The following is a 230,415-nucleotide window of genomic DNA, read 5'->3' on the forward strand; positions in this document are numbered from 1 at the left end:
TTGCAAACCCACGACCTCTACCATCTAGAAGGACAAGAGCAGCAGATGCAAGGGAACACCACAACCTGCAAGTTCCCCTCCAAATCACACACCATCCTGACTTGGATCACCGTTCCTTCACTGTCGCTAGGTCAAAATCCTGGAACTCCCTTTCTAACAGCACTGTGGGTCTACCTACCCCACATGGACTGCAGCAGTTCAAGAAGGCAGCTCACCACCACTTTCTCAAGGGCAATTAGGGATGGGCAATAAATGCTGGCCTGGCCAGCAACACCCACATCCCATGAATGAATTTTTAAAAAATTCTTATCTCTTCCCAGTTCTTTTGCCAATTCCTTTAAATCTGTGTCCCCTGGTTACCGACCACCATCCCCCCCTTCCCCCACCAGTGGAGACAGTTTCTCCTTATCTACTCTATAAAAACCCATCATAATTTTGCACACCTTTTAAATCTCCCTTTAACTTTCTCTGCTCTAAGCAGAATATCCCCAGTCTCTCCACACAGCTGAATGGTAAATCTCTTTTGTGCATATTAGTTATTTACCAACGTACTCGTGACAAATTGCCATAAGAGAAAGGTTTAAGGTGGCACCAAAATGTTACACCTGACAATGACAGCTCAGAAACAAGTCTTCAACCTTCTCCGATAGATTGGATAATCCAATACCTGATGTCGGCAGATCTGCAGTAATCTGGAACATGGCTAATGGTAATGATTAACTAGATAACCTGACTAATCAGTTGGCAATCTTCCCATTCTGTTCCAGGTAACTCTGCAAGACAATAACCAAACCGATAGAATAGTCCTATATAGATTAGCAGCAAAATGCTTAACAATGTGGAACACTGATATGTTTCAAGCTGGTTAATACTCCAGCGCTTTGCTTGAACACAATCCCACGTGAGGTAAACTAGAAATACTTTGTTTTTATACTCTTTATAGTTAAGCAGGATATAGTTATAATGATGACCGTATTGTTATTAAACTCTACCACAATTTGTTATAAAGAGGTTGCAGTTTCTTGAACCTTTATCACAATTTGTTATCCCATAAAATGGTTCACAGATCACAAGTGTAGCAATCTGTTTCCTGAGTAACATTTTAATAAGTGTGTTGCCTTAAAATGCTCCTTTAATTTGATTGTAAACTCACTGTCATTGACAGTAGTGTAGTTTGCATTGGGTTGATAAAGAGTTGGGCTGTACAGCGAGCTCATCACTGGTACCAGACCCACCGGCCATCCATGTCTCCGCTTTAAAGATGTCTGCAAACGCAACTTGAAGTCCTGTGACATTGACCACAAGTCGTGGGAGCCAGTTGCCAGTGATCGCCAGAGCTGGTGGACAGCCATAAAGACGGGGCTAAAGAGTGGTGAGTCAAAGAGAATGAGCAGTTGGCAGGAAAAAAGACAGAAGTGCAAGGAGACAGCCAACTGTGTAACAACCCCTACAACCAATTTTATCTGCAGCACCTGTGGAAGAGTCTGTCACTCTAGAATTGGCCTTTATAGCCACTCCAAGTGCTGCTCCACAAACCACTGACCACCTCCAGGTGCTTACCCATTGTCTCTTGAGACAAGGAGGCCAAAGAGAGAGAGATAATGAGCCCCATAGAATCTCCCACAGATCTGAGCACTGCAGTGAAGCACTCCGAGAGACTGAGAGCTGAATTACTGAGTCCGTATGAACTAGGCTAGCTAAAGTATGATGCAATAGATATTTATAGTGACTATTTGAAAAGCAACATTTTTATTCCCTCTTCTTTCTATTGGGGAACTAACCTGCTCCCAGTTTGCCATTACCGCATACTCTGCCAAAACTTTACTGATTATCTTGCTATAATTGTATTTACTCTGTGCCTGCAGTGTCGACGATCTACAAGGTATATTGCATTAACTCACTAAGGTTACTTTGACAGCACCTTCATTCGCATAGGAAGTGCAGGAAGGCTAAATATATCCTAGCAACTTCAGCATCACATTTGAACAGCCTTGAAATTAAACTTTAGGGCGTAAGTAGCGAATCAGATATAAATAATTAGATTCTATTGATACTGGCAAAGTTTTGCAGATATCTGAAATAAAAATCAGAAAATGCTGGAAAACGCCCATCAGAGCAGGCAGCTGCTATGGAGACAGCAGCAGAGATAAGGGGCTGCATTTTGCTCGGAATGCTACCAGTCATTCAATACACTTGGCTATGGACTTCCAATGGGGTTTTGTTCAGCAAGTTGCTCTCAGCCAAACCTGCAAAAAGAGCCCTCTCCAACACATCTCAGATCTGTGCAAACAGGCTAACAATAGTGTATCTATTTAACCAATCAGATTGAAGGATTGTCAATGAGCAGCACCTGACTGCAAACTCCATCTGCAGCATAAGTGTGGACTTCAGCTGTTCGATTATCCATTAAGAGGAGCCAGGGCATCAGTAAGGGACATGGTTTGAAACCTCATGGCAGTAACAGCAGCTGTTCAAATCCATGGCAAATACGAGGACAATTTGCTCTCAGTGCGCTGTGCAAATTCCACCAATTAAAAATACAAAATGATGAAAAAGACATAAGGCAGATAATGTCTTTGATTGCCATAGCCGATGATACAGCCCGTGCCCTGAGTCCTAGTCGTACCAAATGTCGAATACCCTAGACGCAATTCGAGCTGATCTCACCTGCGAAACCATAGCCTGTTCTGTTTCAGAATTCTCTGGTGTTCTAAGCACATCACTCATGATCCACTGGGCTGGACTGTTCATATGTGACAGCCACTGTAAGTGGCTTCTGCCTTCTCACTCTGTGCAGGGGGACTTTCTCGTGCAACAGGTTCGATGGGCCAAATGGCCTCCTTCTGTTCTGTACTATTCCATGATCTATAACTGGTCTGAGGAGGTGAATGGCCTTCTCTTTTCCTGTGTTCCACTGTCACAGGGAGAAGCAATGAATAAAGGATGCCAGGATTTTTTTTTTAAGTGCAGCCTCCAGATTTATTTTGGATTGCCATTCTAATTGTGATATTGTGCCAGGGCATCGAGCAAGCCTTGAATCAGGCAGCCATAGCAAGGCATGCCAGCCAGTATCAACTGTGGCTCAGTTAGTAGCACTCACCTCTAAATTAGTAGATTATGGGTTTAAATCCCACCCTGGAGACTTAAACACATAATCCAGGTTGATAATCCCTCATGAAACCTAAGGACATACTTTAGACTAACAGTCAAGTGCTGCAATGTCTCATCTTTTGGATGAGATGAGATGTTAAACTGAGACCCTGTCTGCCCTCTCAGATGGACAGGAAAAAGTGACACTATTCAAAGAAGAGTAAGGGAGCTCCCCAAAGTGTCCTGCCTAATATTTATTGCTCAACCAATATCACTGAAACAGATTTCCTGGTCATTTATTTCACTGCTGTTTGTGGGAGCTTGCTGTGCACAGATTGGCTGCCACGATTCCTACATTACAGCACTTCAAATGTGCTCAATTGTTTCTAAAGCACTTTGGGACGTCTTCAGGTTGTGAAAGGCACTGCATGTACAGCAAATTGGTCCCCCACCTCATCTGTTTATTATCAGTCCGATGTGGGCACCAGATGTCACGCTAACGGGCGATTGACATTCTGACTTTGCTGGTCTGGAAGACTCATTTCTACAATCAACCACTGCAAATTTTATTTCTCTTTTCTTATTCTGGAGACGTGGGCATCGCAGGCAAGGGCAACATTTATTGCCCATCCCAACTTGTGTGTATCAAAAAAATCATGTCAGAGGACAGTTAAGAGTCAATAATGTTGGTGTGGAACTGGAGTCACATATAGGCCGAGACTGGGTAATGAGGGCAGGTTTCCTTCCCTAAAGGATATTAGTGACTGGATGGGTTTTTGCGACAATCTGCCAGCTTCACGGTCACTGTTGCTGAGACCAGCTTTTTATTTAACTGAATTAAAATTCTGAAACTGCAATGGAGGGACAGTGAGCTCCCATGCTCTGGATTATTAGCCCAGTAATATAAAACAAGAAATGCTGGACATACTCGGTAGGTCTGGCAGCATCTGTGGAGAGAGAAGCAGAGTTAACGTTTCAGGTCAGTGACCCTTCTTCAGAACTGGCAAATATTAGAAATGTAATAGGTTTTAAGCAAGTAAAGCAGGGGTGGAGCAAGAGATAACAAAAGAGAAGTTGTTGATAGGACAAGGTCACTGAGAATAACTGACCAGAAGGCCATGGAGCAAAGACAAACAATATGTTCATAGTTTGATGAAAGACAAAGCATTAGTACAGAGAGGATGTTAATTGACAGAAAAATGAACAGTCCTGGCCACAAACACAAACATGAAAAAAAAAACAGTGGGCAGGCACAGTAGAAACAAACTAAACAAACTAAAATAAAATAAAATAAACAAATAAAAATTAAAAAAGAAAAAAGAAAAAGAAAAAGAGGGGCCCGTCATGCTCTGAAATTATTGAACTCAATGTTCAGTCCAGCAGGCTGTAGAGTGCCTAATCGGTAAATGAGATGCTGTTCCTCGAGCTTGCGTTGATGTTCACTGGAACACTGCAGCAAGTCCAGGACAGAGATGTGAGCATGAGAGCAGGGGGAGTGTTGAAATGGCCAGCAACCGGAAGCTCAGGGTCATGCTTTCGGACTGAGCGAGGTACTCCGCAAAGCGGTCACCCAATCTGCAATTGGTCTCCCCTGTGTAGCGGAGACCATATTGTGAGCAGCGAATACAGTATACTAAAATGAAAGAAGTACAAGTAAATCGCTGCTTCACCTGAAAGGAGTGTTTGGGGCCTTGGACAGTGAGGAGAGAGGAGGTAAAAGTACAGGTATTACACCTCCTGTGATTGCGTGGGAAGGGGACGAGGTGGTGGGGGTAATGGAGGAGTGGACCAGGGTGTCTACTACCTGCTGTAATCCTTATTCTCTGCTCTGACAATACATGTTTGAGTTGAATATAGAACAAAATGGGATCACAGGAAAGATAAATGGTCTTTAATGAGTGAGTTTTTAAAACCACTACACGTAGGTCTCTGTTGTAACAGGAATTAGAGTTCAGTTGTCATCAAAGCAAAGTGTTACAAAGTTCTGTTGCTGCAACTCTCTCAGCAAGTGTTTTAGATCAGCTGCACGGAGAGAAATCAGGCAGGCAGCAGAGTAGATCAAAGCTGAACTGCCTCCCTAAGCTCACGCCCTTGTCTCAGATCTCCCTTACACAGGCCTGGCCAAGCTTTCTGGCTTTGTAGGCCAGTGGGGTGAAGACTAATGGGCCTCTCTATCTCGGTAACATCCTCCAGACCTACAATCCTCTGAGATCTCCGCACTCCTCCAATACTGGCCTCTTGTTGTTCCTCAATTTTCATTGCACCACCTTTGGGGGCTTCAGCTGCCTGGGCCCAAAGCTCTGGAACTCCCCCACCCCTGTCAAATGACTCCACCTCTCTTTCTTCCTTCAATATGTTCCTTAAAATCATTTTTCACATGAGACGTTAAACCGAGATCCTGTCTGCCAGATGGATGCAAAAGATCCCATGGCACTATTCAAAAAAGATTAGGGGACTTCTCTCTGGTGTCCTGGCCAATGTTTATCACTCAACCGACATCACTAAAAGCAGATTATCTAGCCATTATCATATTGCTGTTTGTGGGATCTTGCTGTGCGCAAATTGCCACGTTTCCTACATTACAACAGTAACCTCATTGGCTGTAAAGTGCTTTGGAACATCCTGAAGTCATGAAAGGCACTATATAAATGCAGGTCTTTCTCTTTTTCTCTCTTTCTGTGGCTCAGCGTCAAATCTTATTTGATAACACTCCTGCGAAGCACCATGGGATGTTATACTGTGTCAAGGGTGCTATATAAATGCAAGTTGTTGAAATTGTGAGTTACATATTATGTTTAAGTCAAAAGTTTACCTTTCTTTCATGTTGTGGATGCTAAACGATCTCAGCGTTCTGATTTAGGGTTTATATTGAAGCAATACTGTTAAGACCAATCCTTTCCAAACCTCGAGGCCCAAGAAATGCAAACAGGAAAAGCAGTGAATAAGAAATATGAGCACGAATAGTATCGAGAATCCTGCCCTTCTTGTGGAACATGGTTCGGAGACCTGTGCGGTAACAATTCTGAAATCTGCAGACACAATGGGCAGGATTTTCCCAGGTCTGTGAAGATGGAGGGGGAGACAACCAACAGGGAAATGCATCGGAACAGCTCCCTGACAAATTCCCGCCGCCAGGGAAATTTCCCCGGTGGTGGGCAGGAAACCGGATCAGCTGCCCGCCACACAGAGGTGGCCAGACTATTAAGATAATTAAGGCCCCAATTAAGGGCGGTTTTGTGGCCTCACCAGCATTTTGCCACTGGCGGAGCAGCCCCATCTCCCCCATCATGTGCAGAGGCCACCAGCTCAATGGAGGCAGCCTCCCTGGAGCAGGCTGGGGGGGCGCCATCGGAGCTGGAGGCTCCATTCCCCAATAACAGGGCCACTGACATGAGAGGCCGCACCTGTGGCCTAGACACATCCTCTGGAGGCGTTTCCCCTCCGATCCGAGGAACCTAATGCTACCAAGAGCATCTCCATGCTGAGGTACCCTCACTGTCACTGACATGTCTCAGCAGAACCCACCTTTCCCTGTGAGGCTGCTGAGCCTCCAGAGCTGCTGGCTTTCTGATTGGGCCTTTAGCCTCGGGGACCTGCCCACCATCCTTAATTGACTGCCAGCGCCGAAGTGGCCAATTAGAAGGCCACCTCCAGGAAAATTGCACTGGCGGGCGTGCTGCCATCAAGTGCAGGCTCCGGATCCCCTTTTGGCTCCGACGTCGGGGTCTCGAAGCCTGCAGTAAAATCCTGCCCAATAACTGCATCAATAGCTGAAATTACAGAGCTGCAATTCTTTCACTTGATCACTAGATGCCACCGTTACAATATCGAAGTGGTAGTACAATGTGACAGGACTCGGGGGAAATCAGTCTCTGGTTTTAACATGAAAACAAGGGATTGCGAATCGGGCACCCCCCTACTCACACTTCTTTAAATATCGTTTCATTGTAGGAAGTGCTGCATCTCAGTGGGATTTACCTTCTTACTTGCCTTGAAGAGAAGCAGATGTAAAATTATGTTGGCAGGGATTAGGAAAAGGTGTTGACCATTCAGTTCCTCAGGCCTTTTAGAATCAGGCAAACAGTATAGAAGGAGGCATTTCGGCCCATCGTGTTACTGCTAGCTCTTTGAAAGAGCTCTCCCATTAGCTCCTCTTCTCTCTTTCACTACAGCCCTGCATTCTTCTTCCATTTTCATTTGCTTGATTCTGCTCTCCCAATTACTCAGACCGTGTCAACCCTGAACTTTGACTACCAACTCCACTTAATGGTTTGGACCATGAAATTGATTGATTAGTCCTGACCCTGACTCACTTGGCTCTACCGGTGGATTCTGTGATACCGACAAACATGCAGTTTCTTTGTGACTTTCACTTTCATTCCGACTTTCTCTTGGGCTGTAGGAATTTGGACTATAGGAGGTTTCCCTTTGTCAGACCTCCTTTTTCAAGCAAATGATCTACATGACACTGACGGAGTTTGTCTCCAATCTTCACTAGATATGTGAATGTACTTAGTCTTTTTAAAAATCCAATCATATACTTCTTATCACTTTGGTGGTTTTTCACCATAACCTTCTGATCTCCACTGAACTCTCTAAGTTTCATGCGTAGAGCATCATGTTCAATAATATAAAAGCAAAATACTGCAGATGCTGGAAATCTGAAATAAAAAGAATAAATGCTGGAAATACTCAGCAGGTCTGGCAGCATCTGTGGAGAGAGAAGCAGAGTTAACGTTTCGGGTCAGTGACCCTTCATCAGAACTGGCAAAGGTTAGAAATATAATAGGTTTTAAGCAAGTAAAGCGGGGGTGGGGCAAGAGATAACAGAAGTAAAGGTGTTGATAGCTCAGAGGGGATCAGAGAATAACTGACCAGAAGGTCATGGAGCAAAGGCAAATGGTATGTTAATGGTGTGCTGAAAGACAAAGTGTTAGTCCAGAGAGGGTTTTAATTGACAGAAAAATGAACAGCTCTGGCCCAAAGCATCAAAAAAACAGTGGGCAGGCACATGGTAAGAAAAATAAATGATTTGAAACAAACTAAAATAAAATTTAAAAAAATAAAAAAATAACTGAAAAGAAAAAGGGCGACCCATCATGCTCTGAAATTATTGAACTCAATGTTCAGTCCGGGGCAGGCTGTAGTGTGACTAATTGGTAAATGCGATGCTGTTCCTCGAGCTTGCGTTGATGTTCACTGGAACACTGCAGCAATCCCAGCACAGAGATGTGAGCATGAGAGCAGGGGTGTGTGTTGAAATGGCCAGCATCCGGAAGCTCGGGGTCATACTTTCGGACTGAGTGGAGGTGTTCCACAAAGCAGTCACCCAGTCTGTGTTTGGTCTCCCCAATGTAGAGGACACCACATTGTGAGCAGCGAATACTGTATACTACATTGAAAGGAGTGCAAGTAAATCGCTGCTTCACCTGAAAGGAGTATTTGGGGCCTGGGATAGTGAGGAGAGAGGAGGTAAAAGTGCAGGTATTACACCTCCTGCGATTGCATGGGAAGGTGCCGTGGGAAGGGGACGAGGTGTTGGGGGTAATGGAGGAGTGGACCAGGGTGTCATGGAGAGAATGATCTCTTCGGAATGCTGACAGGGGAGGGGAGGGGAAGATGCATTTGGTAGTGGCATCACGTTAGACATGGCGGAAATGGCAGAGGATGATCCTTTGGATGTGGAGGCTGGTGGGGTGGAAAGTGAGGACAAGGGGAACCCTGTCACGGTTCTGGGAGGGAGGACTCATCTTCACTCTGTCTTGCTTTTCTCTTAGTTTGCTATTGAGGTCAGGCTTAAACAAACTAAACCTTGTCCTAGGAGCATGTTTAAACACTAACTCATAAGGTGAGCAACCTGTCGTAGACTGTGGGGTTATTCCGTAAGAGAACAGAAAATTATTTAGCCCGTGTCGAAGAGGAACATGGAAATTGCTGCCTAGTTTGTCACCTAGCAAATACTCCTGCAAAGATCTCTTCACAATTTGTACACTTCTTTCTACAGCACCATTCAATGCTGGGTGATATGATGGTGCTAGAGTGTGTTTGACTCCATTCTTACTCAGGAATATTTCAATCTCTTCTGACGTAAACTGTGGACCATTATCTGACACCAACACTTCCGGCAATCCATAAATTGCAAACCAACATCTCAAAATCTGAATAGTTTTGGCACTTGTGGTATTGGGCGTAAACTCAACATTTATCCACTTGCTATAGCTATCAACCAAAAACAAAATACTCTTTCCCTACCACTTCAAAGAAATCAACATGTTCCCATGGTTTCCTTGTGTTTGACCATGGAATGAAAGGAAAGATAGGAAGGAAAAAGAGTTGTCAGGAGAAGGTAAAAAGTCTTCACAGGGATATTGATCGGTTAAAATGAGTGGGCAAACATTTTGCAGATGGAGTATAATGTGGGAAAATGTGAATTTGGCCACCTTGGCAGGAAGAATAGAAAAGCAGTATATTATTTAAATGGAGAGAGATTGCAGAACCTGTTGGTACAGAGGGATCTGAGTATCCTGGTACATGAATCACAAAAAATTAATTTTCAGGTACAGCAAGTGATTAGGAAGGTAACTGGAATACGAACATACATACAAACATACGAACTAGGAGTAAGCTATTTAGCCCCTCGGGCCTGCTCCACCATTCTATAAGATCATGGCTGATTTGTTTACTGAATGTTGCCGTCGACTGCAAGGGGAATTGAGTATAAAAGTAGGGAAGTTTTACTGCAGCTGTACAGGACCTTGGTGAGACCACATCTGGAGATGTGGTCTACTTATTTGAAAAAGGATATAATTACGTTAGAAGCTGTTCAGAGAAGGTTCGCTTGACTCATTCTGGGGATGAAGGGCTTATCTTATAAAAGAAGGTTGAACAGGTTGGGCCTACACCCATTGGAGTTTAGAAGAATGAGAGATGATCTTATTGAAACATATAAGATCCTGAGGGGATTTGATAGAGTGGATACTGGGAAGATGTCTCATCTTGTGGGGGAGACCAGAATTAGGGGATACAGTTTAAGAATAAGAGGTCTCCCTTTTAAGATGGAGATAAGGAGAAATATTGTTCTCTCAGAGGGATTCTCTCCCCCAGAAAGCAGTGGAGGCTGGGGGTCAGTGAATTTATTTAAGGCTGAGTTAGATTTTTGATAGACAAGGAAGACAAAGGTTGTAGCAGGAAGACAGGAAAGTGGAGTTGAGACCACAATCAGATCAGCCATGATCTTATCAAATGGCAGAGCAGGCTCAAAGCCCGCTCCTAAGTCCTATGTTCCTATGTCCTATGTATCTTGGTTGGATCATTTCTCATTCTGAGACACACTTCACAACTTTTCATAAACTCTTCAATATCTCTATCTGCCTTTGGGTACCAAAATAAGTTTTGTGTTACTGCTTTCATAAGGACTGTACCTGTGTGCTCTTGATGAAGTTCCTCTAACAATTTCTCCCTAAACGTTGGTGGAATGACTCTTAAACCCCATAGGAGACATAAAACCAGAAAGTTTTGTTTTCAGCAGGTCTGGCAGCATCTGTGGAGAGAGAAACAGAGTTAATGCTTCAGGTCTGTGACCATTCATCAGAACTGACAAAGGTTAAAAATGTAATAGGTTTTGAGCAAGTAAAGCGGGGGTGGGGGTGGGGATAGAGAACAAAAGGGATGTGTGATAGGACAGATGGCCAGAGAGATTAACTGACAAGGAGGTCATGGAGCAAAGGCAAAGAGAGTGTGCTAATGGTGTAGCTAAAAACAAAGCATTAGTGCAGAGAGAGTGTTAATGACAGAATAATGAACAGCTCTAGCTAAAAGCACAAACATGAAAAACCCAGTTTAAGGCAGACACATGGTAAAAAAAATGATAAAGTAAAATAAAATAAAAGAATAATAAAAAAGGCCTATCATGCTCTAAAATTATCAATGCGTCTGGAAGGCTGTAGTGTGCCTTATCGGAAAATGAGGTGCTGCTCCTTCAGCTTGCGTTGATGTTCACTGGAACACTACAGCAGGCTAAGGACAGACATGTGTGCACGAGACCAGGGTTGGGGGTATGTTGAACTGGCATGCAAACAGAAGCTCGGGGTCATGCTTTCGGATTGAGCGGAGATGTTCCGCAAAGCACTCACCCAATCTGCGTTGGTCTACCCAGTGTAGAGGAGACCACATTGTGAGCAACGAATACAGTATACTAAAATGAAAGAGGTACAAGTAAATCGCTGCTTCACCTGAAAGGAGTGTTTGGGGCCATGGATGGTGACAGCCTTGATCTATACTCAGTTCATTTTATACATGTGAAATACTCCTGCAATTTCTCATCATCGCACTCTTTAGACCAGCCATTCATGACATAATTGAGCACTTTAGTGAGCACCGCATCCTTGCGAGTTTCTTCAGAAATTTCTCTGGCAGACACTGGAATGTCATTTGTGTTTGTAAAGTAATTCACAGGTAACTCATTGGCAAAAACATTAATCAGCCTTCACTTGCTCAGTGTCAGATGTACTCCTACTGACCCCTACTGTAAATAAGTCGGCCCAGTTTAAACGTATTTCCTTAAGCCAATTTCTTCTCATCGTGGAGATTGAGTTCCCTCCTACCACTACCATTGTACACCACCCTAACATTCACTTCACCTAATCCTGGAACACTGTTATTGGAATAACTAGTCAGTTTCACACCAGATTTTTGTAAGGGAATGTGACTTAGGGACTTCTTGTACTTTCCTTCCGAGTGAACAGACACTGCTGCAGCTGTATCAACGATAACAGTAAGTTGTGAATTTCTGACTTTCATTTTTCCTGTGTGCATTGGAATTATATCTTCAGCCCTTTTTCTCTCATCTTCCATGTGCTGTTTCTTTTGTTCTCTTACTGAGTACAACTCTCGACCTTCCTGCTCGATAACATCAACTTCAGTTTAGAGATACAGCACTGAAACAGGCCCTTCGGCCCACCGAGTCTGTGCCGACCATCAACCACCCACTCATACTAATCCTACACTAATCCCATATTCCTACCAAACATCCCCACCTGTCCCTATATTTCCCTACCACCTACCTATACTAGTGACAATTTATAATGGCCAATTTACCTATCAACCTGCAAGTCTTTTGGCTTGTGGGAGGAAACCAGAGCACCCGGAGAAAACCCACGCAGACACAGGGAGAACTTGCAAACTCCACACAGGCAGTACCCAGAATTGAACCCGGGTCACTGGAGCTGTGAGGCTGCAGTGCTAACCACTGCGCCACTGTGCAGCCCAGTTTCCCTATCTATCATATCCGCATTCGAGGACTTGCAGCCTGATTTAGCTTCAGATCTACCACGACCTCGACTTGGTGCATAGCTGCAACCTGGAGCTTTTCTGTCACCTGGAGCATCACCTCTACTCCTGCATGCCATCTGGATATGATTGACTTTCCCACAGGCATAGCACTTTGGCTGGAAATGGGGACATTTAGATAGTTGGTGACTACCATGGTAATGGTATCGCCTAAATTTCTGATTCCGAGCCTATGAACCTAGCTGCTGTGGCCTTGTTCCTGCTGAAATCCAGTGAACCTCCCCTGCCAGATCAGGAAAAGAACTGCCTTGCAATCTGCACATCTCTTGGTATGAATGGTATGTTGGCCTTCATAGCGAGAGGATTCGAGTACAGGACCAGGGATGTCTTGCTACAATTATACAGGGCCTTGGTGAGGCCACACCTGGAATATTGTGTGCAGTTTTGGTCTCCTAATCTGAGGAAGGATGTTCTTGCTATAGAGGGAGTGCAGCGAAGGTTTACCAGACTGATTCCTGGGATGGTGGGACTGACATATGAGGAGAGATTGAGTCAGTTAGGATTATATTCGCTGGGGTTCAGAAGAGTGAGGGGGGGATCTCATAGAAACCTATAAAATTCGAACAGGACTTGACAGGCTAGATGCAGGAAGGATGTTCCGATGGTGGGGGAGTCCAGAACCAGGGGTCATAGTCTAAGGATGCGGGGTAAACCTTTCAGGACTGAGAGGAGGAGAAATTTCTTCACACAGAGAGTGGTGAGCCTGTGGAATTCACTACCACTGAAAGCAGTTGAGACCAAAACATTGTATGTTTTCAAGAAGGAGTTAGATATAGCTCTTGGGACAAAAAGGATCAAAGGGTATGGGGGGAAAGCGGGAACAGGTTACTGAGTTGGATGATCAGCCATGATCATAATGAATAGCGGAGAAGGCTCGAAGGGCTGAATGGCCTACTCCTATTTTCTATGATTCTATATGTTTCTTCCTGCCCTTTCTCTGGCTCTGCTCTCATCACAGGCCTCCTTCCACATCAGCTTATTGCCTTTACTCAAAAGCTGGGCCTGGATTTTACCTTTGTTTAGATCTCTAATGAATCTAAGGTTGACTTTTAAGTTTGCGCCATACCCACAATCACAAGAGAGTTTTGTTAATTTAAGAATATAATCTGTAATAGACTCACTTGGCAACTGCTTCCTTTCATGAAATACCACTTGCATTGCTGTTTTATTATTAGTCATGCCGTAATATGAATCCAGAATCTCATTAATTTCAGAATTGTCCACAGAACTGGGGTCTCGTGGGCAGCATTGGTTAGACACCACCTCAAAAGCATCTGGCTCCATCATGGTGAGGAAAACATTTACTTTATCCTCATCTCCTATTTTATTAGCTTTCAGCCAAATGTGTAAACTTCATTCATAATTACAGCTGTTCTCTTTGTTAGGGTGAAATTCCCCCATTATTCCAACTTATGTCTTCAGTGCCATATTTTTCAATTACTTACTGTGCTGACTCACAGAGTTGTATTTGAACACGAATTGCAGACACACCCAGAGCAAACATTCAAATTGCCAAACTTCCTCAAAATCCTCTTTGGGAGTTCCAAAAAGTATGCCACAATATTCTTCAGACTGTAAACTCTCGAGTGAATGGAAAAAAAATTCAATTCCACCTCGTCACCATGTTTCTGTTATGTATTCACAGAGTAAATCTACATGAGATTTTTACTGAAGCAGCCATGTTGAAACTTTTATACCTCCCAACAGAAGGGGCAGCAGAGAGGCAGTATAGCAGCATACAAATACTTAGCTATTACAATACAATTAGCCAGTACTCAATAAAGTTAGTCGAGCATGAATTGTCCTTTGGAAATCTCTGTTCTGATTCACTCATCATTCTCCAAGAGTTTATATCATTTCATCTCTTCCTCCTCCTCTTCCTCCACCATAAAAGTCAGCTATGACAATGCAGCAGTAAAGTCAGTTAATTTTAACCTGGGCCATATCCATTGAAGAATGAGGACTCTTCATATTCTGCTTTCCTAACTTAAGCTAGAGACAGAGGGCTGGATATTAACTCGGATGTGGGAAGAGAACAGGAAGGTCGGGGAGCTGCTTTGTTTAGTTTAGTTTGGAGATACAGCACTGAAACAGGGCCTTCGGCCCACCGGGTCTGTGCCGACCATCAACCACCCATTTATATTAATCCTACACTAATTCCATATTCCTACCACATCCCCACCTGCCCCTATATTTCCCTACCACCTACCTATACTAGGGGCAATTTATAATGGCCAATTTAGCTATCAACCTGCAAGTCTTCAAGTCTTTTGGCATGAGGGAGGAAACCAGAGCACCCGGAGGAAACCCACGCAGACACAGGGAGAACTTGCAAACTCCACACAGGCAGTACCCAGAATTGAACCCGGGTCACTGGAGCTGTGAGGCTGCGGTGCTAACCACTGTGCCGCCCTTTGCGATCAGGGAGCATGGAAGAATGAGTTTCCCTCAGTCCTGCTGAATCCAACTGCAAAACCCAATTAACATTTTTTTGCCTCTGTTTCCTGGCCTCAGCCAGTCAGATTGAGAGGCTGTCAGGCACGTGGCTGCAGCCGGGATGTGGCAAGGAGGGAGGGAGACACCAGAGGCCAGAGGGAGAATGGAGGTGTTGGGGCACATCAGAAGGGTTGGGGGGGGTGGGGTGGGGGGCGGTGGTGGCGGGTGGTGGTCTGGTGGGGGGTGGGAGATCGGAAGTGTCGGGGGAGGGGTGTCCAATTGCAGGAGTGTTAGTGAAGCAGGTAAACTGACTCCATCAGATAAGTGGAAAGGCACTCACCTCCTCGCTTCCCTTTAGCTACCGTGTTTCCTGAAGGCCAGAAAACTTGGCCGGCAAGAGTTAAACCTGGAGATAGGTTAAATATGAGGCATGCAGCTTCACTATAATATTTAAATTGCCGCCTGGGAGCAGGTTTGTTGCCCCCTCCTCCCTGCTATTAAAAGTGGATGTCGGTGGGTTGGGGTTGGGATTATAACATCTTAGAATCACACCCGACCCAACCCGCCCCTAACGTGTTAAATTTCCCCTCAAAGTGTCGTGGGTCAGAGTCAGGGTGACAGTGAGTCATTGTGTGGTTAGTGCTGAAAGATTGATCGATTACATCCTGTTTCTTCATGATACAGTTTCTGTTTTTATCACCATACTTCGAAGAAACTGGTGAGTGATAAAGACCAAAGGAGTCAAGACACAAATACAGAGTATAAAAAAGACTGAGGTAAATTCATATCTTGACAAGACCCCCCAGCTAACAATTTCCAATTCCATTAATGTGTTCCTTTTTACAGTTTTCACTTTCTGAAACTCTTCTACACACGTCCAAGTTAAAAGTCAACAGGGATCACAGTTTAGGAGAGGATTATGGGTCCCCTGAGTAGACCCTCTTCTAGGGGTCATTCTGACCCAGCCATTCCCAGATCTGGTACCTGCACCAACCTGGATAATGACCGAGGATCTAGGAGTGGGATTTTCTGAATATGCGAGTCTCCATCAGTCTTCCCAACCACGACCCGCCCCCCCCTCCCCCAACTGTCCTGCTTCACCTCTTTGCAAAGACCTTGTAGCGATGGACTGAGGCTCCAGTCAACATGGCCATCCTGGGAACATTGGGTCAAGACCAGGTTAATGGCTGACCTGGCAGAATCCTGCTGGACTCATTCTGGGCGTCCAATGGAACAGCAGCTTAATTTCGGGGCTAACATTTAAATTTTACAAAAAATATTAAACTTCCCCATAATAATGCTCATTTAATGCTAGCAAGCTGTGCCGATGAAGGTTGCTGGCCTGATGTTGGATTCCTGAGACTTGTTACCATTATGGACAAATTCTGTGTGTGAGAGAGGTGCATCATAGGAGTTAAAGTTGCACCTTTCTCTGTGGAACTCCATTCCCAGCAGTGCTCTCTGATCACTCATGTGAAACAATGTGACAGGACATTTATCTCTCTGGACAAATGTTCTGTCTTTTACTACTCCCTTTGCCTTTGTTCCATGACATCTTTGTCACTTAATCCCTCTTCCCTATTGCAGACCTTCCCCTTTGTTCTTCTTCCCCTCCCCCCTTTCACTTGTTCACAGCCCATTACATTTCTGACCTTTGCCAGTTCTGATGAAAGGTCACAGACCTGAAACATTAACTCTGCTCCTCTCTCCACAGATACTGCCAGACCTGCTGTGTATTTCCAGCACTTTGTTTTTATTTTAGTATATTTACCAATATCATCGTTCAGATACAAACAGCACAAACCAAATCAAAATTAAAGGGTTTTCAGCGTTTTGTACAGTTTAGACCTTTTGAATCAAAATTCTGAGCTGATACTCTGTTTCTGGACTTAATAATAAACCCTGTAATTACTATAAACATGTATGTATGTTCGTATTAGTTGGCAGCACAATTAACAATGCTTTTCTCATTCATGAAAAGGAGTTCTATTGGATGTTGTTCCTTAAACCATCCTCCCAATTTTACACACAGAGGGGATTGGAAACCTGGAACTCTGTCCAAAAGGCTGTAGATGCTGGGGATCAGCCGGAGTTTTTAAGACTGATTGTTATTGGGTGAGGGGATCGAGGGATATGGAGCAACGTTGGTTAAATAAAACAGAGATGCAGATCAGCCATGATCTAATTGAATAGTAGAAGAGGGTTTAGAGACTTCATTTATGTGGAGAGACTGGAGAAAGTGGGACTGTTCTCCACAGAGCAGAGAAGGGTAAGGGGAGATTTAATACAGGCATTCAAAATTAAATGGGGTTTTGATAGAATAAATAAGGAGAAAGTACTTCCACAGTCCGGAAGGTCAGTAACCAGATAATTTAAAATAATTGGCAAAAGACCAGAGGGCAGATAAGGATAAAAGTTTTATGATGCAAGTCATTGTGATATGGAATGTGCTGCCTAAAAGGATTATGGAAGCATATTCAATAATGACTTTCAAAAGGGAATTGAATAAATACTTGAAGAGGAAACAGATTTAGGGCTATTGAGAAAAGAGCTGGAGGTGGGGGATGTGGGACTAATTGGATAGCCCTACCAAAGAGTCAACACAGGTATGATGGGCCAAATGGCCTCCTTCAGTGTCATATCATTATATGATTTAAGTCAGCCTGTCAGGGGAAATCTCTCCTAGTTTATAGTTTGACAGATCCTGAATGATATTCCATTTCAAATGTAAATTTACAGTGGAATCCTCTTGCTGGTTTTGCAAAAGGCATTTGAATTATAAAAATATTAGAATTGCAAATGTAACAATTACCTATTCTATAAGAGCACTTTGATTGGGGGGGGGGGGGGTGGCGCAGTGGCTAGCACTACAGCCTCACAGCTCCAGCGACCCGCGTTCAGTTCTGGGTACTGCCTATGTGGAGTTTGCAAGTTCTCCCTGTGACCACGTGGGTTTTCGCCGGGTGCTCCGGTTTCCTCCCACAGCCAAAGACTTGCAGGTTAATAGGTAAATTGACCATTATAAATTGCCCCTAGTATAGGTAGGGGAATTGAGGGAAGGTGGGGATGTGGTAGGAATATGGGATTAATGTAGGATTAGTATAAATGGGTGGTTGATGTTCAGCACAGACTTGGTGGGCCGAAGGGCCTGTTTCAGTGCTGTATCCTAAATAAAATTAAAAAATAAAGGTGCTAAGTGTTTGCGTTATAACTTTTGATGAAGTCTTTATCAATTTAACCCACAATATAAATAACAATCCCTTACTTCAGAGTAAATTCATGAATCACTGCCAGTTGGGAATCAGTAAGGATGTGTTGTAGCTCTATCGCCACTTCCTTCAGGTGTAGCTCCCCCACTGTGCCAGTGACAACAGTGAAATTACCCACATGAAAATTTGTAGTTGTCCTTTCACCTTTCCTGCTCTATTTTTTACCTTACCTTTACATACAATGGTCCAGCAAAGGTGTCATCTGTGGTTCGATGGGTAGCACACACTCATCTGTTAGCCTGAATGTTGTGGGCTCAGGTCCTGCTTGAGGGAGCGCTGCACTGTTGGAGGGTCAGTACTGAGGGAGCGCTGCACTGTTGGAGGGTCAGTACTGAGGGAGCGCTGCACTGTTGGAGGGGCAGTGCTGAGGGAGCGCTGCACTGTTGGAGGGTCAGTACTGAGGGAGCGCTGCACTGTTGGAGGGGCAGTGCTGAGGGAGCGCTGCACTGTTGGAGGGGTAGTATTGAGGCAGTGCTGCACTGTTGGAGGGGTAGTATTGAGGGAGTGCTGCATTGTTGGAGGGGTAGTATTGAGGGAGCGCTGCACTGTCAGAGAATCTGTCTTTCAGCTGAGGTGTTAAAATGAGGCTCCTGTCTATTCTCTCAGTTGGGTGTAAAAGATCCTGTGGCATTATTTGATAGAAGAGTTCTTCTGGCGATATTAGTCCTCCAACCAACAGATTATCTTGTCATAATCACACTGCTATTTGTGGGACCGTACTGTGCACAGATTGGCTGCTGTGATATCTACAATACTTCAGTGACAATGCTTCAAAAGTACTTCATTGGCTGTAAAACTCTTGAGGAAGTCCTGAGGTTGTGAAAGGCGCTATATAAATGTAAGTCTTTCTTTTCTATGCCCGATAATCACCCCACTCATGCACAAACATTCGGGAACATTCAGCCCTTGGGTGTGGGTGGCAGATGTCATTGCTGATCTCAATACCATCCAAAAGTGTACATTGATTGCACAAATTTCCACTTGGTCTAAAAGACCAATTTGGAATCGTTCCACAAGGTCACGACCTTCAGAAACTAGCACCTCCAATACAAGTTTGATGTTTATACCTCTGTATTCCAGCAGCAGGTACATCCAGCAAGATTCAATGGGCTGCCGGCTGTCTCAAACCTCACGGGGTTTATTTCCACTTCCCAACCCAGGCGGGAATCTGGAGGAGTGGATTGTTGGATTGCGCAATGGACAAACATTCCCCTCCAGCACATTACTGCCCGGTCAGCGAAAGTGAAAATAATTCCCCCCCCCACCCCATATGCTTTCCCTTGATACCCTTTCGATGTAATCCACCAGCTCCACTTCAAAGAAAGAACTTGAATTTATACAGCATTCTTCACAATCTCAAGATGTCCCAAGGCGTTTTACAGCCAATTAAATACTTTTGGTGTGTAATCATTGTTGTAATGTAGGAAACACAGCAGCTAAATCATGCACATCAAGCTCCCTCAAACAAATGTGATAAGGACCAAATGATCTGTTTTCAAGTGATGTTGGTGGAGGGATAAATATTGGCTGGGACATTGGGGAGAATTCCCCCACTCTTCTTTGCGCTAATTCTGTGGGATCTTTTACATCCACCTGAGAAGGCAGACAGGGCTTTGGTGTAACGTCTCATCCGAAAGATGGCACTTCTAACATTGCAGAATGTTCTCAGTTCTTCGCAGTGGGCTGGGCCAGTATTTATCCCTCAACCAATATTACTAAAAACAGATGATCTGGTAACTCACTCAAAAAAATATCCACGGGGCCGGAGGACCAAAATTGGGGCCAGCCTGGGGCTTGTACTGAAAATGAGTGGCAGCAAATCGACTGGCCGTAACGCAACCTCCAGCCCCTTTGATTTCCTTTGCATTTGCTGACCGATTTGGATTGAGGTGGCGCAGACAAGGTGACTAAGATTCCGATTTGCTCAGGCAGGACACCTAGTGTCCCTTTCAACAGGATGCCTAGCACACCTCGAGGCTGCCAGCTTCTGATCTGGTAGAGAGTGGGCATGGGACATCGTGACCTTACATTTATCCAGCCAACAGTGGCAGAATTCTACTGGCCCTGGAGGGGTGGAAGCCAGGAAATTTCCCAGCAGCGGGTTGCAAGGTGGATCAGCTGCCCACTCCAAGGATGGGGGCAGCTAATTTGCATCATTAAATGCCCTGTAAGGGCAATTTTATGTGGCTGCTGGCATTTTGCCATTGATGGGGCACCTCACCCGTCACGTGGGGAAGCCACCAGCTTAATGGATGCAGACTCCCAGCGGCTGCCCGGGGAGCATCAGAGCTGGAGGTTCAATGGCCCAAAGAGGGAGCCATGGGCAGTGAAGGCAACCCCCGTAGCCCCCAACAATCCTCCCCAGAGGGCTTTCTGCTCCAACCTTCAGCAGCCCCCGAATTCTTTGTTTATTGCCTGGAGGCACCCCAAGGTCTCCGACCTGCCTCAGCAGCACCCACCTCTCCCTGTGGCAGTGCTGAGGCTTCAGAGCTATGGGCCCTCTGATTGGTCCAGCAGCATCATGACCCTGCTTGCCATCTTTAATTGGACAGTGGGCACACCGGTGGCAAAGTAGGAGGCTGCCTGCGGTAAAATCACTGAGCCAGTCCTGCTGTTGGCAAACACGGGCTCAGGACCTGCTTTCCACCCTGATGTTGGGGTCCTGAAGCCCCTGGTAATATTCAGCTCCAAAAATTGAGTGCCTCTCATGTCTTGCTCTTTGTGGGAATCAAGCTGCTCAGTTAAACCAGGGATGAATAAGGAGGCCCATCACCTTCTTAGGGCAATGAACATGGGCTCTCCCGATGCCCAAGAACAAATGAACATCAGATTAAGGCATGGACAGATACCACTGGTTGCCCGATACTCCAATTCAAGAGGGAGCTGGACAGGCTCTAGACTGGGGTCACATCATATGGAGTTGTGTTTTTCTAGATAACACTTGGTTCTTGTGATCTCCAGGACTGGACTGGTTCCAATCACCTGATGGGCTTGGAGAGGAATTTTCCGAGTATTTTTGCCCTGCGTTTTTCGCCTCTCACAGGAGATTACATGGCTATTGGGGGGGGGGGGGAGTTTCGAAGCGTCAATCCTGATGCTCCAGCCATCGTAGGGTGGGGCATGCTTGATGGAGATGGTCTTACTCTGCCTGTCATTTTTATCTGTTAGTAATTGGGATCAGAGAGAAACAGTGATTCCCGAACCAGGCTGGAAAAGTGAAGCATCCATCAACGAGTTAAATAGAGAAGACAAAAATAGAAATTGGAAAAAAAAAAATCGAAAAGAAGTTTAAATATTGGAACCGTTTCATTTTATTTACTACTATGTACAGAATTTGCTGTGCAGAAGGTGCTGCACTCAGCAGCTGGTGTAATACACGACTACATTTATGAATTGAAAATAAGTTAAAGTATCCAACAGTGGCAAAAATTACATTGCACTTTGCAAATAATCTTATCAAGTATTAGTTCCTTCATGCATTTGAAGTGCTTGTACACCAGACAATCCTGATGTGGGGATGCAACCACAGGCTGGGACAGCTGCATCAGCACTAGCTGTATTACACAGACCATAACTTACTCTCTTTCACATCTGTTCAACCGGTCAATGGAGGAAAACGTTTTGAATGAAAGTAAATACAGGTAGGAGTTAATTCACCAATCAAACCAGCAGCAGTGTTCTCAGCAAGCACAGAGCACCCCCTCAGTGTATGACTAAGAAGATTAGAAACATGAGCCATAATGAAAGAGGAGAAGGTCATTTAATACACTGGAAAATCTTTCATTTTGATGTATCTAATTATTCAGTGACTAATGGTCAAATGGACATAGCGTCTCAGAGCAGATTTAGCTGTCTGCCGATGAATTAAATTCACAATGAACTGGTGGTCTCGATTTTAACTTTTTTACTTTCAATACCTCACCACCTTCTTTCTGCAAGCAGTAGCTTGTGTATGATTTGAGACTAGGTACCTGATCAAGGTAAAAAACTGAGGAAAATGCTTAGTTACATTCAAACATTAAAGGTTGCATAAGAACTGGAATGGGGAGGAAGTCATTGGTGACACAAAATCAATAAGGTCTTCCTCTTTGTTGTTGGATTTCAGTAAGTCGGAGGGAGGCTGTTTTAATACATTGTTAATACCTTCAATAACACTGACCTTGGGTTGAGATAATCAACTTATCTATACACTGATGTCTGGAGAGGAACCTGTGGTGAATGGAGTCCAGACTGCACCTGAATACTTTTGAATAACAATGATGACAAAATGGAAACACACAATAAATAAATGAGTTATAGGGTGGGTCTATCCACAAGGTTTGGGGATGGAGGCATTAAATTCAGTGCATAGCCTTTATTTCCATTCTGCTTCTGAGAAGGTAGTGCAATGATTATGGCAATAGACCAGTCAATCCAGAGAACGTGAGTTCAAATTTCCCCATGACTGTTAGAGAATTTCAGTTTAAACAATCACCTACTCCTGCTCCTTTATTCCTTGTGTAGTGAATATATCACTGGACCCCAGTAATCCACAGGTTTGGACTATTAATGCTGAAAATGTGAATTTACATTTTTCCATTGGCAGTTGGAGAATTAGAATTCATTAAAAAAAAATCTGGGAGTAAACAGCTGATGTCAGTAGAAGTGACCCTGAAGCTTTTGGGTTGTTGTAAAAGCCTGCCGCCCTTACCCAGACTGGGCCCATATGTGACTCCAGTCCCCACACCAACAACGGCTGACTCTTAACTATCCTCCGAAGTGGCCCGAGCTCAAGGAAATTACAGATGGGCAATAAATGCTGGCTTTGCCAGCAATGCCCACATCCAGAGGATAGAGAAAGATAAGCTCTAAACCTGGGCTATCAAGTCATTCAATTTTAAAAGTGCTATTGAGGAGTGCACTTCCTTAAAGAAGTTAACAGCATTGAACATAGTGCAATAAACAAAATGGCAAATATTATAAATAGATAAACAGCAAGGATTAAACAATCACCTCAGTATTATACAGTTACCATCCGTATCTTTAAAATATTTACAATGGAAAATAAGTGAACTACTGAACGGATAATATAGTGCATGGTGAAAGGCTCAAGGTTGTAATGTGCAAGAAGTTCATCGTATTCTAACTGCTGAATGTGTAGCAAGCAAGACTAAAGTTTAGCAGAGACATGCATGCTGCAGACTTCCTTTTGCACTGTTGATAGTTCTTACAGTTTCACTATCAATATGTTTTTCAAAATGGCACCAGTTACTTCAAGAGGAGTGAAGGTTCTGCTTCCTTGCAATGTCGTGCTAAGTCTGCTACTGCCCTGGATTTCATTGTGGTTGAAATTGCACCAGAATGATTCCAGCCTTCACCATGCTCTTCAGTGCTGGTGCAACTACTTCATTCTTATGGACTGGTATATGCTGAACAGAATTGGCAACAGGAGCTGTCGCTGAAGGGGCTAATAAATATAAAAACAGCATGAGTTTGAAGGGATGAAGAATAGACAGACACATAGGAAAGTGCATGACAGATGAAGGAATGGGCAGCTCAAGATCTGTGGACTCTTTGGGTGAATGAGGTCTATATACATGTAATGGCATGGCTAGCATCATCAGCAGATCAGATATAATTGAGAAGGACAGAATGTGCATAAGAGAGAGAGAAGGTAACAGATAAGAGAAAGAAACACATTCTTCAGTTTTGCCTTGGTGAATATAATGAATACAACGCGATGAATTGCAGAAGTTAACAAAGGATTCAGGGAATGCAATGTGGTGTGGTAGGAAAGGAGTTTACATTTTTACTGGACTTTAGTTTTTATTGTTGTTTTAAATATTAAATTAATATTTGGTGGGAGAATGGCTGATCCCATTCCTCCCACTAATTTTTCCATTGGTTCTAGTGATCGGGGTTTTTGCCGTCTGACTCTGATTGGTGACCTGAGAAGGAGTGACTCGGTGCAGAGAGGGGAAGATGCGAATCAAGCTGCCAATGTGATGGATTCAGGGTGCGAAGGAATATGAGGTGGCAGAAGGACGCAGCACGAAGAAAAGGGAGCAGTCAGAGGGAGAAAGAACGCAAGCTATGGGAAAGGGGCAATAAGCCCTCCAAATTATCAAAGAATCATAACTTGAGGAAGGATATGAGCTGCCAATCACAAGAGTGCAGTAAATGATGGGACACTAGTTTAAGGCAATGGGAGCAACAGAGATACCGAACCCTTCTCTGCGGACACAAATAAAGTATGAAAACATACCAACATTCTAAATACTTCCATAAGAAGCCTTGTGAAATTTATAATTACATATAAAAATCAGCAATGATAGCCAACAATGTCAACATATATAACTGATTAAAAACATAGAACTTTCATACATGGAGTTTTTTTTCAACACATTAACAATATGGATTATGTAAACATTATTTCCTCAGAATGATCTATCATCCGCACACAAAGTAATTAGCAATTACAAAATGAGGAGGCTCTTCTCCATATTACAACAACCACCAGTACAAGAACCCAAGAGTTTAGTCAAGAGAATGTAGCAAATCCATGGGGAACGGTCCATTGATGTGTGTTTTTGCCTGAATGGTTGTTAGAAGTCCTGATCCTGCTCATCACTCCATCGTTGAATGTCTTTTACTATCTTGAAGTTCACAGAGTGATACCATCAAGATCCTTCTCTGAGATTATTGCATGACTACCTTAAGAAATGGCTTCCTCCTCATCCATGAATTATGGGATGGATTGCACAGGTCCCTGCTGACTTGAGGCATGAAGTGCAGATGGAGCAACCTTCAACCTGCAAAGTTCCTCCAACACATGAGGAAACCAAGATATGGAGAAGCCATTTAAGGGGAAAGAAAGGATTGTAATATTCTGAATGTTCCAGGGGCCAGGTCTTCTGCATCATTCCGATCAAGGTGACGAATTGACTTTTCTTATCTTATGAATATCCAACCCTGAAAGACAAAACACAAGGCTGCACTTTTCACACTTAAACCACAACCTGCTCCCTACTGCAAGTATCTGATCAACAAGTAATTTTGAAGGAAGTCCAGCCTATAAATTACTGATGGATGAATAATTACATGCATTCTGAAAAATTCCTTCTGTCTGCTAGTTTAATTCAGGCATCAAATCCCTTTACTTTGAACGTGTTAAAGCCTCCAATTAAAATAACAGATAAATAAATGTCGTAGAAAGGGCTACAATTATTTGGAAACTTGGATGAGGGGCCCCACTATAACACAGTCCATGGGGCCCATATCTCGAGATCATGTTATATGAGACTGCAATATAACGAGGTCCTTTCAAAAGTGCCAAGCCAGTGGCCAGAATAATGCAAAATACAGATAAACTGATTAAAATGGCCTCAAACAGATAAACCATCTGATCTGATGTAAACAAAGACTTCTAGTAATAAAATAAAGACAATCAATTCAAAATAAATTAAATGTTATTTCTTCTGGGATCAAAAATGTACATATACATGTATATATGTACAATCAGACTATTTAAATTCACAGACGGTCAGTTCTCATGTATACAGATTACTTCATCTAAAATCTTTAATTCAGCTGGAAATGAAGTTGTGACTGGATTGTCCGTGGACCATTTTCTCCTCTTACAGTGACTTGTGAAATGTCATGCCGGATCGTGAATCTTGCTCAACATACTTTGCTGGCTCCAATCTCTACTTCGGCGTTGGTATTTCCATTCCTTTAGCAGCAAAACCTCTGAGCTTGAATAACAGGAACAGATACGGGGACACCCTTGACTCGCTGCTGGGTGAACCACGTGTAAACGGCCCTGTCGAGATATGTGTTATCAGCATTTCAGGTTTTCCTTCTTGCTTGGCCACATTCATCCATCTCCATTGACACCCTTCTCAACTTCCCTTCATCTTTAAGCCACCCACATTGCGCTGATTCAGCATTCCCCATTTTGTTTTAAACCAATGCTTGTATAGCATCTTCCTTGATCTGGTTGATGATTTTCAGCTTCTCGGTGATGGTATAAGATTTTTTTCTTTCGTGACTCAGTGGGTATGATTGCGTGTTGATCGTTGTTTGGCTATCAGTGCAAATACAGAAAGCCCTATCCTAAATTACACCAGTATTTATAGAGAGAAAAACAGCATTCAATTATGAAGAAGAAATTTCACTGGCCAAGCCCCTTTATTAGTCATGACGGATAAAGTTAAATTAAAATTTTGGGGTCCAAGACCCACCCACGTTATACTGAGTTTTGCGCTATAGCGGACTGCATTATAGCAGAGCCCCAACGTACTTAAAGAGCAGTTCTGCCTTGTTCAGCAATGCAGTCATGTTGGATTGCGTCAGCAATCAAACAGGAAAGTGGGGGAAGACACAAAGGGCTGTTTCACATGTTCCCGTTCCCAGTGTAGGGACATCAGCTGCTGGGAACACAAATAGGGAAGTTTGAGCATGCCCTTCCCATGATTCTGCAAAAGCTTTAAAGGGAGTGGGAAAGATCAAAGGAATGAGAATATCTGGACAACTCCTTCAGGGAGTCGGCACAGGAAGCAAGGGCTGAATGACCCCCTTCTGTGATTCCATGATTTTCTGTCCATTAATGGGAGCCACAGAAACTGGAGCGATTATACCATATCGACTATGTGTAATTCAGTGATGCATGTTCAATGGTTTAGGCTTCACTCAAGCAACTATTGAGGCATTCTTCCTAATAACTCATGTGACCACCAAGTGTGTCACAAACAATGGCGCAAAGACTAACAAAATCAGGAAGCACATTTTCACACAAAGGGTGGTGGAAATCTGGAACTCACTCAAAAGCCTCTGGAAATAGGGGGGATTATGGAGCAAAGGCGGGTAAATGGAGTTGAGGTTCAGATCAGCCGTGATCTAATGGAATGATGGAACAGGCTCGATGGGCTGAGTGGCCTCTTCCAGTTTTTTGCAGTCTTGCCACAACCACACCCGATGGTAATATCTGGACACAATATTTTTACACTGTTATTTATGATGCATTGTCAAGTGTGGCTTTTCTTGGCTGAACATATTTCAGGGAGAGGAGAGTTTTGAGCGCAATAAAAACTCTGGTAACAGCTCTGACAAGTAACAACATACATAGTGAAAGGAAACAGAAAATTATGGAAACAGAAAATGATGGAAACAGTTAGCTGCTGGCTGACCTGCTGAGTATTTCCAGCATTTTCTATTTATATTTCAGATTTCCGGCAACCACAGTATTCTGCTTCTTTATTTATTCCCATACAGTAAAAAGTTCAGCCTCAAACAAGTTCTGAAGAGCACGCAGCACAGTATCATGTGATCTCAAACTGTGTAGTGCTGCACAGTCAGAATCCGGTCACTGAAACTGCGGTAAACTAAAGCCAAAAAAAGTTAAAGGCCATAAATTTGCCCTTTATAAACTCCACAAGTACGGAACAGTCCTGGGCTACTCATCAATACAAACGAAACCACTCTGAGTATAAATTTGCTCTTGTTAATACAGTGCCACACGATTTATAACTTTCTTTTCATGTGCAAAAAAGTTTCTTTTTCTGATTTATTTTAGTTGGAACTAATGCATAATCAGATTTTATTTTAATACAAGAAATTGCTTTGAATTCACATTAATTTGCATATTTCATACTGTTTACTCTCAATACTTATTTTTGAGTTGGGATGGAGTTGGTACTTAAGAATGTTCCAACATTCCATTTTTACCACTCCCAGCTCAGCTACAGCACTGCCAGCAGAAGAATAAATCAGAACAGCCTGGCTCTCTTGCCTCAGACTCTAAAGGTTGTGAGTTCAAGCCCCATTCCAGATACTTGAGCTTGTAATCCAGGCTGACCCTCACAGGCCTCTACCGAGAGAGTGCTACGCTGTCAGCGGGACAAGACTGAGGGAGTGCTGAATTGTCAGCGGGACAAGACTGAGATGGTGCTGCACTGTTGGAGGGAAAATACTGAGGAAGCACTGCACTGTTGGAAGGGTAATACTGGGGGAGTGCTGCATTGTCGGAAGGGTAGTACTGAGGGAATGCTGCACTGTCAGATGCGTTAACTTCCAGATGAAACATTAAACAGAGGCCCCGTCTGCTCTCTCAGGCATTATGATGCTTGCATCTAAGTAACATAGGAATCGGAGCCTGGTGGATAATGTGTGTGTGTGAAGGCTTCTATTGGCTAAGAGCCACACTGTAGGGCACTGTGTTCATCAGGCACTGAGCAGGCCACAGGCATCAGCACTTGACTACAAAACGAGCCCAGATCTTATGCACAGGAAAACTGGCATGTACCATATTATAATCCTCTATTTCTTATTTTCTGTGCAACTCTGATTTTCCTGAAAAAGCAATTCACTGAAAGCGAGTGAGCATACAGATAATTTGAAAGGCAATGAAATGTTCGCTTTTATCTCACTGGGACAGGAATACAAAGGAGTGTAGGTTGTGCTTCAGTTATATAAAGATCTAGTTAGACAGCATCTGGACTATCATGTTCAGTTCTGGGCACCACACCGCAGGAAGAATAAATTGGCTTTTGAGGGGCTGCAGCACAGGTTCATCAGGAAGAAACCAAGTCTAAAAGGGTTTAATCTTGAGGACAGATTGCACAAGCCAGGCTTGTATTCCCGTCGGTAAAGAAGATTATGGGGCAATCTGATTGAGGTGTCTGAGATGATTAAGGGATTCACTAGGGTAGATAGAAATAAATGATTTAGATCATAGAAAAATAGGAGCAGGAGTAGGCCATTCGGCCCTTTGGACCTGCTCCGCCATTCAAAAGATATCATAGCTGATTGTCTAATTCAGTACTCTGTTCCCGCTTTCTCCCCATATCCCTTGATCCCTTTGGCATTAAGAAACATATCTATCTCCTTCTTGAATATATTTAATGACTTGGCCTCCACTGTCTTCTGCGGTAGAGAATTCCACAGGTTCATCACCCTCTGAAGAAGAAATTTCTCATCTCGGTTCCAAAGGCATACCCCGCATCCTGAGACTGTGACCCCTGGTTCTGGACGCCCCTGCATCTAGCCTGACTAGTACTGTTAGAACTTTATAGGTTTCTATGAGATCCCCTCTCATTCTTCTAAACTCTAGTGAATAAAGGCCTAGTCGACCCAATCTCTCCTCATACGTCAATCCTGCCATCCCAGGAATCAGACTAGTAAATCATCTTTGCACTCCCTCCAAGGCAAGAACATCCTTCCTCAGATAAGGAGACCAAAACTTCACACAATACTCCAGATGTGGTCTCACCAAGGCCCTGTATAACGGCAGCAAGACATCCTTGCTCCTGTACTCAAATCCTCTTGCAATGAAGGCCAACATACCATTCGCCTTCCTAACTGCTTGCTGCACCTGAATGCTTGCTTTCAGCAACTGGTGTAAAAGGATACCCAGGTCTCATTGCACCTCCCCTTTTCCCAATCTATCACCATTCAGATAATAATCTGCCTTTCTGTTTTTACAACCAAAGTGGATAACCTCACATTTATCCACATTATACTACATCTGCCATGTATTTGCCCACTCACCCAACTTGTCCAAATCATATTATACTCTTTGCATCCTCCTCACAGCTCACAGTCCCCCCAGCTTTGTGTCATCTGCAAACTTGGAAATGTTACATTTAGTTCCCTCACCCAAGTCATTAATATATATTGTGAATAGCTGGGGCCCAAGCACTGATCCCTGCAGTACCCCACTAGTCACTGCCTGCCACCCGGAAAAAGACCTGTTTATTCCTACTCTCTGTTTCCTATCTGTCAACCAATTCTCAATCCATGCCAGTATATTACCCCAATCCCAGGTGCTTTAATTTTGAACACTAACCTCTTATGTCGGACCTTATCAAAAGCCTTCTGAAAATCCAAGTACACCACATCCATGGTTCTCCCTTATCTATTCTATTAGTTACATCCTCAAAAAACTCCAGCAGATTTGTTAAGCATGATTTCCCTTTTGTAAACCCATGCTGACTTTGTCCAATCCTGTTTATGCTTTCCAGGTGTTCTGCTATCACATCCTTTATAATAGACTCTAGCATTTTCCCCACTACCGATGTAAGGCTCACTGGTCTGCAATTCCCTGTTTTTTCTCTCCCTCCTTTTTTAAATAGTGGAGTTACATTTGCCACCCTCCAATCTGTAGGAACTGCTCCAGAGTCTATAGAATTTTGGAAGATGACCACCAATGCATCCACTATTTCCAGGGTCATTTCCTTTAGTATTCTGGGATGTAGATTATCAGGTTCTGGAGATTTGTCAGCCTTTAACCCCATTAATTTCCCTAGCAATTTTCTTTTACTAATACTGATTTCCTTCACTTCCTCCCTCTCATTAGACCTTTGTTTCCCTAACATTTCTGGGAGGTTATTTGTGTCCTCCTTAGTGAAGACAGAACCAAAATATGTGTTTAATTGTTCTGTCATTTCTTTGTTCCCCATTATAATTTCCCCCATTCTGACTGTAAGGGACCTACATTTGTCTTCACTAATCTTTTTCTCTTGATATATTTATAGAAGCTTTTACAGTCAGTTTTTATGTTCCTCGCAAGTTTACTCTCATACTCTATTTTCCCCCGCTTAATCAACCTCTTTGTCCTCCTTTGTTGAATTCTAAACTGCTCCCAATCTTCAGACTTGCTGCTTTTTCTGGCAATTTTATATGCCTCCTCTTTGGATCTAATACTATCCCTAATTTCTTTTGTAAGCCACAGTTGAGCCACCTTTCCGGTTTTATTTTTGCGCCAGACAGGAATGAATAATTGTTACAATTCATGCGCACGTTCTTTAAGTATTATCCATTGCCTATCCACCGTCAACCCTTTTAGTAAAGTTCCCCAATCTACCATAGCCAACTCACGCCTCATACCTTCGTAGTTTCCTTTATTTAGATTCAGGACCCTAGTTTCGGATTCAACTACTTCATTCTCTATCTTAATGAAGAATTGTATCATGTTATGGTCGCTCCTCCCTAAGTGACCCCGCACAACAAAATTGTTAATTCCTCCTTTCTCATTGCATAATACCCAGTCTAGGATCACCTGTTCTCTAGTTGGTTCCTCAACGTATTGGTCTAAAAAACCTGTCACGTACACACTCCAGGAAATCCTCCTTTACAGTATTATTGCTAATTTGGTTTGACCAATCTATATGTAGATTAAAGTCACCCATGATTACAGTTGTACCCTTATTGCATGCCTCTCTAATTTCCTGTTTAGTGCTGTCCCTTACATCTCCACTACTATTTGGGGGTCTATAGACAACCCCCACCAACGTTTTCTGCGCCTTGGTGTTTCTTAGCTCCACCCATACAGATTCCACATCATGATTTTCCGAGCCAATATCCTTCCTCACTATTGCATTGATTTCCTCCTTTACTAACAACGCTATACCACCTCCTTTCCCTTTTTGCCTGTCCTTCCTAAATATTTAATCCCCCTGGATGTTCACTTCCCATCCTTGTTCACCCTGCAGCCATGTCTCCGTAATCGCAACTATATCATAAATGTTTATATCTATTTGCGCTGTTAACTAATCGACCTTATTGCGAATGCTCCACGCATTAAGACACAATGCCTTCAGACTTGTCTTTTTAACATTGTTAGTCGTCTTAGCTTTATTTTGCACAATGGTCCCATTTGTTTCTCACCCTTGTTTTCTCTACCTTCCAATTTTGCTTCTTACCTTTCTGTCTTTCATTTCTATCCTTGTTTCCCTCTCCGCTGTCTCCCTGCTCAGATTCCCATCCCCCTGCCATTCGAGTTTAAACCTTCCCCGACAGTACTAGCAAACACCCCCCCCAACTCCCATCCCGAGGAAAACTGGTCCCGGTCCTGCCCAGATGCAACCCGTCCAGCTTGTACTGGTCTCACCTTCCCCAGAACTGGTCCCAATGTCCCAGGAATCTGAATCCCTCCCCCCTACACCATTTCTCCAGCCACGTATTCATCTGATATATCCTGCTATTTCTGCTCTCGCTAGCACGTGGCACTGGTAGTAATCCTGAGATTACTACCTTTGAGGTCCTACTTTTTAATTTACGTCCTAACTACCTGTATTCAGCTTGTAAGATCTTATCCCTTTTTTTACCTATGTTGTTGGTACAGTTGTCGATACTTTAATCTCCGATCCTGCTGTCTTCACCGCCCAGAGTGTCTGCGGCCACGGCGTGCGGTAAGTCCATTGAGGTGAAGAAGGAGCAGCGGGACCCTAGGGAAGCCTTGAGAAAAGGTGCTCCGATCATCCAAAAAATCCATGAACGGCTCCTCGGCCGCAACTTCAAAGCGCCCGCGGGAGATGGCTCGGAGAGCATCTGCGGCTCTCTGTCGGCAATGCGGTATGCCTTTATTTAAACCACATCAAAAAACCCTTAGCAAATATAACAACCTTAGTAAGTCTGCCCAAAGATGCTTCACCTCCCGAAGGACGCGGATGAGCTTTCCGGACGTCGATGGTGGGAACTGAGGAAATGGCTTATTACCTGCACCCGCTTTCCCCTCCCTTCCCCTTCCCCCCTTTCCACCCTCTCAGCTCACCCCCCCACAACCCCGTCCCAGCACCCCCCTCGCACCATCTTCCCCCGGCACCCCCTTCCCCTGCACCCCCCCCACCCCCTTACAGCCCCCTTCCCAGCTCCCCCCCGCACCACCCTCCCTCCACCCCTCCCCCTCGCATCCCCTCCTCCCACCGGCATCATCCTACACCTATGTCGGGCTCCTAACAACCCCACTGCCTTGTGGGCGTCTCGGGAGAGTCCAAGGCTAAGGGAGTAAACCCGAACAGAAAATCCGGAGCGGAACCCCGTAGGCGGTCATGTGTCACCTTTGGCATGTTTCCGGCAGTTCCTGCAGCCATACCGGTGCCAAACGTCATGCTCTGCACTCCTTTGGACCCCACCAGAAAGGCCGAGAGGGGGGTTTTGACGACTGGGCAACTCTCAACCTCCATAAATTCGCCCAGGCATGCGCCATGGAGAGGTGACTCCATAGTTGCCTCACAGTGACTGAAACAACATGGAAGGCAGCAGTTACGGGTTATAAGTCCAGATAAATTGGCGTAGAAACTGGGCGCCACGGGTTGCCTTTGTCGGTGGGAGAGGTCATCGCACCTCACTGGACAGCTACCGCCTGCCTCAAACCGGGCAGCCCCCGGTCAATAAGGTTCTGTCCCGCCACAGTCTACCTGCTTCAATGGGTGCTTGGAGCTCAGGGTCATTGCCCGAAAGGTGGACTGATACACCGCACCAAACAACACGATAAAAGGAAAAAAGGTACCAGCCCTTCGCTTTGCAAGCTGGAACGTCAGAACTGTGTGTCCTGGCCTGTTGGAAGACCTTACACAAATCAACGATTCTCGGAAGACCGCCATCATTAACAACGAGCTCAGTAGACTCAATGTAGATATTGCAGCACTTCAGGCGACACGCCTCCCCACGAGTGGATCTCTAGCAGAGCAAGACTACACCTTCTTCTGGCAGGGCAGGGATCCTGAAGAACCAAGACAGCATGGAGTGGGCTTCGCCATCAGAAACTCCTTGCTCAGCATGATAAAGCCTCCCTCAAATGGCTCGGAACGCATACTGTCCATCCGACTGATCACCACCTCTGGTCCAGTACACCTACTCAGCATCTATGCTCCAACACTCTGCTCCCTACCTGAAGCCAAAGATCAGTTCTATGAGGAACTCCATAACATCATTAGCAGCATCCACAACACCGAACACCTATTCCTGCTGGGGGACTTTAATGCCAGGGTTGGGGCCGACCATGACTCATGGCCCTCCTGCCTTGGGCGCTATGGCATTGAAAGGATGAATGAGAACGGGCAGAGACTGCTTGAGTTGTGTACCTATCATAACCTCTGCATCACCAACTCATTCTTTCACACTAAACCCTGTCACCAGGTTTCATGGAGGCACCCAAGATCACGTCGTTGGCACCTGCTAGACCTCATTGTCACAAGGCGAGCTGCCTTAAACAGTGTTCAAATCACACGCAGCTTCCACAGTGCGGACTGCGACACCGACCACTCCCTGGTGTGCAGCAAGGTTAGACTCAGACCAAAGAAGTTGCATCATTCCAAGCAGAAAGGCCACCCGCGCATCAACACGAGCAGAATTTCTCACCCACAGCTGTTACAAAAATTTCTAAATTCCCTTGTGTCAGCCCTTCAAAACACTCCCACAGGGGATGCTGAGACCAAGTGGGCCCACATCAGAGACGCCATCTATGACTCAGCTTTGACCACCTACGGCAAAAGTGCGAGGAGAAATGCAGACTGGTTTCAATCTCATAATGAAGAGCTGGAACCTGTCATAGCCGCTAAGCGCATTGCACTGTTGAACTACAAGAAAGCCCCCAGCGAGTTAACATCCGCAGCACTTAAAGCAGCCAGAAGCACTGCACAAAGAACAGCCAGGCGCTGCGCAAACGACTACTGGCAACACCTATGCAGTCATATTCAGCTGGCCTCAGACACCGGAAACATCAGAGGAATGTATGATGGCATTAAGAGAGCTCTTGGGCCAACCATCAAGAAGATCGCCCCCCTCAAATCTAAATCAGGGGACATAATCACTGACCAACGCAAACAAATGGACCGCTGGGTTGAGCACTACCTAGAACTGTACTCCAGGGAGAATGTTGTCACTGAGACTGCCCTCAATGCAGCCCAGCCTCTACCAGTCATGGATGAGCTGGACATACAGCCAACCAAATCGGAACTCAGTGATGCCATTGATTCTCTAGCCAGCGGAAAAGCCCCTGGGAAGGACAGCATTACCCCTGAAATAATCAAGAGTGCCAAGCCTGCTATACTCTCAGCACTACATGAACTGCTATGCCTGTGCTGTGACGAGGGAGCAGTACCTCAGGACATGCGCGATGCCAATATCATCACCCTCTATAAAAACAAAGGTGACCGCGATGACTACAACAACTACCGTGGAATCTCCCTGCTCAGCATAGTGGGGAAAGTCTTTGCTCAAGTCGCTCTGAACAGGCTCCAGAAGCTGGCCAAGCACGTCTACCCTGAGGCACAGTGTGGCTTTCGTGCAGAGAGATCGACCGTTGACATGCTGTTCTCCCTTCGTCAGATACAGGAGAAATGCCACGAACAACAGATGCCCCTCTACATTGCTTTCATTGATCTCACCAAAGCCTTTGACCTCGTCAGCAGACGTGGTCTCTTCAGACTACTAGAAAAGATTGGATGCCCACCAAAGCTACGAAGTATCATCACCTCATTCCATGACAATACGAAAGGCACAATTCAACATGGTGGCTCATCAGAGCCCTTTCCTATCCTGAGTGGCGTGAAACAGGGCTGTGTTCTCGCACCCACACTTTTTGGGATTTTCTTCTCCCTACTGCTTTCACATGCGTTCAAGTCCTCGGAAGAAGGAATTTTCCTCCACACAAGATCAGGGGGCAGGTTGTTCAACCTTGCCCGTCTAAGAGCGAAGTCCAAAGTACGGAAAGTCCTCATCAGGGAACTCCTCTTTGCTGACGATGCTGCTTTAACTTCTCACACTGAAGAGTGCCTGCAGAGTCTCATCGACAGGTTTGCGGCTGCCTGCAATGAATTTGGCCTAACCATCAGCCTCAAGAAAACGAACATCATGGGGCAGGATGTCAGAAATGCTCCATCCATCAATATTGGCGACCACGCTCTGGAAGTGGTTCAAGAGTTCACCTACCTAGGCTCAACTATCACCAGTAACCTGTCTCTCGATGCAGAAATCAACAAGCGCATGGGAAAGGCTTCCACTGCTATGTCCAGACTGGCCAAGAGAGTGTGGGAAAATGGCACACTGACACGGAACACAAAAGTCCGAGTGTATAAAGCCTGTGTCCTCAGTACCTTGCTCTCTGGCAGCGAGGCCTGGACAACGTATGTCAGCCAAGAGCGACGTCTCAATTCATTCCATCTTCGCTGCCTCTGGAGAATCCTTGGCATCAGGTGGCAGGACCGTATCTCCAACACAGACGTCCTCGAGGCGGCCAACATCCCCAGCTTATACACACTACTGACTCAGCGGCGCTTGAGATGGCTTGGCCATGTGAGCCGCATGGAAGATGGCAGGATCCCCAAAGACACATTGTACAGCGAGCTCGCCACTGGTATCAGACCCATCGGCCGTCCATGTCTCCGCTTTAAAGACGTCTGCAAATGCGACATGAAATCCTGTGACATTGATCACAAGTCGTGGGAGTCAGTTGCCAGCGTTCGCCTGAGCTGGCGGACAGCCATAAAGGCGGGGCTAAAGTGTGGCGAGTCGAAGAGACTTAGTTGTTGGCAGGAAAAAAGACAGAGGTGAAAGGGAAGAGCAAACTGTGTAACAGCCCCAACACTCAAATTTTTCTGCAGCACCTGTGGAAGAGCCTGTCACTCTAGAATTGGCCTTTATAGCCACTCCAGGCGCTGCTCCACACACCACTGACCACCTCCAGGCGCTTACCCATTGTCTCTCGAGATAAGGAGGCCAAAGGAGATGTTGGTACTGATACATATCACAACAACTGGCTGTTCACCCTCCCCCCTCAGAACGCCCTGCAGCCACTCAGAGACATCCTTGACCCTAGCACCAGGGAGGCAACATACCATCCTGCAGTCTCTTTTGCGGCCGCAGAAACGCTTAACTGTTCCCCTTATGATTGAATCCCCTATCGCTATAGCCCTGTCACTCTTCTTCCTCCCCTCCTGTGCAGCAGAGCCACCCAAGGTGCAGTGAACTTGGCTCATGCGGCTTTCCCCTGAGCCATCTCCCCCAACAATATCCAAAGCGGCATATCTCTCAGAGAGAGGGAATGACCACAGTGAACTCCTGCACTAACTGCCTTCCTCTACTCTGCTTGGTGGTCACCCATTCCCTTTCTGCCTTTGCAGCATTTGCCTGCGGTATGACCACCTTGCTAAACGTGCTATCCACAACGATCTCAGCATTGCAGATGCTCCACAGTGAATCCACCCACAGCTCCAGTTCTGTAATGCAGGTAGCCAGTAGCTGCAGATGGATACACTTCCTACACACACGGTCTTCAGGGACACTGGAAGCTTCCCTGATTTCCCACATGGCGCAGGAGGAGCTCTCCTGCCATGACTTAACTTTAGATTACTTAGTTACTCCCTTTCATTAAAAAATACTAATTACGCTAGGGGCCTTGTTCTACTCCAAGAACTACTCACTACAATCTAAAGTCCTTACTTTTACTTTGGAAGAAAATGCAATAGTATAAATAGTAGAAAAAGTAGCGAAACTCACCTGAATCTACTTACCAATCAGCAGCTTCCCTGCGCCTGCGTCACTTTTTGAATCCTGACGTCACTTGGAATTCCGTCGTCTGGGTCCTCCTCTCTCCCGCTCTTTTATGGCCACTGCCACTGGTGGGGGTGTCAAGAACAAGGGGACTTACAGCTAGGCTGTTCAGCCATGTCCCAGTGGTAGTACTCTCGCCTTTGAGTCAGAAGCTTGTGGGATGAAGTCCCACTGCAGGACTTGAGCACAAAGATCAAGGCTGATACTGCATGGCAGTACTGCGGGAGTGCTGCACTGTCAGACATGCCATCTTTTGAATAAGATGTAAAACTGAGGCCCAGTCTGCCCTCAGGTGGATGTAAAAGATCCCATAGCACTATTCCGAAGAGGTGCAGTTATCCACGGTGCCCTGGCCCATATTTAATCAGCAATCGACATCAGAAAAACAGATTTTCTGGTCATAGAATCATAGAATGGTTACAGCACAGAAGGCGGCCATTCGGACCCACTGTGTCTGTGCTGGTTCTCTGATGGAGCAATTCACCTAGTGGCACTCCCGTAGCCTTGCATATTCCTCCTTTGCAGATAATGATCCAATTCTCTCGATTGCCTCGAATGAATCTGCCTCCACCACACTCTCAGTCGGTGCATTCCAGATCCTAACCATTCATTGCGTAAAAAGTTTTCATGTCACCATTGCTTCTTTTGCCGATTACCTTCAATCTGCGCCCTTTAGTTATTGATACTTCCACCAATTGAAACAATTTCTCCCTATCTATTCCTTTCAGTTCCCGCATGATTTTGAACACCTCTATTAAATCTTCGCTCAACCTTCTCTTCTCCAATCTATCTACATATCTGAAATTCCTCATCCTTGGAACCAGTCACATGAATCTTTTCTGCACTCTCTCCAATGCCCTCAAGTCCTTCCTAAAGTGTGGTGCCCAGAACCAGAACTGGACACAATACTGCAGTTGAGGCCAAACCAGTGTTTTGTACAAGCTTAACACAACTTCCTTGCACTTGTGCTCTATGCTCCTATTAATAAAGCCTAGGATGTAGTATGCTTTATTAATCACTCTCTAAACTTGTCCTGTCACCTTCAATGATTTGTGCACAAATACACCCAAGTCCCTCTGCTCCTGCACTCCCTTTAGAAATGTACCCTTTATTTTATATTGTCTCCTCGCATTTTTTTTCCACCTAAATGTATCATTTCACACTTCTCTGCATTAAATTTAATCTGTCACTTGTCTTCCCATTCCACCAACTTGTCTATGTCCTTCTGAAGTTCCACACTATCCTCCTCACAGTTCACAATGTTCCCAAGTTTTGCACCATTTGTAAATTTTGAAATTGTGCCTTGCACAACTAGGTTTAGGTCACTCATATGCATCAGGAACAGCAAGGGTTCCAACAATGACACCTGGAGAACTCCACTATAAACCTTCCTCCAGTCCAAAAAACATCCATTAACCTTGGCTTCCTGTCATCAGCCAATTTCGTAGCCATGTTGTTACTGACCATTTTATTCCATGAGCTATAATTTTGCTGACAAGCCTATTATGTGGCACTTTATCAAAAGTCCTTTGGAAGTCTATGTATACCGCATCAACAGCAAAACCCTCATCAACCTTCGCTGTTACTGTTACGACCGCAGAGGGAGCAACGCACTGTCAATTTAGTCCCGTCACTCCACAGGTCGCAGCATATTATTAAGCTTTCACACCCAATTGGAAAAACAGCAAAATTAAACACTCCAGTAACACTAGAATGAAACAGACCAAACCAGGTATTTTTAGACAACAATAGATTAACTATTTATTTAAAAAAATTAAATCTCAAACACTATTAAGATAAACCTTATAATTCCTTAATTTAATCTAACTCCCCCATTTACACATGCACTCAAAAACTAGCAGTCTGGTTTTAAAAGTGGAGTTTTTAAAACAAGCTGTCTCTTAAGAATAAATAAAATAAGTAAGTTTTTTGTAGGTTACATTCCTGGTGGATGAGGTCTTCTAATGTGAAAATAGTCAAAGGTCACTTGCAGTCTTCACATGGATCAAATGGAAATAGTCCTTCAGAAGATAGGCATTCAACTCTTCGGCTGCAGTAGGCATTAAACAGTCCTTTGAACGATGAGCACAGCAATACAAAATGGTTCCTTGAAAAACAAGGCTTTTCTTCTTGGCTCAGGGAATTAACTTGGCTTGTAGCTCTTTGTAGAAGTTTGCTGAGAGAAAATAAACAGCTCCTTTTCTCTTCAGCTCACCTCACTGGAAAGTCTCTCCAAAACTAACTGGTTTCAGCCAGTCACAGCAGGCCACATTGCACCATGTGAACTCTCTCTCCTGCTGTTGCCCAGGGTAACAAAAAATGCACCATCTCTCCAGAACGTTCTCTCCCTTAAAGGTTCACTGTTTATAACAAAGTCTTAAAGGTACACACACTTTTTAATCAGAGGAGAAAAAATAATTCTAGATCCATGACAGTTACCGCCTCAAAAAGCTCCAGCAAGTTAGTTACACACAATTTTCCCTTATCAAATCCATGCTGGTTTTCCTTAATTAACCTGTATTCATCCAACAGACTATTAATTGTGTCCCAAATTATCATTTCTGGAAGCTTCCCGACAACCGAGGTTAAACTGACTGGCCTGTAGTTGCTGGGCTTATCATTACACCCTTTTTTGAACAAAGGTGTTACATTTGCAATTCTCCAGTCCTCCACAATTTCCACTTTCACTTCCCTCAATATCATTGGATGTATCTCACCTAGTCCTGGCGTCTTAACAATTTTACGTACAGACAGCCTATCCAATACCTCCTCCTCATCAATTTTAAACCCTTCAAGTGTCTGAATTACCTTCTCTCTCACCATGTGCAGCATCTTCTTCCTTGGTAAAGACAGATGCAAAGTATTCATTTAATACCTCAGCCTTCATGTACAAATCCCCTCTTTGGTCCCTAATCGGCCTCACTCCTCCTTTTACTACACTTTTACTATTAATATGCCTATAGAAGTCTTTGGATACCTTTTATATTAGCTGCCAGTCTCTTCTCTTAAACTCTTTTTGCTTCTCTCATTTGTTTTTTCAATCCCCTTCTGAACCTTCTATATTCAGCCTGATTCTCAGTTGTATTATCCACCTGGCATTTGTCATAAGTACACTTTTTCTTCTTCATCTTAATCTCTAACTCTTTTGTCATCCAGGGAGCTCTGGATTTGTTTCTCCTTCGTGGGACTATACCTCGACTGTGCCAGAACTATCTCTTCACTAAAGCCAGCCCATTGTTCACTTACCTGCCAACCTTTGATTCCGATTTATTTGGGCCAGATCCATTCTTACCCCTCTGATGTTGGTTTTCCCCCAGTTCATTATTCTTACTCTGGATTGCTCTTTGTCCTTTTCCATAGCGATCCTAAACCTTATACAACAGAGTCATAGAGTTATACAGCACAGAAACAGGCCCTTCGGCCCATCGTGTCTATGCCGCCATCAAGCCACCTATCTATTCTAATCCCATTTTCCAGCACTTGGCCCGTAGCCTTGTATGCTATGGCATTTCAAGTGCTCATCTAAATACTTCTTAAATGTTGTAAGGATTCCTGCTTCTACCACCCCTTTAGGCAGTGTGTTCCAGATTCCAACCACCCTCTGGGTGAAAACATTTTTCTCAAATCCCCTCTAAACCTCCTGCCCCTTACCTTAATTCTATGCCCCCTGGTTATTGACACCTCTGCTAAACCCCTCATAATTTTGTATACCTTAATCAGGTCCCCCCTCAGCCTTCTCTGCTCTAAGGAAAACAACCCTAGCCTTTCCAGTCTCTCTTCATAGCTGAAATGCTCCAGCCCAGGCAACATCCTGGTGAATCTCCTCTGCACCCTCTCCAGTGCAATCACATCCTTCCTATAGTGTGGCAACCAGAACTGTACACAGTACTCCAGCTGTGGCCTAACTAGCGCTTTATACAGCTCCATCATAACCTCCCTGCTCTTCTATTGTATGCCTCGGCTAATGAAGGCAAGTATCCCATATGCCTTCCTAACCACCTTATCTACCTGTGCTGCTGCCTTCAGTGATCTATGGACAAGTACACCAAGGTCCCTCTGACCCTCTGTACTTCCTAGGGTCCTACCATCCATTGTATATTCCCTTGCCTTGTTAGTCCTCCCAAAATGCATCAGGATGTCACTGCCGAGCACTCTGAGGGGAGAGGGTGAACAGCCAGCAGTCGTGGCCCACATCAGTACCAATGACATAGTTAGGAATAGGGATGTAGTCCTACAGTCAGAATTTAGGGAGTTATGTAGGAAATTAGCAAGCAAGTCCTCAAAAGTAGTAATCTCCTGATTACTCTCAGTACCTAGCAGGAAATAACGAGTAGGCATAAATGGGTCATTTTCAGGTTGGTAAGTGTAACTAGTGGAGTGCCACAGGGATCAGTGCTGGGGCCTCAACTATTTACAATCTATATCAATGAAATGGATGAAGGGACAGAATGTATGGTTGCTAACTTTGCTGACGACACAAAGATAGGTAGGAGAGTAAGTTGTGAAGCGGACACAAGGAGTCTGCTAAAGGATATAGATAAGTTAAGTAAGTGGGCAAAGATTTGGAAGATGGAGTATGGTGTGAGAAAGTGTGAACTTGTCCACTTTGGCCAGAAAAATAGAAAAGCAACATATTATTTAAATGGAGAGAGTTTGCAGAACTCTGAGATGCAGAGGGATCTGGGTCTTGTAGTACACGAACCACAAAAAGTTAGTATGCTTTGATTAAGAAGGCAAATGCAATGTTGTCATTTATTGCAAGGGAAATGGAATATATAAGTAGAGATGTTTTACTACAGTTGTATAGGGCCTTGGTGAGACCACATCGAGAGTATTGTGTACAGTTTTGGTCTTACTTAAGAAAGGTTATAATTGCACTGGAAGCAGTTCAGAGAAGGTTCAGTTGACTGATTCCTGAGATGAGAGGTTTTCTTGTGAGGAAAGATTGGACAGGTTGGGTTTGTATTCATTGGACTTTAGAAGGATGAGAGGTGATCTTATTGAAACATATAAGATCCTGAGGGGATGTGACAGGGTGGATGTTGAAAGGATGTTTCTCCTTGTGGGAGAGACTAAAACTAGAGGGCACAGTTTAAAAATATGGGGTCTCTCATTTAAGACAGAGATGAGGAGAACTTTTTTCTCTCAGAGGGTCGTGAATCTGTGGAACTCTCTGCCAGAGAATGGTGGAGGCAATGTCATTGAATATTTTTAAGGCAGAGGTAGATAAATTCTTGACAAACAAGGGAGTCAAAGGGTATTGGGGGTAGGCAGGACAGGGAGTTGTGTCCACAAACAGATCAGCCAAGATCTTATAGAATGGCGGAGTGGGCTCAAGAGGCTGAATAGCCTACTCCTGCTCCTCATTTGTGTGTTCGTATGTTTGTATGTACCACGCACAAGTGAGTGTAGAAATAGGAGGATAGTGCAGATGAATGAGAGCATGGAAAGACTGTGCAGGAGGGAGGGCTTTAGATTTCATGGACAGTGGGACCAGTTCTAGGGAGATGGGACCTGTACAGGCCAGATGTGTTGCATCTGAACACAGCTGGGACCAATTTCCTTGCAGGGCGATTTGCTGGTGCTATTGGGGAGGGTTTAAACTAGCTTGACAGGGGTGTGGGAACCAAGAGTTAATACTGGAGAGGAATACCAGGGCCATAGAATACTGGGAGAGACAGACAGTACTAGGGAAGAAAGTAATAAAGTCTAAATTAAGTTTACTGTGCATGTATGTGAATGCACGGAGTGTTGTTGATGAGATTGGTGAATTACAGGCGTAGATTGCCATGTGGAAATATTATGTTGTAGCTAAAGCAGAGACCTGGCTCAAAGAAGGGCAGGACTGAGTATTAAATATTCCTGAATACAAGGTGTTGAGGATAGATAGGAAAGGAAGGAAAGGGGGAGGGGTGACAGTATTAATTAAGGAGAACACTGCAGTGCTGGAGAGAAAGGATGACCCAGAGGGGTCAAGGACAGAATCTATTTGGCTGGAGCTGAGGAACAGAAAAGGTGCGATTACATTGCTTGTTGTAGTATACAGGCCACCAACTAGTGGGAGGGACATGGAGAAACAAATTTGCAAGGAAATTACAGAGAGGTGCAGAAATTATAGAATAGTTATAATGGGGACTTTAATTATCTGAATATAGATTAGATAGTAGTAGTGTAAAGGGCCGAGAGGGGCAAGAGTTCCTAGAGTGTATTCAGGAGAATTTTCTACGGCAGTATGTTTCCAGTCGGAAACATGGGCGGCACAGTGGCGCAGTGGTTAGCACCGCAGCCTCACAGCTCCAGCGACCCGGGTTCAATTCCGGCTACTGCCTGTGTGGAGTTTGCAAGTTCTCCCTGTGTCTGCGTGGGTTTCCTCCGGGTGCTCCGGTTTCCTCCCACATGCCAAAAGACTTGCAGGTTGATAGGTTAATTGGCCATTATAAATTGCCCCTAGTATAGGTAGGTGGTAGGGAAATATAGGGACAGGTAGGAATATGGGATTAGTGCAGGATTAGTATAAATGGGTGGTTGATGGTCGGCACAGACTCGGTGGGCCGAAGGGCCTGTTTCAGTGCTGTATCTCTAAAACTAAAACAGTCCAACAAGAAAGAAGGCATTGATAGACCTGGTTCTTGGGAATGAGGTGGGCCAAGTGGATCATATGTCAGTAAGGAAACATTTAGGGGGCAGTGACCATTGGTTGGAATCTGGAACACACTGCCTGAAGGGGTGGTACAGGCAGGAATCCTCACAACATTTAAGAAGTATTTAGATGAACACTTGAAATGCCATAACATACAAGGCTACAGGACAAGTGCTGGAAAATGGGATTAGAATAGGTAGGTGCTTGATGGCCGGCACAGACATGATGGGCCAAAGGGCCTGTTTCTGTGCTGTATAACTCTATGACTCTATCCTGGTTTCACATCTGCGGCCGCAGAAACACCTGTCTGTTCCCCTAATTATTGAATCTCCTGTCACTATTGCTCTTCCAGTATTCTTTGTGCCCCCCCGGGCAGCTGAGCCAGCCGTGGTGCCACGGCCCTGGATCTGGCTGCACTCCCCAGATGAGCCATCATTTTCATCAGTATTCAGAACTGAATACCGGTTGGAGAGTGTGATTCACTTTGGGGTCTCCTGCACTACCTGCCTATTTCTTCTTGACTGCCTAATGGTCACCCATTCCCTCTCTCCCTGAATACTCTTAAGCTGTGGGGTGACCACATCTATAAACATGTTATCTACAAAGTTCTCATCCTCACGGATGCACCGCAGTGACACCAGCTGTTGCTCAAGCTCCAAAACCCAGAATTTGAGCAGCTGCATCTGACGACACTTCCTGCACAGATGGTTATCCAGGACATGGGAAGTGTCCCAGAGTGCCTAAATAGCACAGGATGTGCACTCGATACTGGAATGGATACTGCCATTCTTGTATCTATTAGATAATAAACCTTGTTACTAAAAAAAGATTCACCAGCTACTCACTTCCCTTCTGTTGACATCACTTAAATATTGGGAAATTAACTGCATATTTTACTTAACCCTTTTTTTAAAAAAATGAACCTTACAATTCCCAGCTCCTTAGACTACCTCCCTAACTTTGGAGAAAAGCAAACAAAGTTATAATACTCACCAACCAATCAACACACGGCCTTATGTTTGATTTTTTTTCTCTCTCAACGTTTCAAACTCGACTGCACCCTGTTCTGCTCCAGCTGCCGAGTCTTTCCTCAGATAAGTGATAGGCCCCAAGCCTGGACATTAATTTATCCTCTCCCGGTGCTCCCAATTCCTTCCAAGTTCGCTCAGCTGCCGAGTCTCTCTGCAGGTAAGTCATTACCACATTGCTGTCTGTGGGAGCTTGCTGTGTGCAAACTGGCTGCCGAGCTCCTTACATAACAACAGTGACTCTTCAAAAATACTTAATTGGCTATAGAGCACTTTGGGACATCCTGTGGTCGTGAAAGATGCTATATAAATGCAAGTCTGTCTGTCTGCTCAGGAATGATGTCAGGAAGCACCTCTTCACATAAAGCTTAGTGGAAAACTGGAACTCTCTCCCCCAAAAAACTGTTGAGGCCGGGGGCGTCAATTGAAAATTGAGATCGATAAACTTCTGTTACATAAGAGTATTAAGGGCTACAGATCCAAGGTGGTGTTAAGATCAGTCTTGATCTAATTGAATGGTGGAACAGGTTTGAGGGGCTGAACGGCCTCCTCCTGTTCCTATGTTGAGCAGTATCATGTGCAACACAAAGTTTCAGTCTAATATCTGAGCACAAGAGCTGACTCCTTACCTGATGAGCTGCTGGCTTGAGATCGACAATCACCAACAATGATCTGTAAACTGTTGACAGAAATCCAAGCTTGCTGCCCCCGGTTCAGGTTTTTCACAAACCTTTGAACATTACAGAGCCTGTGTCAATCGTTAAGCCATTTGCATTGTTAAGGCAATTCAAGAACTAGCTTCACTTTCCTGCTCCCTTTCCACAGCCCTGTATCTGCTTCAAATGCTTATTTACTCTCTCTTTAAAAGGTGCAACAGTCTCGGCCTCAACCAAATCCTGTAGCAAAGCCTTCCACACTCCAAAACCTCTACAGAAAATAATCCAAAATCAAACCACAGCACCACTCGTTTCACCGCCTCCTATTGGTAGGAAGCGGTGCTTCATGGGGATTGGTGTTGGGACCCACTCTTCTTCTTCACTGACATAAATAATTTAGGCACAGGAATCTGAGGAATAACAGCAACATTTGTGAACAACTTGGGGCGGGGGTGGGGTTAGTTAATAGTGAGGAAGACTGCAACAAATTACAAGAAGACTTTAAAAAACTTGCAGAATGACAAATGAACCTCAATATAGATGAATGTGACTTGGTGCATTTTGGTAGGAGGGTTAAGGACGAAACATGCCCCTTGGAAAATAAAAGTCTAAATGAGGTAGACGCGCAATGGGGTCTGTGGGATACAGATTTACAAATCATTAAAAATAACAATGCAAGTTAACAATGTCATAAAAAACTTTAAAGCACTGGGGTTCATTTCTACAGGGATAGAATTGAAAAGCAGAGAAATTACGTTGGTTAGACCACAGTGAAATGGAATAACAAAATAGTCAACTGAACTTCTGTAGTAACATGCTCAATTTCATCAAATGTTTCTTGTGCAGATACATCAGATTAACCTTCCGCCATCTCCACTCACAGCTGCCACCTGATTTTATCACCTTTATTACTATTTTGACTGCTCCTTGGCATGGTGGAAATCGGTGTGAGGGAGGGGGCTGGGCTGTTAAAATAGAGACAGCAATTTACCCCACCCCGTGATCAAAATGTGGAATCACTATCTCATGGAGTGGTTTGACACGAATAGCATAGATGCATTTGAAGGGAAGCGAGATAAAGCAGATGAAGGAGAATAACCTGAGTCCCTTGGAAAAAGCCAGCCACACTTACCACTGTCCTTCACCATCCTCATGCATTAACTGTACCACATCTCCACTTTTTATTAACAGTTCTTCAGAATCTTGTTTTTTACCATCTGTGCGAGCTTTGTACCTCCCAGGGGACTGTAAGCATAAACAAAAATTGATGTACATAAATATTAAAATGTCCCTGTAATTGAAAGACATCATTGCATCTCTCAGATGCCCCCAAATCTCTTCACAACAACAACTTACATTTATATGACACCTTTAACAAAGTAAGCATCCCAAGTCGCTTCACAGGAGCAATTAACAAACAAAATTTGACACCGAGCCACATATGGAGATATCTGGGCAGGTGACCAAAAGGTTGGCCAAACAGGTAGCTGTTAAGGAGCATCTTAAAAGAGGAGAGAGAGGTGGAGAGGTGTAGGGAGGGAATTCCAGAGCTTAGGGTCCAGGCAGCTGAAGGGACGACTGTCAATGGTGGAGAGATTAAAATCATGGATTTCATAAATGCTCAACTGCTTTGTGGTTTAATCACTCACTGTACTTCAGAACACTCATCGCCTGTGAAGTGATCTGGGGATTTCTTAAGAGATGCAATAGGGACACAAACAATCAAATGCAGCAGCCATTTTTATACACAGCAAGAGCCCATAATCAACAAGGTGAATGAACAGCTAATCTGCTTCTTTTGCATCATCAGTAAGGGAGGAATGCTGGCCAGGACAACTCTGTCCTTCTTATTCTCCATAGAACCACAGAAAAGTTACAGCACAGAAAGAGGCCATTCAGCCCATCGTGTCTGCACTGGCTGAAAAACTAACCGCCCAATCTAATCCCAGCTTCCAGCAACTGGCCTTGCAGGTTACAGCACCTCAGGTGCATGTCCAGGTACCTTTTAAAAGAGTTGAGGGTTTCTGCCTCCACCACCATTCCTGGCAGTGAGTTCCAGACACCCACCACTCTCTGGGTGAAACTGTTTTTCCTCATGTCCCCTCTAATCCTTCCACCAATCACCTGAAATCTGGACCCCCTTGTAATTGACCTCTCCACTAGGGGAAATAGGTCCTTCCTGTGTCCTCTATCTAGGCCCCTCATAATTTTGTACAGTTCAATTAAATCACCCCTTAGCCTCCTTTGTTCTAAGGAAAACAACCCTAGCCAATCCAATCTCTCCTCATAGCTGCAATTTTCAAGCCCTGGCAACATTTTTGTAAATCTCATCTGTACTTTCTCCAGAGCAATTATGTCATTCCTGTAATGTGGTGACCAGAAGTGTACACAATACTCCAGCTGTGGCCTAACCAGCATTTAGTATTTTGCCTCAGTTTTCACGGTGGACGACACTAGTCCCATCCCAATAGTAGCAGGTAATGCAGAGGTTATAGAAAGGGAGGAGCTTAGAAAAATCATCATCACTAGGCAAAAAGTACTGAGCAAACTATTGGGATTGAAGGCAGACAAGTCCCCAGGGCCTGATGGCCTGCATCCTAGGGTCTTAAAGGAAGTGGCAGCGGAGATAGTGGATCCATTGCTTATAATATTCCAAAATTCCCTGTATGCGGGAAAGGTTCCAGTGGATTGGAAAAAAGCTAATATAATCCTCTATCCAAGCTAATAATTGGAAAAAAGCTAATATAATCCTCTATCCAAGCTAATAAATTGCCCCTGACCCCATGTAATCTTACCTTGTGTATTAACCTTTTGTGCAGCACCTTATCAAATGTCTTCTGGAAGTCCAGATATACTACATCTACAGGATCTAAGCTAATATAATGCCCTTATTCAAAAGGGGAGGGAGGCAGAAAGTAGGAAACTATAGACCAGTTAGTTTAACATCTGTCGTTGGGAAATTGTTAGAATCCATTATAAAGGAAGTAATAACAGGACATTTAGAAAGTCAAAGTGCAATCCATCAGAGTGAGCATGGTTTTATGAAGAGTGAAACATGTTTGACTAATTTGCGAGAGTTCTTCGAAGATGTGGATAACGGGAATCCTGTAGATGTAGTATATCTGGACTTCCTGAAGACATTTGATAAGGTGCCGCACAAAAGGTTAATACACAAGGTAAGATTACATGGGGTTAGGGGCAATTTATTAGCTTGGATAGAGGATTGGCTAATCAACAGAAAACAGAGAGTCAGGACAAATGGGTCTTTGGTTGGCAAGACGTAACCAGTGGGGTTCCACAGGGTTCGGTCCTCGGGCCCCAACTATTTACAATCTATATTAATGACTTGGATGCAGGGATAGAAGGTACTATAGCCTAATTTGCAGATGTCACTAAAATAGGTGGACAGTAAATTGCAATAAAGAAATAAGAAATTTACAAATGGATATGGATAGGTTAGGTGAATGAGCCAAAATTTGGCAGATGGACTTTAACGTGGATAAGTGTGAGGTTATCCATTTTGGTCAGAAGAATAGAAAAGCAAATTATTATCTAAATGGAGACAAACTTCACAGTGCTTCGGTGCAGAGGGATCTGGGTGTCCTCGTGCATGAATCACAGAAAGTTAGTATGCGGTACGGCAGGTAATAAGGAAGGCAAATGGAATTTTGGCATTTATTGCTAAAGGAATAGAGTATAAAAGTAGGGAAGTGTTGCTGCAACTGTACAAGGCATTAGTGAGACCGCACCTGGAGTATCGCACAGTCCCCTTACTTGAGGAGGGATGTAGTTGCATTGGAGGCAGTTCAGAGGAGGTTCACTAGATTAATTCCAGGGATGAAATGTTTGTCTTATGAAAAGAGATTGAGCAGTTTAGGCCTTTACTCTCTAGAGTTTAGAAGAATGAGAGGAGATCTAATTGAGGTATATAAAATGATTAAGGGGATTGACAAAGTAGACGTGGAGAGGATGTTTCCTCTTGTGGGCCAATCTAGAACGGGAGGTCATAGTTTTAGGATAAGGGGTAGCAGATTTAAAACAGAGATGAGGAGAAATTACTTCTCTCTAAGGGTCGTGAATCTGTGGAATTCACTATCCCAGTGTGCGGTGGATGCCGGGACATTGAGTAAATTTAAGGAGGAGATAGACAGATTTTTAATTAGTAATGAGTTGAAGGGTTATGGAGAATGGGCAGGAAAGTGGAATTGAGGCTGAGATGAGATCAGCCATGATCGTATTGAATGACGGAGCAGGCTCGAGGGGCTGAATTGCCTACTCCTGCTCCTAGTTTTTTTGTTCTAATGTTTTATACAGTCCCAGCATTACATCCCTGCTTTTCACAGAATCACAGAATAATATAGTGCAGAAGAGGCCCTTCGGCCCATCGAGTCTGCACTGATGCATTAAAGACACCTGACCTGTCTACCTAATCCCATTTGCCAGCACTTGGCCTTGAATGTTATGATGTGCCAAGTGCTCATCCAGGTACTTTTTAAAGGATGTGAGGCAACCTGCTTCTACCACCCTCCCAGCCAGGGCATTCCAGACCGTCACCACCCTCTGGGTAAAAAAGTTCTTCCTCAAATCCCCCTTAAACCTCCCGCCCCTCACCTTAAACTAGTGACCCCTCGTAACTGACCCTTCAACTAAGGGGAATAGCTGCTCCCTATCCACCCTGTCCATGCCCCTCATAATCTTGTACACCTCGATCAGGACACCCCTCAGTCTTCTCTGCTCCAGCGAAAACAACCCAAGCCTATCCAACCTCTCTTCATAGCTTAAATGTTCCATCCCAAGCACCATCCTGGTGAATCACCTCTGCGCCCCCTCCAATGCAATCACATCCTTCCTATAATCTGGCGACCAGAATTGCACACAGTACTCCAGCTGTGGTCTTACCAAAGTTCTGTACAACTCCAACATGACCTCCCTGCTTTTGTAATCTATGCCTCGATTGATAAAGGCAAGTGTCCCATATGCCTTTTTCACCACCCTATTAACATGCCCTTCTTCCTTCAGAGATCGATGGACAAACACACCAAGGTCCCTTTGTTCCTCGGAACTTCCCAGTGTCAGGCCATTCATTGGATACTTCCGTGTCACGTTACTCCTTCCAAAGTGTATCACCTCACACTTTTCAGCGTTAAATTCCATCTGCCACTTTTCTGCCCATTTGACCATCCCGTCTATATCTTCCTGTAACCTAACACACTCCACCTCACTGTTAACCACTCGGCCAATCTTTGTGTCATCCGCGAACTTACTGATCCTACCCCCCACATAGTCATCTATGTCCTTTATATAAATGACAAATAGGGGACCCAGCACAGATCCCTGTGGTACGCCACTGGACACTGGCTTCCAGTCACTAAAACAGCTGTCTGTCATCACTCTCTCCCATGTGGGACCTTGTCAAAGGCTTTGCTGAAATCCATGTAAACTACATCAACTGCACTACCCTCATCTACACACCTGGTCACATGCTCAAAAAATTCAATCAAATTTGTTAGGCATGACCTCCCTCTGACAAAGCCATGCTGACTATTCCTAATCAAATTTTGCCTCTTCAAGTGGAGATAGATTCTCTCCTTCAGAATTTTCTCCAATAGTTTCCCTACCACTGATGTGAGACTCACTGGTCTGTAGTTCCCTGGCTTATCTCTACAACCTTTCTTAAATAGTGGGTCCACATTAGCTGTTCTCCTGTCCTCTGGCACCTCCCCCGTGACCAGAGAAGAATTAAAAATTAGGGTCAGAGCCCCTGCAATCTCCACCCTCGCCTCCCACAGCATCCTGGGACACAAATCGTCCGGACCTGGAGATTTGTCCACTTTTAAGCCTTCCGAAACCTCCAATACCTTGTCACTCCATATGACAATTTGCTCAAGAACCTCACAGTCGCTCTAAGTTCCATATCTACATCCTCATTCTCTGGGTGAAGACAGATGTGAAGTATTCATTCAACATCCTACCAATGTCCTCTGACTCCACCCACAAATTTCACCCTTGGACCCTAATGGGTCCTAGTCTTTCCCTGTTATCCTCTTCCCCTTGATATACTTATGGAATATCTTGGGATTGTCCTTACTTTTACCAGCCAGTGCTTTCTCATATCCCCTCTTTGCTCTCCTAATTGCTTTCTTAAGCTCCATCCTACACTTTCTGTACTCCACTAATGCTTCCATTGACTTGCTCTCCTTGTATTTGCCTTCCATTGATTTGCTCTCCTTGTATTTGAATTCTATACCTCAGCCAATAAAGGAAAGCATTCCATTTACCTTCTTCACCACTTTATCTACCTGTCCTTCCACCTTCAGGGACCTGTGGACATGCACTCCAAGGTCTTTCACTTCCTCTACCCCTCTCAATATCCTCCCGTTTATTATGTATTCCCTGGTTTTGTTTGCCCTCCCCAAATGCATTATCTCACACTTCTCTGGATTGAATTCCACTTACCACTTTTCCGCCCACTCAACCAAACCATTGATAACATTCTGAAGTCTACAGCTATCCTCTTCATTATCAACTACCTGCCCAATTTTTGTGTCATCTGCAAATTTCCCAAACACTCCTCCCACATTTAAGTCCAAATCATTAATATATACCACAAACAGCAAGGGACCCAGAACTGAGCCCTGTGGAACACCACTGGAAACAGCTTTCCATTTGCAAAAACATCCATCGACCATTATGCTTTGTTTCCTGTCACTGAACCAATTTTGGATCCAATTCACCACATTTCCCTGTATCCCATGGGCTTTTACTTTTCTGACCAGTCTGCCATGTCTGCCTTGTCAAATACCTTACCAAAATCCATGTAGACAACATCCACTGCACTACCCTCAGAAATCCTCCTTGCTACTTCCTCACAAAGTTCAATTAAGTTAGTAAGACACGACCTTCCCTTAACAAATCCATGCTGACTATCCCTGATCAGTCTGTGCCTTCCTAAGTGACAGTTTATCCTATCTCTCAGAATTGATTCTAATAACTTGCTCACCACCAAGGTCAGACTGACCAGCCGATAATTATTTGGTCTATCGCTGACACACTTTTTAAACAATGGTACAATATTCACAGACCTCCAATCCTCTGGTACCTCACCTGTATCTAGTGCGGATTTGAAGATAATCCTCAGAGCATCCGCTATTTCCTCCCTGGCTTCCTTCAACAGCCTGAGCTACAATCCAGCCGGCCCTGGTAATTCATCCACTTTCAAGGATGTCAGACCCTCTAGTACTTTCTCATTATGCTTATCGTATCTAAAATTTCACATTCCTCCTCTTTAAGTTCAATGTCTGCATCATCCCTCTCCTTTGTGACGACTGAGACAAAAAACTCATTAAGATGCCCACATCAACTGCATCCATGCAAGCTCAGGTTATTGGGTCGGCCATTTAGGATTGAGATGAGGAGAAATTTCTTCACTCAGAGGGTTGTGAATCTTTGAATTTTTTCCTCCAAAGGGCTGTGGATGCTCAGTTGTTGAGAATATTCAAGGCTGAGATTGGCATAATTTTGAGCACTAAGGGAATTGAGGGATAGGGGACAGAAAGATAGAAAATGGGAGGAGTAGGCCATTCGGCCCCTCGAGCCTGCTCCACCATTCATTATGATCATGGCTGATCATCCAACTCAGTAACCTGTTCCCACTTTCCCCCCATATCCTTTGATCCCTTCCGTCTCAAGAGCTATATCTAACTCCTTCTTGAAAACATACAATGTTTTGGCCTCAACTGCTTTCTGTGGTAGCGAATTCCACAGGTTCACCACTCTCTGGGTGAAGAAATGTCTCCTCATCTCAGTCCTGAAAGGTTTACCCCGTATCCTTAGACTATGACCCCTGGTTCTGGACTCCCCCACCATCGGGAACATCCTTCTTGCATCTACCCTGTCATGTCCAGTTGGAATTTTATAGGTCTCTATGAGATCCCCCCTCACTCTTCTGAACTCCAGCGAATTTAATCCAAACCGACTCAATCTCTCCTCATACGTCAGTCCCGCCATCCCAGGAATCCGTTTGGTAAACCTTCGCTGCACTCCCTCTTTCGCAAGAACATCCTTCCTCAGATAAGGAGACCAAAATTGCACACAATATTCCAGGTGTGGCCTCACCAAGGCCCTGTATAATTGCAGCAAGACATCCCTGCTCCTGTACTCGAATCCTCTCGCTATGAAGGTCAACAAACCATTTGTCTTTTTTACTGCCTGTTTCACCTGCATGCTTACCTTCAGCGACTGGTGTAAGAGAACACCCAGGTCTCGCTGCATATTCCCCTCTCTCAGTTTATAGCTGTTCAGATAATAATCTGCCTTCCTCTTTTTGCCACCAAAGTGGATAACCTCACATTTATCCACATTATACTGCATCTGCAATGCATTTGCCCACTCACTCAACTTGTCCAAATCATCCTGAAGCGCCTCTGCATCTTCCTCACAACTCACCCTCCCACCCAGTTTTGTGTCATCTGCAAATTTGGAGATATTACATTTAGTTCCCTCATCTAAATCATTAATGTATATTGTAAATAGCTGGGGTCCTAGCACCGATCCCTGCGGTACCCCACTAGTCACTGCCTGCCATTCGGAAAAAGACCTGTTTATCCCTACTCTCTGTTTCCTCTCTGTCAACCAATTTTCTATCCATCGCAATACACTACCCCCAATCCCATGAGCTTTAATTTTACACACTAATCTCTTATGTGGGACTTTGTACAAAGCCTTCTGAAACTCCAAATAAACCACATCCATTGGCTCCCCCTCATCAACTCTACTAGTTACATCCTCGAAGAATTCTAGCAGATTTATCAAGCATGATTTCCCTTTCATAAATTCATGCTGGCTGTGTCCAATTCTACCACTGTTCTCCAAGTGCTCTGCTATAAAATCTTTGATAATGGACTCTAGAATTTTCCCCACTATCGACATCAGGCTGACAGGCCTATAATTCCCTGCTTTCTCTCTACCTCCCTTTTTAAATATTGGGGTTACATTAGCTACATTCCAATCTGTAGGAACTGTTCCAGAGTCGATCGAATCTTGGAAGATGACCACCAATGCATCCACTATTTCTAGGGCCACTTCCTTAAGTACTCTGGGATGCAGACCATCAGGCCCTGGGGATCTAACGGCCTTCAATCCCATCAATTTCCCCAACATCATTTCTCTACTAATACTGATTTCCTTCAGTTCCTCCCTTTCACTAAGCCCTGTGTTCCCCAACATTTCTGGTATGATATTTGTGTCCTCCTTTGTGAAGACAGAATCAAAGTATGGGTGGCGCAGTGGTTAGTGGTGCAGTGGTTAGCACCGCAACCTCACAGCTCCAGGGACCCGGGTTCGATTCTGGGTACTGCCTGTGCGGAGTTTGCAAGTTCTCCCTGTGACTGCGTGGGTTTTCGCCGGGTGCTCTGGTTTCCTCCCACAGCCAAAGACTTGCAGGTTAATAGGTAAATTGGCCATTATAAATTGCCCCTAGTGTAGGTAGGTGGTAGGGAATATGGGATTGCAGGGTTAGTATAAATGGGTAGTTGTTGGTCAGCACAGACTCGGTGGGCCGAAGGGCCTGTTTCAGTGCTGTATCTCTAAATAAAAATAATTTAAACAATAAATATGCATTTAGTTGCTCAGCTATTTCTTTGTTCCCCATAATAAATTCCCTTGTTTCTGACTGTAAGGGACCTACCTTTGTCTTCACCAATCTTTTTCTCTTCACATACCTATGGAAACTTTTCCAGTCAGTTTTTATGTTCCCTGCAAGCTTACTTTCGTACTCTATTTCCCATTCTTAATCTATCCCTTGGTCCTCCTTTGCTGAATTCTAAACTGCTCCCAATCCTCAGGTCTGTTTTTTTTTTGGCGAATTTGTATGCCTCTGCCTTGGATCTAATGCTATCTCTAATTTCCCTTGGAAGCCATGGTTTGGCTACCTTTCCCATTTTACTTTTGCGCCAGACAGGGATAAACAATTGTTGCAGTTCATCCGTGTGCTCTTTGAATGTTTGCCATTGCCGATCCATCGTCATCCCTTTCAGTAACGTTTCCCAATCCGTCATAGCCAACTTGCGCCTCATACCTTTGTAGTTTCCTTTACTAAGATTCAGGACCCCCGTCTCAGAATCAACTACGTCACTCTCTGTCTTGATGAAGAATTCTATCATATTATGGTCACTCCTCCCCAAGGGGTCTCACACAGCTAGATTGTCAATTATTCCTCTCTCATTACACAATACCCAGTCTAGGATGGCCTGTTCTCTCGTTGGTTCCTCCCGTATACATTCCATGAATTACTCCTCTATGGTATTGTGACTAATTTGATTTGCCCAAGCTATATGCAGATTTAAGTCACCCATAATTACAGATGTTCCTTTATCGCATGTGTCTCTAATTTCCTGTTTAGTGCCATTCCCATCACCACAGTTTGGGGGTCTATATGCAACTCCCACTAACGTTTTTGCCCCTTAGTGTTTCTCAGCTCTACTTATACTTCTCTCTTCTCAGCTCAGCATACAGATTCCACATCGTCAGAGCTAATATCCTTCCTCACTATTGCGTTAATTTCCTCTTTAACCAGCAATGCAACTCTACCGCCTTTTACTTTTTGTCTGTCCTTCCTAAATACTGAATATCCCTGGATGTTCATTTCCCATCCCTGGTCACCTTGCAGCCATGTCTCCCTAATCCCGACTATATCATACCCGTTTACATCTATTTGCATGATTAATTCATCCACTTTATTGCAAATGCTCCGCGAGTTAAGGCACAAAGCCTTAAGGCTTGTCTTTTTAGCATTACTTGTCCTCTTCCCACTATTTTTCACTGTGGCCCTGTTTGATTCTGGCCCTTAATTTCTCTGCCTATCACTTTTCTTATTCCCCTTACTGTCTTTTGTTCTTGTCTTTGATCCCCCCTCCTCTGACTCCTTGCAAAGGTTCCCATCCCCCTGCCATTTTAGTTTAAACCCTCCCCAACTACTCTAGCAAATACTCCCCCTAGGACATCATTCCCGGTCCTGCCCATATATAACCCGTCCAGTTTGTACTGATCCCACCTTCCCCAGAACTGGTCCCAATGTCCCAGGAATCTAAAACCCTCTCCCTCACACCATCTCTTCAGCCACCTATTCATCCGATATATCCTGCTATTTCTAGCACGTGGCACTGGTAGTAATCCTGAGATCACCAGCTTTGAGGTCCTACTTTTCAACTTACTTCCTAGCTCCCTATATTCTGCTTTTAGGACCTCATCCCTTTTTTTTTTTTACCTATGTCGTTTGTACCAATGTGTATGTACCATGACCACTGGCTGTTCCTTCCCCTTCAGAATATCCTGTAACCACTCTGAGACATCCTAGACCCTAGCACCAGGGAGGCAACATATTATCCTGGAGTCTCGTTTGCAGCCACAGAAACGCCTATCTATTCCCCTTACAATTGAATCCCCTATAACTATTGCATTCCCACACTTTTTACTCCTCCCCTGTGCAGCAGAGCCAACCGTGGTGCAACAAATTGGGCTGTTGCTGCTTTCCCCTAAGAGGCCATTCCCCCCAACATATCCAAAGCAGTATATCTGTTTTGCAGGGGAATAGCCACAGGAGATTCCTGAATTGCCTGCCTAGTCCTCTTACTCTGCCTGGTGGTCACCCATTCCCTTCCTGCCTGTGGAATCTGTGCCTGCGGTGTGACCACCTCTCTATATGTGCTATCCACGATACTCTCTGCCTCATGGATGCTCCATAGTGTCCCCAGCTGCTGCTCGAGCTCTGAAACCCGGGCTTCCAGGAGCTGCAGCTGGAGACACTTCCTGCACACATGCTGGTCCCGGGCACTGGAATTGTTCTCGGCTTCCGACATAGAGCACAAGGAGCACACCACGGCTTTGAGCTCTCCTACCATGACTTAACCCTTTAAATTAAACCTTTTGGAAGATGCTTAATATCAATTACTCTAGGGCCCTTCTTCCCTGGTCCTCATTACTATAGGACTCCCTAAAAAGCACTACTATATATGAAAATAAACTGCAGACTTTTCTTACCTTAGTTTCTAAGCCAGCTACTTAGAGTTATCCCTAACAGCAGTTACTCACCAACCACTCACCTTGCAGCTTTCCTGTGATGTCACTGTTGACTTTTTTATTCAAACTCCGGTGCGCCTGGACTGCTCTCCCAGAAGGTAAGAGACTGGGCCTCGATCCTCAGGTTCAATTTATAGGCTCCGCTCTCGGCGTTCTCCCCATAGGTCTGCTCCGCTCCGCTCCCAGAAGGAAAGAGACTGGGCCTCGATCCTCAGGTTCGATTTATAGGCTCCGCTCTCGGCGTTCTCCCCACAGGCCCGCTCCGCTCCCGGAAGGTAAGATCAGGTGGGTAAGTGGAGTTTGGGTACAAGATCTTCTTGAATGGAGGAGCAGGTTCGAGGGGCCATAAGGGCTATTCCTGCTCCTATTTCTTATGTTCTTATGTATGCCGGTATGGGTGGCCACCTAGATGTAACTGGAGATCAGGTCTTCCGTGGAGACACTATGCATCCTATTGACTTCCCAAACATGAGTTAAAATCCCCCCTTTTCTGTCTATCTTAAAAATGTAGTCCTATAAATGCTGTGGCTACAAGTGCAGGCCAGAAGCTGGGAATTCTGTGGTGAGTAACTCACCTCCTGACTCCCCAAAGTCTGTCCACCATTAACAAGGCACAAGTCAGGAGTGTGATGGAATACTCTCCACTTGCCTGGATGGGTGCAGATGCAACAACACTCAAGAAGCTCGACACCATCCAGGACAAAACAGCTCTCTTGATTGGCACCCCATCCACCACCTTAAACATTCAATCTCTCGGCCAATGACGCACTGTGGCAGCAGTGTGTACCATCTACAAGATGCACTGCAGCACCTCACCAAGCCTTCTTCGACAGTACTTTCCAAATCCAGGACCTCTACCAACTAGAAGGACAAGGGCAGCAAATACATGGGAACACCACCACCTTAAAATTCCCCTCCAAGTCACACACCATCCTGACTTGGAACTATATCGCCGTTTCTTCACTGTCACTTGGTCAAAATCCTGGAACTCTCTCCCTAACAACAATGTGGGTGTACCTACATGAGATGGACTGCAGCTGTTCAAGGGGACAACTTACCACCACCTTCTCAAGGGCAATTAGGGATGGACAAGAAATGCTGGCCTAGCCAATGATGCTCACATCCCATGAAAGAATAACAAAAAGTAAAATGGCCAACTGGACAAGATACTCTCTGTGACCAGCAGAACAATGTGCTTGCAATGGCCAAATAGGCAAAGTACTAGAGGTGTCTCAGCAATTGTGGCTTTGAGATAAGTAACTAACTCCAGGAGAAGGGACAAAACAGTGGTCTGGGAGAGGGAAGGGAGTGGTCAAGAATCTACTGATAAACAAAATCTATTCAGAATGATTAAAAGTATTTTAAACAAAACAGATTTCTGACATTCGGGTCATGTATCTGAAGGAGTCACTGACCAACTGGTTAGTATCCTCCTCCTCTGTATCATTATTACTGGACCAGCCGTCATTTCCCTCTGAGGCTTCATTAAAACGCAATGTTCCAGACCAGTCTGTGAGGAGAGAGAAACATGAGTCAGATAACAGTTTCATATTTCATTCTTGTTACAATATTGTATTTGCTGTGTAAGAGGGGTGCAGTAGTATAGTGCTTATGTTACAGAACTAATAACCCAGAGAATGGGAATTCAAATCCCACTATGGCAGTTTGAGAATTTGAACTCAGTTTTATAAAAAGAAATCTGGAAGCAAAAAGCTGCTTTCAGTAAAAGTGACTATGAAATGAATGCCCTTTCGTGAAGGGAATCTGCCGTCCTTACCTGGTCTGGCCTACATGTGACTCCAGACCCACAGCAATGTTGCCAACTCTTAACTGCCCTCTGAAGTGGCCTAGCAAATCATTCAGTTGTGTCAAACCCACATGGACAGCAGCAATTAAAGAAGACGGTTCACCACCAACTTCTCAGGGAAATGAGGGATAGGCAATAAAAGCCAGACTTGTCAGTGACACTCGCATCTCAAGAATGAATCAAGACAAAAATAGTAAATAAAACCAGTCATTGTGACCTTGTTAGCATTCAAGCTTCCTTTTCAAAGCAGCACTAATTAGTAGTCGAACGACCACTACTATTAAGCCTAACACTGTCACTACTACTCCACTGTCAGTGGTAAGTGAAGCTTTACTTGCAGCAGTGCCGTGTCAGCCATGGTTCGGTGGGTTGTACTCATGGTCTCTGAGTCAGGAGGTTGTGGGTTCAAAACCAATTTCAGTACCTGAGCATCAAAATTTATGCTGACACTTCCAGTGCCAATGGAGTGCTGCACAGTCAAAGGTGCCATTTTTCAGATGAGACGTTAAACTGAGGACCTGTCTGCCCGAACACAGGAAATAGGAGCAGGAGAAGGCCATTCGGCCCCTCGAGCCTGGTCCACCATCCAACTAGATCCTGGCTGATCTTCTACTTCAATGCCATTTTCCTGCACTATCCCCATATCCCTTTAATATCCAGATATCTATCAATCTTTGTCTTGAATATACTCAATGACTCAGCATCCACTGCCCTCTGGATTAGAGAATTCCAAAAGGCTGTCGAGCCCTGTTAAGAATTTTGTATACTTCAATAAGATCACTTCACATTCTTTTAAACTCTAGAGAATACAGGCCCAGTCTCCTCAATCGCTCCTCATAGGACAATCCTGCCACTCCAGGGATCAGTCTGGTGAATCTTTGTTGCACTCCCTCTATGGCAAGTCTATACATTTTTAGGTAAGAAGACCAAAACTGTACACAATACTCAAGATGCGGTCTTACCAAGGTTCTATACAATTGCAGCAAGACATCTTTACTCCCCTTGCAATAAAGGCCAACACACAATTTGCCTTCCTAATTGCTTGTTGCCCCTGCATGTTAGCCTTCAGTGTCTTATGAACAAGGACACCCAGGTCCTTTTGGACATCAACACTTCCCAATCTCTCTCCATTTAAGAAATACTGCTTTCTTTTCTTTCATTTCTGCTTTTCCTCATTATATTCCATTTGCTATGTTCTTGTCCACTCACTTACCTGTCTAATTCCCCTTCAAGCGTCTTTGCATCATCCTCACAGCTCACATGCCCATCCCCACCTAGTTTTGTGTCATCAGCAAACTTGGAAATATTACCTTTGGTTCCCACATCCAAATCATTTGTATGGATTGTGAATAGCTGGGGCCCAAACACTGATTCTTGCAGAACCTCACTAGTCACAGCCTGCCAACTTGAGAATGACCCGTTTATTCCTACTCTGTTTTCTGTCTATTATCCAATTCTCAATCCATGCCAGTATATTACCCCCAATCCCATGTGCTCTAATTTTGCACACTAACCTCCTGTGTGGGACCTTATTGAAAGCCTTCTGAAAATCTAAATACACCACATCCACTGTTTCCCCTCATCTATTCTGCTAGTTACATTCTATCAGGTGAATGCAAAAGATCCAATGATACTATTTTGAAGAAAACCAGGGGAGCTATCCTGGGTGTGCTGGCCAATATTTATCTCTCAATCAACAACACTAAAACAGATTATCTGGCCATTATCACATTACTGTTTGTGTGAGCTTGCTGGGCACAAATTGGCTGCTGCATTTCCTACATTACAACAATGACTCCACTTTAAAAGTACTTCAATGGTTGTACAGTGCTTTGGGATATCCTGTGGTTGGGAAAGGTGCTATACAAATGCAAGTCTTTCTTTCTTTTCCATGCAATCATTGACTCTCAGGATACCCGGGCTACTGACGGTGGCATCATGGTGCCGAAGTGAGAGAAGCTTTGAGCTACAAGAGAATGAAGGACTGAAAACATCACAGGGATCAAAAGAACAACCATCGAGGTTACGTGAAGCTTGTGCTGGACCATGTCTGTCTCAACTATCAGCCTGCACAGTGATAAACACACACATTTGCAATCAGAGTGTTTAATCAGCTTTAGACAAAGCTTTGTTAGTGGTGTGAATTTCAGGCCTGACTGCGTTCTTGGAACTGTCTGTTCTGCGGAGCTGAATTTACATTGCAGGAAATATCACATCAGCCTTAGCACTTCCTCACAAAACCATAAACTTAGACTCCCTTCATTAGTGGTACCGTAATCATTGTGAATTGTATAGTAACTGAGTATTTTAATGTATTCCGGTAGTGGGCATTAGGTGACGATTCACTTGTGCTTCTATATATAGGAACAGACTGAAACAGTGGTTATGGGGTTAGGAGGTGCATGCTTGTAATGTGTATCCCTGTAAATAAAAGCTTGTGAAGTGTGTAAAGATTAGGCTCCAGTTCAATCCTTCACCACCTGGCTTTCTGGAGTAGAACAATCCTCGAGTACAAGGGTCACACCACGATTCCCACTGTGACTATAACTGGTACCAACCACTATCTGTGCTACCATTACTATTATCACTAACTCTGTTGCTATGGAAGTTCTAAGTGTAACCAAGAGAGAGTTTTGTGAGAGCCGGTTTTGAGGCTGACTCAATATAAATTTATCCCCACAGAACAGACAGGTCCAGGAGCACAGTCAGCCCAAAAACCGCACCACCAGCGAAGAAGCCTCGCTTAAAGTTGATTAAACATTCTGATTAGTAATTTTTGTAATTGGCTCTGTGAGGATGCAGACTTTACATTAAAAGTTGCCTGACTCTTTAAGCTCCGATGTGTGAAAGGAGTTAGTCAGCAGTACCTTTCCGTGCGGAGAGATGCTGTGGCGACAAAGGGAAGTTTGCTAAAACCACAGGACTCATGAGATCAGAATCATTTTCCTCGGAACTGAGAGTGGCTGCTTTCTGTTTCCTGTAGGGGGTTAAAAAAAACAATCAGAAAGTTAGCCTAGATTGGATATAATGGAATTCTTTAGCCGTAGATCAACTTTCACACTTGAGAATTTGCTCAGGTCTCTACAACTGCACAAGTCTTATCTCTAAGATTGCACTAGCCTAATGCAAACTTGATTAGATATATTTTATTCCTTTGCAAGGCAAACACAGCGTATTGTCATTTGCTTTTATGGACTATTTTAACACTTACCCTGGGGATAGGAGAATCTGATCTGTAAGATGATGAGGAGATTGGCTGTCTTCTGTGAAACAGAGTTATAGTGAGATAATTATCAGGCATTGCGATAACCTGTATCCTGTTTCAACCAGTCTCAATAAAATGAATGGCCCCGATAAAGCGGAAATGAAATTCTTTAGTGCAAGTAACTATTGAGGCAGTCACTGGGAAATCACTTAAAAGGGAATTGGTATTTAAGACCGAAGGTTATAAAAGGATAAGAGAGATGGAACAACAGTAACAATCGGGACAGGCCCCTTGAGCCCATTCTGCCATTCAATTAGATCATGGTGAATCTTTATCTTAACTTCATTTACACATTTTGGTTCCACAACCATTAATATCCTTATCTAACAACAATCTATCAATCTCAGTTTTGAAATGTACAATTGATCCCCAGCCTCATGTGACCTGGATCCTTTTTGTCTACTTCATCGCAATTATTGTTTTCATCTTTCAAACAACTTTGCAGCAATATCTTAAAGCCTGATTTACTATGGCATTTCATTATCAATGTAAGGACAATTTTAGCAGGTGGAACCAAATTTAGACCACTAGCAAACTAAGAGCGCAACAGAAAACTCAGAGCCGACTCCCTCCTCAGAACAATCACAAATATGGAAGGTACCCATCAGCAGAGCAGCCCCCACTCCCACCCTTTCCCCCAAATCATGCAGTTACCCAAACACAGCCAACGACTATAGAACACATCTTTATCAGCCAATGAAAACAACACAAGGCAACTATAGACCAGATACAACCGTCAGGGATCAACTCGTGCCCAATCCATCAAAGCTGTCAGGGACCAAGATCCATCAATCCCACCAGACTGCCAGTAATCAACTGTTTTATCACTGTCACTGGATATTACTATTGCTGGATTACCACCAAACCTGGAGTACCATCAACACGAGATTACTGCTATCTCTGGATTGGCATAACATCTTAGACCATAGAAGGCGGCCATTCAGTTCATCGTGCCTGTGCCAGCTCTTCCAGTTAGTCCCATTCCCCTGTTCTCTCCCCACAGCCTGGCAAATCTTTCTCCATCAAGTATTTATCCAATTCCCTTCTGAAAGTTTCTACTGAATCAGCTTCCACCACCTTTTCAAGCAGCACATTCCAGATCACACAAACTTGCTGTGTTAAAAAAGTCCTCATCTCCTCTCCAGCTCTTCTGCCAATTGTCTTAAATCTGTAAACCTCTGGCTACTGACCCTCCTTCCGCTGGAACACTCTCTCCTCATTTAGTCGAACAAAACCCCTCATGATTTTGAACACCTCTACTAAATTTCCATTTAACCTTCTTTGCTCTAAAGAGAGCAACCTCAGCTCCTCCAGTCTCTCAACATAACTGAAGCTCCCCATCCCTGGTACCATTCTAGTAAATCTCTCTTGCGCCCTGCCCAAGGTCTTGATATCCTTCCTGTAGTGTGGTGCCCAGAATTGGACACAATGCTCCAGCTAAAGCCTAGTCAGTGATTCTTAATGGTTTAGCATTGTATCCCCAGCATGAAACACAAATGGCTAAGACAGTGAGAAACTATTAAAGATATAAAAAATGGCACCCTCTGTGCCTCACCATTTCCAATAACGGGGAATTTGGGGCGGCACATTGGCGCAGTGGTTAGCACTGCAGCCTCACAGCTCCAGCGACCCGGGTTCAATTCTGGGTACTGCCTGTGTGGAGTTTGCAAGTTCTCCCTGTGTCTGCGTGGGTTTCCTCCGGGTGCTCCGGTTTCCTCCCACATGCCAAAGACTTGCAGGTTAATAGGTTAATTGGTCATTATAAATTGCCCCTAGTATAGGTGGTAGGGAAATATAGGGACAGGTGGGGATGTGGTAAGAATATGGAATTAGTGTAGGATTAGTATAAATGGGTGGTTGATGGTCGGCACAGACTCGGTGGGCCAAAGGGCCTGTTTCAGTGCTGTATCTCTAAACTAAAACTAAACTAAAGTGCCTTAATTGGCCAAATCTGGGCATTTGGCAAATTACCCCCCCACCCCAAAATAATAGCCAGTTAGGCGTCAGGTCAGTCTAGTGCTTATCCCCAGGAGGAAGTTAGTACCATAGTGGAGTCCTGTCATGCTAATAATTAAGTCTGGCAGCCCAAATGATGACGATATCCAAGCGAACAGTATATCAGCAGGTAGCAATTGCTGATGTGTTGTTAATCCCGTGATCTCTGATCTTTACTGCAAAGTTGGCAATGTTAGTTAGCAATTGCTGCATGGACTCTCCTCCCTGATATGCTGCTCAGAATATAGAATGGTATAGCACAGTAACAGGCCACTGCCCCTGTGTCGGAAATATTAGCGCTAGAATCACTGCTACAAACTTGGTGAACAGTGCTCAGTTGCGCGGTCATTGGACTTTGCAACACACTTTATGCTAGGGTGATACATAACAAAAACTTGCATCTATATAGCGCCTTTGAAGTAGTTAAATGTCCCAAGGTGCTTCACAGGAACATTATTAAACAAAATTTGACACTGAGCCATATAAGGAGATATTAGTATAGGTCACAGAGTATACAGCACAGAAACAGGCCCTTCGGCCCACCGTGTCCATGCCAGCCATCAAGCCTATCTATTCTAATCCCATTGTCCAGCACTCGGCCCGTAGCCTTGTATGCTATGGCGTTTCAAGTGCTCATCTAAATACTTCTGCCTCTACCATCCCTTCAGGCAGTGTTCCAGATTCCAACCACCCTCTGGGTGAAAAGATTCTCAAATCCCCTCTAAACCTCCTGCCCCTTACGTTAAATCTATGCCCCCTGGTTATTGATACCTCCGCTATGCCCTCATAATTTTGTACACCTCAATCAGGCCATCCCTGAGCCTCTTTGCTCGAAGGAAAACAACCCTAGCCTATCCAGTCTCTCTTCATAGCTGAAATGCTCCAGCTCAGGCAACATCCTGGCGAATCTCCTCTGCACCCTCTCCAGTGCAATCACATCCTTCCAATAGTGCGGTGACCAGAACTGTACACAGTACTGCAGCTGTGGCCTAACTAGCATTTTAGACAGCTCCATCATAACCTCCCTGTTCTTATATTCTATGCCTCGGCTAATAAAGGCAAGTATCCCATATGCCTTCCCAACCATCTTATCTACCTGTGCTGCTGCCTTCAGTGATCTATGGACAAGTACACCAAGGTCCCTCTGACCCTCTGTACTTCCGAGGATCCTACCATCCATTGTATATTCCCTTGCTTTGTTAGTCCTCCCAAAATGCATCACCTCACATTTCTCAGGATTAAATTCCATTTGCCACTGCTCTGCCCATCTTACCAGCCCATCTATATTGTCCTGTAATCTAAGGCTTTCCTCCTCACTATTTACAACACCACCAATTTTCCTGTCATCTGCGAACTAACTAATCATACCTCCTATATTCACGTCTAAATCGTTAATGTGCACTACAAACAGCAAGGGTCCCAGCACCGATCCCTGCGGTACACCACTCGTCACAGACTTCCACTCGCAAAAACAACCCTCGACCATCACCCTCTACCTCCTGCCACTAAGCCAATTTTGGATCCAATTTGCGAAATTGCTCTGGATCCCATGGGCTCTTACTTTCTTGACCAATCGCCCCTGCAGGACCTTATCAAAAGCCTTACTGAAGTCCATGTGGACTACATCAACTGCTTTACCCTCATCTACACACCTAGTCACCTCCTCGAAAAATTCAATCGTTAGTTAGACATGATCTCCCACTGGCAAAGCCATGCTGACTATCCTTGATTAATCCCTGCCTCTCCAAGTGGAGATTAATCCTGTCCCTCAGAATTTTTTCCAATAGTTTCCCAACCACTGACGTTCGACTCATTGGCCTGTAATTACCTGGTTTATCCCTACTACTCTTCTTGAATAATGGCAGCACATTATGGGAGGCAGTGGCGTAGTGGTATTGTCACTGGACTAGTAACCCAGCGACCCAGGGTATTTCTCTGGGGACATGGGTTCGAATCCCACCACAGCAGAAGGTGGAATTTGAATTCAATTAATAAATCTGGAATTAAAAAGCTAGTCTAATGATGGCCATGAAACCATTGTTGATTGTTGTAAAGACCCATCTGGTTCACTAATGTCCTTTAGGGAAGGAAATCTGCTGTCCTTACCTGGTCTGGCCTACATGTGACTGCAGACCCACAGCAATGTGGTTGACTTTTACATGCCCTCTGAAATGGCCTAGCAAGCCACTCAGTTCACCAACACTTCTCAAGGGCAATTAGGGATGGGCAATAAATGCTGGCCTGGCCAGTGACGCCCACATCCCATAAATGAATTTAAAAAAACATTCGCTGTCCTCCAGTACTCTGGCACCTAACCTGTGGCCAGAGAGGATCTGGAAATTTGTGTCAGAGCCCCCGCTATCTCCTCCCTTGCCTCACATAGCAGCCTGGGATACATCTCATCTGGACCTGGGGATTTATCCACTTTTAAGCCTGCTAAAACCACTACTACCTCCTCCCTTTCAATGCTAATTTGTTCAAGTATATCACAATCCCTCTCCCTGACCTCTACACCTACATCGTCCTTCTCCATAGTGAACACAGATGAAAAGTAATCATTTAAACCTCACCTACGTCCTCCGACTCCACACACAGATTGTCACTTTGGTCCTTAACGGGGTCCTACTTTTTCCTGCTTATCCTCTTGCCCTTAATATACTTATAAAACGCCTTGGGATTTTTCTCTATCTTGCGCGTCAGTGTTTTTTCAAGTCCCCTCTTCGCTCTCCTAATTACTTTTTTAAGTAACCCCCAACACTTTCTGTACTCCTGTAGGGCCTCTGCTGTTTTCAGCCCTCTGAATCGGCCATAAGCCTCCTTTTTTTCCCCCTTATCCTATCCTCTATATCCCTTGACAGCCAGGGTTCCCTGGATTGATTGGTCCTACCTTTATGGGAACATGTTGGCCCTGAACTCAAAAGCTTAGTGAAAGAGGTAGAATTTATGAAGCATCTAAAAGGAGGAGAGAGAGGCAGAGAGGTTTAGGGAGAGAATTCCAGAGCTTGGGGGTACAGGCAGCTGAAGGCATTGGCGCCAATGGTGCAGCAATTAAAATCAAGGATGCGCAAGAGTCCAGAATTGGAGGTACTCAGATCTTAGAGGGTTTGTGGGGCTTTTTCTTTAATTTATTCATGGGATGTGAGTGTTGCTGGCCAGGCCAGCATTTACTGCCCATTCTCAATTGCCCATGAGAAGGTGGTAGTGAGCCGCATTCTTGAACTGCTGCACTCTGTGTGGTGTAGATACACCCACAGCGGTGTTAGGGAGGGAGTTCCAGGATTTTCACCCAGTGAGGAGGTTACAGAGGTAGGGGCGGTTGAGAAGCCATGGAGAGATTTGTAAACAAGCACAAGAGTTTTTAAATCGACACATTGTCAGACCAGGAGCCACTGTAGGTCAGCAAGCACAGCTGAGGAAGTCTAAAACTTTAAAAGTGGCCATAAAATGACGAGGCAGATTTTCTGGTTCCTGGGCATATTGAATTGCCTGACAGCAGCAATTACAGGACAATTGGGTGGGAAGGAGCGCCAGCCATAAGGAAGCCTGGATCTCAATGCATAGAAAATCGTTAAGGCTTCCTTACATCGGAACTGGAAGAGGCCATTCAGCCCCTCCAAACTAACTCTGCCATTGAATTAGATCATAACTGATCTACACCTCAACTTCATATATGAGCCATTTAGCTCCATGCCCTTCTATACCCTTACCCAACAAAATCTATCAATCTAAGTTTTGAAAATTGCAAGTGGCCCCAGCATCCTACATTACAACAGTGACTACATTTCAAAAAGTACTTCATTGGCTCCAAAGGGACATCCTGAGGTCGTGAAAGGTACTTTAAAAATGCAAGTTTTTCTTTCTTCCACAGCCTTTTGAGGGAAGAGAGGTTCTGATTTCTATTATGCTTTGTGTGGAAGAGCACTTCCTGACGTCACCCTGAATGGACTAGTTCTAATTTTAAGGTCAACCCCCCCTTGCGGTTTAAGGTTGATCCCACCTTCTCGAGCCAGCGACACTCACATCCCATGAATGAATAAAAAAAGATCTGGGCTCCCAGCACCAGAAGAAATAGTTCCCATCAACTCTATCGCATCCTTTTATCATTTAAACACCTTGATCAGATCACTCCTCAGAACTCCTTACAAACCAAGTCTATGCAACCTGCCCTCTTAATTTCACCTGCAAGCCCCACTATCATTGTGGTGAATCTGCACTGCACTCCCTCCAAGGTCAACACATCTTTCCCCAGTGTCACCTTCCCCCCAATTTACCACCATGTGTTGCACATAGGTGATCCGATACATTAAGGGCCAGGAGGAGGGAAATCTACCCACTGGTCCAAAAGAGGAACATCATGCATTTGTTGTCCCTGGCTTGCAGAGCACTCACATCGGAAGTTAGCCAGCAGACACGCAAAGTATTTGATAAAAGCTGTTACTGCATAATTTGGACAGGGCTGGAATTTTCCATGATCATTAGATGCAATTTGAAGAGTTAATGATGCTCAGTGTCAGTTTAGCTTTATTGGTAGCAGTTATACTTCTAGGTCCAGGGGCAGATGAAGAGAATTTGTTTTTGTTTTTACACAGAGAGTTGTTGTGATCTGGAATGTGCTGCCTGAAAAGGTGGCAGAAGCAGATTCAAAAATAACTTTCAAACTGGATAAATACTTGAAGGGAAATATTTGCAAGGCTATGGAGAAAAAGTAGGGGAATGGGACCAATTGGATTGCTCTTTCAAGGAGCTAGTACAGGCACAATAGGCTGAATGGCCTCTGTGCTTTCAGCTTCTCTGATTCTAATTCAACAAGATTGTATATTCAAAACCTGATTACAAATGGCCAGCCAGACCCAAACCAAATATTACCTGGACAGTACTGATATATACAGTGTGTATGGCTACTGCCTATCGAGAAATCAGCAAGGTGGGAATCATGACTCTGAAGTTAGGTTTTCTCACTCTATTGCACAGTTAGAAGCAGCGCCTAACCTAGTCATCACTTTTCAACATAATAGTGAAAGAAATTTCTAGAATCCAGCATCAGCACAAAGCAGCAAAGTACCTCGGAGAAGTCTCTGTTGATTTGTTAGCACTTTCCTCATCTCACTCAACCAGGCCATCTTAACATCCACTGTTGGAGCCTGAGAAGAGATAGAGAATATCGTACTGCACTGGGTAAATACTTTAAACCTTACTCATCTGTGAAAAAGGTGTTTGGTTCCTTAGATCTTGAATACAGACATGTCAAATAACACGCTCGCACACATTGCAGCTGATTTAAAAATAGGCGACTGATCTTTGGGCGTGTGTTTGGCAGCGATCACAGATAGTGATGTTTCCGACTGGCCCCTCCGCTCATTGACCAGGGTGGGGCCGGGGGGGGTGGTGGAGGGAGGGAGGGCAAGGCGATGGTAGAAACAAAAACGTTTTAGATGCTTTTTCTCCAGCCCAATCTGAGCTTCACTGACCGCCTCTCAGAGAGAGGGATGTACCTCTGAGTCCCCTCACCTGGGTCCTGGGAAGGCACTGTACCGTTGAAAAGAGAGGATGTCCTTGAGAGGGCAAGGAGAGAATCCATTGGTTTGAGTTGAGAAGCAAGAAAGGTTTGATCACGCTGCTGGGGATATTCTATAGATCTCCAAATAATGAGAGAGAAATAGATGAACAAATCTGCAGGGAAATCAGAGATGTGCAAGAACTATAGAGTGGTGATACTGGGGGACTTTAATTACCCAAAAATTCATTGGAATAATGTTAGAATAAAGGGTAAGGAGGGGAACGAATTTCTGAAATGTGTTCAGGAGAACTTCCTTGACCAGTATGTTTTTGGTCCAGCTAGAAAGGAGGCTGTGCTGGATCTGAGCTGAGCCAAGTGGATCAAGTGTCTGTGGGACAGCAGTGGGATAAGGGTGATCATCAGAGCATAAAGTTTAGATTAGTAATGGAGAAGAGCAAGGAGCAATATAAAGTGGAACTTCTAAATTGGAAGAGAACTGACTTCAATGGGATGAGAGGGGATGCAGCCAGGTTAAAACAGAACCAAAGACTGGCAGGAAAAACAGTAACGGAACAAAGGAGAAGATGTTTCAGATACAGACTAGATACATTCCAACAAGGAGAAAAGGTAAGGGAACTAAAGTCAGGGCTCTTTGGTTGATGAGGGAGTTAGAGAATATGATAAAACAAAAAAAAAGTGTATGATGCATGTCAGGCGAATTCTTCAACCAGACCAAAACTGAGTTGAGAGGGGAAGGGAAGAGGTAAATAAGACTGGCAAAGAGAGAATATAAGAATAGAATGTCAGTCAACAATAAAGTTTCTACAAAAATCTTCTACCGGCATGTAAAAAGTAAGCGGGTCATAAGAGGTGGGATGGGGCCTATTAAAGACAAAGAAGGCGATATATGCTTCGAGGGGCAGGGCAAGGTTTGAGTACTCACTCTATCGGTGTTTACTAAGAAAGAGGAGCTGACAAAATATTAGGAGAAGCAGAGATGGTAGAAGCAATGGAAAGGGTAACATTTGATAGGCAGGATGTACTGGAAAGGCTGGCTATGCTTAGAGTGGATAAGTGGCCTGGTACAGATGGCTTACAGCCCAGATTGCGAAGGGAAGTGGGAGTGTAGATAGCCAAAGGGCTTAACATAAACTTTCAACCTTGCCTCAATATGGGGGAGGTGCCAGAGGATTGGAGAGTGGCAAATTGTGACGCCCTTATTCAAGAAAGGGTGAAAGAGCATTCTATTACATTGGATTGCATTACAGAGCAGATATGGCACAGGAACAGGCCATTCGGCCCAACCAGTTCATGATAGCGTTTGTGCTCCACTCGAGCCTCCTCCCATTTTTCCTCAACTAAATCTATTGTCATAACCCTCTATTCCATTCTCCCTCATGTGTGTCTGGCTTCCCCTTAAATGCATCTATACTATTCACTTCAACTACTCCCTGTGAGAGCAAGTTCCACATTCGCACCACTCTTTGGATGAAGAAGTTTCTTCTGAATTCCCTGTTGGATTTCTTGCTATCTTATATCAATGACCTCTAGTTTTGCTCTTCCCCACAAGTGGAAACATTTTCTCTGTATCCACTCTATTAAAACCTTTCATAATTTTAAAGACCTCTAATGGGTCACCCCCTCACTCAAGAGAAAACAGACCCAGCCTGTTCATCCTTTCCTGATATGTATACCCATGCATTTCTGTTATCATCCTTGTAAACCTTCTCTACACTCTCTCCAGTATCTCTATATCCTTTTTATAAATATGCTGACCAGAACTGCACGCAGTACTCTAAGGGTGATCTAACCAAAATTCGATGCAGGTTTAATATAGCTTCCCTACTTTTCAATTCTATCCCTCTAGAAATAAAGCCGAGTGTTTGGTTTGCATTTTTCATGGCTTTGCAAAGCGTGGCACAACTTCGTGATTGGTGTATTTGTACTCCAAGATCTTTTTGTTCCTCTATCCGACCTAGACTCACACCTTCCAAGTAACAAGTGATCTCCCTATTCTTCCTATCAAAATGTACTACCTCACATTTATCTGTGTTGAATTTCATTGGCCAATTATTTGTCCATTCTATAATTTGTTGCAGTCCTCCACAGTATTGACTATTGCCCCCGCCTCCCATTTGCATCATTCACAAATTTAGAAATTGTGTTTTTTATTCCAAAGACCAAATCATTAATATAAATTGTGAACAACAGTGTTCCTAGCACTGATCCTTGTGGAACAGCACTTACCACCTTCTACAATTCTGAATAACTACCGTTTACTCCCACTCTCTGCTTTCTGTCTTGAAGCCAGCTAGCGATCCATTCTGACACTTGTCCCCTGACACCACATTCTCTGACCTTATTCATCAGTCTATTATAGGGCACCTTATCAAAGGACTTTTGAAAATCCATATAAATTACATCGACTGCATTACCATTGTCTATTCTCCCTGTTATCTGTTCAAACAATTCAAGAAGATTGATCAAGCAAGATTTTCCCTTTTGAAAGCTGACAATTCATCATTTTACTTTATTTTCTAGATGCTCTTATATTCTCTCCTTCAGTAGGGATTCCATTATTTTTCCTACCAATGATGTTAAGCTGGCTAGTCCATAATTCCCTGGACGCATTCTGGCCCCCTTCTTAATTATAGGAATTACATTAGCTATCCACCAGTCCTCTGGCACTATACCTTTTTCTAACGAGTTATTAAATATGTGTAGTAATAAATATGTATCTCTTCCCTAGATTCTTTTAAAATGCGTGGATGCAATCCATCTGAGCCAGGAGCTTTATCCTCTGAGTTTGATTAGATTATTTAATACATACTTTAAAAAATATTTTTAAATGCTCTTATCTCATTAGTCATCTCATCCTTGGAAGTCACGTTTACCTCCTTGGTTCTATCTCCCTGGTAAATACCAAAGTGAAATAATTATTTAATATGTCTCCCATTTCTTTATTATTACCTGTATTATCCTATCTATCCCTTATTGGTCGTATTCCCATCACAGCCTTCCTTTTTTAATTGATGTGCCTGTAAAATATTTGACTATTTTGTTTTATGTTCCTTGATAATTTACTTTCATAGTTCCCCTTTGTCTTCTTGTTTTTTTGACTTCCCTCATAATCTCATTATATTCTCTCATCAATTTTTAAAAATTCGTTTCATGGGATATGGGCATCACTGGGAAGGCCAGCTGCCCATCTCTAATTTCCCTCAAGAAGGTGGTGGCAAGCCAGCTTCATGAACTGCTGTAGTCCATGTGGGGCAGGTACACCTACAGTGCTGTTAGAGAGGGAGTTCCAGGACATTGGCCCAATGACAGTGAAGGAACGGCGATATAGTTCCAAGTCAGGATGGTGTGTGCCTTGGAGGGGAACTTGCAGGTGCTGGTGTTCCAATGCGTCTGCTGCCCTTGTCCTTCTATGTGGAAGAGGTTGCAGGTTTGGAAGGTGCTGTCGAAGGAGGCGTGGTGAGTTGCGGCAGTGCATCTTGCATATGGTATACACTGCTACCACTGTGCGTTGTTGGCGGAGGGAGTAAATGTTTAAGGTGGTGGATCAGGTGCCAATCAAGTGGGCTGCTTTGTCCTGGATGGTATCAAGCTTCCTGAGTGTTGTTGGAGCTGAAAATGGAGAGTATCCCATAACACTCCTGACTTGTGCCTTGTAGATGGTGGACAGGTTTTGGGGAGTTAGGAGATGGATTACTCGCTGCAGAATTCCCAGCCTCTGACCTGTACTTGTAGTCACAGCAATTATGTGGCTGCTCCAGTTCAGTTCTGGTCATTGGTAACCTCCAGGGTGTTGAAAGCGGGGGATTCAGTGACAGTAATGTCTTTGAATGTCAAGGAGAAAAGGTTAGATTTTCTCTTGTTCGAGATAGACGTTGCCTGGCACTTGTGTGGCACGATCGTTACTTGCCGCTTATCAGCCCAAGCCTGAATGTTGCCCAGGTCTTGCTACATATGGACACGGACTGCTTCAGTATCTGAGGAGTGGTGAACGGTACTGAACATCATACAATCATCAGCGAACTTCCCCACTTCTGACCTTATGATGGAGGGAAGGCCAATGATGAAGCAGCTGAAGAAGGTTGGGCCTCAGACACTACCCTGAGGAACTCCTGCAGTGATGATCTAGGGCTGAGATGATTGGCTTCCAACAACCACATCATGCACTCCTCTGCTGTCTATGTATTTAATGGATGCCTCTTCCCTAGCCCTCAATTGTTCCCTTATGTCTTACTCATCCATGGACTCTTACTAGTGTTTAGTTTGATCTTTCCTTTTCGTGGACTATATTTTTCCTGCACTTTGTTGAAGACAGTTTTACAATGTTTCCCATTGTTGTTCTACATTGTTGTTTGCCAATATTGTTGCTCATTTTATTCTCCCAAGTTCTATTCTCAGCCCCTCAAAATCAGTTTTTCTCCAATCTATTAACGTGGTTTACACCATACTTATGTCTTTCTCAATTATCATCTGAAAGCGTATTATATTATGGTCACTATTGCCTGGCTGTTCCCTACTTTTACTTTTCTTATCTGCTCTGATTCATTCCCCATTACTCAAACCAATAGTGAACCTTCCCTTGTTGGGCTTTTTACATATTAGTTTAGAAAGCAGTCCTGTACACATTGTAGGAACTCCATTCTCTTATCCTCTTTACCTACCTCTTCTGTCCAATTAATATTGGGATAGTTGAAATCCCCCATGATCATTATTCTACGTTTTTTACACAACTCCCTAATTTGTCTGCATCTTTCTTCCACTACTGCCCTTCCACTATAAGGAGGTCTGTAGACTACACCTATTAGCGTGACTGATCCTTTATCATCTTTTATCTCTATCCATGTGGATTCTACTTTTGTCGTGCTGATAGCTACATTTCTTTTTTCTATGGCCATTGTTATTCCTAATAAGTGCAGCTATTCCACTTCCCCTTTTTCCCTCTCCATCTTTTCTAAATATGTTACACCCAGCAATGTTCAATTCCCAGTCCTGATTTTTATGTAGCCGTGTCTCAGTAATCCCTACTATGTCTGGTTCCTCCCAACACATGAATACCTCCATTTTCCCTGTTTTATTACAGACAGTGTGTGCATTGCTGTACAAACAGTTTAACTCATTTTTGATCGGATTTCCTCTCATTTTATGTTTAACCATCTTCTTAGACGCCTGTTCTATAACTCTGTTTATTCCCTTGCCATCAATGACCTCCCTTACTTTATTCTTTCCTATGCTCTCCTTCCCTGTTTAGTTTACATTTTGGCTGCTTACATTTTCTCCCCCCATCTTACTAGTTTTAAGCCTTTGCCACCTCCCTATTTACCCTTTGCACTTGGATATGGACCCCATTGCGGTTCAGTGGACCCCGTCCCATCCATATGGTTCCTTCCTGTTCCAGCACTGGCGCTGGAGTCCCATGAAAAAGAACCCCTCTTTCCCACACTAGCCCTTTAGCCACATGTTAACTAGCAACTACAGGCCTGTCAGTTTAACATCAGTGGTGGGTCAAGTTTTAGAAACAATAATCAGGGAAAAAAATCAACACCATTTGGAGAGGTTTGTGTTAATTAAGGAGAGCCAACATGGATTTGTAAAAATGCAGATTATGCTTGATGAATCTAATTGAATTTTTGATGAAGTAACAGAGAAGGTTGATCAAGGAAATGCAGTGAATGTTGTCTATATGGATTTTAAGAAAGCTTTGACATAGATGGCATCCTTCCACACAGCAAACAATCCATTTAGATGGGGTGTCTTCTCTTGGTGCACCTTTGTTGATGCTGTGAAGGCCAATCCTTGAGAGGCAGGTTCTGCCACAAATGCCGCAAGTGAAGCTGCCAAGTGAAGCTGTGAGTTGCTGTTTTTGATGCTGGTGCCTGTTGCCAAGCTGCTGTAGCAACTGGTCGTCATGGTAGTGCACACCAGTCCACAGGATGTGTCACTATTTCCCTCTTTCATCAGCTAGTGACTCTCAGGTGCAATAGTCCACATTTAGAGCCTTCATGTCACACTTGCAAGCATCCTTGAAGCACAGCTTTGGGTGCCCCACTGGTCGTCTGGCCCTGGCTACCTCACCATACAGAAGGTCCTTGTGTAAGAGACCATCTTCCATCCTGTGGACGTGTCCGATCCACCGAAGCCGCCTCTGTTTGATTAGTGCCAACGCACTTGGGAGCTTTGCCTTTGTGAGGACTGCCACATTTGTGATTCTGTCCTGCCAGGATATACGAATAATGTGACGCAGACAGCGAAGATGGAAATTACTGAGATTCTTTACCTGGTAACTGTAAGTCTCCCATGTTTCACAGCCATATAGCAAGGTTCTGAGGACATCGGCCTTATCAGCTTGGTCCTAAGGGTCTGCTTGGTGTTATCCCATGCAGGTTTTGAGAGTTGGCCAGAAGGGGTAGCTGCTTTCCCGAGGCATGTATCGAGCTCTGCATCAATGGACAGATTGTCTGTCACTGTGGGACCAAGGTAGCAGAATTTTGCTAACCACTTCCAATGGGGTGTTATTTAGTCTGATCGGGACAGAGATGCAACACCTTGGCCCATGACCACGGTTTTCTTGACTCTTATAGTCGAGGAGAACAAGTTACAAGCATGGGAGAGACAGTCCATGAGTCTTTGTACTGAGTTTCCGTGTGGGCGACTAGCACAGCATCATCGCAGCAGCATAGAGGAATTCTCTCATCGGGAAGCGATGTGTTTTTGTCTTTGCTTTCAGCCTTGATAGATTGTCGAGCTTACTGTCTGACCCAATGTGCAAGTCGACTCCTTCCATATTTGCAGGGAAGGCGAAGGTCAGGAGCATGCAGAAGGAAATGCCAGAGTGGGGGCTCGGACACAACCCTGTTTCACTCCATTCGTCAACCAAAACTGTTGAAAGTGAAGCCATCAAACTGTACAGTGCAGTGCATGTTGTCATGGAAGAGGCGGATGAGACTGAGGGGCTTCGGTGGACAGCCAATTTTTGCCAAAATCTTGTAAAGCCCTGCTCAGATGACGGTGTTGAATGCCTTAGTGAGAGCTACAAAAGTAAGGTAAAGGGGTATGCTTTATTCCCTACACTTTTCTTGTAGCTGGCTTATGGAGAAGATCATATCCACAGTAGATCTGCTAGCACGGAAACTGCACTGCGCTTCCGGGTACTCGGTCTGCAAGTAAATGGAGTCTTTTAAGCATGTCCCTAGCAAAGGCCTTCCCCGTGATGCTAAGGAGTGAAATTCCCCTGAATTTGTTGCAGTCTTCTCTTGGTGTTTCCCTTAAGTTAGCACCTTCCGGCAACTCCCGCAACCCAGCTCTAGTCTTTCCTCTGGACACCAGCCTAAACGGTCAAGAGGCGGGTGCAGATGCTAGGCAAATCTGCACCTCCTAAAACCATACTAGGCTACGAAGCAAACAAAGAGGTGTAACTTTTCGGCCTAGAAGCTGGAATGTGAGGACTATGTATCCTGGAATAAACAGGGACCCACACTCCAAAGCAAGTGTACACAAGACATCCCTGATTGACCGTGAGCCTGGTGTAGACATTGCCGCTCTACAAGAAACCAGATTAGCCGACACAGGCTCTATTCAAACTGTTAATTACACTTTCTACTGGCATGGAGAGTGCTGAAGATCACCATGAGCATGGTGAAGGCTTCGCAGTGAGCAATCAGCTGACACAATCAATTGAGTCACCAGTAGCAACCTTGGAGTGTCTCATCTCCTTGCGGTTATCATCTGATGAAGGCACAGCCAACATCATTTGTCAGCATCTCAGATAAAGAGCATTTCTATGACTCCAGAGGTGACGTACTGAGGAGCATCCCAAATGGCGAGAGGCTATTCATCCGGGTCACTTCAACACACATGTTGGGGCCGACAATGATTCATGGCCAATGTGCCTCGGTCGTCATGGGATGGCCAAGATCAACAATAATACCGCCTTGAGCTTTGTGCCCTGAATGAACTCAGTATCACCTACACTTTCTTCCAGGGCAGACATGGCCACAAGGTATCATGGCATCGCTCAAGATTTGTCATTGGCACCAACTAGACCTCGTCATCACGAGGAGGTGCAATCTGCCCAGTGTTCTTCACACCTGCACATACCATAGCATATATTGCGACACTGACCACTCGCTCATCATCAGGAGAGTGAAGGTGCACCCCCGAAGGTTCCATAACTCCAAACACAACAGCCCGCCACGCATCAACATCCCTTGAATAAGCAATAATGCCAAAGCATTTAATCAAGAATTACATAAAAATCTAGTTAACAAAATTGATGCTCATGGAACAGGAGAGTCAGTGTCCAACTGAATAAAAAAAATTGACTTAAGGACAGAAAGCAGCGCGCTGCGGTAAATAGTTGTTTTTCAGACTGGAGGATGGTAGACAATGATATTCCCCAAGGGTTAGCACTAGGGCCACTGTTTTAGTTTTGATATTTATAAATGGCTGGGACATTGGAATATATTGTAAAATTTCAAACTTTGCCAATGATACCAAACTTGGAGGTGTGGCAAACAGTGAGGATGATACAAATTGACTGCAACAGAACAAATAGAGGCTGGCAGAATGGGCAGACAAGCAGCAAATGGAATTTAATAGAGAGAAATGTGAAGTGATGCATTTTGGCAGAAGGGATAGGGAGAGGCCATATAGACTTAACGGCACAGTTCTGAAGAGTGTTCAGGAACAGAAGGACCTGGGGGTCCATGTGCATAGATCTTTGAAGGTGGCAGGACACATTGAGAGAGTGGCTTCATAAATAGAGGCATTGAGTTTGTCATGCTAGGCCCCCACCTGCCAAGAATGAGGCACATTAATTTTGTCATGAATATTTATTTTAAACTGTTATTGGAGTGAAGAAAGGACTTGTTAAACAGATCAGCCATGACTGGAAAAGACATTTACATATTAACAGACAGTGATTGGAAGGACAAAGCAGCCATTCCCTGACACATTCAACCCATAATGGAACTTGATCACCAGGTATTATGTGTAAGAGGAGCATTCCAGAGATTGCTAAGGTGATGCAATCCAAGATGTGGTTAGACCAGTTAGTCACATGACTAATCTGCTTGGCAACCTGGGGTTTTCCTGAATTGTACAAATAGTTTGAACTCAGAGAGTGTCTGTTTGCTCCTGGACTGAGAAAATCTCTCCTGTCTGATCCCATCTCTTTCTCACAAGCCTCTGAATCCACTGAAGGCACATGAACCCCAAGAGAGAAAGGTCTTCTACAGCGAACAAGGTTTAAGAAGAATACTGGGCCCTAACTAAAAGCATGATCTGCCTACAATCAAGGACTCTACAGTTAGCTCGAAGAACTGTAACAAAAACTCTTCAGATATTGCCTCAAACTTTTCCACTTTTCTTCTGCTCTTTTCAGTCTCTATTTGCATGCGTGTATCACTTATGTATGCTAGTGTGGGCACGTCGTGTATCCGTAGGCGTCAACTGAATTAGAGTTTGTTTGAGTTTAATAAATTTCAACTTTTCTTCTTTAAACCTGAGAAAGCCTGTTTGTGCTGGTTTCTTTGCCTTATAATTAGAAAGTGGTGAACAAGGATTCACCAAGGGGGAGCTAAAAACACTGTGTGTTTAAAATTAAACCCTGTTACGGTAAGACCAGGTGAAGGCTGAAAGGAGACCCTAGACCTCTTTCTCACCTAGTTGTAACAAGTTCAAAAGCAGGGAAGTTATGCTTGACCTAAATAAAGCTTTGCTTAGGCCACGACTAGAGTATTGCATCCAGTTCTGGTCACCACAATTTAGGAAGGATATGAGGGTCCTTGAGAGGGTGCAGAGAAGATTTACAGAAAGATCCAAGGCTGAGGGATTTTAGCTACAAGGTTGGGTTGGAGAAGCTGAGGTTATTCTCCTTGGAGCAAAGGAGATTGAGGGCAGATTTGATAGAGGTGTACAAGATTATGACAGTTTTAAATATGGTAGACAAAGAAAAGTTGTTTCCATTAGCTGATGGTACAGGGACTAGGGGACACAGACTTACGGTTTTGGGAAACAGATGCAGGGAGGATGTGAGGAAGAAATTTTATGCAGTGAGTGGTAATGACCTGAAACTCGCTGCTAAAAGGCTGGTGGAAGCGGAGACAATGAACGATTCCTAAAGGAAATTGGATGGGCACCTGAGGAAATAAACTGGCAGGACTTTGGGGATAGAGCCAGGGAATGGGACTGACTGGATTGCTCTAGACAGCCAGCATGGACTCAATGGGCTGAATGGCCTCCTTCTGTGGCCCTGTGATAACGTGGGCACAGGAATCAGTCCCCAATATGTACTTGACTCAGTCGTTGGGATTTGGACAGGGTCAGCTACAGGCCTTAGCGACAGGCTGTAGTTAGACCTGTCACACGTTCCTCCTCTCAGTATGGTTTATAGCAATTCCAGGCAAACGGATTATTCTACTTCTTAAAACAAAAGGTGCGTAATTCTTCAGAACTCTTGAATTGAAAGCTCAGATTAGGCTGATGCCAGCTGCAAAAGGATCTGGTAATGTAGTGCTTGAGAATTTCAATCTGAAAATATAAAAGCTGTGATCAGTACAAGTGACCATTAAGCTGCTGGATTGTCGGAACAGCCCAACTGGTTCATTAATGCAGCATTTCCTGTTTTTATTTCAGATTTCCAGTATCCGCAGCATTTTGCTTTTGTTTTGGTTCACTAATTTCTTTTGGAGAAGGAAACCTGCCATGACCCACACCAACGCGGTTGATTCTTAAATCGGCCAAGCTACTTAGTTGCATCAAATCACTACAAAGAATATCACATGACAGCAGCAGTTTGAAAACTAGTCCCATCATCACCTTTTCAGGGCAACTACAGATGGACAATAAATGCCTGGCATTGCCAGCGATGCCCACATCCTGAGAATGAATTTTAAATGAAGATCAGAACCCTGGGTTTATTTATGACAAATTAGAAAGCTGCAGGTATTCTGGCTCTGCATTAAGAAATGTTCATTCAACAGAGGGTAATGCCTGACATGCAACATCTGGAGGGTGTCTCTGGAGGATCAGGTCCTGATTTTAACACATCTGCCCTGGGAGTCCTATCTCCCAGCTTGAGCAGCCAGATGTACTCACTGTAAAACTCTGATGATGCTGGGGTCAGGGAACATTCCCCACTTTACATTTTAATGGCAAGTGACTGTGCCTTAATTGGACAGCGGTCCTAACAGTGGCCTCTTAATTGGCTGCCGCCTGCAATATGCCACCCCGGGTCCCGCAGCCAGCCAAAGCGAGTTCGCCTCCCGCTTTTGGCCGCGGGACTTCCCCATTAACGGCAAATTTCAGCCTTGTAAGTGGATTTAAATGTAAGACAGATTCCAGTAACTCCCCAAGGCTTCTTTGACAGCACCTTTCAAAACCCCTGACCTCTCCAACTAGACGAACAAGGACAGTAGGCGCCTGCGAACACCATCACCTCCAAGCCGCACACGCCACCCTGACTTGGAACTATATCACCCTTTCTTCACTGTCGTTGGGGCAAAATCCTGACACTCCCTCCCTAACAGCATTGTTGGTGTACCTACACCACATGGACTGCAGTGGTTCAAGAAGGCAGCTCACCACCACCTTCTCAAGGGCAATTAGGGATGGACAATAAATGCTGGCCTGAGAATGAATATATTTTTAGAAGTGAGTTAGCTGAGCCCTGCACTTAGAAGCAAGTCAAATCCTACAAACACATTCCATGAATTCTGAACTGTACTGAACTTACTTGGATAAGATATACTTCCTCTCGTCCACTATACCAGACTTCAAACTTCCGAATATCCCCTTTAACATTCTCAGTGATCCCAACAGCACTCATCTGACAAATGAAATACAAGAAACATGGTTATGTCCCTCCATTCTTCTTTCAGTAGGATGTTGCAGCACTGGATTTACATAGAATACTTTTGAAATAGAACAACAGCCAGACAAGAATTGCAAGAATCAAATACAAAAGGCTAGTGGCCTGTCGCTCTGAACCAGAATTATTAAGCTACTTTGACCCAGAGTTTGTGGTGATGATGATGGTGAAAGTGTCAGCATCCACTGTCATTGCTCCACTGAATCTGACAGCAACGTCAGGTGTCTGCACATGCACAGAACATGCAGAAATCCAGAAGTTGCTGTCATTGACTACTCCAGAGTGAGTGCTGTCGAAGTCCCCCCAGATTGGTATCACGGAAAATCTATGAACTGACAGGAACTTTCACACTTACACTGTTGGTATCACTGTAAAAACCTTTGAAAAAGTTACACCTTGTTGAATGCAATAGGCATATTGACTTCATAATTACTGCTAAACATTCTCAGTGACCCTGAAAAGGTATTTTTTTATTTGTTGAATGTCGAGTTTATCATGATAAAAAAATCATTTTTAAAAATAATAATTCTTTTTCAGGTTTGCTTATCTCATTATTTTAGCTTTTATCTTAATCCAAGCATAAATCATTTATTTCACCATCCGAAGTTTAAAAATTACAAGTGAAGGGATTCAGTGGTTTTTACTTACTGGGTTGCTGTCTGTGAGAATACTTCAACGTGTTTGGCTATTTACTCTGCTTGATGACACCACTGCCACTGGACGCCTGGAGATCCCATTGACTTGGTGCCAGTTTTAAAATAGCATCAGGAAAGGGGAAATCCACGCTACAGAGATCACTAGATCTTTGTGGGCAGCTTTCTCCAAGGTCAGTGGCAAGTGCCATTGCTTTGCCACTTACCGCGAAATCTGGGTCAATAGTTTTCTTAATGCGAATCATTCCATTCCCTCCCAAAATAATGACCGTGTTCTGGTGGAATTCAAACCAGGATTGCATTTATATTGGCTTGCAAAAAGACAGAACCAATCATAACATCCCAAAGTGCTTTAGAGCCAATGAAATACTTTTGAAAGTGCCACAACAGAAAAATGCAGTCAATTTTGTCATGAAGACCCCCACCTGCCAAGAATGAGGCATATTAATTTTGTCATATGGACATTAATTTTTAAACTGTTGCTGGAATGAGAAGTGTCTTGTTTTACAAGAGAGCACCAGACACTTGGCTGGAAGAGCATTTGCATATCAAGAGACAGTGCTTGGAGAGGCAAAGAACTACTCCCTGGTCCAATTAACCCAAATAGATTTTGATCACCAGACATTGAAGGTGTAAGGAAGCTCGCATTCCAGGGTCCGCTGAGATGACAGAATCCACAAACGCAGAAGTGGTTAAACCAGCTGGTCACATGACTAACCGGCTGGTCCAGGCTTTTTGAATTAAACACAGGACAGTTTGAATACACAGACTGCTGAGTGTAACTGGAACAGGACAGCCTCTCTCCTGCCTGGCTCTCTCTCGCTTTCTCACAAGTCTCCGAACCCAATGAAGTTGTGTAATCCTCAAGAGAGAAAAGACTCCTACATCGAAACAAGTTAAAGCGTGCACTGGGCCCCAACGAACAGCAAGACTTACCGGCAATCAAAGACTCAACATCAAATCAAAGGACAGTAAATAGAAAGCCATCTATTGCCTCAAACTTTTCCCCTTTATTCTTTTCTACTTTTTCTGTCTCTATCTGCATGTGTTTATCGCAGATGCATGCTGGCGTGGTTGCATCGCGTATTTGTAGCCGTTATCCGAATTAGATTTAAACAAAAAATTTTAATTCTAAGAAAACCTGTCTGAATCGATTTCTTTGCCTTACTATTGGAAAGCAGTGAACAAGGATTCACTGAAGGGGAGCTAAAACACAGTGTTTTTTTTAATTAAACCCTGTTACAGTTAGACCAGGCAAAGGCTGAGAGGGAACCCCTACACCCCTCCCTCGCCTGGTCGTAACAATTTGTATACAGCAAGATCACAGAAACAGCAATGAAATAAACATACACATTTCTGCATTAAGTGTTGGTTGAGGAATAAATAATGGCTAAGGCTCTGGGAAGATCTCCCTGTTCTTCTTTGAATAGTGCCCTGTAATCTTTTACATCCACCAAAGAGGGCATAAAGAGCCTTGGTTTAACATCTCATCCATAAGATAGTACCTCCAACAGTATAGTGCTCCCTCAGTACTGACACTGGGCACACTGACCTGGATTATGCAGTCAAGTCTCTGGACTGGGGTTCAAACACAAGCGAATCTAACTCAGAATCAAGAGTGGTACCCTCTGAGCCACAGGTGAATCTTTGGAGATAGACATCACAAAGTTAACTGATGTTCAAACCTATATAACCGATGCCCGGCTCATTTCCGGGACCTGACCCCTTGCCACGTCCACGTCGCCGACGTGATGCCATTTTGAAATGGAAAGCTACTAACTGGGCCAAAGGTGAGCTCGGCGCCCAATTAGTGCCGCCGGGCAATATGTGCAGGCAGGAGCCAGCTCTACATTGGCATGTTCAGAGACGGATGGCAGCCGTGACAGGGCTTGCCGTTGCCTTACAGAATGGAGCAGGCAGGTGATCAGAGGGCCAGCAACATCACTGTTCTACAAGTGGCCAAACAGAAGATACCTGACCTGCTGTTTTTGAATCACCCTTTTCTCACTCACTTCTACTCATTAGCAACAGCACTTTATGATTCCCCACAATGCTCCTGACAGGTGAGTACTGACGTGCTCCAGGAACAGCATTTTGATCGTACCTGGCGCAGGAGGTGTAATACCAGTACCAAGCTGGTACTTGGGAGCTTTTAATAAACTCAGCAACGAGCTTAACTTGCACTTAATTGAAGGTGTGTGCGTTTACTGTTCCCCCACCCCTCGCCCTCCCTTTGAAAATCACTGTATTCCAGAGGCATCGGGATCCAGTCACACCTTCTGGCATTTTTCAATTCACGCCCACACCCGTGCTCGCCCTCAAGGGCAACTGAAAATCCAGCCCGATATTCAGTGACATTCTCGGTTGGCGAACCGCAAAAACAAAAGTGCATTCTACCTCTATGGAGAGGAAGAACTGACAGGGTTAAATCAGTGCTAAGGATAGCAGATGACCTATAGGTATCAAATGACCAAGGGCCTGACAGTGTGCTGGCCTATGGGTCAAGGGCACCTGGAGGGAGCAGTGGAGGGGATAAAGAGAAGCACTACAAAAATAGAAACAAGGTAAATCAGGTGGTTCCGCGCTCCCTATGAGAAACTTCTCCCAAAGGGATACCACACGACAGTGCCGCCCTCCGACCTGCACGTGAACTTTGAGCAAAAGTGCCAGCCGGGAGCGCGGGATCACGGAATTCACCCTGTGAACTGATGGCGCGAAGGAAAAATGTAACTGCAAATGGTCAGATCATCAGCCTTACTTTTAAGTAATGTTTGAAACTGTAAGAAGGTGCTTTGTCATAACCTTCTCCATGTTCCTCTCGCTTCTTACAGAACAGAAGTGCGGTCTCATGAAGGAAGAGATGGCGTTGCATTGGTTTGAAGCGTGCAAGGTCCTTCATTTTGGTGGCGCCTTTCTTGTGGTTTATCCAGACGTTGAAGGAGCCCTGCATCAAAACCCGACCAAATTCTTCCAGGTTGCCCTGCCAATCAGAATTTTGGGTTGATTTTTCTGTTTATCCATTACTATGTAATTAATAACGTAGTTAATAACCCTTATAAAATTCAAACATTTAACTCTGTCATTACGAGCATTTGTACTTTTGCTCTTTTTACATGCTCTTTTTTAAAATTCGTTCTCATGACATGGGTGTTGCTGGCAAGGCCCACATTTATTGCCCATCCCTAGTTGTCCCTTGAGAAGGTGCTGCTGTGCCTGCTTGCTGAACTGCTGCAGTACGTGTGGTGAAGATACTCCCACAGTGCTTAATATGCTCATCATCTTTATTCCATTCGCTCCATTTACAACAACGTGAAACAAAGGACAATAAAAGCACATCCAGCTCATCAAGCCAGTCCTGTCCAGAGATGATACAAGCATGAACATGAATCATCCACCCTCTAACCACGAAATCTCCAGGGAGAGGCATAAAGCCTGAGGGTAATTCAGGAGCAAAGCTTGGATTCCTAATATATCTTAAAACCCAAATGAAGTGTGACATGGTTTCACTGTGGGGTAGAAACAAATCTAGATCATTTACACTCTTCAAGACACAAAGCAGCTCGTGATGAATGAGTATAAGTGTTGCTTTTTTATTCATTCACTGGCAAAACCAACATTTATTTCTCATCCCTAATTGCCCTTGAGAAGATGGTGGCAAATATAACTGAATGGATTGCCAGGCCATTTCAGGGGGCAGTTAAGAGTTAACCACATTGCTGTGGGTCTGGAGTCACATGTAGGCCAGACCAGGTAAGGACAGCAGATTTCCTTCCCTAAAGGACATTAGTGAACCAGTTGGGTTTTTACAACAATCCAGTAGTTTCATGGTCACCATTACTGATACTCTTTTCACTCCAGATTGATTAAATTAATTGAATTGCAGGTAGGATGTTTCCCCTGCTGGGTGGTCTAGAACCAGGTGACACACTCAGAATAAGAGGAAGGCCATTTAGGACTGAGATGAGGAGGAATTTCTTCACTCGGAGGGTGGTGAATCTTTGGAATTCTCTGCCCTAGAGGACTGTGGAGACTCAATCATTGAGCATGTTCAAGACAGAGATCGATAGATTTCTAAATATTCAAGATATCAAAGGATGTAGGGATAGTGCGGGAAAAGGGCATTAAGGTAGACGACCAGCCAGGATCTAGTTGAATGGCAAAGCAAGCTCAAGGGGCCAAATGACCTACTCCTGCTCCTATGTTTAAATTCTTCAGCTCCCATGGTGGAATTTGAACTCATGTCTCTGAATACTAGTCCAGTAACATACCACTGTGCTACCATACCCAATAATTTACTGATCATGAACTACAGAAGGAGTTAGTGGTGAACCCACAGAGGGACAGCAGATACATGCAAATTAGTTTGGTCACAGGGCTGTAATGTTTAAATCAGTTACAATCCCACCAATTTTTTTTTATATTTGTTTGTGGGATATGGATGCTGCTGGCTAGGCCAGCATTTATTGCCCATCCCTAATATCCCTTGAACTGAGTGGCTACCTAGGCCATTTCAGAGGGCATTTTAACAGCCACATTGCTGTGGGTCTGGAGTCACATGTTGGCCAGACCAGGTAAAGACAGCAGATTTCCTTCCCTAAAGAGCATTATGAACCAGAAATAACAGCAAAATACTACGGAGGCTGGAAATCTGAAATAAAAACAGAAAGTGCTGGAAAAACTCAGCAGGTCTGGTAGCACCTGTGGAGAGAGAAGCAGAGTTAACGTTTCAGGTCAGTGACCCTTCTTCAGAACTGGCAGATATAAGAAACGTAAAATATTTTAAGCAAGTAAAGCGGGGGTGGGGAAAGAGATAACTAAAGAGAAGGTATTGATCGGACATGGTCACAGAATAGCTGACCAGAAGGTCATGGAGCAAAGACAAACAATATGTTAATGGTGTGTTGAAAGACAAAGCATTAGTACAGATAGGGTGTTAATGGACTGAAAACTGAACAGCCACAAGCACAAACATGAAAAAAAAGTGGGTAGGCACAGTACAAACAAACTAAACAAATTAAAATAAAATAAAATAAACACAAAAAAGAAAAAATAAGTTAAAATAAAAGTAAAATGGGGGGCCCGTCATGCTCTGAAATTATTGAACTCAATGTTCAATCCGGCAGGCTGTAGTGTGCCTAATTGAAAATGAGATGCTGTTCCTCGAGCTTGCGTTGATGTTCACTGGAACACTGCAGCAATCCCAGGACAGAGATGTGAGAATAAGAGCAGGGAGGAGTGTTGAAATGGCCAGCAACCGGAAGCTCGTAGTCCTGCTTTCGGACTGAGCGGAGGTGTTCCGCAAAGCGGTCACCCAGTCTGCGTTTGGTCTCCCCAATGTAGAGAAGACCACATTGTGAGCAGCGAATACAGTATACTACATTGAAAGTAGTACAAGTAAATTGCTGCTTCGCCTGAAAGGAGTATTTGGGGCCTGGGAAAGTGAGAAGAGAGGAGGTAAATGGACAGGTATTACACCTCCTGCGCTTGCAGGGGCAGGTGCCATGGGAAGGGGACAAGGTGGTCGGGGTAATGGAGGGTTGGACCAGGGTGTCGCGGAGGGAACGATCCCTTCGGAATGCTGACAGTGGAAGGGAGGGGAAGAAGCCTTTGGTCGTGGCATCACGCTGGAGGTGGCGGAAATAGCAGAGGATGATCCTTTGGATATGGAGGCTACATTGGGGAGACCAAACAGAGACTGGGTGAGCGCTTTGCGGAACACCTCCGCTCAGTCCGAAAGCATGACCCTGAGCTTCCGGTTGCTGGCCATTTCAACATACCCCCTGCTCTCATGCTCACACCTCTGTCCTGGGATTGCTGCAGTGTTCCAGTGAACATCAACGCAAGCTCGAGGAACAGCATCTCATTTACTGATTAGGCAGACTACAGCCTGCCGGACTGAACGTTGAGTTCAATAATTTCAGAGCAAGACAGTCCCCCCATTTTACTTTTATTTTTACTTATTTTTTCTTTTTTGTGTTTATTTTATTTTAGTCTGTTCAGTTTGTTTCCACTGTGCCTACCCACTGTTTTTTTTTCATGTTTGTGCTTGTGGCTGTTCAGTTTTCAGTCCATTAACACCCTATCTGTACTAATGCTTTGTCTTTCAACACACCACTAACATATTGTTTGCCTTTGCTCCATGACCTTCTGGTCAGCTATTCTGTGACCTTGTCCTATCAACACCTTCTCGTTTGTTATCTCTTTCCCCACCCCCCACTTTACTTGTTTAAAATCTTTTACATTTCTTATATCTGCTAGTTCTGAAGAAGGTTCACTGACCTGAAACATAAACTCTGCTTCTCTCTCCACAGATGCTACCAGACCTGCTGTGTTTTTCCAGCACTTTCTGTTTTTTATTTTATATTAGTGAACCAGATGGGTTTTTACAACAATCGACAATGGTTTCATGGTCACCATTAAGACTAGCTTTTAATTCCAGATTTATTAATTGAATTCAAATTTCACCACCTGCTGTGGTGGGATTTGAACCCATGTCCCCAGAGCATTAGCCTGGGCTCTGGATTACAAGTCCAGTGACATCACCACCATGCCACTGCCTCCCCATCTTGCTTTATACAACAGTCCATTTTACTAGCACATGAAGGCTTGATAATATTGGAATAAATTCAAGTCTTTCTCACTAATTGATGCGAAGGGCAGGTTCTTACTGCTTAAACAGGTACTCACGTTATATCCTGTTATAGCAATCTGGTGCATGGAGTCATTAACCGACTTTAATAAGTTCAACATGGTTGTTAGAGCTTCCTGTAACTCCTGGGTTCCGTCACCGTTACTGCTAAACTTCAATAATTCCTGCCAGGATACACAGCAATTTGCAAATTATTCCAAAGAAATATGTCAGTAATCCGAGAGTTATGTTCAACAGCATCTTTATGAACAGGCTGACACATCCATTAAAGAGCAGACGGAGGAACGTATTAAGCTTTCATCTGCAGTTGTCAGTTTCTCTAACCCTACCCTCTACATGCATTCCTCTGTCGGAGTGCTTTACAAGGCAGTATCAGATACCAACGCTGCACGGCCAATAGATCACTGAAGTGCAACTGCTGTAACTCTTGTGCATGGCTCAGTGGGGAGTGCTCTGGTCTCTGAACTAGAGGGGAATTAAGATGTTTCCCTCATCCAGAGGGTGGTGGGAGCCTAGAACTCACTGTCTGAAAGGGTGGGAGAAGCAGAAACCCTCATCACATTTAGAAAACACTTGGATATGCACTTAAACTGCAAGTCTACACACCAAGAGCTGGAAGGTGGGATTAGGCTAAATGGCTTCTTTCCGGCTGGCACAGATACAATGGAACGAATGGCCTCCATTTATGCCATAAACTTTTCTGTGGTAGGTTTTTGTTGAGCAAGTGTATCAAGGAATATGGAGTAAAGGCGGTAAATGGAGCTAAAATACAGAGCAGCAATGATCATACTGGATGGTGGAACAGATGCAAGGGATTGAATGGTCTCCTTCTGTTCCTATGACCCGCTATCCAGCACTTTGAGCTTTACTCCAGTTTACAATGCGTCTTCATATCTCAGAATGTACTAAGTAAGACTATGTATCCTCCTCTGGCTCTGTTGTAACACCCCCTTGACGTACCTTCAGCAATAGCTGATATTTCGTTAGCCGTTGAATTGGTTTCAGTAAATACGAGTCCAGTCCAAGTTTGTGCTCCAGCTTCCGTTGACATTCCTGGTAAAGAGCACACAGGTTAGGAAGAGATGGTAATACTAGTTCTGGAAAAAACTTGTAACCTTCAAATCAATGGAGTCTGATCAACACAAGTAACCAGCTGACTAGGCAATATATAAGAACAGAAGAAAATGGAGCAGGAGTAGACCATTCAGCCCCTCGAGCCTGTTCCACCATTCAATGAGATTATGGCTGATTTCTGCATCAACTCCACTCTCCCGCGCGATCCCCATATCTCCCAATTCCCTGAGCGATCAAAAATCTATCTCAGCCTGAAAAATATTCAACGATGAAGCATCCACAGCTCTCTGACATAGAGAATTCCAAAGATTCGCAACTCTCTGAATCATAGAAAGTTTAAGGCACAGAAAGAGGCCACCTGGCCTATCGTGTGTGCGCCGGCCAAAAATCAATCCTAGATGAAGAGATCGAGAGTAATGTATCTACATTTGCTGATGATACAAAGCTAAATGGGAAAGTTAGCTGTGAGGAGGGCACAATGAAGAAATTTCTCTTCATCCCAGACCCAAATGATCTACGTCTTATCCTAAGAATGTGCCCCTATTTCTAGATTCCCCAGCCAGGGAAAACAACCTCTTAGTGTTTCAGAAGCTTGCATGTTTCAATGAGATTACCCCTCATTCTTTGAAACTCCAGAGGGTATAGGCCCAATTTACTCAGCTGTATGTTGTAGGACAGCCCTCCCATCCATGAACCAATCTACTGAACCTTCGCTGTACCGCCTCCAATGCAAGTTTATCCTTCTTTAAATATGGAGACCAAAACTGCACACAGTTCTCCAGGTGTGGTCTCACCAAAACCCTGTACAATTGTAGCAATATTTCCTTATTCCTGTACTCCAGTCCCATTCTTCCTAATTGCTTGCTGTACCTGCGTGCAAACTTTGTGTTCCTTGTATGCGTACACTCAAGTCTCTCTGAATATCAATGTTTAAAAGTTTCATGTCTTTTAAAAAATATTCTGCTTTTCTATTCTTACTACCAATGTCAATAACCTGACACTTCCCCACATTGTACTCCATTTTCCATCTCGTTGCCCATTCACTTATCCTGTCTATATCTCTTTGCTCCTCTTTGTGTCCTCCTCACAGCTTACTTTCCCCACCTAGCTTTGTATCGTCAGCAAACTTAGATACATTACTCTTTGTCTAAGCTTGAGTGGGGTGAATGTTGGGTGACACAGCAATTTGTCAGACATGACAGCATTGAGAGAGAAAAACATTTGCAGATGTTCTACAGGATTGTGTCAGAGATTTTTTTTCTGGATGATTTTCTCCTCTACTGAAGATACTGGGCACCGCACCTCAGGAAGGTAATCTCATTGGACACCAGAATGATACTGGGACTAAAAGGGTTAAATTATAAGGACAGGTTGCATTGACTAGGCTGGTGTCCCTTTCAGTATAGAAGGATAAGGATTGATCTGATTGAGATGTTTGATGATTAAAAGATTTGATAGGGTAGAGTCATAGATTCATTTATGGCACAGGAGGAGGCCATTCGACCTATCGAGTCCATGCCGCCTCTCCACAGAGCTCTGCAGTCAGTCACACTCCCCCGTTTGATCCCCAAAGGTAGAAAGAAACTATTTCCTCTGGTGGGGGAGTCCAGAACAAAGGGGCACAATCTTAGAGCGAGGCCGTTCAGGGATAAAGTCAGGACACACAGGTTAGGTTGGAAAATCTGGGTTTGTTCCCCTTGAAGCAAAGTAGATTGAGGGGAGATTTGATAGAAGTGTACAAGATTATGATAGACTTAGATAAGTTACACAAGGAAAAACTGTTCCCATTAACTGATGATACAAGGACTAGGGTACACAGATTGGAGATTTTGGGCCAGAAATGCAGGGGGAATGTGAGGAAGAACTTTTTTACGCAGCAAGTGGTAATGACCTGGAACTCGCTGCCCACGAGGGTGATGGAAGCAAAGACAATCAATGATTTCAAAAGAAATTGGATGGGCACTTGAACGGAATACATTTGCAGGGCTATGGGGATCGAGCAGGGGAGTGGGACTGACTGGATTGTTCTGTGGAGAGCCAGGGTGGACTTGATGGACCGAATGGTCTCCTTCTATGCCGTAAATGACTCTGTGACAAAGGGTAGTGGAAGTCTGGAACTTTTCTAACTAGCTGTTGAGGCTGCGGTCTACTGAAAATTTCAAAACTAAGACTGATAGATTTTTTGTTATGCAAGAGTATCAAGAAATAATATGGGCTTGTATGACAGGTACTGCAATAATCGTGAGGGATTTTAATCTTCATATAGATTGGACTAATCAAATTGGCAATGGTAGACTGGAGGATGAGTTCATAGAGTGTAATAGGCACAGTTTCTTAGAACAATACCTTCTGGAACCAACCCGGGAGTAGGTTATATTAGACCTGGTAATGTGTAATGAGGATTAATAAATGTAATCAGAAATGTAAAGGACACGTTAGGCAAGAGTAATCATAATATGCAGAATTTCATATTCAGTTTGAGGGTGAGAAGTTTGGGTCCGAAACTTGTGTCTTAAACTGAAATAAAGGCAATTACAAGGGTATGAAGACAACAGTCGGCTGAAGTGGACTGAGAAAATAAATTAAAAGGTAAGTCAGTAGAGAAGCAGTGGCAGACATTTAAGGAGATACTTCATAACTCTCAATAAAGAGATATTCCATTGAGAAAGAAAGACTTTATGAGAAGGATGCAGCATCCGTGGCTAGCTAAGGAAGTTAAGGATGGTATCAAATTAAAAGAAAAGGCGTACAATGCTCAAAGATTAGTGGTAGGTCAGAAGACTGAAGATTTTAGAAACCAGCAGAGGATGACTAAAACAAAGAGAAATTAGAGTAAATATAAAAACAGACAGTAAAAGCTTCTCCAAATATGTAAAAAGGAAGAGAGTAGCTAAAGTAAGTGTTGGTCCCTTAGAGGGTGAGACTGGCAAATTAATAATTGGAAACAAGGAAATGGACATAAAAAGCATCCCAAGAAAAGCAGAAAATCAAGAAGCAAAAGCAAGGGAGGAATTTAAAACAGTCACAATCACTAGAGAAAAAGTACCAGGATAACTAATGGGACTGAAGGCTGACAAGTTCCCTGGACCTGATGGCCTGCATCCAAGGGACTTAAAAGAATTCGCTGCAGAGATAGTGGATGCATTGGTTGCAATCTCCCAAAATTCTCTAGGTTCTGGAAAGGTCCCAGCAGATTGGAAAACTGCAAATGTAACACCTCTATTCAAGAACGGAGGGCAACAAAAAGCGGGAAACTATAGGACAGTTAGCCCAACAGCTGTTGTTGGGAAAACGCTAGAATCCATTACTACGGAAATAGTAGCAGGACATTCAGAATATCTTAATGCAATCAGGCAGAGTCAACATGGTTTTACGAAAGGGAAACTGTGTTTGACAAATTAATAGAGTTCTTTGAGGATGTAACAAGTAGGGTGGATAAAGGGGAACCAATAGATGTAGTGTATTTGGATTTCCAAAAGGTATTCGATAAGGTGCCACATAAAAGGTTAAGAGCTCATGGTGTTGGAGGTAATTTATTAGCATGGATAGAGAATTGGCTAACTAACAGGAAACAGAGTGTCAGGACAAATGGGGCATTTTCAGCTTGGCAAACTAACTAGTGGAGTACCACAGGGATCAATATTGGGGCCTCAACTGTTTACGATCTATATTAATGACTTGGATGAAGGGACCAAGTGTATTGTTGCCATATTTGCTGACAATACAAAGATAGGTAGGAAAGCCAATTGTTAGGAGGGCACAAAGAGTCTTTTTTTTTCTTATTCTTTCATGGGATGTGGGCATCGCAGGCCAGGCCAGCATTTATTGCCCATCCCTCATTGCCCTTGAACTGAGAGGGCATGTAAGATTCAACCACATTGCTGTGGGTCTGGAGTCACATATAGGCCAGACCAGGTAAGGACAGCAGATTTCCTTCCCTAAAGGACATTAGTGAACCAGATGGGTTTTTACAACAATTGACAATGGTTTCATGGCCATCATTAGACTAGCTTTTAACTTCCAGATTTATTAATTAAATTCAAATTCCACCTTCTGCTGTGGTGGGATTCGAACCCATGCCCCCAGAGCAATACCTGGGTCTCTGGGTTACTAGTCCAGTGATAATACCAGTACGCCACCGCCTCCCCAAAGTCTGCAAAGGGATATAGATAGGTTAAGTGAGTGGGCATAAAATTGGCAGATGGAGCATAATGTGGGGAAATGTGAGGTTGCCTACTTTGACAGGAAGAGTAGAAAAGCAGAATATTATTAACATGGAGAGAGACTGCAGAATGCTGCAGTACAGAGGGATCTGGGTGTCCTTGCACATGAATCACAAAAAGTTAGCATGCAGGTACAGCAAGTAATTAGGAAGGCAAATGGAATGTTGGCATTTATTGCAAGAGGGTTGGGAAAAGAACATAAGAACTAGGAGCAGGAGTAGGCAATTCAGCCCCTCGAGCCTGCTCCACCATTCAATACAATCATGGCTGATCTCAACTCGGCCTCAACTCCACTTTCCTGCCCGTTGTCCATAACCCTTCAACCCATTACTAATTAAAAATCTGTTTATCTCCTCCTTAAACTTACTCAATGTCCCGGCATCCACCACATTCTGGGATAGTGAATTCCACAGATTCACGACCCTTAGAGAGAAGTAATTTCTCCTCATCTCTGTTTTAAATCTGCTACCCCTTATCCTAAAACTATGACCTCTCGTTCTAGATTGCCCCACAAGAGGAAACATCCTCTCTATGTCTACTTTGTCAATCCCCTTAATCATCTTATATACCTCAATTAGATCTCCTCTCATTCTTCTAAACTCTAGAGAGTAAAGGCCTAAACTGCTCAATCTCTCTTCATAAGACAAACCCCTCATCTTTGGAATCAATCTAGTGAACCTCCTCTGAACTGCCTCCAATGCAACTACATCCGTCCTCAAGTAAGGGGGCCAAAACTGTATGCAATACTCCAGGTGCAGTCTCACTAATGCCTTGTACAGCTGCAGCAACACTTCCTACTTTTATACTTTATTCCTTTAGCAATAAATGCCAAAATTCCATTTGCCTTCCTTATTATCTGCTGTAACTGCATACTAGTTTTCTGCGATTCATGCACGAGGACACCCAGATCCCTCTGCACCAAAGCACTCTGAAGTTTGTCTCCATTTAGATAATAATTTGCCTTTCAATTCTTCCGACCAAAATGGATAACATCACACTTATCCACGTTAAACTCCATCTGCCAAATTTTGGCCCGTTCACCCAACCTATCCATATCCATTTGTAAATTTTTTATTTCTTTATTACAACTTACTGTCCGACCTATTTTAGTGTCATCTGCAAATTTGGCTATAGTACCTTCTATCGCGGCATCCAATTCGTTAATATAGATTGTAAATAGTTGGGGCCCGAGGACTGAACCCTGTGGCACCCCACTAGTTACATCTTGCCAACCAGAAAAGGACCCATATATCCCGACTCTGTTTTCTGTTGGTTAGCCAATCCTCTATCCAAGCTAATAAACTGCCCCTAATCCCATGTGATCTTACCTTGAGTATTAATCTTTTGTGCGGCATCTTATCAAATGCCTTCTGGAAGTCCAGATATACTACATCTACGGGATCCCCATTATCCACTTTACTCTACATCTACAGTGAGGAAAAGTGAGGAAGTCTTGCAACAACTAAACAAAAAAGACAGCTTATGACAATCACAATTATCTTAATACTTTAGAAAGCCTCGAGGAGTATAGAAAGTGCAGGGCTGAATTAAAAAAGGAAATTAGAAAAGCAAAGAGAGGACATGAAAACTTATTGGCAGGTAAAATCAAGGAAAACCCGAAGATGTTTTATCAGTACATTAAGAGCAAGAGGATAACTAAGGAAATGGTAGGATCTATCAGAGATGTACAGGGGAACTTGTGCGTGGAAGCAGAAGATGTGGGCAGGGTTCTTAGTGAGAGGCTTGACGCAGACATTGTAGTTCAAGAGGAAGAGTGTGAAATATTAGAGACGATAAGTGTAATGAGAGAGGAAGTGCTTGAGGGTCTGACATCTCTGAAAGTGGATAAATCGCCAGGACCGGATGGATTGCATCCCAGGTTGTTAAAGAAAGCCAGGGAGGAACTAGATACAGGTGAGGTACCAGATGATTGGAGGTCTGCGAAAGTTGTACCATTGTTTAAAAATGGTGCGAGGGATAAGCCAGGCAATTAGAGGCCGGTCAGTCTGACCTTCGTGGTGGCTAAATTGTTAGAATCTATTCTGAGGGATGGGATAAACTGTCACTTAGAAAGGCACGGATTAATCAGGGATAGTCAGCATGGAAAAAAAACAAAAAGTGCTGGAAATACTCAGCAGGTCTGGCAGCATCCATGGAGAGAGAAGCAATAGTCAGCATGCATTTGTCAGGGGAAGGTCATGTCTTGCTAACTTGATTGAGTTTTCTGAGGAAGTGACAAGAAGGATTGATGAGGGTAGTGAACTGGATGTGATTTACATGGATTTTAGTAAGGCATTTGACAAGGTCCCGCATGGCAGACTGGTCAGTAAAATGAAAGCCCATGGGATACATGGGAAGGTGGTAGGTTGGATCCAGAATTGGCTCAGTGACAGGAAACAAAGGGTAGTAGTCGTGTGAATGGAAAGCAGTTTCCAGTGGTGTTCCACTGGGCTGTGTTGGATCCCTTGCTGTTTGTGCTATATATTAATGACTTGGACTTAAATGTGGGAGGCATGATTGGGAAATTTGCTGATGATAAAAATTGCCATTTAGGTAATAGTGAGGAGGAAAGCAGTGGACTCCAGAATGATATCAATGGTTTGGTTGAGTGGGTGGAAAAGTGGCAAATGGAATTCAATCCAGAGAAGTGTGAGGTAATGCATTTGGGGAGGGCAAATAAAGCGAGGGAATATACAACAAACGGGAGGATATTGAGAAGGATTGAAGAAGTGAGAGACCTTGGAGTGCATATCCACAGGTCCCTGAAGGTGGCAGGACAGGTGGATAAAGTGGTGAAGGCATAAGGAATGGTTTCCTTTATTGGCCGAGGTATAGAGTACGAAACCAGGGATGTGATGCTGGAACAGTATAGAGTCTTGGTTCGGCCACAGCTGGAGTATTGCGTGCAGTTCTGGTCACCACATTACAGAAAGGAATAATTGCTCTGGAGAGTACAGAGCAGATTTACAAGAATGTTGCCAGGGCTCGAAGGTTGCAGCTATGAGGAAAGACTGGATAGGTTGGGGTTGTTTTCCCTGGAACTGAGGAGGCTAAGGGATGATTTGATTGAGATGTACAAAATTATGAGGTGCCCAGATACAGCGGACAGGAAGGACCTGTTTCCCCAAGTGGAGAGGTCAGTTACCAGGGGGCACAGATTTAAGGTGATTGGTAGAAGGATTAGAGGGGACTTGAGGGGAAACTTTTTAACTGAGAGGGTGGTGGGTGTCTGGAATTTGCTACCAAGAATGGTGGTGGAGGCAGAAACCCTCAATTCTTTTAAAAGGTACCTGGACATGTACCTGAGGTGCAGTAACCTGCAGGGCTATGGACCAGGTGCTGGAAGATGGGATTAGTTTGGGCGGATAGTTTATTTAGCCAGCGCAGACACAATGGGCTGAATAGCCTCCTTCTGTGCTGTACCACAGAGCCTTGGTGAGACCACACCTAGAGTACTGTGTACAGTTTTGGTCTCCATATTTAAGGCAATATACTTGCATTGGAAGCAGTTCAGAGAAGGTTCACTAGGCTGATTCCTGGGATGAGGGGTTTGTCTTATGAGGAAAGGCTGAGCAGGTTGGGCCTTTACTCATTGGAGTTTAGAAGATTGAGAGGTGATCTTATTGAAACATACAAGATTCTGAGGGGCTTGACAGGATATATACTAAAAGAATGTGTCCCCTCCTGGGGAGTTTGGAACTAGGGGGCACAGTTTCAAAATAAGGGATCTCCATTTTAAGATGGAGATGAAGAGAAATTTCTTCTCTCACTAAGCCTTGGAATTCTCTTCCCAGTGAGCTGTGGAGGCCATGTCATTGAATATATTCAAGGCTGAGTTAGACAGATTTTTGATCTACAAGGGAGTCATGGGTTATGGGGAGGCAGACAGGAAATTGAAGTTGAGGCCGCTATCAGATCAGCCATGATCTTAGTAAATGGTGGAGCAGGCTCAGGGGGCCGAATGGCCTCCTCCTGTTCCTGTGTTCCTATCTTGCTCAGTAGCACACAGCTGGTGAGAATGAGTTGGCAGCCCATGTTACTCCCTGCCTAATTTTCTTATCCATTCACTTCACTGGGAGAGGAAATGATGCGGGATGTGAAACAAGCCGCAATCCGCTATCACTCGCTTTGCCCTACTGCCAAAGACCAATTTCACCTGCACATTTTTCCCATTCAAGTATTTATCCAATTCCCTTTTGAAAGTTACTATTCAATTTGCTTCCACCGTCCAGATCATAATAACACACTGTGTAAAAGAAATTCTCTTCATCTGCCTCTGGTTCTTTTGCCACTCACCTTAAATCTGCATCCTCTCGTTACCAACCCAGCTGCTGCAGAAAACAGTTTTCACCTATTTACTGTATCAAAACCATTCATGTTTTACATATCTCTATTAAATCTCCTCGTAACCTTCTCTGCTGTAAGGAGAACAACCCCAGCTTCTCCACATAATTGAAGTCCCTCATCACTCATACCTTTCTAGGAAATCTCCTCTGAATCCTCTCCAAGGCCCTTGACACGTTACCCGAAGTGTGATGCTCAGAACTGAACACAATACTTCAGCTGGGGCCTTACCAGTGATTGCAAAATGATTAGCATTATTTCTTTCCGTTTGTACTTCGCTCCTCCATTAATAAAGCCAAGGATTCCATATGCTTTATTAATAGCTTTCTCAGCTTGTTGTGTCTCCTTCAAAGACGTGAGTACATAAAGCCCCAGATCTCTGCTCCTGCGCACCTTCTAAATTTGACCATTTAATTCATACTGACATTTCAGATTAAAAGTTTATTTTAAATAATCTATTACCTGAAAGAATGGACAGTCCGAACACTGCCTCCAGAGACACTCTGAGCGTGGTTTATTCTGGCAGTATTTCACATACATTTGGAAATTCTCCCTCTGAAGAGTAGAGTGAGAAATGCTTACATGAAACCGCAAGGTGCACTTAAAATAAATGTAGTTCTAAAGATTAGAAAGGGTGTGGGCTGTACATACCCTGTCAAGGAAGCAGAGTCCAACTTTCTCTGGCATTTCGATGCAGTTCTGAAGGTCATTAAGAAAAATTCTGGGGAAGATATTAACTATTAACAAAAGCAACATTAATACAAAAACATTTACTGCAATTCATAAAGAGACATGCATTAAATTTGTACCTGCTGTGAAAATCATAGATTTCTGACATATTTCCAAATAATACCTCCTTCTTGTTCTCCAATAAGGAAGGCATGAGAGATATCATGACTGGATTGTCCATTTCCATTTTGTAACCCTGAAAATCACAGATAAAATCAACTGGACCCAATACATACAAACATGGAGCAAAAGTCGTAATGGCATTATCAGACCAGGTCCACCCAGCTAGTGACCAATTTCGGTCAGGGTATGACGACGAGTTTCAGAACTCTGATTTGCATATGAAGGGCACCGAATGGATTTCAGACGGGCTCCCTACTCACCTAGGAGTTGTCAGCTTCTGATTTAGCAGCTGAGGTACTTTCCTGGGGAGACTGGGATTGGGAAATCACAACCTGAAATTTGTTCCTCCCAACACAATTTTTGACCCAAATCGAGGACAAATCTCTCCCACAAAATCCTCTTCATTCTTCGAGTGATAATCATCAGCCTCTGCCCTGATTCAGCAACCAGCAAAAAAATCCTTCACTATATCGCCTCTCACAACCATCCACGATTTTGCAAAGCTCCATTCGATCTCCCCTCCCCTTACCTTTCTTTGTTCAGGAAAACAAGCCCCAATTTTTTGACAGGGGTTCTGATGAAAGCTTATTGATTGGAAACATTAACTCTGTTTCTCTCTCCACAGATGCTGCCTGACCTGCTGGGTATTTCCAGCATTTCCTGCTTTTAGCCCAATTTATTGAGCCGTTCTTCATACCTAAAACTGTACAAATAATGTAACACAGATGATTAAACACAAAGCAGCAATACACTTTGCAGTGTTACCTGTAGCACACTGCTCAGTTCCTCCACATACACACGCTCTGTTTCTAGTAGCTCATTTATGACGTGCCTGTGAACAAAAAGCACTGAAGTTACATGGGAACAGTCTATGAACAACAACTTGCATTTGTATAGCGCCTTGAAGAGAGTAAAACGTCCCGAGGAGCTTCACAAGACAGTCATCAGAAAAAATCTGACAACAAGCCATGTAAGGAAATATTAGGACAGGTGACTAAAGCTTGGTCAAAGAGGCAGGTTTTAAGGAGCATCTTAAAGGGGGAAGAGAGAGGTGGAGAGGGTGAGGGAGGAAATTGCAGAGCTTAGGCAGCTGAAGGCACAGCCGCCAATGGTGAGCCAGTCAGGAGAACGTCGGCACAGCTGAGTCTAGAGGTAACAAAAAGCATGGATATGTATCCTCTCACCCTTTGGAACACACCTGTATTCTTAATACGAAGGCAACAGGTCTCATACACAATCTCCCCGTTAACCATTTTACATTACTTTGTTTATTGACTGATGTTAATTGACAAGAAAAAAAGTGTCAACCTTTCACAGGGGTTTGTTTTTAACCTCTTTTCTCTGTTTCTGTGTGAACCAAGCTGAGAGATTTCAGAGCTGTGATTTCTCATACTTTTGTATCTAAAGCCAATGTCAAACACTCCCATGTCAAGCACTCTCTTACCTGGGCATATTTAGACCACTAAGTTGACATCCGCCAACCAGTGAACCAGTGGTGCATTTGGCGCAATGGGTAGCACTCTCACATCCGAGTCAGAATATTGTGGACTAACGCCCCGCTCCAGAGGTTTGAGCACAAAATCTAGGCTGATGCTCCTACTGCAGTGCTGCACTGTTGAAAGGGGAAATCTACACTATTGTGGGGAGCGGCACTACTGAGGGAGGGCTGCCCTGTCAAAGGGATGGTAGTGATGGAGTGCTGCAGTGTCTGAGGTGCCATCTCTTGGAAGAAACAATAAGCCGAGGCCCTTCCCACCCTCTCAAAACAGCACAGGAGATTTCTATCCAGTGTTATGGCCAATATTTATCAACAACTCAAGCAGGCTATCTGATCAGTATTGCACTGTTATTTGTGGGAGCTTGCTGTGGGAAAATTGGCTCGTGAGTTTCCTACATTACAACCGTGACTACACTTCAAAAGTGAAAGGCGCTATTGAAATGCAAGTTCATTCTTCACACAATGAACCACAGAGGGCACTCTCTTCTGTGCTGCTTTTCTAACTTCGTTTAAACCAACAAAAATATTCTGGAGATGACGTTAACTCCGTCTTGACTTCACAGTCTCAACATTTGCTTTCTTCCAGGCCCATGTCAACTGATGTAATCACATAAATAAAAGATATGATGAAAGTTGTTGAACAGGGTGAGGTATTGTTACAAGGTGCTGGGTAGGTATCGAAGGTCAGCAGTGCCTCTGGCATATAGCTGAAAGGGTAAAGTATATTCAGATGTTTATCAGTCTCTGTGTCATAATAAAATGGTATGAGACATGTTTAATTTCTATAAAAGTATGAATTTAATGAGTATGAGAAGTTAAACTGAGGATTGGGAGGCTTTTAGAATACAGCAAAGGAGGACAAAGAAACTGATAAAGAAAGGGAGAACAGAATATGAATGTAAACTAGCAAAAAATATAAAAACGGAGTGTAAAACTTCTATAGGTATGTAAAAAGGAAATGTTTGGCGAAGACAAATGTGGGTCCATTACATGAAGAGTCAGGAGAATTTATAATGGGGAATGGAGAAATGGCAGAGAAGCCAAATGATGACTTTGTGTCTGTCTTCACTGAGGAAGATACAAGAAATCTCCCAGAATTAGAGATCCAAGGGATTAGGAGGAATGAGGAATTGAAGGAAATTAGTATTCATAAGAAGGTTGTATTGGAGAAATTAATGAGGCTGAAGGTTGATAAGTCCCCAAGACCCGATATTCTACATGTCAAAGTGTTGAAAGAGGTAGTTATGGAGATAGTGGATACATTGATCATCTTCCAAAATTCTATAGTTTCAGGAGCGGTTCCTGCAGTTTGGAAGGTAGCAAATGTCACCCTACTATTTCATAAGTGAGGGAGAGAGAAAACAGGGAATTACAGACCTGTTAGCCTAACATCAGTCATTGGGAAAATGCTAGAATCTATTCTGAAGGACACTTGGATAATAATGATCTGATTGGGAATAGTCAACATGGATTTATGAATGGGAAATCATGTTTGACGAACCCTTTGGGAGTTTTTTGAGGATGTTACTAACAGAATTGATAAAGGGGAGTCAGTGGATGTGGTATACTTGGATTTTCAAAAGGCTTTTGATAAAGTCCCCCACAGGAGGTTGGTTAGCAAAATTAAAGCACATGGGATAGGAGGTAATATACTGGCATGGATTAAGGGTTGGTTAACAGGCAGAAAGCAGAGAGTAGGAATAAACGGGTCATTCTCACGTTGGCAGGCTGTGACTAGTGGGATAACGCAGGGATCAGTGCTTGGGCCCCAGCTGTTCACAATATATATCAATGATTTGGATGTGGGGACCCAATGTAGTATTTCCAAGTTCATGGATGACACAAAACTAGGTGGGAATGTGTGTTGAGGAAGATGCAAAGCGGCTTCAAGGGGATTTGGACAGACTTGGTGAGTGGGTAAGAATGTGACAGATGGAATATACTGTGGAAAAATTTGAGGTTATCCACTTTGGTAGGAGGAATAAATGTGCAGAGTCTTTCTTAAATGGTAAGAGATTAGGAAGTGTAGATGTACAAAGGGACCTGGGTGTCCTTGTCAATAAGTCACTGAAAGCTAACATGCAGGCGCAGCAAGCAATTTAGAAGGCTAATGGTATGTTAGCCTTTATTGCAAGAGGATTTGAGTACAGGAGTAGTGAAGTCCTTCTTTAATTGTATAGAACTTTGGTTAGACCACACCTGGAGTACTGTGTGCAGTTTTGGTCTCCTTACCTTAGGAAGGATATTATTGCCGTTGAGGGAGTGCAACAAAGGTTCACCAGACTTGTTCCCAGGATGGCGAGACTGTCCAATGAAGAGAGATTGGGGAAACTAAGCCTGTATTCTCTCAAGTTTTGAAGAATGAGACAGGGGAGATGCTGCTAAGATGTTTCCCCTGGCTGCGGAGTCTAGAACCAGGGGACACAATTTCAAAATAAGGGGGAAGCCACTTAGGACAGAGATGAGGAGAAATGTCTTTGCTCAGAGGGCAAATCGAATTCTCTACCCCAGAGGGCTGTGGAAGCTCAGTTGTTGAGTGTGTTGAAAGCAGAGATTAACAGATTTCTAAATACCAATGACATAAGGGGCGGCACAGTGGCGCAGTGGTTAGCACCGCAGCCTCACAGCTCCAGCGAGCCGGGTTCAATTCTGGGTACTGCCTGTGTGGAGTTTGCAAGTTCTCCCTGTGTCTGCATGGGTTTCCTCCGGGTGCTCCGGTTTCCTCCCACAGCCAAAAGACTTGCATGTTGATAGGTAAATTGGCCATTCTAAATTTCCCCTAGTATAGGTAGGTGGTAGGGGAATATAGGGACAGGTGGGGATGTGTTAGGAATATGGGATTAGTGTAGGATTAGTATAAATGGTTAATGGTCGGCATAGACTCGGTGGGCCGAAGGGTCTGTTTCAGTGCTGTATCTCTAAATCTAAATCTAAAAATAAATAAGGGGATATGAGGATAGTGTGGGGAAAAGGCATTGAAGTGGATGATCAGCCATGATCATATTGAATGGCAGGGCATACTCGATGGTTTGAATGGCCTACCCCTGCTCCTATGTTCCTGTGTGAAGTATAACCAAGAATGGGGGTAATTTTGACTTTGGAGATAGCCAACCATTTTAAATTTCTTTCTATTTCTAGTGACTTCCATCAGGAGTGATGTACATAATGGCTGATTGATCTGATATCGCATGCCTTATATCATCGCACAAAAACAAAGCTACCTCAATGAACTCTGACATATCGTGACTGATCGGAGCAAACCATACAGGTTACACAAAGCCTTCAACAGTTTGAGTTACTTGTGTAAAACTAAGACTGGTTTGTAATGTTTTCAGTCTCTTACCTTTTTAAGATTTCCACGCTGTCATCACTTTCGGAATTTAAGGAGTATAATGCATTCCTTGTTTGACTGACTTCATGCATGACCTCAATCTGGGTGCAGGAAAGAAAGAAACATCGGTCCAATCTCGAGTACAGTTCAGGGCCAACATTTCTTTTCAGTATTTCCTTTCCTTGGTCTCCCCTGTACCACACACCACCTCCATCTGATTGGGAGGGTGTATTTAAATCGTCTGGAGTTTTGAGGTTCCTGGTGCTGTACTGCTAGAATTGCTGACTTTTAAAAGAGACGTTAAACCAAGACCCTGTCTGCCTTCTTGGGGGCGCAAAAGATCTCATGGGCACTATTTCGCAGAAGATTTATCCCTCAATCAACATCCCCAATCAGATTATCTGGTCATTATCACGTTGCTGTTTGTGGGATCTTGCCGTTGGCAAGTCTGGCTGTTGTGTTTCCTGCATTACCACAGTGACTACATTTCATTGGCTGTGACAGCATGGCTTGTGCTCGGACTTTTGCTTCACTGATGCTTTTAAAGGCGCAATATATATTACCTTAACCATTCACTCCCTCCACCAGCACACATTGACAACAGTGTGTACCATATACAAGATGCACTGCAGCAACGCACCATGCCTCGTTAGACACCACCTTCCAAACCCGCGACCTCCACCATCTAGAAGGACAAGGACAGCAGATGCATGGGAACACCACCACCTGCAAGATCCCCTCCAAGCCACACACCATCCTGACTCGGAACTATATCGCCGTTCCTTCACTGTCGCTGGGTCAAATCCTGGAACTCCCTTCTTAACAGCACTGTGGGCGTACCTACATAATTATAAGAGTAACTACACTTCAAAAAGTACTTCATTGGTTGTAAAGTGCTTTGGAATGTCTTGAGGCTGTGAAAGATGCTAAAGGAATGCAATTCTTTCTCTTTCTGATATTTTAGTGCATTGTTGCTTACCATTAGTACATTTCAGACAGGGAGTGACTTCAATATAGTTTTTATAATCATGACCAATATAAATCCCTCCTCCTCCCCACCTTGCTCTTCTCCTCTAAGACCCTCCTTAAAACCCCCATCTCTTCAACCAAACTTTCAGTCCCCCCTCCCAATATCTCCTTTAGTTGGCAAATCTACCTAAAGCTTTTGTGAAGCACCTTAGGAATTATTTGTACATTAAAGCAGTCATATGAAAACAAGTTGTTGTTGAATTTAGACAAACACTACAGTCAGCTGTGCAACAGTACAATGAAGAACAAATGGAAATATTGGGATCCAGGTGCCTTCAATTGCTCTAGAGACAATGGTACAGTGAGGACTAAATACATCAATAAAGGAAGAAATTCAACCAAGTTACAGATTTATCTAGGGCTTTTCTAGCTGACCATCTTTGCAATTCTCCGGTCAGTCTGGGGTACGGTTGCAATTTTTAACCATTAGCTGCCCTGTTCCTTTGGGTTCTTGCTCAGAGACATGTCATGGTGCATTGGTATGAGGTCAATTAGAGGATAGGTATTGCTATTCTTGCAAGTTTTTCTAGATTGGCGATGGCTTCATTCCTCTCATTATCTTATCCTCTCTGGCTATAGGTGTGGATACTTTATTGGCCGAGAAATAGAATAGAAGAGCTAAGAGGTTATGCTAGAACTGTACAAAATACTCTTCAGCATACAGTCTGGTCACTGCATTACAGGAAGGATGTGATCACACTAGAGAGGGTACAGATGAGATTTATGAGGCTGTTGCCAGGAATGGAGAATTGTAGTTGTGAGGAAAGATTGGATAGGCTGGGGTTGTTTTCTTTGGAACAGAGGAGGCTGAGGGGAGATTTAAATGGAGGTGTATAAAATTATGAGGGGCCTAGATAGAGTGGATAGGAAGAACCTATTTCCCTTAGCAGCGAGGTCAATAAACCAGGGGGCATATTTAAAGAGATTAGTAGAAGGATTAGAAGGAAGTTGAGGAGAATTGTTTTCACCCAGAGGCTGGTCGGGGTCTGGAACTCACTGCGTGAAAGGGCGGTAGAGGCAGAAACCCTCATTGCATTTAAAAATTATTTGGATATGCACCTGAGGTTCTGTAACCTACAGGGTTAGAGACAAATAGCTAGAACATGGGATTAGGCTGGGTAGTTCTCTTTTGGCCAGCACAGACATGAAGGGCCAAATGGCATCCTCTGTGCCATAAATTTTTCTATGTCTTTATGTAACACTAACAGAAAATTATTGGGTTTATTCCCCTTGCTTTATACTTGTCACAGGATTGTTTTGTGATGCTGTATATAAAGTGCGATGTCAGACACTCCCAAATCTTAATAATTAAGGTTATTGTTGTTACATCACAAATTACCTTCCGTGCACTCTGTGGTTTTCTCGAACTTCTCTTTCCGTACAGAGATATGTCAAATGGAAACTTTGAACCGGAACTCGATTCCACACCTTCAAAACAAACAGACTCACTTAAAAAGCTGCTATACAGTCTCCAGAACATGACTTAACCTTCCCCACTCCACACACCCTCCTCATCCCCCCTTCCTCGCTCCACACACTCCCCTCATCACCCCCTTCCCCACTCCCCACCCCCTCCTCATCCCTCCCCTTCCTCACTCTCCACCACCCCCTCATCCTCCCTTCCTCACTCCCCATCCCCCCTCATCCCCCTTCCCCACAGACCCCTCATCCCCCCTTCCCCACACACCCCTCATCCCCCCCTTCCTCACTCTCCACCCCCACCTCATCCCCCCTTCCTCACTCTCCACCACCCCCTCATCCTCCCTTCCTCACTCCCCATCCCCCCTCATCCCCCTTCCCCACACACCCCTCATCCACCCTTCCCCACCACACCCTCATCCCTTCCTCACTCCCCATCCCCCCTCATCCCTTCCTCACTCCCCATCCCCCCTCATCCCCCTTCCCCACACACCCCTCATTCCCCCTTCCCCAGTCCCCACCCCCTCCTCATCCCTCCCCTTCCTCACTCTCCATCACCCCCTCATCCTCCCTTCCTCACTCTCCATCACCCCCTCATCCTCCCTTCCTCACTCCCCATCCCCCCTCATCCCCCTTCCCCACACCCCTCATCCCCCCTTCCCCACACACCCCTCATCCCCCCTTCCTCACACACCCCTCATCCCCCCTTCCTCACTCTCCACCCCCCCTCATTCCCCCTTCCCCACTCCACACACCCCCCTCATCCCTCTTCCTCATTCCCCACCCCCTTCCTCACTCCCCACCCCCCACCTCCTTCCCCACTCTCCACCCCCTCCTCATTCCCCCCTTCCCCACTCCACACACCGCCTCTCATCCTCCCTTCCTTATTCCCCAAACCCCCCTTATCCTCCCTTCCCCACCCCTCATCCCCCCTTCCCCACTCCCCACCCGTCATCCCCTTTCCACACCCCCCTCATCCCCCCTTCCTCACTCCCCACCCCCTTCCTCACTCCACACCCCCTTCTTCTTCATACCTTCTTCACTCCCCACAACCCCCCTCAGCCCCCTTACCCATTCCCCAGCCACCTCCCTCATCCCCCCTTCCCCACACACCCCCTTATACCCCCCTTCACCACTCCCCAAACACACCATCAACCCCCCTTCCCCACACCCCCTCATCACCCCCTTCCCCCCAGCTACCACCCTCCCCCCATCCCCCCAGCTGGATGTCTCTGACTGAAGGTCTAACCCTTTTCACCTTTAGTCACAGTTAATGTCGTGATCCAATATCCTACAACAATGGGATGAATCTAATTTACCAAAAAGGCAAAAATGGAGAAATGTTACTCAGCCACCCACTGTCCATAGTTTAGCACAGATGTCAACCTATTTAAGATAAATAGGTTAGTACCGAGTTTAAGATAACAGACAGGGGAATGTCATCGAGAAGCTTTAAATATCCACTGTCTAATATAACCAAGCTGCTGTGTTTAATGACAGTGAAGATAAATAACATTGTTGGTGAAAGAGGAAAAAATATTTTGCAGGAGTAATAAATGGCACCATTTCCCTTGAAGTTGACACAATGAAATCAGATTGGAACAATGAACAATGGTCCAGTCAATACTGGGGTTTGGGTATATGAAAATAGGAAGAATTGTCTTCTTAGTAATTATTGCAAATCTAGCAATATCCTATTTGACACTTCAGACCTCAGTCTATTTCATTGTTCATTTTTAAAGAAGTTCTTCATTGTCCTTATTTTCAAATGCCTCCATGGACTTGCCCCTCACTATCTCTGTAATCTCCTTCAGCCCCACAACCCTCCAAGATCTCTGTGCTCCTCTAATTCTGGCTTTTTGAACATCCCCAATTTTAACTGCTCCACCATTGGTGGTCATGCCTTCAGCTGCCAGGGCCCGAAACTCTGGAATTCCCTCCTAAATCTCTCTGCCTCTCTAACTCTCTCTCCTCCTTTAAGGCGCTCCTCAAAACCTTCTTTTTTGACCAAGTTTTTGGTTACCCGCCCTAATATCTCCTAATGTGGCTCGATGTCAAATTTTGCTTTACGTGTCTTGGGATATTTTATTCTGATAAAGATGCTATATAAATGCAGGTTGTTGTTGAAGTATTGTCAATGACACCACTGTTGTTGTGCCACAGTTAAATTTACTCACACTGTGCTTCATCACTCAGAAGATGGGCTGGAGGGAGAACAGAATCTATATTTCAGTTTCAAATAATACTCACCCCATCAGTGGCATTCACATAATTTTATCACAGTCCTCTTCATTTACTCAACTATTGTCCTCAGCATAGTAACAGGAGGAGGTCATTCAGCCCTTGCAGCCAATGAGCCTGTCCTATCATTCAATCAGATCATGGTTGGTCTGAACCTCACCTCCATTTAATTAATGCAGATCAATATCCTTTAATACCCTGAAACAAAAATCTATCAATCTCAGGCTAGAAAATTTCAATTGGCGTCTACAGATTTTTGAGGGTGGAAGTTCCAGAATTCCATTGTCGTTTGTGTGACGAAGTGCTTCCTGGTTTCAATCCTAACAGCCTACCCAAAATTCAAAGGTTTTGCCAACTTGTCCTGGATTCCCCCACCAGAGGAATCAGTTTGTTTGTGTCTACCCTACTGAATGTTGATATCATTTTCAATACCTCAATTAGTTCATCCCTCAAGCTTCTAAAGTCAAGAAAATACAAACCAATAACTCTGAAGCCGACAGTTAATAGTTGATGATATTAACAGACAAATTCTCAATGTGATCATATGGCTCTCCCTTATCTTCTAGAGTCACCTGTTAAATTTTAATCAATTAACTCTTCCTTTACAATAGCAGAAAAAGGAATGTGATCATTTGACTCCATTTATGAGTTCATTAAAACACCTGTTCAATGAACAGGAAGCCCTGGGTTCATCTTCCACCAGGGCCTTTGTTTGATTTATCACCAGCATCGTCCTTCTGGGCCAAATGGTCTGTTTCTTTTTCTTTATTCTTTCATGGGATGTGGGTGTCGCTGGCAAAGCCAGCATCTGTTGCCCATCCCTACCTGCCACTGAGAAGGTGGTGATGAGCTCCTTCTTGAACCACAGCAGACCTTGGGGTGAAGGTACACCCACAGTGCTGTTAGGAACAGTGAAGGAATGGCGATATAGTTCCAAGTCAGGATGGTGTGTGGCTTGGAGAGGTGGTGGTGTTCCCACGCATCCGTTGCCCTTGTCCTTCTAGGCGGTAGAGTTCGCGGGTTTGGAAGGTGCTGTCAAAGGAGGTTTGTCGAGTTGCTGCAGTGCATCTTGTAGATGGTACACACTGCTGCCACTGTGAGTCGCTGGTGAAGGGAGTAAACATTGAAGGTGGTGGATGGGGTTCCAATCAAGTGGGCTGCTTTGTCCTGGATGTTGTCGAGCCTCTTGTGTTGTTGGAGCTGCACCCATCTAGGCAAGTGGAGAGTATTCCATCACACTCCTGATTTGGTGCCTTGTCGATGGTGTCTGGCTTTGGGGAGTCAGGAGGTGAGTTACTCGCCACAGGATTCCTAGCCTCTGATCTGATCTTGTAGCCACGGTATTTATGGCTACTCCAGTTCAGTCTCTGGTGAATGGTAGCCCCTAGGATGTTGATGGTGCTGTGCTGTAAAAGCACTATGACTGAATCCAGTGTCTGACTGCTAATGGGGGCATGGGTTCGAATCCTACCACAACAGATGGTGAAATTTGAGTTCAATTAATAAATCTGGAACTAAAAAGCTAGTTTAATAATGACCATGAAATCATTGTTGATTGTCCTAAAAACCCATCTGGTTCACTCATGTCCTTTAGGGAAGGAAATCTGCTGTCCTTACCTGGTCTGGTCTACATGTGACTCCAGACCCACAGCAATGTGGCTGACTCTTAACTGCCCTCTGAAGTTGATCAAGGGCAATTAGGGATGGGCAATCAATGCTGGCACAGTCAGCAATGCTCACATCCCACGAGCAAATAAAAAAAAATGACCACTGTATTTTGAGGTTAGTGTTCCTCTAAAACACTTTATAAGTGTTGAGGTCAAGACAGTAGGCTGTGTTGAGGGTGCGTTCCTGCCAAGGTGTCGAATAGAACATGGGATTGAGACAACTGAAACTCAGTTCACCTCCAGCCGAAACTAAATTGGTCATCCCAGTGAAGTGAAGTGGATGTTATCGTAGGTTATAGTGATGTGTGTCAGCTGCGGTGCAGTGGGTAACTCTCTTGAGTCTGAGTCAAAAGCTCACGGAGTCAAGTCCCCCTCCAGGGACCTTATATACAAAAGTCTAGGCAGACACTGCAGTGCAGTCACGAGAGTGCTTTTTTTAATTCATTCGGGGGATGTGGGCGTTGCTGGCTAGGCCAGCATTTTTGCCCATCCCTAATTTCCCTTGAGATGGTGGTGGTGAGCTGCCTTCTTGAACCTCTGCAGTTTTTGGGGTGTAGCTACATCAACAGTGCTGTTAGGAAAGGAGATCCAGGATTTTGACCCAGCAACACTGCAGGAATAGCGATATAGTTCCAAGTCAGGATGGTGTGTGGCTTTGGAGGGGAACTTGCAGGTAGTTGTGTTGGAGTTCCCAAATTCTGAACAAAATGTTAAACCAAGATACATCTGCCCCCCCGAGGTGAACATTAAATATCCCATGGCATATTTTAAAGAATTAGCCTTTACAGCCACTCCAGGTGCTGCTCCACAAACCAGTGACCACCTCTAGGCACTTACCCATTGTCTCTCGAGACAAGGAGGCCAAAGATAGATGGAAATTTTAAAGAAGAGCTGGGGAGTTCTCCCAGGTGTCCTGGCCAAGACATAATCCCTCAATCAATATCATTAAAAAACAGATTACCTGGTCATTATCATATTGCTGTTTGTGGGAGCTATATTACAACTATGACTGTACTTCAAATGTATTTCATTGACTGTAAAGCAATATGCAACATCCTGAGGCTGTGAATGGCACTATATCAACGCAAGTTCTTCCTTTCAATATTGGCAGTGTGACCTCAATGGATGGAACACCCACCTCCTCCCCTACCTCACCATTTAATTGCTCGTGGAAATTGAGGTGAAGAAACTTTTCATGCTATTCTGCAGTTGGCTCTTCTTTGTTGCCCTTTGCTGTTGTGTCATGTGCTCACATTTCATCTTAATAACATTTTTACCGTGCTTTGGTGAAAACAATGGATTCTTCAAGGACAAAGGTGAGGCTTCTGGTCGCGGTGCTACAGGCTGAACAGGCCGGACCTGTTTGACGGCCAGTTTCTTGAGAGACAATTGGCGCTGTTCAAACATTGCCTGCACGTTTTCAAGCTTTTCATGCACCATCTGTATCTGGGCCTGCGAAAGAGATGAAAAAGAAAACACACACATAAAGAGTGAGATGGAACAAGGCAACGAATGAACCGAGCCAATACACTCGGCTTTACGGTTCTGTGGAAGTCTAACATCTTGCATTGAATCATAGTAATTGTAATGCCAGAGAAGACCATTCAGCCCATCATACCTCAGATACACTAGAATGGTACCATGGTTTAATAGCTTACATTATGATGACAGATTGCACAAATTTGGCTTGCGCTGTTTTTGAGTTTAAAAGGTTGAGGGGCATTGATCGAATGGCCAAATTTATCAGGGGTGGGACATGTTACAGCGTTTCCCATGAGTTAAACATTTTCCGGATCCCACCAGCTCAGATGTGTCTTGTGCTGTAACATGCTGGAAATTTGAACTGATAACAGTGCAGAGAGGGTAACTGGGCACCTGGGACCTCAATGAATGGCAGGATCAGCACTCTATCTGCTCAACCAATGAGAAATAAATATAGAAAGATGGGGAATGAAATTGTGTGAATTAGAGTCAAATCAGCTACAGAAACAGAAACAAAGAGAGGGAAAGATTGGATTAAGAGAGGGAAAATAAAGAGACAGAAAGGAAAAGACGGAAAAAAAATGTTAAAATTAGCAATTTAATTTTTTTTTAAAAATCTCTTAGGAAGGATTTGCTCCCTGTAGGAATGAGATTGAATGGTTTAACGTGTTCCCTTTCTGGACCAGAGTGGTTGATTGTCATGGTGTTAACAATTATCACATCAACAAAAAGACGACATGTCAGCAGACGTCAGCCGACTCCACAGGTCCAATATTCTCTGGAAAAAGAACCAGCTCCTGACATCTAATCCAGATCTGGCCATACACAACTTAACATGGTGCCCCTGGTTCTCCCGAAGCTATTTAATTAGAATAAAGTGTCAACTGGAACACAATCTATCCCCTTCATCATCTTGTACACCTCAATCAGATCACCCGCAAGTCTGCAATACTCGAAGTGCAGAACTGCCAACTCTTAGCCGATCTTCATAACAAAGATGCTTTTATTTTTTCGTTCATGGGATGTGGGCGTCGCTGGCCAGGCCAGCATTTATTACCCATCCCCAATTGCCCTTGAAAAGGTGGTGGTGATTTGTTTTCTTGAATTGCTGCAGTGCATGTGGGACCCACAGCACTGTTAGGTAGGGAGTTCCTGGATTTTGACCCTGTGACAGTGAAGGAAAGGCAATATAGTTCCAGGTCAGGATGGTGTGTGGCTTGGAGGGGAACTTGCAGGTGGTGATGTTCCCATGCGTCTGCTTCTACTTGGTAGAGGTCGTGGGTTTGGAAGGTGCTGTTTAAGGAGCCGTGGTACTTTGCTGCAGTGCATCTTGTAGATGGTACACACTGCTGCCACTGTGTGTCAGTGGTGGAGGGAGTGAACCTTTGTGGATGGGGAGCCAATCAAGCGGGCTGCTTGGTCCCAGATGGTGTCGAGCTTCTTAAGTGTTGCTGGAGCTGCACCCATCCAGGCAAGTGGAGAGTATTCCATCACACTCCTGACTTGTGCTTTGTAGATGGTGGACAGGCTTTGGGGAGTCAGGAGGTGAGTTACTCGCCACAGGATTCCTAGCCTCTGACCTGTTCTTGTAGCCACAGTATTTATATGGCGACTCTAGTTCAGTTTCTGGTCAATGGTAACCTCCCAGGATGCTGTTACTTGGGGATTCAGCGATGGTGATGCCATTGAATGTCAAAGGTAGATGGTTAGATTCACTGCCAAAAGACTTGCAGGTTGGTAGGTAAATTGGCCATTATAAATTGCCCCTAGTATAGGTAGGTGGTTGGGAAATATAGGGACAGGTGGGGATGTGGTAGGAATATGGGATTCGTGTGGGATTAGTATAAATGGGTGGTTGATGGTCGGCACAGACTCGGTGGGCCAAAGGGCCTGTTTCAGTGCTGTATAACTAAACTAAACTAAACACTGTGGAATGAGAAGCAGAGTTAACATTTCAGGTCTGTGACCTTTCAGCAGAACTGGCAAAGGTTAGAAAACAGAGTGGTGGGGGGTCGGTGGTTGATGGGAAAGACAACAAAAGGGAAGGTGTGTGATAGGGCAGAGGGCAGCAGAGATTAAATAACAAAGCTGTCATGGGACAAAGGCAAAGAGAGTGTTATACTTGTGGTGAAAGACAAAGCATTAGTCCAGAGACAGTGTTAATGGCAGAGTTATGAGCTACTCTGTCCACATGAAAAAACAGGCAAATGTTTAAAAAAATAAAAAATTAAAAAAAGAAAAATATAAAAAAGGCCAGTCTTTCTCTGAAATTGCTGAACTCAAGGTTGAGTCCATGAGGCTTTAGCATGAGGTGGCGGAACAGTGGCATACAGTAGGGAGGGAGTTGCCCTGGGAGTCCTCAACATCGACTCTAGACCCCATGAAGTCTCATGGCATCAAGTCAAACATGTACTGTACCCGGCAGGAAGATCTCTGATAGTCTCGCGCTACTCATGGATACGATCGCCTACGTACGGGACAGGAGGGTGGACACCTGCCTCATCAGCCTGGACCAGGAGAAGGCTTTTGACAGGATATCGCACACCTACATGATGGACGTGCTTTCCAAAATGGGGTTTGGGGAGGGAATCTGCAATTGGATCAAACTGCTCTACACAAACATCAGTGGCACAGTCTCAATCAACGGGTGGGAATCGGAAAGTTTCCCGATAAAATCTGGAGTCAGACAGGGCTGTCCTCTCTCCCCAGTCTTGTTTGTTTGCTGTATTGAACCCTTTGCTGAGTCTATTAGGAAGGATGCGAGCATAGGAGGGGTGACAATCCCAGGCAGCGGAGGCACTCAGGTTAAAACCTCCCTGTACATGGATGACGTCGCCGTCTTCTGCTCGGATCCGCTGTCTGTGCGCAGACTGATGAGCATCTGCGACCAGTTCGAACTGGCCTCGGGAGCCAAAGTTAACCACGGCAAGAGCGAGGCCATGTTCTTTGGGAACTGGGCTGACCGATCCTTTGTCCCCTTCTCCGTCAGGTCAGATTACCTGAAGGTGCTGGGGATATGGTTCGGAAGGGCCGGGGCGTGCACCAAAACCTGGGAGGAGCGAGTAGCCAAGGTACAACAAAAGTTGGGCATGTGGGGGCAGCGATCTCTCTCCATTGTGGGCAAGAACCTGGTCATCAGGTGCGAGGCGCTCACGTTGTTGCTCTACGTGGCGCAGGTCTGGCCCATATCAATTCGGTGAAAGACGACCTTTGGTCTGCCCGAAACTTGCTGGTCTTCCAGTGCAAAGAGTTGTCCACCACCGAATGTTGCAGACTGGCACATTCCAAGGTCCAGGACTATGTGCTGAGGGACGCACTAAAGCTTGGGGCAGCCGCAGCAAAGGCTCAATGGGGAAAGACCACAGTGTAATGTCCCCCCACCAAGCTGAACTGAGGGGCTGGATCAATGGGAAACCCCTCGAACTGTATCGTTAATATTCTCATTTGCTGTAAATGTAAAACTGTAATTGGCACGACAATTGTGAAACGGAATGGTTGTGAAGAAAATCATGATAATATTGAAGGAAACTGATCTCCCTTGCAATGTTTGTATTTTTTGGTGCTGTTTGAAACTGTTTGGCAATGTAATTTTTGCAGATTTTTATGAATGAAGTATATTTTGGAAATAAAAAAAAAAATCAAGTCAAGCATGGGCAAGGTAACCTCCTACTGATTACCACCTACCGCCCTCCCTCAGCTGATGACTCAGTACTCCTCCATGTTGAACACCACTTGGAGGAAGCACTGAGGGTGGCAAGGGCACAGAATGTACTCTGGGTGGGGGACTTCAATGTCCATCACCAAGAGTGGCTCGGTAGCACCACTACTGACCAGGCTGGCCGAGTCCTAAAGGATAAAGCTGCTAGACTGGGTCTGCGGCAGGTGGTGGGGGAACCAACACGAGGCAAAAACATACTTGACCTCGTCCTCACCAATCTGCCTGCCGCAGATGTTTCTGTCCATGACTGTATTGGTAGGAGTGACCACCGCACAGTCCTTGTGGAGACAAAGTCCCGCCTTCACATTGAGCATACCGTCCATCGTGTTGTGTGGCAATATCACCATGCAAAATGGGATAGATTTCGAACAGATCTAGCAATGCAAAACTTGGCATCCATGAGAATTAGAATTAGAACATTACAGCGCAGTACAGGCCCTTCGGCCCTCGATGTTGCGCCGACCTGTGAAACCATCTGACCTAAACTATTCCATTTTCATCCATATGTCTATCCAATGACCACTTAAATGCCCTTAAAGTTGGCGAGTCTACTACTGTTGCAGGCAGGACGTTCCACGCCCCTACTACTCTCTGAGTAAAGAAACTACCTCTGACATCTGTCCTATATTTATCACCCCTCAACTTAAAGCTATGTCCCCTCGTGTTTGCCATCACCATCCGAGGAAAAAGACTCTCACTATCCACCCTATCTAACCCTCTGATTATCTTATATGTCTCTATTAAGTCACCTCTCCTCCTCCTTCTCTCCAACGAAAACAACCTCAAGTCCCTCAGCCTTTCCTCGTAAGACCTTCCCTCCATACCAGGCAACATCCTAGTAAATCTCCTCTGCACCCTTTCCATAGCTTCCACATCCTTCCTATAATGCGGTGACCAGAACTGCACGCAATACTCCAGGTGCGGTCTCACCAGAGTTTTGTACAGCTGCAGCATGACCTCGTGGCTCCGAAACTCGATCCCCCTACTAATAAAAGCTAACACACCATATGCCTTCTTAACAGCCCTATTAACCTGGGTAGTAACCTTCAGGGATTTATGCACCTGGACACCAAGATCTCTCTGCTCATCTACACTACCAAGAATCTTCCCATTAGCCCAGTACTCTGCATTCCTGTTACTCCTTCCAAAGTGAATCACCTCGCACTTTTCCGCATTAAACTCCATTTGCCATCTCTCAGCCCAACTCTGCAGCCTATCTATGTCCCTCTGAACCCTACAACATCCTTCGGCACTATCCACAACTCCACCGACCTTAGTGTCATCCGCAAATTTACTAACCCACCCTTCTACACCCTCTTCCAGGTCATTTATAAAAATGACAAACAGCAGTGGCCCCAAAACAGATCCTTGCGGTACACCACTAGTAACTAAACTCCAGGATGAACATTTGCCATCAACCACCACCCTCTGTCTTCTTTCAGCTAGCCAATTTCTGATCCAAAGCTCTAAATCACCTTCAACTCCATACTTCCGTATTTTCTGCAATAGCCTACCATGGGGAACCTTATCAAACGCCTTACTGAAATCCATATACACCACAGTGGCGCAGTGGTTAGCACCGCAGCCTCACAGCTCCAGGGACCCGGGTTCGATTCCGGGTACTGCCTGTGTGGAGTTTGCAAGTTCTCCCTGTGTCTGCGTGGGTTTTCTCCGGGTGCTCCGGTTTCCTCCCACAAGCCAAAAGACTTGCAGGTTGATAGGTAAATTGGCCATTATAAATTGTCACTAGTATAGGGAGGTGGTAGGGAAATATAGGGACAGGTGGGGATGTTTGGTAGGAATATGGGATTAGTGTAGGATTAGTATAAATGGGTGGTTGATGTTCGGCACAGACTCGGTGGGCCGAAGGGCCTGTTTCAGTGCTGTATCTCTAATCTAATCTAATCTAATCCACTGCTTTACCCTCATCCACATGTTTGGTCACCTTCTCGAAAAACTCAATAAGGTTTGTGAGGCACGACCTACCCGTCACAAAACCGTGCTGACTATCGATAATGAACTTATTCTTTTCAAGATGATTATAAATCCTGTCTCTTATAACCTTTTCCAACATTTTACCCACAACCGAAGTAAGGCTCACAGGTCTATAATTACCAGGGCTGTCTCTACTCCCCTTCTTGAACAAGGGGACAACATTTGCTATCCTCCAGTCTTCCGGCACTATTCCTGTCGACAATGACGACATAAAGATCAAGGACAAAGGCTCTGCAATCTCCTCCCTAGCTTCCCAGAGAATCCTAGGATAAATCCCATCTGGCCCAGGGGACTTATCTATTTTCACACTTTCCAAAATTGATAACACCTCCTCCTTGTGAACCTCAATCCCATCTAGCCTAGTAGCCTGAATCTCAGTATTCTCCTCGACAACATTTTCTTTCTCTACTGTAAATACTGACGCAAAATATTCATTTAACACTTCCCCTACCTCCTCTGATTCCACACACAACTTCCCACTACTATCCTTGATTGACCCTAATCTAACTCTAGTCATTCTTTTATTCCTGATATACCTATGGAAGGCTTAGGGTCTTCCCTGATCCTATCCGCCAATGACTTCTCGTGTCCTCTCCTTGCTCTTCTTAGCTCTCCCTTTAGATCCTTCCTGGATAGCTTGTAACTCTCAAGCGCCCTAACTGAGCCTTCACGTCTCATCCTAACATAAGCCTTCTTCTTTCTCTTGACAAGCGCTTCAACTTCTTTCGTAAACCACGGCTCCCTCGCTCGACAACTTCCTCCCTGCCTCACAGGTACATACTTAGCAAGGACACGCAGTAGCTGCTCCTTGAATAAGCTCCACATTTCGATTGTTCCCATCCCCTGCAGTTTCCTTCCCCATCCTACGCATCCTAAATCTTGCCTAATCGCATCATAATTTCCTTTCCCCCAGCTATAATTTTTACCCTGCGGTATATACCTGTCCCTGCCCATCGCTAAGGTAAACCTAACCGAATTGTGATCACTATCACCAAAGTGCTCACCTACATCTAAATCTAACACCTGGCCGGGTTCATTACCCAGTACCAAATCCAATGTGGCATCGCCCCTGGTTGGCCTGTCTACATACTGTGTCAGAAAACCCTCCTGCACACACTGGACAAAAACTGACCCATCTAAAGTACTCGAAATATAGTATTTCCAGTCAATATTTGGAAAGTTAAAGTCCCCATCACAACTACCCTGTTACTCTCGCCCCTGTCGAGAATCATCTTCGCTATTCTTTCCTGAGGCACTGTGGGCCATCAGCAGCAGCAGAAATGTACTCAACCACAATCTGTAACCTCATGGCCTGGCATATCCCCCACTCTACCATTACCATCAAGCCAGGAGACCAACCCTGGTTCAATGAAGAGTGCAGGAGGGCATGCCAGGAGCAGCACCAGGCATACCTCAAAATGAGGTGTCAACCTGGTGAAGTGAGAACACAGGACTATCTGCGTGCCAAACTGCGTAAGCTGCATGCGATAGAGTAAAGCGATCCCATAACCAACGGATCAGATCGAGGCTCTGCAGTCCTGTCACATCCAGCCGTGAATGGTGGTGGACAATTAAACAACTAACTGGAGGAGGTGGCTCCACAAATATTCCCATCCTCAATGATGGGGGAGCCCAGCACATCAGTGCGAAAGATAAGGCTGAAGCATTTGCATCCATCTTCAGCCAGAAGTGCCGAGTTGATGATCCATCTCGGCCTCCTCCTGAAGTCCCCAGCATCACAGATGCCAGACTTCAGCCAATTCGATTCACTCCGCGTGATATCAAGAAACGACTGAAGTCACTGGATACTGCAAAGGCTATGGGCCCTGACAATATTCCGGCAATAGTACTGAAGACCTGTGTTCCAGAACCTGCCGCGCCCCTAGCCAAGCTGTTCCAGTACCGCTACAACACTGGCATCTACCCTGCAATTTGGAAAATTGCCCAGGTATGTCCTGTACACAAAAAGCAGGACAAGTCCAACCCGGCCAATTAGCGCCCCATCAGCCTACTCTCAATCATCAGTAAAGTGATGGAAGGTGTCATCAACAGTGCCATCCAGCGGCACTTGCTCAGCAATAACCTGCTCAGTGACACTCAGTTTGAGTTCCGCTAGGGCCACTCAGCTCCTGACCTCATTGCAGCCTTGATTCAAACATGGACAAAAGAGCTGAACTCAATAGGTGAGGTGAGAGTGATTGCCCTTGACATCAAGGCAGCATTTGACATCAAGGCAGCAGTATGGCATCAAGGAGCCCCAGCAAAACTGAGGTCAATGGGAATCAGGGGGAAAACCCTCCGTTGGCTGGAGTCATACCTAGCGCAAAGGAAGATGGTTGTGGTTGTTGGAGGTCAATCATCTGAGTTCCAGGACATCACTGCAGGAGTTCCTCAGGGTAGTGTCCTAGGCCCAACCATTTTCAGCTGCTTCATCAATGACCTTCCTTCAATCATAAGGTCAGAAGTGGGGATGTTCGCTGATGATTGCACAATGTTCAGCACCATTCGCGACTCCTCAGGTACTGAAGCAGTCCGTGTAGAAATGCAGCAAGACCTGGACAATATCCAGGCTTGGGCTGATAAGTGGCAAGTAACATTCACGCCACACAAGTGCCAGGCAATGACCATCTCCAACAAGAGAGAATCTAACCATCTCCCCTTGAAATTCAACAGCATTACCATTGCTGAATCCCCCACTATCAACATCCTTGGGGCTACCATTGACCAGAAACTGAACTGGAGTTGCCATATAAATACCATGGCTACAAGAGCAGGTCAGAGGCTAGGAATCCTGAGGCAAGTAACTCACCTCCTGCCTCCCCAAAGCCTGTCCACCATCTACAAGACACAAGTCAGGGGTGTGATGGAATACTCTCCACTTGCCTGGATGGATGCAACTCCAACAACACTCAAGAAGCTCAACACCATCCAGGACAAAGCAGCCCGCTTGATTAGCACCCCATCTACAAACATTCACTCCCTCCACCACCGACGCACAGTGGCAGCAGTGTGTACCATCTACAAGATGCACTGCAGCAATGCACCACGGCTCCTTAGACAGCACCTTCCAAACCCGCGACCTCGACCAACTAGAAGGACAAGGGCAGCAAATACATGGGAACACCACCACCTGCAAGTTCCCCTCCAAGTCACACACCATCTTGACTTGGAACTATATCGCCGTTCCTTCACTGTCGCTGGGTCAAAATCCTGGAACTCCCTTTCTAACAGCACTGTGGGTGTACCTACCTCACATGAACTGCAGCAGTTCAAGAAGGCAGCTCACCACCACCTTCTCAAGGGCAATTAGGGATGGGCAATAAATGCTGGCCAGCCAGCTTCGCCCACATCCCATGAATGAATTAAAAAATAAATGCCGAATCGAAAGATCAGAGCTTGCGTTGATGTTCACTGGAACACTGCAGCAATCCCAGGACAGAGATGTGAGCATGAGAGCAGGGGGGGGTGTTGAAACTGCAAGCAACCGGAAGCTCGGGGTCATGCTTTCAGACCGAGTAGAGGTGTTCTGCAAAGTGGTCACCCAATCTGCATTTGGTCTCCCCAATGTAGAGGAGCTCGCATTGTGAGAAGTGAATACAGTATCCTAAATTGAAAGAAGTACAAGTAAATCGCTGCTTCACCTGGAAGGAGAGTTTGGGGCCTTGGATGGTGAGGAGAGAGGTGGTAAAATGGCAGGTATTATACCTCCTGTGATTGCATGGTAAGATGCCAGGGGAAGGAGATGAGGTGTCGGGGGTAACAGAGGAGTGGACCAGCGTGTCAGGAAGGGACTGATCCCTTTGGAATGCTGACAGGGGAGGGGAAGGGAAGATGTGTTTGGTAGTGGCATCACGCTGGAGGTGGCAGAAATGGCAGGGGATAATCGTTTAGATGTGGAGGCTGGTGTGTGGAAAGTGAGGACAAGGGGAACCCTGTCATAGTTCTGGGATGGTGGGGGGGAAGGGGGCAGAAGTGTGACAAGTAGGTCGGACACGGTTGAGGGCCCTGTCAGCCACAGTGGGGGGGAATCCTTGGTTGAGGAAAAAGGAAGGCATATCAGAAACGTTGTTGTGGACGGATACATCATCAGAGCAGATGCGTCGGAGACGGAGAACCTGGGAGAATGGAATGGAGTCCTTACAGGAAGCAGGGTGTCAAGAAGTGTAGTCGAGGTAGCTGTGGGAGTTGGTGGGCTTATAATGAATATTAGTAGACAACCTATCCCCAGAGATGGAGACAGAGAGGTCGAGGAAGGGAAGGGAAGTGTCGGAGATGGACCATGTAAAGGTGAGAGAAGGGTGGAAATTAGAAGCAAAGTTGATAAAGTTTTCCAATTTGGGACGGGAGCAGGAAACGGCACCGATACAGTCATCAATGTACCGGAAAAAGAGGTGGTGGGGGGTGGGCGGGAGGCGGTTGCTTGAGTAGGACTGGAATTCATTAACATTGACTCTGCTTCTCTTTCCACAGATGCTACCAGACCTGCTGAGAAGTTCCAGCATTTTCTGTTTTTATTTCAGATTTCCAGCATCTGCAGTATTTTGCTTTTATCCTCTCTTGTTTGAGACAGTCATTGCCTGGCACTTGTGTGACACGAATGTTACTTGCCACTTATCATCACCTTCTCAAGGGCAATTAAGGATGGGTAATAAATGCTGGCCTCGCCAGCGACACCCACATTCCATGAATGAATTAAAAAAACACAAGCCTGGATATTGTCCAAGTCTTGCAGCATTTCTACACGGACTGCTTCAGTATCTGAGGGCATCCCCATTTCTGACCTTACGACTGAAGGAAGGTCACTGATTAAGCAGCTGAAGATGGTTGGGCCTAGGACACGACCCTGAGGAACTCCTGCAGTGATGTCCTGGAGCTGAGATGATTGACCTCCAACAACCACAACCATCTTCCTGTGCGCAAGGTATGACTCCAAACACCAGAGCGTTTTCCCCGATTCCCACTGACTCCAGTTTTGCCATACTCGGTCAAATGCTGCTATGATGGAAAGGGCAGTCACTCTCACCTCACCTCCTAGGTTCAGCTCTTTTGTCCATGTTTGAACCAAGGCCGTAATGTGGTCAGGAGCTGAGTGGCCCTGGCGGAACCCAAACTGAGCATCAGTGAGCAGGTTATTGCTAAGCAAGTGCTGCTTGAGAGCACTGTTGATGACACCTTCCGTCCCTTTACTGATGATCGAAAGTAGACTGATGGGGCAGTAATTGCCCGGGTTGGATTTGTGTAGGCGGTGTTTGCTGACAACGAAACCACTAGGTGGCGCAGTACTAGTGCATGTGCAAATGCAGCCTCTTCCACTGAAACATCATTGTCTGCAGTGTTTCAGGCAGCGGCCAGGATTAAAGATGGTGCTACTCAATTTATCACAAAAAACAAATTCAACCTGAAAATCTCCTCAACGGCTGCCATCGCCACCTCCATCCTACCCCCAACAGTCCCCTGCTCCCTCCTGCCACTGCATTTCTCTTTCCTGCTCCCTTTTGTGCCCGTCTTCTCGCTGCTCGCTCCCCACTGCCTTCTCTTAAGCATTCGCGCCAGCCTCACCACTCTGTCCCCCTCAGCCGCTCGCTCCAGACCTCGCCACTGCTTCCCTCACCCACCCTCAGCCAATATTATCCCGATCCTCGCTTCCTGCCCCCACCCTGCTCTCCAGCCACTCGCTCCCCGCTTCCCCACCCCAGCCGCTAGCTCCAGGCCGTGCCACATCCCTCCTTTCGGCCACTTGCTCCCACGATCGATCGTTCTCCAAGCGCCACCCGAAGTAGCAAAGCGGGCTGTGAGGCGCGGTGGGGCGACGTAGGGCTGAGTGGCCGAGAGGAGGGAAGTGGCACGGCCTATAGCTAGTGGCTGGGGGGGGCGTGAAGTAGAGAGCGGCGCGACCTGGAGTGAGTGGCCGAGGGGGGAGAGCAGCCAGTGCGGTAGGAGAAAGTAGCTGAGTGGGGGGAAGTGGGCAGGGGAGCGAGTGCCTGAGGGAAGCAGAGATGGTGGGAGGGAGCGAGGTACTGTTATGAGTGGAGAATGGGGACAACTATTGAGGGGTGGGGATGACAACATGTGGTGATGTCATGCGCGCATATGCACATTCATACTGGCAGGCTGGCAAATGTTCACACACATTGATGACCTCTGCGACCACACTGCGTAAGCTCCGAATTGTCAGGAGTCACTTTGTTTTGTGTACAGGACATACCTGGGCAATTTTCCACATTGCCGGGTAGATGCCAGTGTTGTAGCTGTACTGGAACAACTTGGCTAGGGACACGGCTCGTTCTGGAGCACAGGTCTTCAATACTATTGCCAGAATATTGTCAGGGCCCAGAGCCTTTGCTGTATCCAGTGCCTTCAGTCTTTTTTTGATATCATGCGGAGTGAATCGAATTGGCTGAAGACTGGCATCTGTGATGCTGGGGACTTCAGCAGGAGGCCGAGTTGGATCATCCACTCGGCACGTCTGGCTGAAGATGGATGCAAATGCTTCAGCCTTATCTTTTACACTGATGTGCTGGGCTTCCCCATCATTGAGGATGGGAATGTTTGTGGAGCCACCTCCTCCAATTAGTTGTTTAATTATCCACCACCATTCACGGCTGGATGTGGCAGGACTGCAGAGCTTAGATCTGATCCGTTGGTTGTGGAATCATGTAGCTCTATCGCATGCTGCTTGTTATTTGGCACTTAAGTAGTCCTGGGTTGTATCTTCACCAAACTGACACCTCATTTTGAGGTATGCCTGGTGCAGCTCCTGGCATGCCCTCCTGCACTCTTCATTGAACCAGGGTTGGTCTCCTGGCTTGATGGTAATGGTAGAGTGGGGGATATGCCGGGCCATGAGGTTACAGATTGTGGTTGAGTACAATTCTGCTGCTGATGGCCCACAGCGCCTCATGGATGCCCAGTTTTGCATTGCTAGATCTGTTTGAAATCTATCCCATTTAGCACGGTGATAGTGCCACACAACACGATGGAGGGTATCCTCAATGTGAAGATGGGACTTCGTCTCTCCAAGGACTCTGCAGTGGTCACTCCTACCAATACTGTCATAGACAGATGCAGCTGCGGCAGGCAGATTGGTGAGGACGAGGTCAAGTATGTTTTTCCTTCACCCCCTGCCCCAGACTCAGTCTAGCAGCTATGTCCTTTAGGGCTCAGTCAGTCGTGGTGCTACCATTCTTTGTGATGGACATTGAAGCTCCTAACCCAGAGAACATTCTACACCCTTGCCACCCTCAGTCCTTCCTCCAAGTGGTGTTCAACATGGAGAAGTACTGATTCATCAGCTGAGGCGGGGTGGGGACGGCATGTGGTAATCAGCAGGTTTCCTTGCCCACGTTTGACCTGATGGCATGGGATGTCTTTGGTCTGGAGTCGATGTTGAGGACTCGCAGGGAAACTCCCTCCTGATTATATACCACTGTGCCGCCACCTCTGGTGTGTCTGTCCTGCCACTGGGACAGGACATACCCGGGGATGCTGAAGGTGGTGTCCATGACTTTGTCCGTAAGGTATGATTCCATGAGTATGACTATGACAGGCTGCTGCTTGACTAGTCTGTGGGAAAGCTCTCCCAACTTTGGCACAAGTCCCCACATATTAGCAGCAGGACTTTGCAGGGTTGAGAATACTGGATTTGCCGTTGTCATTTCTGGTGCCTAGGTCGATGACAGGTGGTCTGGCCAGTTTCATTCCTGATTGACTTTGTAGCGGTTAGATACAACTGAATGGCTTGCTCGGTCATTTCATAGAGCAGTTTAAGAGTCAACCACACTGTTGTAGGTCTGGAGTCACATGCAGGCCAGACCAGGTACAGACCACAGATTTCCTTCCTTAAAGGACCAGATGGATTTTTATGACAATGGTTTCATGGTCATCATTAAACAAACTTTTAATTCCAGATTAATTGAATTCAAGTTCCATTTTCTGCCGTGGTGGGATTCGAACCCATGACCCCATAGCAATACCCTGGGTCTCTGGGTTACTGAACCAGTGAATATACAACTACGCCACGTCCTCCCCACAGTGGAACTGAACCTAGTCTTGTGTCCCTCCTCTGCACCTTTGCTAAAGCCTCAATATCACCACCATATCAGGAAACGAAAATGGGACACAGCAATCCGAGGTCTTGTACAAGGACAACACTGTCCACCTAGTCTTCTAATCAGTGGTCCTCTGAATGCACCCCAACACTATTTGTTCTAGTCATCGCTTTGCAGCATTGCTGTGTTGCTTTATAGATGTAATCCAAACTCTCAGATCTTTTTCTCCAGCTTCTTTAATGCTTCTGCCTGAAGAGTGTGTAAATCTTGAGGATTTGTCCTGACCACATGCATAGGCTGCACTTATTCAAATTAAACATCATTTGCCAGTCACGAGCCCAATATCCCAAAATATTAAGATCAGCCTGAAGTAGTCGAGCATTGTCTACAGTTCGAACACTCACACAGATCTTTATTTCAGCTGCTACTTTTCAGATTGTGCCCCCAACACCCACATCCATATCATTAATAAAGATAGAAAAGAGCAACTTTCCCAACACCGATCCCTGCGAGACACCACTGGAGACTGGACTCCAAACAGATCCAAATCTATTTGTTATTATATTTTTCCCCAACGTTCTGCCAGCCAGTTCCCAAGCAAATTCTGCTGAAGTTACCCCTCAAACTGATTTGCATATCACTGAATGTAAGTTCTGCCCTGAACCAGCACAATCAGGCAATGGTTTAGAACATAAAATTTGCTTTAATAATATTACTTTTTTATTCATTCATGGGATGTGGGCACCGCTGGCAAGGACAGAATTTATTGCCCATCCGTAATTGCCCTTGAGAAGGTGGTGGTGAGCTGCTTTCTTGAACCGCTGCAGTCCATTTGGGGTAGGTATACCTACAGGTACAGGCTGTTAGGAAGGATTTTGACCCAGCGGCAGTGAAGAAAGAGTGATATAGTTCCAAGTCAGGATGGTGTGGCTTGGAGGGGAGCTTGCAGGTGGTGGTGTTCCCATGCGTCTGCTGCCCTCGTCCTTCAAAGGTGGTAGAGGTCGTGGGTTTGGAAGGTGCTGTCTAAGGAGCCTTGGTGTGTTGCTGCAGTGCATCTTGTAGATGGTACACACTGCTGCCACTGTACGTCGGTGGTGGAGGGAATGAATGTTGAAAGTGGTGGATGGGGTGCTAATCAAGTGGGCTGCGTTGTTCTGGATGGTGTTGAGCTTCTTGAGTGTTGTCGGAGCTGTACCCATCCAGGCATGTGGAGAGTATTCCATCACACTCCTGGCTTGGTGCCTTATAGATGGTGGACAGGCTTTGGGGAGTCAGAAGCAGAGTTACTTGCCATAGAATTTCTAGCCTCTGCTGCTCTTGTAGCCACAGTATTTATATGGCTGGTCCACTTAAGTTTCTGGTCAATGGTAACCCCCAGGGATGTTGATGGTGGGGGATTCAACAATGGTAATGCCCGTGAATGTCAAGGGGAGATGGTTATATTCTCTTTTGCTGGAGACTGTCATTGCCTGGCACTTGTGTGGCGCAAATGTTACTTGCCACTTATTAGCCCAAGCCTGAATGTTGTCCAGGTCTCGTTGCATGCGAGCATAGACTGTTTCAGTAACCGAGCAGTTGCGAATGGTGCTGAACATTGCGCAATCATCAGGGAACATCCCCACTTCTGACCTTATGATGGAGGGAAGATCAGTGATGAAGCAGCTAAAGATGGTTGGGCCTAGGGCTAAGAATCACAGAACTGTTACAGCACAGAAGGAAACCATTCGGCGGGTCATGTCTGTGCTGGTTTTCAATATTAGCAATTTACCTAGTGCCATTCCCCCGCCTTCTCCCCATAGCCCTGCACTTTCTTCCTTTTCAGATAAGCATCCAATTCCCTCTTGAATGCCTCAATTGAACCTGCCTCCGCCACACTCTCAGGCAGTGCATTCCAGATCCTAAACACTTGCAGCGTGAAAAGGTTTTTCCACATGTTACTATTGCTTCTTTTGCCGATTACCTTAAATCTCTGCCCTCTTGTTCTCGATCCATCCACCAATGGGAAGCGCCACTCAGTTCAAGGGCAATTAGGGATGGGCAACAAATGCTCGCTTTGCCAGCGACGCCACATCCCATGAAAGAAAAAAAAGTTGTGGTTATGTTCAATTGAGTGGCTTGCTAGGTCATTTCAGAGGGCAGTTAAGATTCAACCACATTAGCTGTGGGTCTGGAGTCACATGTGCTCCAGACTGGGTACGGACGGCAGATTTCCTTCCCTGAAATTTTTTCCCCTGCACGGAGTGTGAAGAAGAGAGTTTGGTAAGTGAGTGAATTTTAAGGTTTAATCTCTCAAGACTTGTTTTTGTTTTGTTTACATCTAGCAATTAATTGAAATTCCTGTTTCAGTTAGGAGGTAAGTTAGATTTCTTGCAGTTTTAAACAGGGATATACTAACTCGTTCAATCTGAAGCCAGGGTGTTAAATTTGAACAAAGGAAATTATGAAGGTATGAGGGGCAAACTGGCTGAGGTGGATTGGGAAAATACATTAAAAGGTATGACAGTACATAGGCAATGGATAGTCTTTAAAGAATTATTACATAGTTTACAGCAACTATACATTCCTTCAAGGCACAAAAACTCCAAAAGTAAAGGCAGTCAACCGTGGATAACAAAGGAAGTTAAGGATTGTATAAGATTAAAAGAAAAGGCCTATAAAGTTGCCTGAAATAGTTGTAAACCTGAGAATTGGGAGGATTTTCGAATACAGCAAAGGAGGATTAAGAAACTGATAATGAAAGGGAAAACAGAATATGAATGTAAGCCAGCAAAAAATATAAAAACAGACTGTAAAAGCTTCTGTAGGTATGTAAAAAGGAAATGTTAGGCAAAGACAAATGTGTGTCCATTACAGGCAGAGTCAGGAGAATTTATAATGGGGAATAGAGAAATGGCAGAGAAGCCAAATGATGACTTTGTGTCTGAGTTCACTGAGGAAGATGCAAAAAATCTCCCAGAATTAAGAGATCCAAGGGATTAGGGGAATGAGGAATTGAAGGAAATTAGTATTAGTAAGAAGGTTGTATTGGAGAAATTAATGGGGCTGAAGGTTGATAGGTCTCCAGGACCTGATATTCTACATCCAAGGGTGTTGAAAGAGGTAGCTATGGAGATAGTGGATACATTGGTGATCAGCTTCCAAAATTCTATAGTTTTAGGAGCGGTTCCTGCAGTTTGGAAGGTCGCAAATGTCACCTCACTATTTAAGAAGGGAGGGAGAGAGAAAACAGGGAATTACGGACCTATTAACCTTACATCAGTCGTTGGGAAAATGCTAGAATCTATTCCAAAGGATGTGATAAATGGACACTTGGATAATAATGATCTGATTGGGAATAGTCAACATGGATTTATGAATGGGAAATCATGTTTGACCAAATTTTTGGAGTGTTTTGAGGATGTTACTAACAGAATTGATAAAGGTGAGTCGGTGGACGTGGTATACTTGGATTTTCAGAAGGCTTTTGATAAAGTCCCCCACAAGAGATTGGTTAGCAAAATTAAAGTACATGGAATAGGAGGTAATATAATGGCATGAATTAAGGATTGGTTAACAGGCAGAAAGCAGAGAGTAGGAATAAATGGGTCATTCTCGTATTGGCAGGCTGTGACTAGTGGGGTACTGCAGGGATCAGTGCTTGGGCCCCAGCTGTTCACAATATATGTCAATGATTTGGATGTGAGGACCAAATGTAGTATTTCCAAGTTTTGTGGATGACACAAAACTAGGTGGGAATGTGTGTTGTGAGGAAGATACAAAGCAGCTTCAAGGGGATTTGGACAGACTTAGTGAGTGGGCAAGAATGTGGCAGATGGTATATAATATGGAAAAATGTGACGTTATCCACTTTGGTAGGAGGAATAGATGTGCAGAGTATTTCTTAAATGGTAAGAGATTAGAATTTATAGATGAACAAAGGGATCTGTGTGTCCTTGTCAATAAGTCACTGAAAGCTAACATGTAGGTACAGCAAGCAATTAGGAAGGCTAATGGTATGTTCACCTTTATCACAAAAGGATTTGAGTACAGGACTAGTGAAATTTTGCTTCAATTGTATAGAACCTCGGTTAGATCGCACTTGGAGTATTGTGTGCAGTTCTGGTCGGCATATTATAAAAAGGATATACAGGCACTGGAGAGGGTACAGAGAAGATTTACAAGGATGATAACGGAAATGCGTGAGTATACATATCAGGCAAGGATGAACAGGCAGAGTCTCTTTTCTATTGAAAAAAGGCCAAGCAGTGACCTAAGAGAGGTCTTTTTATGAAAGGTTTTGATAGAATGGATATGGAGAGAATGTTTCCACTTGTGGGGAAGGCTCCTTCTTCTTCTTAGGCAGTCCCTCAGGATCAAGGATGACTTATTTCCACTCCGGTTTGATGGTTTCTGAGATGGCTGATGAGTCCAATGCATGATCTGCAGACTCTGCCACATCAGGGGAAGGTGGTGCTTGAAGAGTCATGTAGGCGAGTAGTTTGGAGGTTTGTGCACTCCCTCCGACACCGCCATCTTGCCTCTGCATGTTCCCGATGAAGTCCCTCGAGGTTCACAATGCCTTCCCGAATGAGCTTTTTCCGTCTAAGACGGTCATGAGCCAGGGACTCCCATGAGTCAACAGGGATGTTTAATCTCTTAAGGGATGCATTGAGGGCATTTCTGAAATGTTTCTGCTGTCCTCCTGGGAGTCTCCTGCCGCGATCAAGTTCTGAGTAGAACAGTTGCTTCGGGAGTCTAGTGTCAGGCATGTGAACGACATGTCCCAGCCAGTGGAGCTGCTTTTGGGTGATTAGGGGAAGAGTATGACTAGAGGCCATCAATATAAGATAGTCACCAAGAAATCCAATAGAGAATTCAGAAGAAACCTCTTTACCCAAGGAATGGATAGGATTTGGAGTGTTCTATCAGAGGGAGTGGTTGAAGCGAATAGTACAGATGCATTAAAGGGGAAGGTAGACAAACATATGAGGGAGAAGGGAATGCAGGATTACGATCATAGATTTAGATTAGGAAAGTTGGGAGGAGGTCCAAGTGGAGCATAAATGCTGGCCTGGACTGGTTGGGCTGAATGGCCTGTTTCTGTGCCATATATCCTATGTAATCCTAGGTATAGATACATTTAAGGGGAAGCTAGATAAGCATATAAGGGAGAAAGGAATAGAGGATATGCTGATAAATTGAGATGAAGAGGGGTAGGAGGAGGCTAGTGTGGAGTTGGGCTGAATGGCCTGTTTCTGTAAATTCGATGTTAATGGAAATAGTCTCCTCCAAAAGTATGGCTTCAGTCCATTATTAGAGAGTCGGTACAAGAGACCGACAGAGGAAATCCCATACAGGTAGTTGAAAGGAGAATTGATGAGAAAGAGGGAATAGTAAGTGGTATAAGCCACATTCCTCGATCATTAGGTAATCAGCAGTCACACCATAAATCAGCCCAATGACCATCTGAGCTGCACCGACAGCTCTCAACAGTACACGTGGCACAAGGTTTGTTACCATTAAATACCTTAATGGGTGTTGTGAGAATGGGTCCAAACTCATTGTAGAACTCTTCAGTGTCACGCTGCAGGTAATCTCCAGCGCTTTCCAGAAACTTCTCAATTTCTTGCAGCGCTCCCTTTGCTCCTTCCTGTGACTGACACTTGTCCATTTCCTGAGAGGCGAGGAGATAAGCACCTTCATCACACCACTGCAGAACCTGTAAGAATGACAGAACCAGAGCAATCCATGTGAATCACAGTAATGCTCTTTCATATTTCGACCCAGTTTTATTCCTTTCTCCTCCTACTGGAATGCAACTCATCATAATGGCATTCCACTGATGAGGAAAAGCATGGTTGTTGGAGTTGGGCTCATGGTCTCTTCAGACTTCTTTGGCGGGGGTGAAACTGGCCTTGGGTGGTAACACCAACCGCACAATAGTGAATTGGTTGGCCTTTTTACACTCCGTCCAATTGCCTTTTTTGTTGGCAGCTGTTCATCATTCTGCCATTCACACCTCCTCTTGACACATCTTTTGTTTTTTTACTCGTCCCATTACCACTCCCCTGCACCACCAACTCTTTTATCATTTAATTTCTCCTGTCTTCCACCCTATTACACACCTGATGAAAGGTCACTGACCTTAAACATTAACTCTGTTTCTCTCTCCACAGATGCTGCCAGACCAGCTGAGTATTTCCAGCATTTTCTGTTTTTATTTCAGATTTCCAGCATCTGCAGTATTTTGCTTTTGGTTTTATTGTTGAAGTCAACAGTGAGGAAAATTTGTCTCGAGTGTATAACAGGCAGCCAATTTGCTATTGGCCATTCTATGCAACTGTCCGGCACTATTCTCACCTCTTTTACCTTATAACACTGTTTTTGCATTCATTTTTCACCATGCCCTCCAGCATCCCCTATTAAATATGATCCTTTGTCCTTTCACAATGTACAGAGGTGAGAGACTCTACAGCCCATCGAGATCATCCTTCCATGGAACTGACACACACTGGAATAATGAGCTATCTTTATATGAGAGGCTTATATTAGCAGCATTATATTAGAGATTCATTTAGTGATCAAAACCTGTAGATTACCATCAAATCATAATCTCCAGATGAAAAGCTTAACATTAAAAGAACAGAGAAGGCTAAGAGGAGATTTGATAGAGGTATTTAAAATCATGAAGGGTTTAGATAAAGTAAATGGGCTGATAACCAGAAGGCACAAATTTAAGGTGATTAGCAAAATAACCAGAGGAGACATGAGGAAAAACTTTTTTACACAGTGACTGGTTCGGATTTGGAATGCACTGCCTGATAGGATGGTGGATACAGGTTCAATAGTAGCCGTCGAAAGGGAACCGGATAAATACTTGAAAGAGAAAAAAAAATTCAGGGATATGGGGAAAGGGAGGGAGAGTGGGACTAATTGAAAAGCTCTTCAAAAGAGCCAGTGCAGATTCGATGGGCAGAAGGGCCTCCTTCTGTGCTGTACTGTTAGATGATTCTATAGGTTTATACAACACTTCTCTGTCTGCTATCGAAAGGTCTAATTCCTGCATTACAATAGAGGGGGTTAAAGGATATGTCTGCTAACATCTCAACAAAAACTTGCATCCATATGGCACTTTTAACACAATAAAACATCCCAGGATTATACTCAGGTAATAAACTGTCACAGAGCTACATTAGGACAGGTGACCAAAAGCTTGGTGAAAGAGTTAGGTTTTAAGCAGCGTCTTGAAGGAGGAGAGAGAGAGAGAAAGTGAGCAAGACAGAGAGATTTAGGGAGGGAATTTAAGAGTTACAGTCCAGGTAGCTGAAGGCATGTCTGCCAATGTTGGTGCAAAGGAAGTGGGGGATGTGCAAGAGGCCAAATTTGGTGGAATGTAGAGACCAACAGCGATTTCTAAGTTCAAGAAGTACAGTTGGTAAATGAGAGTCAACTCGAAACAAAAGGGATTATTATTTTAATAATAGATTAGTGTACCTCACATGATTCAACATTGTGGTTGTTTTCTTTCAAGTTTGGTGGCATCCAGCCTCTCATGCGAACAAGTAAGTACATCACCAAGATGAGAAGCAATTTGTTCCTCACACTCTGTGGAAATCAGACTGGGCCACAGTGTCAGTCGGATTGGCTGCCAGCGAGGCAATCTCAGTGACTGGCGGGAGGATTACTGCCGATTTCAATGAACTAGCCATTCATGGCTTCACTCAACTCTCTGCTGACAGCTGCTGTGGCAAAACCTTTGGGTTTCCAACACACCCCAGAGGTTACTGGGGTGGAGTGCAGAAACTCCAAGTACTTTCCCAGCCCATGTCTTTTATAAACAGCTTCCTGGCATCAGTCCTAAACCTGCCTTTCAATACTTCCAACCTACACCAACATATCCTACTGTCACAATTGAGGCTGACTCATAGAATCATACTGCACAGAAGGCCATTCAGCCCATTGTGCTTTTGTTGGTTCTTTGAAAGATCTATCCAATTAGTCCCCCTCCCCTGCTCTTTCCCCATTGCCCTGCATAATTTCCTTTTCAAGTATTTATCCAATTCCCTTTTGAAAGTTAATATTGAATCCGTTTCCACCACCCTTTCAGGAAGCGCATTGCAGATCAGAACAACTTGCTGCATAAACAAACTACTCCTCATCTGCCCTCTGAAGTAGTGCTTCAGATCTTTTCCATATGGTTTACTATCCATAAATAACTCTCTCACATCGCCTCTTAGTGAATCCCTTTCAGGGCTGAAGAGTTCAAGTTTTATCAATTTTTCCTCACTGCACAGACCAGTGTCAGCTGTGGTTCCGTGGGTAGCCCTCTCGCCTCTGAGTCAGAAAGTCGTGGGCTTAAATCCCACTCCAGAGGCTTGAGTACAAAAACCTCGGCTTCTGAGGAGATGTGAAAGAAGAGCAATATTTATTCCTCAATCAACATCACAAAAACAAATTATCTGGTCATTATCACATTACTGTTTGTGGGAGCTAGCTGTGCAAAAATTCCCTGCTGTGTTTCTTACGTTGCAACAGTGATCACACTTCAAAAAGCACTTCATTGGCTGAAAAGTGCTTTGGAAAGTCCTGAGGATGTGAAAGGCGCTATATAAATGCAAGTCTTTCTTTCTTTATATCCAATACACACATCATCTTGTTTCTTTTTAACGGTTGGGCAGTGCGATGACTGGAGATCCCCATTACTTAAATAAAAGCAAAATACTGCGGATGCTGGAAATCTGAAACAAAAACAAGAAATGCTGGATTCACTCAGCAGGTCTGGCAGCATCTGTGGAAAGAGAAGCAGAGTTAACGTTTCGGGTCAGTGACCCTCGATCCCCATTACTTACTCAGTCCACCAGCAAGCATTTGAATACTTGGGTCCAATGCTCTCCTTTCCAAACCAACTTTCTCTCCTTCCTACACTGTCCCAATTGAGCCTGGAGAAAAGTGGCATCAGAGGGAAGCCTCACATAGTTATGGAACCAAGGCAGGTAGATGGAGTTAAGGGGCCGATCAGCCAAGATCCCACTGACTGGTGGATCAGGCTCAAGGGGCTGAATGGCCTGTTTCTGTCCCTATATTCATATGTCCCATTGCAGATACTAGTCAAAGCTGAGATCTGAACTTGGGTCTTCTAGTTAGGAGTCCAAACACTCTAAGCTTGCAGGTATGAAGCACAGATTCATTAGATTTTAATATTGATGTTGATAAGCTAAAGGAGATGCTACACTAAATAAAGCTCTGAGTTAGCTTACCTGCTGCAGCTGGCTATGCAGTTCCAGTGACTTGTTAAGGGTGATGTATTTGCTCCTCATTTCATCAAGCAAGTCGTGGCAGGTGTGGTGGAGCTCCTTGCACTTCTCACGGATTAACTCCTCCGCGTAATGATGATTGGATATCAACTGGTCACCTTGTGAGACTAGAACCTGGCAATTCCCAATTAATTCCTGCAAAGAAAACAATTAATTTAATTTGAATGTGAAAGCATCCACAGCAATTTGTCCTCTGCTGGGTAATTGGGCAATCATTTGATTCTGCATGATCTTACTAGATGATACACTAGCAAAGGAGGCCATTCAGCCCATCATGCCTGTATTGGCTCTGTGAAAGAGCTATCCAATTACTCCCACTGCCCTGCTATTTCCCCATAGTCCTGCAAATTCTTCCCCTTCAAATATTTATCCTATTTTGTTTTGAAAGTTATTATTAAATCTGCTTCACCACCCTTTCTGGCTGACATTCCAGATCATAACAACATAATGTAGTGGTGTTGAGGTTATTGAAGTGAATTGGGTCATATTTTACTAATCAATTTGGACATCATGTGAAAAAGATCACTGTACATGACTGATTAGTGCATCAGAAGGTCGCAAACTCACCTACAAAAACCAGTTCAGATCACAAGGAGTAGATCGGATAGGTAGGCGGAATACATTTGAGTGAATATAGATTTTCAGAAGGCACTTGGAAATGTATCGCACAAGAGGCTTGTTAAAAAAAAGTTAGCTGTCTGCTGTAGGGAAAATGTAGATGGATGAATCGAAAGTCGACTGGCAGACAGGAAACAAAGATTTAGGGTCACTGGATGTTACTTGAGCTGGAGAAAGTTTGGAAGTGCAGTTTCACAGGGGTTCTTGCTGGGTTTACTTTGATCCCCTATATTTATCGATGATGTGGACTTGCATATCGGAATCACAAATCCAAAATTTGATACCAACACATACTATGTGATGTTGCAAGCGGACAGAAGGATTGAAGAAGAAGAAAGTTTGGCAGAATGGGTAAACAGTAGGCAGTTTCAATTTAATTCAAGCACAGAATGGCAATGATACTTAACGGAAGGACAATGAGGAATATGGATAAACTGAGAGACCTACAGGTTCAAATCTACGATTCTTTCAAAGTGCATGTGCCAGTAGATAAAATTATAAAAATGGAAATTGGGAATTCATAAATAGGGACATAAAGCACAAGAGTGAAGAGGGAATGATAAATTTATATTGATCATTGGTTAGGTTAATTTGGAGCATCTTGTGTAGCTTTTTTTTTTCTGGAGAAGAGGTTCAGAGGAGACCAGATAAAGAAGTTCAATAAGGTGGATGTGGAGAAACTGTTTCCCCTTGTGGGTGAGTCCAGAACAAGGGGGGTGGGGGAATAAATAGAAAGATAACCATAAACAGGTCAAATAAAGAATTCTGGAGATTGCTGATAATGTGGAACTCGCTGCTAGATGGAGAGATTGAAGCAACAGGCATTTATGCATTTAAGGGGAGGCCTGACGCATACATGAGGGAGAAGAGAATAGAGGGATACGGGATAGGTGAGAGTAGACTCTTGTGGAGTATAAACAACAGAATAAGCCAGCTGGGCTGAATGGTCTGTCTCTGTGCTGTAGATTCTATGAAACCTCATTAATCTCTATGAATTAATATTGATGGACTGATGGATTTTCACTCTGCTCAATCGAACTATGACCTATTACGAATATGTTACTTTACCTGAGATTGTTCATCAAAGTTACTCAATTCTTGAAGAGCTTGTTGTGAATGAATTACACTGTCACCAGTTTCTGGGATGTCTCCTTCCTCAGCTGCTAAATAATCAAAGGCTATCTTTGCCTGCAGAAACAAATTCAAACTGAACAAACTCAAAAAGCAACATGACCTGTGAGAAATATTGCAAAAAGAGAACTAAAGAACTCTTCTCTATTTTATAAAGTAGTTAACTTCAAAAGTCTTCCCACAAGATCACTTTGTGGTGTGATGAATTAAAGAATATGCTACTTTATAACAATAGGGGTGTTACACGAATATACAAAAATGATGGACAGGAAAAGGAAAAGGCCAACTGCCCCATCAAGCCATGGTGCCTGGGGCATCATGGCCGGACACTTCCTACCTCCTCCACAGCTCTGTAATCTCCTGGGAGAGACAACAAACAGAGGAAAAATCTAAGGAAAAAATCAGGGGAAAATACTCAGGAAAAATGTCAACAAAATGTGCCAGGAAAAGTCTTACAAGATGTATGTGTTACGCTTATAAGAAGTGCACACTTTACACAAGACTTTTATTTTATTATTAGTTAGTCTTCTTGAGCGCTGCGCAGGAGCCAAGACCAGAGTGTAGTCTTTAGATGTAGAGGGGTTAGAGGCTGGGAGACATTGTGACCAGGGTGCACAATCATAATTCATTCCCCATTTTAATTCAAACAATCTGACCTTATTTTTAAATAATACTTTGATGTGACAATATTGTTCATTTTTGATAGCAAAAGCTACAACAATTTGGGAAGCAGAGGAGTTTCTCTGCCGGACAGGCTGAGGAGCTGTGAAATACAATACCGAAGCCCTACAGTGCCACCAATGGCAGGAGGTTGTAATCACATTGTGACATGTTTACATTCGCTGTTTCAATTATAAATGTGTAAATAGACACATACAATGGAAAAGGTTGACACAAAAGTGGGACAACAGGTATTGCAGACAGGAAGGTCATGTAAGCCTAAGATTTTTGATATATTAAAAATAGATAAAGACATCCCTCTTTTTAGTGAATTGGGAATTATTTTAATTTCAACTTACTGCCGATTGGTGAAAATGTTTTGGTACAGGGTGCACTACAATACACCTCTTTGTATAAAAGAGTATGATCAATTTGAATGGGCATTTGCTAAAAAAAATCACTTCTAGAACATTAAAATGTTCAGTATTCCCACAAAAAGGCTGGCATTTCTATAACACCTTTCACGACCTTAGGACACCCCAAAGCACTTCACAGCCAATGAAGTACTTTGAAAGTGCAGTCACAGTTATAGGAAAATGTGACAGCTAATTGCACACAGCAAGGTCTCACAAACAGCAATGATTTGATTCAATAATTTGTTTTTTTTTTAGTGATGTTGATTGAGGGATAATTATTGGCGAGGACACTCCCCTGCTCTTCAAATCATGCCATGGGATCTTCTACATCCATGTGAGGGGGCAAATGGGGCTTTGGCTTAATGTCTCACCTGCTCTTCCAGCAGTGTGGCACTTCAGCCTGGATTTCTGTGCTCAGGTCTCTGGACTGGGACTTGAACCCACATTTATCTGACTCAGAGGAGAGAGTGCTTTAACAGAGGAATTAATCCAGGGAATTTGGTATCAATGCATTGATGAATTTCACAGTCGACAATTCTATTGGAGGATTGAACGGACCAGGCACTTACCTCTTGGAAAGCTTTTTCAAATCTCCACAGCTGGAGACACTGTTCAAGTTTAAGCAAATGCTTTTCCCAAAATCCGTCAAAAGCAGTCTCCATCTCATGCAACTGGGCAAGGAGTCTGTGTTCAGAAATAGAAGTATTAATAAGATAACAAATCTGCCTAAAGTGACTCAGTCCAATTTACAGAGAATTTTTACAGTACAGGAACCAGCCATTTACTCCAACGGGTCTGTGCTGGTGTTTAGGCTCCGTATGAGCCTCCTGACTTCATCTAACCCCATCAACATCTCTTTCAAATCCTTTTTCCCTTAACAACCAGACTGTCCAGAAACAGGATTCTGCATAACAATACCTAACAGGTTAATGGCTTCAAAAGATTGGTTTTGTCCATGACGTTGGTGATATTATAAACACCAGAGGTATACAGTGAGGTGAGGTCAGGTACCCACCTTGGATATAGTTATACAGTCTGATACCAAGAAGGATTTGAAGAAGTTGATAGGGCAGATGGAAAGAAACCTTTTCCTCTAGTGAGGCAGTCTGCCACAAGGGGACATAACCCACTGCCAGATCCCTCAGGAGATAAGGTCAGAAACACTTTTACATGCAAAGGGTGGTAGAAGTGCCAATTAATTATTGTAATTCTGAGGTTGATCTATTTTTGCTAGACAGGGGTGTTAAAGGACATGGAACCAAGGTGTGTGGATGGAGTTTGGATACAGATCAGATGTCATTGTCTTACTGAATGGTGGATTAGGCTCGAGGGGCTGAATGGCCTCCTCCTGCTCCTCTGAAGCCATAGCAAAACCTGAAAGCTCACTGAGTCTGGTTTTTATCGTGGATTACCAACGAATGAGTGAAAAAAATATTAAACCCATGGTACTTTTAATTCAGGAGGCTGAATTAAACAGTCCCTCCGTGCAGCACACCTCTTCACAGTTGCTCGATCTCCAGCCTTCTCCATTGTACACTGAGCGTTACTGTCAGGCTCCATGAGGTTGGTCAGAAGCAGCTCACCCTCCTTGATCACCCTTTGAACGTCAACCTGTACAAGACAACAAGCAGCAGCTGAGCTGTTAAGTCAATGAGAGATCTGTGCAAAGGTTTCAAACCACTGTTACAATGAACAGCAACCTACATTTCTATAGTGGCTTTAATGTAATAAAACAGAAGCAATTGTCTAAAAAGAAATGACACGGAGCCACCTAGGGAGTTTTAAAGACAAATGACCAAAAGCTTGGTCAAAGAGGTCGGTTTTAAGATATGTCTCAAAGGGGCATCAATACCAGGTATTTCAAAGGAAGAAGGTGCATTTATTTCGGGCCTTTCACAACCTCAGGACAACCCAAAATATTTTCCACACAATGAAGCACATTTGAAGTGTAGTCACTGTTACAATATAGGGAAACGTGGCAGCCAATTTGCACACAGCAAGATCCCACAAACAGTAACGCGATAACGATCAGATAATTTGTTTTTCTAATGATGTTGGTCGAAGAATAAATATTGTCCAGGGGATGGCAGGAATAACTCCCCTGCTCTTCCTGGAAATACTATCCTTGGGATCTTTTACATTCACCTGAAAGGCAACACGAGGTCTCAGTTTAATGTCTCATCCAACAGACGGCATCTCCAACAGTGCAGCACTTCCACACAATAGAAAATGCTAGAAATACACGACAGGTCCCTCAGTATTTGTAGAAACAGCAGATTCATGATTTTGATGTACCCCCTTAGAACTCAGGGGACAAAATTCCACGGAGTTCTCCTGTTTGCCTGCCATAGCTTTGGCAGAAGATTTAAGTAAATGTTAGAAAAACAGTAACTACACCATTGCTGTGATTTTTTTTCATCAATTCTACAGCAGACAAATAGGAGAATCACAGAATATTACAGTAGAGAAGGAGACCATTTGGCCCGTCATGCCTGTGCTGGCTCTTTGAAAGAGCTTTTTCCCTGTAAACCTGCCAATTGTCTTTGGAAAATTCCTATGGAATCTAATTCCACGGCCCTTTCAGGTAGTGCGTTCCAGATCTTAACAACCTTCTGCGTGAATTTTTTTTTTCCTCATTTCCCCATTAGTTTATTTGTCAATTACTTTTGTCATGCTGGGCTCCCACCTGCTAAGAATGAGGCATATTGATTTCGCCATACGGGCAGTAAATTTCAAATTGTTGCTGGGAAGAAGAGAAGGCCTGTTACAAGGGCTGCCAGACTTGGACGAAGGACATCTGCAAACCAATTGGGACAAGAGAGGTTACTTCCCTTATCCACTTATCCTAAAATGGACTTTGATCACCAGGTATTGTGTGTAAGAGGAGCATTCCAGAGACTGCTAAGGTGGTACAATCCACAAACTGGTTAAACCAGCTGGTCACATGACTAACTGCCTGGTCCAGGGTTTTTTGAACCAGCCACAAAGAGTTTGCTCCTGGAGTGAGAAGACCTCTCCTGTCTGCTCCCATCTTTTTCTCACAGAAATCCAAATCCACTGAAGACACATGAACTCTAAGGAGAACAATCCCAGCTTCTCCGGTCTCTACACATTAACTGAAGACCCTCATCCCCTGTACCATCCTGGTAAACGTCCTCTGCACCCCCTCCAAAGCTTTACCCTCCTTCCTAAAGTGTGGTGCCCAGAAATTAACACGATACGTGTTCTTTCACGCAAGTTGCAGCAAACGAACAGGACAAACTCTGTGGAAATTCACGCCTGAAAAGTTGACCTGTATCTTATCTGTATGGGTACTGAAGGCCTTGCAGTACATTTCCAGCTTTTGATCTTTTTTCTTCACCAGTTAGAACACAGTAATTTCAGATCAGTCCTCAGCACATCCCAAAACACTTCAGAGCCTGTGATTTTGTTTGTGAAGTATGTTGTGATGTAGACAAACACGTCAGTCAATTTATGCATAGCAAAATGTCACAAACAGAAAATGCGAATAATGTTTTTTTTATTCGTTTCCTGGGATGTGGGCATCGCTGGCTAGGTCAGCATTTGTTACCCTTCCCTAATTGCCCTTGAGAAGGTGGCGGTGAGCTGCCTTCTTGAACCGCTGCAGTCCATGTGGGGTAGGTACACCCACAGTGCTGTTAGGGAGGGAGTTCCAGCATTTTGATAGTGTTTGTTGAGGAATAACTATTGGCCAGGACACTGGGAGAACTCCCCTGTTCATCTTCGAATAGTGTCATGGGATTTTTTTTTCAGGAACAGACAGACAGCGTCTCAGTTTAACATCTTAAACAGAAAAAGGCATCACGGCCAGTGCAGCACCCCCTCAGCTGATCAGGTACTTATCAAGCTGCTGTTTGTGGGAGCTTGGTGTGCACAAATTGGCTGCCATGTTCCCTACATTATGCTTCACAAGTACGTCATTGGTTGTAAAGCACTGAGGTTGTGAAAGGTGCTATAAAAATACAAGTCTTTTATTCTCTTTTGCATATGCCCTGGAGTGGGACTTGAACCCATAAACGTCTTGGCTCAGAGGCAAGAGTGCCACCCACTGAGCCAAACACTGATGCCCTCTCAGCTCAGGGGGTGATACCAGTAGGTTACCCCCTTTACATACAGTCTACAGCTCAGGAATAGGCCATTCAGCCCAACAGGTCTGCGCCAGCATTTATGTTCCACACGAGCCTCCTTCCACCTCTCTTCATTGCCTCCTACCAGGATATCCTTCCTCCCTCATGTGCCTGATCGAACTTCCCCTTAATCCTCCAACAAATGAGTACTCTGTATTTTTAACAGGTAAACAATGTAGCATTGACATTGACCTTACCTTGAGCTGATTGTATTTTTCGGTTCTTGCAATAAGTAGGTCCTCGACAGAATGTAAATCATCAGGCAGTTCAGCCTCAGCCAGGTCTGTACCAAATGCCTGCAGCATTTGAGCGATCTCCTTCACCATTACAGCAAAGCTCTCGATAGCCTGAACACAAGAACACCAATACACGAATGAAGGTAATGCACAGACACAGGTTTGAAGTGAAATCCCTGCTCTCAGAAAGAAACCCAAGTTCCCTTTAAAACAGCTTTAGCCTCTTCCCACACTGAGCTCAGGTGGGATCTTCCATATATGCTGCTGCGTGAGGGGGTGGGGAGGTAGGCACAGTTAGAACACAATCAAGGTTTTTTCAATTATTCAGAGAAGCAGCTCATGCTGTAAACTAGGTTTGGATTTGATGCAGAGGCAAAAGGAAGACATGCACGAGAAAAAAAATTACACAAACAAGGTTTCACCAAAGCACTCAGTTTATTTAAACAATGATTCAAATCACTCTTTCATTAAAGTCATTCAGTCGGGTTGCCAACTCGTTTGGATGGAATCCTGGAGGTTCGACCACAGGACTTCCCAACCCCATCTAGCCCACCCACTCAAACATCTTCCACCCTCCCCTCCAATATTTTTATAACCAATACATAAAAAAGTGTTCAAAGTAATTGGAAAAACATTTTTTTTAATGCCTCTATGATTTTTCTGTCCTGGGTTTGCTCACAGCATTGTCCAGGAGATTGGTCGTTAGTACCGGAACACTCCAGGACAACTCTGGAATGTTGGCAGCCAATAGATCCACAGAAAAATTACAGCACAGGAGGAGGCCATTCAGCCCATTGTGTCCGTGCTGGCTGAAAAACTAGCCGCCCAATCTATTCCCACCTTACAGCACCTGGTCCATAGCCTTGCAGGTTACAGCACTCCAGGTACATGTCCAGGTACCTTTTAAAAGAATTGAGGGTTTCTGCCTCTACCACCATTCCTGGCAGTGAATTCCAGACACCGACCACCCTCTGGGTGAAAAAGTTTCTCCTCATGTCCCCTATAATCCTTCTACCAATCACCTTAAATCTGTGCCCCCTGGTAATTGACCTCTCTGCTAGGTGAAACAGGTCCTTCCTGTCTACTCTATCTCATCCCCTCATAATTTTGTACACCTCAATTAAGTCACCCCTTAGCCTCCTCTGTTCGAAGGACAATAACCCTAGCCTATCCAATCTTCCGTCATAGCTGCAACCTTCGAGCCCTGGCAACATTCTTGTAAATTTCCTTTGTACTCTCTCCAGATCAATTATGTCCTTCCTGTAATGTGGTGACCAGAACTGTACGCAATACTCCAACTGTGGCCGAACCAACGTTTTATACAGTTCCAGCATTACATCCCTGCTTTTGTATTCTATACCTCGGCCAATAAAGGAAAGCATTCCATATGCCTTCTTCACCACTTTACCTACCTGTCCTGCCACCTTCAGGGACCTGTGGACATGCATCCCAAGGTCTCTCACGTCTTCTACCCCTCTCAATATCCTCCCATTTATTGTGTATTCCCCCACTTTATTTGCCCTTCCTAAATGCATTACCTCACACTTATCTGGATTGAATTCCATTTGCCACTTTTCTGCCCACTCAACCAAACCACTGATATCATTCTGGAGTCTAGGGCTATCCTCTTCACGATCAACTACACGGCCAATTTTTGTGTCATCAAAAATTTCCCAATCATGCCTCCCACATTTAAGTCCAAATCATTAATATATACCACAAACAGTAAGGGACCCAACACTGAGCCCTGTGGAACGCCACTGAAAACCACTTTCCATTCACAAAAACATCCATCGACTACTACCCTTTGTTTCTTGTCACTGAGCCAATTCTGGATCCAACCTGCCACCTTCCCCTGTATCCCATGGGCTTTCATTTTGCTGACCAGTCTGCCCTGTGGGACCTTGTCAAATGCCTTACTAAAGTCCATGTAGACCACATCCACTTCACTACCCTCATCAATCCTCCTTGTTACTTCCTCAAAAAACTCAATTAAGTTGGTATGAAATGACCTTCCCTTAACAAATCCATGCTGACTATCCCCGATTCATCTGTGCCTTTCAAAGTGGCAGTTTATCCTATCCCTCAGAATAGATTCTAACTATTTACCCACCACCGAGGTCAGACTGACTGGCCTATAATTATTTGGCCTATCTCTCACACCCTTTTTAAACAATGGTACAAGGTTCGCAGACCTCCAATTGTCTGGTAGAAACATAGAAAAATAGGAGCAGGAGTAGGCCATTCGGCCCTTCGAGCCTGCACACCCATTCAAATTGATCATGGCTGATCATCCTAACTCAGCAACCTGTCCCCACTTTCTCCCCGTATCTTTTGATCCCATTAGCCTGAAGAACTATATCTAACTCGTTCTTGAATATATTTAATAATTTGGCCTTAACTGCTTTCTGTGGTAGAGAATTCCACAGGTTCACCACCCTCTAGGTGAAGAAATCTCTTCTCATCTCAGTCCTAAATGGCTTACCCCTTATCCTTAGATTGCGACCCCCTGGTCCTGGACTCCCCCGCCATCAGGAACATCCTTCCTGCATCTAGTCTGTCCAGTCCTGTTAGAATTTTGTAGGTTTCTATGAGATCCCCTCTCATTCTTCTAAACTCTAGCGAATACAAACCTAATCGACCCAATCTCTCTTCATATGTCAGTCCTGTCATCCCAGGAATAAGCCTGGTGAACCTTCGCTGCACTGCCTCCATAGCAAGAACATCCTTCCTCAGATAAGGAGACCAAAACTGCACACTATACTCCAGATGTGGTCTCACTAAGGCCCTGTATAATTGCAGCATGACATCCCTGCTCCTGTACTCAAATCCTCTTGCAATGAAGGCCAACATACCATTTGCCTTCTTAACTGCCTGCTGCACCTGCATGCTTACTTTCAGCGAATGGTGCACAAGGACACCCAGGTCTTGCTGCACCTCTCCCTTTCCCAATCTATCGCCGTTCAGATAATAATCCACATTATACTGCATCTGCCATGTATTTGCCCATTCACTCAACCTACCCATATCAGACTGGAGCTTCTCTGCATCCTCCTCACAGCTCACACTCCCACCCAGCGTTGTGTCGTCTGCAAACTTGGATATATAATATTTAATTCCCTCATCTATATCATTAATATATATTGTGAATAGCTGGGGTCCTAGCACTGATCCCTGCGGTACCCCGCCAGTCACTGCCTGCCACCCAGAAAAAGACCCATTTATACCTACTCTTTGTTTCCTGTCTGCCAACCAGTTCTCTATCCATGTCAGTACCTTACCCCCAATCCCATGTGCTTTAATTTTGCACGCTAATCTCTTATGTGGGACCTTATCAAAAGCCTTCTAAAAGTCCAAATACACCACATCCACTGGTTCTCCCTTATCTATTCTATTCGTTACATCTTCAAATAATTCCAGTAGATTTGTCAAGCATGATTTTCCTTTCGTAGATCCATGTTGACTTTGTCTGATCCTGTCATTGTTTTCCAAGTGCTCTGCTATTACATCTTTTATAATTTGGACTCTAGCATTTTCCCCACTACTGATGTCAGGCTCTCCGGTCTATAATTCCGTTTTCTCTCTACCTCCTTTTTTAAATAGTGTGGTTACATTAGCTACCCTCCAATCCGTTGGAACTGTTCCAGAGTCTATAGAATCTTGAAAAATGACCAGCAATGCATCTACTATTTCTAGGGCCACTTCCTTAAGTACTCTGGGATGTAGATTATCAGGCCCTGGGGATTAATCGGCCTTCAATCCCACCAATTTCCCGAACACTATTTCTCTACTAATACTGATTTCATACAGTTCCTCCTTCTCACTAGACCCTATGTTGCCCAACATTTCTGGGAGGTAATTTGTGTCCTGCTTTGTGAAGACAGAATCAAAGTATGTATTTAATTAGTCTGTCATTTCTTTGTTCCCCATTATAAATTGCCCCATTTCTGACTGTAAGGAACCCACATTTGTCTTCACTAATCTTTTTCTCTTCACATACCTATAGAAACTTTTACAGTGAGTTTTTATGTTCTCTGCAAGCTTACTCTCATACTCTATTTTCCCCTTCTTAATCAATCCCTTTGTCCTCCTTTGCTGAATTCTAAACTGCTCCCAATCCTCAGGTTTGCTGTTTCTTCTGGCCATTTTATATTTCTCCTCCTTGGATCTAATACTATCCCTAATTTCTTTTGTAAGCCACAGTTGATTCACCGTTCTTTTTTTATTTTTGCGCCAGACAGGAACAAACAATTGTTGTAATTCATCCACGTGCTCTTTAAATGCTAGCCATTGCCTATCCACTATCAACCCTTTAAGTAATGTTCCCCAATCTATCATAGCCAACTCACGACTCATACCTTCGCAGTTTCCTTTATTTAAATTCAAGACCCTAGTCTCAGCATCAACTCTCTCACTCTCCATCTTAATGAAGAATTCTATCATGTTATGGTCGCTCTTCCCCAAGGGACCCTGCACAACAAGATTGTTAACTAATCCTTTCTCATTACACAATACCCAGTCTAGGATGGGCTGTTCTCTAGAAGGTTCCTCAACATATACATCCAAAAAACCATCACGTACGCACTCCAGAAATTCCTCCTCTACAGTATTATTGCTAATTTGGTTTGCCCAATCTATATGTAGTATAAAGTCACCCATAATTACAGTTGCACCCTTATTGCATGTGTCTCTAATTTCCTGTTTAATGCCATCCTCTATATCACCACTGCTGTTTTGGGGTCTAAATACAACCCCCACCAACTTTTTCTGCCCCTTAGTGTTTTTTAGTTCCACCCATACAGATTCCACATCAGGATTCTCTGAGCTAATATCCTTCCTCACTATTGTATTGATTTCCTCTTTTACTAACAACGCTACTCCACCTGCTTTCCTTTTTTGCCTGTCCTTCCTAAATATTGAATACCCCTGGATGTTCAGTTCCCATCCTTGGTCACCCTGCAGCCATGTCTCTGTAATTGCAACTATATCGTATCCATTTACATCTATTTGCGCAGTTAATTCACCTACCTTATTGCGAATACTCCGCACATTGAGAAACAATGCCTTTAGGCTTGTCTTTTTAACATTCTTAGTCATCTTAGCATTATTTCGCACTATGGCCCTATTTGTTTCTTGCCCTTGATTTCTATGCCTTCCACTTTCGCCTTTTTGTTTCCTGTCTTTCGTTTCTATCCTTGTTTCCTCCTCCTCAGTCACTCTGCTCAGGTTCCCATCCCCCTGCCGTTCTGGTTTAAATCCTCCCCAACAGCACTAGCAAATGCCCCCACAAGACATCGGTTCTGGTCCTGCCTGGGTGTAACCCTTCCCGCTTGTACAGGTCCCACCTTCCCCAGAACCGGTCCCGATGTCCCAGGAATCTAAATCCCTCCCTCCTGCACCATTTCTCCAGCCACGTATTCATCAGGTCTATTCTCCTGTTCCTATACTCACTAACACGTGGCATAGGAAGCAATCCTGAGATTACTACCTTTGAGGTCCTGCTTTTTAGTTTAGCTCCTAACTCCTTGAATTCATCTTGCAGGACCTCATCCCTTTTTCTACTTATGTCGTTGGTACCGACATGTACCTTGACCACTGGCTGTTCACCCTCCCCCTTCAGAATGTCCTGTAGCTGCTCCAAGACATCTTTGACCCTAGCACCAGGGAGGCAACATACAATCCTGGAGTCTCGCTTGCAGTCACAGAAACGCCTGTCTGCTGCCCTTACAATTGAATCCCCTATCACTATAGCTCTCCCAGTCTTTTCCCCCCCCCTGCTGTGCAGCAGATCCATCCGTGGTGCCATGAACTTGGCTGTTGCTGTTTGTCCCTGGGAGGCCAGCCCCCCAATAGTATCCGAAGAGGCATATCTGTTGGAGAGGGGGACGGCCACAGGTGACTCCTGCACTAACTACCTGCACCTACTACTCAGCCTGGTGGTCACCCAGCCCTTTTCTGCCTGTGCAGCCATTATCTGCGGTGTGACCACTTCGCTAAACGTGCTATCCACGATGTCCTCAGCATCGCGGATGCTCCACAGCGAATCCACCCGCAGCTCCAGCTCCGTAATGCGGGTAGTCAGTAGCTGCAGATGGAGACACTTCCTGCACACATGGAAATCAGGGTCACTGGGAGCATCCCTGATTTCCCACATAGCGCAGGAGGAGCATATCACAGGGGGTGAGCTCTCCTGCCATGACTTACCTTTAGATTACTTGTTACTCCCTTTAATTACAAAATATTAATTACGCTAGGGGCCTTATTCTACTCCAAACACTACCCACTACAATCTAAAGTCCTTAATAAATTACCACTAATTTAAAAAACACACCTTAGTAGTACTAACCTTATCACTTATAAGGTAGGTTTAAAAAAATAAGTTTCCCCGGTTTTTTTTAAGCTATTTCCAGGCATTAACAGCAATTACTCACCAACCAATCACCTTGTAGCTTTCCTGTGATGTCACTGTTGACTTTGTTTTCCAAACTCCGCGCGCCTGGGCTGCTCCCCGCTCTGCTCCCGGAAGGTAAGTGACTGGGCCTCGATTCTCGGGCTCAAGTTATCCTCTTCTCTCGTTCGCCATTCTCCCCACAGGTCCGCTCCACTCCTGGAAGGTAAGTGACCTCTCCTGTATCTAGTGAGGATTTGAAGATGATCCTCAGGGCATCCACTATTCCCTGCCTGGCTTCCTTTAACAACCTGGGATGCAATCCATCCGGCCCTGGCGATTTATCCATTTTCAAGCATGTCAGACATTCTAGTACATCCTCTCTCATTATGCTTATCGTATCTAATATTTCACACTCCTCCTCTTTAACTACAATGCCTGTATCAACCCTCTCCTTTGTGAAGACAGAGACAAAAAACTCATTAAGAACCCTGCCCACATCTTCTACATCCATGCATAAGTTCCCTTGTACATCTCTGATCGGCCCTATCCTTTCCTTAGTTATCCTCTTGCTCTGAATGTACTGATAAAACATCTTCGGGTTTTCCTTGATTTTACCTGCCAATAATTTTTCATGTCCTCTCTTTGCATTTCTAATTTCCTTTTTTACTTCACCCCTGCACTTTCTATACTCCTCTAGGCTTTCTAAAGGAAAGGCTGCTGCTTTTGTTGTCATTTCATAAACTTTGTCCTTGAATTTGAGAGAGCCAGCGAGTGAATATACAAAGAGTTTGTCTGTAAAATCCACTCTCTGCTTCTTTCGCTGAGGTATTAGCAACAACTTGTATTTATTTAGTGCCCTTTTGTGTAGAAACATTTCCCAGGGCATTTCACAAAGGAGGTTTTAAACATGAAAACACGAAGGGATTCAAACATGAGGATGAGAATTTTAAATTTGAGGAATTGGTCCTCTTGCTTTGCCAAGACAGCGGTGATGGCCAAGCAGGATGGGATACCAACAACAACTTATATTTATATAGTGCCTTTATTTATTGCAATAAAATGTCCCAAGGTGCTTCACAGGACCTTAAAGAAAATATGACTCTGAGCCGCACAAGGAGATAATAAATCAGATGACCAAAAGCTTGGTCAGAAAAGTAGGTTTTAAAGAGGGTCTTAAAGGAGGAAAACGAGATAGAGGCAGAGAGGTTTAGGGAGGGAATTCCAGAGCTTAGGGCCGAGGTAACTGAAGGTGTGGCCAGAATGGTGGAGCGATTAAAATCGGGGATGCTCAAGAGGCTGGAACTGGTTGAGCACGGTTATCTTGGAGGGTTGTGGGGCTGGAGGGAATTACAGCAGTCGGGAACAACAGAGTTTATGGAGAGTGGAGGTTGGGTTGCTGGGTAGGAGAGCATTGGATTAAACCAGTCTAGAGGTGACAAAAGTATGGATGAGGGTTTCAGCAGCAGATGGGCTGAGGCAGGGGCTGAGATGGCCAATATCACAGGTGGTCTTGGTGATGGAGAAGGTATTGGGGTGGAGGGTCAACCTGAGACAGTGACCGGGGGTGGGGGGGGTGTCAATGGAGTCAGTCATGAGAATGTAGAGGTTTGACAACTGCTTTGGTCTTTCCAATGATTAGCTGGATTAGCAGATCTAAGACTGGATGTTGGGCAAGCAGACTGGCAGCGCTGAAGGAATTGGGTGGGGAGTTCCACGCAGTGTAGAGAATGACCCCCAGCTCTGCAGATGATGTCCTTTCCAGTAGCAATCCCAATCGCCCCCTATCCTGCTCTCATACAAGTTGCTGGTGGCAACAGACCTTGGTGCTCTGAGCTGTGATTGATCCCCCATTGAAGAAACTTCTTGGATACAGAACATCGAGTGATTTCCATTGGATGGAGGCTTTCTCCCGCCAGTGGTGACTTGGGCCAAACCCCCAAAAGATGGGCACTTCAACATCTCATCTCAACACCCAGCGAGTAAACCAAGCACTGAAAGTGTCCTTTTGTAACGCAGGGGTAAACTATGTCGAAAACCCCTCCTGCTTAGGACACAAGCTCAATCGCAGTCTGTCACAGAATCACAGAAAATTTACAATACAGAAGGAAGCAACTACTCGACCTCATCATGTCCTTGCTGCTCGATGAAGAGCTCCCTGCCTAATCACAGTGTCCTGCACTTGGCCCGTAGCCCTGCAGGTCACAGCTCTTCAATTAGATATTCCGGTACTTTTTAACTGTGGTGAGAGTTTCTGTCTCTACCACCCTCTGAGGCAGAGGGTTCCAGGTCCCTACCACCCTCTGGGTGAAAAATTGTTTCTCATCTCCCCTCTAATCTTTCTACCAATTACTTTAAATCTGTGCCCCCTGGCTTTTGACCCCTCTGCCAAGGTAAATAGATCATCCCTATTTAGTCTATCTAGGACCCTCATAATTTTATACACCTCAATTAAGTCACTCCTCAGCCTCCTCTAGTCCAAGGAAAACAACCTCAGCCTATCTAATCTTTCCTTGTGGCTAAAATTTTCCAGTCCTGGCAACATTCTGGTAAATCTCCTCTGAATCCCCTCCATTGCAATCACATCTTTCCTGTAATGTGGTGTCCAGAACTTTACAGAGTACTCAAGCTGTGGTCTAACTAGTGCTATATACATTTCTAGCATTACCTCACTGCTCTTATATTCTATGCCTCGCATGGACAACATCTCCAGAACCTTGGGAAGAAACTAAAGAGTAGGAGCAACCTGATCCAGAAACTCGTCAGATCTGCACTGGGACCAGATGCTCAATCCCTCCATATTGCATCACGTGTCCTGTTGTTCTCGACAATGGAGTCCTGCTCTCTGGCATGGCATTCATGTCCACCATCAAATCCACTGATGTCCAGCTGAACGCTACAATGAGAATTATCACTGGACACTTTTATCAACACCAACACCTTGGCTGCCTGTGCTTGCAAACATTGCATCACCACATCTACAATATGAATATGCAGTCTCCAGAGAATACAACCATTACATCAGCAAATTCTGAATGACTTCACCAACCCACCATCAACCAGTATAAAATCTCGAAAGCCATTTTGAACCATCGCTGAAGGCCTTCAGTGATCTCCCCTCAGCCTGATGACCCGATGGGGGTAAAGCTCAGAAGAAACAACATAACAAATGGCTTCCTTGTAGAGGACCCCATCATAGAGTTACACAGCACAGAAACAGGCCCTTTGGCCCATCGTGTCTGTGCCGGCCATCAAGCACCTAACTATTCTAATCCCATTTTCCAGCACTTGGCCCGTAGCCTTGTATGCTATTGCATTTCGTGCTCATCTAAATACTTCTTAAATGTTGTGAGGGTTCCTGCCTCTGCCACCTCTTCAGGCAGTGCATTCCAGATTCCAACCACCCTCTGGGTGAAATTTTTTTTCCTCAAATCCACTCTAAACCTCCTGCCCCATACCTTAAATCTATGCCCCCTGGTTATTGACCCCTCCGCTAAGGGAAAAAGTTTATTCCTATCTACCCCCCTCATAATTTTGTATACCTCAATCATATCTCCCCTCAGCCTTCTCTGCTCTAAGGAAAACAACCCTAGCCTATCCAGTCTCTCTTCATAGCTGAAATGCTCCAGCCCAGACAACATCCTGGTGAATCTCCTCTGCACCCTCTCCAGTGCAATCAAATCCTTCCTATAGTGTGGTTCCCAGAACTGTACACAGTACTCCAGTTGTGGCCTAACTAGAGTTTTATACAGCTCCATCATAACCTCCCTGCTCTTATATTCTATGCCTCGGCTAATAAAGGCAAGTATCCCATATGCCTTCCTAACCACCTTATCTACCTGTGCTGCTGCCTTCAGTGATCTATGGACAAGTACACCAAGGTCCCTCTGACCCTCTGTATTTCCTAGGGTCCTATCATCCATTGTATATTCCCTTGCCTTGTTAGTCCTCCCAAAATGCATCATCTCACACTTATCCGGATTAAATTCCATTTGCCACAGCTCTGCCCATCTGATACCATTTATCGTCCTGTAACCTAAGGCTTTCCTCCTCACTATTTACGACACCACCAGTTTTCCTGTCATCTGCAAACTTATTGATTATACTTTTTTTTTAATATTTATATTTTTATATTTAGAGATACAGCACTGAAACAGGCCGTTCGGCCCACCGAGTCTGTGCCGACCAAGAACCACCCATTTATACTAACCCGACAGTAATCCCATATTCCCTACCACCTGCCTGCACTCGGGGCAATTTACAATGGCCAATTTACCTATCACCTGCAAGTCTTTGGCGGTGGGAGGAAACCGGAGCACCCGGCGAAAACCCACGCGGTCACAGGGAGAACTTGCAAACTCCGCATAGGCAGTACCCAGAATTGAACCCGGGTCCCTGGAGCTGTGAGGCTGCGGTGCTAATCACTGCACCACCCATACCTCCTATATTCATGTCTAAATCATTAATGTACACTACAAACAGCAAGGGTCCCAGCACCGATCCCTGTGGTACACCACTGGTCACAGGCTTCCATTCGCAAAAACAGCCCTCGACCATCACCCTCTGCCTCCTGTCACTAAGCCAATTTTGAATCCAAATTGCCAAATTGCCCCGGATCCCATGGGCTCTTACCTTCTTAACCAATCCCCCATGCGGGACCTTATCAAAAGCCTTACTGAAGTCCATGTAGACTACATCAACTGCTTTACCCTCATCTACACATCTAGTCATCTCCTTGAAAAATCCGATCAAGTTAATTAGACATGATCTTCCCCTGACGAAGCCATGCTGACTATCCCTGATTAATCACTGCCTCTCCAAGTAGAGAATAATCTTGTCCCTCAGAATTTTTTCCAATAGTTTCCCAACCACTGATGTTAGACTCACAAGCCTATAATTACCTGGTTTATCCCTGCTCCCCTTCTTGAGTAATGGCACCACATTCACTGTCCTCCAATCCTTTGGTACCTCTCCTGTGGCCAGAGAGGATTTGAAAATTTGTGCCAGAGCCCCTGCAACCTCCTCCCTTGCCTCACATCACAGCCTGGGATACATCTCACCTGGGCCTGGGGATTTATCCACTTTTAAGCCTGCTAAGACAGCTCAAATTCCTCCCTTTCAATGCTAATATGTTCAAGTCTATCACAATCCCCCTCCCTGATCTCTACACCTACATGGTCCTTCTCCATAGTGAACACCGATGAAAAGTAATCATCTAAAACTTCACCTATGTCCTCTGGCTACACACACAGATTGCCACTTTGGTCCCTAATGGGCCCCACTCTTTCCCTGGTTATCCTTTGCCCTTAATATACTTATAAAACGCCTTAGGATTTTTCTTTATCTTGCCCATCAGTGTTTTTCATGTCCCCTCTTCACTCTCCTAATTACTTTTTTAAGTACACCCCTACACTTCCCATACTCCTCTCGTGCCTCCGCTGTTTTCAGCGCTCTGAATCTACCGTAAGCCTCCTTTTTTTTCCTGATCCAATCCTCCAGATCATTTGACATCTAGGGTTCCTTGGACTTGTTGGTCCTACCCTTCACTTTAATGTTGGCTCTGAACTCTCACTATTTCCTCTTTGAATGACTCCCACTGGTCTGATGTCGACTTTCCTACAAGTAGCTGCTCCCAGTCCACTTTGGCCAGGTGCTGTTTTATCATATTGAAATTGGCCTTCCCCCAATTCAATACCTTTATTTCTGGTCCATCTTTGTCCTTTTCCATAACTACCTTAAATCTTACAGAGTTATGGTCACTATCCCCGAAATGTTCCCCCACTGACACTTCTACCACTTGTCCGGCTTCATTCCCTAGGATTAAGTCCAGTACTGCCCCTTCTCTTGTAGGACTTTCTACGTACTGGCTCAAAAAGCATTAAGAATTCCACCCCCTTTAAGCCTTTTGCACTAAGACTATCCCAGTTGATATTGGGGAAGTTGAAATCCCTTATTATTACCCTATTATTTTTACACATCTCTGTGATTTGCCTACCTATCTGCTCCTCTATCTCTCCCTGACTGTTAGGAGGCCTGTAGTACACTCCCAGCCAAGTGATTGCCACCTTTTTGTTTTTAAGTTCTACCCATATGGCCTCATTTGAGGAACCTTCTAAGATGTCATCCCTCCTTACCGCAGTAATTAACTCCTTGATCAACAGTGCAATACCACCTCCTCTTTTGCGCCTGAAGATTCTATACCCTGGAATATTGCACTGCCAGTCCTGCCCCTCCCTCAACCATGTCTCTGTGATAGCAATATCATAATCCCATGAGCTAATCAATGCCCTCAATTCATCTGCCTTACTGGTAAGGCTCCTTGCGTTAAAGTAGATGCAATCCAGCCTTGCATTTTTCACTTGTTCCTTAACAGCTCTGCCTTCCAGACTGACTTAGTTTCTCTTCTATATTTGACTGTGCATCACCCCCTAATATATCTCCACTCTGTATCCCATCCCCCTGCCAAATTAGTTTAACCCTCTCCCCCCAACAGCACTAGCAAACCTCCCAGCAAGGATGTTGGTCCCGTTCCAGTTCAGGTGCAACCCATCCAACTTGTACAGGTCCCACCTTCGCCAGAAACAGACCCAGTGATCCAGGAAGTTAAAGCCCTCCCTCCTGCGCCATCTCCTCAGCCATGCATTCATCTGCTCTATCCTCCTATTCCTATACTCACCAGCACGCGGCACTGGGAGTAATCCAGAGATTACAACCTTTGAGGTTCTGCTTTTTAATCTGCTACCGAGCTCCCTAAATTCTTGTTGCAGGACCTCATCCCTCTTTCTATGTATGTCGTTAGTACCAATCTGAACCACGACCTCTGACTGTTCATGCTCACCCTTCAGAATGTCCTGCCGCCGCTCCGAGTCATCCTTGACCCTAGCACCAGGGAGGCGACATAACATCCTGGAGACACGTTTGCGGCCACAGAAACACCTGTCTGTTCCCCTGCACATTGTAATCTCTGCTCACAATTGTACAATCTAAAGGATCAAAACTTCCTCACGAACAGTGGACAACCACCAAATGCCTCAGATGTGGTCACGGTACATGCTGACACCTTGTCCATAGGTGGAGGATTAAATTATCCCAATCATGCAACTGTGGAGCTTCTACTCAGACTCAGGAGCACATCATCCAACACTGCCTTCAGAGGCAATTCACAAGCAGCCTGCAAGAGATCTATGCTGTTACACCTAAAGCACAAGTAGATAAGGTGGTTAGGAAGACATATGGGATACTTGCCTTTAATAGCTGCGGCATAGAATATAAGGGAAGTTATGATGGAGCTGTATAAAACTCTAGTTAGGCCACAGCTGGAGTACTGTGTACAGTTCTGGGCACCACATTATAGGAAGGATGTGATTGCACTGGAGAGGGTGCAGAGGAGATTCACCAGGATGTTGCCTGGGCTGGAGCATTTCAGCTATGAAGGGAGACGGGATAGGCTAGGGTTGTTTTCCTTAGAGCAGAGAAGGCTGAGGGGGAACCTGATTGAGGTATACAAAATTATGAGGAGGCATTGATAGGGTAGATAAGAAGAAACATTTTCCCTTAGCGGAGGGTTCAATAACCAGGGGGCATAGATTTAAGGTAAGGGGCAGGAGGTTTAGAGGGGATTTGAGGAAAAATGTTTTCACCAGAGGGTGGTTGGAATCTGGAACACACTTCCTGAAGGGGTGGTAGAGGCAGGAACCCTCACAACATTTAAGAATTATTTAGATGAGCACTTGAAACGCCATAGCATACAAGGCTACGGGCCAAGTGCTGGAAAATGGGATTAGAATAGTTAGGTGCTTGATGGCCGACACGGACACGATGGGTGAAGGGCCTGTTTCTGTGCTGTATGACTCTATGACTCTACGACTCTAGGTCTTTGAACTTGATGTTAACTCTGCTTCTCTCGCCACAGATGCTGCCTGACCAGCTGAGTTTCTCCAGCACTTTCTGCTTTGCTGCCAGATTGACAGCAGCCCCACCCTTCAACAGTGAGGTAAGTATTTCTTACACAGCTGTCAGGAGCAGGTGCTGGGGTGCCTAGCACCGTTTTTAAAAATTAATTTATGGGATGTAGGCGTCACTGGCCAGGCCAGCATTTATTGCCCATCTTTCTTCATAAAGCCATGTAATAAAATGGTTAATTCCACTGAAATCTTGCTGTGGTTTGTTTCCGAGATTAACGTAGTGGAAATCGGTGTGTCATTGATGATTAATTATGCAGCATTGTTCTGTGCTATTTAGTGTGCAGCTAAGGTTAAACACAATGGCAGAAATGTGGGTCAGCGAGACTTTGCATTTATTCACATCTGTCAGCTTTGCAGGGCTAAGGTCTATTTATAAATAACATAATTTATGTTGTGATTCTCCAAAAGATTTATAAATTGATAATCATTTTTCTGGAGTCAACAGGAAGTGGCTGAGTTTATGGTAATGATTTACGTAAAGAACATAAGAATTAGGAGCAAGAGTAGGCCATTCAGCCCCTCAAGCCTGCCCCACCATTCAATAATACCATGGCTGATCTGCCCCAGACCTCAACTCCTCTTTCGTGCCAGCTCCTCATAGCATATAGAGTGCTCTGCCCCAGAAGCTTCAATCCAAGGATGCACAGCGTCACACTCGAACGCACAAAGCCTTATTTTCTAAATTCGCGCTCCAAGCGTGGAGCCTCACTAGTTCAGACTGTACACATTGGGCTGAATTTTAACAGCCCGCTGCTGTTCTTGGTTCCGTTTCAAAAAGTGCCCGGCGCATGTGTGAGACGTGCACTGCGGAGTCGCTGCGATAGTTCGCGTGGCGGCTCATTAGCATGGAGGGGGTGGAGCACCCGCCCTCTATGATGCAGAGGTTGTGGGCGCACCAACATCAGCAACGCGTCCGCTGCCACCACGCAGGCTCCGGTACCATTTTTAATGGCAGTGTTTGCTGACAATGCCACCACTAGGTGGCGCTGCAATGGCCCATGTGCAAATGCAGCCTGTGCCACTAAAACGTCACAGTCTGCCAGGACAAAAGATGGCGCTGCTCAAATAATCACATGATAGAAACCTAAACACATGGCAGCACACAATGGCCGGAGGGGAGGGAGAGAGTGGGCTGGGGAGGGGAGGGAGGGAGGGAGGGAGTGGGCTGGGGAGGGAGCGAGCGAGCGGGCCGGGGAGGGAGGGAGTGGGCCGGGGAGGGACGGAGCAAGCGAGCGGGCCGGGGAGGGAGGGAGGGAGCGGGCCGGGGAGGGGAGGGAGTGGGCTGGGGAGGGAGGGAGCGAGTGAGCGGGCCGGGGAGGGAGGGAGTGGGCCGGGGAGGGACGGAGCAAGCGAGCGAGCCGGGGAGGGGAGGGAGTGGGCTGGGGAGGGAGGGAGCGAGCGAGCGGGCCGGGGAGGGAGGGAGTGGGCTGGGGAGGGACGGAGCAAGCGAGCGGGCCGGGGAGGGAGGGAGGGAGCGGGCCGGGGAGGGGAGGGAGTGGGCTGGGGAGGGAGGGAGGGAGCGAGCGGGCCGGGGAGGGGAGGGGAGGGAGGGAGCGAGGGAGGGAGTGGGCTGGGGAGAGGAGGGAGCGAACGGGCGGGCGGGCAGTGAATGAGTGGGCGGATGGGTGAGCCAGCGGTCGGGGCTGTGGCAAGCGGGCGGTGAGCGAGCGGTCGAGGGTGGGGCGGTGAGCGAGCAGTCGAGGGTGGGGCGGTGAGCGAGCAAGCGGGTGGCGGAGGTCGGGAGCGGGCGGTGGAGGGAATGAGGAGTGCGCACCCAACACCAGCAAGGTCTTCGCTGCGCTCTCCCCGCACCCGCTCTCTACCCGCTCCCCAGACCCCCTCTCCCCCAACCCCTGCTCTCTCCGGCCCGGATCCCCCCACCATCTGCCCGCGTTACGCGATGACGCCACCTGCGCATGCGCCAACCAGTCCTGGCACTGCGGAACGCAGCGCATGCGCAGAGAGTAGGAACCAATCTGCCCATGTGCGCAGTTAGCTGCCGGCTGCGTTGTCAGTAATCACTTTGTTCATTAATTGCTCCCTCCACAAAAAAAACTTTTATTCTGTTCCTGACTTTCCCTCCCAAACCTTTAAACCTCAACCCCTTCCCACCATCCCCCTGACCAATTGGAAGGGTTTTCCCTGCTCCCCACCCCGCCCTGAAAACCTCACTCCTCCTCCCTCTCCACCAGTGTTACACCTCGGATCTCCAAATGAAGGTCCGAAGGTGCGGGAATTCCGGTCACTTGCCGGAATATCAGTGTGTGACAGCTGTTGCTACAAGGTAAGTCATCATTTGTTCATTAGAATTTAATTAAATATTTAAATCAAGGCTCCGCCGCCCCGAGGCCTCGCTGCTGTCGGTAAAATGGGGCGGGGCCTTCCTGCCTGGAGACCCATGGCGGGCCTCTCCCGGAAGTATTTTCCAGATGTCTCCCCGCCACGACCCCCGACGTTGGGGGGCTGGTAAAATTCAGCCCATAACCTCCGAGAATCTGCTCCCAGTGAGCGAGGCTCCACACTGCAAGCGGGATTTCATAAAATGAAATTTGTAAACCTGGAAGTTACTGATGGTGATATTAGGATGGAATGTTTAAAACATTTATATCCCCAGACCAGTTTAACGTTGCTGTCCCCTCTCTTCTGATTACAGGTTTAAAACTATTGCTGTGTGTGAACATTTGGCCCGTTCACAACGTTCCTTTATTGGCTCCTTTAAGCTGATTGTTTTAAATCAACTGGGCCCCTGTTAAAATCACAGAGAAGCTTCTCGTACAAACAGGATCTAACAGGAACTTCAAGTCTTCAGAATTGCTACACACAAAAATCCAAAATAATGGAAGGGTTGAAGATTTATGAGTTTCATGAATCACCACAGAAACCAGCAGTTGCACTTTGCTCTCTTTGAACCAGACACCACTAACACTGGTCTCTGAGCCACCCAATCAAGTTTCAAGCAGCTAAACTGGACCAGGACATGCAAATGTCACGCAGAATTACACAGAATTTCAGAGCAGGGAAACAGGCCATTCGGCCAAACAAGTTCAGGCCAGTGTTTATGCTCCATACGAGCCTCCTCCCACCCCCTCTTCATCTCATCCTATCAACATAAACTATGCCTGAAGAGAAACAAATTGCAGGGCTATGTGCAAAGGCCAGGGGAGTGGGACTAATTGAGCTTGTCTTGCGGATAGCTAGCACCACCACTGACAGGCCAAATGGCTTCAAGTGCTGTAACCTTTCTACAATTCTATCCTTTCTCCCTTCTGTGTTTATTTAGCTGCCCTTTAAATGCATCTCTGCTATTTGCCTGAACCAATCTCTGTGGTAGCGAGTTCCACATTCTCACCTGGGGAAAGACATTTCTCCTGAATTCTTTACTGGATTTATTAGTGACTATCTTATACTTATGACCCCTAGTCGGGTGCCCCCCACAAGTGGAAACTTCTCCACATCTACCCTATCAAATGTTGGTTTATGGTAGTTTCAAAGCAGCATTTTTCTAAGTCACTGCACGAAGCATGTGCCACCCACAATGTGACATACTTACCGTGCGGAACAGGATCCATTCGTTGTGACAGTAGTCAAGCGTGCCACCAAACTCGTGAGTCAGATGGGTTTCATCGATATATTTCAACAATTCAGTGACCGAATTCAGCATAACAACCTGCAGGAAGAGCACAGTGAACCATCCCACACATTTCAGACAGAAGCTTTCACCTTCAGCAGGGGTGTAGAATCGGTCGTATGAAGAGAAAACTTGCATTTCTTTAGTGCTTGTCATGAACTCAGGACATCTCAAAGTGATTCACAGCCAATGACGCAACTCTTGAAGTGTAGTCACTTTTCTAATGTAGGAAACGCATTGAAGTTAATGGAAAGGGGATTCAGGCCAGGATGTAATGAGCAGTCGATCACATTAGTAATGCAGCCACATTCCAACTGTGACTACATTTCAGAACTTTATTGTCTGTAAAGCACTTTGAGATGTCCTGATGTCAGGAAAGGCACTAAAGAAACACAAGTTTGTCTTTTAAAGACACACAGGCAGAGAGAGAGAGGGGGTGAGACAGAGAGAGGGGGAGAGAGACCGATAGAGGGAAAGACAGAGAGAGGAGTGACAATGAGAGGGAGGCAGATCGATAGAGGGAGAGAGCACCAGAGAGAGGGAGGGAGACAGAGAGGGAGCGGGAGAAATAGAGAGGGCGTGAGACAGAGAGAGGCACTGATAGAGGGAGAGAGACACTGATGCAGGAAGAGAGCAAGAGCGAGAGAACAAGAGCGAGAGAGAGAGACAGAGAGAGAGAGCAAGAGACGGAGAGAGAGAGCAAGAGACAGAGAGAGAGCAAGAGACAGAGAGAGAGCAAGAGACAGGGAGAGACGGAGAGAGAAAAAGAAAGAGAGAGAAACGGAGAGAGAAATAGACAGAGGAAGAGAGATACTGACAGGCATAAAGGGGGAGAGACAGAGACAGAGAGAGCAAGAGACAGAGAGAGAGAGAGAGAGAGAGCAAGAGACGGAGAGAGAGAGAGAAGAGACAGGGAGAGACGGAGAGAGAAAAAGAGAGAGAGAGACGGAGAGAGAAACAGACAGAGGAAGAGAGATACTGACAGAGGCATAAAGGGGGAGAGACAGAGACAGAGAGAGCAAGAGACAGAGAGAGAGAGCAAGAGACAGAGAGAGAGAGAGCAAGAGACAGAGAGAGAGAGAAGAGACAGGGAGAGACGGAGAGAGAAAAAGAGGGAGAGACGGAGAGAGAAAAAGAGAGAGAGACGGAGAGAGAAACAGACAGAGGAAGAGAGATACTGACAGAGGCATAAAGAGGGGGAGAGACAGAGAGAGAGAGAGCAAGAGACAGACAGAGAGAGAGAGAGAGAGAGAGAGCAAGAGACAGAGAGAGAGAGAAGAGACAGGGAGAGATGGAGAGAGAAAAAGAGAGAGAGAGACGGAGAGAGAAACAGACAGAGGAAGAGAGATACTGACAGAGGCATAAAGAGGGGGAGAGACAGAGAGAGAGAGAGCAAGAGAGAGAGAGAGCAAGAGATAGAGACAGAGAGAGAGAGAGAGCAAGAGACGGAGAGAGAGAAGAGACAGGGAGAGACGGAGAGAGAAAAAGAGAGAGAGATGGAGAGAGAAACAGACAGAGGAAGAGAGATACTGACAGAAGCATAAAGAGGGGGAGAGACAGAAAGAGAGGGAGAGCAAGAGACAGAGAGAGAGAGACAAGGAGAGCGAGAGACACAGAGATGAAGAGACACAGAGAACAAGAGACACAGAGAGATCTAGAGTCACAGAGAGATCTAGAGTCACAGAGAGACAGAAAGACAAGACAGGGAGAGACACAGAGAGAGGGAGACAGACCACGGGCTCCGTGGCAGGGTGGGGTGCAAGATCATGCAGACAGCAGCCGACCACAGAGTCTGATGCTGGGAGTGCCGAGCCCGATCTTCCTGACAGCAGCAAGGCTCCGTAGTGGCCTCCCCACCGCTCGGCGACGGGACCAGACTTAAAAAATTTAAATGAGGCACGTGAATACATTTAAATAAAATGGATACCCATCTTACTGGCTGCCTGGGATCTTAGTGCGACGGACGGCATTCACACGCCTTCACTTTCCTGTCCAGGGAAAGCTGGTGCCACCGAGGTGGGGAAGGGGGGAGCTTAGGATTTTTAGTGTCGTGGGGGTGGGGGATGGGGTCCAATCAGCAAGTGGCGTGCAGGGGAGGGGTGGGGGAGGAGGTGACCTCTGCACTTTGAACAGTTGTGGGGGGATGGTCAAATCTTCCATGTAAGTGTTATTGGAGGCGGAGGGGCAATCTTTTTGCGGTGTACTGGGAGGTACAGGTTTAAATATTTAAATTTAGCGGCAGGTCTGGCCACCCTTTAAATTGATGCCAGAGCCTGCACAGAGGCAGCTGATGCCTTTGCCAGCGTCGCAGAGACCACCCCCACCACATATTATCCTGAGCTGCTGCACGCTAGATCGTAGATGCATGGCAGTCCCAGTGGCAGGAACATTAAATCCAGCCCAGAGAGAGGGAAAGAGAGCAAAAGAGAGAGAGAGAGGCAGAAAGAAGAGACAGGGAAAGAGAGATACAGAGACAGATATAGAAAGTCACACAGAGACAGGAGTGTTTCTCACTGGTAGTTTCAGGATAAAGTCGTCCTGATTGAATCGGAAGCTGATGTCAGAGATGGCACGCTGGAAGAAGCCTGTAGGCCGCAGGACCAGGACCAGCTGCAGGTTTTCCGGACACGTAGCCTAGAGGGAACAAAATGGAAAATGTTAATTTCTTGCACATCATTCAGGGTTTCTGACAATACGGAGCAAATTCCCAAGGGGCAGCCTCACTGGGCCTTAGTGTGGATCCCGCGATGGTTAAATAATATTGCGAGTGGATCTTGCAACATGCAAGCAAGTGAAGTTCCACACTGGGCACGTGCTCTGTATTTACACTAAAGCACCATGGGTTCAAAAACCTTTTTTCAATTCGTTCATGGGATGTGGGTGTCACTGACAATGCCAGCGTTTATTGCCTATCCCTAACTGCCCTTGAGAAGGTGGTGGTGAGCTGCCTTCTTGAACCGCTGCAGTCCATGTGGGGTAGGTACACCCACAGTGCTGTTAGGAAGGGAGTTCCCAGGTTTTGACCCAGCGACCAATGAAGGAATGGTGATATAGTTCCAAGTCAGGAGGCTTGGAGGGGAACTTGCAGTTGCTGGTGTTCCCATGCATCTGCTGCCCTTGTTCTTCTAGGTGGTAGAGGTTGTGGGTTTGGAAGGTACTCTCGAAGGAGCCTTGGTGAGTTGCTCCAGTGCATCTTGTAGATGGTACACACTGCTGCCACTGTGCGTCGGTGGTGGAGGGAGTGAATGTTTGTAGATGGGGTGCTGATCAAGCGGGCTGCTTTATCCTGGATGGTATCGGCTTCCTGAGTGTTGTTGGAGCTGCACCCATCCTGGTAGATCGCTGTAACAATGACAGTGAGGTTAATGCACCCTCCATTATTAACGTGTAAATAACTTAGCAATTTGTGGCGAGGAACAGATACACAATGAATTGTGAACAGCCACAAGCTGCTGGATGATTTGTGTCACTCCGCTATTCACCTCATGAAAATGGCAGCTCGCTCTCAACTTCCCCGTGAGATTCAAGAAATTTATGAATTTGCACCAGAAATATGAATTAAACTCACAACCGCTTCGGGCTGATATTTCATGTAATAAAGAACCTTTTTAATGATGGGATTTATGATCTGGACATTAAATTCAACCTCTCTGGCCCAGAAAGGAAACAATTAAAACTTCAGAGCCTCATACCTGCAGCTGGAAATTTGTTCTTAGAGTTTTTTTAAAATTTAAATTAGTTCTTCTTACTTTTCCTTTCTGAGTCTTTATTTCTCTCAATCCGATCTTTCTTTCCCTCTCTTGGGAGACAAGCCAAAGATTCAGGTGAAATGCTTACGATGAATGGTCTTTCACCACAACACTTTAGTCAATAAAGTACTTTTGAAGTCTAGTCGCTATTATAATATTGGAAACACGGTGGCCAATTTGAGCATAGCAAGCTCCCAAAAACAGCAATGTGATGTGGGTTGAGGGATAAATATTAGCCCAGGACACTGGGGAGAACTCCCCTTATCCTCTTTGCATAGTGGGCATGGGATTTATATTTTACTTGCAGCTGAATGGGCAGACTGAGCCTCAGTTTAACGTTTCAACCTAAAGGTCATATCTCTGACAGTCCCTCGGGACTGCACTGGAGTGTCAGCCTGGATTTTGTAGTTAAGCTTCTGGAGTGGGGCTTGAACCCATCAGCCTTTGAACTCAGAGGGGGGCAGAGAGTGTGCTATCAACTAAGCGCAGCCAATACCCAGTGCTATTGCTGCAGAAACTATGTTTGACTGAATATAAATAGCACAGAGATAAATTTGTTAAGAAGTCAACAGAAATATGATGATCTCACAGACTTTCATTGTTTCTCTAGAATCCTGGGACCCCACTTTGAAAAGCAGACAATTTACCAGGTACCTGGTGGAATGAATCATCGGCAGCAACAAGCTAATGCAATCAAGGGGGAACGGGCAGAAACTTGGAAAAAGTGAAGCCTAAGTTCAGAATGGTAGTGCAGCCCAGAATGCAAATAATCACCAGGGTCCCAGGACAATCGCTGGGAAACCAGAGGGTATTGTCAACACAGCGGCTTGTGACACCAAGTTAGTTTAATGAAATAAAAACAAGAAATGCTAGAAATACTCAACAGGTCTGGCAGCATCTGTGGAGAGAGAAGCAGAGTTAACGTTTCAGGTCAGTGACCCTTCCTCAGAACTAGTTTAATGAACAATCTACTCAGAGACCATCTCACAGAGAGGCTTTATTAGTTATTGATGCATTGCACTATGATATAATTATTCTGTCCTACTGACCATAATATATAAAAATGCATTCAAGCAGAGAAGCTAATTAAGTGATTTCTTCTTTGTTTAAGTGATACTAAATCACTATGATGAGCATATATATTAAATGTGCACTGTAATCTTTTCCCAGAGAGTACTGAACCTCTGGAAGGTGCTGCTGCTGGTATGGTGGGTACTGACTCTCTGCATCTCCTTCACGAAGGAGCTGGACTGGATCCTGACTGGGGCAGAGATCACGTCATATAGAAGGCAAGAGTAACACAACAGGTAACACTTGTTCTGTGTGACCTCCTGGTCTGTTTTGGATCACCTGAGGGGGTTGGAGAAGAACTTTCCCAAGTCTTTTTTCTCTCAAAATCACAAATGACATCCTGTGTGACAGTGACAAAGGTAAACTCCCCCTCCTCATCCTCCTTGACCTGTCTGCAGCCTTTGACACAGTTGACCACACCACCCTCCTCCAACGCCTCTCCAGTGTTGTTGAGCTAGATGAGACCATTCTCGTCTGGTTCCATTCTTAGCTAATTGTAGCCAGAGAATGACCTGCAATGGCTTCTCTTCCTGCTCCTGTACCGTTACCTCTGGTGTCCCCCAAGGATCTATCCTTGGCCCCTTCCTATTTCTCATCAATATGCTGCCCCTTGGCAACATCATCCAATAGCACAGCGTTAGTTTACACATGTATGTTGATGACGCCCAGCTCTACCTCCCTCGACCCTTTCAGTCTCTCTAAATCATGATTGCTTATCCAACATCCAGTACTGGATAAGCAGAAGTTTCCTCTAATTAAATATTAAGAAGAGAGAAGTCATTGTGTTTGGTCCCCGCCATAAACTTCATTCCCTAGCTACCAACTCTATCCCTCTCTTTGGCAACTGTTTGGGGCTGAACCAGACTGTTCACAACCTTCGTGTCATTTTTGACTCTGAGATGAGCTTCTGACCACATATCCACACTGTCACTAAGACCACGTATTTCCACCTCTGTAACATTGTCTGACTCTATTCCTACCTGAGCTTATCTGCTGCTGAGACCCTCATCCATGCCTATACTACCTCTAGATTTGACTATTCCAATGCACTCTTAGCTGACCTCTCCGATTCTACCCTTTGTAAACTTGAGATCATCCAAAATTCTGCTGTCGTGTCTTAAATCACACCAAGTCTTGTTCGGCCATCACCCTAGTGTTTGCTGATCTACACTGGCTTCCAGTTAAGCAACGCCTCGATCTTAAACTTCTCATCCTTGTTTTTAAAGCCCTTCATGACCTCGCCCCTTCCTAATCTTCTCCAGCCCTACAACCCTACAAGATATCTGCACTCCTCTAATTCTGGTCTCTTCAGCTCCACCATCAGTGGCTGTGCCTTCAGTTGACAAGGCCCTAAGCTTTGGAATTTCCTCCCCAAACCTCTCCACCTCTCTCCTCCTTTAAGATGCTCCTTAAAACTTAACTCTCTGATCAAGCATTTGGTCATCTACCCTGATATTTCCTAATGTCGCTTGGTGTCAATTTTTTTTTTGATAATGCTCCTGTGAAATGTTGTTGTTTTAAGCTAAGCTAACACAGTTGACAGATAACACTAATTGAACACATCATAGTTCCTTACCAGATATTCAACAATGAACGTATGCCAAGGGATTAACTCAGATTCTATTCCTGCATTGTACAATTGCAGTATGCTGTTTGCCAATGCCAAAAATCTGTTAGATTTTCTAAGACAAACACAAGATTTCCATCACTCGAGAGAGCGGGAATGAGGCCCTGGATCCAAGTGCAACGGGAATACCGACTACAGCTCGACAAGGTCAGGTTAGGCTCTGCATAACTCCGTCTTTCCCTCCTTCCCCTGGTCACTGACAACTAAATCCCCTGACCCTGAAATATGCAGCAATACGACTGCAGTATGTACAAACAAACTAATAGATTCAATAGCATAGAAATTACTGTAGATTGTGTTACCTTCTACTGCCTGAATGCGATCATATCAAATGCTATTTTAATATTTATATAACCAAAACAGTAATTGATTTATTTTAGATGAGCTAATGGCGCCAGTAAAATGGCAAGGAGAGGAATATGGTACAAATTGTTTAACACATATCGTCAGCAAAAATTTCTACTCGTGTCAATGGTTGTTCCCTTACAGAAGTGCAGAATATACGACTGCAACAATAGGCGAATGAGTGGGAGATTTTGGAGAAAAAAAATTAAAAGAATATTTGCATGAATATAAGTTCTTGGAAGCCAACTTACGCAAGTGCTGTGCCACATCGTAGGCTGGTGACAGAACCATGAAGAGATAATTGTGAAAAGCACTGCATATTAAAGCAGCTTTCTCCCAATCACCAACTCTTAAAATGGCATGCCACATTTTTCCATTCATTCTTGGGATGGGAGTGTTGCTGGCAAGGGCAGCATTTATTGCCCGTCCTTAGTTGCCTTGAGGTGCTGGTGGGTAGGGTTTCCTTTTGAACTACTGTTACCACTGAAATGCTTGCACGGTCACTTCAGAGGGCAGCTAAGAGTTGGTGTGGAACTGTAGTCACATATAGGCCCTGACCAGGTAAGGACATCAGGTTTCCTTCCCTAAGGGACATTAGGGAACCAGTAGGGTTTTTACAACAATCTTACAGCTTCATGGTCACTTTTAACGATACTAATTTTTTTAAATTCTTTCATGGGATGTGAGCATCACTGGTAAGGCCAGCATTTGTTGCCCATCCCTAATTGTCCTTGTGAAGGTGGTGACTTACTAGGCCTTTCTGACAACTGAGTGGCTTGCTCAGCCATTTCAGAGAGCAATTAAGAGTCGACCACATTGCTGTGGGTCTGGAATCACATGTAGGCCAGACCAGGTAAGGACAGCAGATTTCCTTCCCTAAAGGACATTAGTGAACCAGATGGGTTTTATGACAAATTGATGATGATAGTTTCACCATTACTGAGACTTCCAAATTTTTATGAATTAATTGAATTTAAATTCCACCAGTTGCCATGGTGGGATGTGAACCCATGTTCCCAGGGCATTAGCCTGGGACTTTGGATTACTAGTTCAGCAACATTACCACTATGCTACCGTCTCCTTGCCTAAGAATAACGTCCCTTCTTCCTTCCTTACTTCCTATGTTTAGCGCTTTACCATGTCTAAGGATGAAGATGAAAGTAGCCTAGCAGTCTATTTTTTTTATTTATCCGTGGATTGTGGGTGTCACTGGCTAGGCCAACATTTATTGCCCATCCTTAATTTCCCTTGAGGTGGTGGTGGTGAGCTGCCTTCTTGAACCGCTGCCATCCGTGCGGTGTAGGTATGGTGCTGTTAGGAAGGGAGTTCCAGGATTTTTATCCAGTGACAGTGAAGGAATAGCGATATAGTTCCAAGTTAGGAAGGTGTGTGGCTTGGAGGGGAACTTTCAGGTGGTGGTGTTCCCACACATCTGCTGTCGTTGATTTTCAAGATAGTAGTGGTTGGGGTTTGGAAGGTGCTGTTTAAGGAGTCTTGACGTGTTGCTGCAGTATATCCAATAGATGGTAAACACTGCTGCCACTGTGTGCCGGTGGTGGAGGGAGTGACTGTTTAAGGTGGTAGATGGGGCGCCGGGGCCTGAACTTGAAGGGGGAAATTTCAAAACTAATCTGTGGAAACAATACTTCTGTGAGCACATGGTCAATCAATGGAAGAGGCTCTTTGGGAGATAGTAGAAAGAGTTAGTACTGATTTATTCAAATGCAAATTAGATTCCTTTCAGAAAATAATATTTTGGGATCCAGTATCTGAATAATCTGAGACATGATGTGTGGAGAGTGCAGTGTGTTCGGGAGGAACAGGTGATTGTGGACCTGTGATTCCCAAAGCTCTCCATTACTAGGGGTTTTCCTCACCTCCTCTCCAGCTCTGTTGTAGACTCATTGATACAGATTGCTTGTTATGATTCATCTACATGCTGCCCTTTTGCGACATCATCTGAAAGCACAGCATTCGCTTTCACATGTGGTGACACCCAGCTCTACCTCACCACCACTTCTCTCACCTCCTCCACTGTTGCTAAGTTATCAGACTGCTTACCCGACATCCAGAACTGAATGAGCAAAGATTTCCTCCAATTAAATATTGGGAAGACTGAAGCCATTGTTTTTGGTCCTGCTCCAAACTGTTCCCTTGCTACTGACTCCAGCCCTCTCCTTGACAACAGGCTTAGACTAAACTAATGTGTTCACAATCTTGATGTCACATTTGATCCCAAGATGTATTTCTGACCACATATATATGCCTTCACTAAGATCGCCTATTTCCACCTGTCTGACTTCACCCCTGTCTCAGCTCATCTGCTGCTTAAACCCTCATTCATGCCTTTGTTACCTCTAGACTTGACTATTCCAATGCACTCCTGACTGGTCTCTCACATTCTACCCTCTTTGAGGTCACCCAAAACTCTGCAGTCTGTATCTTAACTTGCACCACGTCTGGTTCACCCCGTGCTCGCTAACCCACATTGGATCCCAGTTCAGCAATGTCTTGGATTTTAAAATTCTCATCCTTGTTTTCAATTACCTCCATGGCCTCACCCCTCCCCCCCCCTCTCTCTGTAATCTCTTCCAACCCCACAACCCTCCAAGATATCTGCGCTCCTCTAATTCTGGACTCTTGAGCATCCCTGATTTTAATTGCTCCACCATTGGTGGCCGTGCCTTTAACTCCATAGGCCCCAAGCTCTGGAATACCTTCTTTACACCTCCCTACCTCTCTCTCCTCCCTTAATGCATTCCTTACAACCTACCTCTTTGACCAAGCTTTTGGTCATCTGACCTAATATCTCCTTATGTGGCTCCATGTAATATTTTTATTATTGTTGTATCATGTGACTACCAGAATGGTAGAAGGTGAACTAGATTGACCCCAGGGTCATTTTTCATCCAGCAGCTCATGAGTTCCTGTGAGTAGTGATCAAAAGCTTGGTCATAGAGGTGCCGTTTACAGAGCGGTTTGGGGGGGGGGGGGAATTCTCGATACTGGAATTACATCCGTTGCAGTGTCAAACCTCAGTGGGTGTGAAACAGGCTTCATTAGGAGGGGCTAGTGGCAGTTTACACCAGAGGCAGCTCGTTCCCTGTCTCCAGGGTTATAGTGCAAACTAAGCGTTGCTGTGACGAAGAAACCTCAAGATTAAAACAAAAAATATAATGCTGCAGATGCCAGAAATCTGAAACCGAAAAATTGGAAAATGCCAGAGAGAAGTTCGAGCGAAGTGTTACAAAACCTGAATCATTGCTGCTTCTTCCAAAGAAACTGTAGCATTAAAGTTGCAATATAAACATGCACTAAAATCTACTAAATTCTTTTTTTTTTGGTGGTGGGAGGGGGTAACGGGGAGTGAACGATCTGTCTTAAAGGTGGTCACGAGTAGACTGTTGCTCTCCAATGTTTAGCTGGGAGAGAGAGGGCCAAGTAAGCTAAATTCTCTGAGTCTGGGCCTGCAGCAAGATACTCCAGCCATCACCAATGTGTATCAGATAATCCAGGGAAACACATCCTCTATTTTCAGTGGCTTGTTGGCTGTAGGGTAGACACCTTGTTGCAAGGTCCAGTCTTGGATGGCCGATTTTACCTGAATCTGTGGCTCAGCTAGGAGCACTGTTGCCTCTGAGTTAGAAAGTTGTGGGTTCAAATCCCACTCCAGGCTGATTGGTGCACCCAGTGCAGTACTGAGGGAGCGCTGCACTGTCAGAAGTACTGTGTTTTGGATAATATATTAAACTGAGGCCACGTCTGCCCTCTCAAGTGAATGTATAGGGCTCCACGGCATTGTTCTAAGAAGAGCAGTGGAGTTATCGCTGGTGTCCTGGCCGATATTTGCCCCTCAACCCTCAGTGAAAATAGATCATCAGGTCATTATGGCATTGCTGCTTGCGGGATCTTGCTGCACACAAATTGGCAGTTCTGTTTCCTACATTACAACAGTGACTGTGCTTCTATTGATTGGCTGTGAAGTGCTTTGGTATGTACGGAGGTCGAGCAAGGTACCATATCAATGCAAGTTCTTTCCTTTAAAATTGTCCACAAAGTAGATTATAAAACTAGACTGCACTGAGCAAGACACTCAATATTTCCACCCTCCCTGTCGGGGAAATACCACTACAACACTCTGCCTCTGCCTTAAAAGAGAACCTTTTGTCCACCTTTGTGGAGTGTGGCAGATCAGACGCCATTTCCTTATCCCATGTGCTACCGTTTGGATGGCCAAATTTGGAATTTCAATCCATGAAGTTCAAACACAAACTCTGAATGCGCTTGCGCCATGTTCTCGTGTCAGTTATTCTTAGACAGCCATTAACCCATGTATTTATCTAAAATGTGTAAATATTAGTGTATTAATCACGCTTACAGGAATGTAGTACGAACACACAAGTTTCGCTGAGCAGATGTTTTACCCTGTATTCTTTTCAACTTTCGGGTTTGTGTTCTGACACAGCATTGCAGAATGATCTCTATAAGTACCATCATTTCAATGAACACATTTAGTTAGCTTCGAAATACCAGAGAATATCCTGCCCCTGAAAAGTGCCCAGTCTACCACAAATTACCCTGGATGGCGTCGAGCTTCTTGAATGTTGTTGGAGCTGCACCCATCCAGGCAAGTGGAGAGTATTCCATCACACTCCTGACTTGTGCCTTGTAGATGGTGGACTGGCTTTGGGGAGTCAGGACGTGAGTTACTTGCCGCAGAATTCCCAGCCTCTGAGCTGCTCTTGTAGCTGCAGCATTTATGTGATTGATCCAGTTCAGTTTCTGGTCAATGGTAACCCCCAGGATGTTGATAGTGGGGGATTCAGCGATGGTAATGCCATTGAACATCAAGGGGAGATGGTTAGATTCTCTCTTGTTTGAGATGGTCATTGCCTGGCACTTGTCTGGCGCAAAAGTTACTTGACACATATCAGCCCAAGCCTGGATGTTGTCCAGGTCTTGCTGCATATGGACATGGGCTGCTTCAGTATGAGGAGTTGCAAATGGTGCTGAACACTGTGCAATCATGGGCAAACATCCCCATTTCTGACCTTATGATGGAGGGAAGGTCATTGATGAAGCAGCTGAAGGTGATTGGGCCGAGGACACTACCCTGAGGAACTCCTACAGTGATTATCGGGACTGAGATGATCGACCTCCAATAACCACAACCATCATCCTTTGTGCTAGGTATGACTCCAGCCAGCAGAGAGTTTTTCTCCTGATTCCCATTGACTCCAGTTTTGCTCGGGCTCCTTGATGCCATACTTGGTCAAATGCTGCCTTGATAAGTTAGTAGTTAGTAGGTCAAATGCTGCCTTAGTAAGTTTGCGGATGACACAAAGGTTGGTGGAGTTGTGGATAGTGATGAGGATTGTTAGAGGATACCGCAGGATATAGATCAGTTGGAGACTTGGGTGGAGAAATGGCAGATGGAGTTTAATCTGGACAAATGTGAGGTCATGCATTTTGGAAGGTCTAATACAGGTGGGAAGAATACAGTAAATGGCAGAACCCTTAGGAGTATTGACAGGCAGAGAGATCTGGGCGTACAGGTCCACAGATCACTGAAAGTGGCAAAGCAGGTGGATAAGGTAGTCAAGAAGGCATACGGCATGCTTGCCTTCATTGGTCGGAGCATAGAGTATAAAAATTGGCAAGTCATGCTGCAGCTGTACAGAACTTTAGTTAGGCCACACTTGGAATATTGCGTAGAATTCTGGTCGCCACACTACCAGAAGGATGTGGAGGCTTTGGAGAGGGTACAGAAGAGGTTTACCAGGATGTTGCCTGGTCTGGAGGGCATTAGCTATGAGGAGAGGTTGGATAAACTCGGATTGTTTTCACTGAAACGATGGAGGTGGAGGAGCGACATGATAGAGGTTTACAAAGTTATGAGCGGCATGGACAGAGTGGATAGTCAGAATCTTTTTCCCAGGGTGGAAGAGTCAGTTACTAGGGGACATAGGTTTAAGGTGCGAGGGGCAAAGTTTGGAGGGGATGTGCGAGGCAAGTCTTTTACACAGAGGGTGGTGAGTGCCTGGAACTTGCTGCCAGGGGAGGTGATGGAAGCAGATACGATAGCAACGTTTAAGAGGCATCTTGACAAATACATGAATAGGATGGGAATAGAGGGATATGGGCCCCGGAAGTGCAGAAGGTTTTAGTTCAGACAGGTATCATGATCGGCGCAGGGTTGGAGGGCCGAATGGCCTGTTCCTGTACTGTACTGTTCTTTGTTCTTTGATGTCAAGGGTAGTCACTCTGACCTCACCTCTGGAGTTCAGCTCTTTCTGTCCATGATTGGAGCAAGGTTGTAATGAGGTCAGGAGCTGAGTGGCCCTGGTAGAACCCAAACTCAGCGTCAGTGAGCAGGTTACTGCTGAGTAAGTGCCGCTTGATAGCACTGTTGACGACCCCTTCCATCACTTTTCTGATGATTGGGAGCAGACTGATAGGACTGTAATTGGCCAGATTGGATTTGTCCTGCTTTTTGTACACAGGACTCGCTGGGCAATTTATCACATTGCCAGGTAGATGCCAGTGTTGTAGCTCTATTGGAACAGCTTGGCTAAGGGCACAGCTAGTTCTGGAGCACAGGTCTTCAGTACTATTGCTGGAACATTGTCAGGGCCCATCGCCTTTGCCATATCCAGCACCCTCAGCCTTTTTTTGATATCACACAGAGTGAATTGGATGTGATGCTGGGGACCTCAGGAGGAGGCCAAATGATTCATCCACTCTGCACTTCTTGTCTTTTGCACTCATGTACTGGGCTCCCCCATTGTTGACGATGGGGAATTTTGTGGAGCCCCCACCTGTCAGTTGTTCAATTCTCCACCACCGTTCACAACTGGATGTGGCAGGACTGCAGAGCTGAGATCTGATCCATTGGTTGTGGGATCACTTAGCCCTGTCTATTGCATGCTGCTTTCGCTGTTTGGCATGCAAGTAGTCCTGTGTTGTAGCTTCATCAGGCTGACACCTCATTTTGAGGTATGCCTGGTGCTGCTCCTGGCATGACCTCCTGCACTTCATTGACCCAGGGTTGGTCCCCTGGAATGATGGTAATGGTAGAGTGGGGGATATGTCAGGCCATGAGGTTACAGATTGTGGTTGGATACAATTCTGCTGCTGCTGATGGTCCACAACACCTCACAGATGCCCAGTTTTGAGTTGCTAGATCTGTTCGAAATCTATCCCATTTAGCATGGCGGTAGTGCCACACATGATGGTGGGCACCCTCAATGTAAAGATGGGACTTTGTCTCCACAACGACTGTGCGGTGTCACACCTACCAATACTGTCATGGACAGATGCATCTGCGACAGGTACATTGGTGAGGATGACGTCAAGTAGGTTTTCTCTCTTGTTTGTTCCCTCACCACCTGCTGAAGACCCATCTAGCTGCTATGTCCTTTAGGACTCGGCCAGTAATGATGCTACCAAGCCAACACTGGTGATGGACATTGAAGTCCCCCCACCCAGTGTACATTGTGGGCCCTTGCCACCCTCAGTGCTTCTTCTAATTGGTGTTTAATTGGAGAAGCACTGATTCATCAGCTGAGGGGTGCAGTAGGTGGTAATCAGCAGGAGGTTGCCTTTCCCACGTTTGACCTGATGCCACGAAACCTCAGGACTTCCAGGGCAACTCCCTCCGACTGTATACCACTGTGCCACCACCTCGGTGGGACAAGACATACTCAGGGATGGCGATGTCTGGGACATTGTCTGTAAGGTATGATTCCGTGAGCATTACTATGTCAGGCTGTTGCTTGACTAGTCTGTGGGACAGCTCTCCCGACTTTGGCACAAGCCCCCAGATGTTAGTAAGGAGGACTTTGCAGGGTTGACTGGGTTCATAAGATCATAAGAACTAGGAGCAGGAGTAGGCCGTCCGGCCCCTCGAGCCTGCTCCGCCATTCAATAAGATCATGGCTGATCTTTTCATGGACTCAGATCCACTTACCTGCGCTCTCACCGTATCCCTTAATTCCTTTATTGTTCAAAAAGATATCTACCTTAGCTTTAAGAACGTTTACTGAAGAAGCATCAACTACTTCACTGGGCAAGGAATTCCATAGATTAACAACCCTCTGGGTGAAGAAGTTCCTTCTTAATTCAGTCCTAAATCTGCTCCCTCTAATCTTGAGGCTATGCCCTCTTGTCCTAGCTTCACCTTCCAGTGGAAACACCCTCTCTACTTGTATCTTATCTATTCCCTTCATAATTTTATATGTTTCTATAAGATCCCCCCTCATTCTTCTGAACTCCAATGAATATAATCCCAATCTACTCAGTCTCTCCTCATAAGCCAACCCCCTCAACTCCGGAATCAACCTAGTGAACCTCCTCTGCACCCTCTCCAGTGCCAGTATATCCTTTCTCAAGTAAGGAGACCAAAACTGCACACAGTACTCCAGGTGCAGCCTCACCAGTACCTTATACAGCTGCAACATAACCTCTCTGCTTTTAAACTCAATCCCTTTAGCAATGAAGGACAAAATTCCATTTGCCTTCCTAATTACTTGCTGTATCTGCAGACCAACCTTCTGCGATTCATGCACAAGGACACCTAGGTCCCTCTGCATAGCAGCATGCTGCAACTTTTTACCATTCAAGTCATAATCCTTTTTACTGTTACTCCTACCGAAATGAATGACTTCACATTTATTAACATTGTATTCCATCTGCCAGACCTTTGCCCACTCACTCAATGTATCTATGTTCCTCTGCAAAGTTTCACAGTCATCTACACACTTTGCTCTGCCACTCATCTTAGTGTCATCTGCAAACGTTGACAACCTACACGTGGTCCCCAACTCCAAATCATCTATATAAATTGTAAATAATTGCGGTCCCAACACCGATCCCTGAGGCACACCACTAGTGACTGATTGCCAACCAGAATAGCACTCATTTATCCCCACTCTCTGCTGCCTGTTAGTCAACCAATCCTCTATCCATGCTAATACTTTACCCCTAACGCCATGCATCCTTATCTTATGCAGCAGCCTCTTGTGCGGCACCTTGTCGAAAGCCTTTTGGAAATCTAGGTACACCACATCCACTGGGTCCCCATTGTCCACCTTGCTCGTAATGTCATCATAGAATTCCAAAAGATTTGTCAAGCATGACCTGCCCTTCATGAACCCATGCTGCGTCTGCCCAACGGGACAATTTCTATCGAGAGGCCCTGCTATTTCTTCCTTGATAATAGACTCAAGCATCTTCCCCACTACAGAGGTTAAGCTAACCGGTCTATAATTCCCCATCTTTTGTCTACCTCCCTTTTTAAACAGTGGCGTCACATCTGCTGTTTTCCAATCTGCTGGGTTTGCCATTGGCATTTCTGGTGCCTAGGTCAATGCTGAGTGGTCCGTCCGCTTTCATTCCTGTTCTGAGGCTTTGTAACGATTTGATACATCTGAGTGGCTTGCTGGGCCATTTAAGAGTCAATCACATTGCTGTGAATCTCGAGTCACACGTAGACCAGAACAGGCAAGGATGGCAGATTTCCTTCTCTACTGACCGAGTCCTAAAGGACATTAGTGAACCAGGTGGGTTGTTACACAACTATCGATTATGGTTTCATGGTCACCATTAGACTAGCTTTTAGATTTATTGATTGACTTCAAATTTCACCATCTGTCGTGGTGGAATTCGAAGCCATGTCCCCAGAGCAATAGCCTGGGGCTCTGGATTACCAGTCGAGTGACATTACCAATGCACTACTGCCTCCCCATCTTCATGTGATAATAACTAGATCGATTAGTGATATTGATTGAGAGATAAATATCAGCCAGGACAGGAGGCCGAAGTCCCCTGCTCTACTTCAAACAGTATGATGGGATCTTTGACATCTACCTGACAGGGCAGACACTGCCTCAGGTTAATGTTTCACCAGAAAGGCAGCACCTCTGACAGTACAGCATTCCCCCAGTATTACAATGGAGTGTCAGCCTGGATTTTATGTTCCATTGTCTGGAGTGGGACTTGAACCTACAACCTCTGACCCAGTGCTGCCAACTGAGTCACCGCTGGCACACACTAAGGAGGCATCGCAATGGCACAAGTTGACAGAAGCTAGCCAGCCAATCAGATCATGCTTTCACATGCTATTTAGTCAATAAAAATTGCATTTTGAAAATGGAATCCTACATCTGTCCTCTATAGAGACGGACGAGGTGTTGGTTTCTGTGGGATGAGCATTGCAGCAACCCAGAAAAACCTTGGCCACTGCAGTAACCCCAGCATGGGTTAAAGATTCAAAATCAAACATGCCTGCACACTGAGTCATAATCTTCTCCCAACACTACAAACACACACCTGACAGGATACACAAAAAGACATCTCTTCATGACCCATTTAAAAGAAGGTTTCTCAAAACAATTCCACCTCAGCTACAGGCATTGCTAAACTGTCAGCAGACACAGAACCATCAGCCTGGACTTCTCACTGTACTAAGCTGAGTATTCCTCTGCTGAGCTGCCGCAGTCTCTGTGGGTGAATTTGGGACTGTGCATGGGGTTTGATACAAGGGCCTTACCGCATTCTTCTTGGACTTGGTGTTGCTTCTCTGCACATCTGTTCCTGACATCTGTTTGCTCTGCTTAGTGTCCAGACGAACACGGATGAAATGTGACCCACGGTAGCTTTATATGCAGCTGGTGCCCGAGGCAAATCTGCTGCTGGATTCCGAGAGAGCAGAGCCTGACTGCGAAAATTACCCTGCCTGCTTTATTTCAGTCTTCTGCTCTATCGCCGGCTCCCGTGGGTGATTTTAATTTATTCGCCAACACGTTCTCGCGATCAATAATCCCCATTCAGCCCGGGGGAGGGGGGAAATCATCTCACACGAAGCCTCCGCTTCTCCAACACAACACAGCAGCAATCCCACTTTTAAAACCTGCATGTTACACACACACACACACTCAACAGTCTTGCTTTATTTACATCTGAGTGAGATGTAATCTCCAAATGCATTCTCACCCAGAAAGTTACCACTCAAATATAAATCCAAGATGGTACTAGCAACAACCTCAGAAACTATTCTGCAACACTTCAACATCGCAATCCCTCAAATTTGATGACAGAATATTTCCCAGAACGTTTTCGAGAGTTCAAATGAGCACACTAATTGAAAAATATCAGTTATTATTTATTACCCCTAATATTTAAATAACATTGGCTGATCATTTTTCAAACATTCACAAAATGCGCAACAGAGAGATAACATTGGAACCAATCAGTTCACTGCCTTTCTCCCGGGACTGATATTCTGTGATTATTTCTGTCTTTCAAGTTACCTCTCTCAGGGGTGAAGAGGATGCATCACTTTCAACCTCCAGACTTCTGGCAGTTTGTAAAAACATTACCAATGAATGAAATGCAAACGTCTGCTTAAAAGTTGTTCCAGATGGGCGATGGATTGAAAGTTTCTTTGCCTGTATTTCTCATGCTTCAATAATAGGCTCTGACCCTTCAAATGAATAAAATGGGCCCAATTGGTACATTTTTATTTATTTAACTACTAGTATAAGATTTGTTACTGCAGTGTGCTGCTTATTGACAACTTCCCTGTCAACCACACCGTCTATAGTATCTGGAGTACCTGTTAGGTGATGTTGTGATAGGAGTTTTCACTGTTAACAAGTCACATGCTGTCTGTCACAGAATCACCCACTACTGTACAAAGAACAAAGAACAGTACAGCGCAGGAACAGGCCATTTGGCCCTCCAAGCCTGTTCCGATCTTGATGCCTGCCTAAACTAAAACCTTCTACACTTCCAGGGACCGTATCCCTCTATTCCCATCCTATTCATGTATTTGTCAAGATGCCTCTTAAACGGCGCTATCGTACCTGCTTCCACCCTCTCCCCCGGCAACAAGTTCCAGGCACTCACCACCCTCTGTGTAAAGAACTTGCCTCGCACATCCCCTCTAAACTTTACTCCTCTCACCTTAAACCTATGTCCCCTAGTAACTGACTCTTCCACCCTGGGGAAAAGTACAGGTGCATTCTTTTAAAATATTCATTTAAACACTTTCTGATGCTTTAAATCATCCATTACTCATTTTTATTTTTGCTCTCGCGAGATCTTCCTCCTCAAGCTGCCAACTTTAGTGAAATTGGAGGTCTGAGCCTCCAGGGCTCTCTCTAGCTCCTTGCTCCAGGACAAGGTATCTCAGGGGCTGCCCATTCTTGTTACACAGGACCCTGAAAGACAGAATTAGGTCATTCGGCCCAACTGTTCCACACAAGTCTCCTCCCATCCTGCTTCATCTCACCCTATCAGCATATGCTTCTATTCCTTTCCCCCTCCTGTGTTTATCTAACTTCTCTTATGCTATTCACCACTCCTTGTGGTAGCGAGTTCCACACTTTCACCACTCTCTGGGTAAAGATGTTAAAGTTTAAAGTGTGGCTGAAAGGGTTTAATTGCCCTGTTGTGGCACTCTGCCAATTTTTGCGCAGGTGCTAACTGGGTATGCAAGCCTTTCCTGCAAACTCCAACAACCATACCCTGCAACATCTGAAAATCAGGTCTTCCGAGCACTCTTTGGCCTCTCCCAGTGTAACTCATTACTTCCAAGCATTTTTTGGATAGATTTTCAAATCCCTCTGTGGTCTTGTCCCTCCCTATGTCTGTGACCTTCTCCAGGCCCACAAGCCTCCTTTTAAATCTGGCCTGTTGAGCATCTCCGATTTTAATCACTGCACCACTGATGGCCATACCTTCAGCTGCCTGGGCCCTAAGCTCCGGAATTCACTTCTTGATACTTTCTGCCTCTCTCCTCCTTTAAGACACACCTTAAAACCTACCTCTCTGATCCAGCTTTTGGGTCACCTGTTCTGATATGTTGCACTGGACTGGTTCCTGCGATGAAGGGATTGCCCTACGAGGAGAGATTGAGGAGACTAGGCCTATATTACCTGGAGTTTAGAAGAATGAGAGGTGATCTCATTGAAACATAGAAAATTTTAAGAGGTTTGACAGGGTAAAGGGTGGGAAAGTGTTTCCCCTGGCTGGGAAATTTAGAACATGGGGGTCACGGTCTCAGGGTCAGGGGTCGGACATTTAGGACTGAGATGAGGAGAAATTCCTTCACTCAGAGGGTTGTGAATCTTTGGAATTCTCCACCCCAGGGAGCTGTGGATGCTCAGTCGTTGAGCATATTCAAGACAGAGATCAACAGATTTTTGGATACTAAAGGAATTAAGGGATATGGAGATATTGCAGGCAGGTGAAGCTGAGGAAGACCAGCCACAATCTTGCTGAATGACCGAACAGGCTCAAAGAGCCAAATAGCCAACTCCAGCTCCCATTTCTTATCTTCTCACCTTCTTACGTCTCATTATGTCAGACTTTGCTCGATCATACTCCTGTGAAGAGCCTTGGCATGTTTTACTACATTAGAGATGCTATATAAATGCAAATTGTTGATGTTCCCTTTTTTTTTAATTTCACCAGATCTTAAGCCCTCAAACTCCTCACAAAATGTTTCCATATCTATTATAAATAGGTACATATTAATTTCAATTCCAAAATGAATTAAATACTGCTCACTTCCAATTCATATTTAAAACTATAATTGCACAGCATCAGTTATGATCTTATATGACTTTTACTAGTGAGCTAATAATCCAATATCTTCCAATATTCCTAAATAACAGGAGATTAGAATGCTCAAGATCATGAAAAATCAGAACAAATTAACGGTCCGGAGTTTGTGATCAGCAGCAGAGATCACCGCTGACCTCAGTAAAAGCCTTGCTGAGTGATCTCTGTGGTGGGAACTTTATCTCTCTTGCCGTGCAGTGGATTGCAGTATTCCGAAATAAGGATTTCCAGTGTGGAGTTGCAGTGATGTCATCAAACCAACCAATCACATTAAAGAATTTTTACAGACAGCAAACCAGGAAATGAAAAGAACTAATAATCAAATCACTTTTTAAAAATTTTATAGCGAGCAAAATAAAGATTGGGGTATACACATGGGGTTGAGGTAGAAGCTGAAATATCATGAACAAATTAAATTATTTTAAAAAACCTGGTTTAAAAAACAATCTAGTAATTAATCATAATGGAGACATTTAAAAACATTCCACAGGGGAGACAGTGGCATAGTAATAATGTCACTGGACTAACAATCCAGAGGCCAGGCTAATATCCTGGGGACATGGGTACAAACCCCACTACGGTGAGCAGTGAAATTTAAATTCAATTAATTAATAAAAATCTGGAATTGAAAGCTAATCTCAGTAATGGTGCCATGAAACTATCATTGATTGTTGTAAAAACCCATCTGGCATCTGGTTCACTGACGTCCTTTAGAGAAGGAAATCTGCTGTCCTTACCCGGTCTGGCCTACATGTGTCTCCAGACCCACAGCAATGTGGTTGACTCTTAACTGCCCTCTGTAATGGCCTAGCGAGCCATTCAGTTGGGCAATTAGGGATGGGCAACAAATGCTGGCCTTGGCAGTAATGTCACATCCCATGACAGAATTAGAAAAAAAATATTTTTAGGGCCAGATCTGTTGTTCAGAAGTAGATATCACTCAGATCACTGTTAAAAACCCAGTTATACCTCCCTGAACAAGGCTTCATATTTTGTGGGGTTTCTAACAGTGATACAAGAGCAGAAAAGCAGAAGTTCTCACCACATCAATTGATCGCTCTGATTTCCAGCTGTGGAGATGATGTGAGGTGGCGGGTGCGGTTGGAATTCTATGGTGCAGCTTGTGATTGGAGCAGTGAATGACAGACCACATCAGGATCTCCACATTAATCTGTGTTTGTGCTAAATCCTGCGGCTGCAGTCAGATTTAGAGTGGTAATGACGGCGAATGCTGACAATTTAGCATCAAAAATCTTCAAATACTGTAATACCCCACAAACCATTGAAATCAGTCACTGGTACCTGAAAAATGATGTACCCTTGTTCCTGGCCAAGCTCGTGACTGGACTGAGGTGTCACTTTTACCTCTCGTTTCTGGAGGAAGGATTGTTGAGAGGAGACTGGACTGAGGCTTTAAGATGTTGAATGGAATGGATAAAGGAGAGAGGTATTTATCGGAGGAGAGTCTAGAACACGAGATGTAATGATGTAGGAACTGTGGAGTTTGGAGTTTTGGCTTCAACTGCTGTTTGTGAAGTAGGAAGCAATTCCACAAGACCTCTTCCTTGGACTTTTGGAATAGAATTAGACCATTCAGCCCCTCAAGTCTGTACTGCCATTTAATTAGATCATGACTAATCTGTATGGTAACATTTCCCATTGCTTGAAGTTGGCATCTAAGCTAATAAAATTTATTGCTTTTAGCCCTTTAAACATTAAATCCCAGTTCCTTCACCCAACATTCCAACACCAGATGATGGTGTAGTGTTTTATGCTGCGGGAGTTGTAATCTTAATAGACACCCAGGCTATTAACTCAATGAGTTCAAATCCCACTATAGCAGTTTATTTATTTTTCTAAAAATGGGGGGAAAAAAATTGGTTTAGTAAAAATAACCACGAAGCTGATACATTGTTATAAAAACCCAACTGGTTCATTCACGTCCCTGTGGGGTAGGCAATGTGCCATTCTCACTCGGTCTGGGCCTATATACCACACCAGTGTTTGACTTGTAACTGCCTTCTGAAGTGGCCTAGCAAACCACTCAGTTGTAGCAAATCACAATGGTAGTTCAAGAAGGCAACCCACTACCACTTTCTCAAGTGCATCTTGGGATAGGGAATAAATGCAGACTTGCCAGTGAGACCCACATCCCATGAATGGGTTTTTAAAGAAGATCAAGCTGCCCACACAGATGGAAGATATATCAGATGAGGCATTCAGTCATTTGCATATCATTACAATACACCCAGCCATATTTGTCCAGGCAGACTGAATGTCACCTGTGACCGCTGGTGGGAAAGTGGTCAGCTACATACATAGACAGGGTCCAGCAGACCCTGCCCCACCCACCCTAATTCCACTGAAGATTTTCAGAGGAAGGGCAACAACTCTAGGTTTGTATGTTTTAACAATTTGTTACATTCTACTGTGGGTTTCCACCTCAGTGACTCTTCCAAACTGCAAGTATATTCATGCGTTTTATAGTAAGTAGCAATTTGCAAAGGAACTGGAGGGGGAAATGCAGCCTTCTTATCAGCGCTGATAAAAATTTATTGATGTTCTTTTAATAGTTAGAATGAAAATAAGCCAATTCAAACTATAAATAACTTCAAAGTAAGTGCAGATACAAGGGCTCTTGAAGGATAGAGGGGAAAATGAACATGGTTGAGCCGAATGGCCTGTAACTTGCTGTAACTTCTGGGCTGTCTAAGGAAATGAGACTTGAAATACTGGGACAATTTCCACTAGAGCAGAAAAGGCCAAGATGAGATTTAATTTCATTAGAAATTAGGAAGAGCTTTGATAGAGTGAATAAGGAAGCACTATTTTCCCTGATTGGAGATTCAATGACAAGGGATCATCAATTTAAAAGTGTCACCTGGAGAGTATATAGGAGAAATTCCTGAACTCAAAAGAATTATTGGGAGTAATTGAGGCAGAGACCATCTTTTAAGGGAAATTTGACAAAATATTTGTAGCAGAGGAAAATACAGGGCTATGGGGAGAGAGCGGGGCAGTGGAATCAGTTTGGGATTGATTCAGGGCTGTTTGGGATCTTCTTCTCCCTGCTGCTCTCACATGTGTTCAAGTCTTTCGAAGGAATTTTCCTCCACACAAGATCAGATGGCAGATTGTTCAACCTTGCCCGTCTAAGAGCGAAGACCAAAGTACGGAAAGTCCTCATCAGGGAACTCCTCTTTGCTGACGATGCTGCATTAACATCCCACACAGAAGAGTGCCTGCAGAGACTCATCGACAGGATTGCAGCTGCCTGCAATGAATTTGGCCTAACCATCAGCCTCAAAAAAACGAACATCATGGAACAGGAAGTCAGAAATGCTCCATCCATCAATACTGGCGACCACGCTCTGGAAGTGGTTCAAGAGTTCACCTACCGAGGCTCAACTATCACCATCAACAAGCGCATGGGAAAGGCTTCCACTGCTATGTCCAGACTGGCCAAGAGAGTGTGGGAAAATGGCGCACTGACACAGAACACAAAAGTCCGAGTGTATGAAGCCTGTGTCCTCAGTATCTTGCTCTACGGCAGCGAGGCCTGGACAACGTATGTCAGCCAAGAGCGACATCTCAACTCATTCCACCTTCGCTGCCTCCGGAGAATCCTTGGCATCAGGTGGCAGGACCACATCTCCAACACAGAAGTTCTCGAGGCGGCCAACATCCCCAGCACATACACCCTACTGAGTCAGCGGCGCTTGAGATAGCTTGGCCATGTGAGCCGCATGGAAGATGGCAGGATCCCCAAGGACACATTGTACAGCGAGCTCGTCAATGGTATCAGACCCACCAGCCGTCCATGTCTCCACTTTAAAGACGTCTGCAAATGCGACATGAAGTCCTATGACATTGATCACAAGTCCTAGGAGTCAGTTGCCAGTGATCGCCAGAGCTGGTGGACAGCCATAAAGGTGGGGCTAAAGTGTGGCGAGTCGAAGAGACTTAGCAGTTGGCAGAAAAAAAGACAGAAGCGCAAGGGGAGAGCCAACTGTGTAACAGCCCCGACAACCAATTTTCTCTGCAGCACCTGTGGAAGAGACTGTCACTCTAGAATTGGCCTTTATAGCCACTCCAGGCGCTGCTCCACAAACCACTGACCACCTCCAGGCGCTTACCCATTGTCTCTCGAGATAAGGAGGCCAAAGAAGATGATGATTCAGGGCTACAGGGAGAGAGCAGGGCAGTGGGATGATAAATAGAGAGTAGTTTCTAATAATAATTTTTAGATTTAAAAGTATGGAAAGTCTATGCACTACACGATCCAACATGCTGGAAAATACACCAAATATAATGCCAAAAAATTAAATTAGATAAAAAATTCAAATCATAGAATCTTGCAGGACAGAGGCGGCCATTTGGCCAGTGATGCCTCTTTGAAACAGCTATCCACTTAGTCCCAAGCCCCAGCTTTTTCCCCTTAAACCTACAAATTAATCTTCATCAAGTACAATTGTCTTTTGAAAGTTCCTGTGGAATCTGATTCCACTGCCCTTTCAGGTAGTGCGATCCAGATCTTAACAACCTCTGATTGAAGAAAATTCTCCTCATTTCCTCTAGTTCTTCTACCAATTATTTCTGATCTTTGACCTCTGGTTACCGACGCACTTGCCAGACCAAACAGTTTTTCCCTACTTGCTCTATCAAAGCCCCTCATAATTTTGGATACCTCCATTAGGTCTCCCATTAACCTTCCCTGTTCTATGAACAGCAATCCCAGTTTCTTCAATCTGTCCACATAACTGAAGGCCCTCATCCCCTGTATCATCCCGGTAAACGTCCTCTGCACCCTCTCCAAGGCTTTCCCCTCCTTCCTAAAACATGGTGCTCACAATCCAGCTGCAGCCGAACCACAGATGTGGAAAGTTTTAGCTTGGTAATTTCATTTCCTCAAATAGGATTCAAAGGGTTTTGGGTGTACCCAGATGTTAAGTTACAAGCCGGTATCCCACTGCACTTTCAGTATAGTTCCTTCTTTTTAAACATTGTAGGTTTACCAGTGACTTAGCAGTTCACAGAAGCATGGTCAATGTGATCTGCTGGATTGGTATTGATTGCTTGAGGGGGATAAAGAGGAATTTTCCGTATGTCCTCTCCCATTTTGACCCTGTTTTTGTGTCTCTCCCAGGAGATTACATGGGATTGTTGAGGGTGGGGAGTGGTGGTGGTGAGACGGGAGAATAGGAAGTCTCTGGTCATGATGCTCCAGAAATCGTGATTGTGGGACCAGCTGGTCTTTTCCTGCCATCAATTTCATAAGCTTAACTTCCCTGCTGTTTGAGAGTTGTTAGCTTTTTTGAAACAGTTGTTCAGCTTTTCTTAATTTTCTAAGTTGGCCATGTTTATATCACGATGTCCCAAAGAGCTTCACAAAGAATGAACAGTCGCTGTTATTTGGCAGCTATTTTGCATGGCTGCGTTTGCTGACAACGCTAGCACTAGGTGGCGCTGCAGTGTCACATGCGCAAATGCCACTAAAACGTCACAGTCTGCGACTTCAGGTAGCTGCCAGGTCTAAAGATGGTGCTGCTTAAATAATCATACGAAAGCAACCTAATCTAAACACGTGGCAGCACACAATGGCGGGAGGGAGAGAGTGAGCGAGCGGGCCGGGGACGGGGGGGGGAAGCGGAGCGGCCGAAAGAGCTGAGCAGCTGGAGAGAGCAGCGAAGTGGGGGAAGGAGTGGAGCGGCCGAAAGAGCGGAGCGGCCGGAGAGAGCAGCGAGGGGGGCAACAGAGCGGCCTAAAGAGCGGGGGGGGGGGGGGGGAGGGAGCGGAGCTTGACGCATGCGTGAATTTCCGTTGGCATTTCATTGCTGTATGCGTAAAGCGCGTGTGCAGAGCCCTCCAGGCGAGTTGCCCAAAGATGCACACGTCACGCGATGATGTCATCGGCGCATGCGCTAACCAGTCCTGGCAAGTCGGAACGCAGCGCACGCGCAGAGAGCAGGAGCCCATCCACGCATGTGCGCACCTTGGCGCAGCCTGATGACGTCAGTGACCGGTTGCGTTGTCAGCAATCACTTTGATTTTGCACAGAGTAATGTCCCACAAACAGCTATGATAATAATTGAAATGCTATGAAAATAATAAATTGAATTTGAAAACTGTTTGGAAAGTGATGTTGGAGTCTCATTGGGATAATGGACTGCAAAACAATCTCTGACCTCTACACAAAAAGCCATAAATAATTGTCAAGCTTGATCACAAACAGCAAAAACAGAAATAATTGCATAATGCTAAAAATGGACTTCTGCCAGTCAATCCATTGTTGGCGATTTGGTTGAAGTGAAGAATATTGGCCAGGACACTTCCATCACTTTATAAATGGTCACTCGAGGATAGATATTAGCAGCATTGCTTAACCCTGTCTTCCAACTGATTGATGGGGGAATTACCCAATCATCTCTGTTCTGCTGGGACTTGTGTTGTCACTGTATACACCCATGTATATTAGCCCCAAATATAACCAAACCTAGCCAGGATGGGATGTGTTAAGGTTGCACGCCTGATTTACACCCTGCTCAACGTTTGGCTCCATTGGAGTTAATGGAGGGTAAAACCGTGCAGCCGACCCCAAAACGCCCTGTTCTGACCGGTGTGTTGGGTTAAAATCAGGGCTCGTGCATCAACTACACTCACTGGCCTCCTATAGTGCAGAGCTGGCCCGTAGGGCTGGGCTATCACATGTGGCCCCCAAGTCCTCCCAAACCCAATACAGTTAGTTTGTAACCCACAACTTACTATATATTCTTAGGATGCTGGCAAAGCCACTGTTTATTGCTCATCCCTAGTTGCCCTGAGAAGGTGGTGGTGGTCAGCTGCCTTCTTGAACCACTGCAGCCGCTGTGGTGATGATCCCTGGTGGGAAAATTTCAGGATATGACCCAGCCTTGTTGAAGGAAAAGGTGATGTATGTCCAGGGCAGGATGGTGGGGAAGTTGTGTGATGGCATCACCCCAACATTGCCGCTCTTGTACCCCTCAGTGGTAAAGGTTGGAAGGGCTGTTGAAAGGGGAGAAAGGCAAGGTTTCCAATTACACTTTCTCTAGCCCCACCCATTATCACCTCCTCTTTATCATTGAATCAATCCTGCCTTCCACCCGAACACAGCTCTTTCCCTTTTGTACATTCTCCCCTCTTTCCCTACCCCTGTATTTGTTAAAAAAGCTGTTCATCTCTAACATCTTAACATTCTGCCGAAAAGTCATCAACTGAAAACATTTACTCTGTTTCTCTCTCTACAGATACTGCCTGACCTGTCGAGTGCTTTCCAGCATTTTCTATTTTTATTCCAGATATATTGTTTCCAAATATATATTGCCTTTGTTAGAAACCATGGAGCCCTTGTTCTGCAAATAAACATCAACCAAACATCGAGGGTGAATGAAAATTGAACTTGGTGTCTTTAAATACACATTCACCTCCAACCCTCGCCAGCCTGGAGCTACAAACTAACTCTTTTGAGTTTGGCAGGGCTGTTTGAATTTCCTGTAATGCAACCAGAAATGGAAATAGACGAGCAGGTATGGTGCTGGCCAAATAGGCCTGTAGAAGGCAAGCATCTTTATAGGTGTCAGCTGTAGTTTAGTGGGTAGCACTCTTGCCTCTGATGGTTAGGAGTTCAACTCCCATGCACTACAGTACCGAGGGAATGCTGCACTGTCAAGAAATGTTGTCTTTCAGAGGAGATGTTAAACTGAGGCCTTGTCTGCTCTCTTCTGTGGATGTAAAGGATTCTGTGGTGCTTTATTGAAGAGGATCAGGGAAGTTCTCCGCAGTGTCCTGGCCAATATTTATCCCTCAAATAACATCACTATAACAGATTATCTGGTCATCAGCAGTGACTACATTTCAAAAGTACTTCATTGGTTGTAAAACACCGTGGGACATAAATTAAAGGTCTTTGTTGCTTTTTCTTTATAGATAACACTTGGTCTGTGTGATCTCCTGGGCTAGTTTTGATCGCCTGAAGGGGTCAGAGAAAATTTTCCTGATTATCCATTCCATTATTGGCCCTGGGTTTTTGTCTCTATGTTTTGCCTGGCTCAGGAGGTTACATGGCTGTGGGAAGAGGGAGGGGACGGTGGGGAGAGGGGGTAGCAAGAGTTTACTCATGATGCTTCAGTCACCATGCATGTGCGGCAAGCTTGCTGTTCTTGAACGTCAATTTTTTATGTTCATATAGATCACGATTTGAAACCTTTTGCTACTGGAAAAGCAGGTTTGATAATAATGAATGAATACCACAGGAGCCAGAAATCCAAGTCAAGCATCTTCTCCCACTAAAGTTAAACATTCGCAAACCAACAACTCATCCTAACTATATAAACAACATCTAACCACCATAGAGGACGCCGCCTTCAAGTTTACCAAACAATTCAGACCCACCAGACTGGATTAATTATCCACCCTTGATTAGATTCAGAGGGAACAAACTCCCAGTTGCTTCTCCTCACTCAGTCCAGAGAAATTTTTATAAGGCTACCTGATAACCCAAGGATTTTGTTCAGTTCAAGGGCTCAACTTCACTTCCAATATAGAATTTAGAAATCAGTTAGCTTCAGATGGTCAAATATCTGAGATTTGGTCCAAGTTAGATGAATTTGGAATCCTATGTGCATCCTACAATTTATCCCAATCCCTGAGGGACTGATCAATATAAACACAGGGGACAAGCTATTCCAAACACTCAGTCAGTGGTCAATCTAACCCAGGGAGAAAGAAATGGTCCACTTTACAGCCACATCCTGCAGTAACTGTCTGGACAGTGTTTGTTATTAAATAGCACATCAAATCTTACCTTTTTCAATTCTTTCATAAGCACAGAAAGGATCTTACTAATCACTCAGGCACTGAAGAACAAATGGAAAACAAATTACTCACCGCGATTTGGATAAGGGCTGCTTTGATAGATGCCCATGTATCGAGGCGCCTGTCCAAGATAACTAGGAACTTGATTTCCGGTTTGTGTAGACTGTGGAAAAAGAGAGAAAGAGCAAACTGTCAAACCAGCTTAATATCAATTAGAATAAAATGCAGAAAACTGTGCAAAATAAATCCTCTCGTTAATGCTCCTCCTCATTCAGCTGATGGGCCTAAATGCCCAGGAGCAGGGGGAGTCCAGGCTTCACCCCATGGGCCATGTGTCAAACCAGCTAAGTAACTTCAACCAATTTCTTATTCCCCAGTTTGTCTTTCTTCAAAAAAATTAATTCTCAGAATGTGGGGAAGGTCAATACCTATTGTCCTTTCCTAAACTGATGAAGGTGCTGTAGTTGTATCTTGAACACTGACTCATCTCACAACTGGGTGGCTTGCTAGGCCACTTCAGAGGACAGCTAAGGGTCAACTGTGTGGGACTGGAGTCATGAGTAGGCAACTTTGGGTCACAGGGCAGTGTCCCTTCCTAGAAGGGCATTCGAAAGAACTTGCATTTCTAGAGTCTTTCACAACCTCAGTACACCCCAAAGCACTTTACAGCCAATGAAGTACTTACGAAGTATAGTCACTGTTGTAAGGTAGGAATCACAGCAGTCATTATGCGCACAGTGAGACTCCACAAACAGCAATAAGCAATTAGGAAGGCAAATGGCATGTTGGCCTTTATTGCAAGAGGATTGGAGTAGATTTAGATTTAGAGATACAGCACTGAAACAGGCCCTTCGGCCCACCGAGTCTGTGCCGACCATCAACCACCCATTTATACTAATCCTACACTAATCCCATATTCCTACCACATCCTCACCTGTCCCTATATTCCCCTACCACCTACCTATACTAGGGGCAATTTATAATGGCCAAATGAGTAAATGGCCAAATGAGTACAAACATAAAGTCATCTTGCTACAACTGTGTAAGGCTTTGGTGAGACCACACCTGGAGTACTATGTGCAGCTTTGGTCTCTGTATTTAAGGAAGGATATACTTGCATTGGAGGCAGCACAGCGAAGGTTCACTAGATTGTATCCTGGGATGAGGGGGTTGTCCTATGATGACAGGCTGAGTAAACTGGGCCTATATTCTCTGGAGTTCAGAAGAATGAGAGGTGATCTCATTGAAACTTACCAGATTTTGAAGGGCTTGACAAGGTAGACACTGAGAGGTTGTTTCCCCTAACTGGGGATTCTAAAACACGGGGGTAGAGTCTCAGGATAAGGGGCCAATCATTTACGACTAAGGTGAGGAGAAATTACTTCACTCAAAGGGTTGTGAATCTTTGGAATTCTCTACCCCAGAGGGTTGTGGATGCTCCAACATTGAATATATTTAAGGCTGAGATAGACAAAAGTTTGGTCTCTCAGGGAATCAAGGGATATGGGAAGTGGGCGGGAAAGCGGAGTTGAAACCCAACATTAGCCATGATCGTATTGAATGGCAGATCAGGCTCGACGGGCCATGTCTGCTCCTATTTCTTCTGTTCGTAATGCTCTAATGAACAGGTAATCTCTTTTAGTTCTTGGATGGAGGATAACTATTGACCCAGGACACTAGGCAAATCTCCTCTGCTCTTCTTCAGTATCCTTTCCACCCACCTGATAGTTTAACATCTCATCAGAACAATGGCACCGCCAAAAGTGCAGCACCCCTTCAGTACTGAACTCCTGGTGGGATTTGAACTTATGATCCTTGAGTCTTCTTAAACCACTTTGGAGAACAGTTAAGAGTCAACCATGTTGATGTGGGACTGGAATCACACATAGACCAGACTGGGTAAGGATGGCAGGTTTCCTTCTCCAAATGACAATCCAACAGTTTCATGGTCACTTTCACTGATACCAACTTTTTCAACAAAATTCAAAAATTCTCAAACTGACACAGTGGGATGTAAATTTCACATTTTCTGAGTTACTAGTCCGATAACATAACCACTACACACTGCCTGCACGTAAACAGAATTGGAAACATCTAGACCATTGCTCCCCCCGTCCTCCCTTATTTTCTCCTATTCAGCACTATGTAACACTCCTTCACTTTGTAAACATTCCTGGAACTCGCTGCCTACAAGGGTGGTGGAAGCACGATCAATGATTTCAAAAGGAAATTGGATTGGTACTTGAGGGAAATACTATGGGGATAGAGCGGGGGAGTGGCATTGACTGGATTGCTCTGCTGAGAGCCAGCATAGACTTGATGGGCCAAATTGCCTCCTTCTGTTGTGTACTGACTCTACGACATTGCTCAGGCTGGTTCAGATCCATCCTCTTGATCACCCCAAGTGCAATTGCGATCAAGTGGAGTGGGACAGTTCACCTGAACGTTCCTTTAGATGGTGTCGTTCATTCCTTTGAGAAGTTTAAATCAGCACCACACCGAGAACTAACAAAATAGATTCAGCTAAGGTAGGGAATGTGAGAAGTTGACATGTAATCACCAGGTAGGTAGGTAACTGATCAAGTATTTGTACTCAAATGCTCACCTAGGAACACTGGAATTGGAAACATCAACATTTACTCCATTAAGCCACGCCTACTCTTCATTTTTTGCTTCCAATTCCCTGTCCTCTCTCCATATCTCTACTTACTTCCCAGGTAAGTGTCTGTCTCCCTTCTAAACACATCTATTGATTGTGCATCAACGTCTATTGAGGGTTGGGTGTACCATATTCTCAAACTTTTGTTCGAAAAAAAGTATTTGTGAAAAGATATTTAAATATCTAGTGAATTGAATTCCTGTCCACGCCACTTTTTGTTATTCAATCTTTTTATTGGATCAGTGATGGTCCTCAAACATAGACTGAAGAACATCAAACCTAACATGGTATGTTATATGGTATAACTCTTGTGTCCTTACAAAACAGCCTACCATCTTACTCCTGCATCCTGCCCACCTATTTCCACCACCATATCATCATTCACAACTGCGTCTCCCTCAGTCCCTCTGCCCGAGGGTCCTGTGGAATATAGAATTATCATTGAAAGCTATCAGCATCCCAGCCAAAATCAAACAAGGTTTGAGCACCGTTTTGGTCTTCCAACTTAATAGCGAAAGTTTCGAATAGTGGTAAGGCTATTGCAAAATTCGAACTGCCATCAGTAATCTTCACACAACATTTGTGTTCTGCATCAGATATGGAGGGAAACTGCCGAAGCAGATTGCATTGATCAGATGGCGCAATCTACTAACAATTGCCTCCATTTATCATCTTCATTGATCACAAGTGTACGTTTAACTGGGTTGATCGATAGACTATGTTCTGTATTATGTCCCTTAGAAACCAGGGCTCAGGAGACAGATAAAGTCATAACAAATGGCCTCAAAATTACACATTACTGAAAAGCCATGCCAATCTTAAAATATCTGCGCTGGAGAAATGCTTTGGGACTGCCTTATCATGTATCTTTGATGTTTCAAAGGAAATGCTATTTGTGGATAAGAATATTTGCTTGCAAGACAAAAATGGACATTAATATTGCTTTTTATTATGAGAAATGGATTCTATTTCCGAGAGTAGATTTAGGGAATCTATTTCCTTGGTGGGGGAATCAAGAACAAGAGGGCATATTCTTAAAATTAGAGCCAAAACATGCAGGGGAAGTCAGGAAGCACTTTTTAATAGAAAAGGTAGTGGAAATCTGGAACTCTTTCCTGCAAAAAGCTGTAGATGCTGGGGATAAATACAACTTTGAAGACTGAGATGGATAGATTTTTGTTAGTAAGGGTATCAAGGGATCTAGAGCAAAGGTGAGTATGTGGAGTTGATGTACAAATCAGCAATGATCTAACTGAATAGTGGAACAGGCACGGGGGCTGAATGGTCTGCTGCTGTTTCTATTTTAAGTTGTTAGTGTCTTTGTCTGACTGATACCATTGTGCTGGGTTCAGAGACTCTGATGTCCCAAGCAATTCTTGAACTGAAGCCTTGCCCCGAATAGCAAGCACAAACCATGGTGACAAAACTGAAGTGCTTTCCTTATGAAAACTGTTTCTTTGATTACCAATGCTCAGTGGAAATAAGGTGTTGGTTTAATATTAACGTGAGATTGGCAAGTCATGTAAGTAACACAGCAAGTGAGTGGTATTTGGCTGTACTATAACCAGTGCAGTGAACCACACTAAGGATCATCACTGGAGGAACAAAGGACAAAATTAGAACTATTTATTTCCACGCAGCAGGTTACTAGAACAGAGACTGTTTCATTGAGACAGAGACAATGAGGACAATTCTACTGTACCTAGTTCTGAAGCAGGCTGAAGAAAATTCACAAGGACAATGGGAACTCAGAACGCACAGTCTGTTAGTATCACCCACAAAATTCCTGCCAGGTTTCCATGGGATTATTACCCTACGAACAAACACTGGTATTTATTGAAAACCGTTCCCCAGTGACAATAAAAATAAAAGCAAAATACTGTGGGTGCTGGAAATCTGAAATAAAAACAAAGTGCTGGAAATACTCATCAGGTCTGGCAGCATATGTGGAGACAGAAACAGAGTTAATGTTTCAGGTCTGTGAGCTTTCATCAGAACTCCTCAGTGACAACATCCTGATGATTTTTAAAAATTCATTCTCAGGGTGTTACAAGGTTGGCATTTATCACCCAATCCTGGTTGCCCTCGAGAATGTGGTAGCTTGCCTTCTTGATCAATTGTACTCTGTGTGCCGAAGGTAGGGAGATTCAGGATTTTGTTACAGCAACAATGAAGGAACGGCCGATGTACATTCAAGTCGGGATGGGGTGTGACTTGGAGGGGAACTTGGAGGTTCTGGTGTTCCCATGTACCTGACCCTCTTTCCTCCTTTAAGATGCTCCTTAAAACCTACCTCTTTGTGCAAGAATTTGGTCACCTGTCTAGTATCTCCTTATGAGGCTCGATGTCAATTTTTTGTTTGGCAATAGTCCTGTGAAGCACCTTGGGACATTTTTACTATGTTAAAAGCACTATACAAATGCAAGTTGTTGCTGTCTTTGTCCTTCTGGGTGGTGGAGATTGCGGGTTTGGAAGGTGCTGCCCAAGTAGCCTTGGTGAGTTGCTGCAGTGCATCCTGTAGATGGTACAGACTGCAGTCTGGGTGAGCCAGTGGTGGAGGGGGTAGATGAGCAGTCCAACTGGTTTATTCTTGTTTTTTTATGTGATGGTTGATATAAATGAATGGCTTGCTGGGCCACATCTGAGGGCAGTTAACAGTCAACTCCATTGGTGTGAGACTGGAGTCACATTGTTATGACCGAGGTGGAAGGAGTGCACTGTTTATTCTAGTTCCACTTCTCCACAGGTCACAACATATATTTAAATTTTCCCACCTACTGATACTCTATTTTCGCAGAATAGAACACACTAACCAGGTTTCTTTAATAAACAACAAAATTATCAGTTTATTATAAAACAAGTTTTAACCAATAATGAAGTAAAGCACAAACACACAGATTGAAATTTTTAAAGTTCGCTTTTTACCTTAGACTCTCACATTCACACACACACATAAACCCATTAACCAGAAAAATAAAAGGGATTTTTGTTCGGAGCTCTCTTACAGACAAAAAACACTTGCTCATTTTTGAAGAAAACAGCAGATGAGATATGTTGTGTTCCAAAACTGGCACACAGTCTGGCCTCCGAGTACACGCAGACTGGTAACTGGGATCTTTTAGAACAGTTCTTTTCAGGCTGCATTGTGAATTAATTTAGTAGGCTTTTCTACAAAGACAGGAAACGAGATAAGTTGACACAGTGGACAGCTCAGGGTCTAGAAAGATGCTGGAAAGCTGAGCTGGGTTGTGGTTTAATCTCCTTCCTTGAGAATTCTCTTCTCCTTCTGTAGGCTTGACTCTTTAAACATTCAGCAAGAATCTGGTCTCTTCCTCCAGGCTTGTCCTGTCAAAGGGGCGCACGATCGTCACTTCTCTGCCCACATCTTTCCCCAGTTACCAGGGTTTCTGTTCTATTTATAACTTGAGTCATGTGACAACCAGTTCTTTCAGCGTACTCTTGATGACCCCTCTTGAAAAAAAAACTGGTCCAACATTTCTACAATTTGACTATGAATTCCTCAAAAAATATTTTCACAAAAACAGAATCACTTTCATAACAACATATAAGTTTAAAATTGGGTATAAACAGCAGGTTTCTCCCCTAAAGGTCATTAGTGCAGCACTGAATGTTGAGATGGACTGCCAGTGATGTAACATATCAAGCTTCTTCTACTGGTCCAAAGTGATTCATCAAGATTAGAACTGATGGCCTTCAGACAGTTGGTAGCACACTTTTGGGTTGAAGTCCCACTGCAGAGCCTTGAGTGCATAATCCAGGCTGACATCCCCAGTCAATACTGATGGAGTAAAAACGAGAAACGCTGGAAATACTCAGCAGGTCTGGCAGCATCTGTACTGATGGAGTACTGCAGTGTTGGAGGTGCTGTCTTATAGGGTGAGACATTAAACTCATTGAAACATAAAATTCTTCAGGGGCTTGATAGGGTGATGCTGGGAAACTGTTTCCCCTGGCAGGGGAATCTAGAAAATGGGGTCGCAGTCTCAGGATAAGGGGCGTCATTTAGGACTGAGATGAGGAGAAATTTCTTCACTCAGAGGGTTGTGAATCTTTGGAATTCTCAATGCTCCTTCATTGTGTATAATTCACTCAGATAGACAGATTTTTGATCTCTCAGGGAAACAAAGGATATGGGGAGTGGACAGGAAAATGGAATTGAAGCAGATCAGCCATGATCGTATTAAATGGTGGAACAGGCTCGAGGGGCCGAATGGTCTACTCCTGCTCCTATTTCTTACATTCTTATGCATCACTCAGGCAGGTGCTTACTTGTTGTGTTGATCAGACTCCATTGATTTGAAGGTTGCTAGTTTTTTCCAGAACTAGTATTACCATCTCTTCCTAACCTGTGTGCTCTTTACCAGGAATGTCAACGGAAGCTGGAGCACAAACTTGGACTGGACTCGTATTTACTGAAACCAATTCAACGAAATATCAGCTATTGCTGAAGGTACGTCAAGGGGGTGTTACAACAGAGCCAGAGAAGGATACATAATCTTACTTACTACATTCTGAAATACAAAGAAACATCATAAATTGAGACAGCTAGATTTTTGAGTACTAAGGGAATTAACAGATAAGCGGATAGTGTGGGAAGGTGCAGCTGACATAGATCAGCCATGATCTTATTGAATGGTGAAGCAGACTTGAAGGGCCAAATGGCCAACTCCAGCTCCTATTTCTTAAGTTCTTAAACGGAGACAATCCCCCTGCCCTCCCCGCCGACCGTCTGCCCTCTCAGATGTGCATAAGAAATTCTGTGGCCCTAACTGAAGCAGAGTGGGGGAGCTGGCCAATATTCATCCCAGTAACCCCAGTTCCCCAGTACAAATGTTCACCCAACCTCATAAATCCTAATGAAACAGCACATGGTATCAAGTGGTTTAAAAATATTTAATAAACAAAACGAGAACAGTCTGAAACTGGTGTCTGCCGCCCTGGTGCTTATACTGTTCATTAGCAAGTACCCAGGGAGTGGTGAGTATGTGGAACTCGCTACCACAGGAGTAGCTGAGCTGAATAGGATCGATGCATTTAAGGGGAAGTTAGATAAGTAAATGAGGGAGAAAGGAATAGGATTTGCTGATAGGGTGAGTTGAAGAGGGGTGGGAAGAGGCTCGTGTGGAACATAAACACTGGCGTAGAGCAGTTGGGCTGAATGGCCTGTTTCTGTACTGTAAATACTATATAAATGTTGATTAATTGCGTGGAATGTTTTTCAACGAAATCTCTGTGGCAGGAGGCTGGCAATTGAGTGCCAGTGAGAAGAGGGCTTCAGCAGTCTGTGGAACTGTACTAGACACACTGGAGAAGGAGAAAAGCATTAATACACCATGCGAGTTTCAGTGTATACCTTGGAATGGCAGTCAGATAGGTGAGGACCTTCTGTATGACCTCTTCTGAAATCTCACTGAAGCTGGGGTACTCTGGAAAAGTTACAATCAAGGCATCATCTTTTCCTCGTCCACCTATAGTAAACAACACCAAATATCAGTATAACATCACATACAGGTCACTGTATAACTAGGCCTATTGTGGGGTGTTTGATATATTTACAAGAAAGTTATATAAACAAGCGAGGGAGAAAGGTTAAACTGATAGATTGAGATGAAATAGGGTGCGCGGAGGCTCAAACAACGACACGGACCTGTGGGGCCAAATGACCTGTTTCTATGCTGTAAATTTGGCATAAATTCTACACAGTACAACCTTCCTTATCATTATTTCAATATAGATGATTGATGTAAAGTGACTAGAGCACTGCTGAGATAGCGAATGGTTACATGAAAATTACTTTTCCACTGAACTACTTATCAACCAGTCTTCCTGTATTTGCTCACCATACTGTTTATCAAACTATCTGTTTCACAGTGATTATCAGGAAAGACTGCACAGGCTGGGACTTATCTTTATCAAAGAGAAGGCTGAGGGGTGCATTAATAAAGGTCTTTAAAATTATGAAGTGTTTCCACAGGATAAATGTAGAAAATATAACACCATTACTAATAAATCCAATAAGGAATTCAGGAAAAAAATTCTTTAGCCAAAGATCAGTGAGATGTATTCATGGGGAAGCCTAAAAAGTGCATGAAGGAGAAAGGAATAGAATGATCTACTGATAGGGTTTGATAAAGTAGGGTAGGAGGAGACTGCTGTGGATCATTAACGGTGGCACAGACCAGTTCAGCTGAATGGCCTGTTCCTGTACTGGAAGTTCAATTTAATTCAATGTAATTTGGACAGGAATCAGCCAAGCTGTTCCGGTACAGCTACAACACTGGCATCTACCCTGCAATGTGGAAAATTGCCCAGGTATGTACTGTACACAAAAGGCAGGACAAATCCAACCTGGCTAATTACCGCCCCATCAGTCTATTCTCGGTCATCAGTAAAGTGATGGAAGGTGTCATCGACAGTGCTTTCAAGTGACACGAGCTTAGCAATAACCTGCTCAGCGACGCACAGTTTGGGGTCCGCCAGGGCCACTCAGCTCCTGAGCTCATTACAGCCTTGGTTCAAACGTGGACAAAAGAGCTGAACTCAAGAGGTGAGGTTAAAATGACTGCCCTTGACATCAGGGCAGCATTTGACTGAGTATGGCATCAAGGAGCCCGAGCAAAACTGGAGTCAATGGAATCAGGGGGGAAACTCTCCACTGGTTGGAATCATACCCAGCACAAAGGAAGAGGTTTGTGGTTGTTGGAGGTCAATCAGCTCAGCTCCAGGACATAAAAGCTAAATACTGTGGATGCTGGAAATCTGAAATAAAAACAAGAAATGCTGGAAATACTCAGCAGGTCTGGCAGCATCTGTGGAGAGAGAAGCAGAGTTAACGTTTCGGGTCAGTGAACTGAAGTTCCGAAGAAGGGTCACTGACCCGAAACGTTAACACTGCTTCTCTCTCCACAGATGCTGCCAGACCTGCTGAGTATTTCCAGCATTTCTTGTTTTTATTTCAGCTCCAGGACATCACTGCAGGGGTTCCTCAGGGTAATGTCCTAACCCAAGCATCTTCAGCTGTTTCATCAATGACCTTCCTTCAATCATTAGGTCAAAAGAGGGGATGTTCACTAATGATTGCACAATGTTCAGGACCATTCGTGACTCTTCAGATACTGAAGCAGTCCGTGTAAAAATGTAGCAAGATCTGGACAATATCCAGGTTCAGGCGGATAAGTGGGAAGTAACATTTGCGCCACACAAGCGCCAGGCAATGACCATCTCCAACGAGAGAATCTAACCATCTCCCCTTGACATTCAACGGCAATACCATCGCTGAATCCCCCACTATCAACATCCTGGGGGCTACCATTGACCAGAAACTGAACTGGAGTAGCCATATAAATACCGTGGCTACAAGAGCAGGTCAGAGGCTAGGAATCCTGCGGCGAGTAACTTGCCTCCTGACTCCCCAAAGCCTGTCCACCATCTTCAAGGCACAAGTCAGGAGTGTGATGGAATACTCTCCACTTGCCTGGATGGGTGTAACTCCAACAACACTCAAGGAGCTCGACACCATCCAGGACAAAGCAGCCCGCTTGATTGGCACTCCATCCACAAACATTTACTCCCTCCGCCACTGATGCACAGTGGCAGCAGTGTGTACCATCTACAAGATGCACTGCAGCAACGGTCCAAGGCGCCTTAGACAGCACCTTCCAAACCTGCGAGCTCTACCACCTCGAAGGACAGGGCAGCAGATGCATGGGAACACCACCACCTGCAAGTTCCCCTCCAAGCCACACACCATCCGGACTTGGAACTATATCGCTGTTCCTTCACTGTCGTTGGGTCAAAATCCTGGAACTCCCTTCCTAACAGCACTGTGGATGTACCTACCCCCACATGGACAGCAGTGATTCAAGAAGGCAACTCACCACCACCTTCTCAAGGGCAATTAAGGATGGGCCATAAATGCTGGCCTGGCCAGCGATGCCCACATCCCATGAATTTATTTTATTATTTTATTTATTTTTTATTTTTTATTTTAGAGATACAGCACTGAAACACCGAGTCTGTGCCGACCAACAACCACCCATTTATACTAACCCTACAGTAACCCCATATTCCCTATCACCTCCCTACACTAGGGGCAATTTACAACAGCCAATTTACCTATCACCTGCAAGTCTTTGGATGTGGGAGGAAAACGGAGCACCCAGTGAAAACCCACGCAGTCACAGGGAGAACTTGCAAACTCCGCACAGGCAGTACCCAGAATCGAACCTGGGTCCCTGGAGCTGCGAGGCTGCGGTGCTAACCACTGTGCCACTATGCTGCCCTAATTTAAAAACTTCTCTGGTTAGACTCAGCTGGAGTATTGTGTGCAATCCTGGGCATCACATTTTAGGAAGGATATCCAGGCTTTAGAGAGGGTGCAGAGGAGATTTACAAGAATGCTACAAGGGCTGAGCGACTTCAGTTATGAGGAGAAACTAGAGAAGCTTTGGATTTTCTCCTTCGAGCTGAAAGGAGTGATTTAATAGAGGTGTTGAAAATTATGAGGAGTAAATAAGGAGAAACTGTTTCCAACGTCAGAGGGTCAGTAACCAGAGGATACAGATTTATGATAATTGGCAAAAGAACCAGAGGGGTGATGACAATTTTTAATCATGCAGTTGTTGTGATCTGGAATGTTCTGCCTGAAAGGGCGATGGAAGCAGATTCAATAGTAACTTTCAAAGGGAATTGGATAAATAACTGAAAAGGAGTAAGTGTAGGGCTAAGGAAAGAGAGCAGTGAGAGTGGAACTAATTGCCAACTCTTTCAGATAGGCAGAATTGCCTCCTTCTGTGCTGTATGATTTTAACCATTTGCATTTATATAGCGCCTTTAATGTAAAAAGAAAAATCCCAAAGTGTTTCACAGAGGTTGAGGAAGAATGGGTGGTGAACCAGCAAGGTGAGATTATGAGGGGTGTGAAAAGTTTAGTCGAAGTGATGTATTTTAAGGAAGTTCTGAAAGGAGGTGAGGAAGGTGGAGTTGTTTAGGGAGGGAACTCAATAGCAAGGGCCTTAGGCAGCTGGAGCCTAGTCTTTTTTTTTAATTATTTGTTTCATGGGATGTGGGTGTCGCTGGCCAGGCCAGCATTTATTGTCCATCCCTAATTGCCCTTGAGGTGGTGGTGGTGAGCTGCCTTCTTGAACTGCTGCAGTCCATGTGGGGTAGGTACACCCACAGTGCTGTTAGGAAGGGAGTTCCAGGAATTTGACCCAGCGACAGTGAAGGAACGGCGATATAGTTCCAAGTCAGGATGGTGTGTGACCTGGAGGGGAACTTGCAGGTGGTGGTGTTTCCATGCATTTGCTGCCCTTGTCCTTCTCGTTGGTAGAGGTCGCGGGTTTGGAAGGTGCTGTCTAAGAAGTCTTGGTGCGTTGCTGCAGTGCATCTTGTAGATGGTACACACAGCTGCCACTGTGCATCGGTGGTGGAGGGAGTAAATGTTTATGGATGGGGTGCCAATCAAGCGAGCTGCTTTGATCTGGATGGTGTCGAGCTTCTTGAGTGTTGTTGGAGTTGCACCCATCCAGGCAAGTGGAGAGTATTCCATCACACTCCTGACTTGTGCCTTGTAGGTGGTGGACAGGCTTTGGGGAGTCAGGAGGTGAGTTACTCGCCGTAGGATTCCTAGCCTCTGACCTGCTCTTGTAGCCACGGTATTTATATAGCTACTCCAGTTCAGTTTCTGGTCAATGGTAGCCCCCAGGATGTTGATAGTGGGGGATTCAGCGATGGTAATGCCATTGAATGGCAAGGGGAGATGGTTAGATTCTCTCTTGTTGGAGATGGTCATTGCCTGGCACTTGTGGCTCGTGAATGTTACATGCCACTTCTCAGCCCAAACCCGGATTCTGCTGCATTTCTACATGGACTGCTTCAGTATCTGAGGAGCCACGAATGGTGCTGAACGTTGTGCATTCATCAGCAAACATCCGCACTTCTGACCTTATGACTGAAGGAAGGTCATTGATGAAGCAGCTGAGGATGATTGGGCCTCGGACACTACCCTGAGGAACTCCCGCAGTGATGTCCTGGAGCTGAGATGATTGACCTCCAACAACCACAACCATCTTCATTTGCGCTAGGTACGACTCCAAACAGCGGAGGGGTTTCCCCCCGATTTCCATTAGCTCCAGTTTTGGTAGGGCTCCTTGATGCCATACTCAGTCAAATGCTGCCTTGATGTCAAGGGCAGTCACTGTCACCTCACCTCAAGTTCAGCTCCTTTGCCCATAATTGAATCAAGGCTTTAAAGGTTTAGCATAACTCCCTTGCTGTTGTATTCCAACCCTCCATTTATAAAGTCAAGGACCGCGTAAGCTTCTGTTTTTTAAAACAGTCTTCTAAACTTTGTCCTGCCACCTTCAAAGATTTGTGCCCCCAGGTCTCTCTATTCCTGCACCCCCTTTGAACTAGTATTATTTAGGTGATATTAATGTAGCTCGAATTCAGTTGTGAATATGGCCAATTCTGAAGAAGGGAAAAGTCAATCTCTAGGTATGGTTAGCTTCACTTTTTCCTGAAAGGTAACTTTAGAGAACAATATGATGCAGTGAAACCTAATTTGAATGTGTAAACTGATAAAGCATATTAATTGCCAATTGCTTTGACATTCCTAACAGTCATCATGTCTTATTAACAACTGTTAACTTATTATTTATGAGTTACTGATCTCCAGTGCTGGTGGGCATCACAATTTTAAACAATAGTGAAGAGGTTGAGAGCCTGGTATCAAATTAATTTCAGGAGATAGGTCAAGCTGAGTTAACAAAACTTACCTGGAAGAAAAGCAAATTGTTTCTTCAGATCCTCACTAATGTTTTTTGCACAAATGGAGTTTAGAGCTTCTGGTACAAGGTCATCTATAAGGGAAAATATATATTTATATTAATTGTGATGTAACTGATTCCTTTAATCAGCTCAAGAACAAAACAATGTGTTTATATGACTTCTGATGAAAGGCCATTGACCTGAAACGTTAGCTCTGTTTCTCCACAGATGCTGCCTGACCTGCTGTATATCTCCCACATTTTCTATTTTTATTTTAGATTTCCAGCATCTGCAGTATTTTGCTTTTGTATTTATATAGCACTTTAACATAGTAAAAATATCCCAAGGTGCTTCATAGGAATATTACAAAACAAAAATTGACACTGAGACACGTAAGGAGATATTAGGACAAGTGGCTAAAAGCTTGGTCAAAGAGGTAGGTTTTATGGAAGGTCTTAAAGGAGGAAAGAGAGGTAGAGAGGTTTAGGGAGATTTGGACTCAGGCAGCTGAAGACATGGTCACCAATGGTGGAGAAATTAAAATTGGGGATGTGCACAAGGCCAGGTTTGCAGGAGCTCAGATAACTCGGGGAGGTTATAGGGCTGGAGGAGATTATAGATTTAGGGAGGGGGCACGATCATGGAGGGATCTGATCACGCGGATGAGAATTTTAAATCTGAGGTGTTGCTGGACTGGGAGCGAGTGTAAGTCAGGGGTGATGGGTGAACAGGACTGAGTTTGGATACAGGTAGCAGAGTTTTGGATGAGCTGAAGTTTTTGAAGAATGGGAGGTCAGACCTCATCCTCTGTTCCACGATGGCACCTGCAGAGCTGTGAGTACGTTGTTGGAAATATCCGAACACAAAACCCAGAACAAAATAAACTCATTCACACTAACTAGGGCCTACAACTAATTATTCTGAGATGGATTTACCCCGAGCCCCCCAACTACCCTCACAACACCACCTAATTTCAGCAATATTAAATCCCTTTCTTCTTCCCCTTGATACCAGAAAAATTAGTAACTGCAGTGTAAGGAAATGGTTCATTTTTAACCTTGTAGCTTTAACTTGTTTAAATTAAAAGGAATTCCAGTCAATCAACTTTAACTAATAAAGGTCACTGCACATCAATAGAGGGTTAGTCTCTGCTGGTGAGAGATTCAGCAGAGAACAAAGAACAGTACAGCACAGGAACAGGCCATTCGGCCCTCCAAGCCTGTGCCGATCTTGATGCCTGCCTAATCTTAAACCTTCTGCTCTTCCGGGGACCGTATCCCTCTATTCCCATCCTATTTATGTATTTGTCAAGATGCCTCTTAAACGTCATTATCGTACCTGCTTCCACCACCTCCCCCGGCAGCAAGTTCCAGGCACTCACCACCCTCTGTGTAAAGAACTTGCCTCGCACATCCCCTCGAAACTTTGCCCCTCACACCTTAAACCTATGTCCCCTAGTAACTGACTCTTCCACCCTGGGAAAAAGCTTGTGACTATCCACTCTGTCCATGCCGCTCATAACTTTGTAAACCTCTACCATGTCGCCCCTCCACCTCCATCGTTGTAGTGAAAACAATCCGAGTTTATCCAACCTCTCCTCATAGCTAATGCCCTCCAGACCAGGCAACATCCTGGTAAACCTCTTCTGTACCCTCTCCAAAGCCTCCATGTCCTTCTGGTAGTGAGGCGACCAGAATTGCACGCAACATTCTAAGTGTGGCCTAACTAAAGTTCTGTACAGCTGCAGCATGACTTGCCAATTTTTATACTCTATGCCCCGACCGATGAAGGCAAGCGTGCCGTATGCCTTCTTGACTACCTTACCCACCTGCATTGCCACTTTCAGTGACCTGTGGACCTGTACGCCCATATCTCTCTGCCTGTCAATACTCCTAAGGGTTCTGCCATTTACTGTATACTTCCCACCTGCATTAGATCTTCCAAAATGCATGACCTCACATTTGTCCGAATTAAACTCCATCTGCCATTTCTCCGCCCAAGTCTCCAAACAATCTATATCCTGCTGTATCCTCTGACAATCCTCATCACTATCCACAACTCCACCAACCTTTGTGACGTCCGCAAACTCACTAATCAGACCAGCTACATTTTCCTCCAAATCATTTATATATACTACAAACAGTAAAGGTCCCAGCACTGATCCCTGCGGAACACCACTAGTCACAGCCCTCCATTCAGAAAAGCACCCTTCCACTACTACCCTCTGTCTTCTATGACCGAGCCAGTTCTGTATCCATCTCGCCAGGTCACCTCTGATCCCAAACTTTGCATGTACGACCCTTGAAAAGGCTGCTGCCATAGATCAGGAAAATTGGGGAGTTATTCTTGTTAAAACTGAAGTCCAGCTAATTGGATGAGGTAATAGTGCGGATTCTCACTTGGACAGACTCGAAAGGTCGGGCTGAAGGGTGAGAATTGAGCTCAAAACCTGCGACATGGTGAATTCTCCAGTCTTGCATTGTAAGTGTGACCTTGAGTACATGTGCAATTAGTACAAATAATTGTCATCATTGTACACATGTAATTATTACTAGTTATCACTGCATGTCATAGAGGCATGGAGTCATTATGGCACAGAAGTTTGCCATTCAGCCCATCAAGTTCATGCTGGCTCTCTGTAGAGCAATCCAGTCAGTCCCATTTCCCCACTCTATCCCCGTAGCCCTGCAAATTTATTTCCCTCAATTTCCCATCCAATTTCCTTTTGAAATCATTCATCGTCTCTGCTTCCACCACCCTCATAGGCAGTGAATTCCAGGTCATTACCATTTGCTGAGCAAAAAAGTGTTCCTCACATCCTCCCTGCATCTCTTGCCCAAATCCTTAAATCTGTGTCCCCTCATCCTTGCACCATTAGCTAATGGGAACAGCTTTTCTTTGTCTACCTTATCTAAACCTGTCATAATCTTGTACACCTCTATCAAATCTCCCCTCAATCTCCTTTGCTCCAAGGAGAACAACCCATTTTTCCAACTAACCTTGTAGCTATGCGTGAAATTATTAATAGTTATCATTGTATATAAGAATCAGGAATAATAATTATTGCAACGCTTATTTCCCATGAAAGCCAATAAATAATGCTTTTGAATATTATCTTGTGAAACCACTTAAAAATGCATATGCAAGAACATCCATTCCCTAGCAGTAGGACCTTTCGTTCTCCTTCTCAATAGATACTGATCCATCAGACTAGCTTCAAATTTCACGAGCAAACCCGACTGCAGGCTTGATTAGGAATGAAAACACTGCCTAGTCGAGTGAAATACAGGATCAGTTATGTGCAGACTCTGATCAGTTCTCCAAGCGATGGTGCTAAAGAGTTAAGTTTGGGAATGGTTTAAAACAATACACAGCCATCGAGACCCCGCCCTCCAACATACCTCCTAATTTTATTCCGGAGTGCACAGTCAATTTGTTTAAGTGTGCGGGTACTCTAAATTTTTTGTATGGCTGCAGATACACAGTAAATTAAAGAGGCCGACTTGTGCGCGGCCTGCGTGGGAACCTTCCAACTGGGGGTTTCATCAGATGACCCCCCCCCCCACCCACCAAACTGCCAACTGGGCTGCCAGCTCCTTCCCTCTGCTACTGGTCGGCCTACACGTCCATTGTTGCAATGGTCCTCTTTCCCAACACCAACTGGGCTGCACAGTGGCGCAGTGGTTAGCACCGCAGCCTCACAGCTCCAGCGACCCGGGTTCAATTCTGGGTACTGCCTGTGTGGAGTCTCCCTGTGTCTGCGTGGGTTTCCTCCGGGTGCTCCGGTTTCCTCCCACAGCCAAAAGACTTGCAGGTTGATAGGTAAATTGGCCATTATAAATTGCCCCTAGTATAGGTAGGTGGTAGGGGAATATAGGGACAGGTGGGGATGTGGTAGGAATATGGGATTAGTGTAGGATTAGTATAAATGGGTGGTTGATGGTCGGCACAGACTCGGTGGGCCGAAGGGCCTGTTTCAGTGCTGTATCTCTAAATCTAAAACAAACAGAATCCTTTACCTGACTGAGTGCCAGTTAAGGATCGTCCAAACAGCCTTTTTATTCTCCCCCACCCCCTCTAGCACCTGCATCTCTAATACCATTACAACTAATAAACAACAGTGGTCACGGAACACGTTTAAAAATAATCGGGGATTATTGTCTCCCCGGTTGCTTGCAGCAGTGGCCTGAAGATTAATCTTTAATTCCTGGAAATTTCTGTACAATCCTGGAGGATCGGGAACACATCGTGACGTGGCCTCAATACAACAAGCTGCTCTGTAGATGAGGCAGTGACCTCACAATTTTGGTTGCCTCATTGCTTCATGTCAAATTTAATCTGAATGACTGAAGGAGGCTTGTTAATACTTACATAATAGCAAAATACTGTGCATTCTGGAACTCTGAAATTAGAACAGAAAGTGCCGGAAATACTCAGCTGGTCTGGCAGCCTCTGTGGAGACAGAAGCAGAGTTAACGTTTCAGCTTTGTGCCCTTTCATCGAACTGAAACATTCTGTTTCTCTCTCAACCGCTGCTGCCAGACATGCTGAGTTTCTCCAGCACTTCTGTCCTCATTTGTGAATACTTACATTCTGTTGACAATAAATTCACTCGCTGAGATCTAAACCACGTGCAGTTTGCACAACAGAAATTCTACTCATGCCTCCAGTAATTACTCAATTGAAAAACAACAGGATTTATCTACAGGAAGTGTTTGTTTAGCTCCAGGCCTACTAAACACATCCCCAAAGTCAAACAGCAGATACAGTATACATCCAATGTGTAAACAGCACAAGATAAATGTTTCATTTTTTTTATTTTTTATTTATTCATGGGATGTGGGTGTCGCTGGCCAGGCCAGCATTTATTGCCCATCCCTAATTGCCCTTGAGAAGGTGGTGGTGAGCTGCCTTCTTGAACCGCTGCAGTCCATTTGGGGTAGGTACACCCACAGTGCTGTTAGGAAGAGAGTTCCAGGATTCTGACCCAGCGACAGTGAAGGAACGGCGATATAGTTCCAAGTCAGGATGGTGTGTGACTTGGAGGGGAATTTGTAGGTGGTGGTGTTCCCATGCATCTGCTGCCCTTATCCTTCTAGTTGGTAGAGGGTGGGGGCTTTGGAAGGTGCTGTCAAAGGAGCCTTGGATAATTGCTGCAGTGCATCTTGTCGATGGTACACACTGCTGCCACTGTGTGTCGGTGGTGGAGGGAGTGAATGTACGTGGATGGGGTAACAATCAAGCGGGCTGCTTTGTCCTGGATGGTGTCGAGCTCCTTGAGTGTTACTGGAGTTGCACGTATCCAGGCAAGTGGAGAGTATTCCATCACAGTACTGACTTTGTGCTTTGTAGATGGTGGACAGGCTTTGCGGAGTCAGGAGGCGAGTTACTCACTGCAGAATTCCCAGCTTCTGACCTGCTCTTGTAGCCACAGTATTTATATGGCTGGTCCAGTTCAGCTTCTGGTCAATGGTAACCCCAAGGACGTTGATGATGTGGGAATCAGCGATGGTAATGCCATTGAATGTCAAGAGAATATGGTTAGATTCTCTCTTGTTGAAGATGTTAAATTCCTGGCATTTGTGTGGCAAGAATCTTACTTGCCATTTATCAGCATGTTACCTGAATGTTATCCAGGTCTTGCTGCATGCAGGTACAGACTGCTTCAGTATCTGAGAAGTTGCGAATGCTACTGAACACCGTGCAATCGTCCACGAACATCCCTACTTCTGACATTATGTCAGAATGGTGACGTCATTAATGAAGCAGCTGAAGATGGTTGGGCCTAGGACACGATCGTGAGCAATTCTTGCAGTGATGTAATGGGGCTGAAATGACTGACCTTCATCCATCTTCCTTTGTGCTGGGTATGACTCCAACTAGTGGAGAGTTTTCCCCAATTTCCAATTACTTGAATTTTTCTAGGGCCATTTAGTTGATAGTGAAGAGGATAGCTGTCGACTCCAGAATGATATCAATGGTTTGGTTGAGTGGGTGGAAAAGTGGCAAATGGAATTCAATCCAGAGAAGTGTCAGGTAATGCATTTGGGGAGGGCGAACAAAGCGAGGGAATACGCAATAAACAGGAGGATATTGAGAGGGGTAGAAGAAGTGAGAGACCTTGGAGTGCATGTCCACAGGTCCCTGAAGGTGGCAGGACAGGTAGATAGAGTGAAGAAGGCATATGGAATGCTTTCCTTTATTGGCCGAATTCAAAAGCAGGCATGTAATACTGGAACTGTATAAAACGCTGGTTTGGCCACAGCTAGAGTATTGCGTACAGTTCTGGTCACCACATTACAGGAAGGACATAATTGCTCTGGAGAGAGTACAGAGGAGATTTACAAGAATGTTGCCAGGGCTTGAAAGTTGCAGCTATGAGGAAAGATTGGATAGGCTAGGGTTGTTTTCCTTACAGCAGAGGAGGCTGAGAGGTGACTTAATTGAGGTATAAAATTATGAGGGGCCTAGATAGAGTAGACAGGAAGGACCTGTTTCCCCTAGCAGAGAGGTCAATTACCACAGAGCACAGATTTAAGGTGATTTGCAAAAGGATTAGAGGAGACATGAGGAAAAACTTTTTCACCCAGAGAGTGGTGAGTGTCTGGAATTCACTGCCAGGAATGGTGGTGGAGGCACAAACCCTCAATTCTTTTCAAAGGTACCTGGACATGCACCTGAAGTGCTGTAACCTGTAAGGCTATGGACCAGGTGCTGGAAGGTGGGATTAGATTGGGTGGCTATTTATTTTTTCATCTGGCGCAGACACGATGGGCTGAATGGCCTCCTTCTGTGCCATAACTTTTCTATGATTCTAACAATACAAATTGGAGTCCTGTGTGAGACAATGGAACCAGACACAAATCCTGTCATAATATTGTTACTTTCCAAATTCAATTAAATATCCAAACCATAATTCAAACAGTTATTCCAAAAATAAGCATGCAATGTATATGTAGATGAATGATGGCAACACCTGTTTTAAACATGTGACCGGTGACCTTCAGAGTATCCAGTCAGAACTGGTTTTTAGGATCAGATTGACAGCTCCACTTTGATTTATTAAGAGGCTCAGTGTTCCATGAATTCAATAACCTATTTTAGCGCTGCAGTGGACTGTAAAACTATTCCTGCAACATGAATGGATATCATTCTTGCAGTGAGATCACTCTGTAATCAGTAGCATATCTGCAAACATGCTGCATCCCTTCATTAAACAGCAGCACCTCAGTGTTTACTCTCTGCACTACCTTACCCCCTCCCCAATCCCCATCCCCAAACACTTCCTTGTATCATTTCCTATCCACCCAAGGCAGGACAAGTTAAGTTCTAGATATGCTTCAGTTGGTAGCATTCTTACCTTCTGAGTCACAAGTTAAGTACATAATCTAGGTTAACACTCACAATGCAGTACTGTGGGAGTACTGCACCATCAGAGTTGCTGTCTTCTGGATGAGATATTAAACTGTGTAGTCACTGTTGGTCTACAGGTGAACACAGCAGCTAATGTGCACACAGCAAGATCCCACAAACAGCAAATGGGATGAATGAGCAGCCAATTGATTCTGGTGGTGCTTGTAGTATAAGGGTTGGAAAGGGTTACTCTTGAGAGTGTGTAAAGAATACCGCCCACCATGATGATGTAAGAGATCACGTGGGAGAGACCAGAGAACAGATACAGCATGGCTTTTGAAAGAGTCACACAGGCTCCTGGAGAGTGTATATAGTTGTTATGAAATAAAGGTTAACGTTTTAATACTACAGTCTAAGAACCTTACTGGCTAGACTCAATACAGTGGCAACATACAGAACAAACACATACTACAGTGATCAGCGGTGGATCCTACACCCAGAAGAAAAGGTTTGAAGCAACTACCATCCTACACCCAGAAGAGAAAATTTAAAGCAACTAGCTGAAAAGAGAGAAAAAAAACTGTATACCTTAAGAGGTTGAGAGAAGCTCCACAGAACGGAAGCATTGCTGCCTACAAATCAATTCCATTGATCGGGTCAGATATAGTGCTGACGGTTGAGGAATCACGGTAAAAAGCCTTTGAAGGGTTTAAAGTAATTTTCTGAAGGCATTGGGCTAAAGCAAAAAAAACCAGGGAAAATCCAATCCTTCACTCGGGCCGAACATGAGGACGAAGAGCAGGAAAGCCCTGAAAAACATGCAAACTGCCAAAAAGTGCAGGAAACCTCTGAACACAGCAGGGAGATTCCATTAACACAACCAAGCCTGAAGAAAAACAAATAACCTGCAGATCTCAAATAAAGGTGAAAATCTATTAAAAGAGCAGGGAACTCTCAAACAGATGTGTCAACTCTATTAGGGAAGCTGAATAAACAAATAAAGTGAAGTATTCAAGCAAAGGGGAAAAATCCAAAAACAGCAGGGGTCACACTCGAAAGCACCTGCTCACTCCATTAAAGCAAGCTGGCCTGAAAACAGTTTGTTAAAGGGGAACATTCTTAAAAAAAAGTCTACAAAATAAAGCAACTTGGATCAAAAATTGGGAATGCTGGTGAGTTTCAAAAGTCAAGAGCGACCCAATCAGATTCAAAACTCAGTATTATAGAGAAAAAGGTTTCTCAGATATAGAATTGCATCTAAGTTAGACAGCATGTCTGAAGCGGAGCAACTGGATACTTTATTATATTTAATTGGTGCTACAGCAGATGATATAATTGCAAGACAAGATCTTAATGAAACATCTGCCAAGATCGATGAAGTTCTAAAAGCTTTTGATTCCTATTTCAACTTAGAGTAAGAAGATTTTAGAAAGTGAAAATTCTACAAAAGGGTCCAGAAACTGGGCGAAACAGCGACCTTTATAGGCTTGCAGAAGGATGTGAGTATGGAGACATTAAAGATGAATTGATAAGGGATTGTATTGTTGTGGGTGTTGCTAATGAATCCATATCAGGTCTTTTGCAGTCTAAAGAAGATCTCACCTATGGGGATGCAGCAGTGTAGTGGTATTGTCACTGGACGAGTAACCCAGAGACCCAGGGTATTGCTGTGGGGACATGGGTTTGAATCCCACCACAGCAGAAGGTGGAATTTGATTTCAATTAATAAAAAAAATCTGGAATTAAAAGCTAGTCATGAAGCCAGTGTTGATTATTGTAAAAACCCATCTGGCTCACGAATGTCCTTTAGGGAAGGATATCTGCTGGCCTACATGTGATTCCAGACCCACATCAATGTAGTTGACTCTTAAATGCTCTCCGAAATAGCCGAGCAAGCCACTCAGTTGTATCTAACTGCTACAAAGTCAATAAAGAATGAAACTGGACGGACCACCCGGCATCGACCCAGGCATTAGAAACGACAACGGCAAACCCTGCCCTGTCGACCCTGCAAAGTCCTCCTTACTAACATCTGGGGGCTTGTGCCAAAGTTGGGAGAGCTGTCCCACAGACCAGTCAAGCAACAGACTAAAATACTCATACCTTACAGACAATGTCCCAGACACCGCCATCACCATCCCCAGATATGTCCTGTCCCACTGGCAGGACAGGCCCAGCAGAGGTGGCGGCACAGTGATATACAGTCAGGAGGGAGTTGCCCTGGGAATCCTCAACATTGACTCCAGACCCCATGAAGTATCATGGCATCAAGTCAAACATGGGCAAGGAAACCTCCTGCTGATTACCACATACCGCCCTCCCTCCATTGGTGAATCAGTACTCCTCCATGCTGAACAGCACTTGGAGGAAGCACTGAGGGTGGCAAGGGCACAGAATGTAGTCTGGGTGGCAGACTTCAATGTCCATCAATAAGAGTGGCTCGGTAGCACCACTACTGACCGAGCTGGCCAAGTCCTAAAAGACATAGCTGCTAGACTGAGACTGCAGCAGGTGGTGAGGGAACAAACATACTTGACCTCGTCCTCACCAATCTGCCTTTGGTAGATGCATCTGTCCATGATAGTACTGGTAGGAGTGACCACGGCACAGTCCTTGTGGAGACAAAGTCCCGCCTTTACTTTAAGAATACCCTCCATCATGTTGTGTGGCACTATCACCGTGCTAAATGGGATAGATTTCGAACAGATCTAGCAATGCAGAACTGGGCATCCATGAGGCGCTGTGAGCCATCAGCAGCAGCAGAATTGTACTCAACCACAATCTGTAACCTCCTGGCCCGGCATATCCCCCACTCCACCATTACCATCAAGCTGGGAGACCAACGCTGGTTCAATGAAGAGTGCAGGAGGGCATGCCAGGAGCAGCACCAGGCATACCTCAAAATGAGGTGTCAAGCTGGTGAAGCTATAACACAGGACTGCTTGCATACCAAACTGCGTAAGCAGCATGCGATAGAGCTAAGCGATCCCATAACCAACAGATCAGATCTAAGCTCTGCAATCCTGCCACATCCAGCCGTGAATGGTGGTGGACAATTAAACAACTAACAGGAGGAGGTGGCTCCACATATATCCCCATCTTCAAATGATGGGGGAGCCCAGCACATCAGTGCAGAAGATAAGGCTGAAGCATTTGCAATAATCTTCAACCAGAAGTGACGAGTTGATGATCCATCTCGGCCTCCTCCTGAAGTCCTCAGCATCACAGATGCCAGACTTCAGCCAATTCGATTCAATCCGCATGACGTCAAGAAATGCCTGAAGGCACTGGATACTACGAAGGCTTTGGGCCCTGACAATATTTCCGGTACAGCTACAACACTGGCATCTACCCTGCAATGTGGAAAATTGCCCAGGTATGTCCTGTACACAAAAAACAGGACAAGTCCAACCCGGCTAATTACTGCCCCTTCAGTCTACTCTCGATCATCAGTAAATTGATGAAAGGTGTTGTCGACAGTGCTATCAAGCAGCACTTGCTTAGCAATAACCTGCTCACTGACGCTCAGTTTGGGTTCCGCCAGAGCTACACGGCTCCTGACCTCATTACAGCCTGGGTTCAAACATGGATAAAAGAGCTGAACTCAGGAGGTAAGGTGAGAGTGACTGCCCTTGACATCAAGGTAGCATTTGCCTGAGTATGGCATCAAGGAGCCCGAGCAAAACTGGAGTCAATGGGAATCAGGGGGAAAACTCTCTGCGGGTTGGAGTCATACCTAGCGTAAAGGAAGATGGTTGTGGTTGCTGGAGGTCAATCATCTGAGCTCCAGGACATCACTGCAGGAGTTCCTCAGGGTAGTGTCCTAGGTCCAACCATCTTCAGCTGCTTCATCAATGACCTTCCTTCAATCATAAGGTCAGAAGTGGGGATGTTCGCTGATGATTGCACAATGTTCAGCACCATTCGCGACTCCTCAGATACTGAAGCAGTCCGTGTAGAAATGCAACAAGACCTGGACAATATCCAGGTTTGGGCTGATAAGTGGCAAGTAACAATCACACCACACAAGTGCCAGGTAATGACCATCTCCAACAAGAAAGAATCTAACCATCTCCCCTTGACATTCAATGGCATGACCATCGCTGAATCTCCCACTATCAACATCCTAGGAGCTATCATTGATCAGAAACTGAACTGGAGTAGCCATATAAATACCGTGGCTACAAGAGCAGGTCAGAGGCTAGGAATCCTGTGGCGAGTAACTCACCTCCTGACTCCCCAAAGCCTGTCCACCATCGTCAAGGCACAAGTCAGGAGTGTGATGGAATACTCTCCATGTGCCTGGATGGGTGCAGCTCCAACAACACTCAAGAAGCTCGACACCATCCAGGACAAAGCAGCCCACTTGATTGGCACCCCATCTACAAACCATTCACTCCCTCCACCATCGACGCACAGTGGCAGAAGTGTGTACCATCGACAAAATGCATTGCAGCAACGCACCAAGGCTTCTTAGACAGCACCTTCCTCTACCAACTAGAACGACCTCTACCAACTAGAAGGACAAGGGAAGCAAATGCATGAGAACACCACCACCGGCAAGTTCCCCTCCAAGTCACACACCATCCTGACTTGGAACTATATCGCCGTTCCTTCACTGTCGCTGGGTCAAAATCCTGGAACTCCCTTCCTAACAGCACTTTGGTCTACCTACCCCACATGGACTACAGTGGTTCAAGAAGGCAGCTCACCACCACCTTCTCGAAGACAATTAGGGATAGACAATAAATGCTGGCCTGGTCAGCGACACCCACGTCACATGAATGAATAAAAAACAAAGTCAGCTGGACCTGCTGTTTTCAGCTGCTGATATTAGTTATCCACTCGATTTTGCATTTAACACTGAGATTTAAATTAATTAGCAGCAAGAAACAACTCTTCCACCAAGAGGCAAATGTTTCAAAACCTCTCTGTAAACACTCCTGCTTGCTGCTATGTGAATTCATGGACACCCATCGGAGAAATTCAAAGACTGTAGAACAGAAGGTAATATAAATGGATTATAAATACCAGAAGGAATTATGACAAGGGTGTGTATAAATTATCTAAGAACAAACTTGAGCCAAGTGATGTAATCAAGTCTCAATTTATTTCTTCAGACTAGTTCTTGCTGTCACTCTGATCAAGTCTGGCTCAGTGGTTAGCACTCTGAGTCAGAAGGCAGTAGATTCAAGTCCCACTCTGGAGACAGGACAAATTCAAGGCTGACACTCCCAGTGCAGTACAAGAGATAAGGATCAATTCCCCTGCTGTTCGAATAGGATCGTTTACATCAACTGGAGAGGATATAAAGGGCCTCCGTTTAACAGCTCATCCAGAAGACAACACCAGCAACAGTGCAGCACTCCCTCAGTACCAACCCTCCGACAATGCAGCACTCCCTCAATTTTGTGTTCAAAGTGAATGGAGTGGGACTTAGACCATCATCCTTCCAATTCAGGGACCAGAATATTACCCACTGAGCCATGGCTGATTCTTAAGGGGCAGGTGACCCTTTTTCATCCTTAGTGCATGACCTAACACAACACTGGTAGTAGGGAAGGGAGGATGGGGGCGGGGGGGGAAGCTGCATCAACAAAAAGGCAAAGGTGATTGGCAAAAGAAACAGAGGTGAATGAGGAGTATTTACTTTATGCATCAAGTTGCTACGATCTGGAGAGTGTTGCTTCAAAGGGCGGTGGAAGCAGATTCAACAGTGACTTTCAAAAGGGAACTGCACAAACATGTAAAGGGGAAATGTTTGCAGGGCTACGGGGAGAGAGAACAGGGTGGAACTAATGGGATAGCTCTTTCAAAGGGCCGGCACAGACACGATGGGCAGAATGGCCTCCTTCTTTGCTGTATCATACTACGATTCTATAGAGTGAAATAAAAGAATGCAAATTATGCAATGCACAAGTACAGAATTGGGGCCACTACATTCAACACCAAACCTGCCCTGAGCATCATTCCAAAGCAGGCCAGGACTGTTTCTCTCATGCACTGACCAGCTTTAAAGGGTGAAGTGCTCATTGGAAGAGCGAGAGGAGTGAATCCTTGCCTCAATTAATGAAATTCAGTGCGAAACCCAATCCAAATCATTTATAGTGAAATGTGAGTTTTGTTTGTTGACAGCACTGGCTGATCTCCTCGCAGAAACTGCACATCATTAAACTGGGCACATCCTTTAGCAGAGGGGTCAATAACCAGGCAGTATAGATTCAATGTAATGGGCAAAAGGATTAGAGAGGAGTTGAGGAAACATTTTCACCCAGTGGGTGGTGTGGGTCTGGAACTCACTGCCTGAAAGTGTGGTAGATGCAGAAAAGCTCATAACATTTAAAAAGTGCTTGGAAATGCATTTGAAGTGCCGTAACCCACAGGACGAAGACCAAGAGCCGGAAAGTGCAATTAGGCTGGACAACTCTTTCAGCTGACCAGACACGATGGGCTGAATTGCTTCCTTCTGTGCAGTAAATTTTCTGTGTTTCTATCACAAATCAGCACACAAAGTCCACCATCAAACATCAGACCCTCCGAAAACTTGTCCTCGTGTGCCATTCCTTTCCAATGTTATTGCTTTGCATTTACTTATTTCAAAATGCGTAGCCATAATGTGCTCCCCGTTCAACAATTATACACCCAATTTATCTTGTGCTCCAGGCTTCACCATCTGCCTCACCTTTGCTCATTATATTTTCCTATCCAGCTCCTCCTCCACCTTGATTGCTCCCGGCTGCTGCAGTTTGCCCGGTTTCAGCGCTTGTTAATGTTGTTTTGCTCCCTGACCTGCTGTCTTCTTGGGCTAGCCCCAGCCTCTATACGTCCAAGGAACAAGGTTGTAAGCAGACCACAGGAGAGTTCCATAGCACTATTCAATGAGATGCAGGTGAGTTTTCCCTGGTCTGCTGGGCCAACATTTATCCCTCAACCAACATCAATAAAAAACAGATTTATCTGGTCATTATCACATTTGTGGGAGCTTGCTGTGTGTAAATTGGTTGTCACATTTGTTACATTACAAAGGTGACTACATTTCAAAAGTACTTCATTGGCTGTAAAGTGCTTTGGAATATCCTCAGGTTGTGAAAGGCACCATATAAATCCTAGTTCTTGCAGAGATTTTAATTCTTTTGATTATTCACAATGTTAGTGAGGTTGCATAAACTGGGAATATTTAATATTGGAGAAACAAAAAATCAGGGGTGAGATCAATGAAGGTGAACTTCACTCCCAGCATTCGTTCTCAAAATACTAGGAATCAACAGGCAGTCATGAATGTTTACCCAGATATAAACAACTCACATTGCCCAGAATACCACATAACAGACTTGTTAGCAAAATTAAAACTGAAGGGATGAAAGGGCAGCAGCAGTGTCCATACAAAACTAGCTAAGGGTCTGAAAGCAGAGAGGAGTGATGAATGGTTGCTTTTCAAACTGGAGGGAAGTGTACAGCAGTGTTCACCGGGGGCGGTACTAACCGACTTCAGGAGGACATAGGCAGATGGATGAAATGGGCGGACATGTGGCAGAAGAAATTTAAATGCAAAGCAATATAAACAGATACATTTTTGTAGGAAGAATGGGGATAGGCAATATAAACTAAATGATACAATTTGAAAGAGGGTGCAGAAACAGAGGTCCGAGGTGTGTAAGTGCACAAATCTTTGAAGGTGGCGGGACAAGCTGAGAAGGCCATTAAAAAAAGGTTATGGTATCTTTGGCTTTGTTAATAAAGGAATAGAGTGCAAAATCAAAGAAGCTATGCCAAACCTCTATAAATCACTGATTAGGCCTCAGCTGGAGCATTGTGTCCAGTTCTGAGCACCACACTTTAGGAAGGATATCAAGGTCTTGCAGAGGGGGCAGAGGAGATTTACTAGAATGGTACCAGTGATGAGGGACTTTAGTTATGTGGAGACTGTTTGTGCTGTACATTCAATATAATTCTATGTAGCACAGAGGTGGAATATAATTAGTCTATCAACCACGGTAACCTGAGAACCAGGAAGAACTTTTCCCTCTAGGTTGAGGAATGCATGGACACATCAATAGTTTCATGTAGCCACTCAGACTGAAAAAGCTGGGTTTGTTCTCCTTAGAGCAGAGAAGGTAAATTAAGGGGAGATTTGACAGTGGCATTCAAATTCATTAGTGGTTTTGGTACGGTAAATAAGGAGAAACAATTTCCAGTTACAGCAGTAATAAAAACAAGAAACGCTGGAAATACTCAGCAGGTCTGGCAGCATCTGTGGAGAGAGAGTTACAGCAGGGTTGGTAACCAGAGGGTACAGATTTATGATGATTGGCAAAAGAACCAGAGGCAACATGAGAAAACATCATTTTACACAGAATTGTTGTGATCTGGAATGTGCTGCCTGAAAGGGCGGTGGAAGCAGATTCAATAGTAACTTTCAAAAGGAAACTGGATAAATACATGAAGGGAAAAAGTTGCAGAACTATGGGGAAAGGGCAGAGAGTGGAGTTCAAACAGCCAGCACAGACACAATCTGACAAATGCTCTCCTGCTATGCTGTATCATTCTATGATTCCATAAACTTTTGATGTAAACAGCCTCGAAAACAAAGAAAAATAACCAGGAGTAAATTATAATATTTCAATGAAGGGTCTTTTATCGCAGCTCTCAGAGGTGTAAGTATTTCACTGGATGAGCAAGTCTCTAATGGCATTGCTCATGGCAAATTATGAGGTATGTTGTTTTATTAAGTCAAAAAATTGTACATCACGTGCTGCTAATGTGATTTTAAGACCACAAGCTCTAATTGTTGTGTCTCTGTGAAGGTCAGTTAGAGGAAATTGCTCTGAGGCAGATCCTGAGGTCAATTAGAACTCTTAAGAAACCAACACAAAATGATTTTTTTAAATAAAGTGTGATTATTGAACTTTCTGTATGTTGGCCACAGCTTTGGTCTGAAAATCTTGTGCAAGCTGATGCATGAGGACCATTGGACTGAGTGACGATGTGCACGCTATTGAAACTACTGATGTCTCCATGCATTCTTCAACCTAGAGGGAAAAGTTCTCCCTAGTTCTCAGGATACCGTGGTTGATAAGACTAATTCTGTTCCACCTCTGTGCTACATTAAGTTATATTGAATGTGCAGCACAGAAACAGGCCATTCAACCCATCTCATCTGTGCTGGTGTACATGCTCCACATGACCCTCACTCTATCAGCATAACCTTCACTGTAGATTCATTGCCCTGTTTGTGAAGTATTCCAGAGCAGTTAATGTAGGCCAAATCCCTTCTCATCTCACTGAACTTAGGGTTAGATCTTCTTCAGTTCCAGTGTCCATTTTTGAGTGCAATTTCAGCATAAAACTGGGCTTATCTCTGCTACCAGCCCTAATGTGTTTTACAATTGTCTTCAACTCCCCATTTTTAGTCCTTCTCAGTATCTGTCACAAACCTATCCCCTAGCCTGAAAAGAGCAACGTGCAACATTCAATTTCTCTCCCAGTGTTGTATGATTTGTAGATTGCACTACGACTCAGTAAATTTACAAAAATAAAATACTGTGGATGCTGCAAACACGAAATAAAAACAGAAAATGCATGAAATACTCAGCAGGACAGGCAGCATCTGTGCCTCTACACTGCTGCCTCCACAGATGCTGCCAGACCTGCTGAGTATTTCATGCACTTCCCATTTGTATTTGCCGAGTAAATTGAGAACTTTTATTTTTTCTTCATTCCTGGGATGTGGGTGTCACTGGTTAGGTCAGCATTTATTGCCCATCCCTAATTGCCCTTGAGAAGGTGGTGGTTAGCTGCCTTTTTGAACCGCTGCAGTCCTTGTGGTGTACGTGCACCCACAATGCTGTTAGGAAGGGAGTTCCAGGATTTTGACCCGAACAACTGAATCTGTCTTTTTAATGCAGAGTTTGCCTGCTCAATCCAGTCATAGAGTTCAATGCCAAAGCCATCTCAGTTGAATATCTCCACTGTTTATCTCCATGAAGGCACCTAGGTTTTGTGTAGCGAATTCAGTCACAAATGCTGCAATGGCTCCTCCTGCACACCATCGAAACAGACATGTGAGCTGTCATTCACAGAGGAGTGATTTTCACTCATTGCAGTTAAAGAAAGTACAAACTCTTTCAATAAAGTCTAGAACAAGAAGGGATATTCCTGTAGTGGGAGTTTGAATTATATGATCCTTGTGAGTAGATAAGCAAAGGTGGGTTAAATGGCCATTCCCTCTCTCTAACTACTTTGTGATCTTGTGAACGTCTCACAAGGGTCAACTTCTGCACCAAAGGGACTTATTTGGAGGATATAGGGCGGTTTCAACTTGGATTGATAGACTGTCTGCCAATTATACACCCCACCTGATTTTTCTTTCTTGACCTAAGTGGACAGAAAGGAGAGTGTAAACAGATGACCAATCCGATATCGACCGCTTACACCACCGCCAAAGTTGAAAGCTATGGCCATAATTTTTGATCTAGATGTTGTCAGGAAAACCCTATATGCCAAATGGGAAATATTAATTTCATTGGTTGGAAACTTACATTAGACTTTTAATGGAAAAAAACCTACAGTAACATTTAAAAAAAAATAGCAGCCAAGATGGCCACTGTCATTTGCATCTGAAACACCAGGCGATTGAACTGGAGACAAAAACTCGAACAAGAAACCCAGCCAGAACAATGCTTTGGCTAACTGAATAGATTAACCAGCTGATCCTCGTTTCCAAGCCATCCAAAGTCATCCTGAGGCATTCATAAGTGGAGACGTCCCTCCAGGGATTAAACGCTGGCAATCCCACTGAAGGGGAGTTTTGGGTTTTAAACTTTGAACCTCATTAGAAACAAAGGGGTTTGAGGAGAACCAGGTGACTGCCGGTTCGTCTCTGAAGAAACTAGAAGTTTTGTGCCACAAATAGCAGACCAGCAGTAACTGAATAATCCCTGTTGCAGTCAAATAAGAGGAAGGGTGAGAGAGGAGCCTGAGACCCCCTCCTCATCTGGCCGTAACAGAGATTTGGGGACTATAGTCTGGGATTGTCACCCAATGACAAAGGAGAAATTGGAAGTGGGAAAAGCAAATTGATCCCTATCAAAATTTAAAAAAAACTTCAGTACAGGTTTTCCTGTATTTTTTGTTGCCAGAGTACTAACATGTCCACACTCGAGGCCAGTACCTCCCCAAGCCCAGGGTGAAGTAACTTCGAATAAAAACAGAACGTGCCTGAAATACTCAGCAGGTCGGGCAGCATCTGTGGAGAGAGAAGCAGAGTTAACAAAAGGTCACTGACCTGAAACGTTAACTCTGCTTCTCTCTCCACAGATGCTGCCAGACCTGCTGAGTATTTCCAGCACTTTCTGCTTTTATTTCAGATTTCCAGCATCTGCAGTATTTTCCTTTTATCTTAGTGAAGTTACTTGAGATAGGTTAAAGGCCATATCCATTGAAGAGTTGAGGAATGGAACTGGGCAGTTAGGGATTACTTTCCGTGCAAATGCTTAGAAATCCAAAATCCTAAAACTTGTGGCCAACCATTTGCACTTGAATTTGAAGGTTCAGAAACAGGGTTAGAGTCAGAAACAGACAGGGTAATGTTAGCAAAAATACAATCAGAACAGAGGAAAGTCAAATTGGAATTTCAGCGAGAGAAAGAGCAGAGACAGTATGAAGAAAAGGAAAAAGAGAGAACTTTCCAGAAGGAGGAGGAGGAAAGAGAGCTAAGGTGGTTTGAATTAACTAGTGGGCGACACAGTACTCCCAGTGAAAGCATAACTAGTGAGGAAGCTGCCCCTGGCTCAGCATCATGTGCTAAGCTCTTAATGTTTTCCCAGTTGATTCCAAAGTTTTCAATGAGGGAAAAGCTTGCATGACAGCTGAAGTGGCCGGCCGAGAGCTGGACACTGTTGTTACAAAGCAAGCTGGCAGAAAAGCCCATGAGGTTTATTCACTGTTGCCAGATGAAAGTTCATCAGATTACGAGATGACTAAAAATGCTATCCTCGGGGTGTATGAGCTAGTACCGGAAGCATACTGCCAGGAATTCCAAACCCTCTGGAAGCAGTCTGACCAAACTTACCTTGAGTTTGAAAGAGTTAAATACTTGCTTTTGACCAGTGGATAAGGGCAATTAAGTAAAGTCCACGTATGAAAACCTCAGAGATGTGATTCTTTGAGGAATTTAAAAACTCACTTCCTCCTTTCTATCAAAACCTACATAAAGGAACAAAAGGTCCATCGAGCCAGGCAGGCCACAGTTCTGGCTGATGAATTTAGTCTCATACACAAGTCCTTATCCCAAGAGAAACTCTTCCCTAGTCACCCCACAAACTCGAAAAGGACAAAAGGTGGAGGTTGATAGGAGCCCAAGCAGCCCTGTGTGAGAAAGGAAAGCTGGACACACAAGAGGCCCTCCTCAAGCCAAAAAAGATGGTACTGACAGCAGGATTGAGACCCGAAGACCTGTGTGTTTCCACTGTAACAAGGCAGGTCACCTCTGAGCTGACTGCTGAAAATTACAAGGAAAACCTGTAGGATTAATCAGGGCACACCAGAAAGAGCCCTGATGGAAAGCACAGTAGAATAGGCTGTAGCTTTAACTGTAGCATACTGCTGTGGATGCAGGAAAATTTAACAAAATCCCTGAAGCTTATCAGGATTTTGTATCCCAAGGGAAAGTAACCTCATACCCTTTGAGTAACGCAGGCAAGTCCATCGTCATACTCAGGGTTACAGGGGCCACCAGATCCCTTCTGCTGTGAATAGGCATGACCTTTCCCCCAAACAGTGTAGTGAATGCTAGGGTGTTAGTCAATGATATCGGAGGGCGGTGTATGCCCATACCTTTATATCCGGTGCATCCGGAGCGTGACTTTGTTTCAGGACCAGTGACTGTGGGGACTATCCCGAGTTTGCCTGTGGACGGGTTTGACCTTCTTCTGGGTAATGATCTGGCGGGGGCGAAGGTGGTAGCTTCCCCAGTAGTGGTAGAGAGAAGCACCACTATCTGGTGAACTACTGCCCCCTCTTTCTCCGCATGTCTGTGAGGAGGTCTCCACTTCCTCATCGGCACCTCATTCTTTAAATAGTAATACTCAGGGACTCCCCTTGTCTCAGTTTCAATTTGGGCGGTCTGTGCTAACTTCATTAATACTGGGTCAGCTTGTTGCGCCTCAACTAGGAAAGATTTCTTTAACCCATTCTTTGGGTCCTCTAACTTCCCAAAGACGACAGCAGGGTCATCTATCTGCAGTGCCTGTCCAGTCTTCTCTGATGCAGCTGGTTTAGCCATGAACCGAGTCACCACACAGTGGAGGTCAGAGAGATGGGGCAGTTGCGGGAGACGGTCTCCAGCATTTCCCTTGACTGTGTGGTGACTCGGTGCTGCCAAAGTACCGTAAAGAAATATTAAGTATGTCCCACAATCCTCCACTGGCTGGACAGGTCAGTGTACGAAAAACCAAAGCCCTCATATGACAGCATTTTGAGCTGGCCAAAACTCCACAAAGGTGTGGTGGAGTTCTGTAAAACTTGCCACACATGCCAGGTTGCACGGAAGCCCCACCCTGCAGCAAAACTTGCACCCCTCATTCCCATATTGGTTTTTGGGGAACCCTCCAGCAGAGTGCTGATGGATTGTGTGGGACCCCTGCCGAAAACATGAACATACAAATAGAAGTAGGCCATTCAGCCCCTCTAGCCTGCTCCGCCATTCAATAAGATCTTGGCTGATCTGTTTGTTTCTCGAATTCCACATTCCCATCTACCCTGGATAGCCTTTGATTTCCTTGCCTAACAAGAATTTATCAATACCCGCCTTAAAATTATTCAATGATCCCGCCTCCAAACAGACCAAACAAAAGGGGACAGACAAGCAAAGGTCTGTCAGACAGTTAGGGAGGAATGGGCGAAAAGGACAGTGAGGACAGGTCAAAGGAGGGCCGGGAGGCTTCCCAAATGGAACCCCCTACTGTCTGGTTAGCCAACCCTGAAATGCTGGAAAAATTAGACCCCACACCCTCCTATGTAAATGCAGGCCAAAGAAGCACCCTACCAAGGTTGCTAACAGCATTTACAGAAACCTGCAGGGACAAGGAAAGTTCCTAAAAAGGCAAACCTAGTGAGCGTGATGCCTCACCTAGATGAAGTGCCACAGGGGTGTGCAGTGAAAGCTGAACAAGCAGGAATGTCCCAGAGGATATGGGGGCAATTAGCAAAGAGACCCTCCCCACACTAAAGGGAAAAGGGAAACAAAATTGCCCTAAATTAAACAGCACTTGTGTGACTCATCAAAAAAGCTAAAAGTGAGGTCAGGGTGGATCTACCCACTGAAGAACTCAGTGATCAGGGCCCAAACCAAAGCTAATCAAACCCAATAATTTCAATTCCAAATCCACCAAGAACAGGGGCCCAAAGGAAATCTCAGACACCTCACAGAGGCGTAAAACCAATTTATTACCCACTACCCCTAAAGAGAGAAAATCTATCAAGGTACTGGAACCTGAATGGTTAAAGCCATGTGGTGCAAAAACAGCAATTGAGGGGTTTAATATTGTACATACAGGATAACTTGCCTTAGACAATAATGGAAATTTGTAGACCCCAAGCTTCAGCAACACCCACATACTTATTGAGATGCACCTCTCCAGGGTATTACAAATCGATACTAAAAAAACTTTAACCCCATTTGACAATACATAACCAACCTAGACAACTCCAAGAAAAAAAAGGGAATTAAATCAGCATTGCTGTTGGAGAAAAACCAGCTGCATCAATTTGAAGATTGTCGCATTTCATTCTGCGTGGTACAATGGTGCCAGGAAAACCCTATATGCCAAATGGGAAATATTAATTTCATTGGTTGGAAACTTACGTTAGACTTTTAATGGGAAAAAATACCTACAGTAACTTTTAAAGAATACTAGCAGCCAAGATGGTCACTGCCATTTACATCTGAAACACCAGGAGATTGATTTGGAGACAAAAAGTCCAACAAGAAGCCCAGCCAGAAAAATGCTTTGGTTAACTGAGTAGATTAGCCAGATGATCCTCGTTAGTGAGCCAAAGTCATCCTGAGGTATTCAGAAGTGGAGATGTCCTTCAGGGTGGGGGGGGGGGGGGGGGTACGGGTAAACACTGGCAACCTCACCGAAGAGGAGTTTTGGGTTTTAGACTTTGAACCTCATTAGAAACAAAGAGGTCTGAAGAAACTACAAATGTTGTGACACAGAGTAGCAGTAATTGAGAGCACAGCAGCGAAGAAGGCAGCTGCACCCCCACCCCGTCTCTCTCTCTCTCCCCAGAAAATATCAAGCAAAGAACCGTCTGTGACTGGGGGACCCTTCAAGCCTACAGACTGCTACAGCCAGCAACCAGGGTAAGTAAATCAACTACCAATTCTGCCTTCAGGAAAGCTCTGAGCAAAGCAAGCCAACCAAAGTGCACTTTGACCAGCGAGGACTTCAAGAATACAACTTCAGCCGAGGACTACAGGATCATCCACTTTACAGACTGTATTTAAGTTCCATTTATTCTGTACTTTAATCCAACCACCAAATCTGTTACCCTCTGTAATGTATTTGTGTGTGTGTGATTCTCGTGTGCGTGAATGTGTAGCGTATTTTTAGTATTATTAAATCGGGTTACAGTGTTAAGTATAATAAACTTACCTCTTCCTTGTTTAAACCCAAGAAAACCTGTCCGATTGGTTCTTTTGCAATCACATTAAAGGAAAAAGGTATAACACTCACGGAAGTGGTAAGCACAACCTCTATTTTTTTTAAAAATAAACCCTGTTGCGGTCAAAGAAGAGGAAGGGTGAGAGTGGAGCCTGAGACCCCCTCCTCACCTGGCTGTAACAATGTCAATTACTAAAAATATCAAGAACTGTTAAATTACACAGAATGCATCTACTCCACCCAGTATTTGGGAAGGGCAGACTGTGTCACGGAAACATTCAGGTGCAATTTGCTTGACCTACCATCATTTGGTCATAAAAGTGGCTCATTGAGTAGCTCATGTCATTAACTGGACGATATAATTATATTTATTTGTTAATTGGATAAGTGTGCCACTGGCAAGGGCAGCATTTTTTTTAATCGTTTGTGGGATGTGGGAGTCATTGGCTAGGCCAGCATTTACTGCCCATCCCCAATTGCCCTTCAACTGAGTGACTTGCTAGGTCATTTCAGAGGGCAGTTAAGAGTCAACCACATTGCTATGGGTGTGGAGTCACCTGCAGGCCAGACCAGGTAAGGACAGCAGATTTCCTTCCCTAAAGGACATTAGTGAACAAGATGGGTTTTTACAACAATCGACAATGGTTTCATGGTCACCATTAGACTAGCTTTTTTTTGTTGCCCATCCCTCCTTCTCCTTGAGGTGAGCCACCTTCTTGAACCACTGCAGCATGTGCGGTGAAGGTGCTCCCACAGTGCTGTCAGGTAGGTAGATATATTATCCTAAATCAATTTATGCAGCTTGTCAATCTCATGTGGAACTGCACATGAAGTACCAGGGTCAGGTGCAGTCTTCAGGTAAAGTTGGCTTCTAAGGCAGAGGCTTATTGGACCAAGGCATGCAGGCATAATTAAGTTCCCAGTTCAAAGTCACACATTTTGTCTGTATTTTTTGGTTTGATTTGTGTCCACATTTATAATGGAAACTATGTTAACTAGTCATGCAGTCCTGCCCAACATACTTCTACCTTCAGGTTCAGTATAGCTACACAATATTTCAGTTTAAATATTCCCAAACTGCATATTTCAGGTTTAGTTAATATATTGTACTGAGCTTTAGGAGAAGGGAAACATTATTACCTGAAAATTTGTTTGAGGTTGAATTAACTTTAGCATTGAATGAAGTGGAAACCACTCCACTGTGAGGCTACAGTTGGAATGTAAACATGGATTTTCTGACTCCCCAGTTCTTCGAGAATTCAGAACGGAAAGCCAGAACAGTGGAGGTGGAAGAAGGTCCAAATTCCACCTGCAGACTCCTGACTACAGCGTAAACAAGGTGTCTTAGTGTGCATTCCTGTGATGTCACAACGCCATGACTGAACTGAGATTTGGGTTTGGAAGAGTCTGTGCCAATTGGTTTTCCATGCTCACAGTGAACAGGAAAGTTATCTGCTCTGAGTTTGCCATGTACATAGGAACATGAACACAAGAACAGGAGTGTGTCATTAGTAGCATGCAGAAAGATTTATTCAGCGGGGGAGCTACTAGTTCGTAAGTGTTAACTGTCAAAACCGGGACAGTGGAGAAACAGATGGCGTTATTTAATTTGTTCAATGTTACACTTGAGATCGGTGCATTGGTAAGTGTCAGCTGCGGCTCAGTGGGTAGCATTCTCACCTCTGAGTCATGAATGTTGTGTGTTCAAGTCCCACTCCAAAGACTCGAGTACAAATTCTAGGCTGCCAGTAGTGAGGAAATGCTGCACTATCAGAGGTGCCATCTTTCAAATAAGACATTAAACTGAAGCCCATATGCCCTCTGATGTGGATGTTATAGATCCTAGGACACTATTCTGAAGAACAACAGGGGAGCTCTCCCAAGAGTCCTGGCCAATATTTATCCCTCAACAAACATCACTAAAACAGATTATCTGGTGACCTAGCTCATAGCAATTTCCCACAGACAAGAGCGTGGAAATTGGCTGTTGTGTTTCCATTACAACAGTGACTACCCTTCAAAAGCGCTGAGCGGTCCTGCAGTCATGAAAGGTGCTATATTAATGCAAGTCTTTCTTTTTAACAATGCGTTCACATTGCAAGTTTAGCATCTGTGCTAAGCAATTTCAGCTTCATCCAGTCCTGAACTTTGAGAGAGTAAACTGGGTGGACAAGCCTGAACTGACTGAAGTGCAATGATAGTGAGCCTACCTCCTTTTAAGGAATGACTCTCTCTTTGCTTCAATGTCAGCTTGTGCCCTGACTCCAGATTCAGGTGGCATTCACACAGTGGGAGCAAAACTTTCTCACTAATATGAATTGTGAGACCGCTTCACAAACCACTGACCACCTCCAGGCGCTTACCCATTGTCTCTCGAGACAAGGAGGCCGAAGAAGAAGAAGGTGGTTGTGTACACTTGGCTTGTATTCCCTGATTAACTCGGTCATCGATTTCTGCACAAATTTGCTGATTCATTCAGTCATAGATTCGCACTAAGAACCAAGACGTTGTCTAGAATCAATAAAAGTCTACAAAAGTATTTTCTGGAGTGGAAGGTGGTACCATGTCACGACAGAAGAACGCATGACCTGTACAAACCCGAAAAACGAGAAACTCTTTAACTGCTGTTCGGATGTAATTAGATCTGTTGATTTTTGCAGAATTGCCAATCTTGTAAAATTCCAGACTGAGTTCCTGATCGATAATTGAATGTTAGCGTCTTTTTAAATTTGTTTATGTATTATATTCCGGGCGATCTGTGCGAATTTTCTTTTGTGAAGAAAATTATAAAAATCACACTTTCAAAAGGTACAAACCGTGCATTAGTGAGTCGAGGTTACATATTCATATGCAGACTTGCCGCATCTAAATAGCAAATAAATTGTTTAGTTAACAAAATAAATTGAGGTCACATTTTGCTGCACAACGCAAATAAAATGTCACAGACTGTTCATTTTTAAAACCTCACAAAGTGATGCCGAGACTTTATCACACCAGAACTCGCAATCAATCGCAAATGGAGGCAAACTTTTGACACCTACTTTTCACTGTGGATTCCAGCAGCAAACATGCTTTGCAGAGAAAATAGTAGCTCTTCATTTCAGCTTCAGAGATTTTCAGATTTTCCACTGCTGCCATGTCCAGACAGGTTTGCTTCCAGTTTGTAGAATCTGCCTTTTGCACTCACTGTTCGCTGACGTACTTCACTCAACTCTCACCATCTAACCTGCAAAAGCATTTAATAAAGTACCTCGTAAAATGGAGCCCAGTTCTGTAGGGAATGTGACAATATTCCAGTCACCTTGAAAAATGACATTCAAGTCAGTAAATGCTAAGCCAACACAGTGGGTTTTGACGAATTCCCACGTTTACCGAGCGAACGTGGCAAAGAAAACTCATCTGATGGGTAACAGCACCTCGCTCAGCTCTTTCCAGTGCAGGGCTGCAGTATCACACGCTTGCCTTCACTGCGCACACGACTCAATAGGATGAACACATGACTATTATTTCAACCGACCCGGAGCTCTGCCAGTTAGTACACTTCTGTTTGTACGATTCAGCGTTGTACCTGGCAGTGAATATCGTGACACCCTGTTTGTTTGGTTCCAGACAGTTCTTCCCCTCCCTTAATATATCAAATGTGATCAAATAGCATGATGACAAACAGCGTGCAAGTACTATGAGTCTT

At 44.6% G+C, this 230,415-nt stretch overlaps 1 protein-coding gene across 3 annotated transcripts; it reads right to left on the reverse strand.

Moving 5' to 3' along the window:
• Nucleotides 1-21,452: 21,452 nt before the first annotated feature.
• On the reverse strand, nt 21,453-230,116 carry mcf2a (MCF.2 cell line derived transforming sequence a). Of its 3 annotated transcripts, XM_068047099.1 has the most exons (30): nt 229,769-230,116; nt 203,715-203,798; nt 198,290-198,404; nt 190,329-190,419; nt 163,521-163,640; nt 160,929-161,045; nt 142,988-143,137; nt 140,138-140,253; nt 139,212-139,326; nt 137,504-137,623; nt 135,761-135,952; nt 132,031-132,222; nt 112,559-112,733; nt 107,294-107,382; nt 104,938-105,026; nt 100,862-100,928; nt 100,054-100,169; nt 99,896-99,965; nt 99,707-99,799; nt 90,564-90,656; nt 89,642-89,767; nt 85,713-85,934; nt 82,167-82,259; nt 69,983-70,061; nt 62,872-62,923; nt 62,528-62,637; nt 59,269-59,363; nt 46,911-47,023; nt 45,752-45,852; nt 21,453-25,094 (listed from the first exon to the last, which is right to left on the reverse strand). In XM_068047099.1, the coding sequence occupies exons 1-30, from the start codon at nt 229,863-229,865 to the stop codon at nt 25,051-25,053; spliced, it is 3,336 nt and encodes a 1,111-aa protein (XP_067903200.1). In that variant the 5' UTR covers nt 229,866-230,116; the 3' UTR covers nt 21,453-25,050. The 3 variants fall into 3 exon arrangements, 2 of the variants coding, with proteins under 2 accessions (XP_067903200.1, XP_067903201.1); XR_010976419.1 differs by lacking the exons at nt 21,453-25,094; nt 45,752-45,852; nt 46,911-47,023; nt 69,983-70,061 and having other exon boundaries at nt 59,284-59,363; XM_068047100.1 differs by lacking the exons at nt 21,453-25,094; nt 45,752-45,852; nt 46,911-47,023; ... (3 more) ...; nt 69,983-70,061; nt 82,167-82,259 and adding an exon at nt 84,537-84,599.
• Nucleotides 230,117-230,415: the final 299 nt, after the last annotated feature.

The sequence above is a fragment of the Heterodontus francisci genome, chromosome 15, assembly GCF_036365525.1.
Source record: "Heterodontus francisci isolate sHetFra1 chromosome 15, sHetFra1.hap1, whole genome shotgun sequence".
Taxonomy (NCBI): Eukaryota; Metazoa; Chordata; class Chondrichthyes; order Heterodontiformes; family Heterodontidae; genus Heterodontus; species Heterodontus francisci.

Bases quoted from the DNA above. Each gene is read 5' to 3' on its own strand.
- mcf2a (XM_068047099.1), bottom strand. From the start codon at position 229,865: ATGGCAGCAGTGGAAAATCTGAAAATCTCTGAAGCTGAAATGAAGAGC. The intron at 140,254-142,987 runs GTAAGGTCAATG...TGTCTTGTACAG, and splicing joins AAAAATACAATCAGCTCAAG to GTTGACGTTCAAAGGGTGAT. The intron at 25,095-45,751 runs GTAAGGAGTCAG...TTTGTCTTTCAG, and splicing joins TCAAGCCAGCAGCTCATCAG to GGTTGGATATTCATAAGATA.